The 209264-nt window shown below is 44.3% G+C and overlaps 3 protein-coding genes, 3 long non-coding RNA genes and 1 pseudogene across 14 annotated transcripts; 4 read left to right on the top strand and 3 right to left on the bottom strand.

Moving 5' to 3' along the window:
- The first annotated feature begins 24197 nt into the window (after window positions 1-24197).
- On the top strand, window positions 24198-100461 carry KBTBD12 (kelch repeat and BTB domain containing 12). Of its 8 annotated transcripts, none has more exons than XM_053896780.1 (7): window positions 24198-24425; window positions 24718-24814; window positions 31721-32902; window positions 36323-36593; window positions 38687-38837; window positions 75906-76103; window positions 97621-100461. In XM_053896780.1, the coding sequence occupies exons 3-7, from the start codon at window positions 31833-31835 to the stop codon at window positions 97800-97802; spliced, it is 1872 nt and encodes a 623-aa protein (XP_053752755.1). In that variant the 5' UTR covers window positions 24198-24425; window positions 24718-24814; window positions 31721-31832; the 3' UTR covers window positions 97803-100461. The 8 variants fall into 8 exon arrangements, 6 of the variants coding, with proteins under 6 accessions (XP_053752755.1, XP_019286529.1, XP_019286530.1 ...); XR_002075489.2 differs by lacking the exon at window positions 24198-24425 and having other exon boundaries at window positions 24432-24814; window positions 97621-98049; window positions 100151-100461; XR_002075488.2 differs by lacking the exon at window positions 24198-24425 and having other exon boundaries at window positions 24432-24814; window positions 97621-98812; window positions 100151-100461.
- A 1264-nt stretch (window positions 100462-101725) lies between these two features.
- Window positions 101726-104295, bottom strand: LOC109256079 (uncharacterized). Its single transcript, XR_002075500.2, has 3 exons — window positions 104045-104295; window positions 103331-103428; window positions 101726-103135 (listed from the first exon to the last, which is right to left on the bottom strand). It is a non-coding gene; the product is annotated as an uncharacterized LOC109256079 (long non-coding RNA).
- A 16138-nt stretch (window positions 104296-120433) lies between these two features.
- On the bottom strand, window positions 120434-128403 carry LOC109256077 (uncharacterized). The gene is made up of 3 exons (XR_002075498.2): window positions 128331-128403; window positions 121176-121263; window positions 120434-120771 (listed from the first exon to the last, which is right to left on the bottom strand). It is a non-coding gene; the product is annotated as an uncharacterized LOC109256077 (long non-coding RNA).
- Window positions 128404-128613: 210 nt separating this feature from the next.
- SEC61A1 (SEC61 translocon subunit alpha 1) lies at window positions 128614-145335 on the top strand. The gene is made up of 12 exons (XM_019430994.2): window positions 128614-128785; window positions 129046-129113; window positions 132080-132145; window positions 132235-132313; window positions 133274-133405; window positions 135103-135212; window positions 135508-135661; window positions 139247-139407; window positions 140649-140846; window positions 141119-141310; window positions 141700-141776; window positions 143224-145335. Exons 1-12 carry the CDS (start codon window positions 128779-128781, stop codon window positions 143408-143410), a joined length of 1431 nt encoding a protein of 476 aa, XP_019286539.1. The 5' UTR covers window positions 128614-128778; the 3' UTR covers window positions 143411-145335.
- Window positions 145336-154326: 8991 nt separating this feature from the next.
- On the bottom strand, window positions 154327-198001 carry RUVBL1 (RuvB like AAA ATPase 1). 2 transcript variants are annotated; one of them, XM_019430998.2, is made up of 11 exons: window positions 197752-198001; window positions 193972-194058; window positions 185515-185647; window positions 177064-177215; window positions 173196-173285; window positions 172255-172404; window positions 170482-170545; window positions 168874-169072; window positions 160110-160212; window positions 155747-155838; window positions 154327-154709 (listed from the first exon to the last, which is right to left on the bottom strand). In XM_019430998.2, the coding sequence occupies exons 1-11, from the start codon at window positions 197890-197892 to the stop codon at window positions 154550-154552; spliced, it is 1371 nt and encodes a 456-aa protein (XP_019286543.1). In that variant the 5' UTR covers window positions 197893-198001; the 3' UTR covers window positions 154327-154549. The 2 variants fall into 2 exon arrangements, with proteins under 2 accessions (XP_019286543.1, XP_019286544.1); XM_019430999.2 differs by lacking the exons at window positions 172255-172404; window positions 173196-173285.
- Window positions 160278-162829, top strand: LOC128775621 (U6 snRNA-associated Sm-like protein LSm3; annotated as a pseudogene).
- Window positions 198002-205753: 7752 nt separating the features above from the next.
- Window positions 205754-208026, top strand: LOC109256027 (uncharacterized). The gene is made up of 3 exons (XR_002075474.2): window positions 205754-206020; window positions 206889-206999; window positions 207524-208026. It is a non-coding gene; the product is annotated as an uncharacterized LOC109256027 (long non-coding RNA).
- Window positions 208027-209264: the final 1238 nt, after the last annotated feature.

The following is a 209264-nucleotide window of genomic DNA, read 5'->3' as shown; positions in this document are numbered from 1 at the left end:
ACTCACTGCCCAATGCCTAAAAACTATTGCTTAAGTTCTATCCATTTTTTAAAGTTATCCGCAGTAAGAGGTCACATTTTATACCAGCTACTCCATCACGGCCAAACTGGAAGTCTGTTGAATAAGTAAATAGGACATCAAAATACATCAAAAAGGACAGTTCAAGGTTACCCAATAAATGAACACGGAAAACTAAATTACTGGCTCTCTCCTGCTGGACCCATCCTATATCTAAGCCAGTATCTTGAGCACAGGTCAGAGTTTCCTCCTGTTTCACCAGCATGTCTTACAGCCCGTCCCCCTCGGGTTGACACTCTATTTGTTTCCCCCTCTCCTTCCATCCTGAGTCTTTCCTAAGGCACAGGAATCACAAAATGGCCATTATGTGGAAGAAAGTGAAATTCGCCAAAAAAGCCCAAAAGGGGTCTCAAAATACAAACACCATATAACATGATATGAAACAGGACAATGGCTTCCAATACAGAAATGTATTCTATTGAAGGCCAAATACAACAGGAGAAATTAGAAACCCCTGAATAGCTGTTGGCTTGTATTGCATTTCTTAAAAATGTTTGTGTATTTATTTTTGAGAGAGAGAGAGCATGTGCAAGAGAGCAGGAGAGGGGCAGAGAGAGAGAAAGAGAGAGAGAATCCCAAGCACGGTCCGGCTGTCAGTGCAGAGCCCAACACAGGGCTCGAACTCACGAACCGTGAGATCATGACCTGAGCCGAGATCAAGAGTCAGACACTTAACCAACTGGGCCACCCAGGCGCCCTGGCTTGTATTGCATTTAACAAGACAGAAAATCCTCTGGATAATACGCCCTAATAGAGGAATAGCAGTGACAGTTTGAAGCTCAAAATAGCTATTCAACCAAAATAGGAAAAGAGAATATATATTTGCATTTATATTTTTTTATATCTTACATTTGAAGTGCTACTGAATGACCTACCATTCCCACTCTCTAGCTGAGGTTAAATAGATAAATAAAAAGGTATGTTCCAGGAAGGTAGGCAGGAAGGCCCCAAGAATATTCTGGGCACCTGCTACAGCTAGCCAATATAGGGACTGAGGGTTTATCACAAAGAATCTATAAAATGGAACGAAGCATATAGACAATTAACAGCATTAACAAGCCAGCATATGCAGCGCTGGGCACACTTATAGGTGCTTTAAAATATTTTTGAATAAACATATACAGCTCAAATCTTTAAGCATTCATCCCCAAGACTTCCCTTCACAGACTACGCTTAGATTCTTTCCTGATTCCCTGTGTTGACCCGAGATCTTATCCACTCACCCTGTTTACTGTTTTGGAAAATTTGTTTAACTTGGAAACCACTGTTGCATTTCTCCACAGCATTCTGTCCTCACATCTGGCTTTGCGGACCATCAGCTTGCTGAGTGCACTCACGCCTGCTAATGTTTCCACAAGCTTTATTTTGGAAATTTGGTGCACTTTGGCTTTGAAACATGTGTGCAGAAGATTTTTAACTTAAGAAGCCCTGCATGCATTGTTATTTTTAAATAAATGTATGCGACTGTTAAACTTTGTGCTTCTTGGGTTTTGTTTTCCACAGCTGACTGGGACATTCCCAGTCGCGAAACAGGGTTGGCAAAACAGCTGCCATGAAAAAGGGGACCCGTGACCAGGAGAGATAACCGATGACAGAGTCTGCTACTGTATCGGCATGATGTTGTGAAAAAAGCGCCCCATGTGAAGGTGTGAAATACTAAGGTATGAGACTCCCAAACAAGACTTCTTTTTTTATGTTTATTTATTTATTTTGAGAGAGAGAGACAGAGAGAGACAGAGAGAACGAGAAGGGGAGAGGCAGAGAGAGAGGGGAGAGAGAATCCCAAGCAGACTCTGCACTGTCAGCACAGAGCCCAATGTGGGGCTCGAAATCACAAACCGTGAGATCATGACCTGAGCAGAAATCGAGTCAGAAGGTTACCCGACTGAGCCACCCAGAGGTCCCTCCCATACAAGACTTCTTAAAGACCCAGAAAATTAAAAATATATGGACATATTAACGCATATTAAGTATATCATATGAAACATAACATTTATCTTAAAATATGCCCATTCTAATGAACATTCAAGTGGTGGAACTGGAAGGAATTTAACATTTTTCTTCCTAGAAAGCAAGAATTTTGTTCTGATCTCAATCCGGCCTCTATTTGTGACCACAGGTGAGTCACTTAAACAATCTGAGTTGTCTTGGTTTCCTTGTTTGGAATCAATGGTTCCTCAAAATTCCATTTTACTCTTCTCTTCCCTCCCTATCCCCTACCCCTGGGAGTGTGTAATTCTCTGGGAATTTACTATTGTTTGTTTCAGACACTTAAACTCTTTTAGCTAAGCATTTAGCCTAAGGATTGCAGTAAGAGAATGGTTGGTAGGAAATACTTTTCATGCATCAAAGCTAATGTTCAGAGCACAGAAAACAACCAGCAAATGTCTGACTCCCAGTGTCCTGGTTACACTGTCTTTGCGAAGCCTAACCTTTTAAATTTGTTTTTGGGGCTCCTAGGTGGCTCAGTCGGGTAAGCAACTGACTTTAGCTAAGGTCATGATCTCGCGGTTCGTGAGTTCAAGCCCTGTGTTGGGTTCTGTGCTGATAGCTCAGAGCTGGGAGCCTGCCTCGGATTCTGTGTCTCCCTCTCACTCTCTCTCTCTCTCAAAAATAAATAAAAATTTAAAAAAATTTTGGTTTTTAGTCAGATGCTCTGGGGTTAGTCATATGATGAGTTAATTCATAAATGACTATGTTTCTTGTTACATGGACCAGCATTGTCACATTTGTCCTCTATAATGAACATACAGATGGATGCATTTTCCTTAAAATACTGAAATCATCAGAACAATTTGCTAAAAATCTATGGATTCACAATTCTGTTCGCTCAAACAACTAATTACACTTCCCTATGGCTCTTCCAATCTTTAGGCACTTCTAAACACCCAATTTGCAAGTTATAATGAAATAACACAGTCGCACATGTGTGATGTATTTGTTTCTCATATGTTTGTACACTATTCTAGAACTAGGTAATCCTCATTCGCAATGGCTACAAAATATTTAATGAAGTTGATACAACAATTTTTTGTCAGCTTTATCTGCCTTCTACTGAAATAAGTGAGTTAAGGTCTATGATCAGTGTGCTTTGTCTATTTCTCCTTATGTCTCCTTAGTTTATGCTTCACGAAAGATGTTATGATTTGATGCATAGATATGCATAATTGTTATATTTCCATAGTGGTTTGTAACATGGTAAGGTGTCAGCTTTTGTCTTATTTAATACTTTTGGGCCTGAATTTTACCTTATTTTATACCAGGATTATGTCTCCATCACACACACACACACACACACACACACACACACACACACACGGTGTTTTTGCTGGTGTATCTTTGTCGATGCTTTTTATTTCTTTTTTTAAATCAAAGTACAATTAACATACAGTGTTTAATTAGCTTCAGATGTACAATACAGTGATCCAACAATTCTATACATTATTCAGTACTAATCACAAAAAGTGTACTCTTTTTAATTTTTTTTAATGTTTTTATTTTTATTTTTTTTTTTTTTAAATTTTTTTCAACGTTTTTTATTTATTTTTGGGACAGAGAGAGACAGAGCATGAACGGGGGAGGGGCAGAGAGAGAGGGAGACACAGAATCGGAAACAGGCTCCAGGCTCCGAGCCATCAGCCCAGAGCCTGACGCGGGGCTCGAACTCACGGACCGCGAGATCGTGACCTGGCTGAAGTCGGACGCTTAACCGACTGCGCCACCCAGGCGCCCCTAATGTTTTTATTTTTGAGAGAAGAGAGAGACAGAGCATGAGCAGGGGAGACACAGAATCTGAAGTAGGCTCCAGGCTTTGAGCTGTCAGCACAGAGCCCGACGTGGGGCTCAAGCTCAAGAACTGTGAGATCATGACCTGAGCTAAAGTCGGACGCTTAACCGATTGAGCCACCCAGGCACCCCACGATAAGTGTTCTCTTAATCCCCTTCATCTTCTTCACCCCTCCCCTACCCTCACCTCTCCTCTGCTAACCATCAGTGTGTTTTCTGTGCTTAAGAGTCTTCTTTATTGTCTCTTTTTTCCTTTATTTGTTCATTTGTTTTGTTTCTTAAATTCTACATATGAGTGAAATCATGTGGTATTTGTCTTTCTGTGTCTGACTTATTTCACTTAGCACAATACCCTCTAGGTCCATCCATGTTATTACAAATAGTTTTTAGTTTTAGTTTTTCTATTTTGCTTTGCGATGTAATCTGAAGATCTTTTTCTTCTAATGGGAGAATTATATTTGCATTTATTAGCATGACGTGTCTGGTCTTGGTTTATGTCGTATTGTATACCATGTTTTCTGTTTTTAGATGCTGCATTGTAGCAATTCCCGGTCACTTTTTCACATTGTAGCATCTTTGAAATTGAGATGTCTTGCAACCAATGGTGCCTCACGGTTTAATTGGCAACAGAGATGATTAAAATGATAGTGATCTTACAACTGATCCAATGTTAAGATTTAATAAAATTTGGTATATATTTTAATATATATGTAATGTATTTCCTCTACTTTTTATTGCAGCTCTTCAACTACTAAGGAATATTTGTATTCTGTTCCAGTGGTCAGCTTTACATTTATCTGTTTATACAACACCTGTAATGTCTTCTTTGTTTTGTCTAAAAAGTGAACTACGGAATTAGCTTCTGTCTCTGCTTCCTTCACCTCTCCCTGTCTTTTCCTCCCCAATTTTCAGCAATAATACTGTTTTTCTTAGTGTTTATCTTTTTATTAAAACATTCTTAAGTTTGGACAACATGATTTGTCAGCATTAAAGGCAAAGCAATCCACAAGCTTATTGTATTTATACATTGCCAGGGCATACAACGATTACATTACGTATCATTTAGCTTTCTGTGTTTAACAAAACACCTCAGAATGGAGTGGCTTAAAGCAATGAACATTCATTATTTGTCATCATCCTATGGGTTGGCTGAGCAGCTGGCTCCCCTGGGCCAGCTTGGCTACATGGTGTAGTCACGGGGTTGGCAGCAAGACTGGTCCTGAAGGGCCTCACTCAAGGGTCTGGCAGTGGCTAGATGTCAGCTGAGGCAACAGCCACACACCTCTAATCATCCAGCAGGGGCTCGTTCAGATGGCAGCAGAAGGGCTTCGGCAGCAAGAGAGGGCAAGCCCCAACACACCAAGCACTTTTCAGGTTTCCACTCGCATTACCTCTGTTGCTCCACTGACCCAACAAGTCACTGGGCCAAGCCCAGAGTCAGTGTGGAAGAAAAGACCATTTTGCATGGGCTACCCCACACTCTGTTCCATTCATCTTGTCCCCTGCTTTGCTTTTGCCCAATGTCTCTGATCAAATATTTCCAACATTCAATTCTCTTGTGAAGTCTCCTCTGCCATTCCTTGGTTGGTTGGAGTTCATCCTCCAATATTTCCCTGAAGAGGGGCTCATGATAGCAGGGGTGGGGTGGGGGAGCCACCCTCTTCTAATCTGTTCAAAGGCACCGTATGTGCTGGGTGCAGCCAGGGCCTGAGTCTCAGAAGGAGGATGTAGCTAGAATATATAAGCTGGGGGATCCTACTCATCTGGCCCAGCTTCTGTTCCTGGGCTGCTATATGTTATTCAAGTCAGCCGCCAGCCCTTGGGTCTCACTGGGTGCAGAGACTTTCTCATATCCACTAGCCAGACCAGAGGTCTCAGAGGCCCTAGTGGAATTTATATTCCTGAAGAGGAGCCAGCATCATCACCCCAGGGTCCTAGAGGAGGCCCTTCCCACAATGTGTCAGACCCATTACAGTTCTAGCTATTTACTTGTTCCCCAGTTACCAGAGTAAGACATCCACACCCACTGCTATGTAACTTCCACCTGATAGGAGCGAGGCACACTTTGCTATCTTCTGACATGCTATGGTCGAGGGGATGTTCGCAGATGAGATGCAACCAGAGGTCTTGAAAGCTCTTGCATGGTTGGGCTTGCCATCTTTGCCTCTGTCACATCCATGAGAAGAGCATTCCTAGTGAGTCCGCTGGCCGAAAGAAGATGAGAGACCCGTGAGCAGAGATGCTCCCACTGGACTCATGGACCAGAAGCAGGAAGCCGAGCTGCCTTGTGGCCACAGCCTGCAGCAGGGCCACCTGCTGAGCCGAGATCAAGATCAACCCAAGCCAACCAGTGATAACAAATGAATATTGCTTCAAGCAACTGAGTTCTGAGGTGGTTTGTTATGCAATAGTATTATCATTGCAAACCAATACACATCACAATTTTGTTTGTAGGTGTGGTGTCTCTACCAAAACCCCTCAAGAGTTCCCAATGAATAGGTGACCTACTTTCTGGCCTGAGCCACTGGCCATCTCAGGCTCAAGTTGGAACTTCTCCTCCCACAGCCATTGAAAGCTGATGACAGAATTCTGCCAAAGGATTAGATGGGAGCCACACCAACGATATGGGTTTCTTGGATCCCCCAAATTCTCTTATCCCTTACCACTCCCAGACTCTAAAGTATCTCCCACTCCTCTCTCTCAGCACAGTGCTAAAGTTCCCGAAGTCCTTTAATACCTACTATTCGAATACATTCATCAGTGAATATATTAGAAGGTCCTTTTCTGAAAGTATCACGTGAGTTAAAAGGTCCACCATTTGTTGTATCTGACACACTTAAATATACCACTGATCTTATGAATAAATGAGCAAAGTTATATTCCAGTAGAACTTGATTTTGATTGCATTTCATTTAAAATCTAGCTCTAGTATTCTGACACATTTTAATGGGCCGCTGGGACCCTCTGACAAAAGAGGGGGTGAAATGCCATTAAATCTCCTCTAGCCCTTCCAGAGTTGGCGTTAAGGGAAACCCATTTGGCCTAAAAGGAAACCATCCCTTGCACTAATATACTTGCTTAATCACTCAGCAGAATTAAAACTGGATTCTTTCCTGCCGTACTTCTCAGAACTTTTAATATGCTAATGCACATTGTAGAGCTCTGAGAGGGGAATTAGCAGGCAGCATTTCCTAAGCCAACTTGGCCCTGGCGCCCTGAGAACTTTTTGTACTTAGGGCATTTGTATGATTAATATCAGCCCATGGAACACAGTTTGAGAAATTCTGCTCTTTTCCAATGACCTACAAAGCAATAAATCATGTTGTCAGCCACACAGCTATATTTAAATCCCACCTTCCTGGCCCTAAATTGACTATCCCCCCACTCCTTGGTAACCTTTTTATGGCTACAGCACACTTGAAGGGAATAAAGGATCAAGGCAGGGAGGGGGGCGGGGAGGAAGCCACTAAACAGGTCAGAAATAATTACAGTGAAAACACTTTCTCAGTGGAACCAAGTCTTGCGGGTCTATAAAAGAGCCCACGGTTATCTCACTATTCACCCTACAACACTGGGTCTTTGAGCGAAGCTTGTGACTGGACCTGCCCTAATAAGGAAAAGTTTTGCAGCGTTCCAGGGAATGCTGGTTTTTTTGGCACTGGCCAAGGCTACAGGACACCCTTTAACTCTTATTGGTAAAAAGCAGTATCTTGAATCTTACAACCTAACTTTGCCACACTGCATATACTTTGAGTATATACATACTCCATATACAGCTGCCTATCACTTGGAATATGACAGATTGGCACAGATTCAAAACATAACAGACGCCTGTCCTCAGAAGTCACAGTACTTCTGCAGCAAGTTCCCCGCAACCAAAGGGGAACCACTGAGCAATCATGGCAAATTACATAGCACCAAAAACTACATACACGCTGGTGATTAGACATCCAAATAGAGCACTGTTTTCCTCAATTGTACTCTATTTAGAGTTATTTCAAAATAAGCAAACACAAAAATAAAAACAAAAAATGGAAGAATGCCTCTAGCCCACTTGGTCCTCCAGAGGTCACTGGAACAGCATGGATGATATGGTACCCACATGGGTCGGGTTCTAAAAATCTACATGTATGGAAAAATTAGTGATAATCCAAATTGCCCTTGAAAGTCTTAAATTTTCTGGGGCGCCTGGGTGGCTCGGTCAGTTGGACACTCGACCTTGGCTCAGGTCATGATCTCACGATTCGTGGGTTCAAGCCCCACATCAGGCTCTGTGCTGGCAGCTCGGAGCCTGCGGCCTGCTTTGGATGTTGTGTCTCCCTCTCCCTCTGCCCCTCCCCACTCATGCTCCATCTCTCTCTGTCTCTCAGAAAAGAATAAATGTTAAAAAAAATTTTTTTTAAATCTTAAATTTTCTCTAAGGTGCATGACACATAGTGTGTGCCTCTTGGTAATGTTGCATGATTTTTTTTTTTTTTTTACCTCAATGCTCAGGCGTCGTAGTCTAGCCACTTCAAATAAGGAAGAGGTGGACAGAAAATAAAATGAGCAGCAGGCAAAAGTTTATTAGAGTATAAGAGAAGATCAGAAAGTAAGAAGAGTATGAAAGCTCTCTTTACAGAGAGGGGGCATTCGAAAGTGAATGCCCTTGACAACAGGCAAGCGTCCTTGTTTTACAAGGTTCTGGTCAGCACCCTCTTCCCTTCCCTTCATTCCTTCTCAGGTTCTACCCTTATTGGGTGGATCATTCTAGGTGCTAGGTGGTCCATTCCTGATTGGCTCAACTCCATTGTGTGAGGAGTCAGATTGGTCATACTGTCCCTCCTATAACATTAGTTTTATGATTTAGTTTTTTTAGTTAGCTCTTTTGATTGCCAAATTCCTGAGGAGAACCTGAGGGGGTGTAGGTGGTGTCTGTTACGTTCTTAAGAGGGACCTTAGGCCTTCTTAAGGGGTTTGCTGAGGTCAAAAGCTCCTCAGCATTATTCCAAAATAGGTGTTTCCTCCCACACCCATACCTTAACTCTGTAACCTTTCCCTCTGCCTATTTTATCCTATCTTTCCCTATCATAGTGAGATCCACCCAGGCCAAGAACTAGAGGCATTTTTCATAAAAAAAAAAAAAAACACTACCTGAGGGACGTAATGGAAGTCTTCAACAATTGGGAAGGTATGTCTGAATCTTGGACAAAATACTTAATATGATAAAATTATTTTATTTCCCCAAATAATATATTGGGCTTTTTTGCAATTCTAAATAAAATGACAAAGTGAATTTTCTTGGACACTTGACAAAATGATGTTAAAATTGAAATATAAAAAGTTATACAAGGATGGTCAAGAAAATATTGACAACAAAGAGAAACTTATCCTAGCATGAGTTATAGAATATTATAAAGCTATGAGGACTGAAACATTATGTTACCATGACAGGACAAACAGACAGCCCAGCAGAAAAAAAGAGAGTACAGAAATGGACAGAAGCAAATAAGGAAATTTGATACAGGAGAAAGTTAGAATTTTAAATCAGAACACTCCAGATGGAGTGATCAATAAATAGAATTGGAATAACTAACTCAACACTTGGGGGAAAAAAATAATAATAAATCTGGATGCCCACGTCATTCTTGACACCAAAATAAATCCCAAATGGGTCAAAAATTTAAGGATTTTAAATAGACAAAGCCATAAACACACTAGAAGAAAAACTGATGCATTTTAAAAATAATCTGGGGATTAGAAAAAACATTTCTAAGCATACTGCAAAGCCCAGAAAACAACAACAGAACTTTAAAAAATTCCATAAAGCTGAAAGACAAGGGGGCTGGAGAAGAATATTTGTAATGTATTACAGCAAAAAAAGTTACTGTTATTTCTATCTCAAGCCTCAAATGATAAATAAAAAGCAAACCCATAATAATAAAACAAAGCAAATTAACAAAGCAATAAATAAAATAAAGCAAACGCATAAAAATGGGCAAATACATTGTACAAGAAAAATTACAAAAGAATACAAATATAATCATATGCAAAGATGTTCAACTTTATTAACAGTAAAAAGCAAAAATAAAAACATGATAACAACTCTCACCTAAGAGAATAGCACAGAGGAAAGACCATAAAGTCTGGTGGTGGCCAAGATGTAGACGCTGGGTACTCTCACATCCTGTGGGTGCAGGCTGCTGGGAAAAACCCTGACTGTAAACTCTGCACACCTTAAGACTATCCAATGGGAAAAGAACCATTTCTTCAACGAATGGTGCTGGGAAAACTGGACAACAATATGCAAAAGAAAGAAAATGGATCACTTTCTTATACCACACATAAAAATAAATTCAAGATGGGGGCGCCTGGGTGGCTCAGTCGGTTAAGCGTCCGACTTCGGCTCAGGTCATGATCTCGCAGTCCATGGGTTTGAGCCCCGCATCGGGCTCTGTGCTGACAGCTCAGAGCCTGGAGCCTGTTCCTTTCTCTGACCCTCCCCTGTTCATGCTCTCTCTCTCTGTCTCAAAAATAAATAAACGTTAAAAAAAAATTCTTTTAATAAATAAATAAATAAGTAAATTAAAGATGGATTGAAGACCTACATGTGAGACCTAAAACCATAATAATCCTAAAGGAGAACATAGGTAGTAACTTCTTTGACATTGGCCATAGCAACTTTTTTTCTAGATATGTCTCCTGAGGCAAGAGAAACAAAAGCAAAATAAATTATTGGGACTCCATCAAAATAAAAAGCTTCTGCACAGCGAAGGAAACAATAAAACTGAAAGGAAACCTATGGAATGAGAGAAGATATTCACAAATGACATATCCAATAAAGGGTGAGTATCTGAAATGTATAAAGAGCTTATACATCTCAACCTCAAAAAAAAATTATGTGATTTAAAAATGGACAGAAGATATGAAAAGACATTTCTCCAAAGCAGACATCCAGATGGCCAACAGACACATGAAAAGATGCTCATCATCACTCATCATTAGGGAAATGCAAATCAAAACTACAATGAGATATCACCTCACACCTGTCAGAATGGCTAAACGCAACACAAGAAACAACAGGTGTTTACAAGGATGTGGAGAAAAAGGAACCCTCACGCACTGTTGGTGGGAATGCAAACTGGTGCAGCCACTCTGGAAAACCATATGGAGGTTCCTCAAAAAAGTAAAAATAGAACTACCCTACAATCCTGTAATTGCACTACTTGGTGTTTACTCAAAGAATACAAAGATACTCATTCAAAGGGATACAGGCACCCTGATGTTTATTACAGCATTATTTACAGTAACCAAGATATGGAAGCAGCCCAAGTGTCCATCAATTGATGAATGGATAAAGAAGATGTGGTATATATACACACACATATACACACAACAAATATTACTCAGCCATAAAAAAGAATGAAATCTTGCCATTTGCCATGACATGGATGGAGCTTGAGGGTGTATGTCAGAGAAAGATAAATACCGTATGATTTCACTCATATGTGGAAATTAAGAAACAAAACAAATGAGCAAAGGGGGTAAAGACAGAGAGAGAGAAACCAATTAACAGACTCTTAACTATAGAGAACTATAGAGAACAAACTGATAGTGACCAGAGGGGAGGTGGGTAGAGGGATGGGTTAAATGGACGATGGGAATTCAGGAGTGCACTTGCTGTGATGAGCACCAGGTGATGGGTCGAAGTGCCGAATCACTATACTATATTGTACACCTGAAACTAATGCCACACTGTATGTTCACTAACTAGAATCAAGATGAAAACTTAAAAAAAAAAAACAACTACAAATATTATAAAACCCCTGCCCAAAAAAGGATATACTCCTTTGCCCAAGAAATCCCATTTCTAAGAATCTATCAGAAGAAAATTATTAGAGGCTCAAAAAGCTGTCTGCACAATGAAATTCCTCACAATACTTCCAACTGCCAGAAAAGAAAAAGAGAAAAAGAAAACTGATACAAAAGGAACACCAGTGAAAAGCAGTCACATGTATTCTGGTACGCTCTGGGCACCATACCAAGCAGACACCAAAAGTTGCAATCCATGTTATTGACATGTCTATAAATTGTCAAAGCATCAGAGAAAGAAATGTGATTCCTTTTGACAAACAGTGTGTCTATTATCTAAACAAGTGCATGGTGTTGTTGTCTACAGCGATGCTGGCCAAAAGGCTTCTGTTGTTGTTATTCCTTGGGGTACAACGAATTAGTTCACTATGCTTACATGAAATTTTCTGTAAACAATGTTTTCAAAAGAGAAAAAAGATGGATAGATGGGCAAGGAAAGCCAGGAATTTTTTTTAATGTAATAAAGGGGCATTTGCCCTTGCTGGTGGTAAAGCATAGTCTAAAGATACAACCATTAGAACAGAGTGGTAACGCTACAGGTGGAGGCAGAAATTTGAAATGAAGAGAGGGAAAAGAAAGTTGAGAGAGTGATTCAATGACAGAGGGAAGTTTAGTTTATGGCTGAGGTAGCATTTCAAATTAGGGAGAAAGAAATGAATTATTAATAAATGGCGGCAGGAAAACTACTGCATCACTGAGGGCAAAAATGAACACTCTCCTTTATCCATGATCAATCCCAGATGTATTAAGCTGTAAGTGTAAAAAACAAAGACAAAAAGGCGACTAGAAAATACAGCAGGAGAACGTTTTTATAATCTTTTGGTGTGTGTTTCAGGGGAGGGGTCTTCTAAGCGTATGAATCCCAGAGGCCCAAAAAAGAGAAGATTGATACATCTGATTACATAACAACTTTAAATTTCTCTAGTAAAATGTACCATAAACAAAAATAAAAATCTCACACAAGGGGAAAAAAAAATATTTTCTGTCAATATGACAAACTCTGCATGGAAGGATATAACCAAAACATTAAACATGTTGATCTTTATTTCCTTCTTCATAATGTTTTGTATTTTCTTGATTTTTGTTATTGAATATAATACTTTCATAAATAAAAAAAAACCCTTTTTAAACATTGAACCTGAAAAAACATTAAAAGAAAATAAAATTATTCATAAAAACTTTTGAAACAGGGGATGAAAGAAGTTTCTTTTAAAAAAAATTTTTTTTAACGTTTATTCATTTCTGAGAGAGAGAGCACAAGCAGGGGAGGAGCAGAGACAGAGAGAGGGCGACACAGAATCCGAAGCATGCTCCAGGCTCTGAGCTGTCAGCACAGAACCCACGAACCATGAGATCATGACTCGAGCCGAAGTCAGAAGCTTAACCGACTGAGCCACCCAGGCACCCCTTGAGCGTGTAATTTTCTAAGCTTAAAGGTAAAAGATGGAAAGAAAGTTCTTTACTATGAGGGACCAGACTGACATATCTAATGGCATCCTTGAAATCTCCAGTTGGGCGTCTCATAGACATCTCAAAGTTAGTCTCGGCACAGTGCAACTTCTTGGTTCCCACACCAGATCTAAACCTCAACTACCAAAACAAAATGAAGTTAACATATAACCTTTTTTTAATTATTACTTTTTTTTATTTAGAGAGAGAGAGAGGGGGGACATGTGTGAGTGGGGGAAAGGCAGAGAGAGAGGGAGAGAGAGAATCCCAAGCAGGCTTCACACAGAGCATGCAGCCCAACATGGTGCTCAATCCAATGACCCCGGGATCATGACCTGAGCTGAATTCAAGAGTCAGACACTCAACCGACTGAGCCACCCAGGCTCCCTTCAACATATAAAATGTTAAGTGAGTCCATCAAGACATAGCGGGGTCTGCTGGTTTTTGCTAAAAGCCCTTTATACTGTCATCAGTTGGAAGGAAAAAGGGACAAGAGGCAGCCATGTCCCTTCCTCCTTGAGCACCTGACCCAGAAGTTGCACACCTCATTATCTTTCACGTGCCATTGGCCAGAAGTAAGTCATATGACTGTACCCAGCTGCCAGGGAGACTGGGAGACGACATCTTTATTCTAGGAAGTCATGTGCCTAAATGACATTACTATGGGAGGAGAAGAGGCTGGATATGGAAAGACCAGCGGTCTCTGGCATGATTATAGCATAGCACGTAGTGCATAATCTCATTTGTATAAAATGCACTGCCCACACTCTCACACACACATGCATCTTGATGGATGGAAAGACACAAAACTATTGGGAGTTTGGGTGAGTTTTACTCACTCCTTTGAACTTTTCTGTATTGATTGAATATTTATAATAGGTATATTTTTCAGTAACTTTTTTTCCCAAAATGAATGACCTAAATTTAAATCTAAGGTCAGAGGCTGCCTCTTGAAAGACAAGTAACCCATGGGGAGCTCTGGGTCTGGGAAGGCTCTTCAGATCTGTCCCAAACTGAGGGCCTGTGTATACCCTCAACAACCAATCGCTGCCCTTGGGGAGGGCGGAAACCTCCTCTGGAGGGGACTGAGCTATGGGTCCTCAGCAGCCAGCACTCAGTCGGTGGAATGTAGCTCTGTGCTGAATGGGGGATCTTGGTGGTGCGCGAGGGCATATACTACACCAGGGATAGATACAAGGCATCACCTGCAGCCAGGAGAAGGAAGGAAAGGAAAATCAGAAATAGCATTTTACACATACTACGTGCCATGTGCTTGTCACTTCCTGTGTTACCTTCTTCAGTTCAATAGTCTTGCAAGCTGAGTGCTTAAATTCACCATTTTTATATGTATGGAAACTCAAGTTCAAGGATGTTAGGAAAACGTGTCCAAGAAGAGGCAACAGAGGAATAATAGAATGAGGATTCAAACCCAGACAGGGAAAGCAAAACCACTTTGTACCTCCAACATGAAGTCATGAAGATGGAGACTTTATTTGGTTTGATTTCAATGAAAATTGTTAATGGCATCACAAAAGACTTTTACAACCATGTTGGCAATGAGAACAAAGGAGGGGAAGTTCTGGAATAAGGGAAAAGTCGTGAAAACAGATTAATAATAGAAGAAAGAACTACTACACGCAACTATTATTTTTCTTCAAATCTTCCTCAGTAAAGAGAATGGTCTTTTTTGGTTTTAATTTTTTTAAATGTTTCTTTTTGAGAGAGAGACAGAGCATGAGCTGAGGAGGGGCAGAGAGAGAGAGGGAGACACAGAATCCAAAGCAGGCTCCAGGCTCTGAGCTGTCAGCACAGAGCCCAACATGGGGTACGAACTGCAAGATCGTGACCCGAGCCAAAGTGGGAGGCTTAACTGACTGAGCCACCCAGGTGCCCCAGGAAGGGAATGGTCTTAAAATGAAACCTATATATGGCAAAGTGCACAACTGGAGTCTGAGTAGGAGAAAACATTAGACATACCCAAACTGGAATGACTCTATGAAATAACTGCCCTGAACTTTTCAAAACGGTCAAGGTCATGAAAGGCAAAGGAAAGCTGAGGAAATGTTCTGCTTCCGCAGAAGCAGATTAAAGGAAGGAGAAAAGATACGACAACAAATGCACTGTGAAAATTGTATAAGGGGTGATATGAGGGCTTAGGCATAAAGTTAGTACAGACTGTAGGTACAATAAAAGTTTTGTTATTGACATTAAACTTCCTGATTTTGAAAATCAATCACACCATGGATATGTAAAATAATATTCCTGTTCTTAAAATTATGTGTATGTGTTTAAGGGTAATGGGTCACAATATCTGGAGTTTACTCTCAAATATTCAGAACACAATATATGTGAAATAAAAGTAAAATTAAATATGTATATATATAAATTATAAGTATATAAATACATATATATACATATATAGATCATAAATATATATATTACATATATATACACAGAGAGAGAGAGAGAAAGTAAGTGTGGCAAAAAGTTAATAACTGGTGAACCTAGGTGAAAGATACATTGAGAATTTATTGTAATATTCTTGAAATGGTTTTGTACGTTTGAAATTCTTTCAAAATGAGAGGAGAAAGAGAAGGGTCCCCAAGACAGGAGAGCCAGTAGAACGAGAGAATCCAACCACCTAAAGGAACTCAGAGCTGGTAAGTCTCCTGATAGGCAAGTGTTGCAATTGATACAAAGTGGATGAGGATCATTATGGATTGATGAACTTGATCCTCGGGGAAATCCTGGAATGAATCTTCAAATAGATGGGCTATGAACATTTAGAAGAGACTGTGTGCTCTAGCAGTCAATGTGAACTCCCCCACAAAAATAAATAAATAAATATATATACGCAAATTAGGTCAAGCTAACCTCATTTTCCTTTCCAAAGTAAATTAAAGAAATGATCACCAGCACAGTGTATCCCTACGTAGGCGAAGTTTTTGACTAAGTTGTCCATAATACCTTCATGGATAAGAAGACAAAAAACCTCGGAGAGCATTTTTACAGCAACCTGACCACCACTACTCACAGTATAGACACAACCTGCTTGGGGCGGAGGTGGAAGATTAGTCTCCCAGGGCTGCTGTAACAAAGTACCACATACGAGTGGCTTAAACAGCAGAAATTTACCTTCTCACAGTGCTGGGGGCTAGTAGTCCAAGATTAAGGTGATGGCAGGGGCAGCAGGTTCCTTCTGAGGGCACACAGGGCAGGGTCTGTTTAGCAGGGTCTATACAAAGTGGATGAGGATCATTACGGACTGATGAACTTGATCCTCGGGGAAATCCTGGAATGAATCTTCAAATAGATGGACTATGAACATTTAGAAGAGACTGTATGCTCTAGCAGTCAATGTGAACTGGGTCTATTTAGCCCTCCTGCCTTGCCTTGTCAATGGTGGTCTTCACTTTCGCGGGGCTACCTCCCTGTGTCCAAGTCTCCCCTTTCGATAAGGATGCCAGTCATATTGGATTAGGACCCACTCTAATGACCTCATTTAACTTGATTACCTCTGTATAGACTCTATCTCAAATAAGGTCACATTCTGAGTTGCCAGGGAGTTAAGACTCCCACGTATGAATTAGGGAGACACAATTCAACCCCTAACAGTAGAGGTGGGGGGGAGGATCTCTAGCAAAGTGCCACAAAGCCTTGCTCTGTTCAACTCTACCAGGAAAAGACAACATGAGACCCTCTTCTCACACCTGGGGACCATCTAAAGCTGCAAAGGGAGAATAATCAGTAGGATGATGATGAGACAGCTAGTGTAACAGATACAGAATTAGGGGGCGGGGTTCCGCAGCCGGCTCCCTCACCGGCAGGGGGCACCACCGTGTCATTCCCCATACAGGCTCCTGGGTGGCGCAAGGATTAAAAGAGAACCAGGTAGGAGGCATTATGCAAAGTGCAAGGCTCACAAGACCCACAAATCACGGGCACCACCTCCTGCTGGGGACGGAGTCAGAGCCCCAGCAGCGAGAGCGCCAGGCAGGAGACAGCCCTGACTTCTGGGAGCGACAGCACTCTGTCATTTCCTTTACAGCTGTCTGTAGCGGGTCTGGGAGGCTGGGAGGTGTTTGTGCTGCTTTGATTCCCAGTTCCTTCCCACCTCCTTGCCTTGACCCCTCCAACACTTGGAATCTCCCCCCTTTCCAAGGGTGTCTCTCGGTTCTTGCCTTTGTCTCGACTTACAGCTTCTATCTGGACATATTCTTAACTTACCCTGAGGTCCTGTTTCCCAGGTGTGCCCCACAGGGTCTCAGCATGCATCATACGCAGACCCATATTCACACTGTAGATCCAGAGTCAAGAACGCTTAGGAAATGCTTTGCATCTTTACTGCAGGATTCATCAGGACCTTTCATCCTGCATTCTGACTCCAACAAGGGACATGGAACGCAGCATTTCCCAAATGGTTCTAACGCAGAGCTCCATTTTCCAAATATCTGGAGGAACTAATGTCCTGCTCTTACAAGTTCTGGTTTGCACTCAGTGTCTCCACTTCCAGTTGGTCCGTGACAGATGACTATGCGCCAAAATCCTTTCCAAGGGGATGTGAACAGGTGTGAGAGTTGCCCCTCTGAGGCCTGATCTGCAAACCTGCTATGTGCCCTCTTCCTCATCCTTTCCCTTCTGGCTGGCCAGGAGATGAACACCCAGGGGCCCTCGACAGTGCTGCCACCAGCCAGGGTCCCGGAACCACTAGATGAAAGGCAGCTACCTTGATGATCTGAATACATGCCTAGAATTTTGCATAAGCAAAGGATAATTCCTATTATGTTAAGCCATGAAATGTTGAGCCCTGTTTATTGCAGCCTAACACACTGCCTTATTTGCTTCTTTACTACCTGTAATTAGGCACGAAAGAAAAATTAACTTCCTTCTTCTTTAGGGAACTATCATTCAAATTCTTTGTTAGAGTGGCTAAATCTCTATAGACCTTAACTTACACATGGTATAAATAGTGGTCACTGCATAATAATGGAACCAACAATCACAATTGGTCATGCTTGTGTTAAGAAACCACTTAGGAGTCTGCCTAAAACAGCAAGATTTGATTATTCATATACTCAGGATTTGAGGATTTCATTGCTGGGGAAAATGAAATAATATCGGGATACAGAGAGGGAAATGTGGCTTTCAGAAAGTTCATGACCTGTCAAAACCCCTCAAATCTATTAGACTTAGCGCGCAGCCTCGAACACCTGCAGGCTGAAGGCTGGACTGTCTGAACATGGTTTATCATCACAGAAGTGGGGAAGCAGGGCTTAGGAGGTAGCTAACTCCATTCCCCATGCTTCCCTGTGATGGATTCTTAAAGCAGAAGAGCCTCCAAAAGAAATACGGTCCGATCTCTGCCTCAAGACAGGATGCAATAAATATTATTGGGAAGAAATGGATTTCTGTCTCATTTTCAAGATCTTTGGAGAAGGGAATTTCCATTTAAGAACACATGCCTCATTAGGGAAAATGACGTGGAGTCACTTCATCGTTTATGAAAGCCCTTGTTCACATCTGTTAGTTCTCCTCATTCATTCTCCACATAATCTGTGAGAGGCAGATGAATTATCACTTTGCCTATTATTATCCTCCAAGAGTCTGCGTTACATGAGGCCATGAGGCCTTCAGAAGCAGTGCCAAGTTAGGATACCGGGTGTCCCATCCCCAGCCCCACTTTCCTGTCACTTACCAGCTTCACCTCTCAGTCACCCCAATCAGTAAACATCCCCTGACCATCTATTCTCTGGAGGGCCTGAGGCAGGCATGTGAATGTGCCACAAAGGTGAACAGGACAGAGCCCTTGGCCTCTGGGAGCTTTTGGGCTGGATGGGAAAATATAACAGGTGTATATACCTGCTACAGTGTGAAGTTCTGTAGGATGGCACCATGTGACAGCCACAGGCAACAATGCGCTGAGCCCTTCAGACCCAAACAGCCAGTAAAGACAATAAGATGATGGCAACTGCCCGGGACCCCGCCCTCCCACACCTACAGGTGCTGAGCCTGAAGCTGCAGGGGTGAATACCCCATCCCCCCCACCCCCCCACACACACACTTACCTCCAGCCCTCTAGGCCCTCTCGGGGGTGGTGGCTAAGTTCCTCACAGCCCACAGACCTCAGGATGAGGAGGTGTGGCAACATGTGTCCCAACCCTCCAACTATAAGAACTGGAAAGTACAAAAAAAATATTTTTTGTAAAGTTTATTTATTTTGAGAGAGAGAGGGAGAGGAAATGAGTTGGGGAGGGGCAGAGAGAGGAGAGAGAAAATCCCAAGCAGGCTCTACGCTATCAGCACAGAGCCCGATGTAGGGCTTGAACTCATGAACTGTGAGATCACAACCTGGGCCGAAACCAAGAGTCAGATGCTTAGCTGATGGAGCCACCCAGGCACCCCAAAATTCCTTTTTCTTAAAATTCCATTTCTTAGACTGCCTCGAAGCCAGGGTGTGGACAGGTGACCTGGCTTCTGTCAATCAGTGGCACCCACAGGACACTTGGAGGTGGAGGTGAGTCGAGTCACCTCGAGGTGAATCCAGGTCCTGTGTCAAGGGAGAGTGTGAGGCAAGCTGTGGAAGTTTCTGAGACTGTCCCCTCATGGGGCAGAGCAGCAGGTGACAGGAGCATTTCTTCTGACTGTTGCCCTGAGACACACTGCCCTCCCCACCCCCCCGCCACCCCAGCGCTCTAACATCCAAGCCCGATTCAGGGGCACTCCCAACCTAGCCAGACTGAATTCCACCACCTGCCCCTCAACTGCTCTGACCCGCTCATGTGTTCCTTCACTGTACAAATAAGTACTGAGCACCAACTTTGTGCCAGACACTTTTTCAGGTGCTGAGGATCCAGCAGTGAAGGAGACAGGCCTACTGCCTGGCCTCAGGGGGCTAACATTGGGATGAGAAGGGAACCAGCCACAGACAAGACCTATGTCAACAGTGTGATATGGTAGTGATAACTCTGGGTCCTGTTTCTTAGCTCTCCCTTTCAAGTTGCTCTTTGCTGCTCGCGAAAACTAAAGTTGAATATATAATCTCTAGGGGCTCCTGGACGGCTCAGTCGGTTGAGCATCTGATGCTTGATTTCGGCTCAGGTCATGATTTCACGATTCACGGGATCAAGCCCTGCACTGGGCTCTGCACTGAGTGTGGAGCCTGCTTGGGATTCTCTCTCCCTCTCTATCTGCCCCTCCTCTGCTCGTGTGCATGCTCTCTCTTTCTCTGGAAAAATAAATCAACTTAAAACAAAACAAAACAAAAACAACGATCTTGAGGTTCTGTGCATTCCATCCCTCAGAGGGTGAAAAACCACTTCTGCTGTTGCTCGTTTTCCTGCACCAGACTTTGTGTATGTCAAGGTCTCTATTGCTACGGTCCACAAACTACAGTATGGGTCAAACACTACTTTATTAGTGCCAACACATTCTAGTTGAAGTTCCCATGTTCCCAGGATGGCCAAACCTTCCCTTTCCCCAGAGTCCCATCTAAGTTCTGGGGCACAGGGGTGTCTAACCAATGCACTAGAGTCAGGCCAAGGGGCGTGCCTTCCCATGCTCCATATCTGTCATCTATCTATACTGACCCATGGAGAGGTCGACTGCCCCTAGGTCCTCGGTCTTGCAAGAGTCTCCATGTACCTGTCTGCATGGGACTCTCTGGTTCAGTGGCTCTCTCCACCACTGGGGCCTGGGGGATATGCAGGTCTCTGGAAGGGTTACCTAAGCCCTTGCTATCCAAGATGCTATGGAGTCATTTCCTCTCTTTGGGTTCTGGCTGCCCCCCGACAGCCCTTCTCAATGAAGGAGACATTAGTTCCCTGTCTTCTCAGATCTCACAAACCTCCCCACACTTAGTCCAGCGGAACAGGACATGGGTCTTCTTTATAACTTCTCCTCCAGAGACCTCCCTGCTCCTCAGTTGGGAAAAGGGGTATGGGAAGAAGATCCATTAACATAATTTAGGTTTCCTTCTAAGAACTCATTCCTTTCTTGAAAGAGCCTAGGCTTCTGGAATCAGAAGACGGTGTTTCTTTAATTTCCCTCCCTCTAGGTTTTCTGAGGTCCTGATTTCTCCACCCACAGGAGGCAATAAGCCTAGAGCAGTTTTAACTTTTTGAAATGGCATCGAGAAGCAAAGCATCACAAGGATATATGCTAAAGGAAGGAGGTGGGAAGAAACAGGTAATATTTCAAAAATATCACTCCACGGATGGGAAGATACAGCAAAAGAACTACAGCAGGAAAGTAAGAATGAAGATACGGAAAGGCAAAGAAAACTGATCCATGAACAGATACACTGGTATGTACCCATTCATCATTCCGTGGCAGGCTGTTTTGGAGGACGGATTAAGTTTGAAATAATCAGGTTGGTTGTTCATTTTTTTCACTTAGAAGAATGGTTTCCTCTAATCGAGGAACTGATTGAGCAAAATTATAGATATAGTTCAAGATAGGAACCAGTGTGCTGTGTCAGGAATAGTTCAGATGTATGTACTTTTCCTTTAACAGGTGGAGATGTCATGGGATGGGAGTGGATATGTAGGGAGAAAAGTGACTTCTCAGGGTGCCTGGGTGGCTCAGTCGGTTAGGCGTCCGACTCCGGCTCAGGTCATGATCTCACAGTTTGAGAGTTCAAGCCCTGTGTTGGGCTCTGTGCTGACAGCTCAGAGCCTGGAGCCTGCTTTGGATTCTGTATCTCCCCCTCTCTCTCTGCCCCTCCACCACTCATGCTCTGTCTCTCTCTCTCTCTTTCTCTCAAAAATAAATAAACACTAAAAAATAAAAAAAACTGACTTCTCTATTAAGAAAAAGCTGCCCAGAGGCAAATCACAATAAAAGAGAGCCAGACGCTGGTAGATTAGCCTTAAGGAGGAATAAATTAAACCAAAATGGCAAAATATGCCCAAAGGAATACTGGAAAGTAACTCAACACTGTAAGAAATTGAAGGCTGAAAATGAAGCAGTAAGTCACTGCTGAGTAAATAGTTATATGTAATCTATTCAAGAAGTATGTTCCTTAAAATAAGTTTTTGGTTAATCAGTATATTTCATAATATTAGTCCTTCATTAATCATCTTGAAAATCATCTGAAAATCAGCTAAAGTCCCTGAGAGCCCAGCTTCCAAGTTAGCCTCTTGATGGACCGGAAGCCCTAGCCCTTCACACCATGACTCACTTCCTCTAGAGACCAATGAAACAGATGAAATAAAATAGCCACGTAGGAAATCAAACAGGGTCTTCAGAGCAAGCTAAGAATGATTCATTAGCTTAGCATAATCATCTGGTAAACAAAACCAAAAGCAGGAATAGAATCAGGTGTAGAAGGACCTAATGGGGCTACCAGGTCAAGAGATCCAGAGAGAGGAGTTTTATCAAAGAGCTATAATACGTACATGTAACTACAAATGCATGCAAGGATTGACATGAGCTTCTACAATGTTTTAAGGAATTTTACTTACCAACATGAAATGTGTTTTGTTTTAAATATGGCACATGTACACACACACACACACACACACACACACACACTGGAATATTCAACTTTAAAAAGAATGAAATACCGATACAGGCTATTACATGGATAAACCTTGAGGACATTATGCTAACTGAAATAAGCCAGACTCATAAGGACAAATACTGCATGATTCTATTTATATGAAGTACCTGAAATAGGCAAATTCATAGAGACATAAAATGTAATAGAGGTTTCCAGGTGCTGGGCGGGAGAAGGGGAGCAGGGGAGCAAGGGTGAGAATGGGGAGTTACTGTTTAATGGGTATAGAGTTTCTGCTTGGGAAACTTTTTTTCTTTCTGATGAAAAAATTCTGGAAATGGCTAGTGGAGATGGCTGCACACCACTGTGAATGTATTTAATGCCACGGAATTACACACTTAAAAATAGTTAAAATGGTGAAATTTATATGTATGTTTATTGTATAATATATGTATATATGTATTGTATAATATATGTATATATGTAAATTTATGTATAAATAATAGTTAAAATGGAAACATTTATGCATATTTAACCAACCATAATTTAGGTAAAAAACAAACAAACACAAAAAACTGAGGAGAGATGCGGAAGAGTTAGTGCAAAGTGCAACCTGGGAAACACTCAACTCTGTTTCCAGCTTTGAAGACAGAGGAAGGGGCCATGAGCTACAGAGAGAATGAGTACAATTAATAGAAGCTGGAAAGCCAAGAAAACAGATTCTCCCCTAGAGCCTCCAAAAAAAAGTATAGGCCTGCGGACACTGCTTTTAGCTCTTAGAGAGACCCATTTTGGACTTCTGACCTCCAGAACTACAAGAAATAAATTTGTGTAAGATAACAACTTTGTGTTATTACCACCAAAAACAAATTTTGTTTTGTTCTCAACTGGCTGACCTCATACTACTGCCTTATCCACACAGTAAATAGTCTGTTAACAGTTGCTTCCAGGGAACATTCCTCCTTCCTGCACTACCCCAAACCTGGGCATAACTAATGAGTCTTTTCTCAGGCTTCTAGGGGACCTCCCACTTGAGGCCCAAGGTCACGGAGCTCCTGGTCTCCAGGTAGACTTGCCAGATGTAGCAAATAAAAGCACAGAACACAAAACAAGAACAAGAACAACAAAACCCACAAGCAGTATTTGGGACATATGCTTAAAAACTGTTGGTTGAGAATCTAAAATTTACAGTTAACTGGGCAGCCGGTATTTTTTCTGGCAACCCTACTCCCTACCCACATTCAGTGAGCCCACACATAGTGGATTTGGGTCGTTTTGCATTTTCTTAAGAGATTAAACGGAGAGATGTGTCATTTATAAAAATTCCGTCTCCGGATTCTCTTTACCTCGCCCAGTCCTGGCAGACCTTCAGCCGCCCTGGCACGCGGGCTGGCGCGGGAAGACCCGCGCAGGCGCAGAGCGGCCCGTCGCGGAGCCTCGCGGACGGCCCGCGCAGGCGCAGAGCGGCCCATCCCGAGCGCCAGGGCGGGCACCTGTCACTTTAGAGGAGCTGCCAGCGCCCTCCCTCCCCCTCTGCAGGGTGCCGGCCGTCGGTCCCCGGGGCTCCCAGCGCCGTCTATTTATATCGCTGGGCCCGCACAGGCCCATATTGGGCAGTGCCTGCCGGGCAAACCCGCCGGCCGCCCCGCCCCAGCCCATCTGGCTCGGTCCACGCGGCCACAGGGCCAGGTCGCGGCGCCATCGCTGCGGCCTCTGCGGAGCCAGTGGGGGCCGTGCCTCAAGCCGGGGGGGCGGCAGCTCGTAAGTAAGTAACGGTGACAGGAAACAGGGGCGCCTCTCGAGGGCCTTGTCTCGGCTCTAAGGGCCAGGCCGGACTTGGGGGCAACCTCCGGGCCCTTGGCATTTGCGGGGCCTTCCGCGCTTCCCTCCGGTGGCCTGGGGGCCAGCTACTGCCTTCACAGCTCAGCCCAGCATTCGCTTCCCAACGAGACCGTCTTTGCCCAGCCAGGGGTCTCTCCCCTCCTTAATGTCACAGCATCCATTGTCCTGGCAGCATTATTCTCTGAATTATCTACGTTGTTTGCCTCCCTCCCTAGACTGCAAGCTCCGTAAAGGTAGGGACACTTCCGTCTCTCCCGTTCCTGCTTGTCTGCCTAGAGCCTTGAATAGTGCCTGGCACTTTAAAAAGCTTCTGTAAGTATCAAAAGTATCCCCAGGCAACTCTCTTAACTTGAAAGCCAGGAATATAATTGCCCTGCGTCCCCCCCCCCCCCCCAACGTGATTCTTAAGAGGAACTAATGAGCTACTGTATAATGCACAAAGCACTTTGAAAAGTATAAAGTGCCCAGAGAACGCAAAACTGAACTCCTCAAAGGAAAGCCAAAAGGAAATCTGTCCTATTTAGCTTTATCACTCATATGCCTGGCCGTTCTTAAACACCCAAGTGTGTGGGATGGATTATTGCTATTAAGTGAACCAGGTGTTTTTCCCTACTAGTGGGAGACTCAGAATGCATTTAGGGTGGTGCGGGTATTCTGAGCCATTTTCTACCAGTGTCTGCACCTTGTTGTGATGCTGAGGCAAAGTAATGTGTGGGGATGGAATGGTGAAAGCCAGGGGTCACAAATAAGTGGCTGTAGGATAACTAAAAAGGCCGGAGGAGAAAGGCAACAGCGTGAGGAGAATTATAAATGAAGACAGACACTCCGGTCCCAATAAAAGGATAATGGGGGCTGTGGACCAGAGAGTAGAAGTGCCATCTGAGAGGTGGCAACGGAGGACTCAGGTCCTGCACCCCATTGTCGCCATGGGAATGAAGGGCCGGCCCACTGTTGCCATATCTTCCACTGTTTTCAATAGATGCTGCAATGTGTCAGTTTTGCCTGTTGACAATTAATTTGCAAAAAAAAAAAAGTCTTTGAGCAGGTAATTTGTGATCTCGGCTTCAGTTCTCTAGAAATTGGGGCCAAATTCCTGAGAGCACATGGTAACAAAATTAGAAGTGAGAAGTGGGTGTCACAGTGCATCGAGTTCTAGGCAAGGAAATCAAGTTAATGATTCTGGGTTGTTTGCTTGACTTGGACAATAGGTTAGCAACTTGAAGAATCAGGCACAACTTTTAAATGTAGAAACAAAATCTTCCAGGTAGTGGTTTAATAATATATATAAAACCAGAAGGATAAAAGGTTATCGTGAACTTACAATTTAGGACTAAGCAAAACATTCATAAAATTGCAGAGACCTTAATTGAGCGACTCTAATGCACCAGGCATCATTGGGGACAGAGGTTAAGAATATGGAAATGATTAAAACATGAGCCCTCTTTCTCAATGTGCTCATTATTGAAAGGGGAGGCAGACAATTGCATAAATAAATTGCAGTAACAACAGTGCAACAAGCACTGTGTTCAAGGCAGGAGCAAGGAGGAAGCAATGTCTGAGCTAAATTTTGAAGAGCCACTTGTATTTTTTCAGGTGGAACAGATGGAAGGGGGAGAAGGATATTCCAGACCTCTTTCCTGAGCTGCCCCAATTTCCCGCCCCACTTGATTCAGCCCGATGCTTCTACCAAACTGGGCTACCTATGAAAACTAGCATCTCTGTTTGACGGGGGGAAGGGGGGGCTGACATGTTTGGGAGTGAAGGGTGGGAAACCCACACTCACAGTGACAAATGGGAAAAGGCTGCATCTCTCCTAAGCTGAGCTTTTAGTCCTGGTCAGGATAGCAGCAGACAAGAGAATTAGCCAAAAATTTAATAGGGATCTTCCAGGGAAATCCTGGAAATGAGAGTCATGGAGGGGCTTGATAAATGCTCCACACATCCCTAGAGACTAGGGAAGCTATACAGACATGCAGCCCAGAAGAGGATACAAGTTGCATCAGAATTGTTAGTGGTTCAGTACTACTGAAAGATTGAGAAGTATAAGGAAGGAAAGCCAGGAGATGAAGCAGGAAAGGTTGGGAGATGCCAGACTGTGAAGGACCTCATAATGTTTGAACAAGGAGTGCTGGCGGTGAAGAGAAGCTCAGGAGAAATTTTGTTAATCCTTATTATTGAAGTATATTTGACCTACAATGTTATAATAGTTTCAGGTGTACAACGTAGAGATTGGACAGTTTCATACATTACGCGGTGCTCACCGTGACACGTGCCGTGCCGTTCTCCAATGTATCCCCTCCTTCGCACTTCCTGAAGGCAACCCTATCCTGAATTTGGTCTGTTTTATAATTATCCTTCATTTCTTTATATTCCACCACAGTTGTATGTATATAACATGTTTAACTTTTTATTTTGATGTAATTTCAAACTCACAGAGAAGTTCTTTGTTTATGTTGTGCAGTATTCTCTTGAGGGAATGTACTACCGTTCTCACGTTAATCGATATTTCGGTTATTTCCAAAGTTTTGCCATTTCAAACAGTGCTACTATTAAATTTAAACTAGTTTTGACTTCAACACATGGAAGAAGGTCATGTATCATTTGTTATTTAGGAAAAGGTAATGTAAAGATTATAAAATCAAACATCATAAAAGCAAATCATTGGCAGTTTAAATTAACATTTTTATGCCGCATTAAAATTTGTAGCAGTCCATCTCTCAAAACTAAATATACTGGACACGGGTATAACTGCATTTGGATTTGCAGAGTAATTAGGCATTATTCTTGTGATTTGTATTTATCTTTGCTACTCATTTTTCTCTGTTATTATGGGTACTATTAATATGAATGCACCAGTTCAGTCTTCTATAAATTGGAGCAGAGAATAACTTCCCATTGATATCATTGAGAACATTTATACAGTTTTGTTTTGCTGATGAAAGGAGAATGCCCTCTCTGCCCTCATTACAAGAAAAAGTTTCTGTCAGCTCTCTTTTATTTATGAGCTGTGTCTGTACCCACAAGCAGTTTGTATATGGACCCAAACATCGTTATTATTAGAAAATTATTTGTACAGGTATATCCTACTTCAGCTTTACCGAGCAGATTTTACCAAGCAAATTACATATTATAAATGCATGACCTTATTTAATTCTCCCGACTATTATATAATTCTCAAAGCTAATCTCCAGTTAAAAGACTGAACGAGGCTTAAGAAACTTGCTCATGTCACTAGATAGTAGAGCAGGGATTCAAACCCAGGCCTCAGTAATCCCAACCAAAGCCCACGTTTCTAGCCTCTGAGCTGCACCCTGCTATACTACCATAAAATAACAGTAATTTCCATTTATTGAGCACTTGGATGCCAAGAACTAACCTAACTACCTTATTTATGTACATTATGCCCATTATACAGATGAACAAACCAAGGCTTTCAAAGGTTAAATAATTTTAGGATTATAGCAAGTATCCAAACAGATGCAAAGCCAGGACTGGTGTCCCTTCAAAGCCATCTCACTGCAATGCCAGTATCTTCTCTACACCTTATACATACAGGAAACAATGCTGAGAATGTCTTTGAAATATGGTGGTGAGTTTAACTGCTTGGGTATTTTTCAGGGTTTCCATCAGCAAATTCATTTGGTCTATAAATCCATAGAAATTTAGAGCATATTTCAGGAGGTGTGTAAAAGGCAATTGGAAGGAGGGGGTACTTAAATATTTACATGCATCTAAAAAATTCATAAATGTTTCTTCATAGTGTTTGTAACAGTTATTTTTGTTTTAAAAGTGTTTGTTGTTGTTGAAGCCAATGTTTGGGGCAGACAAGCTGCATCCAAATAAAGTATTTATGCAAGAAATTGATTTCTCTTTGGGGACCTTGGGAAAAATCAGATGATCATTTTGAAATAGGGATCTGACCATTACCCTTCCCAAAACTGCCCAGCTGGGTTTAAGCAGAGAAGTGGAGAATAGGCACCCAGATGGGATATTGTCCTACTCATGATCTAGAAAATGGATTTATTTATAACAGTAGAGCAAGAGTCATTGACCTGTGGCCTGTTTTTGTATAGCCCATAAGCTAAGAATGGATTTTATAATTTTAAATAGCTTTGAAAAATCAGAAGAATGTTAGGGTGCCTGGGTGGTTCAGTCTGTTGAGCGTCCAACTTTGGCCTAGGTCATGATGTCACTGTTCCAGAGTTGGAGCCCTCCCTGAGTCAGGCTGTGTGCTGACAGCTTAGAGCCTGGAACCTGTTTCAGATTCTGTGTCTCCCTCTCTCTCTCTGTCCCTCCCCCACTCATGCTCTGTCTCTAACTCTCAAAAATAAATAAACATTAAAAAAAATTTTTTTTGAAATCAGAAGAATGTTTCGTGACACATGAAAATATATGAAATTCAAGTTTCAATAGCCCTAAAACATTTCACTGGCACACAGCCAGGCTCCTTTGTTTATGTATCAGTTCTGGCTGCTTTTGCATTACAATGGCAGAGTTGAGCTGCACAGAGACCCTAGAGCCTACAGAGCCTGAAATATTTAGTCTGTGGCCCTAGTTTGTCTGCATTTGCACAACAGGGAATGGTTAAGAGTACAGACTTTGGAGTCAGATGGAACTGGGTTCAAGACTCCGTTCCTGCACCTGTAAAATGTTGTGGCCATTTAACGAGAAGAGGTAAACTCAGAAGAGTGACTTAGTGATAGTTGTCTTCTGTCATGAAGAAATGAAGAAAGTTTCCATCTTTCTTTTACTTGACAATGTAATAATAGAAAACATAAGAACATAACAAAAGTGAAATTTTACAACATATACAACTGCAAGTATCTTAGGCAACCTTTTCTTGATATTTTTGCACCTGCCACTTGTACCATAAGGACTCTTGAGTGTCAGTTCAGCAATCCCAGTTCAAACTAGCGTAAACAGTAAAGGAAATGGTTTGTCACTGAAACCTGAAAAATACAGATGTGCAGCATGTTTCGAACCCGTCGCTCTCTATTCTCTGCCTTCTTCCCTGTATTAGCTTTGTCCTCATGCTGGCTTATGGAGACGTGGCTGTAGCCGATCCAGACCTCTCATCTATATGACACATGGACACCTCCAACCATCGAACCAGAGACGTGAGCTTCACACTGATGAAGCCAACCTCAGGTCTCACACCATCCTTGAACCAGTCACAGTGGCCCTACCCCATTGACTCCAAGAGAAGGCAGGTTGGGATGCTGGGGGAAACCCAACATTGTCCGCTGTAAAGTCATTTATAAGATACTACTATGTTTATAAAGAAAACAAACATATTGTACTAGTTAGTCCATTTTTTAACTCTCTTTGAAACTAATGCTGCCTGTGTTTTTATTAAGATAGCCCTATGCCACCAAACTCAACAAGGGTGGTTTGGTTCCTGCCTCAAAAATACAAAACCCTAGGGTTATGGTCATAATATTTGGGTCCCCAGCATCTCGTTTCTTCCTAGCAGCATCAAGGTCAACACTTTAGAAACTGACGAGTCTTAACTGCCTGCATTATACTAGATCTAGTGACCCTATCTGGAAACTGCTCTTGGCTTTCCAGCACTGGGATTGGTTATCCTCTGAGGGATACATATCCTCTTATGTATCCCTACAGATGGAATAGTAGAAATTTTCTAATACTTATTTCCTTATGAGGAAACTTTTCTGGTTTTCAGCTCAAGGTAACAGCTGCCATCTATAAAGTGAATTGATGTGTTTATGTACAAAGAAGCCCACGTAATATTATTTGGGCTACCCATAATGTGGTGTAGGAGAGCTCAGAAATATGATGACCTCCTAATTACCGATAATTGGATTCTCTTTGTAAAATCTAAAACAAATGAAAGTAAAAAGCAGAGGTTCGCTTTTAACCTGCAAGGCCTCACAAAGAAAGCCTTAAGCTTTTATTGAAATCAAGCTGAGCCATTAATGCTGGAAACTCTGGCAAAGAGGGTTTTCTTCCTATTTGAAGTCTGTGCAGACTCTTAGATTGGCTGGTTGTTATAATTCCATACACTCTAGCGCAGTGATTTTTAGGTCTTATAGTTGCCATTACATACTTAAACATTCCTGTCATGCCTAACACTTGTTTCCTGAAATGAACTTTCATTCAACGCTGAAACAAGTGCCATTGCTCATTGAGACACAGTGAGAATGGAGATGGAGAAATCTCATCGAGATTTGATAGGGTTACAGAAATGTAGAAAATTTACAACCTCTATTGCTGACAAATTATGCTTTCATGTGATTGAAATAATCACCTCTCTTCCTCTCTTAACTCCTAGCACTGACTTTCCTACCATCATTTATTCTTATTGCTTACAGCTAATAGCCAAGTAAGAACTACAGAAGGGATGGGGCCTGGAGATCTGCTCTTCGCGTGAGGGTTGCTGACTCTAGAATGCCCTTCTTTAAATCCAAACAGCTCTTTAACTCCCTTGAAATACCCTGTTACCATTCCTCTGGGCAAGGTGAAGACGAGCTTAAAGAGACTTCTGATTAGACCAGTGCTTTTTAAGGGCGGAAGTGAGTCCATCTACGCCATGAGGAAGTCAGGAACCAAGAGAAGCTGAGCAAGGAGTGGGGATAGAGACACAGGCTGGCTTTGGGGTCCTTTCTAAGTTTAGGATGAGTTAGTTCTGAGTTTCAAGTATTGTAAATTCTCAGGTCAGCAGACATTTGGTTGTGCTTTGCAAAGCACTGTTTTGAGTTGTTTGCCCCGTAGCAAAAGTTTGCACAGAACTTTAATGGACTTCTTTTCTCGGCCATCCTGTATGGTTTTGTGGCCATTAAACATGTGGGTGTGTTTCTTTGGGAGGGTGCACATAACATTTTCAATGATGCATCTCCTCAGAGAGAAGGCTACCTGCTGCCCCTGCCTCCTTTGCTTGCCGGCCAGCTGTATTTGGTAACTGGAAATGTATTTGCAAAACATGCCAGCTTATCACCTCTCTCTCCATTCACCTTGGAAGGGAGGACTTTCCAGCCCTCCTAGAAAAATCTCTGCTGCTGATTAGGTTAATGTTGTCAGTAGTTAATAATTTACTGTTTATGCAATCAATGGCATTATTTTTAGACACAAAAGTGGTTGTCTTAAACTCTGTTTGGAGTGGATAATATTTATTTACAAATACTTCTTAGTACTAACGCTCCATATTTAAATTACAGAGAATTTTTTTCTTACAAGAAAACATTCTTTTCTCTCCCTCAGGAGTGTTACAGGACATCTCTGTTGCTTTGTGAGTAATCAGACATGCAAATAGCCCCACAAGAATCAAGCTAAATTTAAAGAAGACTTACTTAGAAACATTGAAAAGTGTATCATGGAGTTCAAGGCTGAGGGAAAAGAAAAATACCAACATAGCTTGAATTTACTGAATAAAGTTAAGAACATGAAAGAATTAGCAGAAATGATTGACGTAGTACTCATAGCAGAAGGGGAGAAATTTCCTTGCCACAGGCTGGTCCTGGCTGCATTTAGTCCTTATTTCAAAGCTATGTTCACTTGTGGACTGCTTGAATGTACTCAAAGGGAAGTCATACTTCATGACATTACAGCAGAAAGTGTGTCAGTGATATTGAACTACATGTACAATGCGGCTTTGGAGATCAACAATGCCAATGTACAGACCGTAGCTATGGCTGCCTACTTTATGCAGATGGAAGAAATCTTTAGTGTGTGTCAAAAATACATGATGGACCATATGGATGCCTCGAACTGTGTAGGTATCTATTATTTTGCAAAGCAGATTGGAGCTGAAGATTTATCCGATCAATCGAAGAAATATTTATATCAGCACTTTGCTGAGGTGAGCTTACATGAAGAAATACTAGAAATCGGAGCACACCAATTTCTGACGCTTATTAAATCGGATGACTTGAACATATCCAGGGAGGAGAGCATCCTGGACTTAGTCCTGAGATGGGTAAATCATAACCAAGAATTGCGCACAGAACATCTTGTTGAGCTTTTGAAGCAGGTCAGATTGGAACTTATAAATCCTTCTTTTTTAAGACAAGCCCTAAAAAGGAACACAATGCTTCTGTGTGATGCAGCTTGCATTGACATCATTCAAAACGCATTCAAAGCCATCAAGACACCCCAGCAGCACTCTCTAAATCTTCGTTATGGCATGGAGACTACTAGTCTTTTGCTTTGCATTGGCAACAATTCTTCAGGAATCAGGTCAAGACACAGGAACTATGGGGAGGCCAGTTTTTGTTATGATCCCGCTTCACGGAAGACCTATTTCATTTCATCTCCCAAGTATGGAGAGGGTTTGGGAACCGTGTGTGCTGGTGTCGTCACGGAAAACAACACTATAATTGTGGCCGGAGAAGCAAGTGCCTCCAAACTCGCTAGACAAAAGAACAAGAATGTTGAAATCTATAGGTTTGTATCTAGCAAATATTTGTAAATTGGTTTTAATTATCTTGACTCTAGCAACAGTAGAAGGAAATACTTCCCAAAGAGCGATCATGTCTTAATTACATGTAGTCAAAATTACCCCGTAATTTCATATTCTACATATGTATATCATTCATAATGAAATCACCCACATTCTAAAATTATTTTTCTCCTTTTGTTAAGAGCATACAGCTGGATTTCTATAAGGTAAATGTATATATATTATGACTCCATTGTATATTTTCATGCTTAGCTTTCATTTCTGATCCAAAAGAAAGGGTGTAATTGAGGGGCTCCTGGGTGGCTCGGTCGGTTAAGTGTCTGACTTGGCTCAGGTCATGCATGATCTCATGGTTTGTGGGTTCCAGCCCCACATCAGGCTCTGTGCTGACAGCTCAGAGCCTGCTTTGGATACTCTCTCCCTCTCTCTCTCTGCCCCTTGAACTCATTCTCTCTCTCTCTCTCTCTCTCAAAAATAAATAATAAACTTAAAAAAAAATAAAGTGTGTAATTGATTAGGTTTTGAAGAGCTTGTTGATATAACTTAACAAGAAGAAAAGTTTATTGATTACTTTGAGCTGATTTTCTAGTTCATAATTCAGAGGAACAAGTAATTTTTTTTTCTCAACCAAAAATTACTAATTATCTATCAGTTTTCACTCTGTATTCTTAATTTGTAGATCTTTCCTAAACCTCCAATAGTGTAAAATGTTTGTGGTCTAAGAAAGCTTCAAATCCTAGAATCATAGAAGGAACGAGTGTCTGCTAAGAGGTAGCATAGGTCTTGTATGTGAGGAGGATGTGTCTGTTTACTGTTTATTCAGCAAGTCTTCAGTGAGCATTCAGGTCTTCAGCTAACTGGGTAAGTGAGAAATAGGCACCTAGAATAAATACTAGGTAGAAAAGCTCTCCTTCAGTATCCTTCCCCTCTCAGTTCCCTCTTACGAGGGTTTGTTCAGACTTTTCAGTGAGAAAGTTCCTCTTCATGGCAAAGTTGGGAGGAAGAATTAAGAGGTCTATTATTTTTCTGTCATCTCTTAACACTCCATCATCTCTTTTGAACTGTAGGCCTGTCCCTTTTTTACCATCATCTCCCCTAGTAGTGATAGGGGAAGGACTGCAGAGCCCTGGGTGAGTGACCTGGCCCTATGCCCAGGGGGACCAAGCAAGTCCCTAGGAAGCAAGAACAGTCTTCCTCAGAATAATCAGGTATAGACTACAGAGCCAGGCTATCAGATCCCTCGGTGTCCCTCTTTTCATCGTAGAGCCTCTTGTACAGGTACCTTGGGTTCTTTAGATTGCTACTTTGCTTCCTCGTCAAGACAGGCTGCAGTTCTGTCATTATTTGTTTTAAGTATACTTTCTTATTTTGAGAGAGACAGAGAACGAGCAAGGGGAGGGACAGAGAGAGAGGGGAAGAGAGAGAATCCCAAGCAGGCCCCTCACTGTCAGCACAGAGCCTGATGCAGGGCTTGATCTCATGAACCATGAGATCATGACCTGAGCTAAAATCAAGAGTCGGACGCTTAACCGACTGAACTGCCGAGGTGCCCCTAGTAGGTCATTTCTTTAAAAAAAAAAAAAAAAAAAAAAGATCTACCTTTCCATCTTCTTTAACTCTCCCTCATACTTCAGTTATACAAACAGCTGAGGATATAAGGGCTGTCTTTACACTTTCAGCCTCTGTGAATGCTGAACCTCTTTTGTCAGTCTTTTTATGTTCTGTCCATTTCTCTTAATAATATGTTCTATACTTTTATCTGGTCCTTTTCTCCTTCCCATTTTCATTTTAAAGTATCAAAACAAAAATCAGATTAGCAAGCTTGCCCAGAAAACGTGTACTTCCCAACCCTCATGGGACATATTTCATCCTTGGCTTGTTCTCTTAAACCATGTCTCAGTAAGCCAAAACCCCATTCTTTTAGTTCTCTTGATATACTAATAAATTGGCTTTACTTCAGTATTCCCCCATCCGTGACACCTAGCCCTCCTTCCTCTTCTGAAACCCAATACAATTAAAAGTACTGGTGAAAATTCCAACTGTGATTCAAGGGACCGGTGTCCTACCTAGAATTGCATAGACAACAACTAGCATTAAGGTTCTGCATTCAGATTGTGACAAACCAGACATGCCCTCTAGGAAAGGAATGTAATCTTCCAACTTCCCTGTCAAGCCCTAAGTAAGCAGTTATCTCTGGGGAAGAATATAAGAATTGGCCAGAACTGCTGGGGAAAACTCCTATAATCCTGTTAACTGTCAAATGTTTGATGCAAAATAAGTAGTCTGTACTTTAAAACTGTACTCTGTATAGAACACTCATGGTTTCTTCATTTGTTTCCAAACAGAATAACTTTTCTTATTTTCCACATTTTCCTGGTTTTGTTTTAGTTTTGAATTCCAGAATACATTCTGGATTTCCTGGGACAGATCTAATTTCACACCTCACTGTCCCCATGAGTACTTTTGTCCATCTTAGACTGTGTGTCCCAAATCATGATTGGAGAAAACAGACTTCCTATTATCAAGAGGCAAGACAAAGGATACCCACAAGATCATATATTTAGTGACTCTATAATGCGCCACACACACACACACACAATCAAAGTGTCAGACTCTAGGAGATATTGAGAAACCAATATCCTGGTGTCTCTACCACCCCAAACCCTTCTCAGACAGATACACTTATTCATGGAAGAAATTACGGAAATTAGCATACCCAGAGCATTAACGTAGATGCTAAATGTATCAGACACCTACAGGTGCTCTTGACTCTGTTCTCAGCCAGTTAGAACTACAAGAAGAATCCTTAAAATTCTACATAGCATACATTGTCCCATTAAAAATCTCTGAATTGAGGTATTTTGAGTTTGCTGGAAAGCTGCTTGCTTGAATATGGTATTAAAGTGAGACTTCTACTCCACAGACTAATACATTGTGCCATTTTTTCATTTTTACTTATTCCTCCTTTCTAGTAAAATTACAAAGGATTTTCTGAAAGACTTCCTATTCTTGATTTGCTTTCCCGGAACTAGGAAATGAAAGCTATCACCTATACTTTGTCAGTATATTTTCTAAAATTCTACTCCTGAAGCCAAGACGACACTGTATGTTAACTAACTTGAATTTAAACTAAATTAATCAATAAATAATAACTACCAAAATAAATAAATTCTGCAGAGAGATACGGTTAATTGTTTCTATGCACATTAGAGTCTGTTCATCAACCCTTGCCAAAAAAAAGAAGCACAAACCTGTATTACTATCTTATATTAATGTGTCTTCCTCATACCAATAGTAGGACCCAGATCATGTTGTTTGTAGCTGGAAAAGAAACTTAAGTATGTTTCTCGGGTAAGTTGTGTTCCAGTTAACACTAATCCCAGGTTCTGTCTCTTAATTGGCAGGTATCATGACAGAGGGAACCAGTTTTGGGAGAAGTTATGCACAGCTGAATTTCGAGAGCTCTACGCTCTGGGCTGTGTCTGTAATGACCTCTATGTTATAGGAGGACAGATGAAAGTCAAAAACCAGTATCTCATCACAAACTGTGTCGATAAATACTCAATAGAACGGGACAGTTGGAGAAGGGTGTCTCCCCTTCCACTGCAGTTGGCGTGCCATGCCGTAGTCACGGTGAATAATAAACTTTACGTGATCGGAGGCTGGACCCCTCAGGTTAAGAAATTTCCTGCATCCCTAACTGGCATGGCCGTGCCGCGTCTGGTTGCTGTGTTGAAAAATGTACTCGTGGAACACTAAAAGAGCATGACTTATATTTGGGTAAAATGCCTTTTACTTTATAGAATATTAAACTTAAGATTGTAAAGTGTTAAAGCATTTTAGGGGAATGAATTTTAAAGTGTGTTATTCATAGATATGACTTCATTCAGTATTCATGCTATGCTCTTTATAATCCTTCCCATTCTTGCTAATTATGAAAGATGCTTATGCTGAGGAATTATCTGTGGGGAGCATCTAAGTTAGAGGCAGAGAAGCTGGATCTTCATGCCGCTTCTGTCTGCTCAATAGTTGTGTGAGCCAAGGCCAAGTAACTCCGAGGTCTCTTCTAAATATAAAGCTCTTACTCTAACCAGGAAGCCAGAATACCCAACCTGTGATGGTACGATCATTGCCACAAAAGTATATTGTCACTGGAAACACTTCATGTCTTTGCTGAGCACCAGCAGATATAGAAACCAGGATACCGTTTGTGGTAAAGCCCTGCGAGGAGATACACGCCGAGATGGCAAAGTCAGTAGAGTGTGACCACAGCGGCCCTTCCTTCTCTCCGTGGCCGTCCCTCCCAGTGCCCTGAGCTCTCACAGCAGTAACATGCCAGCTGCCTTCTGCCTTGGCCTGCGGGTCTTCCTTATAAAAACTCTTCTCCGTAGCTCACTGTCCATCCTCATATCAAAAAGTCAACCTCTTTCAGCCCATAGGATTTCTTGTTTTGGAAATTCGCCTTGTGATCAAACTGATGCTTTTTGCATTCATTTCACGAGCTTGGATTTTGCCATTTATCATACCTGTTTTTAAAACTTAAACTCCGCATTTAATGCTTCGTGAAATTTGTGCTGTGCGTCAAGAAGCAGTACAGATTTAATCACAGCTAGTAGCCGAGACCTGACTGATTATGTGTAGTTAAGCTTTTCAGAGCTATCCATTTTATAGTTAATATTGCATGAATAAGCTCCAAAGACAACATAGAAGCTTTTCTTTGGTTTTTTTCCCACTAAAATAAAGATCAAATACTTAAAAATGAGAAGGAAAATTAAAACAGTAAAGTCAACAATGTTCCTGTATAACGTCTTCACACAAATGGCACATGAATATTTACCATACAACAAAAGCATTTGCAGGGCTGTAACTACAGAGCATTAAACTGAAAGCTCACGTGGGTTCGTGATTGTATCACAGTGATCATAACCCCTGGTGGATTTAAAGTAATTAAATTAATTACAACTTTCATAAGTATGGCAATTATTTCTATATCAAACACCTGCATCCAAAACAAAAGCCATTTAAGCATCCTTAGACTGAGGCCATAAAAGTTCTTGACACATTGAAGACAAAACACATCACTTCACCTAAAGTTTATCATTAGGGAAAACCATATTCTTGTGTGTAAGAATAAACAGTTCAATTTTTACTGTTTCTAGTCATTAAAAATGTATGTAAATAAATACATTAAAATAACTGCAAATAATTTATATTAATCCATAAATCTTAAAAATTGAGTTCAGACCATTCCCATATAGGTCGTAATTATAATGTAAAAATACTCTAATGATTAAAACACTAAAACGTTTTTATAATTTCATTCCATTTGGATTAGAAAAATATTAAAAAGAAAAATGCCTTATGAATTATTAAAATTAGTCTGTTGCAAATATTATTAAACTCTAGCCCAATAACGTTTGCGGAAATAAAATTACACTTTAAATACTGTTCAAGAAAGTTTGGTTTCATTTTTAAGGCTCTGCCATCACTTCATTTTCTAAAAAATGCTGCCTTGTCTCATGGCTAAGATCACAGATTGTTTGCTGTAGGCCGACACCCTAGCTCCATTATTACAGAACATCAATTCCTCTGACATTGACAGAGTCCCCATCACCCCAAGTCACGGGATCTGGTGTGTTTGTGAGTGTGAGTCACAACAGCTAACTTCTATTCATCTCCTTGGCTGTCTGCTTTGATTAATTGCACTCATGCACTCACAGAGATTTCTAAATGGTATGTTATTACATCGGCTGTCATATTTCACACAGATGGATCTTCCTGATGAAGAACCAGATCGACTAAGCAACCGACTGTTGCAGTATGACCCCAGCCAAGATCAATGGACAGAGCGGGCGCCCATGAAGTTCTCTAAGTACCGATTCAGTACAGCCGTAGTCAACAGTGAGATTTATGTTTTGGGTAAGAAGCAGCAGATTGCTAAAAGAGTATACCTACTTTTATTTTCCTGAGCAGTTCACCTCAGTAAAAATGACATATTCTTCCTTCCTCTTGCATCCCAGTTCAGATGTATCTATAACTAGCCAAAAATGTTCTTTTGTTTCTTGTTTTTCTAGTAAAGTCCACTGACTTATTGAAAGCAAAATTATTTGTATGGAATTTTCAGGTCCCTTGGAATGCAAGAACAGTAGTGATACATCTTTATATATACTATCAACTAAAATATTTTGAAATGGGAATAAGCCTTTGGCCACCTTTAGTTGATGCAATGTGGGTCTTAGCAACCTTGATTGTCTCTGCTTATAGAAGATTCAGCCACTATAGGTAAGACACCAGTTATGCCAACCCCCTTCATTTTGCCTCACCTACCAAATTCCTGTAGAGGTATTATCAAATAATTCTCATCTGAATGCATTTTTTTTTCTTATGTCCTAAATATGTGTGGTCTTGTCCTAACCAGTAGGGAATGGTGGAAGACTGGTTCAGAACATCTCCTAAGTTTCCCCTCTCCTTCTTCACTTCTTGTTTTTTCCTCTTTTATTATGTCCTTGGCTCTTCTAAGCAGATTCCATCACTTCCTGTCCCTCTCCCACTGTCCTGCTCCTGTGTAGGAAAGGGTGAGACTGGGACAAGGAAGCGGACTTGGCAGGTAAACTGATAAGTATGCCAGTATTGTTTATGTCATCTCATCCACATTGATGACTAACTGGAAAAAACACAGGGAAGGTGATGGGTACCAAAGAGATGGCAAAGAAAAAACGCGAGATATGGGCTCAGAGCAAACCAAGCATTTGAATAGCTTTTTTTTTTTTTTTGCTAAAAGGAAGCCATTATCTCTTGGCTGCCTGCACAGCATGAAGCAAAATAATTAATGCACTCAAATATTAATAGTTTTATAATTTTAAGAACATTATGCAACATAATTTACAACTACCTCAGTTATGAGACTCGTAATTATAATCAAGTTTTTCCTCTGGAAATATATCTGTTACTTGGTAATAACCATATGCTGTGTCATAGGCCCAGAAGAGACCATATCTAAACTAGAATAGATTGCCTAGGACAGATATATAACTCCGGGGAGGGAAGGGCCGATCTCCTAATTATATTAAAGTTGGAGGCAGTCAAAAGAGGGATAAAAGTGATGTATCAATTGAACAAAAATGAGATTTCCCCTAATGTGGAGCCACGGCTAGGCTAGATGTGGGATAAAAATGTAAATTTTTGTTTGTTTTTTGGGTAAGTTAGATGGGGAAAAGGAACCTTAGAGACAAATTTTGGAGCTTATGCTTCTTGGCACGAACAAATGTCCACAGCTGAATGAAAGGAGGTAGATGTTAAAGGACCCGTAAGATTTGGGTAGGTGAGGAGAGAAAAGAGCCCACCCGGGAAGAGAGATCATGTGGAGGGGCAGGAAAGAAAACGAGTAGGGAGAAAGCATAAGCAGAGGTTTGGAGGTGAGAATGAAGGTAGTAAGAATAGAGAATGGAAGGAGAGTGAGTAAATGAGCCTACCAGGAGCAGGGAACTGTGGGAGATAGAGAGTTTACAGGTAAGTTGGGAGCCAGTTACAAAGGCCTATAGTAGAGAATTGAGAATAGTAATAAGTAGTGAAAAACCATGCAGAAGCAACATGGTTAAAGAATGTTTGGGGAATGTCAGTGAGGCAAGGATTAAAGAACAGATCAATGGTGAGAAGAAACTAGATATGGAAAAGACCAGTCAGGAAGGCTTTTGTAGTAACTTAGAATCTAGTTTCTGAATATTCAGAACTGAGAACCGGTCTCATAATCACTCAAATGAATGTCGCCCACTTGTAAGATTCAAACCAAAAAAGTCAACGTTCCCAACATTCGCTACTTAATACCCAAATATACTTACCAGCTTTGAAACGGAATGAAGTTCAGCTGTTTAAGGACTTTTGTGGTAGCCTTAGTTCAAATATCATTGTTTATAGTATGTGTAACTGGAATTTGGGCAAATACCATATAGAACCCTAAAACCTTATCAGTGTCAATGGTTCACACAGGAGCCTTACAGTCATTTGTTACTTGTTTTAGCGAAAGCCCTGTCTGCTTTTGGGAATCTATATGTGCACCACTGTGATGGGGGTCACTGCCGTTACTATAACAATAACCCCTCCCCCTGATACCTGTAATAGACTTAATTTCTTACTATGTCCTAGTTAGTCTAGAGGCTACTCCAAAATAACAACCTCTGAAATCTCCTTTACCATAGAAGCAGTGTGGTAAAGTGGGGAAGGTACCAGCTTTGGAATTGAGTAGATTTGGATTGAGATTCTGACTCTACCATTTATTACTTACATGTCCTTGGCCTAGTAAATACATATATATTTTTTTGCTAACATTAAAATTGGAATGGCTACCTCTTATTAGAGTCAAGATTAAATAAAACAAGGTATGTAAAATCCCTACAATGTAAGTGTTCAGACATTATTATAACTACTGTATTTTTTAGCTCCTTTCTGTTACAGACACTTTGCTGAATTCTTTGCATAAAGAAATTCACTTAATGCTTATAAAAAACTGATACAGTATTAACTCTCCTGTATGGAACACTAGATATCTAGACTGATTCTTCCAGTGGAAATACCAAAAAAATGTTGAGAAAACATGTTTTAAATTTTCTGAGAAGCCTCTACACTTTGTGTGGCAGTAAGAATTTAGCAGGCCAACAGCAAAGTGAGAGCAGGAGGCTTCCGGCTATTGAAGAAGTGAATGAGTTGACATCCTCTCCTCAATAAGCAATTATAAAACCAGAGTTTTCTAAACAACCCTATCAGGTCTCTAGAAACCAACCAAAGATAACAAATTGAGAAGAGCTTCGCTTCTCAAAACTGCTGAACTTGACGTGAGTCTTCAGGCAATCCTTGGCATTCTTTCCTGAGCTGCCCCAATTTCCCGCCCCACTTGATTCAGCCCGATGCTTCTACCAAACTGGGCTACCTATGAAAACTAGCATCTCTGTTTGACAGGGGGGGCTGACATGTTTGGGAGTGAAGGGTGGGAAACCCACACTCACAGTGACAAATGGGAAAAGGCTGCATCTCTCCTAAGCTGAGCTTTTAGTCCTGGTCAGGATAGCAGCAGACAAGAGAATTAGCCAAAAATTTAATAGGGATCTTCCAGGGAAATCCTGGAAATGAGAGTCATGGAGGGGCCTGATAAATGCTCCACACATCCCTAGAGACTAGGAAAGCTATACAGACATGCAGCCCAGAAGAGGATACAAGTTCTTCACACATTCCCGGACGACTGGGAGGCTGAGCACATGTACAGAGATCTGAGAAAGCCAAGCAGAAGGTTAAAGTCATGGTAGACTCGAAAACTACCTGAGCTTTGAATGTGCTCCCAACCTACACATAGACCCACCCAGTGAGGCTGGAAGCCTTACTAGTGTTTGACTACAACAGTTAGTCATTGAGGAGACCTAAGCCATGAAGACATAAGAGTAACCCCTATGCTGAAGAGAGAGAGAGAGAATTTTAAAAAATGAAGCAGAGACAGAAACAAACCACAGGGGAGGCGTATTCAATCTGAGCAAATTACTTAAAAACAAACAACAGCAACAACAACAACAACAACAACAAAAATACCCTAGGGGTGGAAATAAAATTAAAAATTGCTACAATATATTATTTTAAATGTCTAGTTACCAGCAAAGATTTACAGCACAAAGAAAAATAAACAGGGAAGTGTAACCCATGCTGGGCAGGGGCACGGGAGCATTCAATAAAATCTGTCTCTGGGTGGCTCCTGATGTTGGATTTAGCAGGCATAGGCTTCAAAATAGCTTTTTAAAAAGTGTTTTTTAGGGGCGCCTGGGTGGCTCAGTCGGTTGAGTGTCCGACTTCGGCTCAGGTCATGATCTCACAGTCTGTGGGTTCGAGCCCCGCATCGGGCTCTGTGCTGACAGCTCAGAGCCTGGAGCCTGTTTCCAATCCTGTGTCTCCCTCCCTCTCTGCCCCTCCCCAGTCTCACTTTGTCTCACTCTGTCTCTCAAAAATAAGTAAATACAAAAAAAATTTTTTAAAAACAAAAAAAAAATAAAAAGTGTTTTTTAGAGAGCAGAAGTAGGGGAGTAGGACAGAGGGAGACAGAGAATCTCAAGCAGGTTCCACTGTCAATACAGAGCCCGACATTGGGCTCAATCCCATGACCCTGGGATCATGACCTGAGCCAAAATCAAGGGTAGGATGCTCAACCAACTGAGCCACCCAGGTTCCCCCAAAGTAGCTATTAAATATATGTTCAAAGAATGAACAAAAATAATTTTTAATGATTTTTCTTCTACCCAAGAGGTTCATCAAACTCCAAGTAAGATCAATTCACAGAGATCCTCACCTAAACGCATCATAGACACATCACTGAAAAAAATCATAGACAAAAAATTATTACAAGCAAGGAAAAAATGACACACAATATACGACAATAATATGCTCAATAGGTGACTTATCAGAAGCAGGGGAGGCAGCTCTTCAGTAAATGGTGTTGGGAAAACTGGACAACGACATGCAGAAGAATGAGATTGGACCACTTTCTTACACATACACAAAACTAAATTCAAAATGGATGAAAGACCTAAATGTGAGAGAGGAAATCATCAAAATCCTAGAGAGTAACACAGGCAGCAACCGCTTTGTCTCTGCCAGAACAATTTCTTACTAGACATAAGGGAAGGGAAACAAAAGCAAAAATCAACTATTGGGACTTCATCAAGACAAAAGCTTCTGCACAGCAAAAGAAACAATCAACAAAACTAAAAGGCAGCCTACAAAATGGGAGAAGATATTTGCAAATGACATACCTGATAAAGGGTTAGTATCCAAAATCTATAAAGAACTTATCAAACTCAACACCCAAAAAAACCAAATAATCCACTTAAGAAATGGGCAGAAGTCATGAATAGACACTTATCCAAAGAAGACATCCAGATGGCTAACAGACACATGAAAAGATGCTCACTTATCATCAAGGAAATACGAATCAAAACCACAATGAGATACCACCTCACACCTATCAGAATGGCTAAAAGTAACAACAAAAGAAGCAACAGGTGTTGGCGAGGATGCAAAGAAAGGGGAACCCTCTTGAACAGTTGGTGGGAAAGCAAACTGGTGCAGCCACTCTGGAAAACAATATGGAGGTTCCTCAAAATAGAACGACCCTACAGTCCAGCAATTGCGCCACTAGGTATTTACCCAAAGGATACAAAATACAGATTCAAAGTGGTACGTGCTCCCCTGATGTTTATAGCAGCATTACCAACAATAACCAAACTATGGAGAGAGCCCAAATGTCCATCAACTGATAAATGGATAAAGAAGATGTGGTGTGTGTGTGTGTAATGGAATATTATATATAATGTGATATGTATATAATGGAGTATTACTCAGCCATCAAAAAGAATGAAATATTGTCATTTGCAATGACATGGATGGAGCTAGAGAGTATTATTGCTGAGGGAAATAGAGAAAGACAAATACCAAACTATTTCACTCATATGTGGGATTTAAGAAACAAAACAGATGAACATATGGGGTGAGGGAGAGAGGGAAACAAACCATAAGAGACTCTTAATGATAGAGAACAAACTGAGGGTTGACGGAGGGAGGTGGGTGGGCAATGGACTAGACGGATGATGGGCATTAAGGAGGGCACTTGCTGGAATGAGCACTGGGTGTTGCATGTAAGTGATGAACCACTGAATTCTACTCCTGAAATCAATATTGCACTGTATGTTAACTGACTAGAATTTAAATAAAAATTTGAAGAAAAGCAAAAAGAAACAGTGGAGGCGAGAAGGCACTGGAATAATATATTCAAAGTGCTACAAGGAAAAATACTCAACCAAGAATGCTTCTGGGCCTATCTTCTATGTCCAGCAAAACTATTGTTTTAAAATGAAAATGTACCAAAGACACTCTCAGATAAATACAGAGATAATTTGAGGCTAGCAGACTTACAAGAAATACTAAAGGAATACCAAAGAAATACTAAAATAATTCAGACTAAAAAGAAATATACCAGAGTAACTCTAATCCACAGGAATAAATGAAAAGCACTGGAAGTGATTAAAATGTAGGTAAACATAAAAGACTTGATACATATTTCTCTTTTTTCATCTCAATTTTTTCCATGAAATAAGAGCAAATAAAGCAATAATTATGGAACTATACTGTTATATTTATTACATATGTAGATTTGGTACATATAACAATATTAGAATTAGAGGGAGAGGAAATAGAGATATATTGGAACAAAGTTGCTATATTTAAGGCAGTATTAACCTGAAGTAGATTGTGATAAAGTAACACACATATTGGAATTTCTAGAGCAACTAAGAAACGATTCAAATAGTTTAAAAATCAAAAGAATTAAAATGGTACACTTAGAAAATGATAAACACAAAAGAAGACAGTGAAGGAGGAACAAAGGAACAAAAAAGATATGAGACCGAAAACAAATAGCAAGATGGCAGCTGTAAATCCAACTATATAAAAAAATTACATTAAATGGGAATAGACCAAACACGTCTATCAAAAGGCAGAGATTTCAGACTGAATCAAGTATGGTATCTATAAAAGATACTTTATATTCAAATACATAATAAGTTGAAAGTTTTACTATTATAGAAAAATACATACCATGCAAACTAACTTTAAGAGAATTGAAGGCAATATATCATTATCATACAAAATTGACTGTCAGAAAAGAACTACAAAGAGAAATTTTGTAATAAAATGGTCAATACAATAGGAATATATATCAACTATAGATGTACCACACCCAAAAACAGAGCCTTAAAGTATATGAGGCAAAAACTAACATGAGAAATAGAAAATCACCATTGGAGATTTATATCCCATCAATAATTGAAGAACCAGACAGAAAATCAGCAAAATTTTAAAGACTTTAACAGCACTATCAACCAACTTAACTTCCCTGACATTTACAGTACTTGCATATAACAATAGCAAAATACACATTCTTTTTAAGTGTACATGGAACATTCTGCAGGTTTAATCATATGCCAGGTCATAAAAACAAGTCTCAACAGATTTTTTTTTTAATTGAAATTATTCAAAGTACATTTTCTGACCATAACATAATTAAATTATAAATCAAAGACAGAAAAAGGAAATCCTCAAATATATGGAAATTAAACAGCATACTTCTAAATAACCTTTAGGTAAAAAAAAAAATCACAGAAAATAAAATATTTTGAATTGAATGAAATCAATATCCCTCATGACTATAGATTCAAAAATCTTTGAGAAACAATTAGAAAATTTAATCTAACAACATAAAAAAATGATTATATGCCATAAAAAATCCTTAAGAAACAATGAGCAGACTGAATCCAGCAGCATAAAAAATGATTATAAATCCCATAGCCAAATGGGATTTATCCCAGGAATACAGGAATGCAAGTTTAGTTCAATATCCAAAATTCAGTGTAATACCCCATATTAATAAAGGATACAATCACCTCAATAGATGTAGAAAAAGCATTTGACAAAATTCAACCCCCATTCTTGATAAAATTCTCAACAAATTAGGAATAGAAGAGAATTCCTCAGCTTGCTAAAAGGTGTCTATGAAAATCCTACAGCTTAGGTGATCTTTCTACTTAAAAACAGGGAAAGATGTCTGTTCTTGCTCCTCCTATTTGACATTGAGCCAGAGGTTCCAACGCATACAATAAGGCAAGAAAAAGAAGTTAAGGGTATACAGATTAGGAATGAAGAATTAAAAAAGCCTTATTCACAGATTATATATTATTGTGTGTAGAAAATCCTAAAGGGGGGGGGAGGGAAGAAAATCCTAAAGAAGCTACCAAAAAAAACCAAAATGTAAAAAGAAAGAAAGAAAAGAAAGACTACTAGAGCTAATAATTTTAGCCAAGGCTGCAGGGTAAAGAGGTCACAAGATATGAAATCAGTATACAAAAACTAATTGTATTTCTATGTGCTAGCAATGAACATTCCAAAAATGAAATTGAGGCAATAATTCCATTTCCAATAGTATGAAAAATAAAAAGATATGTATGAATAAATTTAACCCCCAAATTGTGAGAGTCCTATGCAGAAAACTATAAAGCACTCCTGAGAGTTAAAGATCTAAATAAGTAGAGATATATTCTTGATTATGTATCCGAAGACTCCATATTGTTAAGATAGCAATTTTCCCTAAGTTGAGCTGTATATTCAGTACAATCCCTGTGATATCCTAGCATTGTTTTTCATTTTTTTGTCTTAAATCTTTTTTAATTTTAATTTTTATTTTTATTCCAGTATAGTTAATATACGGTGTTATATTAGTTTCAAATGTACAATGTAAATTTCCCCAATTCTATATATTACTTGGTGCTCATCAAGATGAGTGTACTCTTAATCCCCTTCACCTATTTCACCCATGCCCCCACCCACTTCCTCTCTGGTAACCATCTGTTTGTTCTCTATTAATAAGAGTCTGTTTTGGGGTTTGTCTCTCTTTTTTTTTTCTGTGTTCATTTGTTTTGTTTCTTAAATTCCACAAATGAATGAAATTATATGGTATTTGTCTTTCTCTGACTGACTTATTTTGTTTAACATTTACTCTCTAGGTCCATTATGTTGTTACAGCTGGCAAGATTTCCCTTTTTATGGCTGAATAATTGTCCATTGCATGTGTTTACCACATCTTCTTTATCCATTCATGTATCAATGGACACTAGGGCTGCTTCCATAATTTGGCTATTGTAAATAACAAGGATTGTTTTTAAAAATTGACAAGCTAATTCTAAAATTATGTGAAAATATAAGTGATGTAGAATAGCCAAAAGAATTCTAAAAAAAGAAGAAAGCTTGAGAACTTAACTCACTTCAAAAGCCTACTACAGAGCTATAATAATTAAGATATAGTGGTATTGGCCCAAGGACAGGCAGCTAAATCAATAGAACAGAAATGAGAGTCTAGTAATAAATTTTTATATTTATAGTCAATTGATCCTTGACAAAAGTGTCAAGACAAATCAGTGAGGAATGATGAACTTTTCAACGAGGATGCCAAGACAGTTAGATCTATATGCAACCTAATGAGCTTAGCCCATTACCTTACACCATAGCAAATTTTTAAAAAAGGAGGGGGTGGGGAATAAACCACAAACAACTCAATATGGATTCCAGACTTAAGAAAACAGGTGAAAATGTGATGACTTTGGATTAGGCAAAAATATGAAACTAAAAGCATGATCCATAAGAGGAAAAGGGTTGAATTGGACTTCATCAAAATTTTAAAAATTTTGCTCTTCAAGAGGCAACATTAAGAAAAAGGAAAAGACAAGCCAGAGACTGGGAGAAAACATTTGCAAATCATGCATCTGACACAGATTTGCATTCAAAATACAAGTAGCTTGTAAATAATTTTTGCAACTCAATTATAAGAAAATAATCCTGTTTAAGATCAGCAAAAGAATTAGGGGCACCTGGGTGGTTCAGTAAGTTAAGTGTCTAACTCTTGATCTCAGCTCAGGTCTTGATTTCAGGGTTGTGAGTTCAAGCCCTGCATTGGGCTCCACACTGGGCGTGAAGCCTACTTAAAAAAAGGGGGGGGGGGGCAAAAGATTTGAATAGACATTTTACATAAGAAGATATATGCCTATCTGGGAAGTACAAGAAAAGATGGTGATTTCTCACCAAACACCATGGGAGCAAGAAGGCAGTGGAAAAACATTTTTAAAGTGTTAAAAGAACTGTCAACATAGAATTCTATATCTCATGAAAATATCTTTCAGAAGTGGAAATGAAATACTTTCAAGGAAAGCTGAAATTTATGGGAGTAGATTTACTCTAAAAGAATTGCTAAAGGAAGTTTTTCAGAGGGAAATGATGACAGAAGGAAACTGGAAACATCAAGAATGAAATAAGACCAATAGAAATGGTAAATATCTGGGTAAATATAATAGAAAATTCTTCTCCTTTTGAGTTCTTTAGAATATCTTTAGTGATTGAAAGTAAAAAACTACATTTTCTGATTGAGTTTTCAATGCATTTAAATATAATACATGAGATATATTTATATAGTATAAAGAGGGAAGGGTAACAGGACTTATAAGGTGGTAAATCTTCTACATTCTAATTACAATGACACAATATTAATTCTATGTAGACTATGAAATGTTAAGTAATTTTTAAATATCCAAACCAATCACTGTAAGAACTATAGTCAGAGATATAGTCAAATCACAATAATATATTAAGATGGAAAACGAAAAACTGTTCAAGTAATCCAAGAGTAGACAAGGAAAAAAAGAGGAGCAACAAAGAGCAGAAGGAATAAACAGAAAACAAGCAATAAAATAGTAGACCTTATTCCAGCCATAAAAATACTTAGTAAAATGCAAATGGTCTAGTGACACCAATCAGATGACATAAATTGTCAGGATGGATTAAAAATAGAATGATCTAACAATATGCTGTCTACAAGAAATCCACTACAACCATAATGATGTAGATAATTTAAGAGTAAAAGGATGAAAAATATATATGATGCAAACACTAATGAAGCAAAGTCTGGAGTGGCTATATTAATGTCAAAGTAGACTTCAGTGCAAAGAAGATTACCAGGGATAAAGAAGAACATCACATAATGATAAAATGATTACCAGAAGATATAACAATAGTAAATATGTATGCACCTAATAATAGAACTTCCAAATACATGAGGGAAAAACTGACAGAACTGAAAGGTGAAATAGGCAAATCTACAATTACAGTTGAAGATTTCAACACTCCTCTCTCAGCTAGAACCAGTAAACAGAAAATCATAAAGAATATAGAAGAACTCAATGCCCCCATCAACCCAACTGGATCTAATTGACATTTATTGACCATTCCATCCAAAAAGAACACATGGAACATTAAGTGCACATGGAATATTCACCAAAATAGAACCTATCTTGAGTCATTAAACCTTAACAAATTTAAAAGAAGTGAAATCCTACAAAGTATTGTCTCTGACCATGGCGAAATTAAACTAGAAGTCAACAACATAAGGATAACAGGAGAGTCTCCAAACACTTGGAAATTGAGCTATACACTTCTAAATAATCTATGATTCAAAGAAGAAGTCTTCAAAGAAATTAGAAAACATGTTGAGCTGAATGGAAATGAAAACACAATATATCAAAAATTATTGGGGCAACTGGGTGGCTCAGTCCGTTGAATGTCTGACTCTTAATTTCAGTTCAGGTCATGATCCCAGGGGTTATGGGATCGAGCCCTGCATTGGGCTCTTTGCTGAGCATGGAATCTGCTTAAGAGTCTCTCTCTCTCTCTTTCTCTCTCTCTCCCCCCCCCCCCGCCCCTCTCCCCTGTCTGTGCTCTCTCTCTCTCTCAAAAATATTTTTTTTAATTAAAATTATGGAGTGCAGCAGAAGTAGTGCTTAAAAGTTAATTTATAGCATTGAGTGCGTAAGTGCTTAAAAAAGAAGAAAAGTCTCAAATCTCTAAGTGCTAGCTTTAGGAAACCAGAAAAAGAAGAGCAACAGAAATCCAAATCAAAAAGGAAGGAAATAAGAGAAGAAAACAATGAAAGAAGAAACTGAAAGCTTAAAAAAAAAAAGTAGAGACAATCAATGAAACCAAAGCTGTTTCTTTGAAAAGATCAATAAAATGAATAAACTTCTAGCAAGAGTGACAAATAAAAAGAAAATTAAGGGACAAACTACCAGTATCAGAAATGAGAAAGGGCATATCACTACAGTCTCCACAGACATTAAAAGGATAAGAGAGCAGCGCTACAAACAACTCTAGACACATATACTCAACAACTTAAATAGACAAATTCCTTGAAAACCGCAAACTACATAAAGCCACTCAAGATGAAATCAGTAACCCTAAACAATTAAATGCATTGAATTCTTAGTTTATAACATTCCAAAAAATAAATTTCCAGGCTTACAAGTTTTCACTGGTAAATTTAACTGAACACTTAAGAATGAAATAACACCAATTCTGCAACCTCTTTCAGAACAGATAGGAGGAGGAAACACTCAACAACTCATTTTATGAGGCAGCTTTACCTGATATGAAAGCAAAGATTATACAGAAAGAGAAAACTACAGACCAATATTTCTCATGAACATAGACACAAAAATCCTCAAGAAAATATTATCAAGTTAAACCTAGCAATATATAAAAAGAATAACATACCATAACCAAAAATGAGTTTTATCCTGGAAATGCACGGTCAGTTCAGTATTCAGAAATTAATCAATGTAATCTACCATATGAAATCTATAGAAGAAACCACACAATCATGTCAACGGATGCAGAAAAATCATTTGAAAAAAAATATAACAACCATTCATGGTTAGAAACTCTCAGCAGGGGCACCTGGGTGGCTGAGTTGGTGAAGTGTGTGACTTCAGCTCAGGTCATGATCTCGCGGTCTGTGAGTTCGATCCCCACGCTGGGCTCTGTGCTGATGGCTCAGAGCCTGGAGCCTGCTTCGGATTCTGTGTCTCCCTCTCTCTCTGCCCCTACCCTGCTTGCACTCTCTCTCCCTCAAAAATAAGCATTTAAAAAAGCAGTTAAAAAATAAAAAAGAAGCTCTCAGCAAACTAGGGAGAGAAGGGGAACTTACTCAGCTTCTCAGAGAAACCTGATAAAGGCAACCTATAAAAAAGTTACAGTTAACATTATTCTAAATGGGAAAATTAAATGCTTTTCCCCTAAGTTCATACATAAGACAAGGATGTCCACTGTCACTGTTCAACATCATACTGAAAGTCTTAATGCAATGAGGAAAGAAAAAGAAATAAAAGGCAAAAGAAAAAGAAGAAATAAAATTCCCTGTTTTCAAATAACATCTGCATAAAATCATCTATGTAGAAAATCTCAAGGGATCTATTTTTTAAATTCTTAGAATTAATGTGTTTAGTATCAATCTTATTTCTATACATTAGCAAAGTACAAAACCAAAATTAAAAAGACTATTTACAATTGCTCCAAAGAAAATGAAATATTGATGTATAAATGTAACAAAACATGTATGGGAGCTATATGCTAAAATTACAAAGCAAATGCTGATGAAATCAAAGAGGATTGGAAGACTCAAACTAGTAAAAATGTCAGTTATCCCCAAATTGATCTAGAAACTTAATGCGATGCCAGTCAAAATGCCAGGAATTCTTTTGCAGCTATAGACAGTCTGATCTAAAATTTATATGGGTAGACAAAGAAACTAGAATAGCTAAAACAATTTTGAAAAAGAATAAAGTTAGAAGAATCACACTGAGTATAAGATTTTCTATAATGCTAAAATAATCAAGACAGTGTGGCATTGGCACAAAGATAGATAGGTAGATACATATACATCTATGGAACAGAATATAGAGCCCCCAAATTAGGTCCACACAAGTATGGTCAATAGGTTTTTGACAAAGATGCAAAAGAAATTCAATTAAGAAAGAATAGTCTTTCAACAAACAGCATTGGTGTTCTAATAAACTTTTATAGATTCTGTCTTTGAAGATTTGGCATCCATTGGTCACAGAGCCAAACTAACTGCCCAAGGTTACATCTCCCCTGCATTCTGGCTTTTGTGGATGCTTGAACATGATATTACAAATCTCCAACCACAATTTCTAACATCTGTGTTTCTCTTCCTGCCAAATAGTGGCTATCTCTACCTAACAACTTCCTGCCATAGAGTAAAAAAACAAAAGTTTGTATCCATGCCCTTCCCTTCTGCCTCCTGACTGACCCTGGTTCTTTTCCCATCTTTGTGGCATGACATGCCCCTTTCTCTCAGGAATCGTAACTAATAAATTCTTATTTCAATGTCACTGACCTCTCTATGTCATCACCCAGTCCCCTGTATAAATTAAAATCCTATACAATCAAGACAATTGGAACAACTGGTCATATGGAAGAGAAAAAAAAAAAGAATTTCAGTCTAAACCTCAGAACTTACCCAAAAATGAACTGAAAATAGATCATATATATAAATGTAAAACACAAGAATTTAAAACTTCCAGGGTAATAGAGAAGAAAATCTTCATGACCTTGAGATACACAGAGTTCTTACATATGGCACCAAAACCTCAATCTATGAAAGAAAATATTGATATATTAGACTTCATAACAATTTAAAAGTTTTGCTCTGTGAAAGACACTGTTAAGAAAATGAAGGCACACTGTAGACTGGGAGAAAATATTTGTAAATCATATATCTGACAAAAGAACTTATGTCCAGATTTTATAAAGAATTCTCAAAACTCAGCAACAACCATAACAATAAAAACAACCCTCAGCAACAACAAGAAAATGAGCAAAATACATGAACAGACAATTTACCCAAAGAGGATATGAAGATGGCAAATACACAGATGATAAAATTTTCAACATTATTAGCCATTAGGAAAATCAAAATTGAATAGGAAAATATATTATTTACAATAGTATAAAAATACAAGTGTTCAGGAATAAACCTAACAAAAGCAGTACAAGTCCTCTTTGGAGAAAATTCTAAGACTTTACTGAAGACATTGAAGAACACCCCAATATGTGGAAAAAAACATGATACGAACAGAAGGGCTGAATCTTATAAATATGTCAGTTTTTCCCAGAATATAGAGCAGCCTCAAACTTTGAACTGTTTTTTTCAACTTGACAGGCTGATTCTAAAACATTAAAGTATAAAGGATAATAATAGCTATCTTTAAGAAGAATAAAGTGGTGGGGTACCTGGGGGACTCAGTCGGTTAAACATCTGACTTTGGCTGAGGTCATGATCTCACTCTCCATGAGATCGAGCCCTGTGTTGGGCTCTGTGCTGGCAGCTCGGAGCTGGAGCCTGCTTCGGATTCTGTGTCTCCCTCTCTCTCTGCCCTTGTCTGTCTCTCTTTCAGAAATAAACACACATGCACAAAATTAAAAAAAAAAAAAAGAAGTAAGTGGGATGGCATCTTGTATCAAATATTAATACATATTATAAAGCTGTAATATTTAGAGCAATGTAACATTTGCATAAGGATAGGCAAATATTCCAATGGAATAGGAAAAAAACCCTAGGAACTTGACATCACAGACACAGTATTGAAGATCATCAGAGAAAGGTTGATAAATGGTGCTAGGATAATTAGGTATATGTATGGGGAAAAAATGAAATTACAACAGTATCTACTATTCACAAAAATTATGTATATTCTAGATTGAACAAGACCTAAATCTGAAAGGCAAAACTATAAGGTGTATTACCTCTTATAAATATGTCTTTTAGACCATGTACATTTCACGTAATTAGTAATGTAGTTGGATTTAATTTAACCATCTTGCAACTTGTTTTTATATGTCCTATGTTTTCTTTGTTTCATTATTCCTCTTTTCCTGCCTCCTTTTGGATTGATTATTTTTATTCTGTCTTTTAAAATTATACATTCATTAGGGGCACCTGGGTGGCTCAGTTGGTTGAGCGTCCGACTTCAGCTCAGGGCATGATCTCACAGTCCGTGGGTTGGAGCACAGCATCGGGCTCTGTGCTGACAGCTCAGAGCCTGGAGTCTACTTCGGATTCTGTGTCTCTCTCTCTCTCTGCCCCTCCCCTGCTCATGCTGTGTCTCTCTCTGTCTCATAAATAAATAAAAACATTAAAAAAATTTTTTTAAATAAAATAAAATTATACACTCATGTAATTTTTCAGTAGTGGCCCAGGGATTTCAATATGCATTCTGGACATTGGAGTCTGCCCTTCCATTAATCTTTTTACCGCTTCTATAAGAACCTAGCAATAGTTTAACTTCATCCCCTCTACTCATTGTACTTTTGTTGTCATACACTTTACATACCCTTATTTTGTGGTTATTGTTTCTGCTGCTGTTGTTGTTTAAACAGCCTTTGATAGCTATCCACAAAATTGCTATCTCCAGTGCTCTCTTCATTCCTTCCTTACATTACAGGCTTCCTTCCAACCTTCCAATAAAGAGCAATTATCTTTAGTCTAAAGAATTGTCTTTAATATTTCCGGTAGTGCAGGTCTGCTGGTAATGAATTCTCTTGCTTTTGATCGTCTGCAAATGGCTTTATTTTGTCTTCATTTTTGAAGCAAATCTTTTGCTGGTTAGAGAATTCTCGGCTGGCAGATTTTCTTTTCGCACTTTAAATATGTCAGCCTGTTGCATCTGGCTTTCATGGTGTCTGTTTAAAAAGCCAATAGTCTTATTGTGGTTCCTTTGACGGTAATGTATGCTTTCTGTCTGGCTTCCTTTAAGATTTTCTCTTCATTTTTGTTTCCAGTGATTTCACTGATGTCTGCCTGAGTGTGATGTCTTTTTTTTTTTCCCCATTCTGTTTGGGGTTCACTGAGCTTTTGGAATTTATAGATTAATGTTTTCATCAGTTTGGGGGAAATCTTTGGCCCTTATCTTGTTGAATATTGCTTTTATTTTATTCTCTCCCTTCTCTCCTTTTGTAAGACTCCAGTTAGCTGTATGTTAGACCTTTAGATGTGGGCCGTGTGTCCCTTATGATCTTATCTGGATTCTCCTTTCCTACTTCTTTCTTCTGATACTTCAGATTGAATACTTTTTTTTTGAACCATCTTCAGATTCACTACCCTGTCTTCTGTAGTCAGGCTGCTGCTAACTATCCTATGAATGCTTATTTTCAGTTATGATTTTTGTTTGTTTGTTTGTTTGTTTGTTTGTTTGTTTGTCTGTGTGTTTCCAGAATGTCCACCTTATTCTTTTTCATAGATTCCAGTTCTTTGGTGCATTTCTCCAATTTTTTCATCCTCTTTGTCAAAGATCTTTTCCTCTTTTTTTATCTTCTTAAACAGTTATTTTATTGGTCTGCTAATTCCAGTATTTGGATAATTCGTGAATCTGACTCTATTTTTTTTTTTTTTCTTTTATCAGTCCTAGTTCCCTGCCTACTCACATGTCTGGTAATTATTCATTGTATGCTGAACAATGGAAAAGAACCAAAGAGGTTCCCAATGCTGTCCTCCCCCAAGAAAGAGTCTGCCCTCATTGGCAAAACAGAGCAAGGGACTAGTCACCTCAGTGTGATCAGGGGTTGAGCAAGGCCAGGGCTGGGTCGCAGCCTTAGTAACACTTAGTTCACCTGTTGTTTGTCCCTGTTCTCTGGTCATGGTCCTTCCAGGTTTTGGACTGAGAGCTTCATGGATCTCTGTATCCTCTCTCCTGAAAGACTATGGAGATTCAGCTCTTCCCTTCAGATTTTTTTGAGCTTTGCTAATTTTTTTTTCCTTCCTGAACAGCTTCAAAACCTGACAACATCTCAAAAGGGAGACCTCTGGCTTGTGCCAGGGAACCTCACTTCAGTCAGATTTGGTCTTCTACATACCATGCAGCTCTAAGAGATTTCCCTCTGACCGTTAAAAGTATTTGGCCCAGAATCCCAGATTGCCTTAATAACTCAGCGTTTCTGAGTAAAGAAATGGCCATGTGTGGGAAGTTCCTCTTTGCAGATCCTCTGGTTTTCAGTTTGTCACACGGCCTGCACAGCTGCCCCCAGCCCCCACCCCGGTCTCTCTTTCTCTCACTACAGTCTCTCTGTGTCCAATCCAGTTCTTTGCCTCAGTCCAGAATTAACATGTGCCCCAGGTGTAGAAAATGGCCCCGAAAGGGCTCTTTCCTCTCTGGCATTTTAGTCCATCCAGTCTTTATAGTTTCCACACCTCTCTAACATCTCTAAAAATGTGATTGTTTTCAATGTACTCCTGTTTTACTAGTTGCATTAGGATCATTAACCTGCCATGACCTACTACTACGTCGCCCCAAGAAATGGAAAAATTATTGCTATGATTCGTTTTTTTAGACACAGTTCCTTTGTATGAAATGTTTGTGTTACGATTTTGTAAAATGGGAAATGGGAAAGAACAAGGTCTCAGGGTAAGTACCCTATTCAAACTTAGTTATTAAATGGCGGAGCAGAATCAGAACCAGTCATCTGACAAGAGAGCCTTACTTTTGGCCACTGTGCTGTTCCTTCCTTACAGCAGGGTTACTGACTTTGGTCCTGTCATTCAACTAAGACTGCTTCAGTAGCCATGGTCAGTGGTTAACAGAGGCCCTTAGGGAAGTACCTGGTTCTGTCTGTGCCTTGAGTCAGCTGAGGGTTTTCCAACGAGTTATGTATTGGATGCTGCTGGCCTTGCAACTCTCTGCCTTCAAGGTTAGGGCTTTCAGGTTTCAGTAGTTCTTTATCTCCTGCCAAAAATCATAAGCGAGAGACTCTCCACAGGGGCTGACCTAGGAAATCTGGTTTACCACTATGTAAGCATATAAGTTCTGTGATGTTTTTCCATAACTGGAAGAATGAGATAAATCATAAACTCGTATGCTCTAGCCAAGATCATGACATCTCGTATGTAAGTCCTGAATGAATAGGACCTACAGCACTTCTCACAAAATCCAAGCTGAGAAACAGAATGATTGAATTTTTTCTTTTCTTTTCTTTTTTTTAAGAGAGAGAGAAAGAGAGAGGGACTGAATAGGAGAGGGGCAGAGGGAGGGAAGGGGGAGAGAGAGAGAGAGAGAGAGGGACTGAATAGGAGAGGGGCAGAGGGAGGGAAGGGGGAGAGAGAGAGAGAGAGAGAGAGAGAGAGAGAGAGAGAGAATCTTAAGCAGATTTCATGCTCAGTGTGGGGCCTGACATGTCACTTTATCCCATGACCCTAGGATGATGACCTGAGCTGACATTAAGAGTCAGATGCTTAACCAACTGAGCCACCCAGGTGCCCCCAGAATGGTTGAATATTTGAAGTTAAAGTTCTAACTGGGTCTTTTAAGAAATTCTCACTCTTTAGAGACTGAAGCAAGTGAGATCTCTATGTCTTTCCATTACCTGTGATTTAGTCACTACACTGTTGATGTGTAAGCCAGATGGTGAGCCAGAGAAAGGAAAGGAGCTGAAAATCAAATTAGCTACTTTTGCCCTCTGACTTAATAACTTTTATACGTGGTTTGCCAAGGCAGTAGCTAAATTATGGCTTGGGTAAAATGTGGATTTTTATTATCTATGCTTTCTTTCTTCTGACTTAGTATGAGAATTTAAGAATTGGCTTTATAGTGTGACCTATTGGGTTTGGATAAGAATATAATGTGGTTTTTGTTACCTTTGTAGTATTTAAATTTTGTTTACTGCCATCTGAGCCTGATACAGTAATATTTGCAATATGTACAAAAGTTAAAATTATAAACCCATTATCAGATACATGGTTTGCTAATATTTTCTCCCATTCCACAGGATGCCTTTTTACTGTTATTATCTTTGTTGTACAGAAACTTTTAGCTTGATGTAGTCCCATTTGTTTGTTTTTGTTTTTGTTGCCTGTGCTTTTGGTATCAAACCCATGAAATCGCTGTAAAACCAGTGTCACAAAGCTTTTCTCCTAAGTATCCTTCCAGGAATTTTACAGTTTGACATCTTATATTTATGTCTTTAATTGATTTTGAGTTGGCTTTTGTGTATGGTGTAAGATAAGGGTTTAATTTCAATTTCTTGCATGTGGATAAGTGTTGGCAAGGATGTGAAGTAATTGGAACGCTGGAATGCTGTTATTAAGAAGGCAAGTGTGTGGCCACTATGGAAAATATTAAAGGAAAGTTTTTTCCTCAAAAAATTAAAAATAGAAATATCCGGGGTGCCTGGGTGGCTCGGTTGGTTGGGTGTCTGACTTGGGCTCAGTTCCCGAGTCTGAGCCCCGTGTCAGGCTCTGTACTGACATCTCAGAGCCTGGAACCTGCTTTGGATTCCAGGTCTCCCTCTCTCTCTGCCCCTCCCCACTCACATTCTGACTCTCTCTCTCAAAAATAAATAAATATTTTTTTTAAATTTTTTAATAGAAAGACTATATGATCCATCAATCCCACATCTGAGTATTTATCCAAATATTTGAAATTAGAATATCAAAAAGATACTAGCACTCTAATATTCATTGAAGCACTATTCACAATAGCCAAGATATGGAAACAACCTAAGTATTCATTGAGAGATGAACGGATAAAATGTAGCATGTACATACAATGGAATACTATTCAGCCTTAAAAAAAGAAGGAAATTCTGTAATATGCAAAAACATGGATGAACCTTGAGGATATTATGCTAAGGGAAATAAGCCAGTCGCAGAAAGATTTCACTTTTCTGAGGTCAGTAAAATAGTAAAATTCACAGAATCAGAGAGTGGAATGGTGTTGCCAGGGACTGGGGGAGGTGGAAATGGAGGTTATTAATCAGTGGGCATAAATTTTCAGTTAAGCAAGATGAATATGGTAGCAAGAGAGCTACTGTACAACATTGTATCGAGAGTCAATAATACTGTATTGTACATTTAAAAATGTGTTAAAAGGATAGATCTCATGTTAAGTGTTCTTACCAAAATAAAATTTTCTTAAATTAATATTACAAAACATGCCATTGAGCTAAGAAAGATGTAAAGGGATGGGAAGCACACATAGTAAGGAAAGAAGATATGGTCTAGAAATTCAAAATTAGTACAGTGAGGGAAGTGGGGAGAAGGAGATAGCAAGTAGCAAGGCCTGGGTTAATGGGGAAGAAGCATCATCAAGAGACTTATGAATGAAAACAGTTCTTAGGAACTAGATGAATGAAAATGAGCAAGATCTGGCCTTTCAGAATTGAAGGGAGAAACAAGCAGGGAAGGAAAGCCTTTCTAAATAACAGGTAAAATTCAACTGAGTAACATTGGTATCAGAGAGACTAATAATTTCCAATGGAGAGATATTACATTTTCTTATCATACCGTAATTTGATTCAACAAATACTTTTTGGGCATATAATATGTCAGACCCTGGCCTGGGTGCTGAGGATCTAGAAATGAAAGACAAACTCTATGCCCGGAAGGAACTCGTGGACCAGAATAAGATACAGTCAGGTCAGTCGTGCATACAGTTAAGTGCACACCTATAGGGACACGTGGAGGGTCGACTCGGTCACTCTACAGGTGCGACTTAGTCAAATGAAGGAAAAGGGGAAGGAGGCTTGGCACCAGGGTCAGTAGAAGTCAAAGCATGGTAGAGAAAGATTAGGTTGAGTTGCTTTAATACATTCATTTCATGAGTGCATATTAATTTTGTCTGTTTCTGAATTAAATGTCAATTATTTACCACCATTAAAGGATGAGACCAGCACTCAGTATCTTGGAGTCAAAAAAGCTGAGTATATTGATTTCTTAGATGCAGGAATGGTTAACTGGTGAGAGATACTCCCACTCAGGATCTCGGGCAGGAGCTTATTTTGGTTTAGTGTTGTTACAAAGGTTGCTGTCACCTTTAGAAGGATAGATTGTGTCCATTACAGAGGCAGGAGTGGGTGGAGTCCGTCCTAGCAGAGGGGTCAGTTGAGTGAGTCGGCCTCAGATTGGCTTCCTTTCAGAGTCTGAGGCTCCAGCTGACTGAATGGTTCCAGAGACACGTTCACAGAAGCAAGTTGTCATTGATTGATTAACCAGGTTGAAAACCACTTCCGATATTGATTTGTTACCCTGGCTCTAGAACAGCCAGACTTTTCCTAGGAGTGTGGAAGTTTGATATATTCTCCCCCTCCCCTTCTAGTCTTCTCAGCCCAAGCACAAGGAGAGACCATCAGGGTTGGTCCGGACAATCTTCATTATCGTTGATCCTTCTTGAAGAGAAGGTTTTACTTGTGGGTCAGATTTTAATTTACTTGTCGATCAGCACGAATTTGTCCTGTTTTTGTCTTCAAATCATTTGTCAAAACATGTGTTAGGACAGTGGCTGTGTAGATTTAAGACTCTGAATAAACACATCAAGCTATGCGATATACAAGTGTAACAAGGTATTACAAGAAGTGAGTGGAAGGCACTCTCATGGCACAATTTAGACTTTTCCAGGTCTGACCATCAAAACAAGGCCCAGCAACTCCCTGAGTCTTCCTTAACAGTTCTTAACAGAAATTGTTCTACCTCCCCTGCGATGTTAATCTAGGTACAAAATGAAGTGTCAGCAATGGCACAGACTCTTTTTGGTTAGCAATGGAAAAATCAAGGATTATGCTAATTCATAGCTCTTTGGGCAAAGGAAGTTTAACTGGTTTGTTTACTATTTTCTATATTGACCAAATCGAGGGAGAAATTTCCAAGGATCACTTGAGTTGAGCAGCACCTGGGGATGGGATTATTACCCTCAGAAATCTGTCCCACCAATGTGGGAAGGGTTTCTATCCCTTCAGACTCTTTACAAGAAGACATAACCCCCAGAGGGTACTGGAGAGTTGTACACCTGGTCTAACTAAAAGACTGATAAAACAGTTGTCCTGGTCCTGGATCAGCATCAAAGAGCCTGGTTCCTACACAGAAAAAAGACCCTGAGTGCTGCAATAGAGACATGATCAACGCTACTGGGGCTGGAGGTAGATTTGTCTTAAGGGCTCATGATAAACAATCGCTATCACATCCTGTTAAATCACAAAACTCAACCAAGTAAATCTGACGTTCAACTGGCTTCATTAACCCATTCATGAATTGGGCAGCCCCCACCTAGCACGTGGAGAGGCACCAGAGGAGTGGGACTAAACAGAAGGTTGTTACAGCCCAGTGTGGGGACAAGAAAGTTATCAGCAAAAGAAAAGGATTATTTTATGTGAGGCGGCTTTCTGGGGGAGGGGAGAAGCAAAGTGCCCTATCATGCAGATGACCTCATCTTTCCTTGGGGGCCCTGAAAGGACTCTGGTGCAGACTCACTGGCAGGGACTGAAAAATTCTTGACTGACCAGCTAAGACTATATTTCGGGGGGAGGTTGAAACTGCAATTAGATTATAGAGCACTGATGTGAGAACTTGGTCTAAATGACACCATTTTGGGCCTTGTGCTTTTTGTGGGTTGTTTGTTTTAACAATCTCAAGAAAATTGTTATCCCTCTCTCTCAATGCAGGGACATTTTTTTTTCATTTTTTTTATTGTGTCACTATTGGTAACATCAGTTTGACATATCTGTATACCATACTTAAAATTCACTGCAAAAGCAATAGTCTGGGAGAGACAAATTAAAAAGTTAGGATGGCCACCAGCCCTTAGTAAACCAGTAAAGAGGGAAAAATATGGCCAAAGGGATAAAGAAGTACACAAAGAAGAGCCTGACAGTGGTTTTACTAAAGTCTTGTCCTGATGGTCTGAGTCTAAGTGATGCAGTTAAGTGGTGGTGGGGGTCCGGAGCTGACGGCCGAGAAAGAATTCTTGAGACGTCTTTGGTGCAACAAGGTGATTTTATTAAAAGCACAGGGACAGGACCCATGGGCAGAAAGCTGCTCTGAGGTTATGATGGGTGACTGATTATAAACCTTCAGTTTGGGAGGGGGTTAGGGACAGCGAAAGTCTCTAAGGAATTTTGGAAGCAAGGTTTCCAGGACCTCGAGGGGCTAGCTGTTGTTAGGAAAAGGTCATTTATTACTGTTTAGTAAAAGTTCAGTCATTAGACCTTCAGGTGTATGTCGGGGGGCCATAAGCTTGGAGGATGATCGCCAACATATATGGGGAAGCGGGTAGAAATAAAGGAAATTTCCAAAGGAATATTTATATGTTAAAGTAGACTTACAGGATGCTGGGGGGGGGGGGGGGTGTCGACATAATTTTAAGCTAAGGTTGCCTTTTGGCCTCAGCAAAGTGTCACCAACTTCGAGGCAGCCGAGCTCCTAGAGGGAGGTCACTCTGCCTGTTTCAAGGACTTGTCAATGGGCTGCAGGCAGTAAGGGAATTTTTCATTTGCCTTTGTTTCCCACATCCTAAGGGTGCTCCAAGGAGTAAATGCTTCTGGGGGTTGTCTGGAGAATTTCCCTTTAAGATCCCCAGTGGCTGGGTGTCCGGTCCTCCTGCTCTTTCTCTTTGAGAATGTTCAGCCCATCTTAGAGATCTTCTAAATCAGCAATTTTTTAATTCCAATTTACTTTTCTGAGACTCCTGTTTCCACTCCGAATCCGTTTACAAAGAGAGAGGACAAGGCTTACTTTACCCTAAATTGTTTGGAAGTTTCCTAAAATATTTTTCCAACTCTCCTATTGATTCGCCTTTATTGTGTGGACAATTTTGCTATTACTTATCCGGCCCTATTTAGGTAATTACGTGGACAAAGCCCCTATCCACAAAAAGTTTATTACCTTACTTGTGGAGTAAAATATACCTTTAAATAAGTAGATAATCCCCCTTGTCAGTCTATGCTCTGAGTGGTGCCAAAACTGTTTCCCAGGCATTGGAAAAGGAAAGAGTCTACAAAGTTACATTTGCCAAATAACTGGGGCCGGCACCTTTAAGTGCCATCATCTGATAACATTTTTAACTAGACAGAAAATGTTTTAGGTTATCACACTTTTCTCTGCCTCCTGAAGAAATTTCTTTGAAGGAAAGTAATTTGTGTTGCAGAATCACTAAATGCTGGTGCTTTGCATGTGTTGTCCGAGTTCTCACAATGTCCTACAAAGGTAACGTCTCTGCTTATTTTTATCGTACAAGTAGTGCGATTAAATCTAGGGTTCAAACCCAAATCTTCCCCATGTCAGGGTTAAAATAACTTGTACAGGTAATCATGAGGAACATCAAAAAGTGTACCACTCTGTATGTGAGTGCCGTACAAATCGGCTGTGAATTAGGTAGGACCGTCCGCCCCCCGAGCTAGAAGGCCAGCAGGTGCTATGTTGTGATGGTCCTTCCTTTCCTTCCCACTGCTCCGGTGCCGCTTCTTCCCCTCTCCTTGCCTTCCCCAAGTTGTGCCTGAAGATTGCTCGGGCAGACGATTGTGCATTCACACAGATTGTGCGGCTGTGGACCTTTAACAATGTCTCCAGTTTTCTTCAGAATAGAATTCAAGGTCTCCGTCACAGCACTGCCATTCACTTCTCTTTACTTTGTTCAGTGTTGGTATTTGTGTTCTGGGCCATGACTTGAAATCCGGCTTCTTGTTAAATGAGGGGTTAGCGTGTCAGGTTAACTGGAGCCCTAGGGGCCTGAAAGTCCCAATAAGCATCTAACCACCCTGGGGAGAGATTTAGGCCCGGGGGGGGGGGGGGGGGGCGGCATCTGGCTCATTTGATTAATGGCCCTTGCCTTTACTTTTTTATACTTTTACAAATCTGAGTTAATGCCATCTGTACAAAGATTTCCCAGGTTTCTTCTTTACCTCAAATAAGCCGTATAAAGGAAAGGTCCTTCTGCAGACAAATCCTATTTCTGCAACTTATTAATGCCATGCCATTTTGAGCAAGTTGCTTAACTGTTAGTCCGTTTTCTTCATAAAATAAGGATAATAATAATACACCGTCATCTCATGCAGTCGTGAAGCTTGAGAGTATTATGTCAGATGAGGAATACTGTGCCTGGCACATATATAAGTGCACAAGAAATAAGAGTTATAAGGATAATTATTATTATTACTCGTAATAAGTGACAATTGCACTTTGGTCCCCAAAATGCTCAGCCCAGTCCTCCTAACATCAGTAGCCTGAGCTGTCCCAGCTCCTCGGCTGACAGGTCTCTGTGCTGTGGCCGCAGGGCCCAGCTGGGGAGCCATCTGGGTGCTGGGATCGCTCTGCCCTCACGCATTGGGGTCAGAGGTCTGTTTCTGTCCACTTTTCTCATTCCCTCCCATTGTAAATACACACAAAAAAACACACACTGCGTGTCCATCCAGCCTGCTTTTCTGTGTGGAGCAGGGACACATTTTCATGTGAGGGGCTCTTGGAGAATCCTGTCCAGAATGTATTCTTTCCATTTACACTACTGCACGTTGTGGCTGAGGCTGACCCCAAGGTCTGATAGGCGCTGTCAAGATTTCAGAATATTGGCTTCAGTTAACATCTGTGCTAAATTTTTGCATAAGTGTCTTGCCACAGATAATGACTTGAATTTAGACGAAAATGGCTCCTGGAATGATGGCAAACTAGCCAAGAGGCATATTAGTCAGACACTGTATAGTTTTTCCTGGAAATCTATAAATTGCATTTTTAAAATAAAAATACAGGAAAAGATACGGCCAGATTGTTTGCTTAAATGACTCCACTGTCCATTCAGTTACATGTGTATTTGATCAGTTTTGCACACTGTCTTTGGCTCTTCTGTTGAATACCTTCCTGGAAAGCTTTAAATAATTGAAAGAGTCTATGTAACCCTTATGAGTAAATGGCACCCTATTGAAAGCCCAGGTATTTAAAACTGGCTGATTTTCATTTTGGCTTTTTTTCTGAGGGCTTCTCTGGAGCGTAACCATTTTTGTGCAGGAAGGAGCGGGCCATGGGCTTGATGGCAGAACCATTTGAAACCCTCTGGGAAGAGAGCAGAGGGTGCTGTTTAAAGCCTTGCATTTTAAAATGCTGTTTAAAGCCATGCATTTTAAAATGCTTTATTTTTCAAGAACAATCTTTTGTCATTTGTACTATGAATGCTCATTATAAGAGATAGTTAAGCTACTTTAATCCAAAATACATCCTAATCTGCCAGAAAATTGTTCTTTAAACACGCAGCCTTAAAATTTTAGGTGAACCTATCCCATCACTGTGAGAAAATGTTAACTCCTTGTTTTCAAGGTTAAACTCATATTTTTATGAGTAATAAAGTAGGAGATGAATTAAATGCAGGCTCCTATTAGTAAAGTTTTGAGAAAGATGGAATCTTCCAGGATCCACCTCATTAATCCCTGGTTATGAGCTCTTGTTGGGTGTCTGCATGACCAAAAAAAAAAAAAAAAAAATGATTTTAAATATGGTACCAGGGGTTGTCTTTGAAAAAGAGTTTTTGTAAAATAAACTAGCAAGCATTTTCGCTCTCCTGCTCTTAGTTAGGCTTTTGAATAAATTATGCTTGATTCTGAAATGGCAATGGATACTCACAAATATGGGATTCTGGCAAGTGTTTTTAAAAAGTCAGAAGTTGCTTCAGCTTGATGGGTCAGGAAACTCAAATATAGAAAGTGAGCACCTGTGTCTATTTGTGGAAAGGTTTAGACCTTTCCCAACCTGACCCCAGCCTGCCTGTGAAGTCTCATCCCCTCCAGCCTCTCCCCTCCCAGCCCCACAAAACTTAAACCCCAGCCACAGCAACAGTCATTTCCTGTCCACACCTCCATTCTGTACCTGTGGCTACTCTCCTCCCTCTGCTTCTACTGCCTCCTCCTTTGTTTCCCTACCTCCTACACATCCTTCAACACCTGGCAAGAAATGCCCTTCCCCTTGGTGGCTGTGTGGCCACTAGGTCTGGGTTCCCCACAGCATGCTGCTCTGCAGCTGTCATTGCCATCATCACGCTATACTCAGACGGACTAGGGGAAGAGACCTTGGCTCATTTGTGTCCGCATCTCTTCCAAGAGCCAGCCCAGGGCCTGGCTTCTGTGACAGTGGCTTGATACACACTAGTTTACCGAGCTGACTTCCCTCATCTCTGTAGCCCGTCGTTTTCTCCCATCGTATGAAAAGCCACAAAAACAATCAGTTCCGGGTATCGTGGAAAATTTTTTAAAGTAGGACTCTTGGGGCGCCTGGATGGCTCAGTCAGCTGAGCGTCCAACTTCGGCTCAGGTCATGATCTCACAGCTCGTGAGTTCGAGCCCCACGTCCGGCTCGGTGCTGACAGCTCAGGGCCTGGAGCCTGCTTCGGATTCTGTGTCTCCTTCTCTCTCTGCCCCTCCCCCGCTCGTGCTCTGTCTCTCTCTCTCTCTCTCTCTCTCTGTGTCAAAAATAAGTAAACATTAAAAAAAAATTTAAAGTAGGACTCTTCATTTTCCTGTCTGGGGAGCCAGCTAACAAGAAGTCTTCCCACACAGCTGATGTCCCAAACCACCGGGTATCACTTTCTCCAGGAGACCACTCTGTGCCTCACTGGCTCGCTGAGGCAGCCATACTGTGCAGTCTCTCAGCGGGAGTGCCAGCGAGGGTGACACAGGGGAAGTCACACAGAAGGTTCCAGTCACTAGAGTAAATGCACTTCAGAGATCACACTAGAGGTGAATGCTTTTATCAGATGGAAGCACTAAGTTTTATTATGGTAAGATTTTGCCTTTATCTTTCTTCAGATACAATTTGAAGCAACTTTTTAAAAGAGAGAAGTGTTCCTCAAATTACCTCAGTTATTCGTCAAAATGGCAGGTCCCTGGCCCTCACCCTTGGCAGGTTCTGAGCTAGTAGGTCTGAAGTGGGACTTAGGAACCTGAATTGCAGGAAGCATCCAGGCAGTTCTGGAATGACTCGTTGTAGGACTACCCTTTGAGAAATACAAATATAGTGAGGACAGAGAAGAGGTAGTATCATGTGGGTTGGAGTATCGTATGCCCAGAATATTTACTGAGCATGCATCACACAGGCCAGGCCCTGAGGCGGCTCTTCGAAGAGCTGCAAAGAATGGAACCACATCCCTTCCCCCGGGACAGCACTGTCTAGTCAGGTGTTCTCGGAGCATGTCAAGGTTATTTGGTCAAAGCATCCTGGCCGTCATAAGTTATCAAGCAGGCTGTCAGTGTGTTCTGATCTAATTCCAGAGTGTTCTGGACTGGGACATTTCTGAAGTCCAAGTGGCTCCCAAATTACAACTTAGCTATAGTAATTTTTATCACTGATATCCTGAAAGTTCACAGAAAGTTGGCAGTCCCGCGTTTCTTTATGACAGTTAGTTAGAAATTATATTTTATGTATATATTTCATTTATAAGTTTATAATATATATTTTATTTATATATACTTATTTATTCAATCCATGTATAATTATAATGCTATGTGACTTGTGATTTCATATTTGCCTTTGGTTTCCCAGTACACTGTGTCTTTTTTTTTCTTTAATTTTTTTTTACATTTACTTATTTTTGAGAGACAGAGAGAGACAGAGCACAAGCAGGGGAGGGGCAGAGAGAGAAGGAGACACAGAATCCAAAGCAGTCTCCAGGCTCCGAGCTGACAGCACAGAGCCCGACGTGGGGCTCGAACTCCCAAACTATGAGATCATGACCTGAGCTGAAGTCGGACGCTCAACCGACTGAGCCACCCAGGCGCCCCCACCCACAGCCCCCAGTAGACTGTGTCTTAAGGACAAAAAAAAAAGGTTCTTAAACGTATTATTCTCAGATACCTAGTATAAATACAAAGTGGATATCCAGAATATACTTATAGATTGCTTAAAATTAACTATAAATTTAAAGCACTTTTTTACTCTGAAGTCAAAATTGGAAGCTTCTCCAATGTGAAAGCCCCTGATGAGCAGTGATGATAATGTTCTTGAAAGTGAGTGAGAAATATCTCTGGAGACTGTTGTCTTGGCCCCTGATTTAGCATAGTGTTCCACAGCCAAAGGGCTGTGCACCTAGACATTCTATGCTTTGCTTCTATGAAAAGAGGTAAATTGCTAAAAGCCACACCAACAGCAAAGATTTGTTCATGAAAGCAAATCTTGGGTCTGTTTTCGCGCAACCTAATGAATAGAGTCATCTCTGTATCTATGGCATATTATGACAACAAGTTGTATTGTTACTCCTGAATCCTTGAGAAAATGTTTAATTACATTTGGTATCTTCAGTTCACTAAGGCAGAGAATAACATATGTTTTAAGACATCATAAAAGAGTAGAATGTGTTATCTTCAACGAGTTTATCCTGATTCATATATGTGAGCATTTTTTTATCACTCCGATTCTCTACAAGTTCTTGGGTAAATATGGAAATGAGCACAAATTATGGTTTTCTGCAAATCATTTTATTTACACATGAGATAAACATGCCACACCCTTATTATGGCCTTTTTTCTTTAATAGTTAGTTACTCGACAAAGCACCTCAGAGAATATAGCAATACGCATACCTTGCCTTCAAGGATTTACATCCTGTGTGTCTACATTTTTCAGCCGGGGAATATATCTGATTCATAGTCCTCACCTCAGAGAAGTATTAGCAGAGTGTGGGCTCGTGTCCTGTCAGGTCAGGTCCAGCCCAGGTTAAGAGAAGTTAACTGATGTAGGCAGGCTGACCCGGGGGGAAGAGCTGAGCCCAACAACAACAGACTCACACCCACAATTTCTCTTAATACCTGGGCGGACATTCCTGTATCCTTAAGAAGATGATTTTTATAAACTGACAGGAAGTGAATTTTCAGCCCTTTGGACTCAGGGCTTGCCACATTCTGGGAAGCCAGTCATCGCTTTTTGTTTTGACAAAATGTGTAAGAAAAAAGATACCTGGGATGAGGGTGAGGAGCGGATCCATTTCTGCATTTAGTTAAATGTTTATTTCGTAACTATCTGTAAAAAGTGTTGAGGATACAGATGTGACCTAGACACTCTTCTGCCCTCAAGTGACTTACAACCTAATCTAATAGGGAAACATACATAAAGATAAATAAGAACAATATATCTTATATATAGAATCTGATTTCGGTTCAAAGGACAGTGGAAGCCCAAAGAAAGGAATGGCCAATTTTATGTAGAGACATGAAAGATTTTTTTTTTAAGATTTTTTTATTTTTAAGTAATCTCTACACCCACCATGGGGCTCAAACTCACAACCCCGAGATCAAGAGTTGTGTGCTCTACCGACTGAGCCAGCCAGACGCCCCTAGACATGAAAGATTTATTGATGGTGACTATTGAGCTGAGCCTTAAAAGAGAAGTAGGAGTTTTTGAAGTGGAGGAGGAGGACGAGGAGGGAGAGGAAGGAGGGGAGGAGGAGGAAGAGAGGCCATTCTAGACAGAGATCAGCCTAAGCAAAGGCCAAGAGCTACATAGCCTCACCTGTTTGGGGAGCTGCAAGCAGCCCAGCATGCCTGGAGCATGAGGTGATAGGAAGGTGTAGCACCAGGCAGTGGCTGGGTCATCAAAGCTTGTGTACCTTACAGGGAAGGGGTACATAGGAGACGTGTTGAGGAGGTACCACCAATGGAATTGGGTGACGGGTGAGATACAGAGGTTGCTGAATCAAGGAGGACAGTGGTGATATTCATCTGAGGCTGAGCCCTGTCACCCCTGACCTGGCATGACATCTCTAGGTCACCTGCTAAGCTTGCTCCTACCCACCATTCCCAGGCTCTCCCTGGTTCTCCCCATAGGGATTCAGCCTTCAGACCTGTCAAGCCTGCAGAACAAGCTAGTGAAGAGGTGTGGGGAAGGAAGGAAGGAAGGAAGGAAAGAAAGAGGACCCCAGGGCTTGAAAGAACTGCTGGGGTCAGGCCACGTATTTGAATATGTCTCACATATTCAAATCCACTGACTCCCAGGACTGGGTCCAGTAAAGCCCAGGGATTATCAGAATCGGGTGGGACAGCAATTTTGTAATTGCAGCTTATCTGGCACCCGAGGGCTCAGTGCCAGAACTTACTATTCAGCTGCCTACATGTCCAGTGGGAAGTGTATTCTCTCTCTCTCTCTCTCTCTCTCTCTCTCTCTCTCCCTCTCTCTCTCTCTCTCTCAATGTGGAAATGTATTGTTTTTTAATTTTTTTAGGTTATTCATTTATTTTAAAAGAAACAGACACAGCACAAGTCGGAGAGGAGCAGAGAGACAGGAGAGAGAATCCCAAGCAGGCTCCATGCTGGCAGCACAGAGCCCAAGGTGGGGCTTGAACCCATGAGACTGTGACATCATGACCTGAGCTGAAACCAAGAGTCTGACACTTAACCAACTGAGCCACGCAGGTGTCCCTGGAAATGTATTTCTTTTTTTTTTTTTTCAACGTTTTTTATTTATTTTTGGCACAGAGAGAGACAGAGCATGAACGGGGGAGGGGCAGAGAGAGAGGGAGACACAGAATCGGAAACAGGCTCCAGGCTCTGAGCCATCAGCCCAGAGCCTGACGCGGGGCTCGAACTCACGGACCGCGAGATCGTGACCTGGCTGAAGTCTGACGCTTAGCCGACTGCGCCACCCAGGCGCCCCCCTGGAAATGTATTTCTAATTCCAGTGGAAATGTAAGACATTTCAAACACATGATTTGCCCTCAAGCAAAATCAAGCTTTTCACAATCAAGAACTTTTCAGCTCTTTTATTTGATTTTCAAGCTAATATGTTTTGAAGAGCAAATTAAATGCAGACAGATGATTGTTTTCTTAGCCTGGTGAGAAAAAAACTGGCAAAGGACAGTAAAGGGTTAGCAGGTGAAGAGAATGGCCTTATTACAAGTGAGGACTGTCAGACCATGTTCTGGGAGCCAAGGCACAACACAGATAAGCAGTGCCTGGCATCACCCGGAATTTTGTAAATGGCAGATAAGCCTGCTTTCAACCCAGTCCTCAAGGACTTTTTTCTGAAAATACCCAAGATGCCTGTGTTAGACTAAGAAAGGAACAAGATCGCATCTCCTAGGGTCTTAGGCTCCAAATCGGGAACTCTAAAATGAGAGTAGAAAAAAACTCGGAGAGCAGACAACTCAAGTGAGAACAAAATCGTCACAGGCATTATATCAGCAGTGAATAGATCGCATTTGACACACAAGTCAGAAAGTAGTCCATCCACTCAGACGGGTGGGCCAGCTTCGCTCCTGGAAACCTGCTCACTGCAAAATCCTTTTCTGGCTTTTAGGATGTCACTTGATAGCCCCTGCCTCTCTCTGACGTTCATGACCAAATGAATTCCTCTAAATCTTGTCAGGGAGCTTTTCTCCTCATGATGGCTGAGATGATGGCTCAGCCTACTTTGCAGCCCCCTGACCTCCTGAAGACGAAACTTTAAGAGAGATTTGACCACACAGTCAAATCAACCATAGACATAGCAAATAGTTAAATTGAGAAGAAGCAAACATAAGATTTTAGCAACTTCGGTGACCACTGGCTTACTTACCCAACATTGCAGAACATGCAGGAGAAAGAATTCACACTGCCTGCCAGCCATTTTGTTTACATACAGTACAGGAGAATAAAGAAAATTCCCATAGGAATGCCTGTGAATAGATACACAGCAAACGCAAGTACCTCCTTACCCCTCTTCCCCTTTACATAGTAATATAATAACGTAATCGTTGCCACAACTTATGACATTGGTATTATTATCCTTAATTTACAGATGAGAAAACTGAGGCTTGGGTAAATCATATTGACCCACGTTACCAGCTAGTAAGTGGCGACCCAAGCATGTAAACCAGAGTCTGGCTGTTTCCAAAAGCCCACGTGTTTTTCCTGCGTCACAAGGGAGCTTACGACACTAAAGATATTTACTAAAGCTTGTTTCTAAAGCGTCTTTAGCAATGCAAGTAACTTTGGGAGCTTGTCAGAGCCATTACACAATCCCCTTCCTCTTTTGGATCCAGCCCAGGGAAGAATAGAGTAAGTCTGCCACCTGAAGGCTACCCGTCAGGGCAGATGCTGGGAGCCAGCCCCGTTGCAGGCAGGGTGCTGTGGACAGGGAGTCCTTGGAGGGGGTCAGAGAAGTGCTACTCCCCTCTGCCCTCAGCCACCTCCCCGCCAGGCCACAGAAGAGAAGGAATCAGTAGCAGCCAAACCCAAGAAGAGTGGGTCTTCATTTTTGTAGAAACAAAAATGAGGAGAGGCAGAAACTGTCCTCTTCTATAATTTCCACCCACTGAAAAAACCCTAAGGAGTATAGTTTGCACTTGAGGTCGATTTGGGGATGACTCCCAAAGCTGATTTCTATTCATTTGCCTGTTTTGAATAAAGAAAAGTCAGGCTGAGAGGTTCTGATAGCATATAAATTAAAGATATGGAGGTATCTCATTGAAATTCTAAAGATGTGCTGATCCTACCCTAGATTTCTCTCATCAAAAGAGTTCTCTTGTGGTGCCGCTGCTGACTTATTAATAAAGATCACGCTTTTATTTGATTATTTATCTAATCAGGATTCACCTTCAGTTTAAGCTCATTAAGTCTGCTGTTACAGAGTGACGCTCTAAGTGTACTTGATGGTGGGATTACATCCAAGTGAGACAGGGAACATATTCACGCATTAATGGTCAGGAGCAAAGACAATGTCCCGTAAGCCATGTGGCACCCGCAAGCGGAGCGTGCACGCGGTCTGCCAACCAAACAGAAAGGGCACATGTCTCCAAGAGCAGAGTGAGGGCTGCACGTGATAATTAAGTGCACTTAGTACCAGAATAACAAAAATGGCAAGCGCTCCGATTATTCCAAAAACCAAGAGAATACTACCATTCTTCATACACATTATGTTGGGAAAGCTTTTCGAATGGGCTCTTAGTGAAACTTCTAAGTTCTGTTCAGGATGCTGGGTGCTGCGCCTGCCCCCAGCCTGACTCCCAGTGGCTCACATTTAACCTGCTTGCTTCCACTTGTTCATAAGTTTTCCAAAGTGGTTGTAATATAAACCAGCCTAATAATACCTCCCCTGGGTCTTTGCAGAGCAGGTAACTAAGTCGTCTCGTTCTTACCTGATGAGTAGTTGCCAGGTTTAGCTGCTGGTGATAAATCCTCTTCTTGAAGGCCGTCTTGCCCCACACATAGGAAATTCCACTTCTTGTTGGCCTAAGACACCTCTGACTACCACAGTGCCATGCTGAAAGAGGGCCCGTGAACAGCAGAGCCGTGCGGTTAGCCAAGGCCAGCGCGTCCCCTCCTTGGAAACGCTGCGGCCCAGACTTGGCACTGGAATGGGCTAAATTATTTATCTGGTCGGATACAAGAGAAAGCAACTAGGAGCTTCCTGAGCTGATAGTCTCTGTCCCTGGATTCATACTGAGACAGGAAACAGGCCAGGCTCCATCAGCAAAGAGGGGGGATAAAAAAAATGGAATCTTCCTCCAAAGTCCTCTGCCATCACCTCTCCTGCCTGGCGTAGGTCCCGACCAGGGTGAAAATAAGCTGTTCCCATCAATCTCCTTGAATTCTTTGAGCACTGGGTGTGAGGCACTGTGAGATATGAGGTGTAAAAAGCAACCTTTGCCCTCAGTGAGCTTACAATACATCCACTTGGACAGAGAAAGCAGAGGAAGAGTTAAATTTCTCATTCATTCATTCATTCATTCATTCGTTCCAGGCACCCATGTGTCAGACACTGTGCTAGGTATGAAGAAAGACTGAAAAAAAAAACAGGCAGTGATGAAAATACCATCTGACTAGCACAACGATGGGCAAAAGGTGTTAAGTAACAGTGAAAGAAAAAATGCCATGAAATGGTATCTGATTAAATTCTCAGTAAGTGGTATGTGAGGTAAATGCCAGGAGGTCAGAGCAGCTCAGTTTACGTTTTTTGATACTTCTGTAAACAACACAGCCAAGCCCCAGCCAACACGACTCTTCTGGACCCCCGAAACAGGAAGGAGATTGGTCATGCAGAGCAGGGTTGTCAGATTGGGTCAGCATGGAAGGAGGTCACCCATGAGAGGAGTGTCTGTCCTTCCGGGAAATTCACCTTTGCCTCAGGAGCCATCCTTCAGGTCAAGAAACATGGCCCTGGCGGCAAAGACCTTTCACTGTGGGACTTCGGAGGAGAGAAAAAAAAAAGATCACCTACAAACGAGTGTTTCTTATTACAGTGTATTAGAAATTCTTATACGATTACTTTTCCCATGAAGGGCTGGACTTAAAATCATAACTATGTAAATGATATATCTGTTACTTGTCACAGACTCTGGACTTCTGAGTCTAATTTGTATCTCTTCTAAGTTACCTGTCATGATGTTGTCTACCTATTTATCTGCATACATGACCCTTTGTGTCTCGTTAATTTCATTTAAAAATTTTTTAAGGTTTATTTTATTTTTTAAGAGAGAGAGCATGGGCAGGGGAGGAGCAGAGAGAGAGAGGAGACAGAATCCAAAGCAGGCTCCAGGCTCTGAGCTGACAGCACAGAGCCCAATGCGGGGCTCCAACCCATGAACCGTGAGATCATGACCTGAGCCGAAGTCGGACATTTAACCCACTGAGCCACCCAGATGCCCCTCCACCTCATTAATTTCTTAAGAGCAAGAAACATGCCTTATCCATTTCCCTAAACTTCTTATAATTTAGCACATTGCCTTGATAAAATAGGCAACCAGTGAATAGCTGTTGAATGACCTGTATCATCCAAAAATGGAACAAGCCCTGGGCATTTGAGTTTGGAGCCTTTCTTTGACCTCAAACTTGAAATTCATTAAAGGAGAGCCCTTCCCTCATGGGGAAAAGTTCATGCAACTTAAGAAGAGAGGAAGAGACAAGCTTACAATGATGAAGAATGGAAAGGATGCATCCCTACTAGCAGATTAGTGAAATCATTGCTAACAACCAACAGAAAGACAGATGTCAGAGTTGAGTTACCCTCACATTCAAACTTGAAATTCTTATTCTAAGGGCGATGCTCATTGTGTGAACCAGTGTTGGAAGTTGTAGAACATAGAAGGGAATCAGCCTCATGCATAGCACAAACATACAGAACACTATGAATAAAAATGATGTTAAATTTGGGTATGGAGTACGGAGCAGACATCACTATTGCTTGGAAATTATCTGAGGGGCACCTGGGTAGCTCAATCGGTTGAGCATCAGACTTCGACTCAGGTCATGATCTCATGGTTCATGAGTTCGAGCCCCGTGTTGGACTCTGTGCTGACAACTCAGAGCCTGGAGCCTGCTTCGGATTCTGTGTCTCTCTTTCTCTCTGCCCCTCCCCTGCTCGTGCTCTCTCTGTCAAAAATAAACATTAAAAAAAAAAAAAACAAAGATGGGGTGCCTGGGTGGCTCAGTCAGTTAGGTGCCTGACTTTGACTCAAGTCATGATCTTACGGTTCATGGGTTTGAGCTGCACATTGGGCTCCGTGCTGACGGCTCAGAGCCTGGAACCTGCTCCCGATTCTGTGTCTCCCTCTCTCTCTGCCCCTCCCCCACTGGCACTCTGTCTCCCTCTCTCTCTAAAAAAATAAACATAAAAAGAAAGAAAGAAAGAAAGAAAGAAAGAAAGAAAGAAAGAGCAAGCAAAGGAAAGAAATTATCTGAGAAGTAGCACCAAGCAAGGAAAAGTCAAAGGCCTGTAAATGTGTGATACAAACTGTAGCAGGAAGGGGGTGCTAACCACGATGAAGGGGCAGTTCTTGGTCATCTCATTTCTGTGTATCATTCTCTGTAGGTGGAATTGGCTGTGTAGGTCGAGACAAAGGCCAGGTTCGAAAGTGCCTCGATGTGGTAGAGATCTATAACCCTGATGGGGACTTCTGGAGAGAGGGCCCACCTATGCCAAGTCCCCTGCTCTCCCTTCGAACCAATTCTACCAACGCAGGAGCAGTGGATGGGAAGCTCTATGTCTGCGGGGGATTCCACGGAGCAGGTACCGATCCAATTTTAAATGTTTTATCACCTCCGCCGGTGTTGGCTTTAAACTCCCTTAACTGACCCAGCCCCCAAAGGATAATCCAGACAGCAGGGTGAGCCCGGGAAGAAGCCTGGCCTTCAGAATTCAGTGGCCTGGAGCCTCTCACCGAAGCTCTGAACTGGGTTTTCACAGCTGCAAAATGGAACCGCCACCCCCACAGGCTATTTTAAGAGTTAAATGAGATCCAGTTTATAATGTGTCTGGCCTACAGCAGTCACTCAGTAAATATTAGCCGAATATGAGGAGAGGAGAAGTGGGAGAGCAAGTCTAAGGCCCGACTGCAGGGCTAACGAGAGATTTGAGAACGTGAAGACCAGGCAGAAATAGAGCCATGGCCGGACTGTTGGGTTTCATCACTGTCTTTAATGACCAAGAGATCCCACCCTCAGAGGACACTCTTATTCGTCCTCCACGACTACCACTTGAAATCAATTGCTTGAAAGCATTTCTAAATACACACGTATTTATTACCACACTTAGTTCCCACGTACCAGACTCTACCGTCACTGCAAAACACAGTATGGATTTAGAATTTTTAATGTAACAGAAATTGTTGAAATAGGCACCAATCTCATAAGCAACTGTCTCCAAAGTTATTTCGCCTTACCAGTAAATACGGCGGAATGCAGGTATATTGAAATGACGAACTGTTCAATTCTAACCTCACTGATAGAAGCGCTAGGCCAGTATATATCCATGAAAAGCATGCCTCCAGAGCACTTAAAACTTTGGAAGGGGGCCAGATTAAAATAAAGCTGACACTGCAGCAGAGCAAAGCCTTTTATAAGCCCACCTTCATTTTTAATGCACATAATTAGACGTAAGTTAAGAATGAAGTTTTCATTACCAACCACAAGAGGAGATGGATAGACTGAATACAACAAGTGGGCCTTATTTGCCCCTTGATTCAAACAAATCTCCTGTAAAAAGATATTTTTCTGGGCGCCTGGGTGGCTCAGTCGGTTAAGCGTCCAACTTCAGCTCAGGTCATGATCTCGTGGTCCGTGAGTTCGAGCCCCGGGTCGGGCTGTGTGCTGACAGCTCAGAGCCTGAAGCCTGCTTTGGTTCTATGTCTCCCTCTCTCTCTGCCCCTCCCCCATTCATGCTCTGTCTCTCTCTCTCTCTCTCTCTCTCTCTGTCAAAAATAAATAAACATTAAAAAAAATTTTTTTTAAAAAGGATATTTTTCAGATAATCTGGAAAATGTTAATATGGACTGGAGAATTAGATGGTATTCGGGAATTGTTAATTGTTCGGTTATGATAATAATGGCCTCGTGGTTTTATATAAAGGAGAAAGGAAAAAAGAGAAATGTTAACAATTAGAGATCATCTAGAAGTATTTATGGGTGTCAGTGATATGCTGTCTGAAATTGGCTTTAATCTACTCCAGCAAAGACTTTTTAAAAAGTGATTGGGGTGAGGGGGGCGAGAACAGATTTTATAGCATTGGTAAAATGTTGCTAATTGGTAAAGCTAGATAATGGATACACTGGGGTGTTATTTTACTACTTTTGTGTATGTTTGAGTATTCCCATAGTAAAAACCTTTAATTTTCCTTTCTCTGTCTGTTCTTCAGACGACTTTCCAAAGAGGTTTTTTAAAAAGTGCTTTTAATATCTTTTATGTTAAACTGCACATGCTTGTGTCATCTATCACAGTAGCCAAGAACCCTGGCTTAGGAAGGAGATGTATAAGTGCCCCCAGGTTCAAGCTCTGTGTGTAAGAAGGATACGAGTATGGAGTCAGGAGAGAGATTCCAGCTGCTGGATCCACACACCCACCAGGGCTCTCCTCCCGCTGGGATCACAGGCCTCCTCTTCATCCCCTGGCTTTTGGCTTTCTCTTCACCAGGAGAATACAAAGGATGGCCTCAGAACATCCAGAGGGGTGGGTGGCAGTTAGTGTCTAAAGACCGAGAAGATCATTCTGTTTTGTCTCCTTTCTTTATCTTTTCATTCCTTGTATAATATTGACTTAGAGAACTGATAACCTCCAACTTTTCAAACGGTCTATCCTCATACTATGAGCCAACCTCTTTTCTTGGTACTACAGGGGACTAATAATGCTCTCAGCCAGAGGGAAAGGGATTTACCATATGAGCTCTCAAAGTCCATTTTAATTATTTGGTCCTAACATGATGGATTGTCTGGGATTAGCTGAATGAATCATTCCTGGGGTTTATGAAAAATAGAGCAATTGTATAATAGCATGCCCGTTATGAACCAGAAACTTCAGCATCAGATCTAAAAACAGGCACTGGATTTCCTCTCCTTGTGTGACACAAACCTAGTCATTCCATTTATTTATTCAGAAAACCACAGTCCAGCAACGAATGTCTCATAATCTGTGTAGTTGATTCAGGAAAAAGGCGATTGAAACATGAAGCCAAGACGATGAAGACTAGCTGGAAGCAAGGAGGAGCCAGTCTCCTGCCCCACTCTCAGTAGTGACACAGAGCCCCTGCTCACCCCAGTGGAGACCGAAGCTGAGGCCAGGAGTGGAGGGCAAGCACTCGCTATTAAAACAGGCAGGCTGAGCGAAAATTGCACACTGAATATTGAGACACCACTTTTCTTCCCTCCCTGGCTCCCGGAATGTGGGCAGCCTTAGCCTCCAGCAGGGGGCCGGAAGACTTGTCTTTGGGGACCTGACCAGCCCCAAAATAAAGCATAAGTCAAGTCACCCTGTGGAGAACCTCACAGAGAAAGTTTCCATGGCATTCCATGGCATCCCACTCTCTCTTTTTTTTTTTTTTTGAGAGGAGAGAGAGACAGAGACAGAGACAGAGAGCACCAACAGAGGAAGGGCAGAGAGAGAGAGAGAGAGAGAGAATCCCAAACAGATCCCATGCCCCGTGCAGAGGCCGACACGGGGCTCAATCTCGTGACTTGAGATCATGACCTGAGCCAAAACCAAGAGTCAGATGCTTAACCAACTGAGCCACCCAGGCGCCCCCATAGCAGCAGTATTTTTAACACCCCAAAAGTAGAAACAACCCAAGTGTCTATCAACTAATGACTGCAGAAAGGAAATACGGTACATTCACACAATGGAATATTATTTGACACTAAAAAGGAATGGAGTCCTAACATACACTACAACGTAAATGAACCTTGAAAACATTATGCTAAGTAAAAGAAAGCCATCACAGATGACCCTGTATGGTTCCATTTCTATGAAATGTGCAGAATAGGCAAATGCATAAAGATAGAAAGTGGATTTGTGCTTGTCAAGGGGAATCAGGAACAAGAAATGACTGCCAGTGGGTACGGGGTACAAGGTTTCTTTCTGAGGTGACAAAAATGTTTTGAAATTAGATGCTGGTGATGGTTGCATAGCTCTGTGAATACACTAAAATACACTGAATTACACATTTTTTAAAGATGAATTGTATGGCATGTAGATCATATCTCAATAATGCTGTTATTAAGGAAAAAGAGGCTCTTCCTCTCTCTCCCCCCAAAGTAATTGGCTCTTGTGTTTAACACTAATAAGGAGAATTAGCTGAACTGCCCACAGGAGAGTGCAGTGGAGGGGAGTTCTTTGTGTGGAAGAGGCAGAAATGGCTCTATCCAGGGACAGAAATGTTAAGTTTCCAGAGACAGAGAGACAGTGGTGGCAGGTGACACCTAGTGGCGGGAACTTATTCCTGCTCATAAAAGCCTCCAGGAGGAGATGGCATCGTGGCCTTAGGGACTTGCAAAGGATCCCTGTGTCGATGACACAGAAATCCTGCCTTTTTGAGAAAGCGCCAGCAGGAGAGGGACAGAGAGAGGGGGACAGAAGATCCGCAGCAGGTTCTGCGCTGACAGCAGTGAGTCCGATGCAGGGCTCGAATTCCGAACCGTGAGATGTCCCGAGCCAAAGTGAGACTCTCAACTCACTGAGCCACCCAGGCACCCCCAGAAGTCCTACCTTTCGAGGGACCAAGTGAGCTTGGAGAGGAAGCATCCCGTGTTTCCTAGCTCCAGTGAGCACCCAAGATACTTGAATATCCCGGGAGTAGGGGCTGCTCCCAGGGCTCAGCTGGCTTCCTGTTGACAGAGCCCCCACTTTGGCTCTTGTTCCAGCTACTAGCTCTTTGAGACTCACCTGCGTCTTCCTCCCAGCCTCTGGTTTTAGTGTGTTTCCCCCTAAGTCCCTGGGGCAGGGTCCCCTCACCTTTTACCACTACAGCAGCCAGTTGGCACCTGCACTTATTTGCAGTCTGTAGCTACTCTTGCAATCCTTCCAAGGTCACATAGGAACACCTTGAGTGAGCTGAGGGAGCACACCTCTTCTCCACTTTGGCTCCAAGCTGGCTACCAGAGTGGGTAGAGCTCTGGGCAGAGAGATTCCGCCAGAGTCCAGCCGTAAGGCCCTTCTGCTTCCAGTCCCCCTTAACCCAGCTGACTCATTTGCACCATCTTCCCTGGATAATTCTAGGGGAGCCAGGAAGCTGCCCCTTCTCTGCCCAGGACCAGAGAAGCTCTCTGCCTTTTCCCTGTCCCTGGCAGGAATTTCTCGCAAACCACCCCTCTGTCTTCTCTCATTCAGCACGGGGCCCAGCCCTAAAGGGAGAAAGGCTGCCGAGGACAAACTTGAATAATCAAAAAGAGGAACTGCGTTGCGAAGTATTTCAAAAAATTAATTACTTCACTAACAAATGTAGAATCAAATGGACATCTAAGACTTACTTGGTGTTGACTTTGCGAGGAGCCGAGGAGCTGTTGTGAGCACTTTGCATATGTTAATTTATACAAAGCTCACCGTGACCTGTCTGTGAGGTAGATGTTGTCATTACCTTTACAGACCACTGGAGAAACAAGCCACCTAAAGAGGTCACACAGAGGGTACGTGTTGATTCTGGGATTCAAAATTCAGATAGTCTGGCCCCACCATTTGTATTGTGTTTTTTTAACCAGGAAGCTAAATTGTCTCTCCATGCCAGACAAGTTAAATCAGAATATTTGGGTATGGGGCCTAGACATCAATATTTTTTAAAAGCTCTTCAAAAAAAAAAAAAAATAGGTTAGAGTGGAAGAGAGCCAAAGCATAAGAGACTCTTAAAAACTGAGAACAAACTGAGGGTTGATGGGGGGTGGGAGGGGAGGGTGGGTGATGGGTATTGAGGAGGGTACCTTTTGGGATGAGCACTGGGTGTTGTATGGAAACCAATTTGACAATAAACTTCATATATTGAAAAAAATAAAAAATAAAAAAATAAAAGCTCTTCAGATTGTTCTAATATGCAGTGGTTCAAATGAGAACCACTGCCCTGGCTGATGTCCATTGTTCATTCATTCAACAAACCTTCATTGAATGACTTCTAGATAAGCCCTAGAGAACCAATATATGCAGTCCCAGCCCTGAAGGGGCTAAGTGAGGACCAAATAGGAAGTTGCTACCTTAGTAGAACAATGCTTTCAGTCAGAGGCTTAGAAAGTAGCTGTGCTCCTTAGAGAAATAGCCGGTTCCAGGTGTGGAGCATGAAAATGGTGAGCTGAGCTTGGGATGTCCTGTTATACCAGAAAGCAGGTGAACTATCAAAGACTTAAGGGAGTCCCATCAAAAGACAGACAAGCCAGTGTAAAAGGGCAGTCCGTGGCCAAATTTGAAATAACTTGACCATCAAAAATCATAATTGACTATAATTGATTGAATGAATAATAAACGTAGAAGGAATGATAGAAGACTACATATAATAATTGGTTCTGGGAAGTCATCAGCGGATGCTAAAAGCATTGATTGAAAGGTTATGAAGAACAGGATATGTACATGACACCAAAGTATTAGCCTAATAATACAAATAATACCAATACTAACCACAATTCTAATCAATACTAATTACAATGAGGAAACATATATACTCTTACAGTGGTGAAATTGGATGGCTACCGTTGCAACCAAATAATCATCATTTAAAATGGGATAATTTTATAATACAGTTGACCCTTAAACAATGTGGAGTTAGGGTACCAACCCCCCGTGCAGTCAAAAATCCACATATAACTTCTGACTCTCCAAAAACCTAACTAGTAGCCTACACTCTTGACCAGAAGCCTTACCGATAACATAAGCAGTCAATTAACACATATTCTGTATATGTGTTATATGCTGAAATAATTGTATTAAGATAAGCTACAGAAAATAAAATGTTAAGAAATCATAATAAGGAGAAGATACATTTACAGTACTTGCTATACTTATTGAAACAAGTCTGCATATAAGTAGTCCCATGCAATTCAAACCCAGGTTGTTCAAGAATGAGTGTATTTTCTTTCTGTGTAATACAGTAGGAAGGATTCTTGCCCGCCTACCACCACCAAAATGATTAACTCCTGTGTAATCAAGCCTCTAAACTTCCAATCTATAGGGAATACAAGGGAGAAGAACAGGTTAAATGACCCTATGAGAAACAGAAAAATTCAGAATGTAGACATTCAACAAGAAAACTGGCCCAGATACTCAAAAAAGTTAATGTCATGGGGAAAAAAAGATGGTTCCATCCTAAGTGAAAAGGGATCAGAGGGACATAAAAACCAAATACAAAATGTGAGCATTTATTGGATCCTGATTGAAAAGAACAACAATGTAGACATTTTGGGGAAATCAGAACACGGACAGAATATTACTTAATGGGATAGAATTAATGTTTTTTCATAGGTATAATGGTATTGTAATTATGTAAAGGAATATCTTTATTCTTAGAAGAAGCGTGAAGGGGTGAAGTGTCATGTCTGCAACTAATTTTTAAGGGTTTCAGAAAAAGAAAGTGCGTGTTCATGTGTACACATGAGGGAGGCAGTAAAAATATGGGAAAATGTTAGCTACTATTGAATCCGGATGTAAAGTCTGAAGGTATTCATTGTACTCTTCTTTCAACTGTTTCAAATTTCTCAAAATAGAAAGTTGAGAAAGGAACAAACAACTTTGGTCGCAACTACAGGATCAAATTCTGTTTTATCCCAGGACTATCAACAGAGAGAGATACACTGTGATTGAATTTGTCTGTTTTACTATTGCTATTTCAGTCCTCCCTGGAAAAGTTGTACTGAACTTGTGATACCCTGAAGGAGAGTTGCTACCTCTGGTTTTTGCTCCACATACACCACATATTTATACTGTATATGTCATATATGCCATTTGTATTCCAAAAACAATGGAGACAATTTAAAGGATAAGTGTAGGTGCAATGAAACTACAAACATGCTTAGTAATAAGTAGAGGGGGTAATTTTATCAGAAAACCTAAGTTAAGAAAAATTTCCAGAACTTAGCTCAGCTTCTTGGCCACCAAGGCAAAGAAGGAAAAATGATGGTTTCTGAAGCTCCTATTGATAGAGGCATGTAAGTGCCTCCTTCTACTGCTTCTCATCCAAGTCTGCCTGAATCTTTAATCTAGTGGGAGTTCTCTGTGCTTCATGGAGTTTAATATCTGTGCCCTTCCCCAGATTAGGAACGTTTTCAGCTATAAGTCGGTCATTTAACCTTCTGACCCTTTTTGTCTCTTCATCTTCTGGGACTCCTATGATACAAATGGTATTCCTCTTTAATAAGTTGCCGACTTCTCTAAGTCATGTATCGTGATCTTTTGCCTTTGTTTCCCTCTTTTTTTTCCTGCTTCATTATTTTCCATAGTTTTATCTTCTGTATCGCTGATTCACTGCTCTGCTTCATCCATTCTTGCTGTTTCAGCATCCATTCGAGATTGCATCTTGGTTGCAGCATTTTTAATTTTGGCCTGACTAGACTTTAGTTCTTTTATCCCCGCAGAAAGGGGTTCTCTGGTGTCTTCTGTGCTTTTTTCAACCTCAGCTACTATTATTACTATTTAAACATGGTTTTAAATTCTAGTTCAGACATCTTACGTATATCTGTGCTGATTAAATCCCTGACCGTCATTTCTTCTTGTTCTTTCTTTAGGTGTGAATTCCTCTGTCTTGTCATTTTGGAGGAAGAAAAAAATTAGTAACATAAACATTTTTTAATTTAAAACAAAACAAAAAAAAGTCAAATAAAGGAAGCTAGATCCTAGGTGTATTTCAGTTTGCTTGTTGAGGGAAGTGTGCCATGACTGACGGAGTCCTTTGTCTCTGACTACAGTTTCATGTCTTCTGCCAGAATCCTTTGTCTCCTCCCAGAGTGACAAGATAATAAACTGTCTGCCTGATGAAGTGAAGCCAGGTTAATGATTCAGGCTCTGTCCTGACTTATTTTCTTTCTCTTCCACTTGTGCCCTTCCCAGAGACCTTCCATGATACAGGGCAAGATGGTGCAACAGCCATCAATTTTACCCTGTTCTGCCTCTCCAGTCATCCAGCACTGTTCTATAGATGCTAGAGCAATGGAGTGGGCCTCAGTTCATGTTCAGGCCATCAGAAAGGTAATATCCTCCAACTGGTGTGACCTCCTGTCACTAGAGAGCGAGAGGCTAACATGTCATCCTGAAATCCTGGGGTTACACCACATCAGCTCCTGTCCTGACTGCTAAGGGACTAACTCCTTGTTCCACATCAGCTTTTCTTTCCACACCATTTGGCTTAATTTTCCATTTAAGTTTCCAATTAATAAAAATAATCATCTGCCTTAGGTTGAGCTCCTCCAAAATATATGCTGAGACAGGATTTGAGTTTACATAATTCTGGGAGGCATTAAGAGAGGAAAAAGATGGGAAAGTAGGGGGCCACAAGGGAAAATTAACTGACAGGTTACCGCCTTGGGCCACTGGCATTCAATCCCATTTGAAAACTTGGAGACAGTGTGGAACAGCCTCTGGGCTGTTCCTTACCAGAGGGTGCAGAATCTGAGGTATTTATCCTCAGATTGACTTCTTGGCACTCCCAACTTGCCGCACTTGAGTGGAGAGAAAATCCTCAGGCAAAAAGAGTAGCAGGTGGATGTAATCAGCGTGTTCTGGAACGATGATCACAGAGGGGATATGGCTGACAGCTGATATTTCAGTGATATTACTGACAGAGTTTTCTACACCAGCCTAACCACCCACCTTTAAACAAAGAGGGTTTATTACTTTTAACTAAAAAGATGCATCTGAGCAGATTCAGCTTCTGGTGATTTTAGCCGACTGTCACTGTTTTCATCTTGCACCAGCTTCTTCTTACCATGTAATCACTGGGTTCGCATTCCTTTTTCTAGAACACATCCAAGAATAGGAATGCAGCCTCTATGCTCTGTGCTGAGCTGGCATACAGATCTATATATGTTTTATAAGTTTTTGCAAGCTTTAAAGATTGACATTGATTTGTAAGCATGACATACAATTTTCTCTCCAATCTCAGCAAGCTGGGAAAGGCTGGGGAAGACTGCTATCAGCTGGACTGCAGGTAGCAGAAAGGCCTAGGATCAGTTACTGCCATTTGCAACATAGATATCACAATGCCCATGACAGAACAGAATTTGGGAAACTGTTGTTTTTTGTTTTTTGTTTTTCAAATTTTTAGTTAAATTCAAGTTAGTTAACATATAGTGTAATATTGGTTTCAGGAGAAGAATCTAGTGATTCATCACTCACATACAACACCCAGTGTTCATCCCAACAATTGCCCTCTTTAATGCCCATGACCCATTTAGCCCATCCCCCACCCACCTTCCTCCATTAACCCTCAGTTTGTTCTCTACAGTTAAGAGTCTCTTGTGGTTTGCTTCCCTCTCTCTTTTTTTCCCCTTCCCATGTGTTCATCTGTTTTGTTTCTTAAATTGCACATATCTGAAAAAGGGTTAGTATGCAAAATCTATAAAGAACTTATTAAACTCAATATCCAAAAAACAAATAATCCAGTTAAGAAATGGGCAGAAGACATGAATAGACATTTTTCCAAAGAAGGGAACTCTGATCTTTTTAAAACTCACTCGGAGACAACTTCAAACTTACAGAAAAGTTGCAAAAATAAAAATAGCATACTGAGTACGCAGGTTCACCTGTCACTAACACATTGTCCCTTTTGCTTTATTTAGCATGTGCTTAGTCATTGAATCCATCTGGCCATAGTTATGTATATGTTCATACATGCTGACAGATACATAACTTTGTTCTAATCATATGCGAGTAAGTTGCAAACATCATGCCCTTTAGCCCTAAATACAGGAGTGTGTGGAATACGAAGAATAAAATATTCTCTTACATAACCACAATATAACTAACAATTTTAGGAATTTTAACATTGATTCCATCCTTTTATTCTCTTCTTAGTATCCTAATTTTGTCAATTGACCTAATAACATCCTTCATAGCATTTTTTCCTCTCGACACTATAAGCAGGTATTGCATTTTGTTGATATGTCTCTTCAGTTTCCTTAAATCTGAAATATTTCTACATACATTATTTTGCCTCTTATAACATTGATATTTTAAAGTGATGCAATCTTCCCCCTTTTTAAATAAAACATTACTCTTCTGAGATCCAGCTGATGTTTCCTTGTGCTCAAACTCAGGTAATGCTTTTCTGGCTAAAATATTACATATCCACCATGTCCTTCTCAGGGCATGACAAAAAGAGGCAAGTCAAGTCCATTACCCCTCACTGGCAGTGAAGTTTTTATTTACCTGCTCAAGATATTGTCTAATTTCTCCAATGTATAATTCCTATTTTTCCCTTGCAACTAATGAGCAATGTGTGAGGAGATGCTTTAAAACCACACATTTAAATTTTTTCACTTAACAGTATCTCCCAGAAATCACTCCATATCAGGTAATAGAGATCATCCTTGCTCATTTTTACTGGCTAGTGTTCCATTGTGTTTATGTATCATAGGAACTCTGTTCTTTATTCTTTGCTAAGGCAACTCCCCAACATCTCTTTGGACCAAAAGCTAGGGCCATCTGCCTGATTTTAACAACAGATTGTAAACTGGGTTCCAGTCAAGATCAAGTAAGTGCCTTTCACCCTGTTTCTCCCACTGAATGCAAGCAATATCCCTGGGTAGAATGCATGGAGCAGCTACCTGAGAACTCTTGAAACTAAATGGTCATGAGCAAATTGGGGAAGAGAACCAGAACTTGCAATACTACCAAATCAGTAAGTTCCTCATTTGTTTCCCTTGGTACCCACTGGCCAAGACTCAAAAGCAATCTGAAACCTGGAACCTTGCACCAAGTGTGGAGAGAAAGAGCTCTAAGAGAAGCCCTTTATTTCTGTTTCAAGGAACAAGAAAGAGGACCCCATGGGTTAGAGGAAGTGGGGGGGGGGGTTTCTTCTTCATTTTCCCTTCTCTCCCACCCCAGCCTTCAGGCAATGCCAGGTAGTGCCTGGCAGCTGCAGGGTCTGGGCTGGCATCCTTCTCTCCTGACCAGGGAACTTTGGTCCCAAGTATGTGAGGAAAGACCCCAATGCTTTTCTCTCTCAATCTACCGGTCACTTAGACCTGGAGGCAAACACATTCGAGGAACGTGTGCTGCAGAGCCAGGAATCTAAAGCCCCAGCTTTATAGCCAGAAGGCCAGAAAGGAGAACAAGGGAATCCCTAGGGGCAGAAAAGTGTCAAGAAGATTGCAGATAGGAGTGAGCTCAAGAAAATGATCCCATAGCTTTGGGCTTTTGGCTCAGAGGAAGGGAAGGTGCAACTATCTTTCATCAACCCAAATCTGGGTTCATCTGATACCAGCCACCTCCACCACACCACCTAAGTTCAACACCAACAAGATCAAAGTCATATACCTGAGGTGCATGGGTGAGGCAGTCAGTGCCACATCTTCCCTGCCCCAGAAGATCAACCCAATGCATCTGTCTCCATAAAAGTTTGGTGATGACATTGCCAAGGCAACCAGTGGTTGAAAGGGTCTGAGGATCACAGTGAAACTGACAGGCCCAGATTGAAGTGGGAACTTCCACGTCTGCCCCGATTACCAAAGTCCTCAAGGAGCCAGCAAGAGACAGAAAAAAGCAGAAAAACATTAAGCACAATGGAAATATCACTTTTGATGAGATTGTCAACATTGCTCAACAGATACAGCACCAAGCTTTAGCCAGAGAACTCTCTGGAACCATTAAAGATATCCTGGGGACTGCCCAGTGTGTGCGCTACAGTGTTGATGTCATCAATAGTGGTGCGGTGGAATGCCCAGCTAGTTAAGAAAAAAAAAAGGTCCCGTGAAGTTGGTTATGAACTCCTGAGCTCATGCCCAAGGTGCACATGGATGATTTAGCCATATATTTTGGTATACCAAAGTCTTTGAAAACTGATCTGAATAGTAAACCACTGCTCAGTCGCTGCACAGCCACTGCATGGACACACAGATGGAGAGAGCCCAGTAACATTGCAAGGGCTTTGAGAACTGAGCTAACACCAGGAGCATAGCCTGCAAAAGATAGATGGGAACATACCTCACTGGGTTAGTTTTCTGCCTAAAAAAAAAAAATCAATATTTTTCCACAGGATTTAAACAACACCCAGAATCATACAATATTCACAATGCCTACATGTAATTCAAAATTACTTGACATACCAAAAACCAAGAAAATATCAATGTCTCACAAGGGAGGAGACAAGAGAAGATACCAACTCTGAGATGGCATGGATTTTGTCTTTTGGGGTTTTTTTGAAATATTTTTTTAAGTTTATTTATTTATTGAGAGAGAGAAAGAGTGAGCAAGCCAGCGAGGGGCAGAGAAAGAGGGAGAGAGAGAATCCCAAGAAGACTCCATGCTGTCAGCACAGAGCCCAATGTGGGGTTTGATCCCACAAACCATGAGATGATGACCTGAGCCATATCCAAGGTCATACACTTAACCAACTGAGCCACCCAGGCACCCCAAGATTTTGAAATAACTAGACAGATGCTTTAAAGCAATTATAATAATGGGGCTCCAAGAAGGAAGAGTGACTACTTTTGAAAGTTATGTAAAGATAGGAAGTCTCAGTAGAGAAGTAAAAATTATTTTTTAAAAAAGAACCAAATGGAAATTTTGGAACTGGAAAATGAAATAGCAAATAGATTACTCAATGGTCTTAATATCACAATGGAAATGACAGGGAAAAATGAGAAGTGAGTACATTTGAAGGTAATAAATAAAACTTACCCAATCGGAGTAACAAAGAGAAAAAATTGAAAAAGAAAAGTGAACAGAGCCCTGGGGACCTATGAGACAATATTAAAAGATCTAATACTCATATCATGATCCCAGAAAGAAAGGAGAAAAATATGGGTGAAGAAAACATATTTAAAAGAATAATGGCTGAAAACTTGCCAAAATTGGCCAACTAAATACACTTACAGATTCAAGAAACTCAGCAAACTAAAAACAAGATAAACACAAGAAAACTCACACCCAGACACATCATAACCAAACTTCCAAAACCTAAAGATAGAGGAAAAGATCTTGAAGAAACCAGAGAAGAACAAAAGATAACATATGAGGGGAAAGCATTAGAATGGGTGTGAATTTCTCAAACCAGGGCAGAAGGAAGCAGAACAAAATTTTTAATCTCTGAAAAAAAAAAAAAGGAATCACCTGGAATTGTATATTCAGTAAAAATATCCTTCAGGAATGAGGGCAAAATTAAGGTAAGACATTCTCTGATGGAGAGGAACTAAGGGTTTCTTGCCAACAGACCTCTAAAAAAGAAAGTTGAAGCAAATTCCTCAGATCGAAGGCAAATGATGTAGAGAAAGTTGGAACCTCAGGAATCAAGGAAGAGCAACAGAAATGGTAAATACGTGGATATTCATATAATTGACTGCTTTTCTCCTCTTCAGTTCTTTAGAATATGTTTGACAGTTGGCAGAAAAAATTTTTACATTGTCTGACAGCGTTTTCTTTTTTTTTAAGTTTTTGTTTTAATTCCAGTTAGTTAACATAGTGTTATATTACTTTCAGGTGTACAACACAGTGATTCAACAATTCTGTACATCACTCGGTGCTCATCACAAGTGCACTTCTGAATCCCTGTCACCCATTTAACCCATCCCCCCACCCACCTCCCCTCTGGTACCCATCAGCTTGTTCTCTCTATATATAGACATATAGGAACAAAACAAATGAGCAAAGGGGAAATACATATTATATATATTATATATGTAAATTCTTAAATATATATTTAAATATATATTTATATATAAATTTTAAATTTATTAAATACAGAGAGAGATTTCTTAAATTCCACATATGAATGAAATTATATGGTATTTGTCTTTCTCTGATTGACTTATTTTGCTTAGCATAGTACCCTCTAGCTTCATCCATGTCATTGCAAATGGCAAGATTTTATTGTTTTTTATGGATGAATAATATTTCTTTGTGTACAAAGAAATATTATATATATAATAATATCCATTCATCAATTAATGGACATTTGGGCTGCTTCCATGTCTTGGCTATTGTAAATAGTGCTACTATAAGGGTGCATGTTTCCCTTTGAATTAATGTTCTTGTATTTTGGGGGTAAATGCCCAGTAGTGTGGGTGCTGGGTGATAAGGCAGTTCTATTTTTTATTTATTGTTTTAATATTTATTTATTTTCGAGACAGATACAGAGACAGAGAAAGAGCACAAGTAGGGGAGGGGTAGAGAGAGGGAGACAAAGAATCCGAAGCAGGCTCCAGGCTCTGAGCTGTCAGCACAGAGCCTGATGTGGGGCTTGAACTCACAAACCGCAAGATCATGACCTGAGCTGAAGTTGGACACCCAACCAACTGAGCCACCCAGGCGCCCCCAAGGTAGTTCAATTTTTGACGTTTTGAGGAACCACCATACTGTTTTCCACAGCAGCTGCACCACTCTGCATTCCCACTAGCAGTGCATGAGTGTTCCTTTTTCTCCACATCCTAGACAATACCTATTGGTTCTTGTGTTTTTGATTTTAGACTTTCTGACAGGTGTGAGGTAATAGATATCTCATTGTAGTTTTGACTTGTATTCACTGATAAGCGATGATGAGCATTTTCCCATGCTCCTGTTGGCTATCTAGGTATCTTCTTTGGAGAAATGTCTGTCCATGTCTTCTGCCCGTTTTTCAGTTGGATTATTTGGTTTTTGGGTGTTGAGTTTTATAAGTTCTTTATATATTTTGGATACTAACCCTTTATTGGATATGCCATTTGCAAATATCTTCTCCCATTCCAAGGGTTGCCTTTTAGTTTTGTTGATTGTTTCCTTCACTGTACAGAAGCTTCTTATTTTGATGTAGTCCTAATAGTTTATTTTTGCTTTTGTTTCTCTTGCCTCTGGAGACTTCTTTCTTCTAGAAAGAAGTTGCTACAACCAATGGTCTGATAGTGTTTTCAGTGTATGTTAATGTTATACAGAGAAGACTGTCTCCCCAAGGGTAGGAAGAGGAACTACATGGTTCCTATGTTCCACTTGAAATGATAATATACTAATCTGTTAAAAGTTAAGTATATGTATTGTAATCCTTAGAACAACTGCTCAAAAAACTATTTTAAAAAGGTGTGTAAAAACTCAAGATAAATTAAAATGGATATTAAAAATGTTCAAAGAATACAAAAAGAAGGAAAGAGAAAATCAAGGTACAAAAATAAAAGGAATCATAAAATAGTGACCTAAATCTAAACATATCAATACTTACATTAAATATAATGGTCTTTATCAGGTAATTTCATCTCATAGACCTTCCACCTGTGCTTAAGGAAAGTGTAATCTCATTTAAAAAAATAAAAAAGATGTCTTCCTCTTGGGAAAATAAAACTCAAAATATTTTCTTGAAAGAATCATTTCCTATTTTAACTCCTCCGTATAACTTTAAGCATAAAATGAATTCTATATTTCTTATACATAAACCCAGAATACTTAGTAGGAGTTCATTTACAAACCATTACATAGAATGTCAATTATCACTTGATCAAAAGGAGTTTTACATATCCATTTCTACAACTTGGTGGAAAATATAAAATCTTTGATTAACTAATTGAATTTATAGACAGAGAAAGAACGTGACCATGCAACATGATTTTATAATTACACTGATATCTCTAGAGGGCTATAGAGAACCATTGCTTCCCCGTCCACCTCCTTTGCAGACAGACAACTACGTATACTCAGCCATTCATTTGGGGTTTTTTTCCCCATTTGAATGGACTCTTGGTTTCTTCCACTAGCTGAAGCCATCAGCCGCTGGTTATGCCTACTTGTGACATTTATGACCCTCCTCTTCCTGATTGAGTCAGGAGCAGTTAAGTGGCTCCTTCCACTGATATGTGGCCCCTTCACCACTAGGGTCCCTTCAGCGGAGGACAAACCAATTTAGCCTGGGGTCCATTACTCATTTCATGATTTATTATTTATTCACATTCCCCTTCATTCAAAATGAAATAGAACTTGAGATGGCTTATAGAGATGCATACAACGCAATAAGATAGAAATTAAAGTAAATCAGGTAATTGAATGAAAGGAAAATGAAAATAGAAAAAGAAAATCAAGCAAGATGAGGTGATGTCAGTACATAAAGGTGCCCGAAGTTCTTTTGCCCTGGCTATGTCTGGACTGCCAATTTATCTCTGATCTCACTAGAGGCCAGAGCAGAAAGGAAAGCACTCCCTGTCAGAGATGTGCAGTACCCTCAAGGGAAGAACAAGCCACTGCTTAGAACGTACACATCTTTTAAACATGGGAGAAACTTCTCCCCATAGCCTCATATAGAGTAGTGGGAAATGCCCCCAGCAATGCTCCCATAATGAATAAAATGGCAAGTTAGCATCTCACTGAAGAGTAAGTCAAAAGAAAACAACTCTACAAAGGTCTAAAATATTCTAAGTTTTTGGCTTTCTGGTAGTCTGATTGAATTCAAAGATGAAATTTAAATTTTTTTTTAATGTTTATTTATTTTTGAGACAGAGAGAGAGCATGAATGGGGGAGGGTCAGAGAGAGAGGGAGACACAGAATCTGAAGCAGGCTCCAGGCTCTGAGCTGTCAGCACAGAGTCCAACGCGGGGCTCGAACTCACGGACCGTGAGATCATGACCTGAGCCGAAGTCAGAGGTTTAACCGACTGAGCCACCCAGGTGCCCCTCAAGGATGAAATTTAGACTGAAGTGTGCTTCTCAGATTTTTCCACTGAGGTACCACCAACGACAGACAGCACCCCCCTAAAATACCTAGGGGTGCAATCCAAGACAGTCTACCACATAGATGGAATTTCTTTGACAGCTCATTATTTATCTCAAAACTTCTATTTACTTCATGTAAAATAATGTTTCAGACCACTTACTCTTGGAAGTGTCAGGATGCAGGGAGAGTTTCTTGACTCCTTTAATAATTAAGTGTGTTTATTTTTGGAATATTAGCTGAATTGAAAAAAGCTGACATTGAGTTCAACCTCCAGTTTCTTTCTCCTTGTTAGTGTGATAATGTTTCCAGAACCCAAACTCTCATAAATAGGTAGGTACAAATGCCAACCCCTGATTCCTTGCTTTATGAGCTCTGTTAGCAGAAATTTAGGACAGCATCCAGGATGGCCCCACCAGAACGTGTGGCCCTGCCCAGGTGATTCTGGGGCGGGGGAGGAGAGGGGCAGCGTGGCAGGGGTCTGTGCTCTTCCTGAGAGTTCAAGCCCCCCACAAGCATGCCTGTTTTCTAGAACACTAGTTCAGAGCTTTCATACTCAAGAGAGCTTACTGGCTGTCTTCTTCACTTCCTTGCCACTGATGCAATAATTTTCATTCCATATAAATAAAGTAAGAGATTTCTAGAAAAGCTGGTAATAGGCATACATGGTTTTTTAAAAAATGTCTCCCCAATAAACACTGCAATGAGCAGAAGGAAGCAAAATTAGTGAAGAAAACTGTCTACTTGGAAATTGTAAAAGGCCCCAGCCTGCATTAAGTTGCAGAAGGACGCCAGAAGCCTTCTCCCAGCTGAAACAAAGCAAAACAAAAAAACAGTAAGCCAGATGTGGCAACGGTAAAAGACACATTCCAAGACAATGGTAGTAAGATGGAGAAGGCCGTTTCATCTCAATAGGAGTAACAAGCAAGAAGATGGAACATTGTACTGGACGCCTGTCATGTTTTAGGGGCTGACAGCATTTCCAGCAGCAGTGCCCACAGCCACAGCAGCCAGCCGTGTGAAGGAGCAGTGGTAGTGCTCTCCCCTGACAGGGCCTCCCGCCAAGCCTCCAGCTCTCCTCAATCTGTTGACCTACCTTCCTTGCAATAAATCCCCATTTTTGGAAAGCCAGCCCAATTTGGTTTCTGCTGTGGCTACCAAGAACCTGAACTGACACAAAGGGCATGACCCTTTTGTGTTTAACAACTTTGAAATATACCTACCAGAAATGTATACAAATCATAAGACAAATGGATAAATCCGCAAAATCTGCATGGACTTTAAGATACCTTTCTCATAAACGGACAGATCAAATAGGTATTGAAAAAAAGAAATCAAAGCAAAAAGAGATTTAGAGCTTTGTGTTAATTTAAGCTAAGTACAATTAAATAAGAATTCAAAATCAGTTCCTCAGTCCCACTAGCAATATTTCAAATTATTCAATACCACATGTGTCTAAAGGTTGCTGTGTTGGACATCATGGATTATAAAACATTTCCTTCATCACAGTAAGTTCTACTGGACAGAATTAGTATAAAGAAAATGTCACACACACACACACACACACACACACACACACACACACAGGAATATTATTCGACCATGAAAAAGAAGGAAATCCTGCCATTCGCCACAACAAGGATGAACTGGGAAGACAACGTGCTAAATGGAATAATCTGGACACACACAAAAAAACAAATACTATACCATCTCACTTATATGTGGAATCTAAAATAGTGATGTTCACAGATGTGGAGTGTGGAATGGTGGTTGCCAGGGACTTGGGGTGGGGAGACTGATGATGTTGGTCAAAGGCTTTCAGTTATAAGATGAGTAAGTTCTGAGAATCTAACATACAGCATGGTGACTACAATTAGCAATACTGTATTGTATACTTGAAATGTGCTTTAGTGTTCTCACTACACACATGCACACACACACAAAGGTAACTGTGTGGTGATGGATGTGTTAATTCACTTGATTGTGGTATTCATCTCACAATGTATACCTTAAACATATGTAATTTTTGTCAATTAGCCTCAGTAAAGCTGGAAAAAAATATTCACCTTTATAACTAATTTTGTATTTGTAATTTTGTGATATTTTCCTTAAAGAGGACCACCAAATTTATATAAGCTTTAGGTCCCACTCATTGTCCTCATCAATATACTGTGGAAAATACAGTGATACCACGATGTCCCCCTTCATTCAATAGAGCTTAGTAGTTACGAGCACAGGTTTTGAGAACTGCGTATCTGGGTGCATATTCCGGGTCTGCCACTTCTAACTGTATGCCTGTAGCCACAGCATTTAATTGCTGTAAGTTTTTCCAAATCTGTAAAACTGGAATAACAAGAGTGCTGGCTCACAGGCTTATTTATGAGGATGATATAACACAGTGTCTCAAATGCAGCCAGCACATAGTGAGCACAGTAGACAGTACACATACAATAAATATCAGTTTTTACTATTTTCTGGTGTTTGGGGAGTGAAGAGTCTTTCAGGAAATGCAGGTGAAAAAAAGACATTTTCAGGGAAATGAAAGCTGAAGGGTTTGCAGTAGACCTCCTCTAAAGTATATACTTTATCACAGTATATACTTTATCATACATTATCATAGGTGAAGTCTAAGATGCAAAAAATAATGAAGAGCAATGAAAATGTAAATATGTGGGTTAATTCTAAATGAGCATTTACTGTATAAAACAATAATGATAATGTCTTGCACAGTTAAAAGATATGTAGAATTTAAATGCACACCAACAGTTGCTAATAAATTGGGAGGGCAGTAAATATAATTAAACTATTCTAAAGCCCTCCAAGAAGAGGGTCAAGCATTGATTATCTTTAGGTCTTGATAAGTTGAGTATGCATGTTTTACTTTCTAGGATAAACACCAAAAAAAAAAAGAAGAAGAAGAAGAAAGAAAGAAACAGGGTTTATAACTTCTGAATCAGTAGAGGGAAGGAAATGGAATAATAAAAAATACTCAGCCAATCTAAAAGATGGAGTTAAGAGAGAAAAGAAAGTGAGACAAGGACAATCCACAAATGAGGTGGTAGATTTAAACCAAAATAGATCAGTAATTACATTAACTATAAATGGATTAAATTCTCCAGTTAAAAGACAAAAATCATTAGAATGGTTCTTGAAATCTGACTTTTTAGTATTTATCATATCAGGCAAAAGACTGCTGATGGAACTTATTCTAGAGTAAGAAGATCACTCATAACAATAAATTTATAAATGGTAAAATTTATATGTACTTAATAACAGACTCAAAATGTGTATACTAAAAATTGACAGAACTAAAAGGAGAAACAGACAAATCCATAATCTTAGCGGAATATTTTAACAAAACTCTCTCGGTACCTGGAAGAACAAGCCCACAAAAATCAGTAAATACATGGAAGTGTTAGCTAACATGACCCAATGAGTGTATATGGGACATTGCACCAACAACTACAAAATACACATCCTTTACAGGCACATATGGACCATTTTCAAAAATTGATAATATGCCAGGATTGGGCACTTTTGTATATATTATCTCCTCTGATCATCATAAAATTATGAAATAGTCATCCAGACCAGGAATCTTCCATCTGCCCCTCCAGACTCACCCTGCCCCATTCTCTGTCATGCTCTATGTCCTGCGAAGCCGACGTATACTGGGTGCATTCACAGACACCTTTCTCCTCTGGCTTCTGGTTGGGTTCAGCCAATGGGAGGCAAGAGCAGAGATTGTTGGGTGAAAGGAGGGTAGAGTCAGGGCATTTCCTGTCCCTGCCTCCTCCCTGTGGGGTTGCTGAGGATGACTGCTCCATCTTCTCCACCTATGTCTGCTGCAACCAGGCTGCACTCTCCAGACAGCTGCCCTCCCCAAGTCCAGTCCCTATTCCTCCCCTTGCTGCCTCTCAGGTCTAGGGGTGGTAATAGCCCTTGATGTTCTTATCCCTGGAGGATTGTGCCATCCCTTGTGGGTCTTCTTGAACCCTGCCCACACCTTTCCAACAGTCCCTTCACTAAATTCTCTTCAAATCATCCAGATAGGGTGAGCCATCTGTTTCCTGCAAGGACCCTGGCTTAGTATTAGCATCCCTGTCTGCCTTTATGGAAACATAAACTCAGGGAGGTCAGCAACTCATACAAGGTCACAAGCTGTATCTCCCCTACAGGTGTAGAAATAGGACAATTTCATCTGTAGCTCCCAACATTAATAAATTAGCAAATGTAGACAGTAGTATACCCTGTTAGTATGTCAAATAATTTCTGAATGTGAGTTGTAACATAGCCTTTGTTAGTTTCTCAAATGTCAGGGGCATTGTGCCTTCCATTTAAAGTATGTTTATTCAGTTGTTTTTTCATTTTGGTACTTGATGCCTTTTAGAGGAAGTTGTTAAATAGAGTGAAAATGGCCTCTGAATTTACTACCCCCATGATATTTTTGTCTTCCTACCTTGCTATTTTTCAGATCGACATGAAGTTATCTCCAAAGAAATACTGGAGCTAGACCCATGGGAAAACCAGTGGAATGTTGTAGCCATTGATGTCCTCATGCATGACAGTTACGATGTCTGCCTGGTGGCCAGGATGAACCCCCGAGACCTCATCCCCCCACCTTCAGATTTGGTGGAAGAAGGCAATGAGTACTGAAGTCAGTGTTTGCTGTAGGACCTCCTGCTACATCTGCACAGGAGGCATTAGGAATGGAGAGAGCCACAGGCCCCAGCCAGTCACCCTGGACATGTGTGTTGCAGGCATAGCGGTCCATGTGCATAGCAGCGTGTGCTTGGTGCTGTGATAGGGAGTGAGCAGAGTCTGTGCTCAGGGACCTCCAGTCGGCTAGGATGGACAAGACATTACAAGGCCAAGTGTGGCGACAGCACAGGAAGAACACAGGGTGAGTGCCATAGGAATCGGGTGATGGAGGGACCTCATGCTGCTGGGACTCAAGGACTGCACTGTCAAGGAGCAGGCCTTTCACCAGGGCCTCGGAGGATGAGGAAGAAGCAGTCCCATGGGTGCAGCTGATGGGGACATCACAGAAACAGCTGAGCAAAGGCCCAGAGCTGGGTCAGGTTGCCGGGGCCATAGGCTCTGCTACTAAGGTTGGAAAAGAAGGTTGCAGATAAGTGACCAACACCTGGAAAAGCAAGGACTGTGGACCTGGTGTCTGAGCAGGGGAATTATCTCAACATCCTGTGATGTTAAAGGAAGACTTCTCTCTCTGCTCTGTTCTGGTTTCAGTCTTACAAAGGCTTTCTATTCTCGTGTATGATACTCTTCTACTGCAACGACATTGCCCAAAACGGGGCTAGCGGTGGACCACAAGTTGCCAACAGCTCAGGCACTCAAGCCCAACCACAGTGAGCAGAGAGGAACTCCACCCTGGGCCAGGGCAGTGCCAGGGACAGAGATGGGGAGCCCTGCTACCCTGGCCCACTCAGGTTGGCACAGTGCCCTGGACGAGACTTATCCAAGCTGCCCTTGGCCGGCTCTCAAGTGCATATGACCTTCTGGACACTGGCCCTGGCTGCATGCAACTGGCCTAGGCCACCCATAGTCCAGGCCCTGGAGTGAAGGAGAGAGGAAGCATATCCTTTTGGCTACCTGCCGCCTGCCCTCTTACCCAGCCTTTGCAATATCTTCCCCAAGACTGGAAGGTAGGGATGGAGCTGCCTGCTTCAGCCCCCAGTTGAGCATCATCAGAAAACAGGCACTCCCAAAATATGCTTTAGGGCTGACATGTAAATAACACGTGGGAAATCCATCTATTTTCCTGGCCATCCATGCTCTTGGAAGCACAATGGATTCAAAGAATGCATTTTGGTAGCTTCTCCCGAGTTTCCCAGTGCACGGGACTCTTGCTTACACAGGAGTGGTCAGCAAATTCCCTAGAATTTTCCCAGAAGGAGACAATGCTAGATCGAGATGGCTCTTCTCTGGTGCAGAGCTGTGTGGCCGTGATGCCCATCAGCCCATGTCGCCAGATTCCAGCGAGAGGCTACACCAGGCAGAAGAGCCAGGTCCATGGAAACTGGAGCCAGTTGGAAACCTGCTTCTGCCACCACCCAGGGGGTCCACTTAGACCAGCGCAGGTTGTCCCCAAGTAGGCCAGGCTCTGGGAGGGCAGGGGCCGTGTCTGTCACTTTGCACTTTGCAACTGTGCTACTCGAAGCCCGCGGTGAGCAAAGTGTGCTTGTAGGCAGTGAGGCGCAAACACATTCTCTGTGTTTATACAGAGGGTTCTAAGAACACTACTCACGTGAGTTCAAATGAGCTGATCCTTCTCCACAATCTGTGGATTATTTTTCTTGCTGCAAAGGCAGAGCAGTTCTGGGAGTGGGCAGTGCTGGCCATGGAAGCCATGGTTGCAGAGAGCCCCCCACAGATCTGTTTCCCCAACTTCCTCTTAGCAGAACCACGGTGCCTGCTGCACACACACACTAGAAGCTGCCACATTTCCGTGTGTCAAGGAGGCCTGTTCGGCACGTCGTGATCCATCTTCTAGAGGCACTGGGTTCAAGATCTCGGCCCTGGTGCCAGCGTTGCTACTTAGCCAGCCGTGTGATCTTGGCCAAAAATAACCTTTTCTAAAGCCTCATTTTCCCCACATGAAGGATGGGAAGAAAAATCATTTCTAGGGTTGGTGTGAGGACTGAGTGAGAAAGTGCTGAGCACAGTCCCTGCTCGATACTAAGACAATAAACATCCTTCACCTGCCGTTATTTCTAGTAGCATCGTCATTGTAGTCTGCATTTCCCAAAGCATGGTGCCCACAACAACCAGTACTTGAGTGGACTCGTGAGATTATAGGGGAGCCGTGCATGTGGTGTGAGGGGGTTCTTAGCTCCCCAGAGCCAGCCACTCAGGCCCTCCAGGTGGTGTGCAGGTAAACAAGCAAGCCTTCGCTTTAGTGTCTATTTTAAGCCCGAGGTGCTTTTTGTCTGACTTTCATATTTGTAATTAAAAACAAGATGTCTCTGCCCTCCTGCTGGCAGATATTGTCAGAGATTCGGCTTTGAATTCCTCCCGCTCCTTTCCTCATCTCAGCTGAAGGCTGTCCCAGTATCTCAGTGGAGGACTCTCAGAAAACATCGACTCTGCGTGAGGCAGGACTTCCGGACACTGAGCAGCACACCATAGTAGGGAAATGATCCGGAGGCTGAGGCTGGCAAGAGATGGCAGCCATCAGCTCAGCCCCGTCTGGTCTGCATCCGCCAAGAAAGCACCACTGTTCTCACTGATCGACTTTATGATGAGCAAATGCTTTCAGTTTGAACTTACAAAATAAAAATGTACGATAATGAACCATCACTTTTATTGTTTTTCATATTGCAATTCCATGTAGATTTCTCTTGAAGAAGGGACTCCTGTGCCCAGCAAGTACTGAGCATCCTGGGGAGGGCAGGGAGGGACGTCCCGCCAGAAGATCACGGGGAGCAAGCAAGGCCCAGAGGCCAGGACGTGTGAGGTGGGAAGGGGGGCAGGAGGTGACCCTGCTTCCAGGACGGTTGAAACACAGGAGGATGTCAGGAAAAAGAGATGAGGCCAATCATGAAAGGCCTTGGATGCCACACCAAGGAGTCGGTCGCTGCCTTGGCACCTCGGTTTCAGGCAGGGAAGTCCTTCAGGAACAACCCTCCAGGGTGCAGTGTGGGTGGGCAGGGTGAGAGCAGACACGGGCAGGAGTCCCTGTCACCGAAGCTGAACTAACCTGGTAACTGCGAGGTTAGGACAGCAAGTCCATTGCACAGAAACAGAGGGTGTGTGTGGTTTGCTAGCAGATTCAGAGAGCAGAGAGATGCTGGGAGCTTTACCGCAGGAGAATGGCCAGTCACCCAAAACCAAAACCCAGAAAATGTTTTCAGGGGTCCTGCCCCCTCTACCATTGACCCTTAAAGACAGCCACCAACCAGATGGCTTCAGCCGTTCACACAGGGCCCAGCCGGGAGTCATCAAGAGAGAAAAGAGGGGGGGCGCCTGGGTGGCTCAGTCGGTTAAGCGGCCGACTTCGGCTCAGGTCATGATCTCATGGTCCGTGAGTTCGAGCCCCGCGTCGGGCTCTGTGCTGACAGCTCAGAGCCTGGAGCCTGTTTCAGATTCTGTGTCTCCCTCTCTCTGACCCTCCCCTGTTCATGCTCTGTCTCTCCCTGTCTCAAAAATAAATAAAACGTTAAAAAAAAAAGAGAGAGAGAAAAGAGGGTTTGGGGTGTAGTTGACTCACCCCACTTCTTTGCCAGCCCTAGCGGCCCCAGCTGGCCCCATCCTTGTTTGCAACAACAAGGAGGCTGTCCCAGCTCATCAGGAAGTCCTGCATGAAGCGGTTACAGAAGCCACTGCTTGTACCATAGCTAGCTTAACAGGCCATGTGGAGTAGTCTCGGCCAAAGGGATCTAGAGGGACATCTCTGGAGGGACTTTTGGAAGGGTTTTCTCTGCCAAGTCTTTTCAAGTCTGTGTGCCACTGGGGCTGCAGGCACTGCCCTGCAGTGACAAGGAGACAAACAGAGACAGCTGCAGTTGACCCATAGATGGGGACCACCTGGGGGCGTGGAGAGACCCAGGTCCTGGATAACACGCTGAAGCCACGGAATGAACCAGCCATGGGACTTTTTGCTACATGCCACTTGTTTCGATAAATGTTCCCTAAGTTCAGACTTCCCTGAGTTACTTGCAGCCCAAGATTTCCCAACACTCCAACCCTCCCCCACCAAAGCCACTTGCTCCTGGGGTGACATTTGCTAGCCCCGCCCAAGGGGAGGACTCAAACAGTCCAGTTGCTGGGATATCTGAGAGTGTCTTCATTCCCTCTGTGAGGGGAGTTCTGCATGCCTGGCCGATGGTTTCCGAGCTATCTCTCCAGTATTTTCCTCTCAAAACTCCAGTGTTTTTGTTTCCTACTAATCCCACCCACCACCTGTTTTTGTGAATAAAATGTTCTGGGGGCACAGCCACACTCACCATGTACATTTTGTCTTTCCGGCTGCAGCAGCAGACCCAAGGAGCTGCGATGGAGACCTCCGGCCCGTGAAGCCCAGAATATTTACCATCTGGTCCTTCACAGAAAAGGTTTGCCAACTTCCAGTGCCTTCCATCAGATTCCCTTGACAAGAAATACTGAGCTAAGGAAATACATCCATTATAAAGGAAAATAGATGCCTAGTCTTTTGTTTTCACATATATACCATGGTTCTCTTCCATTCTGCTTTTACTCAGCAATATGGCTAAAAGAGAGAGTTTCACTTTCTTTTTTATGGGCCATATTGCACCTTATCACAGGTGTGACCTAATTTCTCTAACAGATCACCCAGGGATGGGGATTTCACAGTTGTTCCCTCCAGCTGTTACTTGAAGGGGTAGGGATCTGACCTGCTCTATTGCTGTGAGCTGTGGCACCCAATTCCAGACTGGCGGTTGTTTGGAAAGTGGGCTTTGCACGGCACTTAGGTTCTCTGTAGAGGCCGGGAGCCTGGGAGACAGATGCAGGGGCGTGCCCGGCTGTGCTGCATGTGGTCTCAAGCCACTCAGTGGCATCTGGGCTTATGGAGAGACATGACAGGTAGCAGCCAAGTTAGGAAGCAGAGTGGATTCATGCAAAGGCTGGTCTGAGCCGCACTGAAGGGCTCACGAGGAGGGCACCCAGTCAGCACCGAGAGGGGCACCTGATGTGTGAGCGTGGTCACAGCCCACGTGGGAGGCCAGGCACCTCCCTCAGCATTGAAAGACCCAGCAGTGGGTCATCTCCAAGGGCCAGTGCAGCACAGGAAAAATGAGGTCAGAAAGAGCAACCGAAGCTTCTGGTGCCACACCAAACCCGGGGCTCTTAACCCCCAAGGGCACTTCCTTTGAGTCAGAGGCATGGTCTAAGGCCCAGCAGTGGCAATGATCACCGGTTTCTCTGCCTTCGCAATGCTGTGGGTCTCCAGAACCATATTCTAAGGGGAGCAAGCCGACTCTGTGTCTGTAGCATCTGAGGGGCGGGCCCTGGGAGGACGGACCAGGGAGAGGGCAGGATCAGGACATCCCATGGCACAGATCTGACAGCTCCGGCCCAGATGGAGCCACTCTCCCCCTTTCTCCACTTGGCACATTGGAGGGCTCAGCCCTGAGCTAGCGGGAGGCCCCTTGCCACCAAGGAGCTACTCAGAGGGGAGCCTCGCGAAGAGGATCAGAACTCACCCGCAGTGGGGAACCTGGTCTTTCTCACTTTTCTTGAGCCAGGGCTGAGCTGGGCAGAGATCCGTGATGCAGGGCCCTGCCCTCCACAAGTTCACGTTCTACAGGAGAGATGAATGCATATGCAACAAAGGACATCTTATGAGGGGTTGGAGTCTACACATTTTGCACTCACTCTGCCCAAGTGGTTTCCAATCATTATGTGCACAACTTTCAGCCGGAAAAAAAGTCACTGGCTGGCTCAGTGGGTAGAGCATGTGACTCTTGATCTCAGGGTTGTGAGTTCTAGCCCCACATTGGGCATAGAGATTAGTTAAAATACCAGCACACATACTCTCTAATCGCCACCAAGCCCTACCAAAAAAAGTTTTCTGTCTCAAAAGCAGACCCACGCAAGCACCACCTTGCTGGCCTCTCTCATGGCCCAGAACCCCAGGTGCAGGTAGCTGGGTGCAGAGAAAGCGGGGCCAACCAGTTCCCATCCCAGCCCCACACCCTGCTGTGTGGCCTTGGGCACTCCTCATCCCCTCTCCTACCTTTCTGGTCCCTACCTAGACAGTGGGACTAATCATTTCTACTCCACTTGCAGGGTGTTGGAGAATGAATGAAGTGAAGTGCATATCCCCCCTTGGAGGAGAAAATTTCATAACCTGGGGGAGTGACCCTGGGGCCTCTCTCTACCCACAGCTCTCCAGGGCCACATCCCACACCACCCACTTTATGTGACCTGAAACCTCTCTGCCTCAGTTTCTCAGTCTGCGAAAAGAAGGGTGAGAAAGAACAGCATCAGTCTCAGGATAGCTGTGAAGACCAGACATTTGGACCAGACCGTTGTTCAGAGCTATGAAGAGATTAGAACAGTCTTCTGTTGCTCTGATTTCTCCAGCTCCCCCCGCAGCACCAAGAACTCTTCACTCTTGCGACACACTCTTGCTGAGTATCTACCATGGTCCATGCACTGCTCTGGGAACTCCAGAACATAGAAAGCTAAGCCAAAGGAAAAAAATAAATAAAAATCAGGGCATCATTAACCCCGGAGAGGAAAGCTAGACACACCTTACCAAGGCTCAGCTATGACTGGTGTTTACATCAGTTTATAAGAACGCAAAGCCTGAGCTGGAATTAATGACTAGGAAGGGAATAGGGGCAGGGACATGGGTGAGGACAGGGACGAAAGATCCTCAACAAGCAGGCACCCTCCACTCCTATGCCGGGTGTTCTCCATTATTGCAGGAAAGGGCCTTCCATGCCCGAGTCACTGAAGAGCCTCGGCAGGGCAGCGCCTGGTTCTCAGGAGCTAATGGACCCACAGTTTGGAGGACCTGGAACCAGCAAAACTCAGAGCTGGCCTGGACGCACCACAGGCCCAACCTCTCACCTGCCAGAAGGGGGACCCCAGGCCCAAGCTGGGAAGGACTCTTGCAAGGCCATACCAGGAGCTCGTGGCAGAACCAAACACGACCCACTCAGCTGACCCCGGTCCCCTCCCCACTCGCTCTTGTGCATGCACGTGGTGGAGAACGTCACTGCTTAAAGACCACGAAACAGCACCAGGTGTGGCCCTCGGGGCCTCTCTGAGCCTCTGTTGCCCCATCTGTAAAATGGGGGTATAGTAGTATGCAACCCTTAGGGTATGGGGGTTAAAAGCACGCATGTAGATGAAGCGCCTAGGGGAATATTGACTCACCTAAAAGTTAGGGGTCTGCATTACCATTAATTATCATTAATTCCTCTACCAGGAAGAGACAATCTCTGTGGTGCAATGTCAAGTGAAAAGGGCAAGATGGAGAACTAAGTATATAACCCGGTTCCATTGGCGGGATGTGGACAAGGCCGTGAGCACCACCACACATGTCTGTGTCCATGTATGCATGTGTGTGAGTGTTTATGAGAGTGTTATGTGTGTATGCAGACGCATGTGTATATGTGTACAAGAGCGTGTGTGCCTATAATGTGTGTATGGCGGTGTGTGAGTGTGTATATATGTATGAGTGTGCCCTGTAGGGGTGAATACAAACCTAAAACTAAAGAAATTGAGTCTTATCTGGTGCATGACAGGAAAACCAGACCCTCTCCCACACTTCAGCATTTCCTTTAGAAAAGTTGACATTGTAAATGCTATATCTCTGTCTCCTTGAGATGTATGTAAATCTCTCTCTTTTTTTTTAAGTTTATTTATTTAAAGAGAGAGAGAGCAAGAAAGCAGGGGACAGAGAGAGAGAGAGAGAGAGAGAGAGAATCCTAAGCAGGCTCCACACTGCCAGCACAGAGCCCCACGTGGGGCTCGAACTCACAAACTGTGAGTTCATGACCTGAGCCCAAATCAAGAGTTGGACACCCAACCAACTGAGCCACCCAGGTGCCTGGTATGTCACTCTCTTTTAAAGTTTAATAACGGGGTGCCTGGATGGCTCAGTTGGTTGAACATGAGACTCCTGATTTCTGCTCAGGTCATGATCTCAGAGATCATGAGATTGAGTCCTGCATCAGGCTCTGCACTGACAGCATGCAGCCTGCTTGGGATTCTCTCTCTCTCTCTCTCTCTCTCTCTCTCTCTCTCCAAAAATTAAAAAAAAAAAAAAGCTAAATAAGGAGGCACCTACCTGGCTCAGTCAGAAGAGCATGTGACTCTTAATCACAGGGTTGTGAGTTCGAGCCCCACATTGGGTGTAGAGATGACAAAAAAAATAAATAAATAAAATAAACTTTTTAAAAATAAATAAAAGCTAAATAAGCTTCTTGACGGTTTTGCATCCTGGGACTGGTTTTCTCAGAGTCAAGCCTCCCTCTCTAAAATGTAAACATTCAGAAGGTTGGTGCCTGTCCCCCCTCTTGCCAGGTCCCAGGACGCAACTGCCTGCTTGTCAAAGGATGGGAGGAATTTCACTTTTCCTCTGGGTAAAGACAACTAGCACGTGGGCAATGGCTTGTGTCTGCCAGGCTGTATAAAAAGGTAAGCTGTCGTTTTCTTCTTTGCAACCTCTTTAGCGGATTACCCATGATGCATGCAGTCTGGTTCAATGCTTATTCAATAACAAAACTGTTTTCTTTCTCTTCTATCTTCGTGGAGAGGTTTTCTGGGTTGGCAAGAGATTTTAATTATTTTCCCAGCAGTATGTGCATGTGTACACGACTGAGTGTGTGTGTATACATGTGTGTGTGCCTGGGTGTATATGTAGGCATTGGGGGGTGTGGGGGTATATAGTAAGATTCCTAAGAAGCTGGTACACTGCACCCCTCCAGGACTCTGGAACTGGGAGACTGGGGTCAGACAGGGAAGGGAGAAACCAAATTTTTTTTTAAATTTTGTTTTAACATTTACTCATTTTTGAGAGACAGAGAGAACAGAGCATGAGCTGGGGAGGAGCAGAGAGAGAGGGAGACATAGAATCCAAAGCAGGCTCCAGACTCTGAGCTGTCAGCACAGAGCCCGAGCCCAGGCTGGAACTCATGGACCACAGGATCACGACCTGAGCCGAAGTCAGACGCTTAACCAACTGAGTCACCCAGGCGCCCCTGAAACCAAATTTTTTCTATATACTCTGTGTGGCAATTGAACTAAGCACATGCATTGTCTTTCAGAAAAAGACATAATTTCCAGTCACTTTGCACTGTCTGCAGGAGGGTTTTCTCTATATGACTAATGACAGTTAACCCAACCACAGCTCCCTACGGGCCCTACATCCTTCAGTCATTTAACCTCCAAAGCGCTTGGCAGACTTGCCAGCCAATCGCTGCTGCTGTGATCACTCCCATTTTAGAGACAGGAAGACTGATGCTTGTCCAAAGTCAGGGGGTTGGGGGCACACCGGGGTGGGGAGTCACACCCAGACCTGTCTCTGTGTGCCAACCACGTGCCCAGTGTCCCTCCAGCGCAGGAGTCCGAGTGGCGGCACCCACAGCTGGTCCCTGGGGACCTACAGCCCTCAGTCCTGCGTCCCTGGCTCTCTCCGCTGGGAGCCACCCAGCCAGACTCTCCCCCGCTTCAGGGCTTTCATCTCGCAGGATTCCGCCGCCCCCGCCCAGCCCCAGTCTCGCCTGCAGCAGCTGCGGGTCAGACAGGACCCGGGTCAGACAGGCGGGGTGTGAAACTCAGGGCAGTCAGGACTCAAGGGCCAAGAACACTGATTACATCAGGCTCCCCGGAGGAGGGAGGTCAAGCTGCCAAACGGATTGCTCTTTGGTCCACTTAAACCCAGGAAGGACGAAGGATGGTAGCATATGGAGCGGGAAAACAGGGCCACCTGGAAAACGGCCTTGGACCTGGTGGCTCCAGCCGCAGACTTGCGGGTCACTGTCCCGTGGACAAGGGCTGCCCCGCCCAGGCGTCAGGTGCCAGCTAGCCAGGGCCGCCTCCTTCAGCGCCACCATCAGGGGGGCTCACCCTGCTTTTAGGGTCAAGGCCACGCCCCTCCTGGGGCGCCAGCCCCGACCCACCCTCTTTGCCCCTCTCCGGGAGGCCGCGTTTCCCAACTTTGCGGCCGCGAACCAGGCGAGGATGTCAGGGAAGCAGCTCCTCCCCCTGGTGGCCGGACCCGACAACTGCCTGCGTTGAGGCGGTGGGCCCCCGCCCTACCCCCGGGGCCAGGCTCGCTCCCCAGGCCCTGGCAGGGCCTGCTCCCGACACAACCAGGACAGCAGGGATCCGGAGAAGCAGGAACCGCATCGGCAAAGTCCCTTAGACCTGGTTTAGAAACAGGGTACCTAAAGAAGGTCTACAAAACGATAAGCAAAAAAAAAATCGGGGGTGGGGGGGGTGGGGGGGAGGTGGTCGGGGGGGATGAGCAGCCGAGAAGACACCACTCCTCACCCCTCCTTTGGCAGAAAGCAGACAAGAGCGCCGTCCTAACCTGGCCTGGCCGCGACCCTCTGCCGCGTGGCGCTCCTCAGGGCAGCCTCTTTGGAGAATGGCTTGGCATTACTTGGTAAAGCTGAAGGTGCAAACGCCCTGCCGCCCTCGCCCTTGCAGATGCAGAGGGAAGAAACCCTTGCCCCCAGGCCAAGGGAGGTGTAGGCATGCGCGCCAGGCATTCACAGCAGTGTTTTTTGTAATAACTGGGAAGGTGTCAGAAAATGAACCCAGCGCCCCTCAACGGAAGAATGGATGGCTACTCTAGGTGCATTCGTGCAACGGAACCAGCTGCAGAAATTAGAACAAACCAGAATACACACATCTGTGTGGATAAATCTCAGAAACATAACATTGAATGACAACAAGCATGTAGCCCGATTATAGATCCCGCATGAAACCACAGCGTAAAACATGCGAAATGATGCTGTGTATGAGTAAGAGATGTGTACGGATGTAATAAAGTAAATAACATGGATGACAGAGATTCACAATGACCTCAGACAGGGTTACGTGTAGGGAGAGAGAGAAACGCGATGGAGAAAGGCCCAAAGCTGACTTCGGTTTCATCAGAATGTCTCCAGGACCTCAAGGATTCCCAACCAAGTAGGAGGCAACATCAGGATTTGTTCTAGCCCTGTGATCTTCACACAGATATCTGTTACATTGTTCTCTATTCTTTCGTACATGTTTCCAATATATTTTATAAAGAGCCACACAGCACTGCATGGTTCTAACCCCAGCTCCCACGCCACTGGCTGTGTGGCCTTGGCCCAGTCACTTAACCTGTCTGAATCTGAGCTTCCTTATCTGTATCAGGAAAATAGTAAGAGCTACCCTGTCAAGAGAAATGAAGGAGTCGGGGCCTGGGTGGCTCAGTCAGTTAAGTGTCCAACTCTTGACTTTGGCTCAGGTCATGATCTCATGGTTCATGGGTATGAGCCCCGCATTGGGCTCTACACAGTGCATATATATATATATATATGATATATATATATATCCATATATATATATCATATATATACATATATATCATATATGTATATATATGATATATATACGTATATATACATATACATGTATATATATCATATATATACATATACATATATATATATGATATATATATATATATCACGATATATTTCCATTCTGCCATCAATCAACACATAGTTTCCAGTTTGGGAAACTGTTATGAAGGGTGCTATGAACACTTTGTCCATGTCCTTTGGTGAACATATGCAATCATTTCTCTTGAGTATCTTCCTAGGAGTGGAATCTCTGAGTCGTAGCATAGGTGTATGTGTAGCTTAAGGTAAACTGTTTTCCAAAACGGTCACACCAATTTCCACACCCATCAACAATGTACCAGAGGTCCTATGGCTCCATGAGCTCACTGTCCCTTGGTGTTATCAGACTTGTTCATCAGCTAGTCTGGCACATGAGTGGTGATAAGGCAGCTTTGAAAAACCTAGCTCCATGCCAAAACACACATAATCCAATTTTAAAAATGGGCAGAAGACATACATAGACATTTCTCCAAAGAAGACATACATGTGGCCAACAGACACATGAAAAGATGCTCATCATCACCCATTATCAGGGAAATATAAATCAAAACTACAATGAGAGACCACCTCACACCTGTCAGAATGGCTAAAATCAACAACACAAGAAACAACAGGTGTTGGTGAGGATGTAGAGAAAAAGGAACTCTTGTGCACTGTGGGTGGGAGTGCAAACTGGCATAGCCACTCTGGAAAACAGTATGGAGGTTCCTTAAAAAATTAAAAATAGAATTACTTTATGATCCAGTAATTGCAGTACTGGGTATTTACCCAAAGAAAACAAAAACACTAACTCAAAAAGATATATGTACTTTAAAAAAAAATTTCCAATGTTTATTTATTTTTGAGAGATAGAGAGATAGAGTGTGAGCAGGGTAGGGGCAGAGAGAGAGACATACACAGAGGAAAAAGGTTCCAGGCTCTGAGCTGTCAGCACAGAGCCCGACGTGGGGCTCAAACTCACAAGCGGTGAGATCATGACCTGAGCCGAAGTCGGATGCTTAATTGACTGACCCACCCAGGCACCCCCAGACTCTTAATTGCAGAAAACAAACCGGCAGCTACCAGAGGGGAGGTGAATGGGGGATGGGTTAAATGAGTGATGGGGATTCAGGAGTGCACTTGTCATGATGAGCCATCGGGTGATGTATGGAATTGTTAAATCAATGTACTGTACACCTGAAACTAATATGACACGATATGTTACCTATACTGGTATTTAAAATTGAATTTAATTAAATGTTTAAAAATAGCTCCATAACATGTCAAAGGTCACAAGGAGCCCCCTAAAAAAAGCCCCCATTGTCCAAAGATGGGAATATTTGAGCATTAAAAAGAATTATTATAATTGATTAAAACCCATCAAATAAAAATTCACAAGTTTATAAGGATAATCAAAATAAGGGAAAGCAAAAATAAATCTAATTTGCCACTATTGGAGGTAGCTATTGAGTATCAACTCCTTATTCTCAAAATTATTACGGGGCATAATTAAGTGTGATTCCCGACTTACCGGTACAAACGAATTCCGGGTTACCAAGGAACTCCAGCTGATGTGGGAAAGCTCTTCTTTGCAGAAGCATTCCATTTATAAATGTGGAAGCAGGGACAGCTTTAAAATCACAATTGAAATAACTGATCCAGGCTACAATCATCAATGAATGCCAAAGCCGTGGGGTGATAGCCACAGGCTGACAAAGTCTCATCCCCTAGGGAAAAATCCAGAGGAAAAATATACCTTATAAGGTAGAGCAAGCTGTCATTATCTGGACCCACTTATCAGTAAGAGCAAAACAAGCAGACATTCTGTGCCATCTGACATGATACAGAATGAAGTACCCACCACCACCTGTGAAGGATTCTTGCCAAAAATGTTGTAACTACATCCAATACATCCTTCAATATAACTTTAAGTTGTTAGGAAACAAAAAATGGAGAAGCAGTTAATACAATGCCACAGGGGAGCAAGCAGATCAATCCAGAGAAAGGGACTTTCTACAGGAAAACTGGCCCCATCTCTTCCACGGGTCCGTGGCACAGGGAAAACTACGAGGAGGAGGGGCTTGAATCGCTTCACTGATTGTTCTCTCGTCCACGGCAGCTCTCTGGCATCCTTGCCCACCCAGGCTGAACTTCTCAGAGGTAAATACGAGTTGGCCCCGTGGATCTTCAAAAACAGTTTTGGAAGTATGAGTCATTGCTGGTGGAACACTTCATTTATCCCTAACATGAGAGAATAAAGATTTTCTAGTAAGCATAATTCCTAGGCCAACAGTATTCAACTGTCATGCTGGAAAATGCATTAAGTCACATATGTGACTTGATCAGAGTAAAGCGCACTGTGAGAGATCTGTCCGTAATGATTTGCTTTATTTAAATCAGATCAAGCTCATCATTTGCACTTTAAAAGTGGCTTCTTGGGAGGGAATGAAGGTGTTACAGGGAGTACCAGGAAGGTACAAGCAAGACACTGCGTACAACCCAAGGGACTGCTTGCAATAGAACTACTACCGGTCAGAGACATCCCAGCAGAGAACAACATTGGGACTAGCTGTTCTGGGGGTTCAGGGTTTATCCTGTGATCAACACACTTTTGTATAACGGGACTTGAATATATGCAAAATACACCTTACAATCCCCTGTAAGAAGGACTAACTACTGTACCAAACTGAAAGCCCCCTTTTAGGTCTCGTGGTCATCACTGTGACTGTCATAGGCTTCCTTATGCTTGCCTGGGGCTTAGCTTGCTCTCACTTTTCTGTCTTTCCCTCAGAACGGATCATCTCAATTGTTCTATCTTTATGTTTGTTGATTCTTCCTCCCGCCTGTTGAAATCTGTATTGAGCTCCTCTGGTGGAGTTTTCATTTCTGTTACTGTATTTGTTTTTTTACTCTGTAATTTCTATGTTTGTAATTTGTAGCTCTTTATTGGTATTTTCTATTTGGTAAGACAGTGTTCTCATACTTTCCTTTAATTCTTCAGACATGCTTTAATTTAACTCTTTGTACATGTTTTGGAAAAGCACATTTAAAGTTTTTGTGTAAGGAGGCATTCAGATAGATAAAAAAACACATGAAAAGATGCTCAACATCACTCATCATCAGGGAAATACAAATCAAAACCACAATGAGATACCACCTCATATCTGTAAGGATGACTAAAATTAACAACACAGGAAACAACGTGTTGGCGAGGATGCGGAGAAACGGGAACCCTCTTGCACTGTTTGTGGGAATGCAAACTGGTGCAGCCACTCTGGAAAACAGTATGGAGTTTCCTCAAAAAGTTAAAAATAGAATTACCCAATGATCCAGCAATTGCACTACTAGGTATTTACCCAAAGAATTCAAAAATAGAGATTTGAAGAGGCACATACACCCCAGTGTTTATAGCAGCATTATTAACAATAGCCAAACTATGGAAAGAGCCCAAGTGTCCATCAACTGATGAATGGATAAAGAAGATGTGGTGTGTGTGTGTGTGTGTGTGTGTGTGTGTGTGTGTGTATATAAAATGGAATATTACTGAGCCATGAAAAAGAATGAAATCTTACCGTTTGAAACAACATGGATGGAGCTAGAGTGTATTATGCTAAGCGAAATCAGTTACAGAAAGACAAATACCATATGATTTCCCTCATATGTGGAATTTAGGAATCAAAACAGATGAACATATGGGAAGGGGAAAACAGAGAGAGGGAAGCAAACCATAAGAGACTCTTAATGGTAGACAACAGACTGAGGGTTGATGGAGAGAGGTGGGTGGGGGATGGGCAAAATGAGGTGATGGGTAGTAAGGAAGGCACTTGTTTTGATGCCCTTCTCATGTGTTATATGTAAGTGATGAATCACTAAATTCTACTCTTGAAACCAATATTACACTATATGTTAACTAACTAGAATTTAAATTAAAATTTGGAGGAAAAAAATTAAAACATAAAAAGAACCCTTACCTCACACTTCACACTGTACATAAAATCATTTTCCAGTGGGTCAAAGACCTAACTACGAAACATAAAACAATAAAAATTCAAAATATAAGAGAAAATCTTCATTCTTTTGAGGTATGCAAAAAAATTTTTTTAAACACTAACCTTACAGAAGTACAGAAACACAAACTATAATATAGAAGATTTATAAATTGTTCTTCATTGAATTTAAGAACTTCTCTGTTTCTTAACAGATATCACTAAGAAATGAAAACTCAAGTCACAGAACAGAATTATGTTCACAATAGAGCCAAAAATAAGGAAATCCTGCAAATTAACAAGAAAAAACAACCCTGAAAATTTCACGTAAAAAAGACCAACAATTTGGACAGACATTTCATAACCAGATAATAAACCCATGAAAGGGTGATCAACATCATTAGCCATCTAGGCTAATGCAAATTAAAAGTACAATGAGAGATCACAACATGACCACTAGAATGAATACAATTTAAAGGAGAAAAAAGGTAAAACCAAGGGTAGACAACCATACAGATCAACAGAAACTCTCGCTCATTGCTCATGGGAGTATAAACTTCTAGAATCACTTTGGAAGTCTGTTTGGCAGTGTGACATGACCATATGATAAGCGATTCCATTTCTAGATACCAGTGAAAAAGCATAGATATATGCAGCAAAAGACATGTACAAGTGGGTTCATAGCAACACTGTCCAATATAGTAAAAGATGAAAAGCAAACCAAATGTTCCACAACAATAAAATGAATAAGAAATTGTGCTATATTGTACAATAGAATACTACCAGTAACGAAAAAGACCAAGGTCTTACTACATGGAGCATGGATGAACATCACAGGTGCAATGTTGAATGAGAGAGCAGAGACAAGAGAATACATATTGTTTAATTCTATCTACATGAAATTCTAAAACAAGTAAAACTAACATACAGTGATAGAAGTCAAAATAGTGGTTATATTTGGTGAGAAAGTCATGAATGGGAGGGTGCATAAGAGGCTTCTGGATGTTGGTGAATTAGATCTGATCATGCTTAACAAGTGTGTAGGTAAGTAAAATTTATTGAGCTGGACACAGATTTGTGTACCTTATAGTATGTATGCTGTACCTTACTAATAAAGTAAACACACCGACAGGGGCACCAGGGTAGCTCAGTTGGTTGAGCACCAGACTTCAGCTCAGGTCATGGTCTCACGGTCTGTGAGTTCGAGCCTGGCGTCGGGTTCTGTGCTGACAGCTCAGAGCCTGGAGCCTGCTTCAGATTCTGTGTCTCCCTTTCTGTCTCTGCCCCACCCCTGCTCATGCTCTGTCTCTCTCTGTGTCTCAAAAATAAATAAATGTTAAAAAAGTTTTAAAGTAAACACACTGACAAATAAATGAATCATTTAAACATACATACATACATACATACATACATACATACATGTCATTGTGTATTAAGTCCAACATCTAGGCTTCCTCAAGAACAGCTTTTATGGATTGCTTCTGCTTACTGTGTATGGGTCATATTTTCTTTCTTTCTTTCTTTCTTTCTTTCTTTCTTTCTTTCTTTCTTTCTTTCTCTTTCTTTCTTTTTCTTTCTTTCTTTCTTTCTTTCTCTTTTTTTCTTCCTTTTTTTGGGGGCATGTTTTCAAATCCACATTGAAAACTGGACATCTTAAACAATATAATAGGGCAACTCTGGAAGCTGATTTTGTCCCCTCCCTAGGGCTTACTTTTATCATTGTTATTGTTTGTTTGCTTAGTGATTTATTTGGACTAATTCTGTATCCTTTGCTGTGTGTGGCCACCGAAGTCTCTGCTGAATTAGGTTAGTGATCACCTAATGATTAGATGGAGATTTCCTTAAAACAGGAGACCAATATTCTCCTAACATACACAGAGGGGTTCACTGCCTGAGCAAACCCTCAACACTCAGCTAGTCAGTGGACAGCTCAAGGAGTAGAGCCTCCAGGTCCGCCCCGTGTTAGAGTCTTTGCTGGGCACATGCATAGCCGTACGCATGTGTGTGCTCAACCCATGCATGTGGCCTTCTAGATTTCAGGAATGTTTTAGAGCTCTTCAGAGCTGCTATGGATGCCCATTCTCCAGTTCTGCCTTTTAACCTTTTTGGCTAACTTATTGTCTCAAGCATTATTTGCTACTTCAGGCAGTTGTGAAGGTAAGTTGAGCCCTTGCCTGCACCCTTGCCTGCACATGTTATTGGCAAATGCCCTTGGGGAAAAGGCTTTTTTGCACTAGGTGAATTCTGAGCTCCAAATCAAGTCAAATAAAGTGGGGTCTTGCAAGTGGGGTCTTCCAGAGATGCTCCAGACAAGTCAAGTAGTGCCAGTTCTCTTGGAATGGGGTTTTGAAGCAGCTCCACCCTGCTCTGCACCCTCCGGTGACTGCCAGGCCATCGGTTTTCGCCATCTGCACCTGCTGCTCTTCCGGGGATACCGCAGAGCTGGGGGCTGTGGGGAGAGGACAGGGCAGGTTCAAACACCACAAAGTTCACCACTTTCATCATGATTCTGCTGTTGTTCTTGAATCAATGCTCACCAGATTGCCGCAAAGCTTTGGCTACCCTTCAGAGCTCTGAATAAGTCGATTTTTTTTTAAATCATTTTTGGCAGTTTTCTTGTTTCTTTTATGAAGGAGAAAATGGGTGAGGTCCTCACTCTGCCAACTGCACTGACATCAACAGCAGTCCAGTTTTAACTACTGTGGGTATTGTTTTTTCAGGCAATGTCAGGTTGGTAAAGGGGACAGGAAATGATCAGAGAAAGACACTGGCACCAAGAGGAAGTGAGAGGTGCCACAGCAAGAAAAGGCAGAAATATCACCCTGGGCCAGCAGTGGAGGGGGAGGAGCGGGCGTGATAAATGGCTCCTATCTGTCAATTGCCCTTGAACCTACTCTTATTTCACCCCAGCTGTATTAGTTTGTTAAGACTGCCGTAACAAAACGTCACAGACCGTGTGGCTTGAACAACAGACATTTATTTCTCACAGTTCTGGAGGGTGGAAATCTAAGATTAAGAGGCTGACAGAGTTGGTTTCCTCTAAGGCCTCTCTCCTGGGTTTGCAGATGGCTGCCCTCCTGCTGCCTCTTCACGTACATGACCATCCTTCTAGGCATATTCATCCCTGATGTTTCTGTGTGTCCACATGTCCTCTTCTTAAAAGGACACCAGTTGGATGTTGGATGAGGTCCCCCCTCATGGCTTCATTTTAACTCATTAACACTTTCGAGGTCTTATCTCCAAGTATAGTCACTTTCTGAGGTCCTAGGGGTTGGTCAGTGCTTCCGCATAAGAATTTTGTAGGAAAGGATAGTCTTGTCAATCAATGGTGCTGGGCCAATTGGACATCCACATGCAAAGCAATAAAGTTGGATCCCCACCTCACACCATATACAGAAATTAACTCAAAATGGATCTAAGAGCTAAAGCTATAAAACTCTTAGTAGAAAATGGCTGTAAATCTTCTTGACCTTAGATGAGGAAATAATTTCTTCTTACGATATCCAAAACACAAGCAACAAAAGAAAAACAGATAATTGGATTTCTTCAAAAGTAAAAACTTTTGTGCTTCAAAGGTGGCCATTAAGAAAGTGAAAGGACAGAGGCACTGGGTGGCTCAGTCAGTTGAGTATCCAATTTCAGCTGAGGTCAGGATCTCCCAGTTTGTAAGTTCCAGCTCCACATCGGGCTGGCTGCTGTCAGCGTGGAGCCTGCTTTGGATCCTCTGCCCCCTCTCTGTCTGCCCCTCCCCTGCTCTCTCTCTCTCTCTCAAAAATAAAATTAACATTAAAAAAATAAATAAATAAAGTGAAAGGGCAGTGCTCAGAATGGGAGAAAATATTTATAAATCATATATTTGCTAAGGGACTCATATCCAAAATATATGTTAAAACTCTTGCAACTCAACAGTAGAAAGGCAGTTCTATTTAAAAGCGGGCCAAGAATTTGAATAGACATCCTCCAGGTAAAATATATGCAGGACCAATAAGTATTAAAAAGAAAATTCTCAACATCATTAAAGATGCTCACTTCATGAGCCATCAGAAACGGAAATGAAAACCTCAACAAGATACCACTTCACTCTCACTAAGATGACAATTAAAAAACAACAGATGATAACAAGCACTGGGGAGGATGTGGAGAAATTAGACCCTTGTATGCAGCTGGCAGGAATGTAAAATGGGGTAGCTGCTTTGGAACACAGTTCGGCAATTCCCCAAATAGTTCAACATAATGATATCATATGATGTAGCAAGGCCACACTATGTATACATAACCAAGAGAACTGACAACAAATACTGACACAGAAACCTATACATGAGTTGTCGTAACAGCATTATTCATAGTAGTCACAAAGTAGAAGGAATTCAAGATCCACCAACTAATGAAAAGGTGAAAAGTGCTATTAAATACCAGACAACGGACTATTATTTAGCCATAGAAAGGTATGGAATACTGATGCAGGCTCCACCATGGATGAACCCTGAAGACATTATGCTAAGTGAAATAAGCCAGTTACAAAAGACCACATATTATATAATTCTACTTAAAGTATCCAGAAAATGTAAATCCTTAAAGACAGACCAGGTGGTCACCAGTGGCTGGGAGTTAGGGGTAAGGGTGGTAGAATGGGGATTGACAGCTAATGGGTGTGGGGTTTCTTTCGGGAGTGATGAAAACGTTCTGAAATCAGATAATGATGTTTGTGCAAACATGCGAATATACCAAAGCCTCTGAGTTGTACACCTTACGTGGTTGAATTTTATGGTATTTGAAATGCATCTCAGAAAATAAATACATACAACCGTACCTCTAGAAAAGCAAATAGGTTCTGAAATGATTCTTTCAAGAGTAAAGTGAGCCCTAGGACGGCTGTGAGGGCCATGTGGGAGTCTCCTTTGATTTACTCTCAGCTGTTCTCTTGAGAGCTGAGGTTGCCATTAAGTTCGCCGAACAAATGAGGAGTCACGCTGAGCATTTTATAAAACTGATGTTGAGCACCACGCACAGCCTGCTGGCCTTGACCTGACAGACGGCCAGCAGGTGCTTCCCCAAATCTAAACATTGAAGGCCACTGAAAACCACTGTGAGTTTTGGCAAAACCTGTCATGAAAGCCTATCAAATAAAAAATTGGGTTTATTTGAGATCTATAAAATATTTTCTTTCTTTTTTAAAAATATTTTAAAGTTATTTATTTATTTTGAGAGAGGGAGAGCGTGCACGCATATGTGAGTGCAGAGGAGGAGCAGAGAGAGTGGGAGAGAATCCCAGGCAGGCTCCACTCTGTCAGCGCAGAGCCTGATGCAGGGCTTGAACTCAGGGAACGTGAGAACGTGACCTGAGCTGAAATCAAGAGCTGGACACTTAACCAACTGAGCCACTCAGGCGCCCCTAAAATATTTTCTTAAAAAATATCTCAAATTTATAGTTTTGAAGTAAACAACTTTGTGAGGACTCATGGCCTTCGGAGAGGTGTTAATCAAAACCTTTTTAAGAGACAGAAGACAATTAACTCTCTAACTCTCTCAACTAACTCTGAGGCCAATGTGGTTGGAGCAAAAGTGCTTGAAGTCCTTTCCAGAATTACAAGCATGTATTTTCACATGAAAAATCCAAGAAACGGCACCATCTGACTTTGACAGGACCCTGGAAGATACTTCTGCTACCATATCCAGAGCATTATCCACTGAGTAAATAAATAAACCGCATCGTTCCAAAGCTTGTCAATCTGACACATTTCACGATTGCTATAATTGCTTCAAATTATTTGGAGGAGGTAGAAGATGCTCCAGACTGTTTATATTTCTGTCCCTTTCCTAGAGGCTAGGGATAGTAAATGAGTCAGCTGGCAATATTCTCAGCTCCAGGGTTCTGGTAGGCGTTTTTTATTGGGGGTGGGGAGGGGAGGTTGGAGATGGTTTTACAAAATGAAATGGTCTGTCCTCTCCCTCTGCCTCCCCTCCCATCCCCTCAGTGGAGGACTGTACTCATTGTGGATCCTGAGATTATGCTTATAATGCCACAGCAAGGTATCTCCAAAGGGTACAGTTTCCATTGGTTCGTGTCACTTAGTCGTTAAATGACATTAGGCAAGTTCCTTAACCTAAGTTACAAAGATCTTTGTAAAAAGGGTTAATAATACCATCTTCACGGGACCAATGAGGACTGACTTAGTACCTGTAAATAGGACTGCTGCATTGCCACCCCCAGGGGGCGCCGTCCTCATTGGAGTCTGTGATTGGCCAGATGGGGAGCTTGCAGCCCAGTCTGTGTGGGCTTGTGAGACAGTCCTATCTAACAATGCATATGGTGCACAGCAAACAATAGGTGCTAACAAGTGTGATAATTATTAACTCACTTTTTTTTTTTTTTTTTTTGCAAGAAAGGTGAACTTGCCCCTGGATGCTTCAAAGAGGCTTGAATTAATAGCAAAAAGGAAATTTGCAAACGTTAGGCCGTCCAGGCCCATTATTTTGTTAGGTGTCCTCACCTGTGTTATTCCACTTGACCTTCACAACAAACCCATAAGAATATTAGCATCTCTCTCTGATTAAAAACTGAAACTCAGATTTTAAATAACTTATGTGACTATCAAATATTTGAACCAGAATGGGAATGTGAGTCTGTTGGACTCCGTATCCAATGCTCGTTCCAGTGGCAGGTTGTGGACAGGTAGGGATATGCATATTTTTTTGCTCACCCAGGATCTATTCCTCCTTCTTCTGGAAGGGGCACCCTGATTTTCCACGATACAACCACCCTTCGAACATTGTCCATCCATTATGGTTTGGATGAGATTAATCTCAGGCCTGACCAATCAGTTTATTTCATCCCATATAGTCACAGGGACAGCTCAGGGATGCACACCTGGTCCAAACCAATCCAATGATACTCAAACCCAGGACTTTTGTAAGAACTGTGGGAAAGAGAGAATCTTTCCTTCTGGGGGACTTGAACCAGGAAGCCTGGGACTTTGGAGAATCAGTCTAAGGGGGAAGCCTATATACAAAAGACAGCAGAGAAGAGGTGGAGAGAAATTGAGTCTGATGACATTTTTTGAGTCCTTAGACTCACCTATGCTTAGATGTACATCAGCTAAAAAATTCCAGGATTGTTTATTTTCTCCAATGTATTCAAACTGGGTTTTTTTGTTGTTGTTGTTGTTGTTGTTTTTTTGTTTTTTTGTTTTTTTTTTGTCATATACAGCTAAGCCAGGAGGGTGAGGAAATTAATGCAAGGGATTCTTAAATCCACTGAAGCACCCAGCCTTGTCTGTGAACAATCTGTTGACAGTGTTAATTGTGAGTGGTAGGAATAAGGATGTTTGTTTCATTTTTGCATACCTTTTTCAACTTGACAAAAAGATTAGAAGAGGTCGGGGCACCTGGATGGCTCAGTCGGTTGAGCGTCCGGCTTCGGCTCAGGTCATGATCTCACAGTTTGTCGGTTTGAGCCCCGCGTCGGGCTCTGTGCTGGCAGCTCAGAGCCTGGAGCCTGCTTTGGAATCTGTGTCTCCCTCTCTCTCTGCTCCTCCCCTGCTCATGCTGTCTCTCTCTGTCCTTCAAAAATAAATAAAAACATTAAAAAATTTTTTTTAAATAAAAAGAAGAGGCAACACAAATTGCATTTAAAAGTAAAATTTTTAAACATAATAAAATAAAATAAAAACAGAAAGGAACAATTTCCCCCACAGAAGAGAGAAAAGGAACAAATTCCATTTGGTAGCTCTCCAATCTAAAACCTAATTCCTAGACTTCTCTCTGATGGTAATTCCCATATTAACATCCTATGCTCAGGCTGTCTCCCAATATCCATTCTCCCTTTCTTCCATGGTAATTCTGATTTTTAGCCAGCACATAACATTTCAAGATAGAGACTACATTTCCCAGCCTGCTTTTCAGATAAGTGTGGTCATATGACTAGGTGATAGCCAATGGGATATGAGCAGAAGTAATGTGCTCACCTTCCAGGTTGTGTGTTAAAAGGAAGGGCATGCCAAAACGTAGACACAGTGATGTGCCATGATGGATTTTGTAGGCAAGGACACCACCCTAAAGGGAGAGAAGTGATAAGATATGCAGAACTTGAGTTCTATACTGCTACCCAGTCTTCCTCTGGTTTATTGTACTGTGTTTTTTTCGGACTCTGCAGCAACAGCCAAATTTACATCCTAAGTAGTACACCAACAAACTTGCCAAAATAACATGCCCCCTCCACTCAGCCTTTCTACTTCTTGAACTACTGCTCTTCCTCCTCGCTACCCTTAAACATGGGTGGCGCTCTCACTTTCAAGGTCTTTCCTTAAATCTGGTTTCTCTCCATGTTTTCTTCCTTGGAAATCTCATCTACTGTCATTGAAGAGGACTTCAAACCTTTCTAAACCTAACCCATCTCTCAGCATCAGTTCTGCTTATCAGACCTATCTTCCCTGATGCATTACCAGCACATCAAACTCTGTATGTTTAAAATCAAGCCCACAGTTCTCCCTCTCCTTCACACACACACTCACCACAGAGCTAATGGTAGAAAACTCGTTCTGTTCCTGATTCCTCTGATTTAGTAAATGGAGTAGATGACACCACCATCCAGCCAGGAGCCCAGGCTTAAAACTCTAAAGCAGGGGCCACAATTTCAAATGCTTATGGGAGCTGAAGAGTTCATGACCAACCACTATGTGGCTGAGTTCTCACTTGCAGGAATGTAGGCACAATGTTGTAAGGTCTTCTGATTTTTCAAAGTAAAAATTTAGATTTTATGCTTTATGTACTCTCCCTATATTTATTTAAAAAATAACAACAAAAGCTATCTTCCACAGAAATATTGAACTAGCAATGTTAATATATGGATCAATATGTAAATGAAAAACTTAAAACACATCTTACGCTATTTTCTAGATAAACAATGTGTATTATAAAATGGCTAGTTAAATAATATAATTGTAGCAAAAATAATTCATCAGATCATTCCAGTAAGGGTAAATCATTTGTTTATATTTGGAAATTATTTATCTTTTGATGCAGCTGTCACTAAATTCTGTCATGATTTGACATAGGGAGCGACATCAAATTCTTCCAAAAACTTCCTCATTAAATTGATAACCACTAGATGAGTTTTTTAAGTAGCCAGTCTTTCCTCACATCAATGACAGTGTTGAATTCTCAGCTTCTGATGAATAGCAATTATATTTAAACATTTCCCAGACTTATACTCTGAGGCTTTTACATATTCAATATTTCTATTATTGACTAAATCACAAAAATCATTTATTGAAATGCCTTTTAACCAGTTGGCTTAATTTACTACTTCTTGTTCACCCTCAATCTGCAGAACTGCATAAACCAGTTGGCCAAATTTCAGAACTCAGTAAATTGAAGCAATCAGAAAGTTCATTACATTTTTCACTTTTGTCCTCAAATACGTTTTCATATTACCTGTTGGACAATCTTACAGTTTTTTTTTATTGAAATTGATACTTTATTTAGTTTCAAACAGTATACCTATTTTTTCACATCTGTTTCACAATTTCCTTTTTTTGTTTATGTTATGGACTGAATGTTTCTTCCCCAAATTCATACTAAAGTCTTGTCCCAGGGCGCCTGGGTGGCTCAGTCGGTTGAGTGTCTGACTTCAGCTCAAGTTATGATCCCGCAGTTTGTGGGTTCAAGCCCTGTTTTGGGTTCTGTGCTGACAGCTCAGAGCCTGGAGCCTGCTTTGGATTCTGTGTCTCCCTCTCTCTCTGCCCCTCCCCTGTTAACACTCTGTCTCTCTCTCTCAAAAATGAATAAATGTTTAAAGAATTTAAAAAAAAAAGCCATGCCCCCCCCCCACCAATGTGATAATTAGAATTAGGTAAAGTCACAGGGTGGGAGTCATAACGAATAATGCTCTTATAAGAGTCACTAGAGAGCTTGCTTCCTCTGCTCTGCTCTCTACCACGTGGGGACACAAAGAAAGTCTGTGGTCTGCAACCCAGAAGAGGGTTTGTACCAGAACCCACCCTGTGCTGACACTGTAATCTGACTTCTAGCCTCCAGAACTGTGAGAAGTTTCTGTTGTTTATAAGTAACCAGTCTTTCATATTTTATCATAGCAGCCCAAACAGACTAAACAGTTTACGTACGTTCAGCTGTTTCATTTACGGAGCTCATTAAAATATCAGCTACAATAATGAAATCACTTTTCTCATTAAACTGAAATGAATTTTGACATTTCCATGAAAATATCATTTATTAAGGCCAACATGCTTAAAACATGTTTTTGAAACAGTTAACCACTCCGTTTGTTTCTGGCAGTGAACAAACGTATACACAACTTACTGACTTCCAAACTGCTTTTGAAGTTCTAGGGCTTCAAGCTGTCTATCAAGGTTCCATTTTCACTCTGTAATTTGCAGTTCTTTCTGATCTTTATTTGATGTGTGATAGTAAATATAGTGCATCAAGCAAAATATGAGAATTACTTGACTTGCATCTTGTATATTGCTTTATCCAAAATTAATTAAATTTGGTAACTTAGTGCCAAGTTAATACATCCAAATTTTTTCTAAACTTTTGGCTGAAACCCCAGACCCTCTAATATTACATTAGTACTTTTTGTACAAAATCCAATGGCTTTTTTTTAATTGCTGTCAAATACTCCGATGACATTTTTATGGAAATATTTTTCAGTGAAATATAATTTTTCTTACCTATGAACAAAGTTCTTTACATTGTATTAAATGTGGCTCACATCATAAGGTCAACAAAAACCATCATCTTCAAAATCTTGAAATTTGTATTTTAAGCAAATTATTGAAACACTTTAAGTAAAACAAATGAAGTTTCTTTTTTTCAAAATATTTTTTTTTATTTTTTTTATTTTTGAGACAGAGAGAGACAGAGCATGAACAGGGGAGGGGCAGAGAGAGAGGGAGACACAGAATCGGAAGCAGGCTCCAGGCTCTGAGCCATCAGCCCAGAGCCCGACACGGGGCTCGAACTCACGGACCGCGAGATTGTGACCTGAGCTGAAGTCGGACGCTTAACCAACTGAGCCACCCAGGCGCCCCTCAAAATATTTTTTTAATGTTTATTTACTTTTGAGAGACAGAACATGAGCAGGGTTGGGGCAGAGAGAGGGAGACACAGAATCCAAAGCAGGCTCCAGGCTCTGAGCCATCGGCATAGAGCCCAATGCAGGGCTCAAACGCATGACCTGCGAGATCATGACCTGAGCCAAAGTCAGACACTCAACCAAATGAGCCACCCAGGGGCCCCAAAATGAAGTTTCTTTGATGGTGATTTAAAACGATCTGCCTGGGGTGCTTGGGTGGCTCAGGCAGCTGGGTGCCCAACTTCAGCTCAGGTCACGATATCGCTGTTCCCGAGCTGGAGCCCCACGTCTGGCTCTGTACGGACAGCTCAGAGCCTGGAGCCTGTTTCGGATTCTGTGTCTCCCTCTCTCTCTGCCCATCCCTGCTTGTGCTCTGCCTCTCTCACTCTCAAAAATAATAAACATTAAAAAAAGAAAGAAAAGCCTCTGACTTCAGCTCAAGTCGTGATCTCACAGTTCTGAGTTCAAGCCCCACATTGGGCTCTCTGCTGTCAGCAGGGAGCCCACTTCAGATTCTCTCCCCGCCCCCCCCCCCCCCCCCCCGCCCCTCTGCTGGCTCTCCCTCTCTCTCAAAAATAAATAAAAACAGGGGCGCCTGGGTGGCTCAGTCGGTTGAGTGTCCGACTTCAGCTCAGGTCATGATCTCACAGCTCATGAGTTCGAGCCCCACGTCAGGCTCTGTTCTGACAGCTCGGAGCCTGGAGCCTGCCTCAGATTCTGTGCCTCCCTCTCTCTCTGCCCCAACCCACTCACATTCTGTCTCTGTCTCCATCAAAAATAAATAAACATTTTTAAAAATTTAAAGGAAAAAAATAAAAACATTAAAAATATATATAAATGGGGCACCTGGGTGGCTCAGTCAGTTAAGCATCCGACTTGGGCTCAGGTCATGAACTCACTTTTGTGAGTTCGAGCCCCGTGTCAGGCTCTGTACTGACAGCTCAGAGCCTGGAGCCTGCTTCGGAATGTGTGTCTCCCTCTCTCTCTGCTCCTCCCTTGCTCATGCTCTCTTTCAAAAATAAAGATTAAAAAAATTTTTGTTAATATATATAAATAAAAAAATAAAACGCTGTGCCTTAGGGGAGGGGCTAGAGGTTGAAATCAATTTGCAACGGCCGATGATTCAATCAATTATGCCTATGTAATGTAGCCTCCATAAAACCCAAGAGGACAGGGTTTAAAGAGCTTCCCTGTTGGTGAACACATGCAGATTTGGGGAGAACGGCCCACCTGGAGAGGGCACAGAATCTCCGAGCCCTTTCCCACATACTTTGCCCCGTGTGTCTCTCCCATCTGGCTTTTCCTGAGTACACTTTTTATAATAAACCAGGAATCTAGTAAGTAAAAAATTAAATGCACTGCCTTCATTTATGTTTGTCAAAAAGTTGTTTTCTCGGGGCACCTGGGTGGCTCAGTCGGTTAAGCGGCCGACTTCAGCTCAGGTCAAGATCTTACGGTCCGTGAGTTCGAGCCCCGCGTCGGGCTCTGTGCTGACAGCTCAGAGCCTGGAGCCTGCTTCAGATTCTGTGTCTCCCTCTCTCTCTGACCCTCCCCCGTTCATGCTTTGTCTCTCTCTGTCTCAAAAATAAATAAACGTTAAAAAAAAAAAAAGTTGTTTTCTTATTTAGGTACATCTATGTTTTGTAACGAGTGGGTCCATGGTACCCATGTCCATATCAATAGCAGTCCTTTAGAAGTCCTATTAGGGTGCCTGGGTGGCTCAGTCGGTTTAGTGGCCCCCATGAGTTCGAGCCCCCGTGTTGGGCTCTGTGCTGACAACTCAGAGCCTGGAGCCTGCTTCAGATTCTGTGTTTCTGTCTCTCTCTGCCCCTCCCCTGCTCAAACTCTCTCTCTCTCTGTCAGAAATAAATTTTAAAAATTAAAAAAAAAGTTCTACTAAATATTTTCATAAAAATGCTCAATTATATAGTACCAAAGATTTCACTTGAACAAGTTCTAACAGCATCCTGCTGAAATACACTTGCTTAGTACTTTAATGTTTCAACACATAACTTTCGAGCACTATTTGCATCCAACATTTCTGTCACCAGCAAGAAGTCATATTCTTGCTTGGAAAAAAAAAAAAATCAAGTTCTTTTTCACTCCAGAACTAGATTTTATATGATAAAGTTTATTTAATACAAGTTTCATTTTGTGCAGATTCTCGCACAGCATCGAAACAAGTCTCAGGCTGGGATTCACTGCTCTTAGAATTCTTTCTTCTGCAGATGGACAAGATTCATGTTTATTATATTTAAAATAAATATTTAAAAATGTATCCAGATTTTTTTGTCTGTTCATTCTAGGTATTTTTTAGTATTTTATACTAAAATCTTACATGTATAAATACAAGACGCTGCACAGCTACTACTTTGAAAACAATCACAAAGTGCCAACAATAAGATTATTTTAGCTAGCGATTCTCCTAAAGCAATTTGCATTTTGTTAACATAAGTAACTCAGCCAGTTCCTTCAGTGACACAGGCCAAACTATGTCATGACTATTTCTCAGATGTAGCTACATCAGGAGGCCCATTTTCAATGGTACTAATATCCTAAAACTGTCACCAATGAGTTTATATTAAATTTATATTAACTAACTATAACACGTCACAATTAGTACAATTTACCCTTATGTATTTCAATATTAAAGAAATTTTTTTAATGTTTATTTAGAACATTAAAGCATGAATGGGAGCAGGGGGCAGAGAGAGAGGGAGACGCAGAATCTGAAGCAGGCTCCAGGCTCCGAGCTTCAGCACAAAGTCTGACACGGGGCTCGAACTCATGAACCGTGAGATCATGACCTGAGCTGAAGTTAGATGCTTAACTGACTGAGCCGCCCAGGCACCCCTTGTCTTTCAATAATTTAACCATCAGTGTGGTACAGGGTGCGGGCTGGCTAAACCAGCTCTGGCCTATCTCCTGGATTTAGACCAGGAGCTGCCAGTTTTAGCATTTGGCCGCCACCCCAGAAAAGACTATCAATGGGTCCTTGATTGGAAGATGAGGCTGCATTTCAGAAGCACCTCTGAGAGTCGTGCATGGTCACTTTTTTGTGTGGGGGATGGATATCAAGTGATGTCACACCTGGACCACTTCACTAATAACTGAAGTCACCTGCCTGCCTCTTGCAGTCATTGTAATTTGCCACCCCGGGGTTAGGTTCTCAAAAAAAGACTTCCTGTCTCAGCAAAATTGCTGAGGCAAGAATTTGCAAATCTTGGCTGAGTGGGGAGGGAGGGGGGGAAGAGAAATAGCAACCCTAAATTAATATTATTACAAAAATGCATCTTGCCACATCTGCACCTCTAACTTATACCAGGTCCAGGTCACGATTTAGCTCACTGAAACCCTCCCTAATCCCCAGCCAGCATCGCCCATCTCCTCTTCCTCTAAATGATCACAGCATAAAGTCTCTCCCTCAGTGCTACCCTGTGAGTATACTTGGCTCGGAAATAAATTCCAAACTCCCCATCTAGCATACCTTGCCCCACCCATTATCCTCCAACGCACATTAAGTCATATTGTTTCCCTTCATATAGCCTTTGCTCCAAACAGGACATTTTCCCCTATAGATCTTTAGGCAGTCACACCGCCATGCCTTGCTCACAAAGGTTTTCTCAACCTGGCGCACTCTCCTCCCTCATTTCTTATCGGCAGTATCCCTCAAGGCGTGGCACAAAAGCCTCCTCCGGGAGGCCCTCCTGGATTCCCTAGCAGGCCAGACCATTTCCTGAGCTGCCCGGTTCTTCTCTGACCCTCTGTCTCTCCAGGAACTCCTCCCATTCGTCCTGAGATTGCAGGGACCCGACAGGAATCATTTCTGGGACCCTGTGCCCAGGGCAGGCCTCCGGGTTTGCTAAATGACTCAACAAACGAGGGTGTGCCGACGGCCCCACCAGCCGGGTAACCTAGTAGGAGTCGGGCACTGAGGTCTACGCCGGGACACGGCTCCAGATTAAAGGAGGTTACGCTCTATTCATTAATTCAGAATTATAAGTGCTATGAAGGGTATAGAAGTGACCTGGGACTTCGCCTTGCTCACAGGGTTGCGGCGCAGACGGGTTCTACCCTTTGCCTCAGTTTCTCCATCAGCCGACCCCGCCCTCCCCCCCGCCCTGTCACTTTGCAAGGTCTGCGCAGCCGCAGGTTCCCAGTCCCGGCGTGCCCCACCCCACCCCGCCGGCGGGCACCCTCTTCCCGGCAGGCCCCGGGAGCCCCGCTGTATGCCGGGAATTGTGGTCTTGGCGGAGGCGGTGCGGCGCCACGGCGCGTGGCAGGAAGCGGAAGCGGCCTGCGACCCGCCCCCGGCCCCGCCCCGCGCCGCGCCGCGCCGCTCGCCGCGGTGCTAGCACTGACGTGTCTCTCGGCGAAGGTGCTGCGCTCCGTAGCGGGCTGGGCCGCGGGCAGTGTCACCTCACTCGGAGCGGAGCGGAGCAGAAGCGGGACCCGGAGCCTGAACAGCCGCCACCATGGCGAGTGAGTCCCTCGGGGCAGCCGCGGCAAAGCCGGGAAGGATCAGATCGCCCTTCCCCTCACCGGTCCGGGCGAGCGCCCACCCACCGGGCCCTCCCGGGTCCCCTCAGAACGAGGCCCGCGTCCCCTGGCCCCCTCGGTGGTCTCCGCGCGCGGTCTGCTACCCTAGTCCCTGCTACAACTCGTGCTGGGCGGAAGGCTTCCCCAGGGAGCGCAGGAGGTTTTTACGTGCCCTAACTCTGCTTTTGTTTCTCCCATCAAAGTCAAATTTCTGGAAGTCATCAAGCCCTTCTGTGTCATCCTGCCGGAAATTCAGAAGCCAGAGAGGAAGGTAAGTTCCCCGTATCGCCGTCAAAGAAGGTTTCGTGAAACTGGGCGCTTGAAGTTTACAGTACAATTAAAAATGGCTTCAACACGCCAGATGGAAACTCTGTCTCCTGTTCCTTCCTCCTGGAGTGTAGTTGTGTGTACTCCTGAGCTTTGTCGAAAGGTGACCGGGTTGTGTGGGAGTTTGCACCGAAATCAAGTCGTGCTTTATTTGGAGCATCTCTAGGGAACAAAGCCTTCGGTTTGCTCTGTCCCAAAAAGGGATCTCGGCTGTGAATGTATAAGGCCTCAAAAGCCTCAGGATACTCGGACTGGGTTACCCACCCTTCCTTCTTCACCTCCACCAGGAGCACTTTATGGTTGGTGTTTTCCTAGGAGAAGATCTTAGTATGCATGTGCTAAAAGAGGCCAAGAGCGGTCGCTTTTCCCCGTATAGATGAGTTTGTATGTAGACTGTCACAGTATTGAGGGGGGAAGAAGGCGTTTTGGGAACCCTACTTTTTACGGCAGACACGTTAAAGATAAAATGTGGAGAAGATAAAAATGTAGACCCTTTATCAGAATTTCTGCTCCTGCACAGCGACAGCCCAGGATAGCGAGTGTGGCCACTGTTAGTAAAGCTGCTAAACAATGAGAAAGTTTTATTTAGATTCTTGCATTGAAAAGAATGAATAGTGAAATATTTTTGTTTTTAGATTCTTTTCAGACTGTTGCTCATGCATTCACGTGTACGTGTGTGTAATTGACAGCAGCGTGGACACTTACTCTTGGAGTCACCTTTTTTTTTTTCTTAACTTACAATCATTTTGTATAAGAATGCTCCATATGCGTGCTGCCTTCAGGGGGCAGAATGTAAAGGTGTCCCCTCCACCCCACCCTCCTGGCCAGGTAGAAAGGGTATGGCTCTGGAGGCCGACAAGCTTCGGACCTACCCTTCACAAACCTCTTAAAAGCTGTCCATCCTTGGCCTTGTGACTAAGTGTGGTAGATGGAGCAGTGGAAATACGTGCAGGGAGTAGCAGTGGCTCAGGAAGGATTAACGGTGGAAGATGTGGTTTCTGATGGTGGTTTTAGTGGAAGAATAGAAGTTTTTTTGAGGAGAGGAGAAGGAATTCCAGGCATAAGGAATATATGGTGTGCAAAGACCAGGAAGACGAGCAGGTGGGAGGGTGTTAGCTATAGATCCGCATTGCTAGAACATAAAAGATGGTGGGGAGCAGTGGAAGGGCCAGATGATTAGAAACTTGCTCTGGAAGTAGGTAGAGAGGAGAGTGGTCTAGAGGCTTTTGCAATAGAGGGTGTGTGAGGTGGGCTAGGAGACAAGGTTTCAAGAGACTATTTCAGTGGTCAAGTAGATAGGACTGGGATAAGTGCTTTTGAAGTTTTGCTGTTGAATTTGGCTGCGTCCAGGAGAGGAGACTTGGTTATTAAGAAATGAGGAGTCGGGGCGCCTGGGTGGCTCAGTCGGTTAAGCTCTGACTTTGGCTTAGGTCATGATCTCACGGTCCGTGAGTTCGAGCCCCGCGTCGGGCTCTGTGCTGACAGCTCAGAACCTGGAGCCTGTTTCAGATTCTGTGTCTCCCTCTCTCTGACCCTCCCCCGTTCATGCTCTGTCTCTCTCTGTCTCAAAAAAATAAATAAACATTAAAAAATAAAATAAAAAAAAAATGAGGAGTCTTCTAAAAATTATCTACTCTTTTTTTCCCTTAAAGAATCATTTCAGTACAAGTATGTTGCGTTCCTAGTTAGCCTGAAGGGATGTTGCCTTCCCTTGGCCTAATTTCTTGGTGCAGCGAGGTGCCAGGTGGGCAGGGGAGCATTCTCAGGAGGAAGAAGGGTTCTGGGAATTCAGCTCAGCTTCATGTGGAGTGTGAGACACTGTATGCCCATCACCTTTGTGCTGCGACCTCGTTGGGGCCTGCCAAAAGGGGTAGTCCGGGAAGACCGCAGCTTCTGTTCAGACCAGAAAGCCAGACTCTGACTCGGAGCTCGCTTAGGCTTGACTTCTCTTCCCCTCCGGTTGAAAAGTAGGTTTTCAGAACACGATTCTGTTCACTTAACACTGTTGCTCGCAAAGTATTTTCCCTATCAGAATCCTCAGCTCACACAATAGTTATGGTGTTTTTCAAACCCTTTGAAACCTTTCTTGCAGTATAGGCAGCAAGTACTAGGGATGGCAGTTGTAGAGGCAGAACACCTGGAAAAGCTACCACTACTTACTACTAGAGGGACCTTGGGGTGGCGGGTTCTAAACTCTTTAATGATACTTACAAGTTATCTATGAAATGATTCCTAATAGTCACCTGTCCTACCTGTGTACCCAAGGAAATGTGAAAAAGTCTTAAATAGGTGCCATTAGTAGGCAGTGAGTAGGTTAGAGGTGTCTTCCCCCCCAGTATTGTTTATTACACTGTTTTACCCTTAATTCATAGCAAATACACTGTTGAACGATCACAAATTGCAAATTAGTTACCTACAGAATTGCAAGATTTTATCAATTACAAAAGCTTTTCGAATGAGAATTGAATATTCACTGGTTGTAAGGGCGAGTCTGGTTTCGAAATCCCTTTCTGGAATCCCTTTCTGTCGCAACAGTCTTTGATCTTGGGTCTAATCCTATAGTGTCAATGCTGGTGGTTAAGAGCACGGGTTTTGCACTCAAACTCACTTCAGCTGTGGGATTTGGGACAAATTAGCTTTCCTAAGACTCCGTTTTCTCATACGATAAAGACGATAATGCCATGTGGTAAGAGGATCAAATGAGATAGTACATCCGAAGGTCTCTGAATAAGTGTCTTGTACGTAGAAAGCATGCAGTACACGTGCTTATGTTTTATGTTTGGCACGTAGTTTGGAGTGTTCAGCGCTCACTTGTCTGGTGAACCAAGAAAGGGGTCCGAGTAGAGGTCGCGTCTATTAATTTGCTTATGAAAATACCTTCGTGCCTGAATTCATCTTCTTCCATTACAGATTCAGTTTAAGGAGAAAGTGCTGTGGACCGCAATCACCCTCTTTATCTTCTTAGTATGCTGCCAGGTAAGCACAGCTCACGTCCCAGAATTGGAGTGGGGATGAGAGCAGGCTGGGGCTAAGTGTGCTGACTCCTTCTCTCCGCTTGTTTCCAGATTCCCCTGTTCGGAATCATGTCTTCAGATTCAGCTGACCCTTTCTATTGGATGAGAGTGATTCTGGCCTCTAACAGAGGTAGGACCCTGGCCACCTGCACTTCCCTGCAGTGTAGACCTGCCTGGCCTCCCTCAGTTAAATGACAGGCTTTGGCTTTATGCGGAATTCAGAGGGCGTTGGGGAAGAATGTTGGCGTGCTGTGCTGAATAGCCTTACCAAATGCCAAATTCCGCACCGAGGCCTAACGTCACATTCGGAATTGTATTTGAATGCAACACAAAACCTGTACTAACAAGATTAGTCTAGGTCGTAGAGGATAAAAAAGCATGGAAGAACTAGAATGTGTTTTAAACAGCTGAAATGGCGACATTTGTACCAGTCTTTCTCCTGTTTTGATAACATTCTTTGGACTATGTCATTTATTTCCCGCAACATTTTTTTTCGTATGTATAGGTTACATGTATGTGTCAAAGAAAATACGTAACGGTGTTTTGTGTACTTGAACCCATTACCTATGGGGGGAGGATTTTGAACACTTATGTTGATACTGCTTTTGATTAACTCATTTTTTAAATATAGTTCAAATTAAGTTCCAATCCCTTGAAAGCGTAGCTCATTTTAGCATAATGGAAGTAGACGTTTATTCCCATCTAGATACAGTGGTACAGACCTTCTTTCCAAACTCTAGAAATTATTTGAATGTTATCCTGTTTTTATTAACTGATGAAGAGACGAACCTTTCTTATCTCTGTAAAGCCAGAATGAATCTGTTTATGGTGAATTCAAATGCATTCATCTGTTTAAATGCCACGTGACTTCCTAAACAGAATAAGATGTTGCCTGACAGACTGAATGGAATGAATTGAATCACACTTTCATCATTGATATTGGGGGATTATTCTCGAAATTCACTGACGCTAGCAAACTGAAACACATTGTATACGGTGTTCACAGTCGAATTTTGTTCATTCAGTTATTAATAATTGGTTGCTTTTCCAAGCTCATACTGTCTGTATTTTGCCTCCCCTTTCCTTCAAGGCACATTGATGGAGCTGGGTATCTCTCCCATTGTCACCTCCGGCCTCATCATGCAGCTCTTGGCTGGTGCCAAAATAATTGAAGTCGGTGACACCCCAAAAGACCGAGCTCTCTTCAATGGAGCCCAAAAGTGTAAGTGAGGTTTTGGGTAATGTTCAGATGTCTGTAGTTGGGAATTCAAATTTTCTATAAACAGGTTTACCAAAAAAAAAAAAAAAAACAGGTATTTTTGTACGAGGTAACCTCCTTGGCCCACCACCTTGTTAGGCTTTGTTAGTGAGAGAGAGCACTTGGATGGGTGGGATGAGGCAGGGGAAAGCAATGTCACAGGCCCCAGACACCATGTGATCAAGTGGAAGGAGTGGGGCTTGGAGGTCTCACTCTTCCTTACCACTTACCACTTCGAAGGAGATACTTCAGAGCTGTTGTAAGAATTCAGTTGAACAGTGTGTGTAAAACCTCTCTCAGTGCCTGGCACACAGTAGTTATTCTACAAGTGTTGTTTTCCTTCTTCTGGGAGTTTGAAAGGATTGAACTTAGGGGAAAAGGATCCTCTCATTCCAACTCTGCTATTTCCTAGCTCTGTGGCCTCGCACAAAGTTAGGTGACAGCTCTGAAGTCTCAGTTTTTTCATCTGTAAAAGTAAGGAGAATATTGGTATTTGCTTTATGGCAAATAACGTGTTACTAGTAACAGTGAGTGGGCCTCAGAATTAACCACATTCAGCCTCTGAAGTGTAATGTGTTAACTAGGAAACGACGTTTACAGTTTCCTCTGCAGCCGTATTTTCTTCCACACCAGCATGTTTTACAGATCTTAAGTTAGGAGGGTAAGTGACTGAACAAGAAAGACTAAGCCAATTCAGACATATCAGTTTCAGACACAAATCAGGATTGAAAAGGATATACATAAATATTTTTCAAAAGTACAAACCAGCTGTTTTCTCTTCAGTCTTGGACAATTTTTTGAAATTTTTCTGTCTTAAGACTTCAGTTTTATTAGGCACTTTTAAAAAAGTCCAATGGAAACTATATCTGATAGGTACTTTGAAATAAAATTGTATTTTATGTGCAAACTAAGCAGAAAAGGGAAATTGAGTCCCAAACCCATTTGGTTTTGTGGAACCAATAAAAACGAATGGATTCCATTGTGCCTAACAATGGAGTGTCATGAGGTACAAGAAACAAACACGTCTGCATACAAAAAGAAAAGTGTCTTAGGCCAGAAGACCTTTGTGGCAGAGGAAACCGGTAACTAAATTGATGGCACTGTGAAGTTTTTCCTTAAAAAACACATGAACTACAAACTGGGAAGGGGTCACTTTATCCCAGAGTTAATATTCAGTGTTTTGGACTCAGACCCAGATGAGCCTGGAGAGGGCCCGGGCATGGACTTCAGTTAAGGAGCTCTCCCAAGCCCCAGCGACCTACCCTGAGTTTGGGTGCTTCAGGTCAGCACCATCATCAAATCAGGTGTCTCTGGATGACACCTAATTCCAGACACCCTGATTCCCCGACACCTTTTTATCAAGAACTAGATTTGTCACGTTTCAACTTTTTCTCCTGCCCTCACTGAAAGGAAAGTGAATTTAGGAGAAGCTGAAATTGATGAGCCTGCGTGCTTTTGTTAGAAGGCATTTGAATTACCTTGTGCTTTGGCCATGGGGCTGTTGAGTGTTTCCTGGACCAATCTCCGTGCAGGCATTATCCATATTCTTCCTCTCCACCTTCGTCTTTTGCTGTGCCTGGCACAGAGTTGGTGTTTAGTAACTGTTCTCTCCTGGACCATGCAATGTCCCACTTTGAACACCGTTTTCTTTTCATTTCCAGTATTCGGCATGATCATTACTATCGGCCAGTCCATCGTGTATGTGATGACAGGAATGTACGGAGACCCTTCTGAGATGGGTGCTGGAATCTGCCTGTTAATCACCATCCAGGTAATTGCTACTCTGACATATGCTCCCTTTTGAGTAGTCCCTCACACGCACTTAGACTTCCCACGTGACAAATCTGAGGCATGCCTAAAATAAGCAGGAGAGGAAGCCGGAGCCCCTGTGTTGGCCTTTCTGAGTTCGCCAGAGGAAGGCTGTACTCTCCGAGGCCTACTCTGCCTTTAGCATTTATATCGGGGAAGGTCGTTACTGCAGAAGGAGAGAACTATGCCCATGAAGAACAGAAGTGCATAGTCTGTTTGGGTTTTTAATTTTTTTTTTCTTTTTTTAATTTTCACAGCTCTTTGTTGCTGGCTTAATTGTCTTACTTTTGGATGAACTTCTGCAAAAAGGGTACGGCCTGGGCTCCGGGATTTCCCTCTTCATTGCCACTAACATCTGCGAGACCATTGTGTGGAAGGCGTTCAGCCCCACCACTGTGAACACCGGCCGAGGTAAGGGTCCTGGCCTTCTCTGGGGATGGGGTTCAGTAAAAAGTACCAATGTGCGCAAAGCAGGAAACAGTAGTCCCCCTCCTTCCAAGGAAAAATTTTCGGTTTTATACATCTCTTCTGATTTTTCTCTGTGGATCTGCAGAGTTGTTTTCGTTGGTTTGGTTTGCTTTGGTTTGGTTTAGAGTAACTTCTATCTGTAGAAATTTTTAAACACAGATAGGTTTGTGCTCATAAACATACGTAATTTGCCTTTTTCATGTGAGCGTTTCATGGACATTTGCCATGCTGGAATAAATAGCTCTGGCTCATTTTCCTTAGCACAGTATGGACTTGTGTTGCGAGGCTAAAGCAACACTTGTCATAACCAGTTTTTTTCTGATGGGCACTGAGGTTGTTTCCAGTTCCACTGTTGTTACAGCACATCCACACACATTCATCTTGACGTATCTTGGTAGTTGCTCACAGCGAATACGTTTTTAAAAATGAAATTACTGCACTTGGTCATGCAAAGGGCAGTTTTGTGAGAGAGGTCTGAACTTGGAGCTCACCGGGGTTTAAATCCTGGCTGTTGCCGGTAGTAGTAAGTGGCCATGGGTGCCAGGATTAAGTGAGAAATAACATGAACTCAGGGATATGTAGCTCAAAGTAGGTGCATACCGCATGTTGGTGTTCCACGTTATACCTATAAGGAAGGGAAATCTTGTTACAGGCAGTGTTTTTAACAAAACTTTCTAAACATTTAGGGAAGTATGACTTACTAGAAAAGGAAAATCAAGTTTTTTTCGTCACTAAATACGCTGTTCACTCGGAAGAGTCCCATGAGAAGTCAATATTCATGCATATTTGAGTATTTTTCTTTGAACTGACTGCTGGAAACAGTCCCTGGCCTCCAGAGACCACATGGTCTCGTTTGTGAGACTGAAAGTAGGTCCCTGCACAAATGAGGGCCACTTGCATCCCATAGATCACAAGGAAAAGAGTGTAACTGGACATAGGAAATGTCAGAAGGGCCTCAGAGAGGAGTGGACTTGATTCCTCCCTGGGCACTTCCTGGAATTTTAGGAAATTCAGGGCAGATTAGGAGAAGCTGGAAGGTGGGAAGGAGGTCAGGGTTTTTCAGGAATGGGTGTGAAAAGGCAGGACGGTGAAGGGATAGTAGAAGCCACCAGCCAGGGCTTTCTGGCCACTGTGCCACCCTCTATTCAGGAGCAGGCCATGAGGCACTGAGAGTTGGGGTGTGGAAGGAATGATTCACCCTGGACTGGGGGAGATGAGCAGAGAGCAAAGCCAGGCAGCTAATCAGTCCTTCAGCTTTGATGAGCCAACCTGTCGTAGAAAACATTGAGCGAGGGCACGAGGAGAACAGCGTGTAAGAGGTGGGACAATGGAGGTTCTTTCGAGGGTGACTGAAAATTGTGAAGCAAAGTCAGGTTTGTTTCTGGTTTTAAAATAAAAGTGTCATGCTGTCAGCTGGTAGTTTTGGGACCGAGCTGGAGAGACGATGCAGCCAGGAAGGGTCACTCCACAGCCACGTGTGTGGGCGGTGAGTGTCACCGTGGGAGCCATGGGGTGAAGGGAACAGGAGAGGGGGTTCATGAGGACTGGACCCTGGAGGAGGGCACAGGTCACAGAGGTCACAGGACTGAGAAGGCAGCATGGCAGCACATCTGAAGCTCTGTTGGGCACATGGAAATAGGTTACTTATTGTGACCCTCTCAGGTCTGGGAGAATAGCCATTCCGTGGGCAAGTGGGGACAGCACAAATGGGATTAGCAGGGACCATGCAGGTACGAAACTGCCTGTGCCCTTGAAGTGACACTTCGCCCTTGGAAACCCGGTCTTGTTCCCAGAGATTCAGCAGGTAACGAATTTTGAGAAATGATTGTATTAAAAATTAGGAGAACTACAGCTTAACCCTAGCATCACCCTTCACTGAAAAAGTATTGGCCAGGCATCTGTTAAGGACCAGGCGCTGTTCTAGGCACTGGGAATATGAAGGGAGCCGAGTACTGTGTAGGTTAGGTGTTGGGACAGGTACCTTGGGGAAAAACAAGGCAGAGGAAAAAGATGAAATGCCAGGAAGGTTGTCGCAGGGTTAGTCTGGGTGATCAAGAAGATTCCCCCACCCCCACCATGTCCATCCTCCCAACCCTCCGTTGGAACAAAGTCCTTTAGAGGGGAGGGAGCCCCGTGACTGTGGGGGAAGAATGTCCCATGTGGAGGGAACGAGCAGCTACAAAGGCCCTAAGGTGAGAATGTAGCCGGTGTTCCAGGTCAGCTGGCGCAGAATGAACAAGGGGGAGAGGAGTCAGAGTTGAGATCAGAGGTGTGGGGGTGGGGCAGTGTTGACAGAGGGCAGAGGGTGTTCCCCCTTCCTGGGCAGCTGGGGTGTCCTCTGTGAAGTAAGCGCTTGTCCTGGCTCCAGCTTTAAGATCCCTGAACTCTGTGCCCTAGGAAGATGGGCCAGTCACATGACTGAGGACGGCATCATAAGGTGAGGGGAGGAATTCCTGACAGTTGGGAACAAGTGTTGCTTCCATAGAAGCCACATCCAGAAGAGGTCAGTAGTGATGCCCATTAGATGGTTGACCTAAAGTGTCGTCTCAGAACGGTCCAGGAGAAGCCAGAGGGAGACGTGACGTGTGGCACCAGTCACCACGCGTCAGAAACGAGCAAACGCTGTCGCAGCACAGGACCAAGGCGCACCACATGCCACTGTTCCCAGTACCCGCTACCGGTCCTCGGAGACCGTGGCCTGGATGTGGCACTAGCTTTGTGCATGAGTGCCAGACGTCTGTCACAGGATAGTTAGACTGTCCTGGGTCAGCAGTGGTCAGTCACAGTAATGCAATGCTCCCGTTTCTGGCGTTAGCTTTTGTGTGTTCAGTTTATGTAAATTTCCTGAAAACGTATACACTCCTAGGCCCTGCTGCTGCCCCGTGCACCCAGGCCCTCTCACTTGCCCCTGTGCTGCCTGCTGCTCAGGTCAGGTGCCCACGCTTGCTCTTTTCCTTCGGTGTCTGGGTAAGCTCAGTCTGCCTCGGGGCCTTGGTTTCTTGGCCCTGTGACCGGGCTGCCTCCTTCCACACCCTCTCAGGGTAAGGCGTGAACTCGGATTCGGATCCGCCGTGTGGTAGGCACACGTGTGGTCCTTTCCGCTCAGCTGTCCGTGTAGGGAGCAGAGTCCGAGCCCCGCCTTGTCAGGGCCAGCCTGCTCCTTGTGCTGCCTGGGCGTCTCCAGGAGGAGGATCTGACAGCTGGGAGGCCACTCTGCAGTGGAGACCGCTGCAGCGGGAGTTCAGCAGACCCTGCCGGTGTGATTTTGTAATCGATCATCATGCCAGGCATCTGGTAGCCATTGACTCCTATATGTCGAAGATTTGAGATCAGTTAAGTCAAAAAGTAGAATGGCCCATTTCTGCAGGTTACAGAATGAGAGAGGTGTGAGAGAACTCTCTCCCTGTGGTTATAGGAGCAGGCACTGCGAATGGTAGGGCTTACTCTTTCTGGCTACCAAGATCCTCAGAGCCAAATTTAGTTGGTGGTTTGTTTCTTTACCACATGCGTCCTCTCCTTCGCCAACAGGAATGGAATTCGAAGGTGCCATCATCGCACTGTTCCATCTGCTGGCCACACGCACTGACAAGGTCCGAGCCCTTCGAGAGGCCTTCTACCGCCAGAATCTCCCCAACCTCATGAATCTGATCGCCACCATCTTTGTCTTCGCAGTGGTGATCTACTTCCAGGTGCGTCCAGATCCGGCCATGGCGAGTTTTGATGGACTGCATTTAAGTTTCAGAGCGCCTTGGTGTGCGTGTCCCCCATCCTCACCCCGGGGTGGCGCACATCCCATTACGACGCACTGAAATGAGATGGCATTTGAAGGGCACGCATTCCATGCGAGCGGCACAGGTTCCTCCCACTGAGTCAGAACTTGACTGCGCTAAACACAGTTTAGGCAGAACGTTCCTGAAATCGTGTTCCCTTGGGTCGGGCCTGTCAGCAGACAGAGAAGATCTATCTTTAAGTTCTTAGTTCAGGGGAAATGAGAAGTAACCAAGCTCTAAAACCTCGTCTGTGTGTTACCCGAAGGTTGTGTAGTAATTGCAGGCAGTAGCCTCATCTTGGAAAAGGCCTTCCTCTTACCTTCCAAATTATCAGTCTGTGTCACATGCGTCTGCACGAGGGACTTGAACTGCTGTTTCCTGTTCTGGGGTCAGATTAATCTTTTTATTGTTTGATTGGCTGCTTTGTATTCTGGTATTTATTGATAAGGAGGGACAACAGTTGAGGAAGCAGTCGAAAGGGTATTTAAACCAGGCAAATGCTTTTTCTGAGGGCTTAACAGTTCTGGTCCTTCAGCTGAGACTTAGAAGCCTCGTTACTAACAAGTGCACTTATTGGGGGCTTGGCAACTACTTGACTTGGAGCGTGAACATTTTATTTGAAATCGTATGTATTCTGAGCCCTGTTCTAGGCACTGGGAGTTTGTGAAAACAAAAGGAAAGAAACCCTTTCTCTTCTCAGGGGTTTTAGAGGGAGAGGCTGAATTCCTAGAAGAGCTTAGCTTTTCTGTTTATGATCAGAAATGTCCTAAAAGGCTGTTGTGGGGAGTGAGGCAGAGGCCGTGGTGGCCACAGAAAGCACAGGCGAGGGAGGCGCCCCCGGGACTCAGGCGCACGTCTCTCCGGATTCTCTCTGAATCCTGCAGAGAGGTGAATGTGACGTGCTGGACTTTGGTTTTTGACAAAAGTGGGATAATTTCACTCTGCTGGGGTTTGGTGCGTGTTTACGCCAGTGTTTCTAGGAACCTTCTGTTCAGGTGTCCCCAGGTGGGGAGGCGGGTTAGGCAGGACCACAAGAGCCCCGGAACCCATGCTCTGGGCCGGCTCTCTCGAGGCTGTCCCCGGCTGCGCCATGCCGGGCCATCCTGGGCAACCGGCCGGATGAGGCTCTGAGGGCCATTTCGCTCCATTTGGCTCTTCAGGGCTTCCGCGTGGACCTGCCCATCAAGTCGGCCCGGTACCGAGGCCAGTACAACACGTACCCTATCAAGCTCTTCTACACCTCCAACATCCCCATCATCCTGCAGTCCGCCCTGGTGTCCAACCTGTACGTCATCTCCCAGATGCTGTCCGCCCGCTTCAGTGGCAACCTGCTGGTCAGCCTCCTGGGCACTTGGTCTGTAAGTACAGCTGCTCGAAGCAGTCTGTGTCAGTGCTGTGGCAAGTGGCAGTGTGTGCGTCCATGTGTCTTGCTCTTGACCAAATATGTCACCCAGAGGTTTTTCCTAATCGTGCCTTTTACAAATTCAGCGCGTTAAATTTTCTTGTCCGTGCGTGAACCGCACTGCGGGCACTTGAGCAAAACTGCCTTCCGTCTGCTCGGAACTATTTGTGTCTTGATGCTAAGGTATGACAAGGTGGCACCCATAGGTTTTCCGCATATTCTTTCCAGGATACTTCTTCCGGGGGTCCCGCACGTGCTTATCCGGTTGGTGGCCTGTGCTATTACCTGTCCCCTCCAGAGTCTTTCGGCTCCGTGCTAGAAGACCCCGTCCATGCCGTGGTGTACATAGTGTTCATGCTCGGCTCGTGTGCGTTCTTCTCCAAAACTTGGATTGAGGTCTCGGGCTCCTCCGCCAAAGATGTGAGTAGAAGTTACAGTAGGGTGCTGGACAAGCGGTTAAATGGGGGAGCAGTGGCCGTCACCCCTTAGTGGCATACAGAGACTCCACTCCTCACCTCTTCCTGAGAGAGTGGCCTGTGAATGCCCACACACCCCTCGTCCTATTGCGGGGCAATTGTGAAGCGTTGATGGCCAGAGATAAAGCCCAAAAGTAAATGAGCACTCGGTTTGGGAAGCTGGAGCCAAACTGTGGGACTCGCCTTAGCAGCAGGTGTCAGAGTTACCCGTGTGAGCGCTGAGGGGGGTGGAAACGGAAAGCGGTGAGGGCCGAGTGCCGCCAGAAGACCGCTGCCTTCCCTTCAATTTCAAGTTTAGGGTTTAACGTTGTCTCTTTGGTGGGCGTCACGCAGGTTGCAAAGCAGCTAAAGGAGCAGCAGATGGTGATGAGGGGCCACCGAGAGACTTCCATGGTCCATGAGCTCAATCGGTGAGTACTGGCCCCAGGTCCCCAGACTTTGTGTTTGTGGTTTCCTTACACACTCAGCATCCTGATCGGGCTTAGGGACTTCGGGTTTATTAACTCTTACCCTTGGGTAACGGGATAGGAAAGACCCCTGCGTCTGTAACTGTGAGCTTGCCAGCTGCTGGGGACCGGAAATAGAAAAAGTAAGTGCATGTAGCCCCTCTCCTCGGAGAAGGAGCCACCAGGGAGCAAGGCAGCGGCACACGGCCCCACTGTCACAGGACGGTGAGCTGGCCACTGGGGCACGGGGACCCCACTTATGCTCTGAGTGCAGATGAGGGCCAAGGTGGAGGTGAGGCTAACAAGGCCGCGCAGGGAAGGGGCAGCGCCCCGGGTCCCTTCAGGAAGCTCAGCGCTGGAGGCAGACCCACCAGAGGGAGGTGAGGCTGACTGAGAGGCCACTGTGGGAGTTTGGGTGAGCATGGCGGCGCGGGGTCCCGAGTGCCGCAGGGACTTGGGGACATGGAGGAGAGACTGGCTGCAGCGCTTGGTAACCAGCTGCAGGAGGAGGGTGTGGGGGTTCGGGGTCGGAGAAAGCCCCAGGCTGGCCCCTTAGGGTGCTTACGCATCACCGTGCTGTCCGCACCCCGTCTTCATAGACAGGCGGTTACAGTGTGAGCTGTCTCTGGGGGCTGCATGGGTGTCTCAAGCTTTTCAAGCCATTAGCCTCTGTTGTGAGTTCTTCTTCCAATGCCTCTGGGAAGCAGCCGTGCACAGTACACGAATGAAGGAGGCTGTGTTCCTGGAAAACTGTTCACAGAATGAGGTGGCCGACAAGGTTTGTCCTGTGGCCCGTAGCTTGCTCACCTCACCTAAAGGAAGCAACCACAGGGGAAGCCAGTGCTGCAAGTTTTGGATTGTTTCCAGATCTCTAGCAGGGCAGTTTTAAGAATTCTCTGAGCCCTCTGCATTGATGTCACTGTTCAGTCATAATAGGTTGCAAGCTACGTGGGAAATTTTAAATTTTCTAGCGGCCACCTGAAAAAAGTAAGAATATACCTGAAACTAATAAAATGTCGTATGTAGACTATATCTTAAGAAGAAACTGGTGAAATGAAATTTCATAGTATATTTTATTTAATCCAGTTATGTCCAGAATATCATTCTTTAACTTGGAGTTAACATAAGAAAGAGCATATTGAGATTTTACGTTCTTGTCTTCAAAACCTCACGTGAGGCCTTTACCATCTCGATCTGGACTAGTCCCGTTTCACGAGCCATACACGGCACTCACTGGACAGCACAGCCCCAGTCTAGACCAACAAGCCGTGACGTAGGTGAAGGTTCAAGGAGGTAGTGGAGTAGCCTGTAAGGAGTCAGGGTCTTGAATCAGAGGTGGGCGTGTCAGATGGCCCAGCCGGGGGACTCTGCATGGTGCCACGTGGCTGACCGGCCCCCCCCTGCTCCCCAGGTACATCCCCACTGCCGCAGCCTTCGGCGGGCTGTGCATCGGGGCCCTCTCCGTCCTGGCCGACTTCCTGGGCGCCATCGGGTCTGGAACCGGGATCTTGCTCGCGGTCACGATCATCTACCAGTACTTTGAAATCTTCGTGAAGGAGCAGAGCGAGGTCGGCAGCATGGGGGCCCTTCTGTTCTGAGCCCTGTCTCCCCGGACCAGGGAGAAGGGCCGTGCACGGAATTGTGGGGGAAGGGAACAGCGAGACCTCACCGTGGGGTGCTCATACAGGGAGTGCTGCTACGGCACCGGGACTTTTGTTTAATAATGGTTTTGAATTTCATATTCTTTCATTCCACTTTGTAAAGTGCTAGAATTTTTCCAGTTTGAAATTTTGCTTTTTATTCTGGCATTGGCAGAAAGAACGGTAGAACTGAGGTTTTATTGAGCTGACTGCCAGAGGTGGGGGTGGTAAGTGACCGTCCCCAAGTGTCCATGTAACTTTTGTTGTAACCTTTGCACCTGCTCAGTGCCGTAGGCGGCTGCAGTGGTCTGAGCTGTTCCCCCACCAAGGGAATGTCCTGTTGGTTAGAAGCACAAACCCTGTGGCAGTGTCTACGTCGTGGCCACAGGGCACGAGGCTGAGAGCAAATCATGTTTTCTGAAGGACTCACTAGTGAGTCCCTTTCACAATCAGGGGTGGGAATATCTGGCTTAAAACTGTTTTTCTGGAAGACACAATTGTCTTCCTTTTTTATAAGTAGTTTTTTAGGACCAAGCTTCTTCCAAAAGAAAGGGATGGATTTTCCAGAAGACGCTCTTGGGCCGTCTGTTAATTTTTCTGCATGTGCCTGTTGGCTCTTCTCATTGACTGTTCTAGTCGGGCTTTGAGGCTGAAAAGCACAGAGTCAGCTTGGCTCCACCATGTCTGTCTGTAGTCGGTTTGTGTCCCCTGATCGAGCGGGGCCAGGAGTCACCAGCTTTTATGGCGTTGTGGCTGACCCAAGCCAGGTGGACGTTGCATAGAGGTCCCTTGGAGTGATGTGTGTCTGTCCAGTCCTTCTGGTTGTCGCCGGACGGGCCTCCCGCTCACCCCTAGGGAGACGCACACAGACGTGGAAAGGCAGCAGCTTGGCTGTCGCAGCACCGCTGCCTTCCAGGCTGAGGACTTCCTATCATGTTTTTAGCACTTTTTTTATTGTGCCTGGGACCAAATGCATGTAAAGTAAGTGACTAGATGCCACCCGTCTCCTGTCGACTTCCATCAGGACCACCCAGCAGAGAGGAGGACTCGGGCCTCAGATCCATGATGAGATCCGGGTCAGAGGGCTTCGGGTTTTTTGGTGTTTGGGTTTGTTTTGTTTTGTTTTTTTGTAAGTGGCTCCAGTGTGTTTGGAATGAAAAGACTCACAATTATGTCTAAATTAAGTTCTGTTTGCAGTAACAGAGGACCTAGATTTTAGGAATTGGAACCTTTTCTGAGGCCTTTAGGAAGGCTCCTCAGGGGACAGGCTGTGCTTGGCAGCAGGGACAGTAGAGTCGGGCACCGCAACCCTGAGGGGTTCTCACCGGAAGAAGCCCCGGTTCTAAAAAGGGAGCACCTGGGGCCCTGCGGAAGGAGACGCCCCACCAGCAGCAGGCACACAGAGGCCTTCGAAGCACAGAGCCATGGTCACGACTCAGCAGAGGTGACAGGGCCGGCGCCCGTCTGAGTCGGAGTCCTAGGAGACCTCACTAGCAGCGCTAACCAGGAAACAAACCAACCGAGGGACAAAAAGCGACTTGCCTAAAGCCACCCAGCAAGCCAGCGGCAGAACCAGGATGGGCCCGGCAGGTCTGTCGACCCCCAGTCCAGGGCATACCACCATATCACACGTGGCCTTGTCAGACCCAGTCCTGAGCAGAGACTCAATGCCTCCCCGAGACGCACAGTCTGTGCGAGCCCGTGCGTGGCAACGCCGGGAGCGCCCGCCTCGTGGGTGGGGCCCCGCGGGGCTCGTACTCTGTGGTCCATGATCATGGTGGGTGGGGGCCGACCCCAGCTTCCAGGGGACTGTCACTGTGGACGCCGTAATGGCATAACTGAGTTAAGGTGAATAAGTGACAAATAAAGCCAACTTTTTACAAGCCACTTGGTCACGTTCTCTTGGTTTACAGTTCCCAGGAAGGCCGGCGAGAGAAGAGCTGGGTGCCCTTCGGGTGTGTGTGAGGTGTGGTTGAGTCCTGGTTTTGCACAGGGTGCCCCAGTCTCCACTAGACGGAAGTCCCTCCCCGGGCAGGTGTAGCCCCTGGGAAACGTGCTTCTCCTGGGGGTGTGTCAGCTGCACGCCCAGGGTTTTGGTGAAGAGAAACACGGGTGAAGTGCCGGGTCCTCCCAGAAGCGAGGGAGTAGACAGGTGTCACCCCTGTGAATGCAGCCCATCACGCCGTACCCATGCAGCGCCCTCCCGCCCTGTCCAGGCCAAGGGGTACCATTGCCCTAGGCTGTGACGGCAGACATCGCTATACATCCAGCTACTGATCAGCCGGACCTGTAGCTAAGCCAGGAGGGTCTCCACCCTGTCCTGGACCCCAGCATCACGCAGATGGCGAGGGCTGACATGATGACTGCTCCCCTGGGATGGGCGTGTGGAAGTCTTCCCGAGGGATTCCACCCTGAGGAGAATAGCGCATGTTCCCAGGGTGATGTGAGAGGAAAACTTCCCACTTGCCTGCCTGGTTTTGAAGCTGACAAGCTTCTGGACGGTGCCTCACCCCGGACCCTCTGCCACCACCACCGGCCTGGTGCTGCCTCAGTGACTCCCACGTGACCGGTGGGCAGGACCCTTTCTCCTTAGCTGAGCTCCAGCCTCAGTGTTCCAAGGACAACCTTAGACTTTGTCTTGGAAAACCGATTTCTGGGGCACCTGGGTGGCTCAGTCGGTTAAGTGTCCAACTCTCAATCCCAGCTCAGGTCTTAATCTTTGGGTCATGAGTTCAAGCCCCACACGGGGCTTCACGCTGGATGTGGAGCCTACTTAAAAAAAAAAAAAAACAACTTCTGATTTCTGAGATGGGCTTGGGCCAGGGCAGGATGTCCCTCTGGGACCCCTGGAAGGACAGGTGTTGGAGCCTGACCCTGCAGAAGCCCCCTGTCAGAGCTGGGCTGAGGCTGCGCCCAAGATGGGGTGTGTGGCCAACCTGCCCTGTGCTCCCTCCAGACTGCTGGCTGCCGGAACGGGCTGAGACCCCCGATGGGAGCCAGGCAAGCAGGTAGGGTCCCCGGCTGTGACGTCCAGAAACTCAAGTCAGAGAAGCTCCCACCCCCAGAGAGGCACTGCACCCTCTCTCGCTGCCTGGGCGATTTGGCTGGGCCTGTGACCAGACCGGCCTCAACCTGGGAGCCGAATAAGTGGAGCCCATGTTGGAGCAGCCGTGTATGTGGCTCGGGGTGCCAGGCTCTGCCTCAGCTCACGTGACACCAGGCGGGACCCTTGTGCCAGGAACTGTCCAGCAGCGCCTCCTTCTAACCGCCTGGTAACACCTTCTTTTCCCCATGAGGCTGGTGCTGTGCTAGCCCCCTTACACGTGATCTCATTCGCTGCCCCCCAACCTGGTCAAGGCCTGGGAGAGAAACAGTTTGTCCCCATTTGGTGCAGAAACTGAGCCCAGGGAAATAGAGTGTGACCCGAAGCCACACGGCCACTCTGTGGCAGAGCCGAGACTGAAAGCCCAAGGCGCCGTTCCTGCCCCAAGTTCCTGCTTGGCTGCTGGGCCTGCCCGCCTGTGGGTTCCTCTGCGAGGGGCATAGTTGGAACCAGGCATGGGGGGCTTCGGGAAACCTGCTGCGTTCCTGGGAGCTTTCCCCTGCTGGAAACCTGTGCGGACCCTACCCTTGGCTGGGCCAAGAAGCCCGTGTATAGTGGGGAAGACAGGTGAGCATCCTGTCTCTGCCCCAAGAGGATAGCCATTTCGTAGGGAAGAGCACAGCTTCCCGACATGAGGCCCCAGGGGTGGGCATGTGACCCCTGTCCAAGGCTCAGCAAAAGCCCTAGTACGAACTATCATATCCACCAGTACCTGGTTCTGGAGAGTCCCAGGAGTGCCCCCTGGTGGCGATGCCCACCTTGCCCCACTGCCCCAAACATTCTGGGACTTTCCATCACCCTGCTCCAGAACCTTTGGCCGGCACACGTCCACATCGCCCACTCCTTTCCATTTGAAGCACATTATCGAGCTCCCGGGGGTAAATGGGGCAGGGGTTGATTCTATGCTCAGAAAGCTCACACACCACCACCCCCCCACCCCCCCCCACCCCCAGTGACAGGTTCTGCAACATCTGCCTAGCTCCTGGGCTCTCCCCAGTTTCCCTCAGTTTTTGTCTGCCTGACAAACTCCTATTCATCCTTCAAAGCCCAGCTCAATGAAGCTAGAAACCTTGGAATGCCCATCGGAATGGGACTGGATAAATTACAGCCCCTCCCTCCCGTGGAACGGAACTAGGAGAAAAGTCTGTATATGGCCTTAGAGGAATCTCCAAGATGTGCCGTTGAGGGAGAAAAAAAAAAACCCTAGAAGCAGCAGTAGCATATGTCACTATTTGTATTCTAAAAGTCAGGGGTGGAGTGTCTGGGTGGCTCCGTTGGCTAAACGTCTGACTTCGGCTCAGGTCATGTCTCCAGGTTCGACAGTTTGAGCCCCGTAGAGTTTGAGCCTCTGCTGTCAGCCTGGATCCTCTGTTTCCCCCTCTCTGTCTCTCTGCCCCCTCCCACTTATGCTTGCTTGCTATCTCTCAAAAATAAACTTTTTTAAAGGTTGGGGGGGGGGGTTAAAAAACACACTGTGCATCAGGAACAGGTCTAGCTATTTCTCATGAATCTGCACCCAGCTGTTCCACTCCCGGGTATTTACGCAAGAGACATAAAAATCTATGTCTACACAAAGACTTTTATGCAAGAATGTCTGGGGCACCTGGCTGGCCCAGTCGGTAGAGCATGCGACTCTTGATCTCTGGGTTGTTAATTCAAGCATGTTAGGTGCAGAGACTACTTAAAAATAAAACAATCAGGGGAGCCTGGGTGGCTCAGTCTGTTCAGCATCTGACCTGGATTTCAGCTCAAGTCATGATCTCACTTTCGTGAAATCAAGCCCTGTGTCGGGCTCCATGCTGGACATGAAACCTGCTTGGGACTCTCCCCCTCTCTCTCCCTCTGCACCCCCCCCCCCGGTCCTGCTTTCTCACTCTCAAAAAAATACATGTATTTTAAAAAATAAAAAATAAAAAGACTATATACATCACATGCACGTTCTGTACTGCCATTCACTATTTTGTGAGAATATATTTGCTGAACATTGGAAAAGAGAATTAAAGGCAACTCTAACATTTTTTTTTTTTTTAAATGTTCATCACAGCTGATTCATAGTAGCTGAAATGTAAGATTGGGCCAAACAGCCAACGGCAGGTAGATGGACGAGGAAACAGTAGTACATTCATACAGTGTCATCTCCAGGAATCAAAAGAACAGTGATAGCACAGCCTGCACGAATCTGTTTGAAGCGGACTCAAAAGAGTCACAAGAGAATGCATCCACGCTTTTAAGTACTACCTCATTTTTAAGTCTGAGAGCAGGCAGAGATGATCTATGGTGAGAAAAACCAGAACAGCGTTGTTTTTCTCTAGCGTGTTGGAGTCGGCCTGGCCTCAGCCTCCATTGCAGGGAGCCTGCTTGGAGGCTCAGGGTCCGCTCTCATCTCCGACCCTAAGACCAGGTTTGGCCACGCCCCGCGGGCGGGGCGCTGGGAGCAGGGCGGGCGCACAGGAGGCAGGCGCTGTGCGCTTCTGACCGCGCGGGGGCGCTGTGGCTTCGCAGTCACGGGCTTCGCGCCGCGGTGGGGAGGCGGTCAAGACCCCCGGGAAGCGACAAGGGAGAGGGACTGGCACTGTCCTCGCAGTCGCTCGCCTCTGGGACACCGCCGCCCACCGGATAGGCCGCAGCCGGGCCCCTCGCCCTTCCCCTCGCCTCGCCCGCGCCGTGCTCAGCCACCCGGGCTTCCCGCCTACTACCCGCCTCTCCCCCTTCCCGGCCTGGGGCCGCTGCGCTGCCGTCGCTTCCTCTGGGAAGCCCTCCAGACGCCTGCCTGAGCACCTGACTTACGGCTTCTTTCTGTCAGTTTGTCAATGGGTGGGTAGGCTGGCGTCTGTCTCCGAGGCTCACCGTCCCAGGCAGCCTGGCTCTTTCCCCAGCAGAGGCCTGGGGACGGGTCACCTCGGTGGGCATCTGTGGACTTTGGCGCTGGCGGTCCGCAGGCTCTTCTCAGTCACCTGGTGTGGCACGGGCGGGGCAGACGGGGTGAACCCAGGACGCCGAGCTGAAGGCGGGTGTAGTGCAGGGGAGCGCGGTGATGCGTGCCCTACAGACGCAGGGCTGGAGAGAGGGCAGGGGCCAGGGAGCTGGCGGGACACCACCTGCGAGCCTTGTGATCTGTCCCCTGGGCCGTGGGGACCTATGAAAGGGTTTTGAGTAGGGGCCTGACTGGTTCAGGTCTGGAGTTTCCAAAGATGGCTGGGACAGTGGGGACAGGCCTGCAAAGGTCCAGGAGGCTGGTGGCCCTGGTGGCAGAGGCCTGGAGGAATCTGGGAGCAGAGGTCACATTAGCTGTCCCCCCTACTCTCGACCCTCCCCGCGCTGTCAGACCCGCACTCCGCCACCCCCTCGGTGACCCCTGTGCCCCCTGTGCCCCAGTGTGAGAGGGCGGTGTGCTGTGCGCGAGACCCGCTGCAGGTGGCACGGCGGGCCCCTGGGGGCACCCCCGCCGCCGGCGCGTCCCTCCGCTGCGGGGTCCGCGCGCCCGCACCCTGGCGCCCTCCCCGCGGCTGCCCGCGTCCCCATTAATCACGCGGCGCTGACGGCGCCGATCTGCGCGCGGGCGGCGTGACGGGGACGGTGACGGCGGGTGACGGAGCGGGCAATCGGCGGGCGCCCATCGGCCCATCTTATCGCGCCGGCCCAGCCGCCGCCCGCCGCGCGCCGCCCATTGATCGCGCCGGGCCGGGGCCGGGGGTCAGCGCGGGCCGGGCCGGCCTGACAGCCGCATCCATCGCCGCCCAGACGCGCGCTGATGGCGGCACGGGCGGCGCGGCCCGGCCATTAATCACCGCGCCTGCCGCCGAGTGACGGGGAGGGGCGACAGGGCCAGCCGGGCCGACAGCCAGCCCCCGCGGCCGGCCCACCCCTTCCCCACCACCCGGCCCTGCTGCGCGCCTCTCCCCGCACCCTGGGCTGCCCGGTGACCCTGCCCGGGCCTCCGGTTGGTCCCTAGGGGGCTGCTGGCCGCGGGATAAATGGGGGGGGTGGGGGTGTGGAGTGGGGAGCGCCGAGCAGGTGCGCCCAGGTGGACCCTGCTCTGCTCCTGGGCTACGCGGCCTCCCAGACACCAAAAGGGAGGGCTGACCTGTCCTGACAGCCGCCAGTGCTTGGCTGGAATCCGGAGGCAGCCATTTCTGCCCTCTGGCTGCTCCAGCCCTGGCTGGGCCTCTGGGGGTGCAGGGCCCAGGGGCCCAGTGAGGGGCAGACAGTCTTCGGGAAATTGTGAACACAGGAAAAAGCTCCTGCCTTTGCAGGTTTCCAGAGCCCTGAGCAGGGCTTGTCCTTCTGGGCCTAACAGAAGAGTCCAGCCACCTGGGATTTCTAGGCCTTGCCAAGGGCCTGCTCCTCGGATAGGGAGGAGCAGAGCCTAGCCAGCTTCTGCCTCCCGTTGGGCAAAACCATGACCTTCTCTTCTCCCAGGAGATAGGGAGGGATCCGGCACTCCTTCTGAATTTTACTTATCTGGAGCGCCCGATGCAGCCACACATCACTTCACTGTGCCCCCACATCCATCGATGGGACTCGGCTGCCCTCATCTCATAGATGCGGAAGCCAAAGCTCAAGGACCAGAAGGGACCACCCTCATCGGGACCAAGGGCCTAACCCAATCAAAAACACATCCCTGTGCATCATGCCCCCAGACCCAGATGCTCCGGACTCCCACCTGTCACCTGACCGGGATCCCTCAAGAGCTGCTCGGGCCGGACCAGCTGCCCAGCCCAGGGCAGGCTCTGGGGGCCGCTGAGGACTGCTGGGTGACCAACGTCTGCTGCTTTCCTGGCAGAAGCCTGCTGACGCTGGGCTCAGACATGGGGGCCACCAGGGAGTCCACCCCCCACCGCTGTGCAGCTCTGTTTTGCTTCTTGTTTGCTAACCAAGAAGTCACTTTCTGGTGTGACACCATCTATCTGTTCAGTCCTTAAAAAACATGATATCCTATGAACCAATGTAGGAAGCGCACCCTAAGAGATGTGTGTGGCCGGGGCAAAGGCATGTGGGCTGAGAAAATGGAGGGGGACAAGGGGACTTCCCACACAAGGGACGCTCTGTCTTTCAGGAGCTCTTCCATCTCTCACATGCATCTCTGCATCTCAAGGGCCATTAGCTCCCATCGGGGGAGCTGGGATTTACATGCCAACAACTTCCCCTCAGCCACCCAATCAACTTGGGCAAGCTGGGAGGCCCCTAGGAGAGCCTGGGCCCGGGGCTCTGAATATCAGCCGACCAGCCCCCCACCCTGCCTCACTTTAATATTACAACAATTTTTCACACCCGAGCTGAAATAGTGCAAAAAATGGGGCTGCTGTAATTGTTGTTAGATTGTGTGTCAGCCTGATAAGATGTAACAAATATTTTCCTCCCCACCAGGGTCTGTTTCCCTCTTGGTAATGGATGGAGAAACTTCTCATAGTCGGCGAGGGATCGGTCGTAAAAACTTCGCCTGGAAGATTAATGTAACAATCACGGGCCTTGCTGGAAAAAAATAGGAGGAAAATTAAAATAACCCAACCTTCGTACCTATCCAGAACCATCTCCCTTACTGGAGCACAGATGAGGGAGGTGGGCCAGCTCCCTGGGTGGCTCCAAGGCCAAGATACCTGAGGAGCAGGAAGGCTGTGACACCACCCCCCCCCCCCCCCCCCCCCCGCTGCGTCCCCCACTCCTCAGCGCTCTGGCCTTGGGTGGGGGGGGGGTTCCCTGAGCAGTGGGGAGGGAGCTGTCCTAACCCGGGCCTGAGAGGTTTGCCAGCACTGCTGCTCCTTAAACACTGGAAAAGGTTTGGGGGCCAGGGGAGGAGGTCCGGCAGGGGCAGAGCCTGCTCTCCGCCTCTGGGACATCTGAGGCAAGTCACTGTCCTCACACCGGACCCTGCTTGCCTCACCTGCCTGGTACAGAGGTCAGATCTTGGAGGCCTCCCCAACAACTGCACACGGAGCAAGGGGTTAAGGGCACGGACTCAGGCCAGTCTGACCGCAAATCCGGGTTCCACCTCTTCCTGGCTGGGCTACTGTAAGGATGTGGATGGAAATGGAAAACAGTTACACGGGCTCCAGTACTAAATAGCTCTTGCCACACCTTAGGTGTCATTTTTTTTCTAACGTGCCTTGAGTTGGGAGGCCAGAGACACAGGCACAAGGTCAGAGGATATAGGCTGCAGGGACAAGGCGCAGCGCTCAGCCCCGACTTCGGGAAGCGTCTCACCGCCTCCCGCCAAAGCCTTTGTCCTCACCCGCCTTCCCCCCACCCCCCCCCCCCCCCAAGCCGCAAGGTGGCACCTCCCTCTGGGGCCAGGCCACTCTGGCAACAGGGACCAGCTGAGGCCTTCTCGGGGCGTGAGTGTGGCCAGGGGACCCTCGGAGGGTTAGATGAACTCCCACACAAGACCTCAGCCCTCCTGCCCTCAGTGTCCCGGACATTTTCAGGTGGAGATCACTCACGGGACAACAGTTGTGCCTGCCCCACAAGGCCCTCATGGCTAAGTGGGATTAAAGCCCTGAATGGATCAACATCCCCATCGTGGTTGGTCCTCTCTCTGGCGTGTATGAGCACGGAGACATGGGGCACCTGGGTGGCTCAGTCGGTTAAGTGTCGACTTCGGCTCAGGTCATGATCTTGTCGTGGTCTGTGAGTTGGAGCCCCGCACCGGGCCCTGCACTGACAGCTCCGAGCCTGGAGCCTGCTTCGGATTCTGCGTCTCCCTCTCTCTCTGCCCCTCCCCCACTTGCGCTGTCTCTCTCTCAAAAATAAATAAACGTTTAAAAAATAAAAAAAGGAGCACGCAGACCCCGCCCATGTCGGGAACCACTTCGGTGGCTAAGCTGGCAGACGAGGATCAGGCTGGGCAGGCAGAGTGTTGTGCTCATCCTACCAGGCAAGAACATTCCACCGAGGTATCTACCAGGGCTGCCATTTCCCCTTCCTCTCAAGGGGCGAAAGCCCCACTCAGTGCACTAACGTGTCAAAGGGACACAGGAGCCCACCGAAAGAGCTCTCAATGGTCGAAGCCAGACCAGTGTAACAGAATAAGTAACGTGGTATTGGATTATAACCCCAAGTATAGATAAATATCCCTCCCCGATCCACACCGATATACAGGATTGAGTAAACACGCAAGTGGGAGAGAATGGGGGAGAGCAGGTATCTCCCATGCAGAATTCCAGATCATCTCTGTAGATCCCCAGCCCTCGAGGAGGTGGAGCAGCCCCCTTCCCCCCCACCCCACCACTTCTAGGTGGGCTGCACTTAGTGACTCCTTCCGAAGAGGACGATATAGAAGAGGGATGAGACAAAGGTGACAAACATGACCGGAGCCAGGTGACTGCCGGGAACGGCCCTGCACCTCCGTGGTCTTCCACAGAGTGATGGTGAGAAAACCTCAGACAAACGCGGAGGGCTGATCAACACAACGCCTGAGCAGCGCCCCTCAACCTGTCACGGTCGGCAAAATCAGAGAACGGGTAAGAAACCGTCAGAGCCAACGGGCTGAAGGAGGTGGGCCGGCTAAATGTAGTGTGGTGTCCTGGGTGGGATCCTGGGACAGACAAGGCCATTCCTTAACCCAGAAAATTGGAGCAGGGCAGGACAATGCGAGCCAATACTGGCTCGTCAGATGTGACAAAGGAACCACACCAGCACTGTGGAACGTTAACAATGAGGGAAGCGGTGTGAGGCACACGGGAACCCCCTGCACTGTCTTCACAACATTCTGGAAATCTAAAACTGTTCTAAAATACAAAGTTTATTTTTAAAAAATTCAGAGAGAGACACGGCATCAAAATAACCTACAAGGGTTTATTAGAAAACATTCCAGGTGAAGCAGGGTTCCTTCAAAGCAACCACAGAAGTTATGATAATTTACAAAGAAACACTTTCCACGCTGAACTGATGCCGTTCCCGACCGCGGCTGAGTGGGGACAGAGCCCAAGTGCAGGGCGGCCTCCCGCCGGACCCGAGGCCAGGCTCGCCCGGAGTGTCTCACAGCCAACGCGGCCGTCTCACTTCATGTACTTATCCTGCTGGTCAGCCAGGATTTTGGCCGAGGACTTGGCATCATAGAAGAGCTCACTGATCTCTTCCACATGCTCTTTCTCGATACTGTCCTTCCCATTGATCTTGGCCAGCAAGTTGGCCGGGGTCAGCAGCTGCACCGAGTACCTAGAGTGACAGGGGCCAGGGCAGGAGTGAGACGGGGCCACATATGGGAGCCCCCTCACCACATCAGAGGAGGGCCACAAGCCACAAGCCACATCCCAGCCCCCAAATCTGTCACAGTCTGAAAGTTCTCGGACAGGCTGTAACTGCGCTGCTACTCGAAAAAGAGCATAAGGGCGCTTGGCTGGCTCAGTCGGTGGTGCGAGACTCTTGATCTCGGGGTTGTGAGTTCGAGCCCCGCACTGGGTATAGAGATTCCTTAAAACTAAAATCTTTGAGAAAAATAAAAGGGACCACAATCTGTGGTGGACACAGGTGCAGGCAAGGAATGCTAAGGCCCAGACTGGACACTGGACATGGCAGATGGCAGGCAAATGAGCACACAACCAAAAGCACGTTCCCCAAGCAAAGGCACAAAAATCCCGGAGTTTTTAAGTACCGCTCCACCCAAAGAAAACATCTTGCAATTCTGCTTCAACCTCCGAGCAAGGAACAGACTCAAAGGGAAACAGGGACTGGCTGGGGGCTGTGAGGTTGTGATTTCTCAAGCAGTTGGGACACCAAGAGGGACAACGTCCACAGGCAGGTGGCTCTGGGCCACTGGCGAACAGTCAGGAGAACAATCTGTGTCCATGCTCGTCCTTCCCCCTCCCCTGCACCCGCCACCCCTTGCCCACCATAGCCTGGAGAACAGAGCCAGGGGGAGGGGCCAAGCCGGGCCTGGCCAGTGAGCCCTCTGCCTCGGACCCTGGTCTCCGGACTGTCCATCTCTTCCACTAAGGGAGCTGGCAAGCTCTCCACACAGGGGGGCGTCCACTGTAGGACAAAGGGACCTAACCTGTTACTCTAGCTTTATGGACGCCGTCACTTAAATGTTCCTCGTTCTAAATTGCAGTGCCCAGGACGAGAGCCATCACAGCAGTGAGAGCAGACGTGGTCCTGTGCCCTTGTGAGGGACCCATCAGTATGTCTCAGAATGGGCCCTACGGAGGCTCCGCAGGGCAGATGGGTGGGGAGTAGCTCCGGGCAGATGTGCTCACCTCAGAGTCGTCTTGGTGCCAATCTCCCCCAGGTGGTTCAGCGCCTCCTCACTGATGTTGATCCCTTCTGTCTGGGCTCGGATTTTAATAATCTTTTGGAGGAGAAAGACCATGATCAATAGTGACTGACCTTAAGTGTCCCCTTTATCAAGTGCTTTAAAAACAATCTTGTCCAGCGTGTCTTGCCTGGCATCAACCGTGCCAAAGAGGCCCAAACCTGGGCTGGAAGGGCAGAGAGCTGGCCTCCACCCTGGGCTGCTGGCCCTGCTCACCTCCGGGGTGCAGTGTTCACAGTGACCAGATGGCGGCTGGTACCCTTGGAGGTGTGGGCCGGGTAGCTCGGCTCCTACCTCCCCACCCTCCCCGCAGCACTCCCCAAACCTAGAGAACGTGGGCCCCTCCGACACCTGCCCAGGAGCCCTCAAGGGCTCTAACCTTCCTCCCCAGCGTGGGTACCACCACCTATAAGCACTCAGGCAAGAGGAGACATTTTTTATTTGTTTGATAAATACGATGGTTAAATAAATCAAAAAAGTTACTTTTAAAGATTTACCAGCCCTCATAACATCACTGGGAGATATCTAATCTATCACAGAGAGGCTGACGCTTGTTGTGGTTGGAAGATCCTGGCGAAGTTGGAGGGGAGGCAGGCTGGCGGCGCGGCCGCTGGAGCACAAGTGGCCCCGGCATCCTGCAGGCGCACCGGCGCTGAGTGATAAGGGGCAGCTGGGATAATGATGTTGTGTGTTGGGGAGCCGAGATAACTCGAGGACTTCGAGCCTCATATAATACAGGAATTTTTCACTTTGGCAGCTTCGTAAACAAGATATCAAGAAGCCCTTGTTTAAATTAAAGCCATAAAAACACCCGAGGTAGAGGCATAGGAAATGGGAAAGACTGAGCCCCCGGCTCAAGCCCTGCATGGGGAAGAGAGGGACCCGGGGTTTAGGAGCCGGGCTCTTCAGACTGGCCTTACAGCTCCCGGGCAGAGACCCGCAGAGGCAGGCAGCTCAGCGTCGGGGACCCCGGGGAGGGTACCCAGCACATCGGCTGCCGTGAACGGACGAGTTCTGCTCAGTAGGACAGCCAGGCCCCGCACAACTGGACCAGGGCAAGGGCCAAGGTGGACGAGACCGCGTGAGCCAGGGCCACCGGCCTGTCTGTTGCACGCCACCAGTGCCACCGGGGCGGAGGGCAGGGATGTTTCATTTTGTCAGGAGAGACTCAGAACTTAGACTTCTGTGTGAAATGTTCTGATGTCTAAATATTGGCAACCTGTTCGAATAATTCACAAACACGGCCCCAGCCGCGTAGAATTCTTCTGTTCAGCCAGTGAGCGGGCTGCCAGTGTGACCTCTGTCCAAAGACTCTTAGCTTGTGCACGAGGAGCTCCACCGTCCACTGTCTAGGGTGTGAAGCTAAAGGCACTGGGCAGAGGGAAGTTACCGGATAGGCAGAAGGGTGGCGGGCAAAGGAGCAGGGAGAGAGATCCCGCTCCTGGCTCCAACCACAGGACGCCCCTCCAACCACAACAGCCAGAGCCAGACAGATTTGTGCAAGAGGGCTTCTCACTGACAGCTGGGGATTAAGGAAACCTCCAGGTCCTGCCAAGAAAAATGTCCCCTGGGGGCCTTCAGAAACTCTAGGGAGATGCAAATGTTGAATCCTGGAGCCCGCTCAAGGTGAGAGCTTCAGACCAGAGCATCCGGCCGTCAGCAAGCCCCACGGCATTGGACGTTGGGCCTCGGGAACGTCAGGGACGCTCTGCTCTCACTCTCTCTCGAGAGCAGGTCAGAGCAATCCCAAGCGCTCCCTGTTGCAGACTGCTCGGAAACGGACAGTTCATAAATTAGATCTTTAATCATTTAATAACCTGCAGGGATAGTTTATGAGGGTGTCGGCACTGATGGCAGGGCACACAAGTTACATTTACTTTGTTTTTTTAAAAACCCACCCCAGGCTCCCGTAAAAATGCCGAGGTTATCCCTTGAACCCACAAGAACAAAGCAGTGCGCAGCCCGGCAGTTAGTCTGACCTCTGCTCACCCGAGAGAGAGAGCCTGAGAAGAGGCTCTCCTGGCTGAGCCAAGAGGGAACCAGCCCTCTGGAGGGGCCAGAGGCACAGGGCGGAACGTTCCCGGAGAGCCCAGACCACGTGCTCCACGGTGAGCTGGCTCCGCGCGAGGTCCTACCTCTGCAGCTCATCTCTGTGACCCGGGGATGCTCGTTGTTCCCGAGCCCCGAAGCCTGGTTACTGAGAGCTGTTGTGAGGACCCTAGCAGGTGACTGTGAAGTCCCCGCAAGCTGTTAACAGCCATGATAGTAACCGCAGTGGAGCAAGGCGGCTGGCCCTGTCCCTTCCCTCAGTCAGCCTCGCTGTCTCACTCAGTCCTCACGACAACCTTGAAAAGAGACAGCAGACCTTGTGCCAACTGCTCTAGTCACTCAGCCAGGAAGTACCACCAGCGTGTGGGCTGCCTCCCTGGCACGATGACGCGGTGCCCCCGTCCCCAGGGTAAGGATGGGGACGCAACCGGCTTCTCCTTTGCTTTTGCCTCTGCTTCTGTTCAGTGAACGCCTTGGCTTCAACCCGGCACTCGTCCAAGGGCCGGAGACCATGATCTGATGACAAGGCCCCCGGCCACGGACACCGTCCCCTACACAGCGTGCCCACCACTGCTCTGCACCCCTGTCAGTGCTGGTCACGAGGAGGTCTCTGGCTCCCGAGTCTCCATGGCACTCACGAGCGCTGTCGACCACAAACACCAGCAGGGCCGGGCCGCTCGGGCCACGGCGAGCGGAGTGCTGCCAGGGAACGCCAGGAGAGGCCGTCAGAGCTCCAAAGGGAAAGGCCCTGCCGACAAACTGCCACAGGGAAGCCACCCCCAACCGGGACCTTTCTAGCACGTGGGAGCTGGTGGCACAGTGATGAAGACCAGGGGCTTCCGGACCAGGCAGCCTGGACTCCAGTCTGTCAGTCCTGTCACCCACTGGCCACTGACAAGCTCTATGAGCTTGGGTGGCTTAGTCAGCCTTGGTCTCTGGGTCCTCACCTTTAAGAATGACAGGGTAATAACTCTCCCACTTCACAGGTACCGGGGATCAAACGGAAGCGTGTTGGCTAAGTGTGTCCATGGGCTCAGCATGACATCTAACAAAGGGGGCCTGCGCTCTGTGAGAGGAGAGGGTCCAGGCAGGGCCTGTGGAGACACACACTGGTGCAGCCCTGGTCCACACGAACCCACAGTGAGGGACCTACGCCGGCAGTGGGACCATCTGGGGCAAGGGCGGGCAGAGCAGGGCAAGAGCACAGCCGCGCTGCCCCGGTGGGGTACCAACCTAGGCCACAGGCCGCCACTGAGCATGTGGCCTGGGCTCTGCAGGGTACTGGCTGGCTCTGCATGTTGGACTTGTCACCCAGGGACTGAGCCATCCGCAGGAAGCGAGGGTGACCAATGACTACCTGGAAGTACGCACAAGGGGACTAGAAACTCTTAAGTGTAAAGTGCCTGGGCACGTGGCGCCCCAGGTCCAGATCAAGCAAGAGGCAGTCCCTGTGCAGAGAGCCAGGGCAGTGCCCTCTGGGGTAAGGCCCAATCTCAGACACCCGTGTCATTTTCCACCCCCAGGTCTAACGCAAATTTGGCTCACGTGGAATGTCGAGCATACACTCTGTGTTAGGTACACTTCCTTCAGCCTCTTATAGGCTGCTTTTAGGACCTCCATTCCCAGGGGCCCCTTGAAGCTGTGTGACCCTGCCTCACCAGCTCTCTAGGCCTCCGCAGCAGCCTCAGGCACAGCCTCCGAAGCCCCCAGGACGACTACCACTAGTCACACTGGTGGCAGCAGATACGCTCTCGCCCCCCTCCAGCTTCTGTGCCCTGCTGGAGCCGGCCTGCGTGGGTCCTGGTGGGACAGAGCTCTTGGCTTCGCCTACTCAACAGAAGAAGCCTTGGAGGGGGCGTGGCCTAGATAAGCAAGAGGCTACCACAAAATCATATTTTATTGCCTCTTTCCTAGAGCTGGTGGCTTCCCTAAAGGCTGTCATCAAGTTGATTTTTTCACTATCCCTTTCCTAAAGTTTATCAGAAGGGATGTGATAGAAGAGACAACAGCCAAGACCCACAGGCAGCTAGGGTTTGGGAACACCTCAAGCAATGGCTCGTTAGCCCCCCGTGAGCCCACCCATCTTTCAGACATGAGGACTGAAGCTCTGGAGTGCTGTGACTTGCCCAAGGCCAGGAGCTAAGTGCCGGGACGGTGGTGGGAGCCAGGTGTGCTCCGTGAATACCTTTCTACACAGCATCAGGGATGCTGGGGCAAATGAGGGGAGAAGACTGTGGAGAGGGGGGAGGGGGGCTCACCTGTTTCATTTCCTGTGGGGTGTACAGCATGGTCCGGATGATCATCACGCGGTCCAGAAGGTCAAGGGGGATGCCGTGAGGAGAGGTGATGTCCTCAGTACCCCTGCAAGGACCGGAATGATCACATCACCCGGGCCTCTCTGAGACCCGAAACTAGACACCGGAAACATGGCTGAGGTGCTCACAATGAAAGAGCAGCCAATTCACATCCTGGGCCGAGCCGCGACCACAGAATAAATTAACTAACATTCAGGTGGTGTCAAAAACAGCTTTGTTATTTTAGCAAATATCAGTATCATAGGATATTTGGGGAAGAGAAGAAAAAGACACCTAAAATCCTATTAAAAATACTCATATAGATATTTACCAAATTTTCATATACATGCCTTTATAAATTACACTAAGTATGTAGATTTTTGTTCTGGTTTTGCCCACACTGCTTCTGTCTTAATAAGCTATCAAGTATTTTACTTAACCCAACCTGTTGGGGATTTAGCTGGTTTCCAAGTATTGCCATTAATAATGATGTCTGATAAATAATTTTATGCATACAGTCATGAACATTTCCTCAGCCACTCTCAGAGTGCCTGACACGACCCTGAATATCTGTCTGAAGGAATGAATGTCCTAATTTACACAGCTACATGAGTGATCCGATCTCACTGCACTGCAGCCAGCACAGGGTAGTCTAATTCTTAAATATTTTGCTGCTTTCGTGGTTTAGAAAAAGGAAGGGTGACACCTTGTTTGAACTTACAGTTCCTGGATTACTAGCAAATCACTTGAACGTCTTCCCTTAGGTGCATTAATTATTTTCTTTCCTTTTGGAACTGTCTAATTGTGTCCTTGGTGCCTACTTTTCTCTCGAGTCCTTAAACAAGTCGTGGGAGGAGCAGCCCAGGAGAGGAGTCCTGCCGACCCACCAGGCCCCAAGACTCCAGGTGCCCGATAGGCTGTGTGCCCGGCAGACCTGGTCGCAAATGAGGTTGGCCTCAGCCATAGGGTCCGGAAGCCCGACGTGCCACGGGCTCCCACCGCAGCCACTGGCGTCAGAGCGGCCGCAGGTCTACATCGGCGCTGTTCCTGCATCCCTAAACCTGCACCAGGCTGCAGAGTCCATGGTCATAACTCATCAACAGAACAAAGAACAAGGAAGGTCATCTGGATTTAGTTGTTAACATCAGAGTATTCAGTTTCAAACATAAGTGAACGTTCAAGAAATACAACTTTAGTGAAGAAATCTTTGTGTTGAAATTCTATCAGGTCGTCAGTCGAAGTATAAATGTATATTTATTATTGCAAGAATATAATGTTCTGATGCACACTACAACAGGATGCTAAGTGAAAGAAGCTAGTCACAAGAGGGCAGATACTGCAGGATCTCACTGGTAGGAAATACCTAGAAAAGGAAAATTCATAGACACAGAGTAGAGTAGACGTTACCAAGGGCTCAGGGAAGGGGATGATGGGACTCACTGGTTAATGGGTACAGAGTTTCTGTCTGGAGAGATGGGAAAGTTTTCAAGACGGGTGGTGGGATGGCTGTATGACTCTGTGAATGCAATTAGTGCCACTGAACTGTATACTCAAAAGTTAACTAAAATTGCAAATTCCGTTATATACATTTTCTCAAATACAAACAATTCAAAGAAAGAATAAAATGCTATCCTTAAGGAATAATTGTTAAATCTAATATGAAAAAACAATTAAGACCTTTCAAAATAAATAGGGAAGTCAACTAACAGCAAATATAAATATTAAGGTAACTTTAGAGAAAACAAATCTTTTCCACCAAAAAAAGATTTCCAAAGTAACAAGGAAGAATTATAAAGAGTAAATTCTATCATGATTCAAATCTCAGTATTTGGTATGCTTGCAATCTTCACATGCAAAATTAAAACTACAATTAATTTTGAAGTATCTGATTCTGTTTAGGCCGCAAGTTCAGTTTTTTTAAGTCTTACTTTGGATTTCTCTTGGGAATTCTCGGGAACTCTTTAAAAGATCTCAACTTTGCCATGTTAAGATATCCCAAATTCTGTAACACTTGTGGTAAATAACTTTCCATTCAGATATAATAACAAACATAGAAAGTATAAAGAAGAAATGGTTAGAGGAAAAGATGAAGTACTCCCTAATTAAACTTCAAAAGAACAGTATTTATAACAGTGCACTAAGAATTTCTCGTGGAGGGGGTGCCTGGGCGGCTCAAGTACGTTAAGCATCTGACTCTTGATTTCGGCTCAGGTCATGATCTCAGTTTGTGGGATCCAGCCTCACATCAGGCTCTGCACTGCCAGCATGGAGCCTGCTTGGGATTCTCTCTCTGTGCCCCGCCCCCACCTCACTTGCCTCTCTCTCTAAATAAATAAACTTAAAAAAAAAAAAAAAAGAATTCTCATAGGGACTTGACCCACGGCGGACAAGTGGACCAGCAGCAAACCCCCAGCACCTCAGAAGAGCCCCTGGGTCTCCGCAGGCTCAGCCTGGACACGTGACCTTACACAAAGATGAGAAATGACAGAGAGCTTCGAGGCAGATTATATGCTTGTGTTCAACATTTAAATATGGTATCAGGAGATGTGGGAGAGACGGCAACTACTACAGAAACTGATGAGGACACATGCAAAGAGACAAAATCGGCGAAACGGAAAATTCCGATGCTCTTTGTCCGGGAAGATGGTGTTGTAGTAGTTGCCCAACCACTGAGAGTTGGCTGAAACAAAGAACTGACCGCGGGACATAGGAGAGTCTGTAGGAGTGCCTCCTTAACTACAGAAGACACTCAAAAGAGAAAAGTGCGTAAATTTTGGTATGAAGAAAGAACCAAGGATTCCTCCACTCCTGAAAGGAGTCGATTTGCAGAGAACCCACAAATTCTCAAGCTAAAGGGCATTTTTATTTTTCTCCAACCCTTCCAATAAATGTGCTCACCAAAACATAGAACTCTTTTCAGTTGACCTGCACCTTTCTTTTGTTTTTTTTTCAAATTATTTCTGATTTTTTAAAATTTAATTTGATTTTGTTTTTTACGCGCAAAAAAAAAAAAAGGAAAAAAATTCTTATAGTTTTGAGTCCACAAAACTAAAAATTTAAACAAAAAAGTCTGTTTAAAGACTGCTAAGCATTTTTAGGAATTAAAGCCAAAACATTTGTCCAAGCTATGAATCTTAGGTACAAAGTTTCTTTTAGAAAACTTATTAGTGAAAAATGGTTTCTGGAATTCTGTTCTGCAAAAAGAGTCCATCACACTAAGTGGGCCAGGAACGGAAGCCTCTACTTACCAGCTCCTGCCCAGGTGGTGAGCCCAGAAGGAGCTCTCCGTGCAGAGCAATCACCGTTTGACAAGGCCGCCATAATTGCACTATTAGATTATGAAATTGCTAATAATAAACTGTAATAACTACATTTGGCTAAAACTGCAGATTTATTCTTGTACCCAGAGGCTCATTTCTGGCTTTGGCCCCAGCCCAATATTGATTTCACCATTAGGCCATTTGACAACTGTTTAAATGGTGTTAACGCTGTGCCTATTCCAGGCACACGATTTTGGGCTGTGACGCCAGACGCCTAATTCTCCTTCAAATCCAGTATGGTGTATCTGCAAGAACAAGGTAACTGCACTTCTATTTATCCTATAGCTACACCTACAAGTGTAAATGGTTGACTCATTTGTGAATGCTTCCCTCTTACTACAACTCAGAACGCCTCCACTGCGACGCTTTTGACATTTCGGATCAAATCAGTTTTTTGTAGGGGACTATCCCGTGCATTGCAGGATCTTCAGTGGCATCCCTGTCCTCTACCTACTAGATGCCAGTAGCACCATGAGTCGTGACAAGTAAAAATGTCCCCGGCTGAGAACCACTGCCTGACTGCTTCTTTATATAACCCTGTAACTGCGGGGACACAGATAACACAAAGCTTTTCTGATGACAGGAAGTGCAGTGAAGGACACCTCTCTGGTAATGTGAAGGGTAATCCCCATAAGCACACTGAACCCTGGCTCAGTGGACACAGAAACAGTGCTACGAAGAAAACCATTTGAGTTTTTGAAGAGGCTGCCAAGACAATTCAATGAAAAAAGAAGTCTTTTCAATAAATGGTCCTGGGACAAATGGACATCCACATGCAAATGACTGAAAGCTGGACAGGCCTCCTCCTTCACCAAACACAAAATTCTACAAATGATCATAAACCTAAACCTAAGAGCTAAAACTATAGAATGCTTAGAAGAGATCACAGATGTAAATGTTTGTGACCTTAAATTAGGCAATGGTTTCTCACAGATGAGACTAAAAACACAAGCAATGAAAAAAAAAAAAAAGCAGAAAAACTGAATTGCATCAAAACATAAAAACACCATCAAGAAACTGAAAAAAAAAAAAAAAACAAAAAACCAACCCACAGGATGGGAGGAAATATTTGCAAATCATACATCTGGTAAGGGTCTAGTGTGCAGAACACATAAATCTTACAACTCACTAATAAAAAGACAAATAACCCGGATAAGATAAGCGGCAAAGGACAGTAATAGACAATTCTCCCAAGAAGAGGTACAAATGGCCAATAAGCACATGAAAAGATGCTTAACATCAGCAGCCACCAGGGAAAATCAAATCAAAACCACAGTAAGCCACCACTTCACACTTGGAAAGCTATAAAATAAAAGACAGACAGTAACAAGTGTTGTCAAAGATGTGTAGAAACTGGAACTCTCAGACACTGCTGTGTAGTGGTGAATGGTGTAGCCACTGTGGAAACAGTCTGGCAGTTCCGTGAAAGGTTAAAAAGAGTTCCCATCTGGGGGCGACTGGGTGGCTCAATTGGTTAAGTGTCTGACTCTTTGATTTCGGCTCTGGTCACGATCTCACGGTTCCGGAGTTCAAACCCTGTGTCAGACTCCATGCTGACAGTGCAGGGTCTGCTTGGGATTCTCTCTCTCTCCCTGTCTCTCTGCCCCTCCCCTGCTCTCTCTCTCTCTCTCTTCCTCTCAAAAATAAACTTAAAAAAAAAAAAAAAAAGAGTTCCCATCTGACCCAATAATTCCACTCATAGGTAGGTACCCAAGAGAATAAAAACCTAAGTCTGCATAAAAAGTTGTACACAAATGTTCATGGCAGCATTATTCATAATAGCCATGAGTAAAAACAACCCAACAACCAACCCAATGTCCATCAACTAATGAATGGGTAAATGTGCTATTAAATATTCCACAGTATGGAATACAATTCAGCCTTAAAGACCAAAAAACACTGACACATGTTACAACATGGATGAACCTTGTAAACATGCCCAGTCAAAGAAACCAGGCACAAAAGAAAACAGATTGTATGGTGAAGTTTATATGAAATGTCCAGAGAAAGCAAATGCAGAGACAGAAAGTAGATGAATGGCTTCCAGGGGCTGTGGGGAAGGGTGATGAGGGAAACTAAGCTGGGGGATGAGGCATGGCAGATAACTGGTTGATTGGCATAGGACTGCTTGCAGTGGTGATGAAAATACTCCAAGACAGATAGTGATGATGGTTATACGACTTTGTGAATATACTAAAAACCCCTGAATTGTACATTTTAGATAGGTGAATTATGCTGTGTGTGAATTCTATCTCCATAAAGCTGTTTTCTTAAAAAAGTGCCATTTTAGGACGCCTGGGTGGCTCGGTCAGTTGAGCGACCGACTTCGGCTCAGGTCATGATCTCACGGTTTGAGTCGGGCTCTGTGCTAAAAGCTCAGAGCCTGGAGCCTGCTTCTGATTCTGTGTCTCCCTCTCTCTCTGCCCCTCCCCACTCATGCTCTGTCTCTTTCTGTCTCAGAAATAAATAAACATTTTTTAAAAATTGCCATTTTCTGCCCCAGGAATACCCAGAATGGAGACCACGCTGTTTCCTAAGTCTTGCTCTTTGGTGCAACAAAATGGAGAGAAACTCCTCTGAAGACTTCTTAGCCCCAGGGGGCTCTTCCCCACAAGAAAAGAAGACCTCCCAAGTATTGGGAGCTGGGATGAAGGTCAGGCTCTCCTTTAATGGCTGAGGGTCCTGGCACAGAGGGGACTTCTTAGGGAAGCAAGGGAGGGTGGAGCTAAGGCACAGCAGTACAGGTGCACCTCCTTGGGGACCCAGGGGTGTCATCTCTTCCCAGGAGGAGCCTAAGGCCTCAAGGAAGAAACCTAGTGCCAGATGCTGCTGTAGGAATGGCTCCCCCTCCCCTGTGCACAGGGAGCCATGACCTAGAGGACAAGGGGGCCACTCACTGGTGGTGGTCAAGGCTCGTTGCACCAGCTCAACCTACCCCCCCGCGCCCCCCCCCCCCCACACACTGACCAGAAGCAACACAGGAGAACAGGGGTGGCAGGAGCTCTGGAGCCAGCCGACCCTCAGGCCTGTGGCCCACTCATGTCACCTCCCGTGTGCACCTGGAAATAACATCACCTGCTCACAGGATTGTCAGGATGCCCAAGACTACAAGGGATGACCCATGTCAAGTACTTTGGACAGTTTCTAGCACAGAGGAAGCCCTCAGTTACTGGGCGCTTCCTCCTCTTCCCTTTTCTTTCGAGCTCTGGAGGTCACAGAGGGTCTCAAGGGCAAGGAGGCTCAACAGCACCCCTCTAGGAAAAAGTCTGCTGGGAAGCAAGTCAGATGTTGCCAACACTGTGCCAACGTTCCAGAAATTTCATCGTTTCACATCTACACTCAATCAACACTGGATTCAAATCCCAGCCTTCCTTCTGTGCTGTATGACCTTAGCCAAGTCCCCCATCCTGGTGGAGCCTCAGTGTCCTCATCTGAACGGTGAGAACCAGTCCCTTCCTCAGTAAGTTGAGGTGTGAACTTCTGTGCTTGGTGCACGGAAGGACTCCTCGACACACGTTAGCTATGATTTTTATTGTTGCTAATTTGACACTATTATTATCAACGCCACGACAACAAAATTCCTACTAGGGCTTAGCACCACAACCCGCTTCAAGAGCATACACCCCAACTCTGGTGGCCCCAGCAGAGAGCTTCACACCCCGAGCATCTTCTTCCCAGGTGGGTGACTGTGGTCTGGCGGCAGCAGGCAGCCACAACCTCTAGCAGCCCTTGATGAAATCAGTCTGGAGGGGCTGAGGCCAAGTATCCCAGGTTTCAGGCGGACCAGAGCTCCATGCCCATTGGGCATGTTCTGAGATCAGAGCTGCCTCACCGTGCACTCTTTTTCTGAATGGGTTGGGTCTGAGAGAAGGTACTCTGAGTCCTAAGGGATTCTGGTCCTGTCAGAAGCTGCCAGGCTGCTCAGCCGTAAGGGAGAGGAGCCTGTTAGCAGTCCCCAGCAGGGGGAGCCATCACTCCAGGCTGAGCCTTTCACCAACTTTCAGACCGAAGCCAGGCCTCCCCAAAGCATGCAAAGTCCGGCAAACCTACAGGGTCTGTGCAGCAGGGATGCCAGGCTCACCGGGCACCAGGCCACATCCCCATTTCCAGAAGCTGCCTAGGTAGCCAGCTCCTCTCACCAGTGGCTGGCCCAGCCCTGGAACAAGCTGCCTTCTTCCCAAGCATGCAGAAAACACCTGTGATGATAATCTTGTCAAGACAGCATTACAGGGATTTAAAGAGGGACTATAGGCTGCTGCCACATGAACTGGAATCACACTCGCAAATCCTAATTCGGAGCCAGAGTGATCACCTGAGAGGGGAGCTGCCCCACAGCCAGCCACACAGCTTCTGAACAATCTCAATGGAGACAAAGCTTCTCCGTCAAGAGTGAGCTAAACGCCTGGATCTGACCCGCCATCACTCAGAGGCAAGTCTAGGTGAATCAGCAATTTGGGTCCCTCACTTGGTTTGGCTCCAGCTCTGTGCTGAGACAGTCATGGGCCTGAGGGTCTCTTTCCTCCCAGCCCTGCTGCCAGGAGCTGGCAGCCTCCAGGGCTCTGTTCACCCACACGACTTCGCTGCAGGCTTCAAAAGGGCTCCTTGCCACCCCGCTTCACGCCCCAGCACTGCTGGGACCAGGCCCCAACATTCAAACAAAAGAGCAAGAAAACGACCAAGTCCAGGGCCCTTGAGAGCTAGGAAGACAGTGTGTTGTTCTCAGGGGCTCATAAGCTTCCAGAGTAATCAGGAGAAAAAGAACCTCAAGAAAGTCCCCGGTCCCAGCCCTGGCAGGGTGGAGCACCATGTGGGCATGTGCCTTCTGGGCCTCAACATCTACCCCCTTCCCAAAAGCAGGCCAAAGGGGTTGGGGGTGGGTGCAGGCGCCAGCGTGGCTCCAAGAAGATCTGGGATAGAGAGAAAATATTGGTTTCGTTATCAGAAAGATCTGGGTCCTCGGCCTATCTTTATGACCAGGGGCAAGTTATTCTGCCATTCTGTCTCTTTATCTAAAAGATAAAGCCAAGAATACTTACTGCCCACAGCTAGTATGAGGATAGAAGCCAACATATGTAAGACCACTGGAGGCCAGCCTGTCTGACCTGACCTCTGCCCACTCCAACTGAAGGACCAAATCACACCACACCGTAGCCCCAGAGACCATGTGGGAGGCCCTCATATTCAGCAACAGGGTGACTGTTGCCTTTGATGGCCATGATGGTATGAAGCTGATGCATGAACTACCTGTGAAGGCAGAGGCCACTTTGACAGGTTTCTCTCGAAATGAACGTGACCTCCTTCATCTCCATCCCCACTCATGATGTTACGGGTTTAAAGTGATCCCAGAGGAAAACACGAACCCAGACGGAGGGTGAAAAAGCCTCATGGTTGGCAGGTAGCCACCCTACCTGATGACACAGTTGCCTCGGTTGGATGCAAAGATGACGATGGGGGCGATAGAAGATTCCAGGGCCCGGTGCAGGTAGGTGAAGCACTCGATGTCCAGCATGTGGACTTCATCAACAAAGAGCACACCTGGAACCAGCTCAGCGATGCCCTGATCGATGTACTTATTCACCACCTTGTTAATCTCCCCTCGAAGTTTGTCTAGGAGACAGCAGGAGTAGACAGGCAAGGTCAGGTGGAGGGAGTGGTCACCTATTCTCCTCATCCCCCCCAAATTTGACCCAAACCCAAGTGTGGAGCCCAGTTTTACTGCTGGCTGTGTGACCTTTGTCAGGTTACATCCCCGCTTCAGTGCCATCATCTGAAAATAGGGATAATCACCACGTAGAAGTCACAGAACTGGCAGCTTCCCCTGCCAACATGTCTTGTTAAGTCTGTAAATGGCTTTGAGTTTTGCATGTCTTCACAAGGGCACACACCTCCCCCCAGTCGCATTCCTCACCTTTTGCCTTATTGCTCACATCCACCCACCTAGTGCCCTGCCACATCCCAGAGTTGGGGAGCCCTGCGTGAAGTGAGTTTTCATATGCAAATTTTTCCATTCTGCACTCAGGAAATGACCCTTTCTTTTGGCCCTGTAGACAAAGCTTAGGTTAATTAACTTTCAATCAAGTGCCTAGGCGAAGGAACAGGGTGCGTGAACAGGCCTCTCACAAGCCTCTCTGGCAGGAAATCTGGGAGAATTGCAGGCTCTGAGGAAAGGTCCCACTTCAGAGCTCTAGAGGGGCGGGGCTCTCAGGTTCAAAGAGGACCATCTAAGGTCACGGTTCTCATTCTCCTGCCCAGCCCCTGCACTAGCATCAGGAGGGAGCAGCTCACAAACACAGAAAAGGAAGATCGGATGCCACATCTGCCACCAGAGCCTTGAGGCAGGGCTGGTCAGAAGAGGAGGCATGGTGAAAATGATTACAGCACAGACACTGGTCTTGGCGACTCTAATAGAAAGGTCTCAGATCATTCCATGGGCTAACGTGAAACAGAAAACCTTTCAGGGTGACAGAGCCATAGGTGGTAATTAGAAAAAAGAGGGACGTACCAGGTGAGAAGAGAGGCAGGGTACACCCAAGGTCCACAAGGGAGCAGCGGCATCCCTGCCAAACTCTGCCAAACTCCTGAGCCCCAGGAGGCTGAGCAGGGCAGGCTGGGAGCTGTGGGGTGACTGCAGGGAACTAAGGCGGCGGGGCTTGCCGTGCTCGGGGTGCTCCGGCAGGAGCTGTCCTGCACAGCTGGCCCGATACAACCCACGTTTCTGGGACCTCAAAGGGACAGGAGATTGTGACGGCCCCCATCTCCACAGACGAGTGCAAGGATACTAAGTGCATCCAGGAGGCCGTGCTAGTACTCGGGGCCAGACAAGACACAGTGTGCTTTATTTACAACTGTCTAATGCAGCCACGGGCTGGTCAGGCTCTGAATGAAGAGGAAGAAAGAACCTGTCCCAAGGCATTTCCTCAGGTCTGGGGATTCACTCGAAAAGCCTCTCATGCTATGCCAGAATCTAGGGCCCTACAGCTCGGCATCTTGCTCACAGGCCTTGCTATTTCTCTTACCTGTGATTTCGGTCTTCTTTGGCTTCATTAACTGGCCCATCATAGACAGGATGTCTTGTCCGCCCTGCGAAACAGAAGATTTACAGTCAGTCCTGCTCTCTAAGGCACCTGCAAGTGTCTCATCATCACCACCTCCATCACACCAGTTACCACTGTCAACTGGACACAGGGTCCTGAGGCGTGGAGAAGCCAGACCGCTTCCCCCACCCCTCCCCCACAACGGAAAGCGTGAGGAGCGTCCAAACAGAGGGATTTTTAAGAGGCTCCCCTCGGCCTGCGAGAAGGAGCAAAACCCTTCGTGGGAAGTACCAGCTCTGTGGGGCCCGCCCTAGTCTCCCTCTCCAGCCATTTCCTTTCCAATCAGCACTCCCTGATTAGCCACACAGGACTGTACCCTCCTCTTCTTTCCGTGCTTTGGCATACTCTAGTCCACCTGCCAGGAAGCACCATCTCTTTTCTGGGAAGCGCCAGTTACCCGTAAAGTTCAGGTCAAAGGCCCCTGCCCTCTGCCGATGCTCTGGTTCCCTTGGGGACAGAGGGATTGTGGAAGGAAGCGTTAGGACATACTTATCTATGTTCCTGTGTCTCCTTACTAGACTCGACTACACAGTGACATTAATGTAGTCCTGGCCTGGAGCTGCTCACCACCTGCCCACTGCTGACCGTCCCCCCAGCCCCTCCCAGTGCCATCAGCAAGAGGTGCTGTTTTGTCACCTGCACGGGATTAAGGGATCCCATTGTTGCCACGCCCTGCGACACAGAGGTGCTCGCTAAATGTTCAGCTGTAAAATGTAGCAAATGTTTCCTGAGAACCTACAACACTTGATCCTGCAGGACAAGAACTATAATGCCTTCTTCACAGAGGAGGGAACTCAAAACCAGATAGCCCTAAATCATGGAAAACCCGGGGACACAGAGTGACTAACTGGCTGAGCTCATTAGTGTCGGAGTGACACAATCCCTGACTCCCAACTCTTGGCCAAACACTCTAACTAAAGCAAACACTCCCAGGAGGCTGGTTTGGGGACAGCCATTCTAACACTGAGGGACCTGGAGGTCCGAGACAATTCTTCACCAATCTCTCAGCCAAGGCTCCAAGGGGCAAAGCACCAAGGGTCAAATTTCAAGTTAGAAAGTCTATTCCCTGCTGGTGAGGAGGTGGACTCTCTTAAGATCAAGAGGAAATTGAACTGAAAGACCAGCAGCAGGGAAGGGGTGGGGTTTTAAAATCACACATTTCCCAGAGATGTCATAAAGTCATACTATATTTCCCCCACGTTTATCAGTCAAGGCGTAAGTATCCATCTTGTCGGCATGAGGAGCAGACACAATTCCTGCTCAAAGCGGAAACACTGAAGATTCTGCTAAGCAGGGGGGAAGACACGGCTTTGTCGGGCTTTCTGAAATCCTGCAAAGGTCTCAAAGAACACTCCTGCCCTCCACCGTTAACACCCAGAGAATCCCAGGCATGAGCGTGAGCCCGATGCTGGAGAGAAGCCACAGAAGAAGCTGGCTAGCTCAGGGCCAGAGGCTTGGCTGGGATAAGAAACAATACACACGAAATCATCTGTGACTAGAGCATATGAATTGGAACAAAGGAGTCGCTCATAGCTCATGTCGATGTTAATTGCTTAACATTACAGATAGAAAAGGACCGTCTGCCCTAAGAAATGGGCAGCAAGAGTCTGACAATTCATTCCCAGGGCTTCCCAGGGCTTCCGTGCACACACAAAAGGGCTCAAGTGCCAGGTCACTCTGGCATCGAGGCAGCACCTGGGGCCGTGCATTGGCCACATCCAAGTCATGCAAGGTCACATCCTGGATGATTTCTTTCTTCTTGTGCACATCCCCCTTTGGCAAGGGGACATACTCTTCAGCTTCAAGGTCGAATTCTGTGGCGTAGGTATCACACCTGCCCTGCCTCTGCAAAAAGAGAGAAACCCGAGTGCCTGGTGAGTTTTCACTGCCAAGTCCCCAAATGGCACAGTGCTAAGTGAGATAAAAGTCTCAGTTCCCAACCGCAGGCCTGACAGCCTACTTGACAAACTCCAAATATGCCCCACTCCCCTGCTGCCAAGAGAAGGAAGCTATCTGCTCATCACTGGGCTCCAAAAACCCCGTTGAAAAACACCTGATACTTTCTCCAAGAATCTTTCCCCCCTCTCTTTCTTTTAACTGTATGCAATTCCTGATAAAGGGCAAATCCAGTAGATTAACTGGAGACGGAGGGAGCTGTTCAGACTCTTTTGTAGGTGGGTGATTTATCGTATGATATGAAGTATTATGCTCATCCATTAAACAGTGAGGAACACTGTACAGGACACTGAAAATCAGATATAAAAAGAATGCCAACTAATGCAGCATCCCCTTCCACATGCATATATCTTGGGAAGAAAATACCAAAGAGATAAAAGGAAGATTAAATACGCTGCACATTTCAATTTGAAAATGACTACAGTTGTTTTGCTTTCTCACCCTGTACTCCCCCTCTAAGCAGGTTTTAGTATTTTTCGAACAGACTGTCTGTTTTAATCATGAGAAGGTTAAAGCAGGAAGATAAAGGGAAAGCAAACTTTATTAAACCTAAAGGGGCAACTGCTGACCTTCCATCAGCATTGTGCCAGATGCCAGCCCCCTCCCGCACCCCGCACCCCCTGGAGAAAACAACCCCCTTGTAACCCAGGCTTCCTCGTGCAAACCAGTCATAGCATCACCTTCACAGCCCCACTGTTGGCTTCGATGTAGATCACATCTCCAGCTTCTACTCGCTCTTTCTGCAAACTTTCAAAAATGCTGGGATCCAGCTTTAAAAAAAGAAAAAACCCAAAAACATGGGGCTCAGAGAACTGTAATACAATATTTATTTCCAACTCACCGTAAGGTACCTTTCCACAAGAGACTGGTAGCTACCTCATGACTATATGGAGAAAGTATATTTGTGCGCGTGTGTGTGTGCGTGTGTGTGTGAGTGGATATAGGAGAACAATGGCTTTGGGGATGTGTGTCCTAGAGATAGCAGGAGAGTGAGGGCACCCAAGGAGAGCACAAGGGGAGATCTAGAATTCTCCTTCCTTTTACTCCTGAGGTCGCAAAATGGCAAATATGGCTCTGACTGCTTTTAGGTGAGGTCTACGCTGTCCAGGGGACCACAGGCCCTAACGCCCCCTTTTGGGGTTGCTCTCCCTGCTTCAATTCTTCTCCTCCTCACCTCAGGTGGGGGTGGAACTTCCTGCAAGTGAAGCACCTGCTGGAACCTGCTTGCTCTTTATGGCTGGCACTTTGTGGTCGTGATTTTAGACAAGGCTCTCTGAGCCTCAGTTTCCTCATCTACACAGCAGCACCCAGGTGTAAATATCCAAAGGGAAACACAAACCAGGATCTTTCCCAGGCCTTCTAATTCAAATCCATGTCTGTTCTCTTGGGCCTGCCTGCTTAAATCTCCAGAAAAGGAGAAGAGTGTATTTTGCAGACTGCTGCTTTTCTCCGGATCATCCAGATTCAGGCTACCTTTGATGTTAATATTCTAGGACAGCATCTTTTGTCAGGAGTCAGGATTTAAACATAAGTTTCTTGGGGCACCTGGTTGGTGAAACGTCTGTCTGACTTGATTTCTGCCCAGGTCATGATCCCAGAGTTGTGGGATTGAGCCCTGCATCGTGCTGAGCATGGAGCCTGCTTGGGATTCTCTCTCTCCCTGTCTGCGTGCCCCTCCCTGCTCATGTGTGCTCTCTCTCTCTCTCTCACACAAAATAAATAAACTAAAAAAAAAATAGTAAGTTTCTCTGTTAAACTTCAAGGACACCTGTTTCTCAGTTAAACTTTGTATTTTATAATGCGAAAAAAACTTTGTCTCAAAATTAAAGAGTAAAAATCTAGGACTCCATGAAAGAACCCAGAGACAAAAGAACACATGCTTGTATGACTCCATTTACATGAAATGTTCAGAAAGGACAAATACACAGAAACAGAAAATGGATTAGTGGTTGCCAGGAGGTGTGGGTGGGAATGGGCACTATTGTCAATGGGCATGAGGTTTCTTTTGGGGTGCTGAAAATGTTCTAAAGTTGGACGGTGGTGACGGTTGTACCACTGTAAGTAGATTAAAATTCCTAGAGTTGTACATTTAAAATGGGTGAATTTTATTTAAAATTAAATCTCAATAAAGCTGTTAGAGACAGTAACCACAGGAACAAGCTCGGGGCTTTGTGTCACTGGCGTGGTGAGGCCTGGTAACCTCCTAGAGCACAAGGAGCAGAGCTTATGACACAGGCCTGGCATGAGGGAGGTACGTGATAGCGATGGCAAATATGGTCAATACCTATACCAACTAGTTCTCTTTTTGATTCTTAATTTTTTAAATCTTTATTTATTTTTGAGAGAGACAGAGCACAAGCAGGAGAGGGACAGAGCAAGCGGGAGACACAGAATCCAAAGCAGGCTCCAGGCTCTGAGCTGTGAGCATAGAATCTGATGCGGGGCTTGAACTCACGAACCGCAAGATCATGACCTGAGCTGAAGTCAGATGCTTAACCAACTGCGCCTCCCAGGCGCCCCCCTACACCAACTATTTGAGCTCTGTTTGTCCAAGTATTTTGTACATATGCTCAAAGGAGCTAGAAGTACTCATCTGGGAAGAAGAAAAATTTATTTTCTTTCTCGTGTTATTTTCTTTCTTTTTTTTTTTAAGCTTCATTTATTTGGAGAGAGACAGAGACAGCATGAGTGGCGGAGGGGCAGGGAGAGAGGGAAATAGAGACTCTCAAGCAGGATCCCTGCTGTCAGCACAGAGCCCGACGTGGGACTCAAACTCACAAACTGCAAGATCATGACCTGAGCTGAAACAAAAGAGTTGGATGCTTAACTGACTGAGCCACCCAAGTGCCCCGCTTCTGTTATTTTCTTGAAGAAACTGTGCAAAGCAGCCTGATGGAGGGCAGGAATGTAAACAGCAGGACTGACTTCAGCTATCCTACAATGGGGAGGGGTCCTTTTTTTTTTTTTTTTTTTTTTTTTGCCTCAAGCACTTTAATATCGGTTAATTTCCCAAATGAATTGACTGAAGATGTAATTACTGGAAAGGCGGCAGATCCTACTAAGAAATCTAATTAATACAGAATGGGAGAGATGAGGGGGAGGTTTAAAAGAGATATTTGCAGAGGTAAGCTCCTGAGATGGAAACCCTGTTAGGAAAAAGAAAAATGACCCTCTGAAGAAGTGACATTTTTATGATCTCCATAAAGCAGTGACCAAGAAACCACCTTACAGGATCAAAGAACCATAAAATCGCAGAAGAGAGTGAAGATGGAGACATTATATGGTCAACCTACCACAGTTCACAGATGGGCACCCGGAGGCCCAGAGAGCTCAACTGACTCCTGAAGGTCACACAGCAAGTTGGAGGGACAGCATAACAGTTGGGATGCAGAGTCTGCTCTCCCTGTTAACAGGCTGTAGGACCCTAGGACACCTGCTTATTAACCTCTTTATACAGGCTCAGTTCCCTTATCTGTAACATGAGGGAAACTATACACGTGGCACATACACATGTAGAAAGCTATAAATAACAACAAATGAAGTATTTGTTAAAGCACTTAGCCCGGGCCTGCCACATCCAGTAAGTAAGAGCTATAATGCTTTTATAACTATTATAATACTGTTTATTATAAATAACAATAAGACAATACCTACAATCCCAATCGTCCCATTTCTCTAACTAAAGGCTCTCACAGTAACATCAACAGCTACCACTTCCTAGGTAACTGGGGCTACACCCAAAGCTACCACTTTTATATCCTTCTAAGAACTCCATGAGATAGGCAACAATTATCCCCATTTAACAGACAAAGAAACTACTGCTCAGAGATTAAGTAACTTGCCAAAAGCCACACCGCTGTCAGCAGCAGAGGCTGGTCTCTCTTTCAGACTTTGTCGGCCTCCAAACCACACTCTTCCCCCAGGTGCCCCTGCCACCCGCATCCTCAAGGTTGACAGACAAGTGTCTGAGGGGCATAATCGAGGGCCCCACGCTGCCACCACTATGGTTTCTCCACAAAGCTGTAGCCTGAGCAGAACCAACCGCTAAAGCTATTATAGGTTTCGGGGCCCTGACCCCTAAAAGGAATTGGCAGTCAGGATTCTGTGTTTGGCCCCTTGAGATGTCCATTCGTCATCCATACACATCCATACACGACTCTTACCAGATTAGTCACTGCTGCTTCTTTCTGGAAGCATGGGCACTGATATCTGAAAAATTAATCCACAGGTTCAGAGACAGGCCTGTGACCTTTGACACATGGTCACAATACAGGATACACGATGGCAGGCACGCAGCTCATGTCTTAACGCACAGTTTCACAGGAGTGAATGAGAAAAGCAAGAGCTATCTTTATTGAGTCTCCCTGTGTACTTGCCCTATTCTAGGTACTGCTCCGTACACGAAACATCCTCAAATGGCCCTGTGACGTATCATCACCCACAGTGCACAGAGCAAAATGGGACACTGAGCGGTTACACCACTTGCCCAAGGCCACGCAGTGCAGAGATTCTGAGGCAAGAGAAAAGAGAGGACAAACACATACTCACTTTCAGCTGTTTGGTTCCTTTGGCCGTTTTTAGTCCTATGATCACATGGCTAATGGTCTTCCCGTATCCCCCCATGGGGTTCTCTGTCTCACACGGAGTCAGCTCTGTGACTTCGCCTTCATAAACTTCTTTGGTCTCCTTTATCCGTAGCCCTGGAAGAGACGGCAGGTGAGCTCCAGTAAGAAGCAGAACTCTCTCTCACAGATCCATATTCCCTCTCTCTCTTACGTAAGTCCTTAATAGCCTTTTTAGCCACAAACCTTCCATGTCACAACGACTGACAAGTCAGCTTTACTAATAATGTACATCCAAGGGTAGAAAAGTACTGGATAGGAAAATACTATAACTGTAAACTGGAGGAGCTAGTCAGAACGCAATTTTATTTCAACTTTTCAAAGGGACTTGTCGGTTCAAATCTAGAATTAATTGGACAAGCCAGAATTCTCAAAATTGTTTCCGCCATCTGTTCCACCTCCAAGGGGGTGAAATCGAGCTTTAGCCTCTAATCCAATCTCTGAACCCCAACCATTCTACTCCACTACAGCAGCAACTACATCTACCCTTGTTTCTTGTGTTTTTGATTCTTGAAAAAAAATTTCAGAACCAATGGAATAACTCTTACATCCCTTGTGTCACCAACAGACCTGAGCTAGGTATGCTATGTTAATTAGAGGTCCGTGCCAACAGCAAGTGATATGTGACCTGCCAAATGTTCTGGGCCTCTGACTGACCCTTGGTGCACACCCCAAGAAGAAATACCCAGTTGTCATTCAGCATTTGCAGTGGGTTGTTCTAGAAGTTTTCCAAGGCCACAACCCCAAAACCACCCCCCCTCACCCTATAATAAAGCATTCACAGTTTTCAGATTAGAATATTATAAGTGAAGGCAAATGTCTCTCCTTGTTCGAAACATCAACCACATAAGCTAGTCAATAAATGTTGTTGGCAAACAAAGAATTGTTACCAAATTAATTTTTACAACATGGTCTCAGTGCCTTTTTATATAATGTTTTTGCTGCCTAAAGTACTCTTCCCTCCTTTCTGGCTTTGCCAACTCCCCAGCTGAAATACTTACTCCTTCTAGAAAGCTTGCCTGACACACCCTTCTTCTTTACCCTCCAATGACTCCCATGGCAACCTGTGCCTCCCACCCAGCACTCACACATGGGATTGCGGGGACTCTGGAGACCTGACTCCCCCTCTGCTAGACAGTCAATAGCCACACACAAAAATGGATAAATGCAAGGGGAAAGGGAGTGCCATCAGGCAGACCATCCGATACCTAAGAAATCTGTCTACAGATACTTCCGCGTATTCTCCGTAATGTCCAAGATCTCTAAGGAAGTTGCCATGTGATGCAATAGCCCAGGTCCACCATGACACCCCCAACCCTGAAACCCAGGCCTCATCTGGATCAAACGTTTTTTGCCTCCAAAGTCAACACAGGCATGCCCCTGCAGGGAAGAGTGACTGGAGGGGGCACAAGGAGCTTTTGGAGTTCTAGTACTGGTCTTTTGATCTGGGTGTAGGGTACACGAGTATGCTGACTGTATGAAAACTCACTGAGTTATATACCTATGATTATGTTTTCTTCCTGTGTGTATGTATGTGAATACATACATACACACACACATATATATAATCTTTAATAACACATTAAAATAACAACAAGAAAATTGGGTTTTTCTTTTCTTTTAAACATTTTTTTAAGTTTGAGGCACCTGGGTGGCTCAATCGGTTGAGCATCTGACTTCGGCTCAGGTCATGATCTCACATTTCCTGGGTTCGAGCCCTGCGTCAGGCTCTGTGCTGACAGCTGAGAGCCTGGAGCCTGTTTCAGATTCTGTGTCTCCCTCTCTCTGCCCATTCCCTGCTCGTGCTCTGTGTCTCTCTGTCTCTCAAAAATGAATAAACGTTAAAAAAATTTTTTAATTTTTTTAAGTTTATTTATTTATCTTGAGAGAGAGAGAGCAAGACAATCCCAAGAAGGCTTTGCATGGTCAGCACTAAGCCCTATGTGGGGCTCGAACCCATGAACCGTGTGATCATGACCTGAGCCGAAATCAAGAGTAAAACACTTAACTGACTGAGCCACCCAGGCGCCCCATGAGTTTTTCTAACAAAGCAATGATAATTACTAATAACTAAAGATTTTCTTTGTTTTTTTTTAACTCTGCTAGGATTTTTGTATGTATGTATGTATGTATGTATTTATAAGTAAGCTCCACAACCAGCATGGCGCCCAACACAGGGGCTTGAACTCACCACCCTGAGATCAAGAGTGGGACATTTAACTGACTGAGCCACCCAAACACCCTGCAAATAAAGGTTTTCTTAAGACAGGAAAACAAACGCATACCACTGAACACGGCTGCTCTGAAAGCACACACACACACACACACGTGCATGCACAAGCTCTCCCAAATTCCCAAAGTCTGAGTCTAGAGATACAAATGGCTTTCTCTGAAACCATGCCCACCACAGGTTAGTTAACAGCTAATGCATCTGTTTTCCAAGAATTCTACATCAACAAGAAAATAATTTTAAGTCACTGTACATGTCATCGGTTCAAAGGCAAGGAGGAAAACATCCTTGGGTCATACTAGTTGAAGATGGGTACAGAAGGAGTCCCTACGTTTAGGAAAGCCGTGGGCCACACCAGTAGGAACATACTATACTATAAACCTCTGGCTGTGGCAGCCTCTTAGCCCACAGAAGCAGCCCTCCCGCCAGTCTGTGGAGGGCTTGCATGTCACTGCCTCATTTGATCCTGCACTGGTATCGTGAGGACAAGAGGAGGTGCCACCACATCCCAACCTAGCCCCGTGAAACAGCCAGAGTGAGGACTCTTTAGGTCATTTTACAGAGGGGAAGTCAGCTCCGGGAACTGGAGCAAAGGGTCCTTTCCTCCCTCGTGGTAGACCTGTGGGACAAGTGTGCAAGTCTTCTGGTTCTGAGACCAGTCTCCAGCAAATTCATGTTTTGCCCCAAGGAAATAACACAAATGTAAGGGAAACCCATAGGTTAAAAAGATAGAAGACACATATCAACTAATCTATCATGCAGATAGATTGTGTCCTGATTCAAACAATAATTAAAAAAATCTTCAAAAAAGAAAAAGCACACTGTGACACAAGACAACTGGAAATTTGAATACTAACTAGATATTTGATGATATTAAGGAATATATTGTTTATTCTAGGCAGGACAGTGGTACAATGGGGTTTCCTTTAAGTCCTTATTTTTCAGAGACACATACTGAAATATTTATGGATGAAAAAGCAGGTCTGCCATTAACTTCAAAAGAATCTGGGAGGGGAATAATGGGGGCCACAGATCAATCAAGATCAACTATGAGCTGAAGCCTGGTGATGAGACCATGTGGGAAGGTCAGCATTTGACCACTTTTTGTACATTTGAAAATTTCCAAACTAAAAAGAAAAAAAAAACAATGAAATACTATTCGACAACCTCAAGAATCATTACAATTAAAAGGATGACAATTCCAAGAGTTGGTGAGGACGCAGAACAGCAGGAAGGTTTGCACTGTGAATGGGAGTATAAATTGATACAAATGCTTTAGAACTGACGTCTCCTAAAGTTGAACACATGAATATCCTGTATCCCTGTAATTCAGCTCTTAGGTATATACCCACTAGGTATGGGCGCACGTGTGCACCAAGGGACATGGCCAGTAACGGTCATAGCAGCATTGTCCATGACTATCAAACACTGGGAAAACTCCAATATCCGTCAAATGTGGAAGAGATGCCTAAATGTGGCTTATTCACACAATAGAATATCACGGAGCAGTGAAAAAGAATTATTCTAAATACAACAATACTGATGAATCTCACAAACATAACTTTGTGGAAAAGAAGCCAAACACAGAAGAATACATACTGCATGACTGCGTATATGAGGTTCAAAAACAGGCATAACTACAACCATAATGTTAGAATCAAGACAGTTGTTAATGTGGGGGGGCGGGGAGGAAGGAAGAATGGAGATTGGGGGCAGACATGAAGGGCACTCTGGGGTATTGGCAATACTCTCTTTCTTGACTGGATGCTGGCGGCATGGGTTTTCCATGTATGACAATTCACAGAGCTATACGCTTAATGCTCCCGTGCACTTTACTGTATGTGCACACAAAAGTACCACGTCATTTTAAAAAGAAATATTTAAGTAAGTAAAACTGGTAAGACCTGGCGAAGGAGGAACACTGCTGGCTTAAGTTTTGGGAACACTGCTCTAAACCTCAGCTGGAGTAAACATCATGGCTCTCACCCTTTAGAATCACGAGAGGTTTCTACTATTTTTCCTGCCCTGGCTGTACTCAGACCATCTGCCTGAATCTCAGGGGTTGGGACTGTTCCCTGGATGATGCCAATGTACAGTCACAGCTGAGAACCACTCACGTAAGAAGGAATGAAGAACTCTGTTCTGCTCACAATGTAGAGACACGAACCACTTCTGATGACAGGTAGCCCAGATATGGTTTGGGTGTCCTCACCATCAAGCCACCTCTGTTCTGATATGCAAATAGCCCAGCGGCACAAAGAAACACCGCCAATGGGGTCAGACACTCTCGATCACTTCGCATTTTTAAATGTGGTCATTATCTTATCTTTGGAGCGGTTGCCTTCTTTCTCCAGAAACCCAACCAGGACAAAGACTCTCTCAGATACTGAAGTTAAGGAAAAGTTCTACTCTACCTTCAGTCAATCTGATAGCCTACAAATGGAAGTTTTGGAACAGCCCCAAAAGAGATGTTGTGTTACATTTTTGCCTTACCAAACTCTCAATTCCTGAACATCGAGACAATTTTCCAAACTACATGAATGTATCAGAAGCCTGTGACATACTTGGAAAATTCTGTACTTTTAAAATGAACTTGGATTTTTTTTTCAATCAACAATTTTATATCCCACAGAGATAAATTCCTTCCAGTGGAATGCTTCCCTCTATTTCCTGTTAATGACCATGACATGAAATTCCTTGAGTGGGGAAGAAAGGCATTCCCGTCTCTCACTAGTGCCCGTATTTGTTTAGAAGTCGCTCTGTGCTGACAAGCAGGCAGGGGATGTGGGTGACGGACAATGAAAGCGGCTGTTAGCCAGGGAAGGGGCCGAGCTGGCGCTATCTCTGGCACCGGCAACACAAATGACACAGGTTTCATCTGCTGGCTCAGGTTTCTAAATCCCTGACAGGGACCTTCATCACGTCAAGGAAACAGCACAGACTCCTTGCTTTTTATTTCTGGTCAGCTTACCGCTTCCTCCCCACCCCTCTGCCAACTTCACAGGAATTCAAAGGCAGAGGAAGATGGGCAGGGTTCCTTTTTGAAGACAGTCAATGGCCTGCCTTTTTATTCTGTGGCAGGATCAAGAAATTCTCTTTACCTCACTGCCATCAAAAGAACTACGCTGCCCCTCCCCTCAAAAATGGCAAATCGCAAAATAGATACCTAGGAAATTTATCTCTATTTTTTCAAACTGCAGAGCATTAAAGTTCATGCAACCTAAACGCACGCACGTGTGCGAAAGTCAGTTTTGTCAGATTTTATCAAGGGCAGAAAAATATTTCTTTTTAATAATTAAAAATACATATTGAAAGTGCTAGGTTATTTGGCCAGTTGTAGCATCTTAATTAGTGAGTTAAATACGATCTTTGCCACATGTTCATTAAGTTTTTAGAAGGCACTCAGAGAAAGATTTTATAAATCCTGGGTCCTGTGACCCATTTCCACCCTTATTCCAGATACGATGCAAAAGTCCAAAGACGGCCAAACATGTAATGACACCCGCTGAACCTCACAAACATCAATGCTGCTAAAGGAACAACACCTAAACCAGGTTCCATTTAGAAGACGTTTAAAGGGCGAAATACAGGGCACCTGGGTGGCTCAGTCAGTTAAGCGACCGGCTCTGGGTTTCAGCTCAGGGCATAATCTCATGGTTTGTGAGTTCAAGCCCCACGTCAGGCTCCGTGCTGACAGTATGAATAAGCCACATTTAAGCATCTCTTACACATTTGATGGATATTGGAGTTTTCCCAGCGTTTGACAGTCATGGACAATGCTGGTATAGGATTCTGCACCTCCCCCTGCTCAATCTCAATCTCTCTCTCTCAATATAAACAAATAAACTTTAAAAAAGAAAGAAAGAAAAGAAAAGGGCAAAATTCAGCCACACTGCTGTACAGGCTCTGACAAGCACAGAGGCCGTGGCCACACAACCCTCTGGGATTGGTGTGGGAGAGGGGAGGGGCTGTGGCCAGCCAGGGCCAGAATGACAGCTGCAGTGCTGGCCCTGTTCCGTTCCCTGAGCTGAGCGGTGACGGCATAAGCATTGACCTCATAAGAAATTGTTAAACTACAGGCATGCTTTACATACTTTTCTCTAAGTATGTTATATTTCAGTTTATAACAGCCACCAAAAAAATTCAATGTTTCACAGTAAAAAAGATTTCCAGTAAGAAATACTTTACAGTTAAAAAAAAAAAAAAAGTCCATACCTACACAACACAAAGCCTACAGACACAGCTCGCAGGGTCTCTGGCTTAGAACAAGAGTCCCACACTCCAGCGATCACAGGGACCTGGTGTGGGCGAGTGCCTGGCGGGTGACATGAAGAAGCAGGGCCGGTATCCCAGGGACGGCGGCAGGCTGGAGGGCGGGCCCCGCTCTGGAAAGGGGCCCTGCTCAGCCCCACCCGACTGCTGCTGTGTGGGAAGGAAAGCTTCTCTCAGGAAGCCAGAAAGAAGGATTTCATAGGACATTTCCCAATTTCTAAACACTGGCAACCAATGCAACATTTATTTTAAAAAACCCTGTGCAGACCAAGCGGAGTATGTCTATCACCAGACACAGACTGAGGGCTATCTTTCTTCAGCTAAAGGCTTCTGTTTTCTACCTGCTTTAAAAGCCCAGTCCCTTCTCTCATTCAGAAAAACTTCACTGAGCCCCACTATGTGCCAGGAACTGGGGCCACAGGAGATACTCTGTCCATAGCAGACGTTCAATCAACACCCAGTCTGCTCCTCTCCAGACTTTCCTATCCCCCAAAATGGCCACCTCTCTTTCTTTACAGCCCCAAATCTAATCCTCTGGGCAATCCTGTCAGCCCCACCATCCAACTAGATCCAGAATCTGACCATTTCTTATCACCTCTGCCACCACCACCAGGTCCAAGCCACTGCCATCTCCTGCTTAGGCACCTCACAGTCTCCCCACTGTCCCCTCACTCTTCTCACTGTCCACTCTCCATGCCCCAGCCAGAGGGATCCTTGGACAATCAAAACCACTCTTTAATTGCTTCTCTTTTCACTCAGTGACAGATGCAAAGCCCTAATCGTGCTTAAGACCCTACATGATTTCACCCCTGACCTAGACTTTAGCATTCTTAAGGCAAGGATTCTGGGTTAGACAAATCCACTCTTGCTTAAACTTTCGTCATTTCCTCCAAGCTTTCCAGTAAATTTCCTTCTGAAGAATGCTCACCTTGTTTTGACAACCAAAGGGCCTGGAAAACTGTACAGGCGCTATGACAAGGGTTCATAACCCATGACTCAGCAACTGTATCCTAGAGATAGGCTCCCACATGTGCAGACACACATTAAACAGTTTTTAGTATCTTAAAAGGAATAAACTATTTCTAGATGTGAGGGACACTGGGATTTTCCCAGAGCGAGGGCAACAAAAATGGGGCAGGGAGACAGGCCCAGACCTCCTAGTGGAGAAGACATAACTATTTGGGAGAGGCCATTTTCTTCTCATTGCAGGTCTTCAGAGCACAGGCTCTAGAATCTGAGAGCTATAGGTTCAGACTACAGTGCTGCTACTCACTAGCTGGGTCACTGTAGGCAAGTCGTGTAACGTCCTGAGACTCTGTGTCATCATATGCAAAATGAAGACAGAGAATTCCTCTTGGGGGAACAAAAAGCTATAATCAATGTTGAGGGGGGCCCTGCCATGTAACAAGGACCAAACCCTGTAAGCTCAAACCTCTGCCCATCCCCCCATGGTTTCCTCACTCTCTGACAGGCCACAATTCTTCTGGCTCAACATCCAGGACCGGGGACATTCTAGCATCGCGACACACAAAGTTGATGGCATAATTCCAAACCTTCTCACTGGACAGTCACCTCTAAAAGCATAATAAGGCTGCCGGGAAAATCTGACTTGTTTTTTAAAAAATCATTTTATGGCCACATCTACTTTGTCATGTGAAAAACCCCAGTCCCGTAGCCAGGGTCTACATTTTCTGACTGCTAAAACACTTCAACTAGAAAAGTTGGGTTTTTGTTTGGCTTGCGAAGATAACACTAATGGTGCCAAAAGAAAAATGGTAGCACAACAAATACAAGCTGAAAAGGTGTTTGCACAACGAAGCAGCTTCAGCGAACTGGGCAAATGAGAACAACTCTTACCACAGACGTGATACTCACCGATGGCCCTGCGGAAGTTCTCCATCAGCACCTCCGTCTTCTTGATCTCCGTGGAGTAAACTTCACTCCCCACCATTGGGCAGAAGGGGACCTTACTGCCCAGCTCCTGAGCGATAGCCAGAGCCAGAGCTGTCTACAGAGAACAATGGGAATGCACTTGTTTTACATTCTTGAAAATATGATAATTCAGAAACATATCCTATCAAAAAATTATGAATCAGGAATAACCGAAAATCTAGTCCTTTTAGTTTCAACATCATTTGGCATGTTTCACACAATAAATGCTGAATGACTTTTGTGGACAGTCGATTTATAACCTAAATGGCACCTTTAATCATCCCTGTAATTACCACAGTTATCACTCACTGACACCAGTGAGGCCCGACTCTAAGTGCATCACGTGACCCTCCCACTTGCCTATGAGCTACACACTGAACTTTCCCCACATTACAAATAGGGAAACTGAGACACAGGAGAGGTAAAATAACATGTCCTGGGAATCATAATCTAGAAAAGGGCAGAGTGGGAACTTGAACTCTGGCAGTAGTAGGGTTCCAAAGATCGTTGTTGCCATCGTAATTAGTAGACTTCCCAAACTGTCCCCTCGATATCAAAACAGGGCTCGGAACACCGCTCCAGTCTCTGAGATACTACTCTCTGTTTTTACAGGCATGGGAGGACACCAACCTGGAGAGCATCAGAAAACACTAACCAAAGAATGAATTACGTGATGTTCGCTTTGGATTGAGTGGCCCACACACGGTGAAGAAGGATGTGGGAGCTAGATTCTCAAGCAATGAGCTGGTCCCAAGTTACACTTGAACATGCCCTAGTAAACTACAAAAGATAACTACAGCTGACAGATGCTAAACACAAGCAGACCAAATAGATGTATCGTCAAATATCAAGTATGAAAAGCCAATGCTTTAAAGCTGGTACAGGACAGGGAGATGCCATAGCATTTTAATGCTGTTTTCATCTTTCCTCAACTTTGAAACAAGAGCCTAAGTAAGGTCAGTTCCCAAGGGGTCAGGGCTAAGCAAGAAAACAAGCTTGCCCAGAACAACAAAGTGCACCCTGAGACAGGATTTTAAAACTGGCCCAGCAGAGGTTCCTCTCAGATTTTCTTTTCAGTGCCATGTTGGTGATCGTTTTAAGATGGTAGCATCTGCTAGAGAAGCAGCATGTGATGTAGCACAAAAAGCACTGGTGGAAAGGGCAAAAACTGGGTTGTAGTGCTGGTTCGGCAACTAATTCTTACCGTGACCCTGGGTGCATGGCAAACCTCTGCTGCCCTATCTCCTCACCTGCCAAATCAAAGTCCTGGATTAAATCACGAGTTGTAAACTCATTGCCCACAGCCCAGTTCTGTTTTGCCCTGCTGAGTGTCATGTGTGTTTTTAAACTCAATCTGTTACCCATTTTTTAATGTTGGGAAATTTCATATAAAAATCGAGGTATCTGACCTAGGAATAAATCTAACCAAAGATGTAAAAGATCTGTATGCTGAAAACTATAGAAAGCTTATGAAGGAAATTGAAGAAGATATAAAGAAATGGAAAAACACTCCGTGCTCATGGGTTGGAAGAATAAATATTGTTAAAATGTCAATATTACCCAAAGCTATCTACACATTCAGTGCAATCCCAATCAAAATTGCACCAGCATTCTTCTCGAAGCTAGAACAAGCAATCCTAAAATTCATATGGAACCACAAAAGGCCCCGAATAGCCAAAGTAATTTTGAAGAAGAAGACCAAAGCAGGAGGCATCACAATCCCAGACTTTAGCCTCTACTACAAAGCTGTCATCATCAAGACAGCATGGTATTGGCACAAAAACAGACACATAGACCAATGGAATAGAATAGAAACCACAGAACTAGACCCACAAAAGTATGGCCAACTAATCTTTGACAAAGCAGGAAAGAACATCCAATGGAAAAAAGACAGTCTCTTTAACAAATGGTGCTGGGAGAACTGGACAGCAACATGCAGAAGGTTGAAACTAGACCACTTTCTAAAACCATTCACAAAAATAAACTCAAAATGGATAAAGGAACTGAATGTGAGACAGGAAACCATCAAAACCCTAGAGGAGAAAGCAGGAAAAGACCTCTCTGACCTCAGCCACAGCAATTTCTTACTTGATACATCCCCAAAGGCAAGGGAATTAAAAGCAAAAATGAACTATTGGGACCTCATGAAGATAAAAAGCTTCTGCGCAGCAAAGGAAACAACCAACAAAACTAAAAGGCAACTAACGGAATGGGAAAAGATATTTGCAAATGACATATCGGACAAAGGGCTAGTATCCAAAATCTATAAAGAGCTCACCAAACTCCACACCCGAAAAACAAATAACCCAGTGAAGAAATGGGCAGAAAACATGAATAGACACTTCTCTAAAGAAGACATCCGGATGGCCAACAGGCACATGAAAAGATGCTCAACGTCGCTCCTCATCAGGGAAATACAAATCAAAACCACACTCAGATATCACCTCACGCCGGTCAGAGTGGCCAAAATGAACAAATCAGGAGACTATAGATGCTGGAGAGGATGTGGAAAAATGGGAACCCTCTTACACTGTTGGTGGGAATGCAAACTGGTGCAGCCACTCTGGAAAACAGTGTGGAGGTTCCTCAAAAAATTAAAAATAGACCTACCCTATGACCCAGCAGTAGCACTGCTAGGAATTTACCCAAGGGATACAGGAGTGCTGATGCATAGGGGCACTTGTACCCCAATGTTTACAGCAGCACTCTCAACAATAGCCAAAATGTGGAAAGAGCCTAAATGTCCATCAACTGATGAATGGATAAAGAAATTGTGGTTTATATACACAATGGAGTACTACGTGGCAATGAGAAAGAATGAAACATGGCCCTTTGTAGCAACGTGGATGGAACTGGAGAGTGTGATGCTAAGTGAAATAAGCCACACAGAGAAAGACAGATACCATATGTGTTCACTCTTATGTGGATCCTGAGAAACTTAACAGAAACCCATGGGGGAGGGGAAGAAAAAAAAAAGAGGTTAGAGTGGGAGAGAGCCAAAGCATAAGAGACTCTTAAAAACTGAGAACAAACTGAGGGTTGATGGCGGGGTGGGAGGGAGGAGAGGGTAGGTGATGGGCATTGAAGAGGGCATCTTTTGGGATGAGCACTGGGTGTTGTATGGAAACCTATTTGACAATAAATTTCATATATTAAAAAAATCGAGGTATCTGGCTTCTTTTGAGGACCCAGAAAGTCTGGCCACAATGGGCCCTCATTACTGCGTGGCAGCACCTAGTGTAGACCTCAGGAACAGCTGCCACCTTCAGTGAGGGTGTGCCGCTCTGGCCACCACAGCCACCCTGCCCCTTCATGCTGGTGCCCAGGCACCTCCCTCATCCTCACAGCCTATCTGAGTGGGCATCTGAGTTTGTGACCTTGAGACTGATGCCCCTAAAACTGTTATTCTCTGATACCCTAAAGCAAAGGAATAATCTCTGGAGTACGACAGGGTACAGTGTGAGGAGCAGACTCCAGCACCACGTCCACCTGCTATCCAAACCTGCCACCTTCTCAGTCACTCCTCTTTCTCACCCAGGTATCTCCACGGGCCCTGACTCCACACCCTCAGTTGTGAACATCAAAGACAGCGACTGTATCTGATTCGGTGACATCTCCCCACCTCCAGCTAATACAGAAGAGATGATCAGTATCCTTCCACTAAAATATGATAAATACTTGGTTAAGAAATGCTTCCGGCGTGTCTAGTTTCTTCCTTGTAAAGGTTCCCAGAAGGCGGGTATACAATATAGCTATTATACCCACACCTGGTATATAGTGCTAGGTCACTTGCATGAGGTCTCAGTGGATCCTCCCAACTAGCCTATGAACTTGATGATCTAGTGTTTGATGTCTGATATCGTGTTGGATAGATTTACAAACTGAAACATACACATTACTAACTCACCCAACATCAGTTAGCACGCAGCAAAGTCAAGATGCAAACCCCAACCTCTAAGACATTATTTCTTTGTGACTACCCCTCATGCAAGTGGCAAGTGGCACACAAAAAAGAGGTTATTGCCAAAAGAAGACTGAAGAAGTCTGCTTCATTTCCCATCTCATCAGAACACCACCTTTCTCTAAAACCTAAACACAAAGCCCTGCTACGAACTGTGTGACATCCTCAAGAGAACAGGTCGTCCATACGAACCACTTATTTGTTTCTCTAAAATAAGCACCACCGTATTCCTGCCTCCACTTAGTTAAGCTGCCTAAACCGTGGGGCCCATCAATGCCCTGGAAAGCAGGAGAGTTACCACATGCCTTCATGTAAAGAGACTGGACAAACCAGCAGTGGTGAGAACGTCCCGTATTTCCTGGAGGAAAATGGTACAGTACTACAAAAGGAACGAACGGTTTACGCTGCCAGGAATATGGCACACTAGAGAGAGTCATGGAAAATCCTTCCTGTTACAAACAGCCAGAAATAAAGAAATAATAAAAAATCCAGAGTAGTAAACTACCATCACCTTGAAAGTTTGGAGGGTTCTGGGGCGCCTGGGTAGCTCAGTCAGTTAAGTGTCCTACTTCAGCTCAGGTCATGATCTCACGGTCCGTGGGTTCGAGCCCCGCATCAGGCTCTGTGCTGACAGCTCAGAGCCTGGAGCCTGCTTCGGATTCTGTGTCTCCCTCTCTCTGCTCCTCCCCTGCTCACACTCTGTCTCTCTCTCTCTTTCTCTCTCAAAAATAAACAAACATTAAAAAAAAAAAAAGTTTGGAGGGTTTTGACAGCAGAAACCTCAGCAAGGTACTACAGTGGTAAGAGAGAAACCCCTGAATAAAAAGGAGGCTTGAAGGGCCATGCATGAGTAGAAAAGGTGAGCCAAAAAAGCCCAAAAACAAACAAACAAACAAACAAAAAACCCCTGACATACAAGGTATAAACTTGTAGGTCCTGCCTGTGGCTCTGGGTGAGGAGAAAAGTCTCCACAGCATGCTCTCACACGACTCTAGGATCAGTCTTTACGCTGATGACCAGAAAACCCAAGCCACAAAATTCACAGCAAGTGCCCTGGATAGTGCAGCAGGGCCCCTCAGAAGCACTCTCAGGAGAAGCCTCACAGATTTGACCAGCCAAACACAAGTTCACAGGCAGACCAAGAATACAGAAAAAAGAAACTGATTCATGAACAAGGAATAAAAGGCTATCAAAAATAGCCAGATTTTTAAAAAATCCAGATTAAAAAAAAATAGAACTTATAAGAGGGGGATGCTCCTTATTTACAAAGAACAAAACCAAAAGCAAGCTAATACATGTAGAATGACAGATTTAGAAAATCACTGTTTTGCAACTACCAGTGTGGTAACTGATACAGCAATAACCATCAGAGGGAGCACTGCACCCTTAGGGTGAAAGGGTATTTGCAACATCTCCACAGGTCACTTCACTTCCAATTACTAATTAATTAGAAAGGGAACCAGGACCTTCCCGTTGAATGTGGCCTCATCCCCCTTTCCTGTCAGCCTCCTGCTGTGACACAATGGGACACGACATCACCTGGGCAGTGTGTTTCCAAGTGTTTAACTTCTCCTACTGACAAAACAATAAGATGATCTCTGTAGGACAGCTGTAGAACCTTTTTACAAAACAAGTGTCCAGGACTCTTCCAAAAGGTCAATGTCAAAAAAGAAAGCAAAACCAAAAAAGGCTGGGGAGGGTAACTGATTAGATAAAAAGAGACTAAAGAGGGGTGCCTGGGTGGCTCTGTTGGCTCAGGTTGTGATCTCATGGTACATGAGTTCGAGCCCCACGAGTCTCTGCACTGACAGTGCAGAGCCTGCTTGGGATTCTCTCTTTCTCTCTCTCTCTCCCTCTTTATCTTGTGTACACACGCTCTCCCTCTCTCTCAAAATAAATAAATAAACTTAAAAAAAAAAGAGAGAGAGACATAACAATGTGTGCAGTGTATGATCTTTGATTGTATTCTGAATTTACAAATATAAAATATGAAAAAGCCCCCAAAAAGACCAACTGGGAAAAATTTTAATTTAGACTAGACATTAGCTAATATCGTTAGCAACGTTAAGTTTCTTGGGCGGATGATAGTATCTTGGTAACAGGAGAATGTCCTTGCACTGACTTTCAAATGGTTCAGAAATAGAGAAAATACAAATGTCACCAAATATTTACAATTAGTTATTTACATGCAGGGTAGAGAGGGGATCATCATACCATTCTTCCAACTCTTTTGTAGGTTTCAAATTTTTCAAAACGAGAAAGAGAAAAATATTCAGTGGGTTGGATTAAACAGCAGCTTAGTCATAACCCACAAAACAATCAGACTGGAACAGAGGCCTAAAGAAATTACCCACAGTGCAGCAAAGCCCAAGAGATGGAAAACATGAAAGTGAGGTTGCAAGAGAAAGAAGACAAAATGAGAAACTCTGGCGCAGGGTTTCCCAGCCTTGGCACTACTGATATTTTGTGCTGGGTGTTTCTTTCTTGTAAGGACTGTCCTGAGCATTGTCTAGCAGCACCTGTGTGTTCCACCCACAAGATACCCGCTCAACCAAACTGTGACAGCCAAGAATGTCTCTGGACATCGCCAATGTCCCTTGGGGGGTGAAACTGCCCCAAGTTGAGAACCGCTGCATTCAAATATCTGACTGGAGGGGCGCCTGGGTGGCTCAGTCGGTTGGGCGGCCGACAACAGCTCAGGTCATGATCTCACGGTGTGTGAGTTCAAGCCCCGCGTCGGGCTCTACCCTGAAAGCTCAGAGCCTGGAGCCTGCTTCCGGTTCTGTGTCTCCCTCTCTCTCTGTCCCTTCCCTGCTTGCTCTCAGTCTCTCTCTCTCTCAAAAATAATAAAAGAATAAAAAATTTAAAAACAAACAAACAAATATCTGACTGGAGTTCCAAAAGAAGAGCACAAATAGGGAAATGCAATATCCTAAGAGATAATATCATAGTCAAGAGATATCAAGAGATAACGTATCATAGTGAAACACCAAAATCAAAAACATCCAGAAAGAAAAGACAACACCCTCAAAATGAGACTTCTCAAAAGCAAAGAGAGAAGCCAACAGGTAGCAAATATCAAGAGAAATAGTACCAACGGAAAATAGCTATCAACAGACTTATATATCCAACATAACCATCTTTGAAAACAAGGGCAACATGATAAATACAAGCCCGACTTGGCCACCAACAAACGTCTAGAAGCAACATCTAAATGATGTACTTTTCTTCTTTAGAAAGAAGAAAAATGGAGGGAGAGGGAAGGTCTAAGATAGAAAAAGGAAAGTAAGCAAATACATGGTAAATACAGTGGACAACCTGATGTCGTCTGCAGAGAGATAATTAAAGCTCATATTTAAATGTCACTTTAAAGGTTAAGATAGACTTTTTCACAAATACAGCACTTCTTCTATTTTAAGACACCGACATATGTAAAGACACCACCAATTCAATTACATGATTTCAAAATGATAATTACAGTCATTATCTTACAACTGACCGGTTGGAATAACTGTCTGAAATGAGGCACGTGCTACTTCAGAAAAGGTGGAGAAACCTGCCTTGGGTCCCATGGCAAGTCAACACCAGAGCTGCAATTTAAAGCTTATTTCCTTACAAACACAACCCCATGCTCCTACGCTCCTGTACCAAGTGGCCCTTTGGAGGAACGTGCGTGACTCAGATTGGGGACACTGAAACGTCTCAAGTATCTGGCCAGTGCTCTCACAAATCTCAACAAGCCGTACTGCCTCCTCTGCCTGGAAGGCGCTCCTCTTCCCTGTGAAGCCAAACGCTCTCAAACACTGCAGGCCAAATGTCCAGCAGAGTTTTACCAGCTTTTACCAGCCCTCAGTCCCACCTCCAGCTCAAACTCCAACTGCATTTAAGATCAGTCAGTACCTCGCAGCTGAGTGTTCAACTGAAGCATTTTGTACTGTCATGGTTTCCTCTCTCTCCCCCAGAGAGAAGCTCCTTAAAGATAAAAATTGTATCTCTGATTCCGTTCTTCTTTCCTTTTCCCCCATCTCTCACACAGCCAGAATAGCACTAGGCAAAGTTAGCATTCGGAAAAATGGTCGCTGCCTGATTTTCTTTCCCCTTCAAGTAAGATGTCATCCCCAAGATTTAATGAAGCCCTAGGCCAAAAGAAATGTATTTCCAAGGCAAAGGAGACTGGAAAGAGATAAAGGACAAATTCTAGACACAATGAGACCCCTCTGAGGACTTCATCCTCTCTTCCCTGGAGGTCAGCCAGGATAATTTGAATTTTAGAGGAGCATGGATTTTAGATACTCAATTGTATTACTGCACATTAGTTTTTCAAACATACATATAACCAATTTAGCTAAACAAAGACTAGTTAAGACACGAATTCAATTTGGCTTAAACATTAAGATCATTCTCTTGGGTAGATTTAGAAAATGAGAGAAAATGAGTACCTTGCCAGTTCCAGGAGGTCCTGCCAACAAGACAGCTCTTCCAGCCATTTTCTTGCTTTTGATTAATTCTACTATCACACCACATGCCTAGACACCACAATGGAAAGAAATAATAAATCAGTATTAAAACGTTTCACATGGGGAAAAATTCCGGTTTCTGGTTCAAACAATTCACATACTCATTCAGCCAACGATGAGTGCCACTACACTACAGGCAGCGTTCTAGGTGCTGGAAGCAGTGGAGGGCGACAGAAAAGAAAGCCTTGTGGTCATGGAGCTCGCCTGTGGTCTAGCGGAAGGGAAATAAACACTGTATGAGATCGCTAATGTAAAGAAAAAAGGGTAATGACCTGGGGAGGCCTCTCTGATGACATTTTATTTGACATGTAAAGTTCCAGGCAAAGAGGAGTCAGTGTTGCAGACCAAGGAAACCCCAAATTCAAAATGCAGGAATGAGCTGGATATATCCAAGGGACAGAAAGGCCGCAGTGACCAAAGCATAGCTAACAGGAGAATGGGAAGATCAGGTCGAAGAGGCAGGCAGGGGCCAGGACTCAGAAAAGAATTTTAGTAAAGTTTAAGTTCATCTACATAGACTATTCATCCCAAGATGATGATTTCTTTTTTAAAAGACCTTGATGGCTGCTGTGTGGAGAACGGATGGTAGGGTACAAATGGGAGCAGTGATTTTTAGCCTGGGACCAGGGATAGACTTCAGAGGCCCAACACCTCCTGAATTTCGGAATTAAATTGAAAACAAAATTGTGTGTATATGTTCCCATATGCATTTTTCCAGGGAAGAGAGTCACAGCTTTCATCAGATTCCCAAATTAACTCATTAAGGGTTAAAAATCAAGGCACACACTACTAGTTGGCCATCAATTAACTCCCAGAATGCTGCGAATGCTGCACATGAGGTGAACACTAGGGCGCCATAAGATGTGAATGTCTTTCAAATACTCAAGAGTAAATTGCTTGATGATTTCCTAATACACCTCTGAATTCTAACTTCATTCTAACTCTCTGAATACTATTAAACCATTTATAGCCATATGTACACATACATATAGATATATAAATGTGTGTATATATAAATTCCATAAATGGGCTACTGATTTTTATGTTTTAGGATATTAACTATAAAGAAGGCTGAGAGTCACACTTACTGAACACTTACATCCCAGGACTATCAGGTTTCTTACACTGATTTAACAACCTAACATATAACTGTTAAGGGTGCATCTCCTTGCCTTAGGGCAGGCTACCACTACTTCCCGTGGACTGTGGAGAAGTACCTTGGTCCCACACTTAGACAGCCACTACAAAAATGTGGGTTCAATGGTGCCTGGGTGGCTCAGTCGGTTAAGTGTCCAACTCTTGATTTCGGCTCAGGTCATGATCTTACAGTTCACGAGACAGAGTTGGGCTCTGCTGTGTCAGCACAGAGCCTGCTTGGGATTCTCTCTCTGCTCCTCCCCCATGCTCACTCATACACACTCTCAATCAATCGATCAATCAATCAATAAATAAATAGGGGCGCCTGGGTGGCTCAGTCGGTGAAGCGTCCGACTTTGGCTCAGGTCATGATCTCACAGTTTGTGAGTTTGAGTCCAGCGTCGGGCTCTGTGCTGACAGCCTCCAGGCCTGCTTTGGATTCTGTGTCTCCCTCTCTGTCTGCCCCTCCCCTGCTCACACTCTGTCTCTTAAAAATAAATAAACATTAAAAATTTTTGTTAGATAAATAAATAGGTGGATTCAAAGTATGCATGTGGATGGGCTATATTCCATTTTTGGCTCAGTTGGAAAAGCAGTGCCCTGAACAGAGCCCAGAAGGTATTCTTCAGATATATTGCATTTCTAAGAAAATAGAGCCACTCACTATGGTCTTCCTTAATAATGGAAGCTCATAATCCTCTGTACTCTTTGGAAAGAAACTTTCCAAACTGTCGATGTGTACTCTTACTGACACACTATGAGCTCTTCCATTTCTCTCCCTCGGTTTAAGCTCCAAATTCTCTCCAGTGACATGTATTTAGTGAATTCTAAAATTCTAAAAAGAACTGGAAGGGCCTTTAAAAGATTGCCTCATCTAACACTCAGATGAGTGGATGTTAAGCACCAGGGAGACTGCTGATGTGACCAGAGTCATGCAAGAACCTGGAAGCTGCAGCGGAATGCCTATTAATTCAATAAATAAATAAATACTGCGCCCCGTTAACGAGTAAATATAATCATATTTAACCATCTCTATTCTCAGGAAGCTCATATTCATAAGGAAGCATAAAACATCAGAATTATGAGCATGAATTCTGGAGTCAAACAGACTTGGGTTTAAATCTTGTCTCTACCACTACCCACTGAGTGACCTTGGACCTACCTACCTAACTTCTGTGAATCCAAGTTCCTAATCTGAAAACACAGTTCATGACTGGCACACAGGCTAAAGGGTTTAGGGGTAAAGTGTACTACAGTCTGCAACTTACTTTGAAATGCAACAGTAGATTGGTGGATGGATCAATGAACAGATACAGGATAAACCAAACGAGTACAATGTTCATTGCACAATTGGGCACGCAGGTGCCTATACAAGTCTTTTAACTTTTTCATATGTCCGAAAAGTGGCATAGTAAAGTAGGGGACAGACAATTATTAGGGTGGAGGTGAAACAAGACACTGGAGATAAGAGCTGCCTGGCGCAGAGCAAGCATTCAACCAGTGTTAGTTAGCTGTTTTCAGTAAAACATCCTCAGTAAGCAGAGAGGGACTGGATAAAGAAGCTTCAAAGTCACCCTGACCTTGTCAATATTTCCTTTTAGAAAGACGATGCTCAAAAGAGAAGCCAGAGGCTTTTCTTTGGCCCTTTCTTTTAGCACAATCAGCCTAGGAGGCAATAGCTTTAACCTCACATTAAGTGCAGGTTTCTATAGCTGATAAGCTATGAAAGGCCTTGGCATGGATCTGATCTTAGAGCACAGCAGGCAGAAAAGGGGCTGTAATATCACAGAAAGAGCACTGCTTTGAGAGTCGGAAAGACATGGGGGTACAAATCCCAGCACTACCATTGCTAAACAGTGGCAAGTGGGTAAGTGAAGTGACCTCTTCCACCCTCAATTTATTCATCTGCAAAAAATATAATACGAAGAGCGTGAATAGTTTTGCGATTATATTGTAGGTGAAATGAGTTGGCATCACTGCCACTTAAAAACAAAAAGTGGATTTGACTGGAACGGTCAGAAAGGATGCTCCTCTCCCTAACTCCCACTTTCCTCCTTCAGCTCCCAAGGCCTTGGAACGAAAGTGAGTTTTCTAAGGTTGATCACTCCTCTACTTTAAAGCCCCCATAGACTCCCACTGCCGTTCACAAAAATCCAAATTCCTTACCAGGTCCGACAAAGTCCTGCAGGACCTGACCTCCACCAAAACGTAATGATTATTTTATTTACTGGTTAAACGTTTATCGTCTCTCACTACACCAAAATGTAAGCTCCAGGAGAGCAGGGACCTTAACTATCTTCTTCCCCCCTTATCCCTGCGTCATGGCACAGTGGACGGGGCTCAATCGACACTTGTCAATGAAGTGAAGCAGTCAACCGTTCCCGTGGGGGCGGCACCTGTTCTCCTGGATGGCCCCTCTCCCACTCCCAGGGTGCACCTCCCTCGCCGACCCTCGTAGCCCATTCTCACTGCCCTACGGAAACTTCGGCGGGGCACCCAAGCGCGCACCCCGCCCTCAGCCCCCCACTTCAGCAGCCTCTCAACTCCCAGGCCGGCCCGCCACACCTCTCGTGCGTTCTCCTGGCCCACGAGCCCCGAGGCCGCCTGCTTGGCCAGGCCGCTCTCGTCCAGCCCCAGCCCCTTCACGTGGCTGTGGGAGGCGATGCGCTGCGTCTTCGTGGTGCTCTTCACCTCCTCAATCTTCATCTTGCAGACGCCGGGAGCCACAGCCTGCGTGGAAAACCGGGAGCAAGTACCACACGCCCAGCACCTGGGTTACCATGCGGCTGTTACTAGGGCGGTTTGTCAAGGCCCGCCTCACTCAGCGTCCCATTGGCGAGGGCGGGAACGCCTCCGCTCCCCCATTGGCTCGTAGCCGCGCCCATCGCGACTGCCGGCAGGGTTCCGCCCACCCACTTCCGGCTGTGCCGCGCGCTTGGCTTCCCCCGCAGCCAGCGCTTCCTGCCCTGACCCTAAGTTGAAAATGCAAGGGGACCTCCTCAGGAGTTTGGCCTTGGAGTGGGGCGCTGCACCAAAGTGAGGTCCTGGAGTCTGGCTCTTAATTGTGCCACTATGTATTATCTTATTTGAAAGTCATACCCTTCTGCGGAGCTCAAGTTATTACCTCCGATTTGGAGATGGGGAAAAGGAGGGACTTATCTAGAGCTTAGGACGCCTTGCATTAGGGTTGAGGCAGACCTGAAGTTAAATGCTACTGTAGTAGTTTCTGACTCTCGCATCTTATACTTAAATACTATTTTTGAATCTAGGTTTCTGTTTGCAAGATTATTAGGTCAACGTTTGTCTCTCACTAAACTGCAGGCATTAGGAGTGTGTAGACCATGTTTGTGTTCATTTTAACTCAATTGCTTAGCACATAGCCTGGCTCACAATGGAGTCTTCTTATGAATCCAAATAAGGTTCTAAACCACCACATACACGCTTGAAATCCTGTAGTTTTGCTGCATGTATTTTATTTTTTATTTAAAATTAAAAAAAAATTTTTTTCAAGAGAGACAGCTCAAGAAGAGGAGAGGGACAGAGAGACAGAGAGAGAGAATCTTAAGCAGCCTGCATGCTCAGCGCAGAGCCCAACACAGGGATCAATCCCATGACCCTGAGATCATGACCTGAATCTAAATCAAGAGTTGGATGCTCAACCAACTGAGCCACCCAGGTGCCCCTTACTATTATTATTATTATTTTGCATTTTGTATTTTATTTTATTTTATTTTATTTTATTTTATTTTGTATTTTAAACAGTAGGTTTTATGGGACTTGGTAATGGTTTCTGTCAGTGAATGGAAGCTTTTGGCAAATCCTTGGAAGGCTTGAGTTTGTTACAGGTGGCCTATGATTCGTCAACCCTATGACACTGAGAAGGTTGCTTAGCACCTCATAGACTTTTTCCTGGTCATTACCCATAGGTGAGGAACAATTCTTTCACCCTGTAAAGAGGAAAACTTTCCCCCAACTAGTAGTCGAAGTGAGGCACTCTGTGGGACTTACTTCTTTGTGTATTGTTCAGTTAGGAGAGAAGACCTTTCCTACATTTAGTATTTTAAGCCCCAAACTTTAGCACGAAGAGAAGGATTTCCTTCCAGCTGATATGAGTGGCGAGGGTTGGGGAATAAGGATTTGGGAGCTCAGGGGAACTCAGTAGGATCACTTGATCCAATGGTTTTCAAACCACATTCCCTGGGGTTGTAGAATTCTTTTGTGGCCAGTAGGTGTGGGGAAAGGGAAAGCTGAGAGGCAGGATGCCAGTCCAATGCCCCCACCTCCCCTTCTACCAGAGCTGTTCCATCACAGATCGGGCCTAGCCATATCCTCATTTCACAGATGAGGAAACTGAGGCCCTAGGAGGGGTCAGAGTTTGTCCAAGATCACAAATTGAGAAGTGCCTGGCAAAGCCTAGACCCACATCTGGTGTAGAAAAAAGCTGGGTCTGGTTGCAGAACCAGACGGCTTCTTTCATTTCAACAGAAGACTATGCAGCAGGCCATTGTCCAAGATACACAGGTGAGTAAAGGGGAGGTGAAGCCCACAGTAGTGGACATATGTTGCCTACCCAGCATCCTCCTGCTTCTTCTGGCTACCATGAGTCTAATTTTCTTTCGAGAGCCATCCTTCTTTGACTTTGAGTCCAAGTTGTTTGGATGGGTTGACCCAACCACAGCTTTGTTTCAGGAATGGATATGGGACCCTGGCCTGGCCTATCAAAGTATCCCTTCTCCCCCCCCCCCCGCCCCCCCCACAAAAATGATGATTGGTTCAGCAATGTGAGCAGACAGTCCAGTGACACTGAATCCCAGTCCCTTTACTGGAAATACCAAGAAAGAGACTTGAGTCATGGTGTTCCAGGTCATCTTTGCCACTTCATGCGAAAACTGCCTAAGAATAAAGCCAACACAAAGGAGAAGAAAGCTGGCCAGACATTCCTGATGAGATCTTTTACATTCCCAGGTACAGCTCTGCCCTACTTGCAGTGTAAATGGCACTGACATTGGGGCTTAAAATAGTTTGAGTTAGGTCTCCATCCATGGGTACTGATGAAAGTCCTTATCAGTGTGATGACATATATACAAGTAACTGTGTGGACTGCTACATTCCCGAGTTGTGCTGGTTGAGACTCTCAGACCTGCCAGCTCTCTCATTTTACTTCTGTGACCCTTGTTCTTTCATCTCCAGTTCCTCATCTCCTCTTTTCTCCAGTCCAAGTTTGATGATCTCAACCAACTGTTTCTCAACCCCTTCTGCTTCTTCTTTGCTTTGAGTTCTTTCACACCTGACCTTGGAACCACAAGCCCAGATCAAACCTACCTCTGCCCTCACCACTGCCTCAGGAAGGCATAATAAAGAGTAATAAGCCCTCATATATATGGTCAAGGGTGCCGAGACCATTCAATGGGACAGTTGGAAAGGACAATCTCTTCAATGAATTGTGCTGGGAAAACTGGATATTCATATGCAAAAGAAAGAAGTTGGCCCCTTATACAATATACAAAAATTAACGCAAAGTGGATCCAAAACCTGTGTTGAGGACCTATAAAACTCTTAAGAGAAAACATAGGGGTAAATCTTCATAATCTTGAATTTGGCGATGGTTTCTTAAATATGGTACCATATTTAAGCAACTAAAGAAAAAAACAGATAAGTTGAACTCAATCAAAATTTAAAACTTTTGTGCATCAAAAGACTCTATCTCTCAACAGAATGAAATAATAATGCACAAAATGGGAGAAAATATTTACAAATCACGTATCTGATGAGGATTTAATGTCTAGCAAATACTAAGAGCTCCTACAGCTCAACACAAAAAAATAAACAACCCATTAAAAAATGAGCAAAGGACTTGATAGACATTTCTCCAAAGAAGATGTACAAATGGCCAACTAGCACATGAAGTGATACTCAACATCATTCATCGTCAGGGAAATATAAATCAAAACTGCACTGAGATACTATTTCACACCCAGTAGGGTGGCCTTAAGGAAGAATAAGGAGAAAGGGAGAAGAAGAAGAAGGAGAAGAAAGGAGGAGGGAGAGGAAGGAGAGGAAGAAGGAGGAGAGGAGGGAAGGAAGGAAGAAAAGGGGAATGAAGAAGGAAGGATGGAAGGAAAGGGGAAAGAAGGAAGGAAGGAAGGAAGGAAGGAAGGAAGGAAGGAAGGAAGGGAAGAAGGAAGGAAGGGGAAGGGAAGGAAAGGGAAGGGAAGGGAAAGAAAAAACCAAAATAACAAGTATTGGCCAAGATGTGGAGATATTGGAACCATCGTGCATTGCTGATGAGAGCGTATAATAGTGCAGCTGCTGTGGAAAACAGTTTCTCCTCAGAAAGTTAAACACAAATTTTCCATGTGACCCAGCAATCCCACTCTGAGGTATATACTCCAAAGAACTGGAAACAGGAACTTAGGAGCTAGCTACACACCAGTTTTCATAGCAGCATTATCCACAGGAGCTGTGATACTGTGTTTTATAATAAGAAATACATATTTGGTCTGTTAAAAAAGAAACGAGACCTAAAATGGGGTCACTTGTGCTAAGACCCATGGCAGCAAACAAGACTTAATTCCTAACCTGACTATAGTTTCAACACCTTCCGGAAATATGGCTTTAACCAGTCCATCTGGAATTACCTGGTCAGCACTAGTGAGGTAATCTGCCTAATAGACCCCTGCCTTCCTGCAGAGGAAGGAGACCTGGCCTGAAACAATCCACTCTTTGCTAGAAACTTCCTTTTTCTCCCCCCCCCTTCTTCCTATAAAAGCCTTCCATTTTGTACAGCTTCCCAGAGCTCCCTTCTATCTGCTAAGATGGGATGCTTCTCAATTCATGAATTATTAAATGAAGCCAATTAGATCGTCAAATGAATTTTGTTTTTTGACAGGTCTTTGTGCTATTTCTGGCATCGAGCTCCTAAAGCCCTTGGTATTTCCCAAGTGATGGGAGCTGGAGGTCTATGACGTTAATAAGGTGGCTTTTGGATGGCACCTTAAGATGGAGGCTGGCTACCAAGAGAACCAGCCAAGTGATTAAAGGGTTGGAACTTTCAGTCCCATTCCCCTGGTCTCCAGGGAGATGAGAGGGGCTGGAGGTTAGATCAGTTGCCAATGACCAGTGATTAAACAATCATGCCCATGTAATGAAGTCTCCAAAAAAACCCAAAAGGATTCAGAGAACTTGATGAACACGTGAAGATTTGGGGAGTATGATGTGCTTAGGCTTCAGGCTCTTTCCCCATACCTTGACCTATGTATCTCTTCATCTGGCAGTTGATCCATATCTTTTGATATCCTTTGCAAGCTTAAAAAACAAAATTCAACGGAGTAAATTTTAAAGATGTTGTTGGCTATATTCAACAATTCACGAATCAGGCAGCATCCAATGAGCAGAAAGGATCTCCAAGGAGCCACACAAAATGAAAGGGGGCAGAAATAAGAAAGTCCCACTATACAAAAGAAGTGGGTTGGTTATTACAAGGTTCCTTTCCTTTAGGGGATGCAGGGTCTATCAGGGAGATTATCTAGTGCTGATCAGACGATTCCTGATAAGGTTTAAGATTCCATTTCTTGGAGAACCAACACTAAGTCTTGGTTTGGTGATGTCGGGCTTAGCATAAGTGCGTCCATTTTGAGCTTAGTTTCTTGTTTTTAACAATTCCCCCCTTTTGATCAGACTCTCAGCCAAACTGAAGGATGTGATCAAAATGTAAGGCATCAGCGCTCCTCCCAGCGGTTGCTCTAGAATCCTCCATTTTTTGTTGAATTTTGTGGTATTCACAGGTCACAAAGTGAGGTTTGCATTCTTAAAGTTAATCGTTCTCTTCATTCCTTTTCTGACAGTCTAGTCTTAGGGAGATCATTTGCATGGTGATCAATGGCTGGGAATGTGCATTTAAAGCTTTTGAGAGAATATGTCACACCAAGGAGCCTACTATGCTTATTATAAGCAGAATAATTCCCAACATGTGGAGTGCACTTCAGAGCCATGGTCCCAAGATCCCAGCCAATCAGCAGTAAGTCAAAGAAATACCCTGTTGAGGGAATCTCTTTTTAAAACTAATTGGCTTATTCAGTGATCTTGGGTTTCCACATCCTCACCTACATTTGGAATTACACGCCTCTCTGATTATTGCCAACCTAATTGGCATGCTTGTTTTTTCTGCCCTAGGCTGATTTCTGAGGACAGAGCAGACAAAGAGAATTTTGCTGGCAACTTAGAGGTGGTACAAAGACATAAAACTAAATAATATTGATTTTTATAGTAAGAACATGAATGCCCTTCAAATTCTCTCTCAATAAGTCTTAGGGGGGCAGAGTGTAACTTTAACCCCTTTCTCTCCCTAAAGACTCTGAAACTAAGGTTTGTGTGGTTCCTGTGTACTTGTTGCAAGTGACAGTTTTTCTACATATAGGAAAATACTTTTATTTAAGTCAAAAGGCGGGTTAATTTAAAGAAACATATTAAGTGGTAGGTGGTACCTGGATAGGACATAAATTATGAAGATGGTGCACATCATTGGGGTTAAAGCAACCTAACATAGAACAAGGATCAGCTGGCAGGGAACAAAAGGATCCTGCGTGGATGATCTGGATTCAAATCCCGATGTTTTCCAAGCAAGTTATCTCTCTAGGTCTACTTCCCCGTGCTGTAAAACAGCAGTAACAACATGCATGTATGAGATTACTAAGAAAATTAAATGAGATCTTTTACAAGGGGCTCTATCATTGGGAAGGGTACAGAAAGTGGTTTCAGATCCTTGGAATATAGAGGCATGGCTTTCCGCCCCACCCTTGAATATTTGCCTTCTCTGTGTGTATCCTGGCCTTAGTGGATAATTTTGTCATGCTTTTTCAGCTGAAACAGTATCCCAGGGCACTCACAGGAACTGCTGTGGAGAGTAGAGGCAGAAGTCAGGCTGGGGACAGGGGTCAGGTTAGCAAGATCTAGTCCTCTGTCTCCTATTGTAACCCCCTCTGCTGGGGACCAGTGTTTCCATTTCAGCAGGGCACATCCTACTGCAATGGGGAAACCTGGCGGTGGTGGCATCTGCTGAGTCCCAGTGTTAGCCTAGGAAAGCAGCTGGGGCCTGCAGCTCCTGAGCACCTGTGCTGGGGTCACACGGCAGTGGGGGCAGAGGTCAGGGTGGCCTGGATGAAAGCGGCAGATCTGAGCAGAAGACACACACTGAGGCTATTTACCGTGTAAGTCTTAGTGATCCTCGGGTCTAAGATGTGGAGCGAGCCCAGTAAAGACCCCCTACACCTCTAATCAGGTGGGAGGGAATTAGGAGATATTCATTTATGCAACAAATATGAAAATAGACTCAGTACTCCAATTAAATGCTTGCATTCATTTCCTATTGCTGTGGTAACAAATTGCCACAAACTTAGTGGCTTCAGCCAACACACATTTATTCTCTTACGGTTCTGGAGACCAATGTCCAAAATGGGTCTTAATGGGCTAAAATCCAGGTGTTGGCAAGGCTTCATTCCCTTCTGGAGGATCTAGGGGAGAATCCACTGCCTGCCTTTTCCAGCTTGATTCCTGGCTTCATGTCTGTCTTCTGTCTTCAAAGACAGTAATGGCCAGTGGGGCCTTTCTCATGACACCATCTCTCTGAATCTGACCCCCCTGCTTTCCTCTGATAAGGACTCTTGTGATTTCATCAGGCCCGCAGGATAATACAGGATAACCTCCCCTTTTCAAGATCCTTAACTGAATCACACCTGCAAAGTCCTCTTTACCATGTAGGATAACATACTCACAGGTTCTCACAGGATACATACTTACAGGATAACATGCTCACATACTCAAAGGACATGGACATCTTTGGAGGCCCATTATTCTGCCATGGCCAGGCTCCCCTCATGGGATCCCATCATAGCCCAGACCGATTTGTATAGGTTTTAGTCCAGTGTCAGAGAGCACACTTTTGTATTGCTTGCCCTGGAAACAATTCCAGGGTTTTCTCCAGTTGTGCTAACTGGGTCACATGCTCACTACCCAACCAATTGCTATGGCTGGTGGACTGGACCTCAGTCTCAGTCTCACTCTGGAACTAAGTGGAGTCAGTCCCCATAGTGACCTGGAGGAGAGAAGGTGTGATGCCTCCAAGGAAAATCATGGAGGCTTTCAGGAAAAGAGGGAGTGGATGCTGGCCAATATAGACTATAATGATCTTGTAAAACATTATGATGTCCATATGTAGGCAGAAGAAAGGGTGAGTCACACAGCCAGCATGAGGTAGGGCTATGATTTGAAATTGTGTGGGACCAGTTCTTGCCAGGACACTCTCTTCTTCACCCTGTGTCTAATGTGGCATTAGAAGATCTGTTTAGTGCTGGCAATGTCATGTAGCACACAGCTGGTGGCCTGAGTGACAATCTCATTCGAGGTTAATATAGGACATTTTGAGGAAGGTACATGGTTAACACAATCACTGGCAAGGTAGATACCCTCAGAGAAAAGGGAAATTTCCATTTCACTCCTAAAAGAATCTTTAGAAGCCAAAACCTAAATCAAAGAGCAAAGTATAATAACTTCCTCTGGGCAAATTTATAATTAATCCTGGATTAATTGGCCTTAATGAAGTTGAATTAATTACTAGCTGCTTGTAAAGAACTTTGAACTACCTTAGTACAAAATGGCATTAAAGAAACAGAAAGGAACCAGCATCGCATTAACATTAAGAACAAATCCCAAATAATCGCAATTCTGCAGGCCGTTTCCTGTCAATCATTTCCCAGGGACCATGCTCAGCCTGTGAAACTGTGGGGGACCCCGGAATCTGCCGCAGAGAAGGATGTATTTGTGGACTGGAAGTTTGGGGGTGAGTCCAAGAAACAGGAACATTTGCCTGTGTCAGGCCCTGGGCAATCAAAGATGTATAAGGGATCCTCAGCCTACTAGGATGCTGGTGTGGGAGTGTAGGGGGGAGGGAGGGGAGGAAGGGTGGCTTCAGAGCACCAGCCTGGCTTAAAGCAAACTCAACTCAGTGGAATTGATGTCAGGGCAGAGACAAAATTGACAACAGAGGGGCATGATGTGATTTGTATTTTGTTGGTGATAGCACCCCAGTTCCCATAGGGAGTTTGCCCCACTTTCCTCCTGGCGCTTGGAGTGAGCTCGTGACTTACACCTGGCTAGGCAGAGCATTTAATTACTCTGCTTGGTGCAAGGACACACAACTTTATCAGGGACAATGGGACCTGATGTGGGGAGTTGGAGTTGCTGAGGCTGTAAGGATAGAGGTGCTGGCAGCTGTCTTGTCACCATGAGGAGAGAACGTGCCTGGAAATGGAAGAAACCCAGAGAAGGGAAGAACAAAGCTGGTGGCTCTGTGCCATCGTCTGAGCCCCTGGGTGAGGCCGACATGAAAATGGGCTCTTCCTCTAGACTTTTTAGGTTTATTTAACTCAACAAACATAATACAGCACTTATATACCAGGCATTGTTCTAGGTGCTACACAAATACCACTTCATATAATCCTTGCAACTCTGTGAGTTAGGAACTATGATGTCCTCCTACTTCACAAATGAGGGAACTGAGGCACAAAGAGATTTTGTAACTTGCCTGAGACTATGCAGCTTTCAAACAGCGGAGGTGGGATTCAAGCATGAGCACCCAGCTGCTAGGGCCTGTACTTTTAACTATACCACGGGCCAGTGAATTTCCTTTTTGTTTTGTTTTGTTTCAGTCAGTTTCATGGAGGGTTTTTGTCATTTACTTCCTCAAACTGTGACTAGTGCGGAACATAATAAGGAGGAAGCTTCCTGAAGTTGTGGCAGGCCAAAGGCATAGCTGTTGGGTGAGTGTGGAGCAAGGTGGATTGGCACTGTCCATTCGCAGGATTGCACAGGTTCTTGGTGGCCAGAGAGGAGCGTGGCGGGTATGGGGCGGGGTGACAAGTCCGTCTACAGGCAACAGTGAGAAGCATTTATAACTCTCCAACTAAGGACTAAAAATTAAAGGATCTTAGTCCCACTGGTGTCTTTAGGACATTACTTTACTTTTAATTTATTTTTGAGAGAGAGAGAGAGAGGAAGCAGGTGCAAGGGAGGGAGGGGAAGGGGGAGAGGGAGGGAGAGAGTCTTAAATAGGCTCCACGCTTAGCTTGGAGCCCGACGCAGGGCTCGATATCATGCCTATGAGATCATGATCTGAGCCAAAACCAAGAGTCGGATGCTTAACCGACTGAGCCACCCAGGCGCCCTGACATTATTTTACATTAAAAAAAAAAATTACTTGTTTATTGAATAGGTAATACTCTTGCATAATTTAAAAGTCAAAACTGCCAGTGCACCTCCAGTAAAATGTCTTCCTGTCTTTCAGTGGATGAACGGGTAAGCAAATGGTGGTCCGTCCACTCAGTGGAATACTACACAACCACGAGAAGGCAATCACGATGTGGTGACATGTGGCCACGTGGATGAATCTCAAATGCACTATACTAGGGGTGCAGGAACAAGGTGCAGGAACAAGGAAGTTACACCAGGCATTGACTGGTTTAAGATTCCATTTCTCGGAGAGCCAAATTTGTAACTAAGTTAATGCTCAGTTTGGTGACACAGGGCTTCACATAAGTGACTCCATTTTGGGCCGGTTGTCGTGTTTTTAACAAGGTTGAGGTTCAGGGCAGGCTGTCCCCAAATATGTCACTTTGGCATATGGATTATTCGGAATTAAAGTTACTTAGGACACAGTGCAATAAAACCATGCTGGCCCTCTTTTGTCTCCCTGAAAGCAGGAAATAAATTTCCCATACGAAGGGTACCCGGGTAGAAGACATCCTTATTGCCAGAGATGGGGAATTCAGGGCCCAGAAGGCTGTATAAATAAACCTCGTTTACTTCTTCGCTAATTTGCTATGCTAAGCCCAAGCTTCTTTTTCTTGTCGATTTTTCACAAATGTATTATTTCTTTATCTAAAACATAAAAAAAGCTGTCTGCTCTGGTCACTTCTTTGAGTCTCATATTTTTGTGAGTTCTCATATGTACAAAACCAAATTTGCCTGGCTAACTTGTGAATCTGTCTTATATCAATTTAATTATTAGGTTAGCCACAGAATCTAAGAGGGAAGAAGGGTAAAGTTTTCTCTTACAATTCAACTCAGTTCTGACACTATGTGCCTGAAGCTAGCATCAGCTTCTGTATGTTAAGGGCTCAGTCCTATGAGACTGCACCCAACCTGTTCAGCAGCCAACTGCAAGTTTAGTTTGTCACCACACTTCTGAGGACTTAAATCAGAATTACTCTGCTTGGTGCAAGGACACACAACTCCCCACATCAGGTCTGCTCTAAATCAGAAGTTCCAATGACCCCTTCCTCAAATTTGATTAATTTGCTACAGCAGCTCACAGAATTCAGAGAAACAACTTACTGCTGGGTTACAAGTTCATTACAAAAGGATTGGGGTTTCTGGGTGGCTCAGTTGGTTAAGCGTCCAACTTCGGCTCAGGTCATGATCTCACGGTTTGTGGGTTCGAGCCCCGCGTCAGGCTGTGTGCTGACAGCTCGGAGCCTGGGGCCTGCTTCAGATTCCTTGTCTCCCTCTCTCTCTGCTCCTCCCCTGCTTACGCTCTCTCTCTATCAAAAATAAAAATAAACACATAAAAAAAGGGATTTAACTCAGAAACTGCCAGAAAGAAGAGATACATAGGTCAAAATATGTGGGAAGGGGCATGGGGCTTCCATGCTTTATCTGCGCTCACCAGAAGTGAACCTGGAAGTTCTCTGAACTCCACCCTTTTGGAATTTTAGGGGGGCATCATTACACAAGCATGATTGACTAAATCATTGGCCACTGGCGATTGATTCCATTTCCAGCTCCTCTTTTTTCCCCTCCCCAGGGGTCAGGTGAAAAGTCCCAACTCTAATCACTTGGTTGGCTCCCCTGGCAGCCAGCCCCCATCGTTAGGTGCTTTCCAAAAGTCACCTCAGTAACATAACAAAAGACACCTCATTCTCATCACAGGAAGTTCCAAGGGTTTTTGGAGCTCTGTGCCAGGCGCAGGAGGGAGACCCGATAAATAGTTCTTTTTTTTTTTTTTAATGTTTATTTATTTTTGAGAG

Source organism: Panthera pardus, unplaced genomic scaffold (assembly GCF_024362965.1).
Source record: "Panthera pardus isolate Hobbes unplaced genomic scaffold, ASM2436296v1 HiC_scaffold_8, whole genome shotgun sequence".
NCBI lineage: Eukaryota > Metazoa > Chordata > Mammalia > Carnivora > Felidae > Panthera > Panthera pardus.
This window is presented reverse-complemented; position numbering and strand designations above follow the sequence as displayed.

Coding starts and splice junctions, on each gene's coding strand:
- KBTBD12 (XM_019430984.2), top strand. CDS start 31,833: ATGGAGTTCAAGGCTGAGGGAAAAGAAAAATACCAACATAGCTTGAAT. Junction 32,903..36,322: donor AAGAATGTTGAAATCTATAG/GTTTGTATCTAG, acceptor CTTAATTGGCAG/GTATCATGACAGAGGGAACC. Junction 36,594..38,686: donor TCGGAGGCTGGACCCCTCAG/GTTAAGAAATTT, acceptor TATTTCACACAG/ATGGATCTTCCTGATGAAGA.
- RUVBL1 (XM_019430998.2), bottom strand. CDS start 197,892: ATGAAGATTGAGGAGGTGAAGAGCACCACGAAGACGCAGCGCATCGCC. Junction 177,216..185,514: donor GAACTTCCGCAGGGCCATCG/GTGAGTATCACG, acceptor CGTCTCTTCCAG/GGCTACGGATAAAGGAGACC. Junction 170,546..172,254: donor TGGCCAATGCACGGCCCCAG/GTGCTGCCTCGA, acceptor TCTGTTTCGCAG/GGCGGACAAGACATCCTGTC.
- SEC61A1 (XM_019430994.2), top strand. Junction 132,314..133,273: donor GATTCTGGCCTCTAACAGAG/GTAGGACCCTGG, acceptor CTTTCCTTCAAG/GCACATTGATGGAGCTGGGT. Junction 139,408..140,648: donor CAGTGGTGATCTACTTCCAG/GTGCGTCCAGAT, acceptor TTGGCTCTTCAG/GGCTTCCGCGTGGACCTGCC.